At 36.9% G+C, this 288,358-nt stretch overlaps 1 pseudogene; it reads right to left on the bottom strand.

Annotated features, from left to right (window-relative positions):
- Positions 1-69,401: 69,401 nt before the first annotated feature.
- Positions 69,402-252,057, bottom strand: LOC119536926 (annotated as a pseudogene).
- Between the last annotated feature and the right edge of the window lie 36,301 nt (positions 252,058-288,358).

Below are 288,358 nucleotides of genomic sequence, written 5' to 3'. Positions count from 1 at the left end.
GAAATAAATTCATAAAAACCACCCAGAAATTAATAAGGTTTGATACCTGTTGAAGAAACACACTTAACAGTGCTTTGAAGTCTTGTAGCCATTTGGGTGCAGACATAGTTAGCCTCAGGCTTATATAATTGGAATTGAATGTGTCTCTGAAAGCTCCAACTTTACCAGCTTTATCAAAAGTACAAAATGGAATGTCCAATATAGAGTCCATAATAAAAAGGAGGCTGAAAGCAAGATTTTTCTCAGTACATTTCCCATGTTGTCTCAGAGAGGTCTTGTATCTTGATCATTTGATACAAACATTCTAGCCAAACTTGGCAGACCTATATCCATAGAGGAGTCAGATAAAGTTCATTCCACCATTTTTGCTCTGACTCCATGATCTCCAAGCAGTCTTCTGATTATAGTTGGTCTTCCTGCAAAGGATAAGAACATGCTGGTCAAATGAAACAATCTATTCTGATATGATATATAACATTATACATTATTAAACAAGTATAGTTGTCTCTTATGAGTTTAATTTTATAATGAGCCCATCTGTCCTCAAAAGGTGCTTTTGAACACATATGACAAAGTTGAGGATCTGGACCAGCAACTCTGGAGCATGAGGAACTTAAGTATTTTCCCGGTAAACCGTCTCTGAACGACAAGCAATCATCCCTATCCCTTAGCCTCCCAATCTATCTTGAAATCCATTCCTCCAGCAACAACTCTGTAACACAGCCTTCATTATGGAAGCATAAGATCATGGTCCACGGGGTCAGTGCTTCTAGTCTCCAAAAGCCCAGTCAGCTGGCTGTACTGAAATTTGTTTTTGGAATTCTGCAAGTAGCTGGTTGCTATGAAGTGTATAAGTAGTTCAGAATAGTTGATAAGCACACAGTCTGTGGTGATAGATCCACCTACATTTGAATCCAGTTTTGTTTTTTACTGGCTGTGGGACAGTGGATGAGTCAATTTTATCATCGAGACTGTGTTTCTTCACCTGTAAAATGGGAATCATTTTGACCTTAAATAAATGCCAATATGGATTAATTGAAATGATATATACACAATACGTAGTATACAGCCTGACAGAGTAGGTGGTCAATAAATGATAGCTGCTATGGTTGTTATTTTTCTTCAGTTTGCCCTCAAAGCTCTGAAATTTTACTTCTAAGCATCTCTAAATATATTTTATTCCCCATGCCTCCAAATAATCCTCTGCACATGATGCTGTACTTTTCCTCCCCTATCAATATTTTACTCCTCTTTGTCATTCTGTTCTCTATTCATGCTTATTTTTCATGGTATTAAATAGAGACATTTTCCTGAAGCTCTTGCCATTGTCAGATATTTTAAATCCTAAATCTTGGAGAAAATGCTTGTGACATTGAATGGTGTTTGATATTGACAAGGTAGAAGGAATTTAATGAGTATATCTTGCAATTCTACTCATATGAGCAATAAGGAAGGGCCTGAACACATCACCAAAAAGAGGGGGACATAAAATATGAGTAAAAATTAAGGGTGTTTTCTTTTTGATCTGCCACTAGTCATCCCTGCCTCTCCTGAACCTCACACCAGCTCTCTGGCAGGCAATATTTCTGTTCATGAATATGAACAGGTGCACTGGCTTATCCTGCAGGGAGGGCAAAGATTAATGAAGTGTGTTTGTAAATTCTAGGAATACAAGAAGCAACAGTCAGCCTTTTAATAATGCCTTAATTAGCACTGATATAATACATTAACTAACCCTCGGCAGCACATTTTGACTCATTTGTTAATCTTGTTCTGTACAGCAGCTGTTTAACCGTATCAGAAAGCATTGCTTCTTTACTGGATGTTAAAAAGCCCAAAGCCATGTAAAGCAGCCTATAATGTTATTATGCTACTTGGCAAATGGGAGGCTGTCAGAGAAGACAATAAAGAAGGCAAACTTTGAATGTGTAAATAAATTTTGTCATTGCCTATATCTTGGTTCATACCAGGATTCCTGTTATTCCAGCATCTGGAATTTTGTGTGGAACTTCCCTGACTGTTTATGATATTTTATACATTCAGTGTGTTTGCTTATGCTATTATCCAGGCTAAAACAACTTTTACCACTTCCCTCATCTTTCAAAAGCTAATTCAGATTTCATTTTCTCTAGGAAATCATTACTGATTCTCTTCATATTTAACCATTCCTGTTAAGTCACCTTTGTACATGTTTATTTTATACATTTACTTCTATTCTTCATTTATCACATTATATTATAAATATCTGTTTCAATGTACCTTAAAAAACCCTGTAGAATTTGAGTCTTGAGATCTGAGGCTGTGTGGTATTTATCTTTGTATCTTCAGAATCTTAACAGTGTTTGGTAACTGGTAAGCCCTTGATACATGTTTCCGGAATGAATAAATGAATGAAAAAAAATCAATTAATAAAATTCAGTTAAATAATTAATACTTTTTATTTGAATCATACTTGTTCTTTTATGCCCTTTAAATTTTACGATCCACAAAAATAATGAAAAGCATATTTCTGAAAGTGATTTCCTCTTATAAGACCTATGATAGAAAATTTGAGATTGCTACCGAAACTAGCATTGTGCTGCATAGCCACGGACCGAGAACCCACGGCTTTCAGGTGCTGGCAAGTCTTACAGCAGAGATTCCGAAATGTTCCACACAGTTCCCCAAACATAATTTGGACTGCCCAGTGGTAAAAGTTCTGTTAAATGTCAAAATTAAGTAACCATTAAAAAGGAAGACCAAATGTTAGGAAACAAAGAAACTGTTCTTTGAGCAAATTTTCCAATATTCTATGCCTTTAAAAATCCTACTCTCTTCCTCTGGATCGCCCACTCTATCACTTGTCTGCTAGCTAGACTGGTTTCCATTGTTCAAAACTCAGGCTCATTCTCCCATCTTATTAACCTCTATTCTTACAACCAACCAAGTAAGTATTTTTTTGTGTTGATATTTTGTTTGGGAGTCTGTCTGACACTAAACTAATCACTTTTGGATGATTGGGACCATGTATGCCTACTTCCTGTCAGAATATCTAGCATGCAGTAGGTACTCAATACATATCAGATAAATGAAAATTAGTGGGTAAATGACTATTTAACCTAAACAGTGACTGCATTATGGCTGCATTAAGTTTTCATTAAGATTGCATCTTAGTGGAAGCATTTTTTTGTCAGGGACAATAAATTTATTTTAAAACACAGTTTAAATAAATTTAATTTAAAATAAACACGGTTTAAATAAGAAAAGTTTCCAAAGCTTTCCCTGTGTTCTGATACTCCATCTTTTTCATGTCATTCTTGAATTGAAGCTCACAAGGAGTTTAGTGCTTCCAGCAATATATTACTCAGTGATATATTGACTGGATTAACCCAATGTAATGTTCGTGTCTTTAAAGGATGGATCAAATACTCAGGAACTCTTATGAAATAAACCTAATAAAGACTCTAATCTAACATCAACTTTGGAGCTCCTTTCACCAAAATTTTGTAGCACAACTTTGCTACATCAAGGATGTGAAGACTTAAAAAGACAAAGATAGAAAGAGCCTCATCACTAATGTCAGATTGACAGACATGCATTATTTAATGCTAAATTGGATGGGATGTAGGAAGAAAATGGGTGAATCCAAGGTTTTAGGCTTGAGCAACTGTAAGAATAGAGACACTATTTATAGAGATGATGCAATTAAAGGAGGAGCAGTTTTGGGTTTTTCTTTCAGGAATCCATAAGTTCTTTGGATATGTTAGGTTTGAGATTATTCATAGACATCCAAGTTAGAGATGTTGAGTAGGCAGTTGGATATATGTCTTTGAAGTACAGGGGAGAGGTTTTTCACTAAAGATAAAGACAGGGGTTAAGGTGGTATTTCAAAGCAGAAGATGGAATTAAAGCATTATATAAATGTTGGAGACTATTATTACTGTAGTCATAATCATCATCAGCATCATCATTATGATCATTATGTTAGCTCTGTTTTCCTTTGGGAGGGCCTCATAATCTGGGTTGTCTTTGCAGATCTTGTCTAGTATGGAGACTGTGATGGAGAAAGAATTATTTTGTCTGTATTTAGATAACTAAGAAAAGGTAGGCATGAAGGTAGACTGGAAATAAAGGATGTCACTGGACAAGCAAATCAGATTTGAGGTTGAATAAACATTGTCAGGCTTAAAGGACTTTTGAACGCATTTGCAAACCTGATCAAGTATAGTTAGAATAAATTGAAGCAAGGCAAAAAAACAAACCCTTTCTTGTCCCAGGGAGAGATGGTTTGAGTAATTAAGGACAGGTCTGGACTTTTATTTCAGTAGCATAATATTTGCATTGCATATTAGATCTGTGTCTATCTGACAGTTGGTTTCTGAGCTCACAATTCTCTTTCTTAATTACTGATACTGAAAATGTCTGAAACCTCTTATAATAATAATCTCTAAGCAAAATTCAGTCATTTTAGGCAGTACTCAAAATAAATCCATTTATCTGGCCACTTTCTAATAAAAGCAGGTCTAATTGCAAACAATTAGTAGCCCACATGGTCAAACTCTGTTTACAGAATAGAACTTCAATTGCACAATTCTAAAGTGGGATTTAGCTAGTATTTTCAATTAGATTTCTTCTATGCTATCTTAAAAAATAATTCTGTATGTTGGAGAACAATATATTTAGTTTATGCTTTTATATCTACCAGACATTCTCAGTTTTGTTTTTGTCTTTTTTTTTTTTTTTTTTGAATATATGTTTTTGTGGATTGCAATACATTTTAACTTCAATTGGATATCTGGTAGGATTGTAACCAGGCACAGGAAATTTCTATGTGTGTTGGTGAATTATTTGATTTTAATAATTGTTAGATAAGATAATTTTAAGAGGAAAGAATAGTTTCTTGGCCTGCTTCTGTGAGAACTTCTTTGGGAGACTATGTTTGCAGAGAAGTATGAAAGCATTCATTAGAAGTGAATCATGTTGTACTTTCCTCAAATAATTTTCCATTCAAGTGACACAATTCATAGTTTATGTATTCAGGGCCAGTAACTACACAATCCACATTCCATGAGGAGTACCAACAATTTATAAGTTTCCCAACTTTCCTGCAACTAGAGTATATTATGTCTACATAGATGATAGTGAGAGGAGTGAAATGGTGAGATTGTCATCATCCCTTTGATGTCTTTTAAACAAAGATCCTAATGAACACTGCCTTATTTTCACTCCATGTGATCTTATGGAAGAAAAATTTTGTTTGGGTCTTGGGATCTTAGGCATGCAATGAATTTAGAATTCACTCCAAGTTTTTTTTTTTTGGTAGTGGAAATATTTTTATTCTTCAGATCTCAACCTCATTAAATTTGAAAGCTACAAAGGCACATAAATACCATTCAGTGCATTTGTGTGTTATAGTCTCAGTGATTTTAAGAGGTCTTCAACAATTTCCCACACCACGACACTCAAAGAGGGAAATTCATTTCCTTTAAAACATAATAATATATACTAATAATGTATACCATTGAGAACAGCTATCTTTAATATGTTTTTTATTCAGTTTTATTGAGATATATTCGCATCCCTACAATTATCCATAGCGTACAAGCAATTGTTCACAGTACCACCATATAGTTGTACATTCATCACCAAAACTCTATATGTTTTTAAATGGAACAGATATATTTTCCTAAAAGAAATAAACCGTGACTCAATTACTCTCTAAAACTATTTGTTTCAGTGGGAAGTGCCACCTTGGTTCTCTTAATATACCATAGAAATTAGATTCTTTTTTGCCCTTTCGTTTCTCTGTTGAAACAAATTCTTTGTCATTCAGGCATTTTTCTGAGATTGGAAGATAAATATTTTGGCAGCTGTGTATGTGTAAGTCATTCAAGCTGCTAGAAGGGTGGGGATAGGCTGCAAGAGCTACTGAGAAAAAGGTGTTGCATGGTGGTACCCACTTAAATTATAATAATCTCATTTATTATGACTCCTTCAAGAGCCTTCCAGGTACAATGAAAATTATAGATGAGCACAAAGAAAGGTGGACTAGAGGCTGATAAACTTTGGTGAATAAGTGAACATTCACAAAACATTAAAGTTACAACATATTTAAAGAGAATTTTAATCTTTAGTACTTATTGAACAGATTTTCATCATAGTAGATGGAAGGTTTTGGTCTTCTAATCCTCCCACCTCTTCTGAAATTTCATCAAGAGTTTCAAAAAGTAGAAAGTTTCAGAGAGGAGGTAAGGAAGTCTCTATCTATCATCAAAATCTATGTAGACTTGTCTTTAGTTCTCTAATGCTCATTATTTGAGAATTTTTCCTAACTTGGGGCAGTAAAGATTGTATGGTGGCAGCAGTTTTACAGCAGTGTTTTATCGGACTTGGAGGCTTTGATAGAATTTTTTTTTTTTTTTTTTTGGTCATATTGTTACCTGTCTTAAATTTCTTTTTAGTTATGGCCCATATTTCCTTGCACTCAAGACCTAGCCCTTGATTTCATGTCTGTGGCAGGTTTAATTATGTATCCCAATAAAAGACAGGTTCTTAGTCTTAATTCCGGTTCCTGTGGATGTCAATGCATGTGTAAACAGGACCTTCTGAAGATGTTATTTTCAGTTACATTGTGGCCCAACTGAATCTGGGTGGACCTTAGTCCATTTTAATGGATAGCTTATAAACATACATCAGAGAAAGCCACAGAGAGGAGCCAGAAGCCAAAAGTCAGTGGAAACCCAGAGCAGACACACGGAGAGGGAGAGGTCACCAAGGAATCCCAAGGATTGCAGCAAAGCCAGTGCCAGAACACTACAGACTTCAGGGAGAAAGCATAATCTGGCAGGCACCTTGCTTTTGGACGTCTCACTTCCAAAAAGTTGAGATGACAAATGCCAGTTGTTAAACCAATCTGAGTGTAGTATGTATCGTAGATGCACCCTAGTGGTACCAAAAACTTAAGACAATGTCATTCTAGAAAAGCACACTGGAAAATAAAATTAATGGGTAGAACATTTCATAGAGTAATGACTTTGCTGATAAACCACCTCCTGCTGAGTAAATAAGGGAACTGAGAAATTATTTGGATAAATTATGCTTCAGTGGGGCATAAGGTTTAAATCACCAAGAACACGTCTCTGCTTTGCATGTACTGGCGTTAGGTAATAGTCTTATCTGGGTCGTCTTGTATTTGTTTAGATAAAAGGACATATCACGGAGCACTCATCTTAACACTATTCATCCCTTTATAAATGACACTTACAAATGTGAAGGAGGCAGGGGCCCACTTATGAAGTACTCATGACACACTCCTTTTCCATCATCCTACGTCCACCTACCCTGACATTTCCTGATCCAAACTGTGTAGTAATTCTCCTCATCCTATGTTTTCCACACATTCTTTCAGGTCAGTACACAGATGCTTTTACTTCTCTGGGTTGGAATAAACAAATCATACTCCCACATCCATCCACAAAAGGTTTTCCAAGGTCATGACAATAAGAACTCTTTCTTCCTGTGCAAAAAGAATAACTTTGCTTTCTTAAATCGGGTGGTCTTTGGTATTTGTCTTGGTAAAAAAGTCAATAAAAAAATATATTTGTGATTTCTTTGCTCTTCATTAGTTTAAAATGGCCTGTTAGCTTAACACATATTGTTCTACATTGAAGGGTTTTCTAGGTGAATTATAGCATCTAGACCAACTGGATCTTAATATTGGCTGCATACTAGAATTACTTGAAGCACATCAAAAAAAAAAAACAAAAACAAAAACTTGCATTGGTGCTTACTCCCCAACATTCTGATTTAAATAACAGTCTGGTATGGGATCCTAACATTAATATTTTTAAAACAGTTTTAAATGTGCAACCAGTGCTGAGATCTCTACTCAGCTATTAAATCTTGTGATTTTGTTTAACTTTCCTCAACTTCAGCTTCTTCATCTATACTATGGCTTAAAATGTATTACAAAAATTGAATATTAAATTTGAATTGAAAATGAATATAACATACTTAGGGAGAGGCTGGTACTTTTTAATTGTTTAATACATGATTTTTTTTAGTATGATGATTAAACTTTTAAGGATTTTGAGATGTGACTATGGTACCACACTTAGCCAACAGATAAGCATTTTTACTAACTAAAATTTTACTTAAATCTTCAAATTTCTATGCCTCACAAATGTCAATAATAATAATTGCTAATACTTATTAACCACAATAGCATATGCCAGGGCTCTGTGTTGTATATTTTGTATAAATTGTATTTTAACCTACTCACAATTTTGAGACCTGCTTTATACCTGTTTTTACAAGGAAGACACAGAATTCAAGAGATCGAAATCTTTTCCTATTTATCTAGTATGAAGAGTTTTTAAACATTATTTATTCCCATTTGCTAAATCCTGCCATTATGCAAAATACCAGAAATGGATTGGCTTTTATAAAGGGGATTTATTAGGTTACAAATTTACATTTCCTAGGCCATAAAAGTTTCCAAACTAAGGCATCAATACGAGGATACTTTCACTGAAGAACGGTTGATGGCATCTGGAACACCTCTGTCAGTTGGGAAGGCACGTGACTGGCATCTGCTGATATTTTGCTCCCAGGCTCTGGTTTCAAAATGGCTTTCTCCAAAGTGTCTCTGGGGCTTCTGTCTCTCTTAGCTTCTCTCTCTCAGCTCCTTTGAATCCCTGCTTGTTCTCCCAGGGTGTTTCTAAGTGTCTGGGAGTCCTCTCTTAGCTTCTCTGGGGCAAGATCTGGTTTTCATATATTAGCTTCTTTCCAAACTGTCTCTCTCTGCTTCTCTGAGATTCTCCTCTCTGTGAGCTCTCTTAAAGGACTCCAGTGAACTAATCACTGGATTGGTGGGGTCACACCTCCATGGAAATGATCTAATCAAAAGGTCTCACCCACACCTGAGCGGGTCACAGTTCCGTGGAAACAACCTAATCAAACATCCCACCCTAATCAAAAAACTAGTAAGTCTGCCCACACAAGATTGCATTAGAAAGCATGGCTTTTGTGGGGAACACAGATTCAAACCTGCACATTATTCTGTTTTGCCACCAGAGCAGCAAATCTGTACCAGATTAATGCACAGGCTTTTAAAAAAAGTCACTCTTTGTCACTTCCTCTTTGACTAAACTCAGAGAATGAAAACCAGGGCCAGCTTCATGAGCATTCAGCCAGTACAGTCATCTCAGGAACTGAAGGGCCCCATGCTTGGGATTCAGTTCTTTGCATTTGACATCTTGAACTTTCCGTAGTTTTATCTCTGAAATGGTGTTCTATAAAGGAAATCTTATGGGACAGTGAGCTACTCACTGGGGGCATGGAGTCTTAGTTCACACAATGTACTGCCACCACTTCCTCTCTGGGATGGGTTCCGGGCCAGCCACTACCCATCTCTTGGTGACTACCCTTCTATGTCCCAGCCCCACTACTATTCCTTTTCTCCCCACAGAAGGTCGCATGGGTGAGGGGAGTCCTGTATTCCTCCATCAACTTCTGTCCCTGGCAGGGACCTGAGCATCGATGTAGGGAGGGTTGCAACCTCTGGGTAAAACAAAGAGGCAGCCATCTCCACCCTGGGCCTGATGTGTCATGTCACATGCAGCAGGTGACTTGGTAGGGACTCCTGCCTATCCTTATTCCAAGTATTGAGCATCTCCTGATGCAGAACTTGCAGTCCTCAAGGGCTTGCTCATGTGCAGTGCATTGAGGTGGCAGGCTCGTGGCAAGGAGAGATTGACCTCTATGGCCCCAGCCTGGGCTCCACATTTTCATTTCACCCTTATCAAGAAGTACATCCCTCAACTTAGGTTATTGGACCTGATGAAAATTAATAACAAAGAACAGAACAGCCCCACAGGAGGTGGGGGGGGGGTAGTTTGGTGTGTTTAGAAGGACCAATATCAGGAGAGGCTACCTGGCCTAGAGGGAACTAGGTAGGGAGACATGCCCAGGGTTTAAAACCATGGCCTGTATACTATAAAATGTTCTCATTATATATCCCAGGCCTGCCACTTACTAATTGTGTGATTTTGGATAGGTAACTCATCGTCTCAAACCTCTGGAACATAGTAAGCACTGGGTAAATACGGCATTCCTGGCTGCTTTTGTTTTCTGCTGGGCTCACTGTCACTCTGGGCTGGGACCAAGTTTGCTGCAAGGAAGTATTTGACCAGAGCCTTATAAAGAAGAAAAGATTGCTGAAAAGTATGTTCCTTCTTAGCCTTCACCCCACTCTGTAGGTCCCATTAAAAAAATCCAGATAAACCCATTTTGTTTCCTATTTGTTCAATCAGATCCAAGAACATTATGGTTTTGTATGTTGCACTGTCATTAGCCATTCATTTCAGAAAACATGTTGAGTCTGAAATTAAAAGTCTGACTTTGCTTCCCCCCTTTTTGCTCCCTGTAATATCATGATTCTGGAATAGAAGAATAGGAGAAGAATTGAAATAACAACTGTGTGACCTCTGGCTCTTACTCCTTTACTCACTCCATCCTCCACCCCCAACACAACCCATACAAACACCCACATACTCTTCCTCCTTCCTCCTTCCTCCTTCCTCCTCTCCTCTCTGTCTCTGGGAAGGCTGTTTACATACTCATGTTAATATCCCTTGAAACATTTAAGATGCATTTCCAAGTGACAGAAAGGGCTACCATTCAGAGGCATTGTCTTATTTATTTTTTTCTATTCTTCAGTGCATTAATTGGTTGGATTGATTTTCTAGATCAGCAAGACAGGGGAAAATGCATTAAAGAAAAAGTGATAGGGTAACACAATTGTTTTCAAAATTTGATTTTTTATCAGAAATAAATATACAGGATGGCAAGAAGCCTAGAAAGATCAAGAAGTACATTCCTCACCTTCATTCTTCTCATCTAGGTAAAAATATAGTCTTCTGAATAAGAAATTACATCAACAGATATGAACTGTCCAGTCATCCGGAGAAAATAAGTGGAATATAAACATATAGCAAAGCTTAATCTTATTAATAAGTGAACTTAACAACAATATTTCTCTTTGCATTAATCAATTTAACAGATTTTTCTTAAAGCTATTTTGTTGGCAAGAGTACAACGAGGTAAACACCCTTATAAATTATGAGTGAGAATGTAAACTGTAAACCTTTCAAGAATATAATTAATCAATTATGTTTCAAGAGTTTAGAAACTGTTAGGACCTTGAGTTTCAATTACTCCATATTCGGGAATGTTGTCCAAGAAAATTATAGGAAATCTGAATAAAGACCTATATACCAAAATGTCTTTTCATATCATCACTTATAATAGTAAATAATTGACAATAAGCTGAATGTCCAAATATAGGAAATGAACAAATTATTTATTATTCACTGTTTCCTCTCCTTTAATTTCCCTCTAGATTTTCTACACCTCCTCTTTCACTCACTAGATACTGCTAACTCGTCTGATTCTGATTTGACAGTGTTTATCCGAAGAAAAAGAGACAAATGGGAGGAAAAGTTATATTACTGGTACAGTCACGAACTGCATTTGAGCACCCCTGGAGAGCTATTGTGGGTTCTTGGGAGATCTTCATCTCTGGGTGTCTTGCACCTTCACTTCCCATACTGTTTGGATAACATTTCCTCTAGGGAGCTGCATAGTTACATAAAGTCTACTTGAGACAGAATACCTGTTGGGGGTCTGATTAGCCTTCTTTGCAGTACATTTGTGCCAATTCTTTTATCATGGCTGCAGGAAGGCTATCTATTACATAGCCTCCATTTGGTCCTTAAGAAATACTCCCACATCCCTTGCCCTAAAAACTTTGAGTATCCAGGAATTTCCAGTGCAGTCAATTCTCTTCTTCCTACCACCACAGTATCTATGCAGCCCAATTCTCATAATTTTAGGCTTTTCTGGGGAAGGATTTGGCACTAGTTTCTGTGTGTACACACAGGCACTAGGAAACAAAGATTAAGATGTCCAAGTGGTTTTCTGGAAGCTCATCTTACTTCTCTTAAAGGGAGATGGAAGCATCTAACCTCTTACCCATGAGGAAGGAGAGAATACAGAGCAGAACTCCAAGTTGTTTCTCTAAAGAAATTTTCTCTCTTGACCTTTTAACGTCAATTCTCCTATATACCCTTGAATGGGTGCTGAGCCAAGGGCCACCTCCTTTGTAAATTCTACTTAGGTTGTGTAACACCTCACTTTGGAATGTCAGGATAGTTGCAATCTCAGCTCAAATTAGACTTTAGTAGTCTTATTTTGATCTTATACTATGTAATATTAATTGAAGAGATACAGTGTTATGACACAATACAAGAGATGCCCCAGTTCAAAACTGGGATCACGGAAGAATTTCCCAAAGAAGCAACCTCCAAGCTGAAACCTGGAGATTAAGTATGAGTAATTATATTGAAGAGAGTGAGTAGAGAAATAGTGTGGCAAGCAAAAGGACAAGCATTAGAAGAGAATATGGTGGGAAATCAAAATGGTGTAACCACTTTGGAAAACATTTGGCAGTTTCTTGGAAAGTTACACTTGCCATAGGACTCAGCAATCCCACTCAGATGAAATGATAATTTTTGTTCACGTGAAAACTTCTGTATATGAATGTATATAGTGGCTTTATTCACAATCACCCAAAGCTAGAAAGAATATAAATATTATTTAACTGTTGAAGGATAAACTGTGGTACAGGAAAACGTTACTGACACATGCAGCAACATGGATGAATCACAAATGCATTATGTTAAATAAGAAAATCCAGCCTCAAAAGGCTACATACCGTATGATACTATTTATATGTCTTTCTGTAAGAATGAAAACTATAGGCACAGGAAACTGATCAGTGGTTCCCAGAGACTGGGGGTAGTGGCACGGGTTGATTACAGAGGATCATGAGGGAATTTGGGGAGGTGACGGGAATGTTCTATATACTGCTTGTGGTGGTAGTTGTGTTACTCTGTTCATTTGTCAAAACTCATAAAACTGACTAAAAAGGGTGAATTTCACTGTAAGTAAATTATACCTTAATTTTAAAAAAGAGAGATGGAAAGAATATGGCTCCTTTGTGGAACTGAAAGACAGTTACTATAGAAATAGAGTGAGAAGCAGGGTATGGTAAATGAGGAGACAGGAAAGATTAATCCATAGCAGGTCATTAAGGCTCTGTAAATCGTGCTCAGGCATCCTGATTTTATCCTTAAGGTAATGGTGAACTATTGAATGGTTAGAACTGGTCACAAGTGGGATTTGCATTTTAGAGGGATCACTCAGCAAGTAGAGTGATGGCAAGAAGACTAAGTGAGAAGTTAGGCAGAAATATAGTAAACCAGTTAGGATATATTGCTTGCCTGAACTAGAAGAGTGTGGTGGGAATTTATTCATTTATTAACAAGCATGCTTTGAGTGCATTTGCATTACAGATACTGAGCTGGTTCCCAGTGACGAATTAGTCAGCAAAAATAGACATATTCAGCCCTCTCAGAGCTTACAGTCTGGTGGTGAAAACATTGTTCATATAAGTAAATGTATAATTTTGTCTGTAATAAATCATAAGAAAAAAGTTAATATTATGAAAACATGAAATATAGGGGACTGTGTCACATACAGTTACTCACCCCAAATCTATAAATCTATTTTCCTTTTCTTACTAAAAGAGAGCCCCATCTTGTTGGGGTCACCTATGTGCTCATTTAAAAACAAAAACAAAAGCAAAACAAAACAAACAAAAAAAAAACACTATTCCTTGAAGGCTTTGCTTTCCTGATTATAGTCTCTTTTCATTGCATCTTGTGTTCTTTGTCCTAGTACATGTGACAATTGTAGAATCAGTGTGATTCTACATGGCATGGCAACTGTCACTGAGCTTTCCAATTTAATACATGGTATTAATTATTGATTGTCCCTTTATGGGACTTATGTTTGTTCCTCCGTCCATCCCAGCCACACCCCCATCTACACAGTAGCTCAATAGATATATAGCCAGAAGTTCCCTCAAGCATGTTTTGTTCAACCCTATTGAATTTTTGTGCTCTTTGTTTCTTGCCTACCACCCCTAAGACAATGTGAGAGGATTTGGTTCCTGATGTCTGGAGCGGGGTAAACATTGTTTTCTACACACATGCCAATGCTAATCAATTGGCACTAGCCATCCCAAATACTATGTTGAGAAGGGTTGTGTCCATACCCAGCCTCAGCAGAAAGGAGTGTTGTCTTAACTAATAATGTCTGCCACGTATTAGAAGGGAAGATTTGCAAGAAATACATCATGATAATCCCCTTTGAAGTTATGGCACATGGAGAGAGTCCTCTAGATGTGACTTGACTGTTCAAGAACACAGAAACAAGACTAGTGATTTGGAGCATGCATGAACACAACTTGCATAATTGTGGGTCTTTACAGAGAGATCTGATGACTGTGAACACACACACAGGGACACAATAGTAGTGTGGCATGCATGGCATGGGTGGTACAGACAAAGTTACCCAGGCTTCATTCTTACCCACTTTCAGATTGGTGAGCCCTAAAGCCTGTAAGCACTGTTGCCTAAACCCATTCACTCTTCAGAGAAGCCATTTTCTTCCTGCACAAAGGAGGTGAGGAGAGGTGAAAAGAGGTGAGGAAGGGGGGCCATGAGTGAAAGCAGCCTTCTTTGCCAAACAGTCAGGTTGCAAACCAAAAGGAGAACAAGCCAGAAGGTTAATTTTGTCTAGTTTTAGGTACAAATTACTTTATTTTAGTTTTGGGGGGAAGTAAAATGAAGCAATTCAGAAACAAGAAAGAATTCTGGAAAGAAATTCTATTCTTACCAACCCAGCAGGGATGTACATTTCAATTGCTGAGAGGAAACAATATTAGATGTAATACTAGAGGCTCATAGGAAGCGGAAACAGGAGCCCTAATTTGAAGTGGGGAGCCATTCATAAAATGACTCACAAACTCGCTTGCAAGAATTAAAACCAAGTTTATGAAGAATAATTCTTGTTTGCATTTGCTTTTTTTTCTTTTTTCCAAGCAAGTAATGAATAGGAATGTGGCCCATACCCAAGGTCACATCAGGCTTTTTCTGTCTTTAAGCATGGTCTTTATTAAGCAAGAGACTGACAGATACATATGTCAAGTACCCAAGGATTGACTGACAAGAGAAAAGGAAATATTGGAAAATCCTGGCTTCTGGCCACATGCTGGAGTAATAAGTGGATAGAGCAATGATAGTTCATATTTTAAGTAAATCTGAGGCCCACATTTCTCCCCTGAAGGACATTAGGCAGCAGTTAAGCCCCTGACAGTGTCTTTCTTATGCCAACTTGGCTGCCTCAAGGGATCTGCATGATGAAACAGGCGATTAGAAGAAACCATGTTTTCACCTTGGGGCTTTTACACATTTTCTGCTGGATGGCTCTGTAATCAGATGGCGCCCTTTACCAAATTAATTGATCATATTAGTACCAATGCCACACTGTGTTCCATGTCCTCCCCTACTTTCATGGGTCTCACCTCTATCTGGTACAGAAACAGCTTTGCAGGCAGTGGATGCCGGCAAAGCTTCCGCAACGCGGAACTAAAAGAGCAATATCTCCTTCTGACTCATTTCTCAAGACTCCTGAATATTACCACTTTGTATCACATTATAGGGCAAGCGAGTTACTTTGGATCACAGAGTTGCTTTGCATTCCAAACTTTCACCCCAAGAGAGAAAACACAATGTAATATAAAGTCATGGGTCTGAATGAACTTCCATTCTCCCTATAGATTGCTACCATATTACATTAGTGCCTAGGGGAATAAACCCATGTCACCTTAGCCATTACAGCTACCTTCCTGCACTTCAGGACTTTGCTTTCAGAGAGCGAACTGGATATTTAATTCCCTGGGAAAGCCAATTCCAGAGTGTCACAGCTTTCTCAGTGAACAATGAGTCAGATGTCACATCTATCACTAAGACTGAAGGACCTTAGCCTCTTTTTGGCTTCATGCTTTTGTTTCTACTCTTCCAGTCTCTGTTTTCCTCTTCAAAGATACATTTTCCAAAGATTTTAGTGGGAATGTTGGGATATCTTCACTTTGTAGGCAATAAATTGGGAAAATCATCATGATGGCTAACATTTATATAGTGCTATCCCTGTCCACTTGTCTAAGACATTTACTTAAGTAACTCATTCAATCCTTACAAAAACAACTATGAGGTCAATATTATTTTTATCCCCATTTAACAGATGAGGATATGGGGCATTGAGAAGCTGAACATTGCCCAAGTTAACAAAGCTATACAATGATATAGCCATATTCAAATTCAAGTAGTCTGACTCCAGAGACCATGCTAAGTGGCCTTTGTACAGAGATGTTCTTGTCTATTTTTGGCATATTTCTTGGAGTATTAGATCAATGCTACTAAAGACTTTTGCACTAATGAATGTAGTCAGCTAATGGAGGATGCAAGATAAAGAGCTATTGGGAGTTGAAAGAACAGATGCATTTAACATATATACATATTTTATATATATATATATATATATATATATATATATATATATATATATCTGAAGTACATGCATAAGCATATATGCATATGTATATTATTCTCTGAAGCACTTAGACACCGTCCTTTAGTGCTAGATATTCTTTTATTAAGTAACAAAGAAAAATCTACCTTTTAATCTTTTATATAGACACAAGACAGACTTTTACTATTATGAAATTTAAAACAGGCTAAGTATGTGAAGAATAATAAAACAAGAGCAAAAGAGGAGATTGGCACTGTCCCAATAAGAACTTAGATTTAACATCTCTCTAGTGTTTTTACTTCTTTTACTGCTCCTAAAAGCTAAATATATAGATAATAGCTATTAGAGAACTGGATCATGAACATATACCTTCATGAATTTATTGATTGGTCATTAATTCGTTCATTCAGACCAATGTGTGCCATGATGGACAATTTTCTCAATCTCTCAAACACTTACTTTCCTCATTTGTCAAGTAGAAATACTGAAGGTATATATCTTATAAGATTTTTGTGAGAATTAATTGAGATATTACATGTAAATCAGTAAACACATTCTAGCCCAAAGTATGTTTCAATTACTATTTATTTTACTAATGATTAAAAAAAGAATAGGAAAAATTAACAGCTAATGTTAATTGAGCCCTACTTGTATGCAGGGCCTATGTGTCTAAAGGATGGGATAAAGTTGGTACATCATTCATATCATTTTGTGATTGATCTCTGCATCTTATCTTCTTTTTTCGTTCCATCTATTCTTCCCCCACGGAATTTTTTTTTCCATGTCTTAGGGGAGGGGAATCTTAGACCAGATCGTGTCAGTACCTTCCTAAATATCACTTCTTTCTCTGGCTTGGAGAATTTTCAAAGGCCTGGCTTTTCTTTTAGGTCATTTCTTGTGATCCAGAGCCTCATTCAGTTCAATCTAATTTAGTTCCATTCAGTTCAAAGAAAAACAAAGCAAGTGGCTTCTGCAATATGATACAAAGATGATGAAGGCATGATCTTGCCCCAAGTTCCTCACGGCCTTTCCTTATTCTACCTCAGGGCGTGCTGTTGATAATCTCCCTTTATAATTGGATTTTGGACTCTTTTTCTTTCCACCATCTTACCTTTAGCAGGCTCAGTAATGTTAGAAATCTGAAAACAGCTAGTTGACCCTAAAGGGGTAAGAACTACCATGCTGGAAAATTATTCATTATGTGTAAAGTCCACTCACAAGGAATTCTTCAAAAGCATGGCTAACCTCCAAGTACATCAAGAATGTAATAAAGCTCTATGAGTCGGGGGTATTTTTTAAGGTAATAATGAATATGACATTAACTAATTTGCTCTTCATGAACAAAGTGCATTGTAGTTTTGTTCTTCTAGTGTCTGTCTATATGGGGCTAGCTCAAAAGCATTCATCAAGACAATTTTCTTTTTCCTTTCCCTAAAACTCCAGTTTTTGTTGTTGTTGTTGTTGTTGTTGACATTATCTCACCAACTTCATTTGGGAGCCTAAACACTTCCCTTTGTATGCACTGGAAAATGAACAATCTAAATACACAGCCATGAGAGAGAAATTGTTTTTAATGAAGCAGATATGCATTCTGCCCAGATGCCATTGTTTTTGAATGAAGTAACATGTTCTTTTGTGTCTAATATTTCTGCACTACCCTGACTATACAAGGTAAAGCCCCAGAGCAGACTTCCAAAAATCAACAGCCCCATTAAGCTAACACTCCCTTATGTCCTGATTAGATTTGACGATTAAAACAACAGATACATCAGAAAAGGAAGAGGAACTGAGCTGCCGGGAACAACACTCAGTTATTTGGCAACATGATCATATTTCATTTCTAATGCTATATTGAGATACTTGGGAGCATTGCTAATATTTCTATGACCCTGGTGTTAAAAACTATTTTGAACCTTGTGGATGTCTCATGTTCTACTTCCAATATAGAAGCAGCTTCCTTTTCCAGATAAAGGGTTGAATTTGCAGACCTTTTCTAAATTCTTGAGATATTAGCTTAGATAATTGATTTTCAGCTTTTTTTCTCTTTTAATACATGCATTCAAGGCTATATATTTTCCTCTAAGCATAGCTATATCTGACCAATAACTCAGAAAAATGAAACAATGCAGGTAAGGAGACAGAGTAACATGAGATATTTTGACTCAAGCTTTTGTGGTTTAGAATTTGTTGCCATGTTTCTTTCAGGCTCTGGGAAAAAGTGCTGATTAGCAGCTTCGTCCCTAGTCTCTCCCCCTGGATATAGGGAAAGGAGGCCATGGTTTAGGCAATGTTTATACTTTCTGACCTCTACCACCTCTTATTCCCATGGTTAGGTAGAAGGAAGAGCCCCCTACCACTACCCTTTGCCCCTCTCAATAAGTGCTGTACACAGTTTGTATGCCCCCAGGTGGACCTAGCCTTAGGGTACTTCAGCCACTCTAAATTCCTGCCCATTTAAAAGCAAACCCTCTTACCTTTCCAAATCAACTCTTCTCATCCACTCCTTAAGAATCAAATTTTGAATAGTCAATTACTCTTCCACTGCTTCAAAGAGAGAGGAGCAGAATTTTGCCATGATACACAATTATATGTTTTAAAAACAGATAGTCTTAAGAAAACTAGACAGCTATTACTCTCCACCTCTCAAATCCTACCCCAGGAGGTGGAAAAATCACTCTATTCCCTGGCCCCACCATGTAAGAGGAAATTTTTAGGAATATTTATGGTAATTATTTTCTTCCTTTAAAAAAAGCATAGACACATCTCTTTCTTTTCTTTTTTTTTTTTTAATTCAGTTTTATTGAAATATATTCACAAACCATACAATCATCCATGGTATACAATCAGCTGTGATGCATCTCTTTCTAACTTCCTAACCAAGATTCCTCTCCCTCCCAGGCTTTCTGGTTTGACTGTAGTCATGCTGCCTAGAACGGGGATGGTCATACCGAGATTATGAAGCAATGTCCAGGGGTAAAATGTCAATCCATAAAGGGCAAAGCAGACTGTTGAAATGAGCCTGGGTTCTTGATGAAATTGCTGAGCTTCTGAGTCAATGTCAGTAGCCACCTACCTACAGAATTCTTGTTATGTGAGATCAATAAACCCCCAGTTTTTTTTAAGCCATCATTAGTAGGACATTCCATTACCTTTGGCTGAAATGCATTCCTAACAATTAAGACTGCTTCCTCCATCCAAACAAAGTAGAACATTACTTACTTCCTTAGTCCCGGAGTCTCAGAACCTACTCTCTCAGAACCTAAACTGGCAAATTCTTTTGTGCCCAAGACATTAATGGTTAATGGTGACTAATGGGTTACCTTATCCCAGGAGGCATTTATATTTCAACAACTGACTTCAAATTCTTAAGAAAATTAGAGTATAAAATAAAGAGATAGTTAAACCAGTGAGGAAGATGTTTAGGGACCAAAAAATAAATTACTTGCACCTCAGGGCTCACCTTAGCTGACCTATATTTGAAGTCAGTTTAGATAAGAGATTCTACTTACTATTTTTCATAGCTTCTAATCATTCCTGATTCCAAGTCTAAGCTCCTTTTACCTTTACTTACATTGGCACAAAAGACTATAGGTGTTTCTGCAGGTGATGAGAAAAGATTGTGTGATTTATGAAAGTGAATTCCATTATTTTACAATCAACAGGTAGAGTCACCTGTCAAGTAAGAAAAGTGGAGAGATTGGGAAATCTTCCAAGAGATTGATTAATTTCCCTAAGTTATTAGTTCCAAAAGACAATCTCTCTTCTTGATAACAAGTAGAGACTGGAGATAGCAACTTGTTATCCCTTTTACAGAAGAGAAAATTTAAAATTTAGAGCATTAGTCCTGAGAATTTTCTGTAAGCATCTTTAACTCAGTGTTTCCAAATTGAAGTTAAAATCTATTGCACTGACAGACCAAAGAAGATGGCAGCATAGAGAGGAGTGGGAGCTAATCAGTCCTCCTGGAAGAACTAATAAACAACCAGGAGCAAATAGTGAATAATCTGGAATAAGTTCAGGGGGACAAATGTGACCATCCACTCATCATACACCAATCTGAATTGGGAGGAATGCCTGAGATTGCAGCTTAAAATATGTAAGCAAAAACTGCAGATCTGAGCCAGGAGACCCCTCCCCCCATGGCCCGAACTGCAAAGCCTTGTGGCGCTAGAGAGCAGCACTCTCCCAAACTGCAAAGCCTTGCTGTGCTAGAGAGCAGCACTCTCCAAGCAAGTGAATATAGCTCAGCTGAGTTCCAACTGTGGTTTTAATTAGCAAGCTACTAATCCCCAGCAAGCAAACAGAGGCTTTCAGTGACAACTGACCTTGAAGAGCCAGAGGACCTCTCTGGGAAGGAGAGGGAGCCCAGAGGACTGGGTGCTGTCTCTGGCCGATGGGTTAAACTGAGGGGGGCTGCAGACTGACCCTGAAGGGGGTCTTTCTGTCCCTTTTTTGGCTCAGTGGAGAAAGCCTCAGCCATTTTCAATTCCCAGCACTCAGACCCAGACAAGGGTGGAGAGAGCAGAGTCAGAGATGATTCAAATGCAAATGATCTCTCCCCAGGGAGTATATCCTCTTTCCTAAGAGGAAAGAGGCAGTGCCAAGCTCTACTGCCAGCCTTCCATTCAGAACCAGACCCCAGAGTCTGGGGGAAAATAGCCATCGGCCACACCTCCTTACACCGGTCAGGAGTGACAGGCTGACAGGCACCACCTGCTGGGCAGAAAAGCACAGTGACTTGAAGCCTCACAGGGTGTACCAATCTTTTAAGACACACCCTCAGGGAGACCTGAAACTACTGCCTTCTTCCAAGACCTGAGCCTGTTCTGGTCTAGGAAAACCTGACTGGGGTAACCAAGGAGGCCAGATGCCCAGACAACAGACAACTACAACCTACACTAGGAGGGGCAAAGTTATGGCCCAGTAAAAGGAACAAACTTATACTTCAACTGAGATACAGGAATTTAAACAACTAGTGCTGTATCAATTCAGAAATTTTAGGGAAGATATGGCAAAAGAGATGAAATGTATAATGAAAACACTGGGCCTACATAAGGTAGAAATCAAAAGTTCAAAAAAACAACTGACAGAAACTATGGAAATGAAAGGCACAACACAAGAGATGAACACAATGGAAACATACAACAGCAGATCTGAAGAGGCAGAGGAAGACACTCAGAAAATGGAGAACAAGGCACCTGAAAGCCTACACACAAAAGAAAGATAGAGAAAAGAATGGAAAAATATGAGTAATGGCTCCAGGAACTTAAGGACAACACAAAATGCAGGAATGTACATGTCATGAGTGTCCCAGAAGGATAAGAGAAGGGAAAAGGGGCAGAAGCAATAATAGAAGAAATAATCAATGAAAATTTCCCATCTGTTATGAAAGACATAAAATTATGGATCCAAGAAGCGCAGCATACCCCAAACAGAATAGATTTGAATAGGCCTACGCCAAGACACTTAATAATCAGATTATCAAACATCAAAGATAAAAAGAGAATCTTGAAAGCAGTAAGAGAAAAGCGATCCATCACATACAAAGGAAGCTTGATAAGACTATGTGCAGATTTCTCAATAGAGACCATGGAGGCAAGAAGGAAGTGGGGTGATATATTTAAGATACTTAAAGAGAAAGACCACTGACCAAGAATCCTATATCTGGCAAAATGGTCCTTCAAATATGAGGGAGAGTTTAAAATATTTTCTGAGAAACAGACAATGACAGAGTTTTTGAACAAGATACCTGCTCTACAGGAAACACTAAAGGGAGCACTACAGACAGAAAGGAAAAGACAGAAGTGAGAGGCTTGGAATACAATTTTAGGAGATAGTAGCACAGCAGTGTAAGTACACTGAAGAAAGATGACTGTGAGTATGGTTGAAAGAGGAAGGTTAGTAGCATGTGGTACACCAGAAGGAAAGAGGAAAGATAAAGACTTAGACTATATAACTCAGTGAAACTAGGGTGCTCAACAAGTGTGATAAAAGGTACAAATACGTTTTTACATGAGGTAGAACAAATGAATGTCAACATTGCAAGGTGTTAAAAATGGGGTGGGATTGGGGGAAAAATACAACCAATGCAAACTGGAGACTATAGCTAACCGAAACATTGTGTTATGCTTCCTATAATGTAACGAAGGCAATATACCAAAGCTAAATGCATACGGGGTTGGGGGGGTGGACATAGGGAAAGGGTATGGGGCTCCTGGCATTGGTGATGTTGTCTGACTCTTTATTCTACTTTAGTTTAATGCTGTCTTTTCTTTTGGTGCTTCCTAGCTGTCATGTGTTTTGTTTTTTTTCCTCTCTCTTCCTTTTTTTCTTTTTCTTCTGTCTCTGTACCTTCTTTGACTCTTCCTCCTCCTCTGTGCAATAAATGATGTCCTTATACAGATAGTGGTGATGGTGCTGAATACATAAATACATGACTATACAGGGAACCAACAATTGTTTATTTAGGACAGAATGTATGGTGTGTTAACAAAACCGTCTTAAAAAAAATAGGTTGATGAAGAAAACTTGAGGGCACTATATTGAGTGAAATACTTAAGACAGACACATAAGGACAAATATTGCTGATATGAACTAATTGTAATATGTAAACTCATAGACATGAAACTTAAGTTATCAGGATATAGAACAAGGCTAAAGAATGGGGATTGGTTGCTTATTATGAGTAGAATGTTCAACTAGAGTGAACTTAAATGTTTGGAAATGGACAGAGGTGATGGTAGCACATCGTGAGAATAACGAACAGTGCTGAATTATGTGTGAAGGTGGTGGAAAGGGTCAGCTCAGAATCATATATTTCACCAGAAGGAAAGTTGGAGTTTAAAAGATGGGAATGTATAAAACAGTGAATCTTGTGGTGGACAATGTCTGTGATTAACTGTACAAATATTAGAAATATCTCTTATGAACTAGAACAAATGTATGACACTATACCTAGAAGTTAATAATAGAGGGCATATAGGGAAAAACATATATACCTATTGCAAACTATATACTACTGTTAGTATTATTTTAACATTCTTTCATCAACAGTAACAAATGTACTATACCAATACGATGAATCAGTAATGGATAGGGGGTAGTTAGGGGTATGGGAGGATTTGAGTTTCCTTTTTTTGTTGTCTTTATTTCTTTTCTGGGGTAATGAAAATGTTCTAAAAGGTGAAAAAAATTAACTATGGTGATGGATGCACAACTGTATGATGGTGCCATGGGCAACTGATTGTATGTACACTTTGGATCTTTGAATAATTGTATGGTAAGTGAACAATCTCAATAATTTTTTTTTTAAATCTATTGCACTGAAATATTTTCTTATCATATTCTCTGATGGGCCTCCCTGCTGCTCACAATCATTTCACCCTATCCCCATTGCATTGTGTCTATAAAGCCTGGTCAATTCTCCAAATGTCTGGACTCTGTCCCCTCTTTTTCTGTCTTAATTGTTCACTTCAGGTCAATATATTTCACTTATGACCATTTGCAAAAGCCCCACACTGGTCTGATTGCCTCAGATCTCACCTTTCATGCTTTTCCCATAGTGATCTCTCTAAAATTCAAGCCCAATAATGTCACTACCATGAATAAAAATCCTTCCACAGCTCCCCCGATTTCACTTTTGAACTAGTCCTCATTTCCTTCTCTAGTCACAACTCCTGCCATTTCACTTATATACTGCATGCTCCAGCCACACTAATTATCTATCTAGGCCACACTCTCTTTTGCTTTGCACAACTGTAAATATGCTATTTTCTCAGGAGCATTTTCTGCCCACCCTCAACCTCTTTTCAACTTAGAAGAGAATAAAAAGAAGTTGTGGAAAATAGAAGAGAGAGTGGCATATCGGGAGACTGCTCAGAAGTCATTTCTTTAGAGAACCCTTCCCTTTACTCCCTTTGCTTAGAGGATCCTGTAGTACTGGTCCTTATCACCATCAGTAATTTACTATGTTATATGATAACAGTATGGTTATATATCTCTTTCTTGTTAGACAAGTGGTTCTCAACCCTAAGGTGTATAGTCTAGGGAGTTTTTAGAAAATGCTGATTTTTGGATCCAGTTCCAGAGCACTTGCTAAGGTTTATTATAGAACAAATCTCAGAAATCTGGAGAACCCATTCCTTTACTGCCAAGTTTATTTTCTTATGCTTAGGATGCCAGTCGATGGCAATCTGGCTCAACTATTCTACACCTAATTTTTAATTCATTACAATGTATACCATGTGTGCCAGTTTGAATATATTATGTTCCCCAAAATGCCATTTTCTTTGATGTAATCTTGTGTGGGCAGACATATCAGTGTTGAGTAGATTGTAATTCTTTGAGTGTTTCCATGGAGATGCACCCCACCCAACTGTGGGTGATGACTCTGATTGGATAGTTTCTATGGAGGTGTTGGCCCCACCCATCCAGCATGGGCCTTGATTAGTTTTCTAGAGCACTATATAAGCTCAGATAGGAGGATCGAGCTTGCTACAGCCAAGAGGGACACTTTGAAGAATGCACAGGAGCTGAGAGAGGAACTGCAGCTTACAAAGACAGTTTTAAGATGGCCATTGAAAGCAGACTCTTACTCCGGAGAAGCTAAGAGAGGACAAATGCCCCAAGAGCAACTGAGAGTGACATTTTGAAGAGGAGCTGTGGCCTAGAGAGGAACATCATGGGAGAAAGCCATTTTGAAACCATAACTTGGAGCAGACATGAGCCATGTACCTTCCCAGCTAACAGAGGTTTTCTGGATGCCACTGGCCATCCTCCAGTGAAGGTACCTGATTGTCGATGCATTACCTTCAACACTTTATGGCCTTAAGACTGTAACTGTGTAACCAAATAAGCCCCCTTTTATAAAAGCCAATCCATTTCTGATGTTTTGCATCCTGGCAGCATTAGCAAACTAGAACACCATGTAAGAGTCAATTCTTGCCACCCACCTTTTCCGAGCTTGAGGCCTCTTCAGGCTCTATCAAACAAGTAGTTCCACCACTTCTATCCCAATACCTGAGCAGTATCAGGGCTGCCACTACCTCCATTTTCGTTTATTTTTCAATAAGAACCAAATAGCTTTCTCACCAAAATTATTCACATTCTCTTCTCTACTGATATTTTACCCATCTCACCTAGCCTTAGAACTTTTACATAACTATTCCCTTTGAATATTTTAATTGTGTTTTCAATGGGATGTGGGAGGGAAGGAAGTAAACATATTTACATGCATTGGCCCTCTTGTCTTGAAAGGCCACTGGAGCCATTTTAGGTATCTTATCACTTTTTATATTTTGTAGTACTATTGTTAGCCACTAGGTCAGTAGGAATGTGTTAAACTGCTCAATAAATGTTAGTGCATGTATGTTTACATAATACACAAGCATGCACTTATAAACACAGACACACACATAGTTTGTGATGTTGTGATTTTATTCTCTTAATGCAAAGCATAACAAATAAAGGAGAAAAATCCGTTCAACTATGTGATTGGCATGATTTTATAATGTTAAGTGCATACACCCAGACTCTAGATGTTGCCATGCTTTTGTCATGGTTACTTTATATTTGTGACACCATAGGAATCTAGATTTTCCCAAGTTTTATTCTGGAGAAACATACTATATGGTTGGTGCTCAATAAATGCATGTTGCATTAAATTGAATTTGTCAAGGGGTTAAAATTACCAATATTTCAGAGCAGCTTATACAGTGTTTAAAAGGCTGGAATATTTGTTATAAATGTTTGAAAATTCTCCTCCTTATTGTGAACTAACGGGACCCTAAATAATCCTTCTTTCTGCTACATTTATATTTCAATCACACACAAACATGTGCACACACATGTATCAAATAGCAAGTAACAGAACAGAAACTGGAGTGTTTATAACTAACTCTCATGCTCCATCAACTAAGAGGATGCACTAATAAGAAGTGATTACAAAATTGACTCTTTGGGATTATATTACATGGAGACTTTCCTTCCTAGAAATCCGAGTATTCATCTAGGCAGACAGATCTTCAATCATTGAAACTTTCTTTAATCTAAGGAACTTGAACCTTTCTTTAATGTAAGAAAAACAATATATTTGAAATACTAATATTATCCTCCTTGCCTTTTCACATATTTTGCTTGAGTGCTAGAACCCTCCACTATTATCACCTTCAGGAATATCAATGAACAGGAAATATGATGAAACTAGCATATTGATACATATCATTAATATATAATATTCTAAAATGTCTGAACTTAAAAGGACCTTAGATATTATCTAGCCTGATCCTATCATTTTTATTGTAAACAAGACAAGTCATGAAACACACATTCCAAGTAATCCAGTTGGATATAAAACCACATCTCCCAACTTTTAGTTCAATGTCTTTTCTGCTACATACGTTCTATCCCTTTACGAGTGCCAAAGATATTGATTTCCAGTTCTGCCATGATTTAGGTCCAAAACTATAAGAGGTCAAACCAGTAGCTGCCAACTTGACTCATATTCATTCTCAGAGAAGTTATATAACTTGAGATAAGGCTTAGCCCCCAAAGCAGTAGTTCTCAACCTGACTGTACCCTAGTATCACCTAGGGACCTGTAAAACCCACCAATGTCAATCCTGGGTCTCTCATTCAAAGATTTTGATATAATTGGTCTGGGATGGAGTCTAGGCATCACTGTTTTTCAGAGCTATCCATATAATACCAATGTGTAGGCAGAGTTGAGAACCAATGCCCTAAAGCCTCAGCTGAGATTCAAAGGAAGTAACACAGGTAGAGGCCAGCTTTATCTTGATTTGATCAGTAAAATAAACCACTAGGAAAGCTGGAAAAGTTAGAGGCAACTGCATTAGGTTGTATTTTTCTATATATAACTCTTAAAGATGATTTGCTATTTGATTTCCATGTGGTTTCAAAGTAAACTAATCATTTCTTTACAGTTAAAAATTAAATATATTAACTGTCACAGCCAGGGGAGCCTAAGAAGACATGAAGACTAAAAGTAACATGGGATCCTGGATGGGATCCTGGAATAGAAAAAAAAGGACATTAGGCAAAAACTAAGGAAATCTGACAAACTGTATACTTTAGTTAATAATAATGTATCAATATTGGTTCATTAATTGTAAAATATATACCATACCAATGTAGGATGTTAATAACAGAGAAAATTGAGTACAAGTCAGTATATGGGAACTCTCTGCACTGTTTTAATTTCTTGGCTGCTGAAATAAATATCATACAGTGGGTTGACTTAAAGAGGAATTGACTGGTTCTCTTTTTTGGGGCTAAGGGAAGCTCAAAATTGAGCATCAGCAAGGCACTGCTTTATCCAGAAGAATGGCATTCTGGGGCTGGCTGCTGGTAACCCTGGCTCCTTGGCTTTTCTGTCATGTGGCAATGAGCATGGCAGGGCCTTATCCTTCTTTTCCAGATTCTGTTGATTTCCAGCTTCTAGCTGCTCCCCACGGCTTCCCTCTCCATCTCATTTTCACTCTGCTTATGAAGGACTCCAGTAATCTGGATTAAAGCACAACCTGATTCAGTTGGGCCACACTGCAACTGAAGTAACATATGAAATATTAAAGAGATCGTGTTTACAATGGGTCTGCATACAACAGAATACAGACAAGACTAAGAACATGTCCAAACAAGGGTACATAATTCTACAACCATATTTTTGCAAGTTTTCTGTAAATCTAAACTGTTTTAAAATTTAAAGCTCATTAAAAAATTAAATACACTAAAATGATATGTTCTGTCAACATTTAGTGGAATTAATATTTTTTTAGCCATTATGCTGCATTTGTTATTCAAAGTTGTGTTTATAGTTCTACATTTAGAATATAAATCATCATAATTTTCCACATTCTTTAAAAACAATTAGAGAGGATTTACAATAAAAGACATATAAACCATAGAACCATAAATATGAAAATAAAATATCTAGGGTGTCCAGATAGTAGCTACAAGAGAAACATGCTGTTTATGTAGCAGGGGGAGAAATTGTCCTCAGTACTTGAAGTAATGAATTTAATGCAGGCATTTAGAAGTATTGCCTACTTTAAAATTCCACTTGACTGCTAGATTATTTGTAACTCATATTAAAATATTAAGCAGTTTTTTATACATCAGTTGTCAGTGTTTTCAAAGTTGTAGGGTTGAACAGATGGAAAATATTAAATAACGTGGGTGGCTTACTTGGCTTGACATTGGAAATTGAATTCTATAATGTGAAAAAAAAGTCCATTGAATTCAATTTTTTTTTTTTTTTTTTTACCTATTCTACCATTTTTTTTTCTATTTTTTTTACCTATTCTACCAACATCCTCACTAATTTACCACCCTGCCTAGAAGGGGACAGTCTGGCTGCTTGGGACTCTTCTGCATACACTTGTCAACATCATTTCTTCACTTTTCAATTCCACAGTCCCTCACAATAGAATTAAAATAAAGTATGTGGGTGGGTTTTGCAATCCTTTAATTCAAATGTTGAAATCAATATCAAATTATTAACTTAAAGGAAAGAACAAATAAAAGAGGGGGATCCCATCTCATTAAAACTTAAAGAGCCTGTGGTGGAGGTGGGGAGTTGGAATGGGGGTAGAGTCTATAAAGGAAGCCAGGGTAAAAAGAGAAGTGCTTTGCTGGTGTCAAAACCACTTATTGTCTCAGAATCCCGCTGATATACCATGTATCACATGTATCCTGACTTCCCAGCTCCTTTTGAGGAACACAAAGTTCCTCAGGAACAAGAAAAATAAATCAGTGCTATGTGTGACGATAGACAAAATTAAGCCTTATTTTTAACCCTGTACATCACCAGCTGTATGACTTTGGGTAAATTACTTAATCTCTCTGAGCTTCAGTTTCCTAATAGGTAAAATGGATAATATAACTGTATAAATAATGCAAACTTTATAGAATTTTATAAAAATTAAATTAGGTAACATAAGTTAAGTGGTTGGCATTGTGCTACACACTTAACTTGGGATGCCTAACCATAAATATGGTCCATCTATTCACAACACTTAGTGATTTACTTGTTATTTCATTAGTATACTAGTTAGGGTTCTCTAAGGAAATAAAACCAACAGGAGATACTTGTAAACATAAGATTTTATAAAAGTGTCTCACACAAATGTGGGGATGCATGAGTCCAAATTCCATAGGCAAGCAACAAGCTGACAACTCCGATAAAGGTCTTCAATGAACTCCCCAGGAGATGCTGCTTGGCTGGAGAAGTGAAGGTTCTCTCTCTTCTTGCTTAAAAGTCTTCAACTGATTGGATTAAATCCAGCTGATTGAATTCTTTCATTGCAGAAGACACTCCCTTCGTTGACGTAATCAGTCACAGATGCAATCAATTGACTGATGATTTAATAAACCAGCCTTCTGGTTCATAAACCAGCCACAAATGTCCTTGCAGTAATGGTAAGGCCAGTGCTTGCTTGACCAGACAACAGAGCAACATCACTTGGCTAAGTTGACACTTAACCTAACCATCATAATTGGGTTTCCTGGCACAGAAACTAGTTTAGAGTTCTGTGGTGAATGATATAGTACCTCCTGATCTCTTTCCCTATAGCATTTATATCCCAGGATTTTATAAAATAGTCATCATTTTATTAATAAATTAAAATACTTATTCCTGAAAAGAAATTGTTTGAACAGTCATTAAAATTCTGAAAGTTTAATTTTCTCTGGAATCTGAGAATTTCATTTGTAGAAATGCAGTAGGTGGTTAACCTCTATGTAAAATCTATGATTTCTGGGTGTGGTAGATTCATGCTCAGCATGCATTCTTCTTCTGTGTGTCTTGTATTTTTGAGGCTGGAAAAGTAAAATCTACATTTTTAAGTTTCTCTTTGGTCATGGTTCTAGATGAGAATTAGATTCTAACAATTAGATATGCTTGTCTGAAATTTGGAAAGTGGTATTAAGACAGAGGCTATCTTTCTTCTGTTATAATTCTAGAAGAAAAATCAAAGACACTTGGGTCTTGAGAGGCTTTTCAGCAGCTGGAATTGTAGTTTGCTTCATGGGTGTTGAGTGTTTGGTGGTGGCACCTCTGGATCCCGGCCATGGCCATACATATTTGAACTCCATAGTCTGGTAGCTATGCCTGCACTCCCCCATCTTCTGCATTTCCAACTATTTTGTAAGCTCCCAGTTCTCTGTATGAAATCTCTTTCCACCAGAAATGCCTAGAGTTCTTTTCTCTTTCCTTCATTGTATCCAACTGATAGACTATGCAACCTTCAGGAGGACCTGGACCTTGATTTCTTTTTTGTTGGGTGGCAATAAGAGCAGGAAAAAGTCAACTAGATAATTTTCAAGGTCCATGTAAGCTCTGAAAATGCTAATCTTGGTGGCTATTGCCATTCCCAAATGGACATCAATTTGAATCTGAGGTTTAGTCAGTATACTATATATTTTTGGTTTGCCCCTCCAGATCCATCCCCACTTTGTTTGATCCTGCTCTGTGTCTCAAGAGCTTGATCTTTATGGATTACATCCACAGGCTCTGTGTCTGGCTTCTGGTTGGGCTCAGTGTACCTCAGGTGCTGGTAAGTAATCAGTGAGAGAAAGAGGTGGGAGAGTTTGGGACATTTGCTCCCACACTGCCTTCCTTCCAGGTAGTCTTGGGTTGACAGTTTTCCTCTACCAATCCCACAGGCAGTACTCTCCTCAACTGCAGATATTTGCATCAGGTTCTGGAAACTGTTGGCTTCTCTTGATTATTTAGGCCTAGAGATAGTATACTCTTCCTGCTGTAGCTGGGCCAGGAGTACTGCACAGTTCCTTTTTGATTTCCCTTAACCCTGCCCACTCCTTTATAAATAGTCTTGTTATTAAACTCTCTTCACTTGCTCATTTTACTGTACAATCTATGTCTGGAAGGACCCTAAGACAGGTGAGAAACAAAAAAGCAAGAGAAAGAGCATCTGAGGTTGCCAAACTAAGCCTTGGAAAACTCATAGCCTTCAGTTAGTATGTATTATCCTCCTTCCACCCATATATCCACACATAATCCCTACTCATAATTATGATATGGTGTACAAAATTCATCTTCTTAGTTTATCCTGGGGTTTTATCACATTCCAGCTCAAACTTCATTGGTTCCTATTGCCTCAGAATAGTCTAAATCTCTTAGCTTGGTTATTTCTGGCTATCTATTTTTCTCTGAAATATATTCTAGCCTTATGTTTTATGTCATTCTTTTACTGATTTTCCACCTGTGAGCCTTGATCTTTTTGTTTTCTTTCTCTGCAATGACCACCTCACCTCTGCTTTTCAAAATTCAACCCAATTCCCAAGAGCTAGCTCTAATTCTATCACTTTCCTGTGTACTATTTTGAACAGTGTAATCTCTTTCTCCAATAATGCCAATATATTTGGAACCAGAGTACATAATTCACTTTTACACTTCTTAATGTGTTAATTAATGTATCTGTACCTCAGTTTCTGCATTGTAAAATGAGGAGAATAAAAATTCCAGGTACTAGAACTGTTGTGAGGATTAAAGGAATTAGTACCTGTGAAGCATTTAGAAGAAGGTGTAGCACCTTATAAGCACTCCACAAATGTTAGCTATTATTGTTGTTGTTATTATTATATTATCCCATTTTGTAGAGGAGAAAACTGAGGGTTAAAGACATTAATTCAATTTTGCACAAATCACAGTTATAAAGTATAAGGCAGGAATTTGAACTCAGAGTGGTAGCTACTAATCTGTTCAGCTACTATATTATGTCTGTTTTGAGGAAAGAGAATTTTTCTCGTTCTTTTTGTTATATAAGGCACCACACATAGTAAAATATTTAAGAACTAATTACCATAGAAAAGTTGAACTCTCCTGAAAAACTTGTACATCTTTTTTAGTCAGGTCAGGGAAAGGATATTATCATTGGTGTTTCACTCTACCATAGATGCCAGAAAGATCAGAATAAAACTTAATGTTCAAAAACAATAGTTACATTTGCTAGGATATTGGTACAAGTGATTTCCCTTCTTTTATACAATTTGGATATTTCTATTTTATTAAGGTGAAGGTATGCATGCTTTCACTGTAAAATCATATTGCCTAACAGTATATTATATGTAGCAGACATGTAACACATATTGTTTGAATAAGTCAACCTAAATATTTGGCTTTTCTCTTATAATACAAATAACTTAGCACAAGTACAGGTAATTAAAATTCATCCAAACTCCCCGGGTTTTCAAATGAGAAGTCTTACAAAATTAAATGAACTTCCTGTGAGTACGTAGAGTTTCAATTCACATTTTAACTGGTATCTCTTTTCAAATTTTCCTGCCAAAACTATTGTATTATGCTACAATTATCCAGAGGTGCTATTTTACGCTTGGACTATTATTTCAGAAGCTCGCTTCCGATGTCTAATAAGGTTTCCACACATAACTCTGACACCCCAGAGCTGCCTTCAAAGGTCATTTCTTCATCCCGTTCTTTGCCGATATAATTGCACCTGCCAGGTGAACTGCAAAACAAGTCCCAGGCGCACAAGGTGATTCAGCCGCTGTCATCCAAGCCGCTTTCCTGTTTATGCTCATCCTGAGCATTATGGGCTGAGAAGGCTCTGGGGCCATTTGTAGCTTCTCTTTTTGATAGCCAGAATTTTCCATACATTGGTTCTCAATTCCCAATTTCCCAAAGCAGGAAGTTGAAACAGACTTGATATCAAAAGAGAAGAATTTGAGACAAACTCAAACAAAGGAGGGTGGAAAAGAGAGAAAGAGAGAGAGAGACCCCTAATGTTTCCAAAACATCCCTATTTGAAGAGGGAAATGTGTCATGTTCCTGAAATGGTTTAAAGAGGCTTGCAGCTGACTGGCAAATCTTTTGCTCGCATTTCCCTGTCATGTTTACCTTTCTTGTAGTCTCCCAGGGGCTCTTTCAGTTGAAATTCACATTTCCTTATTGCCAGTTGAAAGTCTCATAGCAAAGATGACTTTTTCTCTGTGAACAAATAAATGTGCCTAGTATTTTCCCAGTCATCTCTGCAATTGTGAGGGGGAAAAGTATTTTCCAAATGCTATTTCACCATTGAAATATGATTTAATAATGTGACCTCCTAACAATTGTCTATTGCCCTGAAAATTCAGAATGGTGTGACAGGCATGTTTTCCTTCAAAAACTTATTTCTAAAAACATGAAGTCTTTGTAAAGCCATATAAAAATGAAGGTAAACAGACAGTGTTTATGTAAGAGAGATTCTCAGGGTTTTTGTTTGTTTGTTTGCTTGTTTGGTTGTTTAATTTTGGAAATATCTGGGACTGGACTATTAAAATACAGAGTAATAACCAGCTCAGCATAAAATACTATAGTGATTCAGATGCTTTCTTTTCATAACATTCAACATAGTGCTGATAAAACCCCTACTCCTCCTGCTCTCACTGGGGGGAAGTTTCAGGTAAAATGACCATTTGAATGCATAAAGTATACTGGATACCTTGCTAATCCCCTTTCTACCCCTTTACGTTTCCCCTGAGAAATACACTCAGTGTGGTTGCTTGCACAAATCACACACCTGATAAAAAAATCAGTGTTTGCTACACCTTAGATAAATCTGCCTCTAAACCTTGTACTCTTATGGCCTACATCAGAGCTGCCTAATCAAAAAATATTATCTTTATAATAATTCAATTTACAAAAACTGTGCTTGTTTTTTGTCAACTAATCACCCAGATCCATGAGTTCCTGCATATTGGATCACCATATTTGCTTTCAAGCTCTACTGTGCTCAACCTGTACCACCATATTCAGAGCCCCTCTTTGAATGTATAAATAACATGTCTCCATCAAAAACCTGAGGCACACTAGATGAAGAGGACTAAAGAGTATCATGACTAAGAGGGAGAGAGTTCTGGAGCCAAAGTCTAAGTGGTAAGAGGACAATTCAGGGCACACTGAGGATGAAAGAACAAAGAGTAGAGGAAGCCAAATGTTTCAACAGTTAGCATTATATTACAAGGGTGAGGCAAGGAATAGAGTAGAGTTGCCTACCTTGAAAGCTGATTCAGAATAGAAATATCATGAATTCCTGTAGGGGAACTCCATTGCTACTCCATTGTCTACTTACTCTTCTGGCCCAGGATAAGCCATGCTGCAAAGAATCAAAAGGTGATATGTCTTTCTCCCTTATCACCACAACTTTAAAATACAAATAGGAAATGCAAGCCATCATTATTTTTTTAAAAAAACTAAGTGCGAATAATGACATATTGAGCTGTCATTTAGGCAAAGATTTTCTAACCATAATTCTTCACCTTTTATCCCATTCCATACCCTTCCTCAAATGCTGGTTCCTAGATTAAACTCCTCCATGAAGAGTAATGACTTTCCTTACCTGGAATGTTTTAATAGCCACCTAGTTGGTATTACTACTCCCAATCTCTCCCCAATTCATACCATTTTCTACTCTGCATTAACCATGATCTTCCTAAAATAGAACAAGACATCAATCCTCTGCTTAAATCATATCGAATGGCTCTGCCTCAATACAAACCAAAGTCCAAGACTTTAGGATTACAGTCAAATCTTTTCCTAATCCGGACCATGATTTTATCCCCAAACTCATTTTTAAACTCTAGAAATACCAAAATCTGTGCCGTTGTCTGAAAAATATCATTCTGTTTTATCCACTACATACCTTTGCATTTGCTCTTACTTTTCAACTCTAATGCTTTTCTTCTCTGTGTCCAACAGGTGAATTTCTTTAGGGGAAATCAGTCCTTTCTGTGCTCTTGCTGTAGCTTTAGTATACTTATTATTTCATTCATTATACCACCTATAATCACTTGATGAACTTTTTGACTGATTTCTACACTAATAGGTTCTTTAGGGTCAATTCCAAGTATTACTTATCTCTTTCTCCAGAGCTATTCTTTAAATCTGGAAGAAACGTGGATAAATTGTTTGGTTTACATTGAATTTACTTGTGTTCCCAATTAAACCTTTCCACAGGATTCTAGCTCACTCCTCAGAGCATGAGTGCAATTGGACACACATGTTGAAGCCAGAATAACTGCTTAGGGAAACGTTGCCTTAATGGTGGTGGCAGGAGGGCTTTTACAGAAGGTTAATTACCTTTCCTTTTAGCCTCAATGATTTACAAATACAGCTTTACAAATTCCCAGTCCCTTGCATGATATGTTGATTTGTACAGAGTCAAGCAAGTATATTTCAGAACAGCATCCTCCTTTTCTATTTTTATTACCTAACTTAGCATGCCTACTGTATATGGCAATGACAGCAAATACTTCATATGCATGTTATCGCTCTCATTTGAAAAATGGATACCCAGCTAAATCTACTGGATAATTCCTGCTTTGCTAGAGAAAGCTTGATTTATCCTTTGACATCTGGTTTTAGCTGCATGGTATGCCATCACACCTACATTGTACAGTTTTGCAATGCATTTTAGATAAAAGACAAGCAGAAATGGTCTGGATCAAATCATAATTATATTACATTAGCAGTGTACTGGGGGAGGCATGTCCACCTGGAGCCAACCTGCCCAGGTAGGATTCACAGCATGGGGAAGTGGAGAACTCATGCTCCCTGTGAACATTCCTCTGTTAATGGACTCATTTTACTACCAAAATAGTAGAAAGAGGCCAAGAATGGACTTAACGGAAAATTCTTCCTCATAAGGCCCGGTTTGGGAAAAAGGAATCAACGTCTATCAATTAGTTCCTAAAAAGAGCACAGTGACTTAAAATGCATAAGAATTTATACATATGTCCACGAGTTAGGAGGGGCCGTTATTTTTATTGTCAATGTCTAAATAAGGGGATAGAGGACTGTCTGAGTCTGCCAGACCTTCCACGACAAATACCATGCAATCAGTTGGCTTAAACAACAGTCACTTATTGTCTCATGGTTCTGAAGGATAGAAGTCTAACATCAAGATTTGGCAAGGCCATGCTTCCTCCCAAGTCGATAGCTTTCTAGTGACGGCAATCCTCAGTCACATGATGCTCTGTCACTCCTTTCTGAATTCTAACTGATGGCTTCCAGATTTTTCCCCTCTTAAAATTCTGAATTTTTTCCTCCAGCCATATTGATTAAGACCCACTCTGCTTCAATTTGACACGTATTAAGTAATAATATCTTCAAAAGTCTTATTTACAAATAGGTCCATATCCACAAGAATGTGAATTAAGATTTGAACTTTATTTTGTGGGGTATGTGATTTAAGCCCCAATAAGGAATTTTTATAAATAGTCTCATCAATAAAAGCCAAAACAAAACCTCATTTTATCTGACTCCTTATCCAAAGCACTTCCGTTGTGATGTATAGTATCTCACTTGGTTGTCCTAAAATTTATCTCATCTCCTTTATAAAGAATTCTTTTTCATTCATGATTTTATTTCTTAAGTACTATTTTAGTTTTCTAGGCTGCTTTAAAGCAAATACCATGAAGTGGTTCAGCTTGAACAATGAGAATTTATTAGCTTGCAGTTTTGAGGCCAAGAACTTGTCCAAATCAAGGCATCATCAAGTCAATGTATCTTCCCTGCTAGCGATCCTTGGCTCCCCTGCCACACGGTAAGGCACACGGGAGTCTCTGCTGGTCTTTTCTTTCTCTTCCTGATTTCATTGACTTCAACTTCTTGCTTCCATCGCTTTTTCTCTCTCTGTATTCATACCATTTAAAAGGACTCCAATGATAGGATTAAGACCTTTCCTGAAAGAGGTGGGTCACATCTTAACTGAAGTAGCCTCATAAAAAAGTCCTACTTACAAAGGGTTTGCACCCACAGGAATGGATTAACTTTAAGAACATGATTTTCTGGGGTATGTACATTTTCACACCACTGTAAGTGGCCATTGCAATGCTAGGTGCATAACAGGCATTCTCTTATCAGGATTCATTCATTGATGCCAGCAGATTCTTATACAAGCAAGTTGAGCATAGTGGGTTGATTTTATATTAACACCTTTAGTTTTTCCTGGCTATGCATTTTTACTTCTTCCTATAGCTCCATGCAGTACTTAGATACTCAAGAAGTTTTACTGTGTTTTTATAATTCATAGAATTGACTCTTAAGATAAAACCTGTAAGTTCCTTTAGTTTATTAAAATGATGACTTACAATTATGACTATCTGTTGTATGGTTTATTTTAAACAGAGATAAGCCTAAGAGTATGTCACTTGTTTTCAGTTCCTCAACTAATTTTGCCAAAAACTAGAGCTTTAGCTAAATCATCTCTCAATTTCTGAAATTCTTTGTACAGAGAATCATTGCTAAAAATTGGAAATGTAAAAAATATGACATATTTTTATTTTCATTGCAAGTTGATTTCCAGTGTCAGTGCACAAACTGCTTGCTAGACAGGTAGTTCAATCTTGGTCATTCTTGGATTCCAGGACTATGCAAAAGTCCAAAGGATTTATTTAAAAATTGCAAGGCATTGGTATTATCCCTCCATTCATTACTTATTCCTTTCTACTAGTGACTAACAAGACACACATTGTCCAGTCCTTTTTGTACCTCCAAGTTCTGTAGCTTTGCAGGCACTGTATTCATCATCATCATTCTCACTGTCACCGTCCACTGCCATATCTTCCTATCATCAGTTATTTCATTCTTATCCAGAAACATTGTCATCATAATCATCTTTGCCATATCATCAACATACATCAGCAGCGTCTTTTCACTGGCCACATTGCCACACTATTGTCATTGATAATTTTAGCCCTAGCACCATATTAACTTCAAAATCATTATTGTTGCCATCGCCTGCTTTATCATTACCACCATCATAATTAGCAGTGACAGAAATATCACATCCTTTTATTTAAATATGGTATTTGGGTATCAACTATCAAGATAATTGTTTTGTGTATGTTCTACTTTTCCTACCATATCTTTTTTCTTTTTTTCATTTTTTATTTATACATTTATTGATATATTCACAAACCATACAGTCATACAAATTGTACAATGAATTGTTCACAGGATCATCATATAGTTGTGCATTTATCACCACAATTAATTTTTAAACATTTTTATTATTCTAAAAATAATAATATGAATAAAAATAAAAATAAAAGCAAAAAAAGGACACCAAAAACATCTCATACCCCACAAACCCCTTATTATTCATATACTTTTTGTCCCCTTTTCTCTACTCATCTGTCCATACACTGGATAAAAGGAGTGGGAGCCACAAGGTTTTCACAATCACACAGATACACCGAATAAGCTACATAGTTATACAATCATCTTCAAGAATAAAGGATATTGGATTGTGGTTCAACAGTTTCAGATATTTCCCTGCAGCTATTCTAATACACTAAAAACTACAAAGGGATATCTATATAACACATAAGAATAACTTCCAGAGTGACCTCTCAACTCCATTTGAAATCTCTCAGCCACTGACACTTTATTTTGTTTCATTTCTCTTCCCTCTTTTGGTCAAGAAGGCTTTCTGAGTCCTATGATGCTGAGTCCAGGCTCATCACCAGGAGTCAAGTCCCACATTGCCAGGGAGATTTACAGCCCTGTACAGTCATGTCCCACATGGGGGGCGAGCAGTGAGTCCTCCTGCCAAGTTGGCTTAGAGAGAGAGGCACATCTGAGCAACAAAAGAGGTTCCCTGGGGGTGACTCTTAGGCACAATTATAAGTAGACTTAACCTCTCTTTTGCAGTAACAAGCTTCATAAGAGTAAACCCCACATTTGAGGGCTTGTCCTATTAAATTGGTAGTTCCCAATTCTTGGGAGAATATCAGGAACTCCCCAAGTGGGGAAGTTTAATATTTCCACATCTTCCTCAGTCCCTAAGAGACCTTTGCAAATACTTTCTATTCTCTGCCCAAATTACTCTGGGACATATGGAGCTTTATGCTAACTGTGCAAACCAACCAGATCTCACTCCCTTTTCAAGGCTCCATGTAATTATGGTGTTTGAATAAACTGACCATACAAGTTCAACTATTCAGTGTGCTAAATAAAATATGGATTTTGCACCAAATAAGCATCTCTTCCTTTTGTCTCACCCGGAAGTTGAAGATTTAAAACACAGTCAATATCATCCTTTACACTTTAGTCTAATTTACATTAGTCCTAACCAAATCCACTTCATTCATATCTCTAATTGAAGTCTGATCTCTTTTTCAACTTCTTTAACAGTTGCTGTATGGGGTAATGCTGACATTCATAGCTGCTGAACTCTGGCTCTGAGTCTCAGGTGTCACACAGATACCCAGAATTCCAGGGACTGACCAGGTTATACACAAACAGCTCAGCATCTCAGAATTTAGAAATAACTGTTACAATTCATGAATAGATGTGACTGCTGTAAGAGCTTGCAATTTAGGAACCTTTATAATAAGCTTTCTCCTGATAGCTTATCCTCTCAGATTTAATTCTGAGTTTGCACATTATATTTAGTCCATATTAGTGAGGTGTTTTAATGTTTGACTTCTCATTTCAGGCTTATTTCACTCAACATACCATCCTCAAGTTCCATTCACCTAGCTGCATAACTCACAACTTCATTACTTCTTGCCGCTGCTCAATATTCCATTTTATGTATACACCACAGTTCACCATTCCATTTACCAGTTGACGTACCCTAAAACCACCACCATCCACTGAAATTCATGTATATTGCACCATAAACATCAGTGTGGAAATCTCCATTCATATCCCTGCTCTCAGTTCTTCCAAGTATATACCCAATAACAAGTTTGCAGGACCATATGGAAACCCCATACTTAGCTTCCTGTGGAACCACCACACTGCCTTCAAGATGGGCTTCACCATTCTACTTCCCCACCAAAAGTGAAGAGGTACATCCTTTTCTCCATAGTTTCTCCAGCACTTGTATACCTCTGTTTATTTTTTATGCAATTTTATTGAGATATAATCACATAACATACAATCATTCAAAGTGCACAGTCAGTTGTTCACAGTATCGTCATATAGTTGTGCTTTCATCACCACAGTCAAACTTTGAACATTTTCATTACTCCAAAAAATAAAATTAAAATTAAAATAAAAAAGAACATCTCAAACATCACATTCCCCTCCTCCCCCCATTGTTCATTTACTTTTTTAATACAGTTTTATTGAGATATCTTCACACACCCTACAGTCATTCACAGTGTACAATCAGTTACTCACAGCACCATCATACAGTTGTGCATTCATCACCAGAATCAATTTTTGAACTTTTTCCTTACTCCAAATTAAAAAGAACACCTAAATCTTTCCATCCCCTTCAGTCCACCCTACTCTTCATCTAATTTTTGTCCCCATTTTTCCACTCATCTTTCCATACACTGGATAAAGGGAGTGTGAGCCACAAGGTTTTCATAATTCTACAGTCACACTATGCAATCTAAATAGTTACAGGGTTGTCTTCAAGAATCACAGTCACTGGTTTGCAGTTTGACAGCTTCAGGTATTTCCCTCTAGCCATTCCAACACACTAAAGACTAAAAGATGTTATCTATATAGCATGTAAGAGTACCCTCCAGAGTGATCTCTCAACTCCATTTGAAATCTCTCAGCCACTGGAACCTTATTTTGTTTCAGCTCTCTTCCCCCTTTTGGTCAAAAAGATCCTCTCAATCCCACAGTGTTGGGTCCAGATTCATCTCCAGGAGTTGTTTCCCATGTTGCCAGGGGGGATTTACACCCCTGGTAGTCATGTCCCACAAACGGGGGAGGGTAGTGAGTTCACTTGCTGAGTGGACTTAGAGAGGGGCCACATCTGAGCAACAAAGAGGCTCTCAGGGTGGGGGGGGTACTCCTAGGCACAATTATAAGTGGGCTTAGCATCTCCCTTGCATCAACTAGCCTCTCAGGGGAAAGCCCTAGATTGAGGGCTTGGCCCACTAAATTGGCAGTCCTCAATGTCTGCGGGAAAATCAGCAATAGCCCAGATGGGGAAGTCAAACACTTCTGCACTTCTCCCCAGCTCCTTTGGGGACCCTGCAAACACACTTATACTCTCTGCCCATATCACTCTGGGATGTGTTAGGATTTCAACCCAGCCTGTATAAATTCACCAAATCCCAATTCCCATTCACCACTACCTGCACCTATGGTGTTCAAACTTATCATAAAGTTAAATTATCTAGTGTGCCACAGAAAATATAGATCCTGAACCAGATAAACAGCTCCTTCTTTGGTCTCACACATAAGTTGTAGTTCTAAAACCCAGTCAGTATCATTCTTTAGCCTTGGGCCTGATTTGCCTTAGTCCTAACCATATCCTCTTCATTCATATCTCTAATTAAAGTTTGAATTTTCAGCTCTTTCAACAGTTGCTGTATGAGGTATGACTGACATTCATAGCTGCCAAGCTCTAGCTCCTAGTCTCATGTGTCACGCAGATACCCAAAGTTCCAGAGACTGACCAGGTTATACACAAGGAGCTCAGCATCTCAGGATTTAGAGATAACTATTACTACTCAGGAATAGATGTGACTGCTGTAAGAGCTTACAATCCGGGTACCAATACAATAAGCATTTCGTTGATAAGGTGTGCTCTAAGATTCAGTTCTTAGAGTTTACACATTATAGTTAGTCCATATTAGTGAGGCATTATAATATTTGTCCTCTTGTTTCTGGTGTACTTCACTCAAAATGCTGTATTCAAGATCCATTCACCTAGTTGCGTGTCTCACAGCTTCATTTCTTCTTGTAGCCACTCAATATTCTATTGTATGCATACACTACATGTTCTGGTTTGCTAATGCTGCCATTTTGCAAAACACCAGAAATGGATTGGCTTTTGTAAAGGGGGTTTATTTGGCTACCAAGTTATAATCTTAAGGCCATAAAGTGTCAAGGTAAGGCAACAATAATAGGGTACCTTCACTGAAGGATGGCCATTGGCATCCAGAAAACGTCTGTTGGCTTGGAAGGCATTTGGCTGGAATCCACTTGCTCCCAGGTTGCATTTCAAAATGGCCTTCTCAAAAATGTTGCTCTTGGGGCATTTTGTCCTCTTAGGTGCAGCTCCTCTTCAAAATATTACTCTCAGTTGCTCTGAGGTCCTTCTGTCTGTGAACTCTTTATATGGCTCCAGTGATTTAATTCAGACCCACCTAGTCAGATTAACACCTCCATGGAAAATGTCCAATCAAACATTTCACTCACAGTTGATTGAGTCACATCTCCATGAAAACACTCAATCAAGTAATTCCAATCTAATCAACACTAATATGTCTGCCCCCACAAAACTGCATAAAGATAATGGCATTTTGGGGGCCATAATACATCCAAACTGGCACACTACAGTCCACCATTCTGTTCATCAGTCAATGTACACCTCCATCTATTGCAAATAGTGAATACTGCCACCATATATACCAGTGTGTAAATGTCCATTCACGTCCTTGCTCCCCAATCTTCCAACTATATACCCCATACTGAGGTTGCAGGACCTTGATCTGCTTATTTATTAAACAGTTTTATTCACACACCGTACAATCCGTCCTAAGTAAACAATCATGGTTCCCATTATAATTACATAGTTATGCATTCACCATCACAATCTGTATGAGGACATTTCCATTTTTTCTGCAAAGAAAGGGGAAGAGGAGAAAAAAAAGTAGCAAACAATAAAAGATAGAATAAAAAATAAAAATAAAATAAAATAAAATACAATGAAAAGTTCAGACAACACCACCACCACCCAGAATCCCATACCACTCCCTTGTATCTCCCTCATATAGGCATTTAGCTTTGGTATATTGCCTTTGTTACAGTTAATGGAAGCATACTAAAATGTCACTGTTGGAGGAACCTAAGATGGCGACTAGGTGAGACAGAGAAAAAAACACCTCTGTGGAAAACACTAGATAAAAAACCAGAAAGGACCCAGAACACCACTTCTAAAGTAGCACCAGCTGGACAAGTTCTGCTAAAGCCACAGGGAACATGCGTTTGGTGAAACCAGGAGTCTGCATTCTGAAATGAGTGAGTGAATAGGCTGAATCCCCTGGCCATGCTGCGTTGGGGGTAAACGGTGGATTGGACTTTAAAAAAAAAAAATAAAAGCAGCCCGGGAACAACTGCAGATAAGACAGAGTGGTCTGGACTAAGTCTCGGTGTCTGGGGTGGAGATACCCCTTCCCACACCCACTGCTGATTGTCTCAGGTCCAGGGAAACAAAGGGGAGAAACACAACTTGCAGCAGTCTCCCCAGCGGGTGGGGCTATTCCTGCCCGGGCCAAACACACAGCGTGGAGCTGAGCCGAGAGGCCCAGCCTCGCAGCCATCGCGCCAGCGGGCGGGGCTGCTCCTGCCCGGGGCCAAGCACATGGCGCAGAGCCGAGCCGGGAGGCCCAGCCTCCAGCTGTCTCCCCAGTGGGCAGGGCTACTCCTGCCCAGCTGAACACACAACACAGACCCAAGGCAAGAAACCCAGCCTGACAGGGAGTCTTTCCTGCAGCATCACTCGCACAACACAATATCGGCCATGGACAGTGGCCTTGAATACACCCACAGCTGATTGTCCTGGAGCTGGGAGAGCGGAGCTGTGCAGAAAGGGGGAAGGTAACATGTCCCATTCAGCCATCTTTGAAGTGGGCTGGGAATGCCCCTACACAGCCCGGCAGCCCAGGGCTTCCCTGAAGGCCGGCGCTCACTTGTGACATGGCACGGCCCACCCCACCCCCCAACAGAGGTCCTGGAAAAGCACAGCAGGGAGGGGGGAACTTCTTGGAAATCCCAGGGAACCTACGCCAATACCAAGGACTTTTGTGTCAGCAGCAGAGAACAGCCTTAAATCTCCGGGAACACCTAGGAGATTTGATTGTTAGACCTGCCATTCCTCCCTAACCACTCAGGCACATGCCCCTCATTGAGGGCAGACAGCACCGACAACACACCCAAATTAAGTGCACCAATTGGACCCCAAAAGAATCAGATCCCCACATACCACAAAGTTGGGGAGAACTGACTTGAGGGCAATAAGTGATTCACAGATGCCATCTGCTGGTTAGTAAGAGAAAGTGTACATCACCAAACTGTGTCTCTGAAAAATTAGATTGATATCCTTTTTTTTTGACACAACTTGAAAGAACCCTATCAAAGAAAACAAATGCCAAGAGCCCCAAAACAACAGAAAATCTTAATGCATATGATAAAACCAGATGATATGGAGAATCCAGCTCCAAACCCACAAACCAAGATTTTGGAAGAAATGCTGTACCTCGCAAAATTAATTAAAGAACTACAATCAAAGAACAAAAACATGGCAAAGGATTTAAAGGACATCAAGAGGACCATGGCCCAGGATATAAGTGCCATAAAGAAGACCCTAGAAGAGCATAAAGTAGACATTGCAAGAATAAATAAAAAAATAGAAGATCTTATGGAAATAAAAGAAACTGTTGGCCAAATTAAAAAGACTCTGGATATTCACAATACAAGACTAGAGGAAGCTGAACAACATCTCAATGTCCTAGAAATCCACAGAACAGAAAATGAAAGAACAAAAGAAAGAATGGAGAAAAAAATTGAAAAAATCACAATGGATCTCAGGGATATGATAGATAAAATAAAATGTCCAAACTTAAGACTCATTGGTGTCCCAGAAGGGGAAGAGAAGGGTAAAGGTCTAGAAAGAGTATTCAAAGAAATTGTTGGGGAAAACTTCCCCAACCTTCTACACAATATAAACACACAAAGCATAAATGCCCAGCAAACTCCAAATAGAATAAATCCAAATAAACCCACCCCGAAACATATTCTGATCAGACTCTCAAATACTGAAGAGAAGGAGCAAGTTCTGAAAGCAGCAAGAGAAAAGCAATTCACCACATACAAAGGAAACAATATAAGACTAAGTAGTGACTACTCAGTGGCCATTATGGAGGTGAGAAGGCAGTGGCATGACATATTTAAAATTCTGAGAGAGAAAAATTTCCAGCAAAGAATACTTTATCCAGCAAAACTCTCCTTCAAATTTGAGGGAGAGCTTAAATTTTTCACAGACAAACAAATGCTGAGAGACTTTGCCATTAAAAGACCTGCCCTACTTCAGATTCTAAAGGAAGCCCTACCAAAAGAGAGACAAAGAAAGGAGAAAGAGATATAGAGAATTTTAACAGACACATATAGTACCTTACATCCCAAATCACCAGGACACTCACTTTTCTCTAGTGATCACAGATCTTTCTCCAGAAGGGACCATAAGCTGGGACATAAAACAAGCCTCAAGAAATTAAAAAAAAAAAAAAAAATTGAATATACTCAAAGAACATTCTCCAAAACAGTGGAATGCAAATAGAAGTCAATAATTTTTGAACTATAACTCCACTATTTACTTCCTACATGATAAAAAATATACAAACTCTAAGGACAAATCAGTGGTTTTGAACTCAATGTAAAATATGTAATTTTAGACAACTATATAAAGGTGGGGGAGTGAAGGAGTACAGGAACATAGTCTATGTGCCCAATTGAAGTGAATGTGGTATCAAAGAAAAACAAGATTGATATGGATTTAAGAGGTTAATTTTAAGCCCCACAGTAAACACAAAGAAATTATCAGAGAATGTAACTATAGAGATGAAAATTAGAGTTTGGGTTAAGAGAAATGGGGGAAGGGGCAATGGGGAGTTAAGAAAGGAGTGCAGGGTTGCTGTTTGAGGTGAAGGGAAATTTCTAGTAATGGATGGTGGGAAAGAGCATAACATCATTCTAAATGTGATTAATCCCACTAATGGTAAGGCTAGGGAGGGGGTGGAATGGGAAGATTTAGGCTGTATATATGTTTCCACAATTGAAAAAGGAAAAAAAAAAAAAAAGACAGTCTAACTAGACGACAATTGAATGCTAAGGATGAACTTGGATGGGATTGGAAGGTGGAGGACAGGTGGCTCGAAGGGACACAGTTGAGACATAAGGAAAAGGAAATATAGAATGTAAGCATTGTATCATTGTCGAATCTCTTATACTTCTTAGCTGAGCTTAATGGAATTACATAAAAGAATGTTCTTGTTCATGGGAAGTACATATGTGAATTATAGTGCATGTTCAAGGATGTGTGCAGCTAACTCTCATATGTTCTCATATGTTCAGAAGACAGAGAAATATATGATGGAGGGAGGGAGGAAAGAAATAGTGATGTGACAGCATGTTAAAGTTGGTGGATTGAGCTATCTGGGAAGGGGGGTCAGGGTATGATGGAATTCTGTGTATGGTGCTAGTATTGTTTTTGCAACTATTCATGTAACTTTGAATTTATTTCAAAATTAAATTAAATTAAATTAAATTAAATAAAAAATGTCACTGTTAACTATAGACTCTAGTTTGCATTGATTATATTTTCCCCATAACATCTAGTTTTTAACACCTTTCAAAATTGACATTCATTTGTTCTCCCTCATGTAAAAACATTCTTATATTTGTACACCTAATCACCATCATTGGTCACTCTAGGTTTCACTACAGTCCCAGTCATTATCTTCTATCTTTCCTTCTATCTAGCCTCCCTCTTTTCACACTCATCTTTGTTCAGAGTACTTAAAATATTGTGCTACCATCACACAGTATTGTGGCATCCATTTCTGGACCTATACAATCAATCCTGTAAAACATTCTGTACTCCTTCAGCATCAAATGCCCAATCTCTACCATCTTTCTATAACCTGTGTTCTCAACTTTAACTCTCAGAGTTCATGATTAATGCTACTTCATATCCGTGAGACCATATAGTAATTGTTTCTGTGTAATTTCACTCAATGTGTTGTCTATGGTCTACCATTTGTCAATTGGATTTTTTATGTCACATCTTATTTTATTTTTATTTTTTCTCTCTCTTTTTACCCTTATTGATAGTCTTCATTTCTACACTCTTTTCCAAACCTCTCACTCCTGTCTTTTACTATCTGTCTGTAGTGCTCCCTTTAGTATTTCCTGTAGAGCAGGTATCTTGTTCACAAACTCTCTCAGTGTCTGTTTATCTGAGAATATTTTAAACTCTCCCTCATTTTTGAAGGACAGTTTTGCTGGATATAGAATTCTTGGTTGGCAGTTTTTCTCTTTTGGTAGCTTAAATACTGCTTTCCTGCCTCTAGGGTTTCTACTGAGAATCCACACATATTCTTGTCAAGCTTCCCTTGTATATGATGGATCACTTTTCTCTTGCTGCTTTCAGAATTCTTTCTTTGTCTTTGACATTTGATAATATGATTATTAAGTGTCTAGGAGTAGGTCTATTCAGATCTATTATATTTGGGACACGCTGTACTTCTTGGATCTGTAATTTTGTCTTTCATAAGAGATGGGAAATTTTCAGTGATTATCTCCTCCATTATTCTTTCTGTCCCCTTTCCCTTCCCTTCTCCTTCTGGGTCACCCATGACATGTATATTCATGTGACTCATGTTGTCATTCAGTTCCCTGTGATCCTGCTCATATTTTTCCATTCTTTTCCCTATCTGTTCTTTCATTTGTAAGATTTCAGATGTCCTGTCCTCTAGTTCATGAATCCTTTCTTCTGCCTCTTCAAATCTGCTGTTGTATGTTCCCATTGTGTTTTTCATCTCTTCTATCATGACTTTCATTCCTGTACATTCTGCCAACTGTTTTTTCAAACTTTCAAGTTCTTAGTTCTTTCTTATGTTTGCCTTATGTCTTCTCTATATATTTCATCTCTTTTGCCATATCTTCCCTCAACATGTTGATTTTATTTTGGAATTGATTTACAATATTTGTTTGAACATCTTTAATTAGTTGTTTCACCTCCTATATCATTTTTGAAGGGTTAGTTTGTTCCTTTGAGTGGGCCATAGCTTCATTTTTCTTAGTGCGACTTTTAAATTTTTGTTGTCTAGGCTTCTAGTTTCTTTGATTACCACAATCAGATATTCCCGGACCAGAAGGGCCCAGGTCTCAGGAAGAGGGTGTAATGAGTATTATGTTTCCCTAAGAATGAGATACAGCAGATGTCAGTCTTTCCTGTGAGACTTCTAAACTTTCTGCTTTTCCTACCTGTTTAGCAGGTGGGTCTGTCAGCCAACAGCTCCTCACTGGTGTAAAGAGGTGGGGTGCCTTTAATTCTCAGCAGACCCTGTACCTGCCTGGGGCATGGTTAAAGCAAGCTTAAGCTGTTCGTGTATTTTTTTTTCTCCCCAGGCCTTGGGATCTGAATTCTCTGAGGGAGGGCCACCACTTGAGCTGGGTCCCACCCCCAACCTCCTGCTTTTCTTAGGGAAGATATACCCTTCAGGGAATTATCTCCTTCACTTGACTTTTTCCTTTGTTTCTCTGACTATCTCAACTCCACCCTTGCCTGGGTCACCACTGACATTTGAAAATTCCTGAGGCTTTCTCTAGTGAGCTACCTTCAATGAAAGAAAAGAAAAGAAAAAAGAAAGAAATCCCCTTTTCAGAGCCAGTACCCAGTCCCCCAGTTTCACCAGTCAAGAACCAGAGTTGGTACCTGGGGCTCTATGTGCCCCTTTTCTTGGGACATGGCCCTTTTCCAGTATTCTGAGCTCATCCAACTCTGAAACCCTTTGTTTTTAGTTATTATTTTTCCATCATCCCCACCTCTTCTCTGTTGGGAGAGACCTCCGTGTTCCTTTCCTGCTTGTTCTGGGTTTATCGGTGCTCATAGCTTGTATTCGATAGTCCAAATATGCTAATTAAAACTGCAAATGGAGCTTGGTGGAGCTACCTTCCCTTGCTCCTAGTAGAGACTGCTTCTTTTTCCCACAGGAAAGTGACTCCAAATCAGCCTGCCATGCCAGTGCGGTAGGGATGCCAGCCTCAGCAGGGGCTTTACTTACAGTTTGTATGCTGAGATCTTGGCTGTTCCACCCATTCCAGACTGGCGTACTGTGTGTCTGGTAACAGATGTCCCTCTAGAGGACTAACAAATTCTACACCTCCCTTTTCTGCCATCTTGCCCCCAGCTCCCCATGTCTTTTTAAGACCTAAAATCTTCACATCAAGCTTAACAATTAAAAATAACAAAGGTGAGCTATCCAATCATTTGTTTCAATGATTTTTATCTCATGTTAGTATGTGTGCTTATCTGACAGATTTTCTAGAAGTCCTGCTAGGGCTCTAGGAATGATCTCCTTAAGAAAGTGACCATATGCTATGAGGTCATTAAATCCATAAGTAGTTACTAATAAGCACTTCTGATGTGCCCAATCCTTTGCTAGCTGGGAAAGACCAAAGATATTAATAAAAAATCAATCCTCTAGACTCAAAGAGCTTACTTAAGTTCCTTAGAGACAAAGCTTAGTCAAAAACAAATTGACAAAACTCTGCCACTATTTATAGAGCACCAGTTATGTTCCAAACACTGCACAAATTGTTTTATGGGATATACAGATTAATATACAGTGACCGTCCTACTGTATCTTACAAATTTAAGAGTCACTTACTAATCAATTCTGTTGTATTTGTTCTACCAGGCTATTATCTCCTGGAGGAGAAAAATCTCTGTTTTTATTTGTGTTTTAGCACCTAGAACAGGAATTCTCTGATGGTTAACAACTCATTAAATTTTTGTAGAGTGAATGCTCTTTGGATGAATTATTTAACACCATATACAGAAGGGTTAGTGCAACCTAAATTATGACCACTAAAGGTCGTAACAACTTAAATAGTATTAGTTTAACTTGCCTGCAGTTATTGGGGAGATACATGAAATGAATTTTAAATCCTCTGTGTTGATATTAAGACATGATGTCTGTTGTGAAGCACTTTAAGCTGGAGAAGAAAAATATTAGGGCAAAGTGCATCTATTATCAGTTAATGAACATTTCCTTGAAATGAATATTACAGCCCTGCTTTACTTGAGCTTCTTGGAAACAGAAACCCAGAGAAGTCTCTCTAAGATCCCTAGATAGCAATTCCACTTCCCCTTTCTTTCAAAGATGACCTCATTTTTCTCTTTTGCTGATAATGTTGAGGCCACCAGGAACAAAATGCTGGAAACTTGAGTTTGGAAAACCCTTGGATGAATCTACCACACCATCTGTTTTACCTCTCATGGTCCTCCACTATTTCAAAAACGATGGAAATTCTGTTCTATTTTCACTTTTTTCATTGCACTATTTTCGCTCAGACAATGACAGAAACAACAGTGAAGAAAGGTTTTGGAAGTCTCCACTCTATCTCAGATTCTCTCCAAACCGTTTCAGGTTGATGGTCTTTCTTGATTTTGGAACTTCACTTTAGTTTCTGGTACTATCTTTTTAGTCTGTTAGGTCATTATCCCAGGTTTGAACATAGTTTATTGGAAGAAATGATAGTAGCAGTCATGATTCCAGGGAAAGAGATAGTTTGGAAATATTTAGTGAAGAAAACAATTACCCTTTAAAATGTTTCCTCTGTATGTTATGAATAAAAACCAACAATATTTGAATACAAGATGGAGAATGGGATAATATGACATGAATGAAAAGAAAGGAACCAGGTCAGAGACAAGAAGTAATAAAATAGAAGAAACTTATATAAATGAATTATAAATAAACTAAAAATGCATTTGCAGGGTTAAAACACAGATAAGAAGATGCAAGTTCCCATAAAGACACTGCAGGAAAAAAAAAAAAATATGTGAAGAACAAGTCTTGGAAGCTCTCACAAAATAAAGAAGGAAAATAATAAATCAATCAATTAATTAACAAACAAGTAATATGGTGCCAATGAGGAAAAAGAAAACAGAACTTCAATAGATGAATCATTTGTGCTTCTAAAGAGAAGCATAGAAGAAATTCACAAAATTTTTAAAAATGAATTATAAAATAGTGAAAATGTTCAGAGAGGAAAATGACTGTGGAATCACAAGAGCCTTTCAAAAGATTAATATAAAGTAAGAAACATCTATGAATAGCCTGAAGAATATTTTAAAGATCAAGAATAATGAGACTCACATGAAATCACTCAGGCCAGTGTTGAGAGTGGGGAGTGGGGAGGACTACACCCTAAGAAGAAAAAAGGGAATTATCAAAGAACAAAGTCATCTTCTCCATAAGTTTAAACACCAGAAGACCATGGATTAACCCTGACCAGATTTCTATACCCAACTACATTGCATTTCATGTGGAAGGAAATTAAGTCATTTAAAGGTTAAGGAAGCATGACAAACATGTTCCTTGGAAAAAAATGCTAAAAACAAGTTTCAGGCAAACAAGAGATAACTAAATTAAGCATATATATGTATATAAACAATGGAGAGTCATGGTGTAAAGTGTACTAAAGCTAAAGAATAATAGAATTAGCATAATTGACAGTTTAAAATGTGTCCCCGAACAGAATATACTTTGTAAACATTAAGTTTGGGGAAAAAAATGACAACTATAATAAATATTAATAATGAGCGGAATCAAACCCCATAGTGCATTAGAAAAATTTGGAATATTTGGAAGAATAGAAGGGTAAAAGTTTGTTAATTTCAAAATCTTATATAAGGAATTTCAGATTTGGTTTAATTTTTGATAGTTATAATTAAAAATAATAATAGTAAAAATGATAGCTCAGATATATTGAATATTTAAAAATTACCAAACATGTGTTATGTGCCATAGATAATATAGTGAGCTAGAAGGACATGGTTCCTCCCCTCAAAAAATGTATAGTCTATTGGAAACCAGGTGTGTGACAAAAGACTGATATCTTGCATATATAAAGAAATCCTACAACTCAATGACAATAGTACAGACAGCCCAATTATAAAATGGGCAAAAGATAGGAAAAGACAGTTCCCTGAAGAGGAAATACAAATGGCCAAAAAACACATGAAAAAATGTTCAGCTTCACTAGCTATTAGGGAGATGCAAATTAAGACCACAATGAGATATCTCACACCAATTAGATTGACTGCCATTAAACAAACAGGAAACTACGAATGCTGGAGAGGATGTGGAGAAATTGGAACTCTTATTCTTTGTTGGTGGGACTGTATAATGGTACAGCCTCTCTGGAAGACAGTCTGGTGGTTCCTTAGAAAACTAGATATAGAGTTACCCTTCTATCCAGCAATTACACTTGTCAGTATATACCTGGAAGATCTGAATGCAGTGATACAAACATATATTTGCATACTAATATTCATAGCAGCAATATTCACAATTGCCAAGAGATGGAAACAACCCAAATGTCCTTCAATGGATGAATGGATAAACAAAATGTGGTATATATATATATGAAGAAATGCTATGCGGCAGTAAGAAGGAACGATGTGAAACATACGACAACATGAATGAACCTTGAAGACATAATGCTGAGTGAAATTAGCCAGGCACAAAAAGAGAAATATTGTGTGCTACCACTAATATGAACACTGTGAAAAATGTAAAATAAATGGTTTATATTGTAGAATGTAGAGGACATAGCAATATGTAGTTATTTTAGGTTGTTTTTTTCTTATTCCTTTGTTTTGGTTCTATTTGAATTGTTTTTTTATTGTTTGTTTTTTTAAATTTTTTGATAAAGTTAAAAAAAACTGAATGAGTGTGAAAAAAAGTAAATGAACAATGGAGGGAGGAGGGGAAATGGAATGTTTCGGATGTTCTTTTTCATTCTAATTTTTATTTTATTTTTTGGAGTGATGAAAATGTTCAAAGATTGATTGTGGTGACCAATGTGCAGCTATGAACAACTGATTATACTCTTTGAAGGATTGTATATTATGTGAATATATCTCAATAAAATTGCGTTTAAAAAAACTAAATGAAAAAATAGGGTGGGATGGGAGACTGGAATGTTTTAGGTGTTCTTTACTTTTATTTATTTTATTTTTTTGGAGCAAGGAAGATGTTCAAAAGTTGATTCTGGTGATGAATACACAACTATATGATGGTACAGTGAACAATTAACTGTACACTGTTGATGATTGTAGGGTATGTGAATGTATCTCAATAAAACTTTAAAAAATGTATAGTTTAGTGAGGAGAGAGAAAATTGAAGAAGAAATTTCAATAAAATATCCTAAGTACTATGATAAAAAAGTCAATGTTGCTAGAGGAGCACATGAGAAGGATAAATAATCAAAAAAATACTATTTCAGAAAATATTGTAAACATAATGCTAACAGTAATAGCACTAAGAGAGTGAAGAACCCACATAACAAATAGAAAAAGAAGAAATAAATAAAATAGAGCCCACTGAATAAATGATAAAGATAAAGAGAAGGCAGCAGGAAAAGAATGAAACAAGCTGACTGAAGACAAAATATTTACACAAAAATTCTTAACTAAATTTCAGCAAATTGCATTCAACAATCTATGAAAAAGATAATACATCCTGATTAAATGGGTTGGTTTACCATCCAAAAATTAAAGTTATTCACCCAGTAAATAGATTTAAAAGTGAAACAAGAGGATCATCTCAATAGACACAGAAAAAGCACGTATCATAATCCAACATCTATTACCAATAAAAACCAGCAAACTAATAATGGAAGTAAATGTAAGCCATGTTTACCTAGGCAAGAAAAAGTACAAAGAAAAGAAGGAGGAAGAGTAGAGGAGGAGAAGAAAGAGGAAGGATTTTTACATCAATGTTTATGAGGTTTATTTAGTTCTCTTTTCTTGTAAGTCTGTGTCTGATTTAGGTTTCACAGCAGTGCTGATCTTATAGAATGAGGTGGAAAGTATTTCTTCATCTTCAATTTTCTTGGAAAGTTTGTATACAATTAGTATTATTTTCCCTTAAATGTTTGGTAGAGTTGACTAGTGAGGCTACTGAGCCTGGAGTTGTCTTTGGGGGAAAGTTTTTAGCTACAAATTCAATTTCTCTAATAGCTTTAAGGCTGTTTATTATTCTTTTGTGAGCTGTGGTAGTTTGCACCCTTAGAGGAATTTGTCTATTTCATCAAAGTGGCCAAATTTATTGTCATACAATTGTTGTTAGTATACAAATTTAGTATTTCCTTATTATATTTCTAAATATCTGTGGGATCTGTAATTTTGTCATTTCTCTCATTCCTGATATGAGTTGCTAGTGTCTTCTCTGTTTTTTCCCTAGGTGATCCCAGCAGCTGCTTAGCTCAGCAGAGGTAGATAATTTGGAGTGGGAATGGGGATGGGGGAGCAAGTCCCATTCAGGTCAGATGTCCATTACTGCCCTATTAATCTCCTTGTCATTACATAACTATTCCTCTAACATTTGATATTGTTTGTCAACACTTGACGTTGTTTGTCCAAAACATCTTAGGATAAACACATCCTTTCTTTGAGATTGGTTCTCTAATACAACTACTTTATTTCATTCATTCATTCACTTATTCCACAAACATTTATGGAGTGCCTATAGTAGCTAAGGCACTTAAGGCATTTATTTTGTTGTTTTGAGATGTATTAAAGATACAAAAAAAGAAGCATGAAAAATCAAGAAATGCTAATTGTATTATGAAAAAAGTGATGTGATGAAAAATGATTCAAGTATACTTTTGATTGGTTTTGAATGGTTTGATAATGAAGGCAATGTGAAGAGATGACTTTAAGCTGAGGCATGAGTGTCAAAAAGCTGCCTTCTATGTAAAAATGTGGAGGAAGATTATTCAAAGTAAAGGGAATAGTTATTGCAATGTCCCAAGACAGAAATGAATGTGCTGTGTTTGAAGAATCAGAAGAAAGCAAATGTGAATGAAACATAGTAACCAAAGGCAATAATAGTTAAAGAACCATGCACATATTTCAGTTTCCACAGGATAGTGCCAGTTTACACCTGTTGTCTTGGCATAATTTTAATAGAACACTTTTTTATTCTCAAAAGTGGTCAAGTTTGAACAATAAATGTTATAGTAACACTGCAAAGGATATGAAATGAAATCTGAAAAGTATTCAAGCTCACAAACCAAATTGTTGACTCCTACCTTACTCCTTCCAAGGTTTAATGTCATTCAGCAATAGATCAGAGAGGAGCTGAATTGCAACACACATGCTCAAAAAATTTAGTGTATTTAAAGTACCTATGACTAAGGTTAGTGGGAGTACTGTTGAAGCCCTGGTTAACCTATAGTTTGCATACTTTATATATGCATATATATATATACTTATAGATATATATATATATATAAGTGTATATATGTAAGTTATATATATATATATATATATACTTTCTATACTCTATACTTTCTATACTTTTCCACATACCTTCCCCCAAAGTGTAACTATATAGACTACACTTTGATCTACCTTGAATTTGCACTTGGCTTTTCTACTTATTGCATAAACATTACGCAGGTGCTCCATTGCCAAGGCAACAAGATGTGAAAAATGAGCAGTTCAGCCATTGCGGAGAACCCAGATTTATTTGGTCAGGCTCCACTTCTGTGAGCACAAGAATGTAGATGTTCTACAATTTCTCAATATTTTTTCAGCTCCTTTACAATATGTGGATCATATTTAATTTATTTTATTTCTACTAGTTCATGGTGATATATTCTTTCTTCTCCAACATAGTACTGTTCCCTTCTGATCAATAGTGTTCAGTCTGCACAGATGTGTCAGGGTTTATAAACCACAGTAAAGAATTTGGATTTTAGTCTGAGTGTCACAGACTAAATACTCCAATATTTAAGGGTCTAGTAAAAGAGAAGAACCAGCAAAACCTCCCAGGACACAGGAAATGGTTGAGAGAGAGAGGATAACCAAAGCAAGCAAAGAATATTATCTGGTGATTGCTCTGACTGTGATGAGGAGAATGGGTTTCAGAAGAATAAGATTAAGAACAGAAGGAACAATTATAGGGTTACAGCAATAGTCTAAGTGAGAGATGGCTGTGACTTTGAACAGGATGGCGCATTGGAGATGGATAAAAATGGATGGATACAAGATAAGTTTTGAAGGTGCAGTGAAAAAGCCTTGTTCATAGCTTCATTGCAGGCAGAAAGATGAAGTGAGGTAGAAATTAAAGATACATCTTCCATTTTTGCCTGGTTATTTGGGTGGAAGGTATGGCCGTTCATTTATATGCGGAAGATAAGAGGATGAAGTAGGTGTTGGAGATATCTCAAGAGTACAGTCACATTTTCCTACTTAGGATAGCCATAAGATAGCCAGAAGAATTAAAGGAGATGCAAACATGAGGAAAAAGGACAGGTAAGGCCAAGAGTTAAAAATCGGGGAATCAGCATCATCACACATTATATAAAACCTTCAACTGAATGGAATTACATATGCAGAGAGTGTTTCTAGACATGAGATGGGGTCCCTGGACTGAGCCATGGAGTACTCCAATATTTAAGGGGCTAGTAAAAGAGAAGAACCAGCAAAACCTCCCAGGACACAGGAAATGGTTGAGAGAGAGAGACACACGGTCCTTGTGAACCAAATTTATGATACTCTAGTCTCCCAACTACAGAATTTAGTTTAAAAGAGAGAGAAGGAAGAGACATGATCCTAGCAAGTTAATCAAGAAATTTTCCTAAGGTTTTTTTCTAAGATTTTTTAAACTGGAATTTTCAGAAAAGTTCATTTTCTCTACACTGAGAAAATGTGAGCTGTAAACCCTGGGTTCCAGATATAATCAAGGGTCCAGTCACAAGGAGGAAACTGGTTTGAAGAATACATCTGACATTTATATTACTTTTTCATCTAACTCACCATTATATATCACTTAACAACCTGAAAATTTATAATCTTATTTCCTAGCTCCCTCTACTAAAATGTAAGCTCTGTTGAGCAAATACTTTGTTTTGTTCATGTGTTTTCACTACATAGAATGGTGCCTAACACAAAGTAGGTAGTGGATAAATATTTTTGAATGAATGATACATCTGTAGCACATATTACATTGTCCAGAATATAGACAGTCCTCCCAAAAAATTTTTTACCTAAATGTTTCAAAGACTCTCTATTCATTACCATCTGTATGACTAGCCTCATGCCATTTCTTTTCTCCAAAATACTCTCCCTTTTATTTTTTCATCTCTATTTGAATTCCCTTCTTCTCCAAATCCAAGGTCAAATCCTACTTGAAATATAACTCAATATCTGCATTCCACAGGGTGTGATTAGCTGTGTTACTTAGCATTTAGCATGCATTTCCTTGTTACCTTTTGCTTTTCTTTTCTAAGGATATAGATTTATATATATGTATGTATATAAGAAATATATGTTTTCTAAGGATAAGCGAAATATACATATGCAATGATTTGCCCTATCCATATCTCTTTCTAAAGACCTAGTCCTTCCACAGTCCATAGAAAGAACAGGCATGCTTATCACGTACCAGATCAGGCACAGCCACAACTCAATCCCTTCTGCCTGGACAGTGATAGACACCTAGTCCAAAATCTATCAATCTATTTCCTAGCCAGCAACCATCTGATTTTCTCTAAAGAGAGAATTTAAACTGAGACACCCTGACATGTTTCCCTCCAACCTAACAGTCACGTGACACCCAGGCTGAAATTAGCAACATTATGAGGCAAAGTCATGCTCCACCCAATGTCATAAGAGAACAAATATTATGGAATAGATGCACAAAGAGAAATTCTAGCCAGATAGGGCAGTGTTTATCTTGTTACTGATAGTTTTCCTGTTCCTAGAAGCCTGATTTGTTACTTTATTTTCTGTTTTTGGGTTATGTGAGATTCCTCTATATTTTCTTCAATGAAGCCCCCTTATTTGAACTAGTTCATGTGAATTTCTGCTTTGTGCAGAAATCTGCTTTGACTGATATCATAGGAACTAAATCTTCTACTACTTTATTTCCTTCAAATCTGTCCAGTACTTTGCACCTAGTAGGTATTCATAAATTTATGGCACTGCTTTTCTCTATACACAATCCATAGTTTCCCCTTTCCAATAATTAGTTCAGTGTTTTGCTCACAAATGTCACTATTATCTGTTTCTTACTGCAAGTACTTCATGGAACAAACAGAAGTAGTTTCTATTCATGTTTGAGTCACCAGATTTATAATGTGCAACTTCAACTTCTTGTTTCAGTTGTTGGTGATGAAGCATGAATACTAGATTTTACAAGAGCAGATTAAAAATATTTCTTTAAAATGTCAATGGAAAAGACACTTTGAAATGGTCTCTTCATACAATATGCATCTCCAGATTCCTGTAGTTATGGTGCTACCTTTACGTACGTACAAAAGGATTATTTTAAGTCAAGTTGTTTTCTCCAATGCTGTCAATATTCACTAGATTTATTTGACCAATGAAGTATTTTTTGTGTTGTTGTTCTTCATCAAAACATCTCTCGTCCTTGCTGGGCTGGTGGTTGAGGATCAGAAAGCAATATTCCAGCTGTTCTTAAAACCAGAATTTCTTAGCAAGGTTAAGCAGTGCCTTTTCAAACTCCCCATGCTGTGTGCGTCATCTCCTGGTGAGTCAAACCTGTTAGGTTAGTGCCTTGCACAGAGAAAGGCCAACAAACTTTAAAACTTTCAAAAGGCAACTTCTCTTCTTGGTCTCTTCAAGGTAGCTTGAGATGTGTTTATTTGGACTCTGTCTGCCACTTTAGTTAGACTCAGTAAGTCCTTCTTTTAAAAAAGCTGATCCTCAATTTATCCACAGATCTTTGAGCTGCCACCACTTCCCTAACTGGGAAGATAGGAGAAATGAGGGTTTGGAATCAAAGAATCTCTCTTTCTGGAAGAAGCTCACTTGGGTGGGTTCCCATCTTTAAGGGTTTACCTTTGAGAGAAAACCCTGAACAGTTAGACAGGATCCTTCTCTGCCTTAACACCCTAGAACTGATTCTACTTTTTAACATTTCTCATGCCCTGGATCCGAAAACTGACATATACTCTCTACCACCATAAAGCACTAAAATAGAACATACTCTAATGTGTTAATCAACAAAATTCAAATAAATAAAGAGAGGGGAGTTATTCCTAAGCTAAATAACTTGTGAAATGCAAGGCTAAACAAAGTATGCAGGTTTTCTCAATGTAGAAATTCTCTTTGTCATGTAAAAATATTACAGTACATTCTGCATTTTCAGGAGGGAGATAATGAATGCATTTTCCCCCAGGCATAGAACCCTTTTTTTATGTGAAGTATCTTATGGGGCCTCTCTTGAGTTCAATTACAGCCTCGATCTCTTGGACTCCTGAACTTTGATGGTAAGGGTATTTTGACCCATCTCTGGATCTTTGGTGATGTTAGGGTTCCAGTGATCAGCCAAATTCTACTATTGTCCAAGTCCCTCATGTCTACCTTCATCCATACTCGTCCTTTACCTGGATTCACTCATCCAGTCCCACTGACTTTCTCCTACATATCGTCATTTACATATTGTTATTTACCTCATATCAACCTAATGTGTCTACATCCAAAATCATTGTATCTCTTTTCTCTCTGGCAAAATTCTATTTTGTGTGTATGTCAACTCAAATGCTGTTGTCTCTAATATGGGTTCATAGGAAGACAGAACTAAAAGAAATCCAGGTACAAATATCTTCTAAATGAGATCCACTTGGAGGCGGTAACATAACTTACCCTAGGTCACACAGGAAGAGAGTGATAGGACTGGCAACCTAACTAGACCACATAAGTGATCAAGCTTCCAGGAGCTGCAGAGCTGGGTGAAGGGTCCCAGAGCAGGGGAGAAAGAGGCAAAGTCTGGGCATGTCCTCCATGACTTAATAGAGATAGAGTCACATATTAGGTTCTTTTGGCCAAATACATAAAACAGAGTTAGACAAGAAAAATCAGCAATACCCCTGGTCAAATCAGATAAAATAACTAAAATTCATGACATGGGAAAAGAGTAAGTTCTAGGTTCTTCATATTAATCCACTTGGTCAGAAAGAGCTGTTGCTTGAAGCTTTGAAGCCCATTTTTAAATCATGGGTACTACAGAGAGAACCCTCAGTTCTTTGAACATCACTTCTGACAGCTAATACTGAAACCTAGTACACCCTCTTCTCACTATATCACACTCCCTCTCTAAACGAGAGTCTGTTAAAATTTCAAGGAAAAATTTAATTGGGTCTTGGTGAGATGGGACAAAGGATAAGGTCAAATAAGACGATAGCCTTACTCCAGCAACAGCAGGAATTGTATTATGAATTGCTTTGCTAGTTATGGGGATAAATTGTTCATGAGTCATCCTTGTTCTATCATTTGGTCCCCTTATGAACAGAATTAAAAAAAATTATCTGGTAGTTACATTTTTGGTATGGAGTTGAGATCAGCCTTATCACTGATTATGATATTCTAACCACTTCACAGTAGTTTTTTTTACTCACTCCACAGTAGTTTTCATTTCATGATTACTTTGAAATATTGAATACAATTCATGAATTTTGAGGTCAATGTTCCTTTGGCATGCTGTGCATGTTAGACCACTCATCTGGGTTCTTCCCCGTTGTTTCAATACCACTACACATTTCCACTTGAGGCCCCACTGGTGCAGCAAATTCAACACTCCCAAAGCTGAACTTCTCTTTCCTCTTAAAGATGCTTTTCTCCATGTATTTTCTATCTCAGGGAATAATAGCACCATCCTCCACTCAATCACTCAAGCTCAACATCTGGATTTCATCCTAGACTTAGTCCTTCTTTAACTCCAAATCTCTTTAGACTTTTAGAGGCATTGCTTCCTTATCTTTAATGTTTCTTGAATCCATTGCCTCCTCTCTATCCCCAAGGCCATTGCCTTTGTTGAAAGCTTCATCTTTCTAGTCTAAAATATTGTAATGTCATTTTGAGTGGTCTCCTTGTCTCAAGTCTTTACTTCTCACTACCGCTAGAAATCTTCTACATAAAATTTGATCTGACCATTCCATTCCATTATTAGCATCCTATAATAGCTTCCTATCACCTGCAGCAAGTCATGTTAAAATATCTCCTATTATCTTCTCTCTCTTAACTCATCTCTTGCCATTCCCCATATAAACTTCTCCAACCACCTATAACCGATGCAATTCCCTATTTTCTACATTGCCACATCCCATAGTGCTTTTACGTTTCTTTCTTTCTGGAATAAATTTTCCTTTACTTACATATATTTAATGATTAAGTTTACACTTCCCTTGTTATAATAAAACTCCCCCTGAATAATCAGAGTAGGTTATATGTCCTTTCACTGTACTCTACACCCAGCATCAAGTTATATATCTTTCACTGTATTAACTCTATATGTAATTAGCCATTTATACATCTGTTCTCCCCACCAAAGTATGCCCCCTGTAAGATCAAGGATTATGTCATGTTCATCTCTGGATCCTTATTGCCTTCACTAGAAGTAAGCATTTTCTGTACGATGATTTAACCCAGAGCAAAAGCACAGATTATGATTGCAGAATGAATGAACGTGTCAATGAATGTAAAAATGGACAAAACCATTACTTTAACAGCTCTTCAATACCTTCTATAATTTTCTTACCAACACCTCACCACCTTCCAAGCATTAAACCAAACTTGCTAGAACTAAATATATACCTTTCCTTATCTTTCAATAGTCTTCCAATTTCTGTATTTCTCCTATATCTCAATACAAAAATGGGGTATACACTGTTAACCGATGAGGGGGGACACAATTTTCAAAAGAATAAAGCTCCAGTGTATCACACATGCATCATCTCCCTTGGGAGTCCTATAATGGAATGTGGGAAGAATGCCCTCCTTCACCAGAGGTAAGCAGATCAGCCTCAGGAGAAGAAGCATGCCCGTCATCCTTGTGTGGGGCAGATCCATTAAGCGGGCTCAAACACAATTCTCATTACTCTAAGAAGGCTTCTTTGTTTCAGAATATTACCCGGTATCATCTCACTCTGCCAATTATCTCACTATTAGAAATCTATTTATCTGAATTAATATGCTTTCTCTTTTTTTAATTGCCCTCATTCCTGTGAAACATACTGCTTCAGTGGTCTCTTAAAAATGCAAACCAGGTCACATTTCTACTTGGCTTGTATTCTACTGTGGATTTCTATGTCTTTTAGAATAAATTAATACCCTTGCTATGGCCTACAATACCATTAGTCCTACGTGATCTAGACTCTGACTCACTCTCAATCTTATCCAGTTATTCTATTTTGTTTCTCAGTGGCAACTTACAAATTCTCTAAAATTATCTTGTTTATTTCTTTTTTCTAATTTCTATTCCCCTCTGTCTAGAATGGAAGATCCATGAGGTCAGAAAACTTAATTGTCTTGGTCACTGCTTTATCCCCAATGCTTGGAGCAGTGCCTGGGACATGGTATTTATCAGCTGACAGTTAGCCATTCATATGAAAGCATTGATCAGTTTTATCCAATGGTGAGAGAGCAGCTTAATGAACAACAACTTCTGTAGAAAGGATGGGGAGAGTTTACATAAGCGCTCAATGCCCCAGGTAAAGATAAACCACAACAGGACTTTGGGTACCCAGAGGATACACATCTGCACCAGAGTCCTGAAAGCAGGTGAGGATGCAAAGAAATAGGAGAGGAGAAAACACAAAGAACAACTAAGTGTTCAGTGGTGAACACCTTCATCTTTCCAATCTACTTCTCACCTCAGTGACCTCCCAGTCCACTCTCTGCATTCATACCCCAGCACCCCCACGATGCTTCAGTTATCCAGGAACAAAGAACACATCACGGAAAAAGCTATTCTCTCTTGTATTAATACTTCATTGACACCTACAAATATTTAGTTTTTAAGCACCTACAATACTGTTATAACCTACAAGATAAAGCAAGATGCCTGCAACACTTAGTTATAAGATTCTAAGTTGATTTCTGCCTCAACTGTTGTCACTATTTCCAATGATCCTATCACCAATGGGCCCTTTATACCATTAAATGGGAATAGAAGCAAAGTTCTCCATCTCAAGGAGTGAGAAACCAGTAAGAGAATGACAAATAAAGGCATTTCTCCACCCTGCCTTGATGGGAAAAGGGGAAAAAATGGATAACCACTAGGATTTAGTTCATGCCCACAACACCACCTGCTATTTGAAGTTCAGCTACACTAAACAATAAAAGGAGATCAAAATCTGTGTTAAGTTACAAAACTGGGCTCTGAATCTGTGTCTGCTTGTCCCCAAAGCCCTTACTGTTTCAGGTACAGCAGGATGTCACTCCAAGGGTGAGCACAAATGGGAGAAAGAGTATTGGGAGAGATGTTGTAGGAAGAGTATTAGGAGAGATCTTAATATCAATATTTAGCAGACACATTTTCAGACAGAGAATATGCATACACGGTGATATGGCTACTGGGACATTAGAAAGCCTCATGATATGCATTTTACTTATTCTTTCCTCAAAGGAATGGAGCAAAGTAGCACCTAAGCTGGTACACAGAGAAGGAATTATATTTGTTTGGTTGCTTGTCTCCAACCTACAAGGAATGGGTAGAGGAGAGCCTGTGGCTCTGAATAAAGAAGCAGGTGTCTTGCTAGGAGAGATGGGCTCTGCAGTTCAGCAACTCAGGCAAGCCAGCAACCCAGAGAGGATCAAGAGATTCATCCTTCTCTGAGTTGCTAGTGTGGGACCTTCAAGGGGTTAAGGATGGCAGATTCTTTTGGTTGCTATGTGCAACCAGAGGATAAGCAGATTGTTCCCAGCAACTACAGAAGTACCCCCTTTATTAGGTGAAAGGTGGACTCAACCACAACGCACTTGCTGACGTGCAGCTGATCTCCAGAGACTCAGGGCTGTTTTCATGTGTGATCAATGTAATATTCCACGGCTAAATTTAGGGACCCTGCATCCTACGACAATGGCACTTCACCATGACTAATTAGCAATAAAAACCGTGGATGGTGACAGGTTTAATTATTTAATCTCCAAGGTTTTGATTAAATTAAAGCCCTTTACCACAGGGAAACAATTTATATATATACAAGCTAAATTATAAGGCAATGAAGTTGATACAACAAATCACAAGAGGAAAAGGGGCCTCATCCCCTCTCTGTATATGAGATTGGTTGTGTGCCTGTTTGTGTGCATGCAAAAACCAGGAGATGCCTGTGTATGCATGCAATAGTGGACATTAATATAAGTGTGCATATAATATGGTAGATACTATATTATATTTCTAAAAACTTATGGATACATAAGGATATATGTATACAAAACCAAGTTTGTGTACGTGTATGTTTTTTTATATATATGAACAACCCCAAAATTTATATGCTTACATCCAACACTGAAGAAACATACATATATGTCTGGATGACATTGGAGTTGTATTTGTATATATACCCTGGAAGTGTAGATGTATGTGTGTATAAAACTGTATTTTGTGCATTCAATAGCTGAGATTTGTGTGTGTGTTTATGTCTACCTCAGGAAAAAGTGGAGATATATTAGCATTTTGTGGACAGAACTGGAGATCTATATGTGTATGTATTACCAGAGATGTGTTCATATACAGCACTGATAATGTTGTATTACTGGAGACTCATGCATATATCAGTTGTTTCAGATGTACACATATGTCCAGACATGAGAGAATTGTGTATGTGTATTCTACACTGTAATCCCAAAGGTGTATTTCTATGTGTTTTATAACATTCAAAAACTCTTTGTACATGTGTGCAAATATTACACATATATCCAATATACAATAATATACAGTGTTGTATATTTATAATGAAAATGCATTATATACAATATAATAAAATGTAGGTATGAATATACCACCAAGTATACAGGTGCATACGTAAAACATTTGAGATGTACTTACAAGTCCTATATGCCAACCATGATATCCATGTGGATTTATATCCAACATTGAAAATGTGTGCTATATAACACTGAAGATATGTATGACCACATTCACAATATTAGAAATGTATGTATAAAAATCACCACATAGAAAGTGTACACAATACTACAGATATGTTGTGTTTGCATGTTTCTATATTTTTATGTATGTCTGCTCATTATATAAGATGTGTGTGCATGTGTGTGTGTGCGCATATATATGTATATATATATATATATATTTAAAATTAGGGATTTATCATCTCATTTATAGAACTGGAGAGGTAAATGTGCAAGTAAAGCACTAGCTATATGATAGTGTATATAACATTGAAGCTAGCTTTCTGTGTATAGCACAAGGTAATACACGTGTGCTTGTAACAGTGATGATTTATAGTCAGTGTTGTTTCTTCACTAAAAATCTGATTTTGTGAACAGCAATGACCTTTTTCTGTATAACAAACCACCCCAAAACATCATACATTAGAATAAAAATCAATTATTTTGCTTGTAAACCTGTCAGTGCTTGACAGAGACAGCTCTTCTCTTTTCCAAGCAGTATATCCTAGAGAGATGGCTGGAATGGGAATTGGAGGACATATTTTCATTATGGGTTCACTCACATGGCAGGCAGTTGTTGCTGACTGTCATCTGAGGACTCAGCCATGTCTGTTGACCATTGTCTTCCGTTCCTCTCTATGTGGCTTCTCTATGGGATGATAAGATACCTTACAGTATGGTGGCTGTGTTCTAAGTACAGGCATCTCAGGAGAGCCTGGTGAGAATTCTATTGCTTTTTATGAACTAATCCTGGACACACAGTGTGACTTCTGAGTCTCAGAATCTAGGGGAGGGAACAAAAGCCCTTCTTCTTGATAGGAGGAGTGTCAAAGCCACATTTTAAGATGAACATGTGGGATGGGAAATACCGTCATAGCCGTTTTTGGAAAGGACAATCCACAATAGGCACAGGTTATTAATTTCAAATAGTTTGTAAGATATTTTCACTAATTCATTCATTCCTGCAATGAATATTTATTGAATACCTACTATGTACCAGCACTTGGGATTGAGCAGAAAACAAAACAGGCAAAGTTCTTATTCTTATGGGGCTTGGATTCCAGTAGAAGGAATTGGAAGTGTGTGTGTTTGTGTGTGTGGGTGTGGGTGTGGGTGTGTGTGTGTGTTGGGGGCAGGGGAGGGGGTAATAAATATCCATTATATAGGATGATAAGTGCTGGAGAGAAAAATAAAGCAATGTAATGGAAAGGAGAATGCTGGGGATTGGAGGATTACTATTTTACATAGGATGATCTGGGAAATAATTTCTAATAAGGTAGGCTTTGAGCAGTCACCTGAAAGAAGACGGGGGAATGAACCTTGAGGATATAGGCAGCAGGAGAGTGTTACTTCTAAGTAGAAAAATGGGCAAAGACCTTGAGGCCTAACCAGGCTTGGAGAGCCTTGGAAACAGCAAGGGGCCCAATGTGCCTGGAGCACAAAGGAGAGAATGGTTGAAAATGACATAATAGAGGTTTGGGAGCCACATCATGTTGAAATAGGAGGAAAATAATATTGTTTTTCCTATTCACCCAAAAAAAGAAATCCCAAAGGAAACATACCACTAATAACAGCCTTCTTTTTTGCTCCATTGCCTTTGTTTCCATCTCGTCTTTTCCATAAATGCCAAATACCAAAGAACAAGCCTTCCTGTGATAAGTTAGTGGGCATCAGCTGTCATCTAGATGGGTAGGAAGCTGGCCAAATAATGGAAATTGCTTCTAACCTTGGAGATGAAAATTCAGGTCTCAGAAGGCTAGAGACATCAATTCTGTCTGAATACGTTCTCTCTGCCTGCTTCATGCCACATCTGTGCACATAAAACACCAATGTATTTGCTGACCTGAATGACAGAGGTAATAATGGGGTTGGCATTTAGATGTTCAGGATTGTAATCATGAAGGGGACACACTGAAGATTTCAAATGCTGGTTGGTTGTCATTCAGTGTATTTGTCTACTCTCCAATAAAACTACATGAATCCTTCATCTTGTCATCATTAACAGTGGAAATAATAAATAGAAAAGCAGCTGCAATCAGACCTGCCAAATACCCAGCACACTGATTAAGTTGCTTGAGGAGCTGCTTTAGGGAGCAGTTGTTTTCAAACATTGGCAGCACCTGGGAAGTTTTGCCCACCTCAGAAGCTCAAGAGTTGGGCCTAGGCATGAATTTATTTTATTTTTTTACTTTTTAGCTTTCCTGTTGATTCTAACATGCAGCCATGGTTGAAAACCACCACTACTGCTATCAAACTCTGGCTTACTAGATGGTAAGGAGAACTCAGATAGTATTTTGTCATAAACAACATCATCCTGAATAAATTAAAATATCTGAAGACAAAACCTATTAAATTTCCGGATTCCAAATGATTTCTCCAAAGGGCCATTTTTGGTATTTGGAAAATTTACAAATAGCACTGGAAATGTTTACAACATTTCTTCCCCTGTCCATTACTCCACCCATGCTTCCCAATTTCACTCCTTAACTTCTTTGAGAGAGAAAACAGCAACATTCATTTCTTCTGAGATTATCTTCTGCAGGAGACTGGTCCCTTGCTTATGTCTCTAAGCATGCTGTGCTTTCATGCTCTATTGTGATATTTATATCTTGATAAATTTTTAAATGTTTCTTCCATCCTTTCACTTTCCACTGTTCCTTTCCTAACTTTACCATTGGCATTATAGACCTTATTTTTTCAGCAAATGATATAGAAACACTGATTAATTTGGCAAACTTGGGATAAAATTAATTTGAGGGGTTTGCAGAAAAGGTATCAGTGATTTAGAAAGGAGAGTCACAATAAAAGTATTTCTCCATCGAATTTTCATAGTATCTTCCATTTCCTGCTTGTATTTTTCTCCTCCCCAGTGATAACGTATGGGCACTTTTGAACAAACCCCTAGTCCATAGTGCATTTGGATATTTGTTGATAGTCTTCCTGCCACATAGCTCCAAAGTGATGCTCTATTGTATTTCATAATGTGCATAACCAATGTTAACAGCTCTGCCATCCATCCCCAAGTATATTCCTTGTCAGTGTAACCTTTGTACAGTTCCAAAACTAGAACATGGACTCATCTTCTATTTAACTGGTTTTCAAACATGTTTTGAGAAGACTCTTCTCAGGCAAAATAATATTTATCAACATAGGAAAGAGATAAAAATGAAAATTTTCTTTAGGGCTTTGTCTACTCAAAGCCTCATCACTTTAGCCACCAATTTCTTCCCAATGACAGTGCTTAACATAGCTTCATGGAATACTAAGTAATTTAAAAATCACTTCTCTCCAAATCCTTTCCACATTCAATAACCAAACACACAGCTCTGACCTCAAAATAAACACCTAAACCCAGAAGTTCTTCTCCATCTCTGGTAAGCTTATCCATCTCTCCTCTGGACCACTATAATATATTATCTCCTTCCCTCCAGGTTTTTTCCCTTTGAGGTCCATTGCTAATGGTTTTCTTTTAAAATTACATAGCATGTCACTCTCTGACCTTAAAACTCTAATTGATTTCACAATTTCACACTTCCAACAGGATTATGGCCAAGCACTAAGACTTGCCACAAAATGTCCTTCACATGTATTTTTTCTCTAGATTCACTCACTGACACCTTCTCTTGTCACATAATAGCCTCATCAAGCTTTATGACTTTAAATGTATTCCAAATGTTGAAAACTCATGCATCCATTTCTCAAGCCCAGAACTTTCTCTGAACTCTACTTGCTTATATCCAATTTCCTGCTCAGCATCTTAACTATATTCTCTAATAGACTATTTTTTTTTTATTATAGTCTCTTTATTCTTTTGGTAAAACTCTTCCAGAGTTAACTACTTCCATTTGTAGATGATGAAATGCATAAAGATCCACTTCAAAAGCTGGCACTGCTATGAACATGGTCTCCTCCCTTCAACACAGAATTAAGACTTTTGGTTCTTGTCTTTAATATTCCAGTCCCGGAAGTAAGTTAACTGTAGACGTCATCTGAAGACAATCTTATGCTGCATGGCAGTTGTCTACAACCAGGCTCTAGCTTCTCCAGGAATACTACAGGATGAATTTAGTTTAATTAAACTAAGAGGCATTCTCTCAAATGGGTTTAAATGAATTTTTATTTTTAGACAACCTACATTACATGTTTTTCTTAAAAACAATGCCTCCGCTCCAAATAAATCAAGGTCAAAATAAATGAGTTCAAGATGGCATTAGTCCATCTGTCTAACTCCTGGTATAGTGTGGATGAAAAGCAGCAGCCAGTTATGATGACAGGTGATAGATCCAAGGAACTGCCAAGTTTGTTAACATTTCTCTATTTCTAAACCATCCTTAAAGAAAATCATATATGGGGTCACACCATCCTTGCGGTAGTCCAGGAGAGCAACCACACCATCCGGATTCATGTTTTCACCAATATAGAACTGGTTAGTTTTTGAAATTAGCAAGGATGTGCTTGACTTATTCTGCAACCATTGTCATAAAAGGTTTTACTCTTTCTGGTCTCTGTTCTTCAAATTTGTCTTTGATTGATTTCATGTAATCTTTGATGTACGTTTTGTAGTCTACTTTTGTGAAGCTAGTTTCCTGCAAGTGATGGTTCAAGACAATATCAACACTGGTGACAACTGTGCTCTCGGTACCTTCACCCTCGGGGCCTTCAGCAGAGGCATTTCCACCAATGAGTGAGTCATCAATGCTACCCTCTGTCCTACCGACCACCTTCCCCTCCACCTCAAGGCACAGCCCGTCCGCGATCTCCCAGATCTTGTAAATGTCGGTCTCAGTAGATGATCATGATGGTGGCTGGAGGGAGGCGGTGGCAGTGGCCCTGGCATGGCAGGAGCCTGCAGCTCGGAGCCAGCACGGAGTGGCCGGAGTGGCAGTGAGGTGGAGGGGCGGAAAAGCTCTAATAGACTTTTTTTTTAATATTCTTTTTATTGAGATATATTCACATACCATGCAGTCATATAAAACAAATGGTACATTCAATTGTTCACAGTACCATTACATAGTTGTGCATTCATCACCCAAATCAATCCCTGACATCTTCATTACCACACACACACAAAAATAATGAGAATAACAATTAAAGTGAAAAAGCAATTAAAGTAAAAAAAGAACACTGGATGCCTTTGTTTGTTTGTTTGTTTCCTTCCCCCATTTTTCTACTCATCCATCCATAAACTAGACAAAGGGGAGTGTGGTCCATATGGCTTTCCCAGTCCCATTGTCACCCCTCATAAGCTACATTTTTATACAATCGTCTTCAAGATTCATGGGTTCTGGGTTGTAGTTTGATAATTTCAGGTATCTACCACCAGCTACACCAATTCATTAGAACCTTAAAAGGGTTGTCTATATTGTGTGTAAGAGTGCCCACCAGAGTGACCTCTCGCCTCCTTTTGGAATCTCTCTGCCACTGAAGCTTATTTCTCTAATAGACTTTTAAAACTTAACATGTCCAAAACTAAAGTCCTGATTCTCCCCTGCCCCAAATCTATTTTTCCTGAAGTCCTCCCTAACTTATAAAATAGTAATTCCATCCTTCCGATTGCTTAGGCCCAAAACCTCAGAATTATCATTGAGTCCTCTTTAACAATCCATCAGCAAATCTTATCGGCCCTACACCCAAGACATTTTACAGAGTCAAACTTTCTTGTCACCTACACTGCTACCACCATGGTCTATGACACCATTATTTTTTTGCCTGGCAAGTTCTCCTTGCCCTATACTCTGTTCTCTCACAGGACAGCCAGATTATTAGTTAGGCAGGTAGTCATCTCTGCCTAAAACCATGGTCCATCTCTCCCATAGTAAAAGATGAAGCCCTTCCAGTTGCATCTAAGGCTTTCATTATCTGGTTCCTATAACCATTCTGATCTTGTCTACTCCTAATATCTATCTCCCCTCCCCCCTTCTCTGCCCCTACCATACTGGCCTCCTTACTATTCCTCAAAAACAACCAGCCTGTTTTGATCCCAAGAATTTTAGGCTGACCATTTCCTCTGCCTGGCAAGTTTTTCTCCAGACATGCAAACATTTCTCTCATTTCCTTTAGGTCTCTATTCGTGTCACGTCAACAATTCATCCTTCGTTGACCACCTGTTCATTATGTCTGCACTCCTAGCTATCCCACTTTCCTACATAATTTTTCTCCAAAGTGCTTTTCATCACATAACATATTCTTTATTTTGCTTGTTATTCTTTTTCTCCCCCAATCCAAGTATAAACTCATGAGAGTATGGATTTTTGTCTATTTTTGTCACAATTGTATCCTGAATGTCTAGCATAGTACCTGAAAAACAGTAATTCTTCAATAAATATTAGTTGAATAAATGAATGAATAAATATACCCTGATCTTAAACCTAAACAATTTAAACTTTAATTATTGTATGACCATATTAGGCACTTTTATAGTTTGATATTTTGCACAAGTGGTTTCTTCTGCTTACAGAGCCATCACCACCATCTCATGCTTCAGGACCTCTGCTCTTTCCATCATCAGCTTCTGCAGGCAACTGTGAATTGTATTATCAGATATGTTTTGATAGCTTCAGTTATTAGCTTTTTGATATAGGAGTATCTATTAGAATACTTGTGACATTGTCTCATAATTTTTGTTTCCATGTCTATCTCCCTTACTACAGCACAAGGTTATTAGGAATAGGAACTGGGTCTTATTTGTCTTTGACAAAGAATGTCAAGACATATTTGCCAAATGCAGGGATCAATTATTCAACAGTTGAAATCTATATATCAATTTGTGAATTTCCAGGAATGCTGACAGGAAACAAAAGGCAAAGGCAGCAAGAAGTGCAAGAAAGAATACAGGTGAATTCTCAGCCCAAGAGTGGAACTATTTGTTTTGTAAAATTTGTTTACATGATGTGATGGGAAATGAAGTCTAAAATGAAAACCAACTAATGGGACTTGAAAAGGAAGTCAGGGTCAGATCTGGGTCCTCTTTTTTCTTGCCAACAAAGATGCTGACTGGTTGGAACAAGGCAAGATAAATGACCATTAGAAGCTGCTTATGTGGTGCTACTAATGAGCTCTGGGTCATAGGTGAAAGCAGTTCTCCAAGAGTAACACAAAACTTTTCCCTTTTGTCTTAGAGATTGTGATAATAATTTTAGTCATCTTATTTGGGGACTCTAACCAAACTCAAAACTCTTGCCTAAGCAGACAAAAACAAATGTGATTGCTCTCTGAAATGGCCCCTTACAATAAATTCCTGGCGTGAGAGGAGAAGCATGCATTGTTTTATGGGGAAAGGGGGATCTTTCTAAGTCTCTCCTTTCACTAGAGAATAAGGGAAGTCAACTGGGGCTGAAATCTCTGGAACTGCCCATGACACTGGGAAGCACCAAGGCCAGCTCGTGGGAGATGGCATCACACTCCAAATAACCCTAATACACACCCACTCAAGGTAGTCTCAGAGGAATAATTTCATGTGGATCCCTCTAGGTATTCTGAGACAAAAATTGCCTTTGGAAATTGTGGCAGTTAATACATTCCAGAAGCTATTCAAATTTTCTAGTAAAATGGAGGAAGCAGCAGAGTATGTGTTAATAATATCTTTGCTACCAGCAAGGGTGGATATATAACATGTGTAGAATGTTTACATAAAATCATTATGAAAGTTTTTGAAAACTCATGCAACACATTTATTTCATAATTTAGCTTCATGGAGGAAAAAGCATTCTTTCCAAAAAGGATGACATATATATTTTGCTTCAAAATAGACATTAGATAACAGGCTTTGCTTCTCTTTTTATCTTGGCTGCTGGAGAGCTCAGTGGTAAATTTTAGATTTAATCACAGTAATTATATTAGGAAAGGTGATTTGGTAATATTTCCTTTTTCATTCTTCTTGATGTTTGTAAGATCATTTCACGTAAGTATAATTTGCATAAAATAATGCCTAACAATTTTAAATCTATAGTTCTATGAGTTTTGATATTCACAAACGTATTACCACCACCATGATTAAGATATAGAATATTTCCACTGCTCCAAAGAGTTCCCTCATTGTTCTCCCTGAATTCCCAGCTACCACTGAATTGTTTTCTATCCTTATAGTTTTTTGCCTTTTCAGAAAGTCAGATATACAATATGCAGTCTTTTGTAACTGGCGTCTTTCAATTAGCATACAATTTTTAGATTCTTCCATATTGTTTTAGTATATCAATTGTTTATAAACTTTTAGTGTTAAGTATTCCTTTGTATGAATATACCACAATTTGTTTACGCATTCACCAGCTGAAGGATATTTGGGTTGTTTGGATATTATAAATAAAGCTGCTATGAACATTTGGGTACACACATTTTTGTGGACATATATTTTCATTTCTCTTGTGGAAATTTCTAGAAGTGGAATTACTGAGTCATGTGTGTATTTAATTTTAGAAGAAAGTTCTGTACTCTTTTCAAAAGTTTTTGCAATGTTTCCCATTCCCATCATCAATGTCTGAGAGTTTCAGATGACCGAAATATTTGTCAACACATAATATTATCATATTATCAGGTGGTGTTTTTGGTTTTTTGTTCTTTTTTATGTTAGTGATTCATATGAGTGTGTGGTGATAGCTCATTGTTTGGTTTGGTTTTAAATTTTTACTCTGGTAACATATATGCAACCTAAAATTTTCTATTTTAATCACTTTCAAATATACAATACAGTAGTGTTGACTATTTTTACAATGTTATATTACAATAACCACCACCAATAACCAAAGCATTTTTATCAGCCAATACAGAAACTCTATACCAAGCAAGCATTAACTCCCTCCCCATTCCCTACTCCCACTCTAGCCCCTGGTAACTTGTATTCTAGTTTTTGACTTTATGAATTTTCATATTCTAATTACTTCCTGTAAGTGAGATCATGCAATATTTATCCTCTGTGTCTGGTTATTTCACTCAACGTGATGTCTTTAGGATCCATCCATGTTGTAGCATGTATCAGAACTTCATTACTTTCTGTGACTGAATAATATTTCCTTGTATGCATATACCTGATAATTATGCATCGAAGTGTAGGTGTACTAGGATTTCTTCTGTTTGGAGTATGATGCACTTCTTAGACATATATATTTATGTTTTTCATAAGAGTTGGGAAAGTTTCAGCCATTATTTCCTTAAATACCCTTTCTGCACTGTGATGGTTGAAGCTGTAGGTAGACTGGAAAATATCATTCTTTTAATCCATTTCTGTGGGTGAAGACCTAGTGTGAGTGGGAACTTTTGATTAGGTTCTTTCAGTTGAGGAGTACCACAAGGTGGGTCTTAATCCTCTTACTGGAGTCCTTTATAAGAGGATAAAAGACCCAGAAGAAAAGCCCCAGAGAAGCTGAGAGCTCCAGAGAAGCTGAGAGAGAAAGACACAGAAGCTCAGAGAGGAAGGCACTGAAGCCAGAAGCTGGAAGCAACGAAATCCGGGAGACAAGGGAGAGACCTGATGATGTCACCAGGTGCCCGGCCATGTGTCAGAGGAGTTGGGGTTCACCAGTAACTTGTCCTCAGAGAGAAGGTATCAACCTGTTGATGCCTTGATTTGGACATTTTTCATGGCCTCAGAACTGTAAACTTGTAAGTTATTAAATCCCCAATGTAAAAGCCAACTCATTTCTGGTATATTGCATTTTGTCAGCCTTAGCAAACCAAAGCATGCAGCTTTTCCCTTCTCTTCTCTTTCTGGGACAGCCATGATGTGTATGTTTGTATGGTTCATGCTGTCTCCCTGAGACATTGCCCAATTTTTCTGTTCATTTCTCTATTGCATTTCTCTGATGGTATGATTTTCATTGTCCTGTCTTCTAGTTTCCTGCTACTTTCTTCTGCCTGTTGAAATCTGCTGTTGCATGTCTCTAGTTTATTTTTAATCTCCACTATTGTGCCTTTCATCTCCAAAATACCTCTTATGTTCCTTTTTAAATTTTCAAATTATTTTTTATGCTCACAAATTGTCTTCTTGATATCCTTTAGCTCTATATCCATATTTTCCTTCATCTTCTTGAATTGATTTAGGAGGTCTATTTGAACTTGTTTGATTAGTTATTCCAAATTCTGTGTCTCCTCTGAAGTCTTCTGTTCCCTTGACTGAGCCAAATGTTCCTATTTCTTATTATACCTTGTAATTTTTTGCTTAGGTCTGGACTTCAGATTATTTTGATGAATTAACTCTAAAGGTCAGTTTATCACTCTTTTCTAGGATTTTATTATTGATTGGTTTGGTGTTAAGTCTCTTCTTTGATGCTTGGCCCAACATATACTAGACCTTTAGTGTAGCCAGTGTTTAATTGTTCAGATTTTCTCAGCTCTTTTTGCACATTGGATTCTTGCACTGGATATGAAGTAAAATTTTTAACATTTCCTCTTTATGCAATTTTTTACCACCAGGAGCAAACTTCTTTTCCTCTGTTCTATTTCTAGGAATCTTGATCTGTCTGTTTGTTTGGTCCAATTTTTTCCCCCAGAGCCTATGGTTTGTTTAAAGTCTTTCCCTCATTCTATGCCACATTTTCCTTATATTATTCAGTTCTTGGAGCCATCCTGTCTTTCATCAGTTCTTTGAAGTTTTCCTGCCTTTAGTTTTGTCCTCATTAGGGTATCCCACTCTGGGGATGGCATCAACCCAGAAAGGTGGTTCAATCTGGAACAGTTCATTTTGTTTCCAAGTGGTCCAGCAAACAGGGATTGATTGAATATGTGCATCTCTTGCCAACAGTTCTGCCATGGTCTCTCTTTATATTTTTTCCCCCAGGGTTCCTTTTGTATGAAACACTCCTTACCTGTTTGTGTTCTTCCCTGCCCTTCCCTATCAATTCGAATTGCCTTTTCCATTTATGTAAAGAGGCTGCTGAAATTTTTATTGGCATTGTGTTGAATCTTTAAATTGCTTTGGGTAGAAGTGACATTTTAACAATATTTAGTCTTCCAATCCACAAGCACAGAATGTCCTTCTGTCTATTTAGGTCATCTTTGATTTCTTAAAGCAATATTTGGTAGTTCTCTGTGTATAAGTCATTTACATAATTGATTAAATTTATTCCTATTTATTTAATTATTTTATTTGCTATTATAAATGAAGCTTTTCTTGACTTCCTCTTCAGATTGTTCATTAATAGTGTATGGAAACACTACTGAGTTTTGCATACTGATCTTGTACCCCACCAATTTGCTGAATGTGTTTCTTAACTCCAGTGTCATTGTTGTGTATTTTGCAGGATTTTCTATATACAAGATCATGTTATCCGAAAATAGGGAAAATTTTACTTCTTCCTTTCCATTTTGGATACTTTTTATTTCTTATTCTTGCCTAATTGCTCTGGCTGGCTAGAACTTCCAGGACAATATTAAATAAGAGTGGTGAAAATTGGTCCTCCTTTTCTTATTTATGATCTTAGAAGGAAAGCTTTCATTCTTTTACCATTGAGTTTGATATTTAGTGTGGGTTTTCATATATGCCTTTTATTGTTTTGAGGAATTTTCTTCTATTCCTAGTTTTCTGAGTATTTTTATCAAGAAGGGGTGCTGGATTTTGTCAAATGACTTTTCTGTGTCAATTGTGATGATCAAGTGGTTTTCTCATTCATTCTATTAATGTGGTGTATTGCATTAAATAATTTGCATGTCTTGAACCACCTCTGTAAACCTGGAGTAAATCACACTGGATCATGGTATATAACTCTTTTAATATCCTGTTGGATTTGGTTTGCTAGTATTTTGTTGAGAATTTTTGCATCTATATTCAAAAGGAATATTGGTCAGCAATTTTCTTATCTTCTTATATTTTTATCTAGCTTGGATATTAGAGTGATGTTGGCCTCATAGAATGAGTTGGAATGTGTTTCCTCCTTTTCAAAATTCTTGGAGTAACTTGAGGAGAATTGGTTTTAATTCTTCTTGTAATGTTTGGTAAAATTCACCTGTGAAACCATTTGGTCTTTCACTTTTCTTTCTTGGGAGGTTTTTGATGACTGATTCAATATCTTTACTAGGTTTTGGTCTGTTAAGATCTTCTATTTCCTCTAGAGTCAGTGTTCGTAGTGTGTTTCTAGGAATTTAGCGCCTAGGTTTCAAAATTGTTGCTTTACATTTGTTCATAGTATCCACTTAGAGTTCTTTGTATTTCTATGGGATCAGATGTAATGTCTCCCTTTCCATTTCTGGCTTTAATTATGTGTCCTTTTTTTTATCTTTGTCACTCCTAGCTAAAGGTTTGTCAATTTTCTTGATCTTTTCAAAGAGCCAACTTTTGGTTTTGTTGAATCTCTCTATTGTTTTGTTCTTAATTTAATATTCTTTATTTCATTTATCTCCAATCTAATCTTTGTTATTTCCTTCCTTATGCTCACTTTGGGTTTGTTTACTCCTTTTTTTCTATGTCCTCCAATTTTGAAGTTAAGTCTCTGATTTGAGATCTTTCTTCTTCTTTTTTTAAATATAGGCGTTTAGAGCTATAAATTTCTCTCAAGTCAGAGAAGATAAATTGTATGATTTCAATACTTTTAAATTTATTGAGACTTGTTTTGTGACCTAATATAGGAGCTATCCTGGAGAATGATCCATGTGCACTAGAGAAGAATGGATAGCGGTTTATATATATCTGTTAGGTCTACTTGTTTTATACTATTTCTCATATTTCCTTATCGATCTTCTACCTAGATGCTCTATACATCTTTAATTAAATTCAGTTTTACTGAGATATATTCACATACCATACAATCATCCATAATGTACACTCAGCTGTTCACAGTAACATTATACAGTTATGCATCCATCACCTCAATCTATTTTTGAACATTTTTCTTACACCAGAAAGAATCAGAATAAGAATAAGAAATAAAAGTAAAGAACACCCAAATCATTCCCCCCATCCCACCCTATTTTTCATTTAGTTTTTGGCCCCATTTTTCTACTCATCCATCCATACACTGGATAAAGGGAGTGTGATCCACAAGGTTTGCACAATCACACTGTCACCCCTTGTAAGCTACATTGTTATACAATCATCTTCAAGAGTCAAGGCTATGGGGTTGGAGTTTGATAGTTTCAGGTATTACTTCTAGCTATTCCAATACAGTAAAATCTAAAAAGTGTTATCTATATAGTGCATAAGGATGTCCACCAGAGTGACCACTCAACTCCATTTGAAATCTCTCAACCACTGAGACTTTATTTTGTTTCATTTCCCATCCCTCTTTTGGTCAAGAAGGTGTTCTCAATCCCATGATGCCAGGTCCAGATTCATCCCCCAGAGTCATATCCTGCATTGCCAGGGAGATTTACACCCCTGGGAGTCAGGTCCCACATGGTGGGGATGACAGTGAGATCACCTGCTGAGGTGGCTTAGGTGGAGAGAAAGGGCCACATCTGAGCAACAAAGAGGCACTCAGGGGTAGACTCTTAGTAACAATTATAAGAAGGTTTACCCCCTCCTTTGCTGTAACAACCTTCATAAGGGCAAGTGCCAAGACAGTGGGCTCGGCATACAAAGCCACTAGTCCTCAATGTTTGTGAGAACATCAGCAGCAATCCAGTTGAGGAAATCCAACACTTCCATATTTTCCCCCAGCTACTCAGGGGGGCCCTGAATATGTATTTTTATTTTACACCCAAATTAATTTGGGATGTGTTGCTATTTTACTCTAACCTATACAAACCTACCATATCTCACTTCCTATTAAAAGTTCCATGTAATTGTGGTGTTTGAACAAATTGATTGTAGAATTTATATTGTTTAGAAACTATAGATCCTACACCAAATAAACATCTCTTCCCTTGGTCTCACATGGAAGTTGAAGTTTTAACACACAGTCAGTTTTAACCTTTTCTCTTTGGCCTGATTTGCCTTAGTCTTAACCAGACCTGTTTCATTCATATCTCTAATTCAAGTCTGGGCTCTTTTTCAGAATTTTTTTTTAACAGTAAATACTGACATTCATATCTGTGGAGCTCTAGCTCTGAGTTTCAGGTGTCACACAGATACCCAATGTTCCAGAGACCAATCAGGTTATACACAAAGGGATCAGCATCTCAGACTTTGTTGATAGCCAATACAATTCAGAAATAGATTTGACTGCTGTAAGAGCTTACAGTACAGGGACCATTACAATAATCATTTCTTTGTTATGCTGTGCTCTAAGATTCAATTCTGAGTTTACACATTGCAGTTAGTTCATATTGGTGAGGCATTATAGTGTTTGCCTTTGTTTCTGGTGTACTGTACTCAAAATGCTGTCTACAGGATCCATTCACCTCATTGCTTGTCTCACAGCTTCACTCCTTCTGGTACTTGCTCAACATTCCATGTTATGCATACACCACAGTTCACCATTCTGTTCCTCAGTTGGTGTACCCTTAGGCCACCACCAGGCTTTGCAAATCACAAATAATGCCTCTGTAAACACCAGTATGCAAATGTCCATTCACATCTCCACTCTCAGTTCTTCTAAGTACATACCACCTAATGAGATTGCAGGACTTTATGGCTCCCACATACTTAGCTTCTTGTGGAACCACCACATTGACCTCCAGAAAGGCTACACCATTATGCCTCCACACCAAGAATAAATAGGTACATCCCTCTCTCCATGTTTTCTCCAGAACTTTCACCCCTATTTATATTTTTTCCTACAATTTTATAGAGATATATTCTCATACCATACAATTATCCACAGTGTACAGTCAGTTGTTCATAGTATCATCATACAGTTGTACATTTAACACCACAGTCAGCACATGAACATATTGATTACTATGGGAAAGTTTTTGGTGTTTTTTTTTTTTTTGCAAATAATAAAAAAGACAATAAAAAGAAAAATAAAATATCATACAATACAATATAATAGTCAGGACAGAAAACAACACCACTACCAAGAATCCCATATCCCTCCCTTATACCCCTCTCTAATACACAGTTAACTTTGGTATATTGCCTTTGTGACATTTAATGGAAGTATATTACAATGTTACTGTTGACCATAGACTCCAGTTTGATTTGATATGTTTTTCCCCAAATACCACCCTTTTTTCAACACTCTGCATGGCTGACATTCATTTGTTCTCCCACATGTAAAAATATTTTTATATTTGAACATTTAGTAACAGTCATTGGCCACTCCAGTTTTTGCCAAGTTATACAGTCCCAGTCTTTATCATCTATCTTTACCTCTGGTGTCATACATTCCACTATGCCAACTCTTTCAGCTTTACTCATAGACATCTTTGTTCAGTGTACTTAAAATATTGTGCTACCATCACACAGTATTATGCTATCTTTTTCTGGATCTATGCAATCAATCCTGCTGAATATTCTGTAGTCCTTCAGCATCAAATGCCAGATAGCTACCCCCTTTTTATCTCCTGGTAGTCTGTGTTATCAGCTTTTAACTCTCAAAGTTTGCTAATTAATGTTAGTTCATATTAGTGAGACCATACAGTATTTGTCCTTTTGTTTCTGGCTAATTTCACTCAACATAATGTCCTCAAGGATCATCCTTGTTATTATATGTTCCATGTCTTTGTTCTGTCTTACAGCTGCATAATATTCCTTCATGTGTATATACCACAGTTTGTTTACCCACTTGTCCGTTGATGGACATTTGGGCTGCTTCCACCTCTTGGCAATCATGAATAATGCCTCAATAAACATTGGTTTACTAATGTCCATTTGTGTTTTAACTTTCAGTTCCTTTGAGTATATACCTAGCAATGGAATAGCTGGGTCATATTGCAAATCTATACTTAGCTTCCTGAGGAACCTCCACACTGTCTTCAGGAGTGGTTGTACCATTCTACAATCCCACCAACAATGAATAGGTGTGCCTATTTCTCCACATCCTCTCCAGCACTTGTAATTTTCTGTTTTTTGGGCAATGGCCATTCTGGTAGGTGTGAGATGATATCTCATTGTGGTTTTGATTTGCATTTCCCTAATAGCCAGTGAAGCTGAGCACTTTTTCTTATGTTTTTGAGCCATTTGTATTTCCTCTTCAGAAAAGTGTCTGTCCATATGTTTTGCCCATTGTTTAATTGGATTGTTTGTCTTTCTGTTGAATTGTAGGATCGCTTTATATATTCAGGAAATTAAACCCTTATCTGATATGTGGTTTCCAAGTATTGTCTCCCATTGTGTAGGCTGCCTTTTTACTTTTCTAACAAAGTCCTTTGATGTACAAATGTTTGATTTTGAGGAGATCCCATTTGTCTATTTGTTCTTTGGTTGCTTGTGCTTTGGGTGTAAGGTCTAGGAAACCACCTTCTATCACAAGATCTTTAAGATATTGTGCTACCTTTTTTTCTAAGAGTCTTATGGTCTTAGCACTTATATTTAGGTCTTTGATCCAATTGGAGTTAATTTTTGTATAAAGTGTGAGGTAGGAGTCTTTTTTCATTCATTTAGGAAATGGATATCCAGTTACCCAAACACCATTTATTGAAGAGGCTGTTCTGTTCCTGTTGCTTTGGCTTGAGTGACTTATCAAAGATCAATTGTCCATAGATGTGAGTGTCTATTTGTGAACACTCAATTCAATTCCATTGGTCGGTATCTCTGTCCTTATGCCACTACCATGCTGTTTTGAGCACTGTAGCTTTGTAATATGCTTCAAAGTCAGGTAATATGAGACCTCCCACTTCATTCCTCTTTCTCAAGATATTTTTGGCTATTTGGGGCACCTTGCCATTCCAAATAAATTTGAATATTGGTTTTTCTATTTCTGCAAAGTAAGTTGGGATTTTAATTGGTATTGCATTGAATCTATAAATCAGTTTAGGTAGAGTTGACATCTTAATTATATTTAGTATTCCAATCCATGAACATGGTATGTTCTTCCACTTTTTCAGGACCTCTTTGATTCCTTTTATCAGTTTCTTGTAGTTTTCTTTGTATAAGTCTTTTGTGGCCTTCATTAAGTTTATTCCTAAATACCTGATTCTTTTGGTTGCTATTGTAAATGGAATTTTTTTTTTTATTATTTCTTCCTCTTGTTACACATTTCTTGTGTATAAGAACTCTACAGATTTTTGCATGTTGATCTTGCAGCTGCCACTTTGCCGTGTTCATTGATTAGCTCTAATAGTGTTGCTGTAGATTTTGCTGGATTTTCTACATACAGAATCATGTCATCTGCAAGCAGTGACAATTTTACTTCTTTCTCTGCAATTTGGTTGCCTTTTACTTCTTTTTCTTGCCTAATTGCTCTAGCTAGAACTTCCAGCATAATGTTGAATAACAATGGTGACAGTGGGCATCCCTGTCTTGTTCCTGATATTAAAAGGAAAGCTTTCAGTCTCTCCCTATTGAGTACGATGTTAGCTGTGGGTTTTTCACATATTGCCTTTATCATATTGAGAAAATTCCCTTCTGTTCCTATCCTTTGAAGTGTTTTCATCAAGAGAGGATGTTGATTTTTGTCAAATGCCTTTTCTGCATTGATTGAGATGATCATATGGTCCTTTTGCTTTGATTTATTGATGTAGTGTATTATATTGATTGATTTTCTTGTGTTGAACCAGCTTTGCATACCTGGAATAAACCCCACTTGGCTGTGGTGTATAATTCTTTTAATGTGGTGCTGGATTTGACTTGCGAGTATTTTGTTGAGGATTTTTGCATCTATATTCATTAAAGAGATTGGTCTATAATTTTCTTTTTTTGTAGTATCTTTGTCTGATTATGGTATTAGGGTGATATTGGCTTCATAGCATGAGTTGGGTAGCTTTCCCTCTTCTATTTTTTTTTTTTTTTTTGAAGAGTTTGAGCAGGATTGGTGTTACTTCTTTCTTGAATGCTTGGTAGAATTCACATATGAAGCCATCTGGTCCTGGGCTTTTCTATTGGGGAGCTTTTTAATGACTGACTCTGTCTTTTTACTTGTGATTTGTTTGTTGAGGTCATCTATTTCTTCTTGGATCAATGTTGGTTGTTTATGCTTTTCTAGGAAATTGTCCATTTTGTGCAAGTTCTCCAGTTTATTAACATGTAGTTGCTCATAGTATCTTCTCATTGTTTCCTTTATTTCTGCAGGGTCAGTAGTTATATTTCCTTTCCCATTTCTGATTGTATTTATTTGTGTCCATTTTTTTTTGTTATCCTGGCTAGGGGTCCGTCAATTTTGTCAATTTTCTCGAAGAACCAACTTTTGGTTTTGTTGATTCTATTGTTTTCCTGTTCTCAGTTTCATTTATTTCTGTTCTAATCTATTCTTTGTTATTTCTTTCCTTCTATTTGCTCTTCTTTCTCTAGTTCCTCCAGGTGGACAGTTAATTTCTCAAATTTGTTCTCTCTTCTCTTTTAATATAGGCATTTAGGGCAATAAATTTCCCTCTCAGCACTACCTTTGCTGCATCCCATAAGTTTTGATGTGTTGTGTTTTCATTGTCTTTTGCCGCAAGGTATTTACTAATTTCTCTTGTAATTTCTTCCTTTACCCACTGGTTTTCTAAGAGTGTGTTGTTTAGTCTCCATCTATTTGTGAATTTTACAATATTCTGCCTGTTATTTATTTCCAACTTCATTCTGTTATGATATGAGATAGTGCTTTTTATAATATCAATATTTTTAAATTTGTTGAGACTTGCTTTGTGACCCAGCATGTGGTCTATCCTAGAGAATGTTCCATGAGCTTTGTGAGGTGTAGTGTTTTATAAATATCTGTCAAGGCAACTTCATTTATCATACAACTCAACATCTCCATTTCCTTGTTGATCCTCTGTCTGGATGTTCTATCCATTGATGAGAGTGGTGTATTGAAGTCTCCAACTATTATTGTGGAGTTATCTACTTCTCGTTTCAGTGTTCTCAGTGTTTGTCTTATGAATTTGGGGGCACTCTGGCTTGGTGCATAAATATTTATGATTGTTATTTTTTCTTGATGAATTGACCTTTTTATTGTCTCTTTTAATTGTTTTACTTTTGAAGTCTAATTTGTCTGATATTAATATAGCTACTCCCACTTTTTCCTGGTTGCTGTTTACGTAAAATATCTTTTTCCAACCTTTCATTTTCAGTCTACTTTTGTCCTTGTGTCTAAAGTGAGTTTCTTGTAGACAGCATATAGATGGGTCCTGTTTTTTAATCCATTCTGCCAGTCTGTGTCTTTTTATTGGGGAATTTGATCCATTAACAGTGTTATTACTGTAAGGGCAGTATTTTCTTCTATCATTTTGTCTTTTGGATTTTATATGTCATTTCTTATTTTTTCCTCTCTCTCTTTTTACCCTTCCTGATACTCTTCATTTCTACACTCTTCTCCAAACGTTTTTCTCCTATCTTTTCCTATCAACTGTAGCACTCCCTTTAGTATTTCTTGTAGCGCCTGTCTCTTATTCACAAACTCTCTCAGTATCTGTCTGAAAATACTTTAATATCTGCCTCATTTTTTGAAGGACAGTTTTGCTGGATATAGAATTCTTGGTTGGCAGTTCTTCTCTTTCAGTATCTTAATATATCATACCACTGTCTTCTCCCCTCCATGGTTTTGGTGGAGAAATCTGTACATAGTTTTATCAAGCTTCCCTTGTATGTGATGGATTGCTTTTCTCTTGCTGCTTTCAGAATTCTCTGTCTTTGACATTGGACAGTCTGATCAATAAGTGTCTTGGAGTGGGTCTATTGAGGTCTATTCTGTTTGGGGTGCACTGTACTTCTTGAATCTCTAATTTTCTGTCTTTCATAGGAGTTGGGAATTTTTCAGTGATTATTTCTTCTATTATTTTATCTTCCCATTTGCCCCACTCTTCCCCCTCTGGGACACCCATAACACATATATTTGTACATTTCATGTTGTCACTCAGCTCCCTAAGACCCTGCTCATATTTTTTCCATTCTTTTCACCATCCGTTCTTTTGTGTGTGTGAATTCAGATGTCTGGTCTTCCAATCCATTGATCCTTTCTTCTGCCTGTTCAAATCTACTGTTGTATCCCTCCACTGTCTTTTTCATCTCCTCCATTATGCACTTCATTCTCATAAGTTCTGCCATTTGTTTCTTCAAGTTTATAAATTCTTCCTGATGGTCATCCAGTGTCCTCCTTATAGCCTTCATCTCTTCTGCTATACCTTCTCTCAGTTCATTGACTTGATTTCTGAATTGATTTAGATTTGTTTGGACATCCCCAATTAGTTCTTCCTTCAGTTCATTGAAATGATTTAGCAATAATTGCTCCAAATCCTGTATCTCAGTTGAACTATTAGTTTGTTTCTTTGGCTGGTCCATATTTTTATGTTTCCTAGTATGGCTCATTATGTTAAGCTGTCTAGGCATCTGACTTTCTTGATTAGTTTATTTTGGAGCTTGTTTTCACTCTTTTACCTACGGTTTTCTTGCTGGTTGGCTTTGTTCTCTAATCTTTGGTGTTCAGTTCAGTTTATTCCTGAACTTTAAGTTAGATTCTGTTTAGTTGATCAGATTTTTTCACCTCTTGTTTTTCTGTTTCTTGCCTTGCCTTTGTGTAGCCTTGTTGTGTGATGATGTCCTCAGATATGGTCAACTCCAGTCAGGTTTTCCCAGTCCAGAGAGGCCCAGGTCTCAGAAGGAGGGTATAGAGTTTCCTTGAGAATGATACTCTCTTGTGAGGCCGTTAGACTTTGTGCTTCTCCTATGCTGTCCAGCAGGTGGCACTTGCCAGCCCACAGTTCCCCCATCAGTGTAAGGAGGCAGGGAGACTTTAGTTCTCCCAGTGACCCTGACCCTGTTGGGGGTGTGGCTGACTGAAGCTGGTTTCTGAATTCCATTCCCTGGGATCTGAGTTCCCAGGAGGGCTGCCACTAGAGCTGAGGCTCACCCTCCTTTCTTTAGTTAGGTGTTTAGTTAATTTTCTCTGCCACTAGACTTATTGCTTTGTCTCTCAGAGCTGTCTTCGCTCTGCTCTTGCCTGGGCCCAAATTGCAAGTCTTTGAGGCTCTTTGTAATGGGCTTCTTAGAATAATTATTTTTAAAAAAAGGAGAAAAGAAGAAAAAGATTTAAAAAAATGAAAAAAGTAAAAGAAGGGCCCAGTGTGGACTATTTACAGTCCTTTCAGATTGAATGGGCCACTGAAATGCTTAAAGACAAGGAGGTGAGGATGATTAAGGAACAATCAAGAGAGCAGAGAAACCAACTTTTCAGACAAGGGCTCTTGCCCCCTGGGTTTGCATATGTTCCTGATTCTGTTTGAGCACAGCCCTTCTCTGTATTATGTTCACCTGAACTCCAAGAAGTCTCTGTTTGTTTATTGATTGATTGATTGATTGATTGATTTGCTGTTTTTGCTAGCTCTATCTCCTCTCCCCAGGGCTGACTGCTTCCAGACTCTCCAGTGTCTGGTCTCAGTTCATCTATGGTTGGAGTTTTTGTTCTCCCTCCTGGTTCCCAGCACCCATGGCCCCTCCTTCCTTGTGATTGTGCCTGGCAGGGAGTGGCATGGGCTCCCTGGCCATGAGAATTTACAGATTTTACTGACCTCAGCTGCTCCACACATTTGTGAGTGTTGTATGAAGTATGCCTAATCTCAAATTCCTCCGTGGTGTCCAGCCCATGCCATTCCTGGCTTTCTACTAACTGTCCCAGAGGAGTAACTAAAACCCACACCTCATCACTCCACCATCTTGCCCCTTCCTCTGCCCTACACATTTTTTTAAGTGGTGTATTGAAATCTCCTACTTTTAATGCAGCCTTATTTATTTCTCCCTTCAAATCAATATATGCTTCATATATTTGGGGTCTCTGCTGTAAGGTGCATACATATTTGAAATTGTTATGTGTTCTTATTGAATTGATGCCTTTGTCACTATATACTGTCCCTTGTGACTATTTTTGACTTAAAGTTTATTTTATCTGATATTAGAATAGCTACCCCAGCTCTCTTTTGGTTACTATTTTCATATATTTCTTTTTTTCATCCTTTTACTTTCAATCTGCTTGTGACTTTGAATATAAGATGAGTGTCTTGCAAGTCTCATATAGTTGGGTCATCCTTTTATATCCATTCTGACAATTTTGGCCTTCTGACTAAAGTTTAATCCATTCACACTTAATGTAACTACTGATAATGCAGGACTTCCTCCTGCCATTTTGCTAATTGGTCTTTGTAAGTCATATGTTTTTGTTCCTTGATTCTTCCATTAATGTCTACTTTCATATATAATTTTTTCGTAGTTTACCATTTGAATCCTTTCTCTTTTCCTTCTTCATATAGTTTTCAAATTTTTTTTGTGGTTACCATTGAGCTTAAATATAATATCCTAAACCTTTAACAAGCACATTTCATTTGATACCAACTTAATTTCAATACCATCCATGAACACTCTTTCTCTATCCTCCCACCATCTTTTTGTTGAAGTTGTTACAAATTACAATTCTATATGTTATATGTCCAAAATCATAGCTTTAGCATTACTGTTTATTCATTTGAATTTTAGAACCTTCAAGAAATACAACAGAGTGCTACAAAAAAAATACAATGCAATAGTACTTATATTTATAATTACCCATATGTTTACCTTTACTGAAGATCTTTATTTCTTTAGACTGCCTGAATCCATTGCCTCATGTCCTTTCCTTTCACTTGAACTCACTTGAACATTCTTGTAGGGCAGGTCTAGTGTGACAGACTCCCTCAGCTTTTGTTTATCTGATTATGTCTTAATCTCTTCCTCATTTTGGAAAGACAGTCTCACCAGATACGAATCTTGTTGGAAAGTATTTTCTTTCAGTATGTTAAATATTTTTTCACGCTGCCATCTGTCTTCATGATTTCTGATGAAAAGCTGGCACTTGATCTTATTGGGGCTCCCTTGTAAATAACACATTGCTTTTCTGCTGCAGCTTTCAGATTTCTCTCCTTGTCCTTGGCATTTGATAGCCTCACTACTGTGTTTGGGCAACATTCTCACTGAGTTTAACCTTTTGGGGCTTAAGCCTCTTGAATGTATATATTCACGTCTTTTGTTCAATTTGGGAAGTTTTTTTGACACTGTTTTTTTAAATATTCCTTCTTTTTCTCTCCTTCTTCTCCTTTTGGGATTCCCATAATATGTACACTGTGATCCATGAGTCTCTTAGGATCTGATCACTTTCTTTTCCTTTCTTTTTATCTTTCTGCTTTTTGGTCTGAATCATTTCAGTTGCCTTGTCTTCAAGTTCACTGATTCTTTCTTCTGCCAACTCTAATCTGCTGTTGAAACCCCTTAAAGAATTTTTTTTTCAATTATGATCTTCACCTCTAGTTTTTCTGTCTTGTTCCTTCTAAAATTTGTATCACTTACTTTTCTCATATTTTTTATTCATTATTTTCTTGACAATGTTTATTTCTTTCTCTGAGTTTTCCTTTTTCTTTCTGAGCATATTGAAGATTATTTTCTTAAAGTCTTTGCCTAGTATGTCCAAAGTCTGGTCTTTTTCTCTGAGGTTTTCAGAAGTTTAATCTTTTTCCTTTGGATGGATCATCATTTCCTATTTCTTTGTTTGTTTCATAGTCTTTTGTTTCACACTTTACTTTTTAATATTTTAATGTAACAACTCTGAGGTTTCATTCTTGAGCTGTCTGTCCCTTAAGATGTTATCTAGCTAGTGATATAACAGAGATTTCTGTGAGTGCAGGAACTAAGGAAAAAAAAACAGATTCAAAAAAGAACGTCTTTCACAATCTTTGGTTCTACATTGGCTGGTGGTCTTCTTCAGGGTTCAGCCCTCTTATCAAGATAAGTTCAAGGTGAAAGAGTGGGATCCTCTCTGTCTTTTCTGAGCCTTTGTCTTGTTCTGAGTTTGCACTCATGGCCTTAGGACTTTCCCCATTTACAGAAATTTAAATACCCCCTCTATTCCCTATGAAATAGACTTCCACCCCTTCTGGGTGTTTTACTGTCTTATAGCCAGTAATATTCCAGGCCTCTTCTAGTTAATTGTTTCTGTAGTAGTTTGAAGCTGCTATTTATCCCATAAAAGGCCATACTCTTTTAATATATTCCTGTGGGGCAGACCTATTGTAGGTGAGACCTTTTACTTAGGTTATTTCAATTGAGATATGACTTGCCTCATTCAGGGTTGGTTTTGATCCTATTGCTAGAGTTCTTCATGAGTGGATAAAACATACAGAAGCTAAGAGATTAATTAAGAGAAGCTCATAGAGAAAAGCCCCAGAGAAGCTAGGAGAGAACCCACAGAAGCTCAGAGAGGAAGCTGCTGGAATCAGAAGTTGAAAGAGACAAAACCAGGGAAAGAAGGACCAGCAGACACCAGCCATGTCCCTTCCCATGTGACAGAGGTGTACTGGATGGCAGCAGCTTGTCTTCAGAGTTGAGGTATTGTCTTGTTGATGCCTTGAGTTGGACATTTTCATGGCCTAAGAACTGAAAATTGTAATTTGATGAATTCCCATTACATATTGTAAGTATAATGAACAAAGCTGAGTGTGGGTAAAGTTGAAAGAGGAAGGCTAGGGGCACATATGGCACCAGAAGGAAAGATAACGGATGAAAACTGGGACTGCATTACTTAGCAAAACTTAGACTGGACAATGATGGTGATTAAATGAAGAAATGTAGGCAAGTTTTTACATGAGGGAGAACAAGTGAATGTCAACATTGCAAGATGTTGAAAATGGGATGGTATATGGGAAAAAATACAATCAATGCAAACTAGTGTCTATAGTTAACAGTAGCGTTGTAATATTCTTCCATTAATTGTAACAAAGGCAATATACCAAAGCTAATTGTCAACTGAGGGGGATAAAAGGGAGGGGTATGGGATTCTTTTTGCTGGCAGTGGTTTTTCTCTTTTTTTATTTATTTTTATTCTTTATTCTTTTTTTTTTTTTCTCTTCTTTCTTTGCAGAAGAAATGGAAATGGTCTATATAGATTGTGGTGGTGAATGCAAAACAATGTGATTATATCAGGAGCTACTGATTGTTTGTTTAGGATGGATTATATGATGTGTGAATAAAACAGTATAAAAATAAACAGAAAGATACAAGTGCTGGAGAAGAAGTGGAGAGAGACATATACCTATTCACTGTTGGTAGAGAAGTAGAATGGTATAGTCCCTCTGGAGGACACTCTGGTGGCTCCACAGGAGGCTAAGCATAGGGTTGCTGTATGATCCTGCAACCCTGTTTTGGGTATACACTTGTTAGAACTGAAAACAGGAACATGAATAGGCATTTGCACACTGGTATATATGGTGGTAGTATTCATGATTTGTGATTGATGGAGGTAGCCTAAGCGTATCTCAATGGGTGAATGGAAGGGTAAACTGTGGTGTATACATACAATGGCATATTGAGCAGCTGCAAGAAGTAACGAAGTTGTGAAGCATGCAACTAGGTGAGTGAAACTTGAGGATATTATGTTGAGTAACATAAGCCAGAAATGAAATGACAAATATTATAAGGCCTCTTGCATATACTAACTATAATATAAACTAACTGTAATAAGTAAATGCTGATAACTGAATTCAAGGACATAGGGTATCAGGGGATAGAACATGGGCAAAGATTGGGCAATTGATGATGCAGGGATACAGAATGTTCAATAAGGTTTATTGTAAAGGTTCCTAAATTGCAAGTTCTTAGAGCAGTAACATCTATTCCTGAGTTTTAACTGTTATGTAAGAGATGTTTATCTGGTACAAAATTTATATTCTCTGTAGCATACTATCTAATTTAACTTGTACGGTCAGCTTATTTAAACAATATAATTATATGAACCCAGAATAAGGAATGAGATCTTGTTATTCTGTACAGGTTAATGTAATACCCTGATTATATCCCAGAGTACTTGGGGCAAAAAATAAAAATGCATTTACAAAGTTGCCCTGAGGGACTGGGAAAAAATGTGGAAATATTAAACTTCCCCACCTGGGAATTCCTGATATTTTCGCAAGCATTAGGAAATCCCAATTTAATTAGTCAAGCCCTTGATCTTGTGGTTTGCCCTTATGAAATTTGTCCCTGTGAAGGAGAAGCTAAGCCTACTTATAATTATCTCTAAGAGTCACCCCCAGAGAACCTCTTTTATTGCTCAGATGTGGCCTCTCTCTCTGAGTCAACATGCAAATAAACTCGCTATCCACCCTCCAATGCGGGACATGACTCCCAGGAATATGCCTGGCCCTGGCATTGTGGAACTGAGAATATCTTCATGAAAAAAATGGGAATATTGCTTTTTGTCAACTTCAGCAAACCAGAACAGTTTCTCACACTGCTTTAGCTGTGCATATGCTGCTTCTGCCTGCAGGGCAAGTTCTGGGAGGGAGACCAGAGAAGAATACCCTGGTTCAGTCTTTCAGCCTATCACCTGATTGATTGGCACTGGCATACAGGCACCCGAATGTGCATACTGGGGTTACTCTGCTTCTTCCAGGACAGTGCCAGGAACCAACAATGAGGTCACAGGCCTGTGCCACACCATGCTGGAGAGGAGTTGAGGGAGGAACCAGCAAGGGCTCCAGACGCTTCTCCTACCAGTTTTAAGTTGCATTTTCTTGAGCTGGCACTTGCCTAGCAATGCAACCCTTTAACTCTTTTCTGGAGTTTTGAGGGTTCCAGTTTTTTCTAGTTGTGCAAAGATTCTGTGGGGGGATGAAAACCTGGAGGGTCTCACACTGCCTTCTTGGCAAGCTAGTCTCATGTTTTAATTTCCATTTCACAATGATTAACAATCTGAAATCTGTTTTCGTATATTTAATTGTCATTTGTTTGACATTTGCACCTCTTCTTTGTTGAAGTGTCTGTTATCATCTTTTGCCCATTTAAAAAATTGGGTTATTTACTTGCTTGTTACTAAGTTTTGAGAGTTCTTTAACTATTCTGGATACAAGGCCTGTATCTTGTAGCTGTTTTGCAATCATTTTCTCCTATTCTGAACACTTTGCTGCAACCTTTTAAACCCACTTATTAGTTTTAGAAGAATTTTTTTAGATTCCTTAAGCTATACAATGTAGGCAATAATCTCCTCTGGGAATGAATATAGGTGTATTCTTTCTTTTCTAACATGTATCATTCTATCTTTTACTGTATTGCATTGGTTAGGACCCTAATGTAATTGTTGTTTTTATTGTTCCTTTTTTTTTTTTTTTGGTAGGCATCATTGCTATTATTCTGATCTTACAGAAAAACAATTCCATTTTCATCATTAAGCATGATGTTAGCAGTAGGTTTTTCTTAAATGACATTTTTTCAATTTGAGGATATTCCCTACTGTTCTTAGTTTGAGGATTTTTTAAAAAATTGTGAATGGGTTTTGAATGTTGTCTACCATTCTTACTGCATCTATTGAAATCACCATATTGTTTTTCTTCTCAATTTTGTTAATAGAGTGATATATTGCCAGATGCAATTTTTTGAGTATTTTGTGTTTGTGTTCATGAGAGATACTGTTCTGTACTTTTACTTTTTTTAATAGGTTATATAGTTTTTGCATCAGGGAAATGTTGAGATTTGTTTTATGGCCTAGCTTATGGACTGTCTTGCTGAAAGCTACAAGTGCATTTGAAAAAAATATTTATACTCTAAAGTGGTTGGGTGGAATAGTCTACATATAAAATTAGTCAAATTCAGTGATAGTATTTTTCAAGTCCTCTACATCTTTACTGGTTTTCTGTCTACCTAGATAATCTATTACTCACAGGGAATCTCTAACTATACTTGTGAGTGCATCTATACTTCCTTTTTGTTCTATCAGTTTTATTCTTCATGTTTTTTGAAGCTCTGTTTTAAATTCATACACATTCAGGGTATTTTTAGTTAGTTTAAATGTATTTTTAAGTGGGAAAGTAAATGCAGTTTCTATTAATCTGTCATGCTGGAAATTGAGGTCTTATATATTATATTTTGATAATTCCACTTTTAGCAGTCCCTTTTCTTCCAAGTGTCCTCAAATTGCTTTTCATAGGTTGGTGGAATATGTGTATCCAATTAAGATAATATAGAAGGGATGTTTAAATTAAAACAGGAAGCCTAAATATTTGTTGCGCTTTAGATTAAGTAGCTCGACTAACAAGTTTTAAAGGAAGGGATATAGAATCTTAAATACATTTGGGTTACACTTCTGTGGTTATGAGTTTTCCTCCACTATCCTTGATCTCTATTAATTTAACAAATGCTAATCTGATTGCAAAACATTATCAAGTACAATAATGTAGCTAAGACCAAACCACTTCAGCCTTAGAGTTGTTTATAGTCTTGTAGGGAAGATGAAATTAAGGAAATCAAATATCTACAAAGCATTGTAGAATGAAATGCATCGTGATAATGTATGGGTAAAATATTATAGCATTTTATTTTATTTTATTTGAAAGCAATTGTCATGATTCATGGTTAGAATCAGTCTGAGAATCAAGACAGAGCTCAATATTTCCATTACAATTTCTAACATTTCTGTTTTCTCTGTAACAGATGAAAATATTCTGGGATTCCAGAAATATTCTTATTTGCTTACTTTGCTTACTTGCAAAGAGCATAGAATGCACTAAAGTGAGAAAGGGAAAGCAGTGGGACTCACAAATTGTTTTCAAAATGATTACGCCATATTGGATGAATTGCCTCAAAGAGTGTGGTATATCAAATAATTGCCTAAAAGAAAATTCTTTTAAACAGTATGGAATTATGAGAATATCTGAGGGTCCTGATTTGAAGATGATCTCAGTAACTAATTTAGTCCAGAAACTGTTTTCTGGCTACTAAATTATAAAATATTTCAAAGACCATGAGCATGAAAATTATTACTCATTATTTAATTGTTTCCATATTTAAGGGGAGATGTGAATGTGAATTAATGTTTCTGAGGTGAAAGAGCTAATATCCTACTCTGTGGCTAAAAGGGGAAAAAACTGATAATTCAATAAAGGAAGTTTAAGTGGAAAATGGGGTGTTTCCTATTGTATTTATTATTATCATACCATATAGAAGTGGGAAAGCCATGTGTCACATAGAGATTTCTTGGGAATGGTTTTATCACTTCAGAGCAATTCTCTGATATTGAAAATTTAATGAAAACTCTTTTAAAGAGAGAGATGGACAGGAAAACTGTAACAGTTAAAATGCATTTCCAAATATTTTGTTACTTGAGAAAATGATCACAATATAATTGTTCAGTTTGTGATTGAAATTTCTTTGGAAAGAAAAATATGTAAAAGTAAATACATTGAAATATAGCAAAATATTAGCAAGGCTTATTACTTGGGTAAAAAAATAATAAATAAATATTTTTGATGCCCATTTTTTCTGGAATTTTCCTAAAATATAAAAAAGTTTACAAGGAAATTAGAATCTAAACATCCAAAATTAACTGACGTGCAACAAACTTGATTTTATAGATCACTGCGTTTTAGAAAAAGAATCCCAACAAAATAGTCTTACTAAATTTTGGAAGGATTTCTGGATTGTGAAATTTATCTTCTGGATTATTATTATTTGATAAAAATCTTACTTTTGAGGTTGGGAATTCTGTCTTCATATGTTAGTTTTTTAGTTTCAAAATGCTGTCCCTGGAATGTAGATGTGTTACCACTAGAAGAAACTAAGTTTCAGAAAGGGGGGCTTTCTTCCAAAACTATGCATAGTTTTCTGATTTCTCTTATATTTAGAATATTTTTTAAAAAACAATTTACTAAAGCAGCTATATCTAAGTAATATTCAGTAATTTCTAAATTGAAAGATACTACTTTAAAGCATTTTGAAACAAACACAGATATATTTTCCTATCTTCAGCAACACATCATTTTTCCTTTATTCATGTATTCAGATGCCAATTTCACATCTTGAACTTAATCAGAAGGTCCATATAAATTCACCTTGAGTTCAAGCAATCTTTACAAGCCATTCTGGGACATATGCTGTTTTCTGAGGGTCAGGTTAGCTGGAAAGGTAGAAAATGTTGGCCCTCTAATCCCTTCCTCCTTCGTAAAAGAATCCTGATTTTGTTCCAGGGGTGGTCCTGTTTAATTTACAGGACTAACGTTTCTTTCTTCTGGTCACAGCCACCGGTTCAGAAAAGGACTCGGCCCAACTGGAGTCAACCAAAGCTTACTGAGAGTCTGCTGGTGACTTCTGGAAAATCATAGCATTATTCTCAGGAAAGGCACAGGAAGAGTGCTCTGCCCATGTTCAGGAGTGGATGTGAATACAAAGGCATCTCTTCCCCTTCTGAGGATGAAGTCAACACACAGGGGAGGGCAGAGTCAAGGGAATCACAGGACATAGAGCCAGAACCACCTGATTAAGCAAATTTGAACACCAGTTCTACTTCTGGTCTTTTCCAATAGATTCACCAAAAACATTTCCTAATTTTTGTGGCAGTTTGATTTGGGTTTCTGTCACTTGCAGCCAAAAGTCTCCTGACAGAGGAGACAGCAATGCTCTCAGGGTCTCCTTCCTTAGTGGCAGCTGCTGGATCACCTCAGGGCCTCTCTCTCTGATGGCCACTGGCTTTCTGTCTCAGTCATTGCTCTCTAAGTTTGTGTGTTTTTCTCCTCACCAACTCTTCTGGCCAGCAGGATTAAAAGGATGCTCAGAAGGAGTGTTTAAAGTGAACTTTTCTCTTAGTCATATAAATTTGCCAATTTGAACAGCATTTACTCGTGTGTGTGTGTGTATGTGTGTGTGTGTGTGTGTTTGTGTGTGTTGTGTGTTAGGTATATATTTTCACCATCTTTCCCAAAGAAACTTTGGAAGCCCAAGTTGGCATTATCAAGGTTTTCCTTAGGGAGTTTGGGCTGCACCATCCCTGAACATAGAACGGTGCTTTAAAAGGAAAGAGTTTACGAAGTAAAATGAGTTATTCAAGTGAATCCAGCTGAATCATTTGCTAGTTATGTGCACTGTGTAAATTATTTCATCTTTGTATTTTTTAGGAAGATTTCTAGCATTAGTAATAATAGTACATAAACCACATGGTTTTTTGCAGGTTTAATGAAATAATATTAAATTTTGCATCTCAGTTCCAAACACAGGCAATCATTTGTTCATTCCATTCTCTCTCTCTCTCTCTCTCTTTTTTTTTTTTTTTTTTTTTGGTTCATGCACATCTCAACATCTAGTTATCCCTCTATTTGCAAATCATAAAATCCACAATGCTGACAATCCTTCCAAAATTAGAAGGTCCAATACTTAATTTTTATCATGAAGTTGTGTTTATTACATTTGAAACCAACAAAACCGTTTCATTTTTTTCTGAACTTAAGTTAGATGTTTTAACACCATCTCTTGAGTTTATTTCTCTGAGAAAACCCACCATCTCCAAAGGAGTTCAAAAACCTCACAAAGGAGTCCTTTAAGCAGTCTAATTAAACAGAAGTAATCAATAGAGAAAAATATAATCCCATCACTATTCCTTAGCAACAATAATCAATTTCCCAGAGCCCCCTTTCATGTGTAGGGTATAAAGATATTTACATTTTCCTGTTTTGTTCTCAAAAAATTGAACCCACCAGAACACTCTGTCTTCCAAGAACATTTTGAATGTTTATGTGCAAGTCCTAAAGTTTCCATGACTTTGCAGTTTGCTGCTAACATTTTCTGTAGTCTTTATCCTAGCTAAGGAGATATGAACAGATTTTACACAGGACCCAAATGCTGGCCAGACCTTCCTGATGCATAAAAGACAGATTTTTCTCTTGGAACTAATTTTCTCCAAAGATATATTGCAGGATGTGCAACATTTTTCCTGGCCAGCAAGGAAACCACACTCTGTTCAATACAAAACATGTGAGTTGATACAATAAGAATTTTCAATTGTGGGATTCTAGATTGGTAAGGAAATGGAGCCATTTTCAATTTTTGAACATCTGATTATATTACCAGGACTTTGTTAACAAAAATAAAAACAACCACTACAACCATATTTGAATATTTATTATATGCTAAATTTTGTGCTTTATGCTTTGTTCCATTTTCTCAATTAATCTTCAGAATATTTTGTCAAGTAGTCACTATTTGATATGCCTATTTCACAGAAAAGGAAATTGACGCTTAGTGAGGTTAAGAAATCTAACCAAGTTGAAGGGGCTAAAGCATGCTGGAAGAAGGATTTTAAGGTATTATGTCCATATCCAGACACAAAATTGCCAAAAAAATGGATTGGGTTAATATGTCTGTTTTAAAACATGATCAAACATGTGCAAAAGAAATAGGTGTTGAGTAAATGACAAATCTATTCTCTGTTCATTTATAAGAACACCTGACTTTTCTCTTAGTCAAGAAATTTGCCGGTTTGAAAAGCATTTACAGATATTTCTCCAGAGAGTCAACTTTTAATTTTCATTATGTTAACAAATGAAACTTTGGAAACCCAATTTAACATCTCTCAAATTTCACCTGACTGACTGTTGATTGTACATGGCATGATCTAAGATTTTCCAGAGCCTCATCTATATTCTATCTAAATGAATCTATCAAGGGAAATTTGGCTGTGAGCTCTCTGAACGTGATTTATAGAAGCTTATAGTAGATAACCATTGAGCAGAGATAATGTAGAAGAGGCTCAAACATAAGAATGATGATGTTAGGTTACCATGATGAGAGCTTTAATCTTAATATACTGTTATTGGGAAACATCTAAATCAGCTATTAACCAATCATTTGAAAGAAATAATTAAACTGTTCAGTTAAAGGGAAAGGCATATTCTGCTTTGATATCACAAGAACCGCTATGATTATTTTCTTTATTGCAAGTCATTTTCCAAAATCTTTACCTAAATCAATAAAATCAAGTTAAGTATTTTCCATCATAGCTAATAATACATCTTTGCTGGGTTTGGATGTATTATGCCCCCCCACAAAAGCCACGTTCTTTTACTTCAATCTTGTGGGACCTTCAGATTAGTTTGTCTCCATGGAGATATGTCTCACCCAACTGTAGGTGAGACATTTTGATTAGATATTTCCATGGAGGTGTTACCCTGTACATTTAGGATGGGTCTAAATTAGATCACTAGAGTCCTTAAGAGAGCTAAGAGCCCACACAGATGTGAGATGCTTGGGAGCCGACAGAGATGCTTAAGAGATGCTTGGAGATGTGGACAGAAGGACATTTGGAGATGCTAAGCTAAGAAGTGAAACCCAGCATTTGCCCTGGAGAAGCTAAGAGAGGACCCACAGATGCTCAGAGAGAAAGCCATTTTAAAATGCCACCCAGGAACAAAGGACCAGCAGATGCCAGAGATATTCTGGACACCACTGGCCATTCTTCAGTGAAGGTATCCTCTTGTTGATGCCTTAGTTTTTACAATTTTACGGCCTTAGGACTATAAATTTGTAACCAAATAAACCCCCTTTATAAAAGTCAATCCGTTTCTGGTATTTTGCATAATGGCAAACCAGAATGGCATCTATTTTAAGCAGGTGATGAGCATCGGGCTTGATACGTAATTTAATTTTTGTAACCTATGCAAAATGACCTTCTCCATTCAATTTTCTAACAAGGAACTATGAGTTCCCCAAAAACTTCATTATCTTCTCCACTTTTTCTCTGATACCACCTAACATTTTGCCACTGGTTCCATAATGTAATAATAAAATTGTATTGTGACATAGTCAACTGCATTTCATCTGGTATGTTTGAAAATAGCTGTGAAGTTAATTGCAGATATAACTCTCACAAAGAAATGCCATCAGCTTACGATTTTCCAATGTATAATACAAAAACAAGTCGTGTTCTCAAGAATTCTCTATCTTCAGATTCTGGAAGTAACAAAAGGATCCTATGGTAACACCCAGCCATGAGTCTCTTTCCTGATAGCTTTAGCATGGCATATGAATTAACATTAGATAAATGTACAGGAATTAACCAAGAGTTGCCCAATTTTAAGGACAGAAGGGCTAGCGAACTTCTCATCCTGCACTAAATTCTATACTGGAGAATATGAGACTCCCCCAAAATTAATGGTCAAGCTTCATTCTTAAGGTCACACAACTAGGTGGTGACAGAGATAAGATTCTGCTATTATAGGTCAATAATTTATTTGTTTATTAGAGAGTATTTCAATGGAACAACTAGTGAAGGCAGGTTCTTGAGACAAAGGTCCCTAAATATTAATAGAAGAAGTAAAAATCTTTATGGCTAGAAGTAAAAATATAGCCATAGTATCACAAATACTATTTCAGGAGGGGATGCAACCATCCCATGGTAATGTAGCAGGTAGAATTCCACTGGAAATAAATATCTCAAACTCACTGTCCTCCAACCCTCTAATTCGAAGACTACAATTCCCATTAACAAAATCCAACAAGAACCCAGAGTACAAATGAATCCACTGAAGTAGTTCATAGGGTTAGACTCCTGGGCACAAAGCACTGTGAAGGAGAGTGTATAGATACAGAAGGTCAAAATGGAATATATACAATATCCTACCTTAATAGAAATTCTGTGGTTGTGGAATTTTTATCTTATTATCTTATGCAAATTTATTTATGTCCTTCGATTTCACCTTGGATTTAATATCTAACATAGCACTACTAATTTCCACATGCCGGTTTCTTTCCTATTACAAACTAAATAAACTTAAAGATATAGGTCTGCATAGCATAGAACCTGATAGGATTCTAGGGACTGAGCATTGCAAGATATTAATGGAAAGCATAAGGACTTACTAGCTCTCCCCCGACCATGTATCCCAATGAAGAGGGTAAGAACCTACCTTAAACAAAATATTTCTAAGTGAAGAGTAGAGTTTTGATGATCTTCCCATTGATTTAGAAATGCTTGAGCTAACAGCCGATATTTTGGCATATGTTCTGATCCATTGTGTCTCAATTGGAATGGGTGGAATGCAAACAACATCAGCTATTCATGATTTCCCTTCTCCCAGGTTGGGCAGCATTTGAACTTGTAATTAAGAGGCAAGGGTTTGTTACACATGGTAAATCCCCTAAACTCTATGTAAGGCAAAGTCCCAGTAAAAATAAAATAGGGAACCATGAGTGACCTATATGCATATTTTGGGAAATGCAGGCACTCAAATGGTAATGGCGTCCCACCTGTATGATTAAGAATGAAGTGGGAGATGGAGAAGGAACAAGATGTTTGAGACTTGAGCTCATGTATGAATCCGCGGTTAAAAATAGGAATAACCATTTCAGATTTTAATTCTTGCAATGTAGGCGAATGTATTTGAAGGTGAATATATTTGTACATGTGACTGAAGACTCTCAGAGTTCAAGATGGTAGGAAAGTGGGTAAGACAACTCACATGCAAACCACCACAGACCTAGGCTTGAGTGCACGCCCATCCCTGTAGAATCTCAACTTGTGCAAAACACTCTTTGCCTTCTTTTTGGTGACTTTTACCCATTTTCTCTAATTTATGGTTTTCCTCAACTAAAATATTCATTGTTTTCACAATGGTCACCCTTTTTACTTAAGTAAAATTGCCTAAGACCACTCAAGACCAAATTGCCTAAGCACTGCTCTGGGCCAAATCAGTTCCTCTCTCTCAAGGTCCACTAATTTATATTGGCCAATCATAAAAAAAAAGGTTGAAGTCTCTTTTAGGATATTTACAATAGACAAAAGTTTTCTAAAGTACTAGCATCATAAAGAATATCTTTCTAAATGTGTCTTTCTAGGTAGCTGGAGAGTCAGTTACTTTTATGAGGACTTATATTATGTACATGTCAGACAACTATGTCTCTCATGAAACTATTTTTTGACATTCCCTTTGCTCATCCTTCCTTAAATTGTGTGGACAATTAGTAAGGATGTTAAATATTCTTGACATCCAAGATTTTCTTTCTTATATGGAACTCTTCCCTACACATTTTAACCTATTAACTGTAATTTCTTCTAAAAAATGTTATGAGGTTATCTTGTTTCTCATGTAGGGGAATTAAGCTAGTATCACAGAGACAGATGGCACTTGCAACCTTCCATGATATGCACAGAGAAAAAAAGGTGGGGGAGGGCATCAAATCTGTCATAGATTGAAAGCCAATGGAGATGAAAACTTCCCATAATAATTACTGAAATTATTGCTGAAATATTGAAATATTGCTGAAAGTTAAGAAGTCAAGGGAGAGGTGCAAGGGCAAGCTACTTGGTAAATAAAAATACTTAAGCTAATTTGTCTTTCTAAACCATTGTTTTAGTTTCCTAGGTTGCTCCAGCAATACCACAAAATGGTTTGGCTTAAACAATGGGAATTTATTTGTTTATAGTTTTGAGACCAGGAAAATGTCCAAATCAAGGCTTTAGCAGGCAATGCTTTCTTCTCAAACACCAGCTGCTGGTGATCCTTGGCTCCTCCGCCACATGGCAATGCATTTAGCTGGTTTCTCCCTTCTCTTCCAGGTTTTGTTGATTTCAGCTTCTTACTTCCATGGCGCTCTTTCTCTCTCTCTCTCTCTCTCTCTCAGTTCTATTTATGAAGGAATCCAGCAATATGATTAAGACCCATCCTGGTTGAGGTGGGACACACCTTAACTGAAGTAACCTCATCAAAAAATACTACTTATAATTGCTTTATACCCATAGGAATGGATTAGATTTTTTCCTGGGGTCCATATAGCTTCAAACTACCACATTCCACCATCTGGATCACCAAAAGACACGTTCTTTCCATATGCAAAATACATTCATTCCATCACAATATCCCACAAGCTGTAAGTCATTTCAGTAACAATGCTAAGTACAAAGTCTCACCCAAATTGGTTATGGGTGTGGCTTGTCCTAGGGCACAATTCCCTTCCAATCATGGACCTAGGAAACCTAGAGAACAAATTATCTGCTTCTAATATACAATAGTGGGACAGGCACAGGAAAAGTGTTTCCATTCCCACTGGGAGAAATTGAAAGGAAAACAGAGGTCATGGGTCCCAAACAATTCTAAAACCCTGCAGGGCATATTACATTAGATTTAAAGGACTGAGAGTCATTTATGGAATTATTTTTTTTGTACTCCATGTCTGATGGAGTGGCAGCCCTGCCCTTTCCAAGTGCTTGTGCAGTGACCATGTTCTCCACTGGAGTGAAGGCCTCACCCTCTCCAAGCACTCAAGTGATGGCCAGACTCTCTGCTACCGGGGCACAGACTTCAAACTCTGAGAACCCTGGGGTGGTAGCACTCATCCTGAACAATAGGGCAGAAGGCCTGCCCTCTCCAAGCACAGGGCAGACTCACCCTTTCCACACACAGAGGTGGGTCCACTCTCTTGGCCCAAGAAGATGTCTTCAGTCCAGACTTCAGCTTCCATGGTTCTACCCTTGAAATGATTTTTTCCTTCAATTTGTCCCTTTTCTGTCACTTTCAGTCCAGGTTAGCAATGGTTCTGTTCATAAAGATTTTGCAAAAAAACTTGTTGGTTTTACATGTAGTTCACAGAGGTCCAAACCATCAGACAGTAGGACTTCCCACAGATTCTTCCTGGCTAATTGTACTTCCAATTCTAACTTGTACTAAAATTCCTGACTGCACCCATGTTCAGTTAAAGCCTGACATGGAGCACAATTCTCTGGGGACTTGCTTTCCAAAAACTCAGAATTTTCCATACTATCAACTTCAGGTTTCTTTGTGCCCAGGAGTTGAGTTTTCAGCTTATCCCTTTCGTCTTTCATTTTACTATAAGTTGCAATAACAAACCAGGCTGCACTTTCCACACTTACCCTGGACATCTCCTCAGCTAAATATCTATACTCATCATTCTAAAATTTTGCCTTCCAAATGATATCAGAACTCATTTTTACCAAGTTCTCTGCCACTTTAAAACAAAGTTCCCTTTCCTCCAGTTTCCAATAACACACTCATCATTTTCTTCTAAGGCCTCACCAGAAGTACTTTCAGTGACCATATTTCTACTAACAGTCTCTGCAAAGCAATCTAAGCCTTTTCTGTCAAGTACCTGACAATTTCTCAACCTTTACCCATAACCCATTTCCAAAGCCATTTCCATATTTTTGATATTTGCAATAGCAGCACCCCACTCTTCTGGTACCAAAATCTGATTTAGTTTCCCAGGCTGCTCCAGCAAATACCATGGAAGTGTTTGGCTTAAACAATGGGAATTTATTCACTTACAGTTTGAGACTAGGAAAATATCCAAATCAAGGCACCATCAAGGTTATGCTTTCCTCCTAAAGACTGGCTGCCAGAAATCCTTGGCCCTCTGCCACATGGCAAGGCACATGGCAGCAGCTGCTGGTCTCTCCTTCTCTTCCAGATTTCACTGATTTCAACTTCTATGACTTTCTCTCTCTCTCTCTCTCTCTCTCTCTCTATATATATATATATATATATATATATATATATATCTTCATTCTAAAGAACTCCACTAATAGGATTAAGACTCATGCTGGATGAAGTGGGACACACCTTAACTGACGTTGCCTCCTCAAAAGATTTACTTAAAATGCGTTTACACCCACAAGGATGGATTAGATTTAAACACATGTTTTTCTGGGGTACATACAGCTTCAAATCACCACAATCACCCAGCCAAACAATAGCAAAAGATACTTTATAAGATTTTTTTTTTAGTTTACCTATTTATTTTATTCATTTGTTCTTTTAAAAAGTTACTTAACACTGCTAGTTATTTGGATATATCAAGGCAACAAAGTTCCTTCAATGAACTCATAACTTAGTAGTTTAGACTCATGATTCTAGACTTAAGTTCAAATCCAAATGTGATCATGTAAAGGTTATGTGAGTGTGGGCAACTCACTGAGATGGTCCCCTCATAGCATTAGAGCAGATCAAATTAGGTAACCTATATAAAATGTCTTGCAGTGGCAGCTGGCATATATTTGGCTTCATGAATAAGACGACTTGTGGCCTAGTGGTAAAAAACAGAGACTCTGGAATCAGATAATCTGGATTTCAATCCACTCTCCATCACTTGACTTTGGATACATTATGTAACTTTTTTGTTGTAAGTTCTTCCTCTGTATAATGATGTTGATAATAGTACTAGTTTCATAGGGTTTGTTATGAGTATTAAATGAGTTAATATATTTAGAGTATTTACAATAGTGCTTGACCTATAACTGGTGCTACATGGTGTTTCTATCATTTATTTTAAAAAGAACAGTTATTAAGTTATTATTCTCATTGTTATTAAAAATGTTCTCCTCACAAATAACTAGATTTATTAACAGAAAATGATGGCTCCATAAGATATTTCCATATAAATTGCAATAGTATTAAAAAGCAGAATATTTTAGTCTGGGCGATGAGGAAAAACTTAAAGATATTGAGACTTGCCAGTCTGAGAGGGAAGAAAAGACTATGGGCAAATGAAAGCACATGAACAAAATCACACATAACTCTAGGTGGTTTCATCATTGGTATATGGGAAGACCTAGCAAATGATAGTATTACAAACACAAGTTAAGACGGATCATGGGAGAACTTAAATGTCAAGACATACACTGTGAATTTTATTTAGTCAACAATGGGCAATCTCTGAGCACCTGTGAGAAGATATATTTTGTACAAGGGTTATAGAGGGAAGAGACAGGAAGTAGAAACACCAGCTAGGTTTCTGAGAATCTCAAACTAGATGTATAGGAGAACTTCATTATGTTAGAAGCAACAGAAGATGCAATGAACATATATGTCAGAGTGAATTCCTAAACACAACAGTTCAAACAAATCTTAGATTTTTAAAATTGACTGTATCAGTTAGGTTCTCCAAAGAAACAGAACCAACAGGATAGATTGCCTAACATGTAAACAAAGAGATGCATTATAAGGGACCAGCTCAGATGATTGTTGGACTGGAAAGTCTGCAATCCACAGGGCAAGTTCTTCAACTTGGACATTCTGAGGGTTCGTGTTATAGTCTTGAGGCAGAACTTCTTCTTCCCTCTGGAGCCCTCAGTTCTTCACTCTTAAGGCCTCCAGCTGATTGAATGAGGACAACCCACATCATGGAGAGAAATCTCCTTTACTTAAAGTCAAGTGGTTGTAAATGCTAATCCCATCAACAAAACACAACCACATGTAGGCCAATGTTTGAACAGACAACTGGACATCATAACTCTATCCAAGTTGACATATACAATTAACCATCACATGCACTAATACTGCAAAATCAAAATGCCTTTCCTTTCTTTCCTTCCTTTCTCCACTACCACTTCCTCTTTTGGTAAAGATAAAGTCTTTATCTGAGGAGCTTGTAAACTCAGATGCCCATATGGAACAGGCGGTTAACCTGGATAAATAAATAGTGCTTACCAGAATGAGGCTGTGGAGAACCTGGGATTTCATGACCTGTCTCAACCGTGTGGTAGCCAGGCAATTATTTCTCTGCAGAAATGTAGCCCCACACTTCCAGCTATTCTGATATTTTCAAGATAAGTGGAAAATCTGGATATTTAAAATATGAAAACTCCTAATTTTTACATGTTGGCAATGACTTTGGAAATTTTAAAAAACCCTTTATAGGCCAAACAAAACATGTCTGTAGGCCAAATGTGGCATTTGTGTCACCAGTTTGCAAAATCTGTCTAACTCTGTTATCTGGCAAGGTAATGGAGCATTCTGATTATTCAACATACTGACTGAGTTGCCACATATGTTATATAAGGCTTTGTAGTCTTCCAAGAATAAGAATGCATCAGCTACACTGAATACAAAAGTTCTACCTAACCTTACTGAACTTTTCTCTCACGACTCAAATATTTATTCACTCAATGAATATTTAATATCTAACTACACTTTATACACTGTGATAGTCACTTGGGGAGCTATACACATGGATGAGACAGCCCTGATCTCAAGGAGTATAAACACAAGACACCAATAGTGATAAGACAAATCAATTTGACAACTTGGAATCATTTAGTATCTCAAAAGCATCAATTGTCAACATATACAAAGCATGGAGAATGGAAGTTGTTAGCATTTTCCAACTGATAGATATTATTGAAATTATTTTCTAGTACATGACCTTCAATACATGACAATTTCTCAGAAAGCTGAATCAAACTCTCAGGCCAGGTTCTGCTTTAGGACTTGTCTATTCTCAAAATACTTTCTCTTAAGACAGTTCTTTCAAAAGTTATGGAACAAGACCTGCCTTCTGAAGTTAAATAGAGTATTTCTAAGATTCCAAGGGTTGTGAATTAAGTTTCATAGGTAGGAAGTAGGAAGTAGGAAGAGGCATAGGGAATACTTTATTCCCATTTAATTCTAATCAACAGCCTCTCTCCTAAAGCAAGTCTTCATTTCTACTCTTAAGAATAAGGTACACAATGTGTTTCTCTGCTCTGGTCAATACTGTTCAGCAACTTGAGAAACTTTAAAAGAAGTAACTATAAAAATGAGAACAGTATCATTCTGCTTCTCTTTCTTAACACACGATTTCTCTGGCTACATACCTGTGCTGCTTAGAGTCTGTGACACCCCCACAAAAGCCATGCTCTTTAATGCAATCTTGTGAGGGCAGACTTATTAGTCTTTTGATTAGGATGGGACCTTTTAATTAGGTTGTTTCCTTGGAGATGTGACCACCCAAACGTAGGTGAGACTGTTTGATTAGATCATTTCCATGGAGGTATGACTCTGCCTATTCTGGGGGAGTCTTAATTAAATTACTTAAGTCCTTTAAGAGAGCTCATGGAGAGAAGGAGCTCAGAGAAGCTAAGAGAGACATTTTGGAGAGAAGCTAAAATATGTAATCCAGAGTTTGCCCCTGGGAGAAGCTAAGAGCTGACACAGACCAAGACTTTAGGGGATGCAGACAGAAAGACATTTGGAGATGCTAAGCTAAGATGAAGCCCAGAGTTTGCCCCAGAGAAGCTAAGAAAGGACCCATAGACACGAAGAGAGAAATGCCTTGTGAGAACTAGCAAGGATGCACAGTACCTGAGAGAGAGAAGCTAAGATATACAGAAGTCCAGAGACATTTTGGAGAAAGCCATTTTGAAATGCAACCCTAGAGCAAAGGACAAGCAGACACCAGCCATGTGCCTTCCCAGCTGACACAGGTGTTTCAGTAGCCATCAGCCTTTCTTCAGTGAAGGTATCCTCTTGTTGATGCCTTAGTTTGGACACTTTGATGGCCTCAGACCTGTAAATTTGTAACCTAATAAATCCCCTTTATAAAAGCCAATCCCTTTCTGGTATTTTGCATAACAGCAGCTTTAGCAAACCAGAATAACACCCATTTGTGAGTTTTCTTTTTTGGTACTAAATTAGTATCCTTAATTTTCGCACAGGCATTAGATCCAAGGGAGGGAGGACATTATAAATTTTCCATATGTAACTTTGGAGAAACATTTAGGGGGAAAAGATGTAAGTCTTTCCTTCTTAATAAAAAATGAGTAAACCTCATCCAAGTCCCCATTCTCATCATTTAGAGTCCACGAAAAAAAACTGTTTCAGAAGTTTACATTTTTTAAAGAAATCATTATTTCATTTTTATAATCAATATATCCAATGACTTGGGCAAGGCCATTACAAAGAAATCCATAGGTCAAGAAAATAGGACATAAAAGTATTATGTCCTTGGCTCAATTGTGTATGAAATAACTACTTTTCCTGCAGGGTAGCATATATAACATCATATGCTCCAAGTTGTGTAGAACACAGGAACTGAATGATGAAGATTAATTACTAGACTTTGTGATCTCTAGCAAATAACAACATAGGGATTGATCCTGCTGTAAAAGCCTCTGGAAGTATTTGTCTGCATTTGGCATAAATTAAGGAAACATACAAGTAGAAAAAAAATAACACAAAATGAAGTTTGTGCCCTGGGAGGAACAGAATTTGTTATTACTTTGTCACTGCAGGCAACAGGGTGTGAAACCAGTAAGAAATCAAGCCAGTTCTTGACGTCAGTTATTTCTAATTTGGAGCAATTGAGCGCATCTTTGACTTGTGTGTGAGGCTGATCATTGATTGAGCTGCAGGGGTGTTTCCTATGCTGTTCCTTTGGCCTTATTACTGTGAATAGCAATGCGCTTTCAGGCTGGTTTTTGTTTTTTGTTTTTGTTCTGTTTTGTTGCCTTCCTTTCCCAGAATTAAAATTGCCCTGACTTTAGTAACTACCTAAATATTAAGCACATATTTATCCTTGACTTAGACCTTCAGCTTTGAGGAAGCAAATGTCATATTTTGGAATTGGCAGACACAGAAAACCTTTTTAATCTCATATTTTCAAATTGGGACAAAGAGGACCAAAAAAAATTTCAACAGGCAAAATAAATTCCTCAATGATTATAGTTTCATCAGTAGTTTTTTTTCAATTTAAATAAAATATCACTTACAAGAACATGCACTGGTGTAGATATTTTCTCAGGGATTGGGAAATTAAAGAACATTTTAATATTTCATAAAAATTAATGGCCGCTGTGTAACCTTGAAGGAAACAGCCAACATGTGGATGTTGCCATGTAGAAAGATGGAACAAAGTGTGTCCTCAATGAATTTGTTGAGCTGCTAAGTTAACCAAATTTGGCCTGACAGGCTCTAATTTTATTTGTTACATTGGACTCCATGTCTTAGATGTCTCATTCTTTATCCGAAGAACTTTTCAACATATTTTCTTAAATATGGACATCATCCCTTCTACAATTAAAATTACAAAACTCTTGCTATGGGCCAAGAGTTATACTAAAATTTTATACAAATGATCTTGTATATAAGTCCTAGACACTCATTCAAGTATTCATGATAACCATTCTCCTTTGAAAGAAGAAAGCTTTCAATTCAGTGAGTTTTAAAGAACTTGCCCATCTTTCAAACAATGTCCCTGACTCAATTTGAATCCATCAAATTACTTATTGGATAAAGCAATTTCTTTTAGGTGAATTTTTTAATGTTGAAAATGCACAAGATATTTTCCACTATAAATGCCTGCATCTGAATATGGGGTGGAGTTTCCTGCTGCCCATGATTTACCACCTTCCCAAGAACTGTACTTGTGTTCTGGAAGCCAGCCAAGGATTTGCTCTCTTTTCTAAACTAAAATGGCTTGAACCACTTATTATACTTCCTCTGAGAAGCTGAATGTGCTTTCCTAGATTTCTCATGATCTTTTCTAACTCTAAGTTGCTGATTTTGCTAGTTCTTTTACTTCATGAGATATCTCTTTCTTCTCTCAACTTAGTTCCAACTTAGATGTAGAAATTGGCTCCTTTGGGATATCCCTGCAAATCTCCAATGAAAGGTCCGTGGTACATAGAAGACTTTGCTTGGGTTTTACAGTGATGGAGAGGGTTTTTCCTTGGGCAATGAAGAAAACATTAGATTAAATATTAGATTATTTTATAGAAAAGTCCTTCCATCAGTTCACTACCAGAACTTTCTTATTGACTATCTTGCTTTCCTGAATCATCCTCCTGCTTTGTTGTTAGTTTCCACTGTACCCTCTCCCTTCCCTCCTCCTCTTTTACCTTCTCTTCTCTACATGTTATGTACATTTCTTATACAGAGTACTTTAAATATACTGTTTAAATTTTAATTATGCCTTGGAACCTCAATTCCACATCCAAACTTGCCTAACAAGTTTTTTTCTCCCTCCGCAAAATGTAATCTTGTGCTAATTTATAAAATAATTGATTTTTTCTTTTTGTCTGCTATAGATGTCTAGAAATTTCTTTCTTAAGGGTTTGGAAAGGGCTGTTTTGGGGGCACGAAAGAGAGTAATATTTGAATCTCCACTTAGTGTCAATGACTGAACCAACATAGACAGATAAATAAAATGTTATGATATGTATCATAACTTGGAAGTAAATGCACATGGTTTGTGAATTCCTTAACTCTTACATACTTAGACACACTCCTGCCATTCTCTCAGAAGTCTCAGGGACCAGACTCACTATCAGCCAGAATATAAATATTTTGGAACTTATATAAAGATATAAATGAAAATATGTTAGCCGTTTATTATTGGATAGAAAAGATAAAAAAAATTTTTATTAAACATTTGGTCTAACCTAAGCACAAAATAATACTATTTACATTCATTCTTTCTATTCATTACATTAAAACTGGGAGATAGGAAACTATTTCTACCATGTGACTGCTGAGGAAACCAAAGTTCAGACTGGTGAAGAAAGTTGCTTAAGTCCCCAGCTACTAAAGTGATAAAGTCAGGATTTCACACCAGATCTGTTTGACTCTAATCTCATTCATTCCATTTAGTGATTGCAAGCATGACCATCTTTGTTGCATTCATTTCCAGTATCTCAAATAAAGATACTGGAAAATAAAGATATCTTGCTGAGGCTGTTTTTTTTTGTTTGTTTGTTTGTTTTTTAACATAAGTGAAATGGGTAATAAATTTTTTCTAGGATTGAGTAAGAATATAAAATCTGCTTTATACCTTACAAAGTTAAAGGAATATAGAAAAACAATGAGCAAAAGGGAGGCAGGTGTGACAGATGCTGGGACAGACTGTGTACCGTCTCCCCAGTGTCAGTCTAGAAAAGAAAGGGAGGAAGGGAGGAATAGAAGAAGAGAAAGAGAGCATGAGAACAAAATCTGATCCATTTACACGTGGGGCATTTTAGGTCTCCTCTGGCATAGTTGATGGATATCTCCCCTAAAAATGCATCACGAATGTTACATCATCTGCTTTACATCTCTCCTCTAGGCCAGAGTGTGACAACTGGCCCCTTGCCGACTGTCTCAGGCTTCTGATGGTTCAATGTTTCAATGTTTGATAGAAGTTCTCTAAAACAAATCCCATGCTTTCCTCTGCCTCTGGGTAAACTTGGCATGTTAAATTGCTCGGGAAATACAATGAAAACATTTAAAAGTGTTCCCCTAAAGTTTCAGTTCCATATTTGCGAGACATTTTGAATTCTTCTGTTACATCCTTTTGTAGGATATCTCATGGTTCTTATGTGACTTTTCTTAGCAATCCTTGCTTGGGTTAGTTCCAGGTTTGTCTGCTTTTATGTCTGCACAAGCATTAAAAAGTAGAAAAAAAAATCACCGTTATCCATTATCCCAGGGCTACAAAAAATAATTTAAACAAACATGCTCAGCTGGGTCAATAGGATGCTAAAACATCTGGCTGCTTTGTGAAAAGTTTATTCAATTGATGAATGGTTTTGTAAAGATATTGTGTCTTCTTTGATTTTGGTTTGCTTTGGACCTGTCTCTGGGCTTATCAAACCTATGGTTTGGCTTCATTGGCACAGTAAAAATCCATGCATAGACAGTTTTCCATCTTATAGATAACTTGCAATATATAAGAGTGACCACAGCATGGTTTAAATAACATCTAGAGCTGAGGGGAGGAGAAGGAATTGATAGTTGCTGAATACTTACGTTATATCAGTTATTATTTTAGATATTTTATATATATGTGTGTGTGTATATATATACACACACACATATATATATTCTCTTTTTCTGTTTCCCACAACGATCAATGAAAGAAAGCACATTAATTTAGCATCTCTTTATACTAGCTTTAAACAAAGCTCTCTAAATAACTTATCTCATGTAATATTTACAATTATGCTATTAAATATATATTATCCACAACTTACAACTTGAAAAATAAACATTTTGAGAACTTTAGAATTTGATCTACACAGTTAATTAAAGTTAATTAATTACAGCTGGATTTGAAATTTCATCTCTGGAACATCAAAACTCATGCTTTTTCCTAAGCCTAGTCAAACAATTTAGAAAACATTTTTTTCAATTATTTAATAAAGATATGTTTAATATATATAGTAGGTAATCAAACTGCACACACTTTTCAATAGATGAGAAAAAGAAAAAAAAATTATGGAATCACAATATTTCAATGCATCACTTACTTCAGTATAATTTAGAGGCTCCAGACAGTTCTGAAGAACTTAAATAAATAATTTGGGATTTGGGAGGACAAAGTTTCTAATGAGAGGGTGGTAGAACTTATGTTCATCAAGCACCTGACATGTGCATGATTGTATCACTTATTTAATTTGTTTTTTAATATCTCAGCAACATAAGTACTAATCATTCTACATTTGTTACATCCTTTAATATTTACAACATCCCTGTGCCATATGACACATTACTAATCTCATTTTACCAGTGAGGGAAGCAAAGTTGGTCCATAGTGAAGGTGGAATTCAAACCCAGGTACTTTGTCCCCAGACCTATGCTTTTTCTATAACACTGAGCTGGAAGACACAGAGCCAGAAGTTTTTTCAAGCAAGTTCTACTTCGAGTCACTCTGTGGTTGCTTTTTAGACCAGCATGCAAACAGAAAACATTCATAACTTTAAATATTCATTAGTCAGGATTTCCTCTTCATTCATTTAATCAAGTCATTCCTCAGCTAGTATTAGTATTTGGCCAGCCACCCACAGCCTCTCAGCCTCTTTGTGTTTTTGGACAGGTCAACCAGCAGAATAATTTTCATCTGACAAGCTCCAATTGAACTCATTTCCCCGGATCATTAAGCACATCGGCATTTACATTTACAATCATTTTCTGCCTTGTTGGTTTCCACATATTTTGTTCACAAATTAATAAGAACATAAAGAGGACTCAGTTACGCCTCTCTGCACACCACCACCAGTCTTGTTGGTGGCATGTAGTGAATCTTTGATATTAAAAAAGAAAGCCCTGAAAACAAGCTGAGCTAGGACTGAAATCAAGATCCCTTCACCCTTTTGGACCTGGAAACACTGCCAGTGGGAATGAATTACATATTTATAAAATCAAATTTGCTTTAGACATCATCTACCTACCCTAACAAGAACTCTCTAATCCAGGGTCTTTCAACCTCAGCACTATTGGTATTTGGAACTGGGTGAATTTTTGCTTTGCTGTAGGCTGCCCTGTGCATTGTAGGCTGTTTAGCAACATCCCTGTCCTATGAACAATAAATGTCACTAGCACCACCCATCCTTTCCTCACTCTATCAAGAGTCTCTAGATATTACCAAACATCCCCCTGGAGGCAGGACACAATTGGCCCTGGTTGAGAACCACTGGTCTAACCTTATCAAGCCTTGCCTCTCTGTTCTGTTCCCCTGGACTTCTAGAACTAGAACAAGTCTTAGAAATATTTTTCTCCATTTTTACTGATAAAGAAAATTAAAGCCTAAAAAACAGAAATGAGTTGCTTAAGGGGGGGAATATTTGATGAACACACACTATATGTCTATTTTACACATGCTATCTAAGGGTACCCTCATGAGAGAATACTTACTATTTTTATTTTGTAAATGAAGAACTGAAGACCAGAGATCACAAGTAAGTTAGCTTGGTAAGACTCATGTCTGGGAAACTCAGATTTTAACTCAATACAACCACTATAAAGACTTGCAAAAATTTTGTATTCAAAATTTACAATCTCAGATGACAATCTGGTCTAGTGAATTCACATAAGCATAGGAGGAAAAATATTTCAGTCACCCTCAAGTTCAGGCAAAAGGGTGTCTACTCTTCTGCTGGTCTAACTCAGCTGCTTCTCTAACATGTATCACCCCTGTTATGTTTTAGCATGTTTGCTTTTTTGCTATCACCTTTCCCCTCAAGATTTAACTCTTCAAGGATGCCAAGTGTTTCCTCCTGCCAGGCCTGGGGAAACTACCAACCAATTCCAATTTGGATAGTATCTTTCATTATTTAGTATCTTTCTTTGTTTATTTGCTTAAACATTATAGGTTCCTGGGGGAAAAAAAAGTAGAAAAAAACGAAAATCTTAAGTTGACTATGACACTCTACGGTATTGTAACTTACCACACACGTATATGAGTTCATTGTAAGTAACATCATTTGATAATCGTCACTTTAAATGATGTATTTTATGCAGAATTCCTAGTGTTTAAGAGTGCTTTAGTATGATTTAGAGAACTTGTTTAGGGTTTGGATATGAGTTGGAAATACTGTATTATTTTTCCCATTTATAATACCTAAAAATTCGCTAGGCAAGACATTTAAGAGAACAGATTAGAAATGGATAGCAAGAATCCGTGTAATCACTTTCCTAAAATCATTTAGGATTCTCATACTTTTAAGGGTTTACCCAACAATCTCCTTGTTTTACAAATTGGTCCACTTTAATTAACCTATACTCCTACCTCTAACTTAAATGTCAATGAAGACATATGTGGTAGTCGTAAATTATGGATACAGAGTCTCTGCTTGTCTTCTCATCAAGATTGGGGTCTTTGTCCTCTCCCCTTAAATCTGGGTGGGATTATAACCGATATAATTAGCGGAGTATGGCATTACCGGAGTAAAGCTACCATGGGGAGGTGAGTGAAGAGTCAACGAGATGTGAGTCAAATGCTTTTGGAAAATCACTGATATCCCAGCTATTTTATAGCACAAATTTTGTATAATCCATTGGCCTAGTTTGTGACCTTCTCCTAGGAAAACATAGATGGAATTTACACAGTTCTTGGTATTAGCAAAAGGCACAGTAAAAAAAAAAACAAAAAAATTAAAAAGAGGATTTGTAATCTTAAATCATTTAAAAATTATGTTTATAAAACAGTTAGACTAGAAAGTTTTCTCATTTACCAAAGCTATTTACCTAAGCCAGAAGGCTGACAATCATTTTTCTCTCTCATCACCTTACACCTCTGAACTTCTCATAAGTCTGCAACCTTCCTCCATCCATATTACCTTAAATGAAGAGTCTCATCATTTCTAACCTATGTTTATATAATAGTCTTATAGGTTTCCCTCCATTCAATTAATAAAAGATTCTAATTACTGTAACCAGTATGATCTTCCTAGAACATAAAGATATCTTACAATTCTGAAGCTTAAAACCCATTACTTTTATGATAAGGCACAAACTCAGAAGGGAAATGGCTTACAAATAGCTACATGATGTCACCCCTCTGTATCCCCCTTCAGCCTCATCCCTCACCATGCCCTAACATCAGCCTTAAATCCAGACACACCAAATGGGATGCAGTTTCCTAACACGATTTGGTCTACCACACTTCATGTCTCACATATGATTTTCCCATTGCTTGGGATGCTAACCACTAAATAGTGAGATACACTGCAAGATCCCTGTCTAAAAGATACACTTACAGGTAGATGAGCAAAAAGAAGACAGATTCAGATAATTCAAAACCTGCACCATTTGTTTCTTGTAGAAGACAGAGATTGAGGGAACTTTGAAGTTTATTTCTCACTTAGAAACACAAGTACATATATACAGTACTTGAGGAGTACCTGTGAGGTCCAATTAATTAGGGTCAATTGCTAATAAGTAGTGTTGTTTCTCCATTTTCTCCTTTATTTTTTAACTTGCCTTTTTAAATGTATGTTAATATACTCTGAATGATGCCAGATGGCATAGTGTACAATTACCGTAATTGAAATAATTACATGTATACTTATGTTGACAGTAAGTGACAGATGTGTTATACTAACAAATAATTATATCTTAAAAAGCTCAACCTTTTTGCTACCCTACCAGTTTTTCTTACTTTAAAAATTAGCAATTCCCTTTTATGTATTCTTTAATAAAACATTTTAAAGATTAGAGACACCAAAATAAAAATGTATATATTGATCCATAAGTGCATTATTGAAAAATAGTCAGTACTAACTTTAGTTTATGTCATTCTTTCCTTTTCTTTATGACAATGCCATATTTTATTAACAAAATTGGATTAAACAGTAATATTATAATATAAACTTTGTTTTCCTCAAATAAGATAAAATTTGTTAATCTTTCTCTGTCATTATATACTTTCCATAGAATAATTTTCAGTGGCTGCATAATGTTCCACAATATGGAACCACTGTAATTTAAATAATTAATTTCCTAGAACTGGGCATTCAATTTATTTTATTATTTCTTCATTACAAGAAATAAACTGCAGTAAATTTCTTATAGCTGTATCTTTGTATAAACAAAAGTCCCTCTTCCCCCACTAGGACTGATTCCTTGATGAGCAATTAGTGAGTCAAGGGGCATGTAAGTTCAAATATACTGATAATGTACTGCCACATTTTCCTCCAGAAATGTTGTAATAATTTGCATTTCCATTAGGGAACTATGAGACCGCCTATTTTCCTGCACTATTGCCAGAATTAGTTTTTAACCATTTCTAAAATAACATTTTTTGGAGGGTTTTCTTTTCAACTTCTATTTACAGCCAATTTCTCTAACCTCTTGAATTTTGTATTCTGGTTTTCATTTCCTTAAATAAAAGAAATTTTGATGTGGAAAATATGATTACTAAGAAACACAGCTCATCTTCCAATAAGCCTAGAAGACAGAAATAATGGCTGTGGGGCCTTTACAAAATGTATAGGAGGAAAATAGCAACAAGAAGATGCAAGAACTTAGCTAAATGATTTTACATTTCTGAATATTATTTCTTAATCAGTTTGATAACTGCTCTGTCAATTTTTATGCAAATATACTCTCAAATTATGCATTCTGTGTGTATCAATTTTAATTCTACCAGGCCATCTTTACATTTCTACTTCAGTTTTCTCTAGTTACTGCAAAGGGAGCCCTTTCTTACAGTGAATGCAATTATGACATTCAAACCTTATCACTGTTTTCATTTTCCTTTCAAGAAAATACAATTGTCTCATTTCAACAAAGTCTTGTGTGAGAAATGAAGAGCAAACTACCAAATTCTCTATACTTGGGAAATAAATATTACATATGGTCTTTCCCTTCCCTTGAGAGTTGCCCAGGACCTAGAGAGAGCATCTAATCTGCCCAGTCAGCTAGGAGAAGTGCTTGTCAGTGGAGTAAAAACAAGACGTTTAATTACTTCAACAGCAAATGATAGCTGTACAGGATGAAAATGAAATATTATTATTAGCTGAGAAGACAGTATTCTCCTCCAGTAAGACCTGGTCACCCCTAATAAAAATATAAATAAATTAATCAGGTAAAGTGCATCGGCAGGCCTGAAAAGGTGCTTTCATGTGCCTGCCATTTATTTAGAGACGTCAGATCTTTTCTAGTAAAAATGAATGGTCAGGGAAAAGAGGCTGGGACTAGTGGGAAGAGAATCAGGGTCAGGGTCAAACCTTAGGGTTTCAAAGAGGTCTCTTCCATTCAAGCTCTAAGTAGAGCCCTCCCAGGCCCTTCCATTGTGACTGCTCGGCTAGAGGGAGACAGAAATGGCTGGCTCTGGATTCACAGTAAGAAACCCACCATGATTTCATATTAATTAGCAAATAGAGTTTTCCGTGGCTAGGTAAAAATATAACCTTTTTTAACCCCTTGGAAATATACCAGCCAAAATCCTATCAATTGCCAAAGCAGTGTGTGTGTGTGTTACCTGGATATGAATACCATATTGCATGCTATGTATGTATCACATATTTGCAGTTTATTCCTCAGGTCTTAATGCTAAAGCCAGGCTGTCATTAACACTTGCACTTTCTAATTCTGATAGAGAATAAAGGTGTGCATTTTAATTAAAGGGCCATTGTCAGGGGAAGGAGGTGTTAGAATGTCAGAGTATTACACAGCCACAAATACATCATACTGTTTAAGTTAGATCTTTAACCCATTATAGCTGGTAACCGTCAGAATGCAAAGAAAGCCAGAAGGAGAAAAATGGCATCCTTAAAAAGGGAAGGGATTGATTTTTATATCAGTCACTTGAATGAGTGATTCTTTCCAGAGGGGGCAGGGAGGAGGCTCCTCTCTAAATGCCAGGAGTGTCTATGGATTTGAATAATGGATTAGGAAGAGCACAAACATCATGATTTTCAGATTTTTCCTGCTGAATCAGGACAGCTTGTCCAAAGCATCAGGGAGAAAGCTATTCTGTAACTTGGAAACACTGCAGCAGGGAGGGGGGTGTGTTATAACATCAGTGCAGTAGAGAGCAAGTCCCCATAGGCCAGTGTCAGAAGAGGCTGAGCTACCACCAGAGGCAGTTAGCTCTAGGTGGGAGGGCCTTGGAGCACTCTTCTGCTTGTTATATTCATTCTGTTAGGACATGGGGTGGGGGCCAGGCAAGGGACTGCAAATCCAGAATGTTGTAGGGAGACCAGGCTGTGGAGGAAAGGGGTCCTCATCATTTTTCTGACCACATTCGTTGATGGCACTGTCTTCAAGACCCTCATGCTAGCAGCCTGTTTTCTTATTCCAAGACAAACATAATTCTAGTAGAAGCACAAAATTTTTTATGAAATCAGAATTGAAGCCCACCTAATAATCATTTGTTTTAAATTGATGACACTGAACAGATTGCAAGGATGGGAAATCGAGTTAAAATCCACTCATGTCTTAGGAAAGGATTATGGACTGAGAACAGGTGACAGGGCCCAATGTAAATAATCAAGGCCTCCAACATGTTCTTTGAAAAGAAAAAAACATTCTTTTTCCCTGAGGGATCAGGGAGAAAGATATGGGGAAGTGTTGGCTGGTTGACAAGAGGAGGAATGGGATATTGTATGGGAGGGGGGGCAAAACTGACTCATTTCTCTTGTCAACGAACACTACCAGGAGTTTCAGGGATAGAAGCAGACATCTCTTTTAACATGAAAAACGGAGTGAGCAGCCATTTGTGAGGCTATATAAACAGGACGCTTCTCCTGATCCCAGGAGTTAACAAAGACAGTGCCAGAAAAATGAGTCACTCAAGCATCTCCATGAAAGCCAAAGGCTGAGGCTGGGGCTGAGTCATTTAGGAGCTAGATCTCAATGCATCTCCCACTGCCCCTGGATTGGCAGGTGGAATGGACCCCTAGCTTCTCCTCCGATGAACATATTTATCCTGTGTGGATAAATAAGTCAGAAAATTCAAGGTTTTTGAAAATCACGTTCTGAACTGTAGTTTTCTTATTGAATTAGACAAGTAGAATTAGACAAGTTAGCCTCTCAGCTTTTTACCTCCAGAGATAAAGGTTTTTTATCTCCAGAATTAAAGATATCCAGGCTGCTGTCTAGATTGGGGAGAAACTGTGTTCAACACTATACTTAGTTCACATATTCCAAAAACTCCCTGATAATTAATGCATGGAATTATTCATGTGCCATTCTGGTCAAATCACCCCTATCGTGGGAACACCTTCCTCTTCCTCCCACAACAAATTCTTGGGTCCATGAAGACCTTCCCTTGAGGAACTAATAGTCTTTTTGGTAAGATAAATTACATAACCACTGAATCTTTGAAGGCAGCTAAACCATGAATATTTATCAGAGAGAATCAAAGGGAGTAATACAGACAGCAAATGTAGAAGTTTCAAGGAGAAAACATACATATTTTAAATATAATGTATAAATACTATATTTAAAGGTGAGATGGGATGATTCTGGAGCTCTTAAAAATGGGGAATATTTAGGTAGTCAGAAAAGAGAAGGGAAGGTACCCTATTCACAGGGGAACTCAGGTTAGGCTGAAGAGCAAAAGGAACACTGTTTTTGACCCACTATCAAGTACTACGCAGTCCACTTTTAAACATTCTTTTGTTCCCCACAACTTCTTGAAAACTCAATACTGAGATGCCTAGGATGTCTCTAGGATGTCCAAGGTACACAGTGACCAGAGGAGTCAGGAGTTGCATCAAATTTTTCCCGGCTTCGAAGCCCCTGCAGTTTACACAGTACACATGAAGTTAAGGTGAACAGATTGATAAACAGGCAGCACCCTATGTTTGCAATGCCTTAAAACATGAAGTAAAGTTAAATAGGCAATAGACCAGCCTTTTATTAAGGAAATCCTATGTGCAGTGAATTAAAATATTATAGAATCTCTATTTGACTTCAGATTTTAGAAAGACTTTTTCAGGTGTGCTTTCATTTGATCTTTTGTATTCATAATTGAACACAATCAAACTGCTAAGTTCAAGGAGAGTTCAATTCAGGCAAAAGAGCCACCCCTTTCAGCAAGTCTAATAATATTCACCTTTGTCTCTATTTTATTAATTTAAGAACATGCTCTCTTTTATCAACAGCCTGATTTTTTGAAATAAGGATACTACATGAATTAAATCCTTAAATAATTAAATATTTAAATAATTGCACAGACCCCATAGCCGAAGATGGTGACATCGATCAAACTAGCCAGGTCAGTTGACACTTTCATGTAACAGTATCAAATGTGCATTTGGCAGAAAGTCTGTAGAAAGTCCCAATTCTAGGTGCATAAAGAAGTATCAGGTTGTCAAACAATGCACATGCAAAAAGTAAGGATTATAAAAAACCAGGTCCTAGGGATACCTATGTTAGTGATTATAGAATGGCCCCTCTCATTTCTTATTTTTCTGGAAATATAGAGAATGATTTCATATTTTTTGAAGTAGAACATGTATGCATGAACTCATTAATATATATCAAGCATGTTGTTGAGCATATAATTGGAAACAAAACAGGGTTCCTGCTTTTAAACATTTCTCCAAATCAGACATTGAAAAATACATTAATATATGACATGTTTACATGAATCAACAGAACTATTATATTTTTTGCAGATTGGAAAATTTAAATTCTCATTTCTAGATAGTCTTTAAGGAACTTCTAGCTCTCCTGAGCAATAAAATTACAGAAGCAAGTTGCCTTGAGATAGTTGAATTAGAGAGAAGTACAACTCCTTGAACGATACCAAAATGACACATAAAGATATGTGAACATGTCACTGTTATGGCTAAAACTAAGTGGCATTCATTTAGGAAAAAATATCAAATTTATGAGCTACGACATATTTGGACTTATATTCTGAAGGATCTTATTGTTAATAATGACTTATATTTTGATTACCTAAAGTCAGGCATATCTATCAAACTATCTACCTATTTATCATATTTCTGGAGAGACACAGATATAGATATGGGTATAATTATATGTAGCAGGTATGAATTTTACTTCACAATTTTAAGATGCAAAAAATGTCATTTGTTTTTCTCTGAATGAGATTTAGCCATCTCAGACCTCCCATTAACGAGGTGACAAGAATTTCACTTTAGATAATATGGGGGACTCTACCTACAAGGATTTACAAATGGAGGGGGCTGAACTCTTAGTCCATGGAAGTTGTCCTGTAAAATATGCTCTGCTGGCCACATGATACTATTGACCATGATTTGTTTCCATTCTCTGGCTCTTTGAAACTTCTCCTTCAAGTTGGCTCTGATATGACTCTCAGAAAACCTTCCCTTATTGACCTGATATTCCACAACCTTTCCCTCATCTGGGATACTGCGTTTGCCATCAGTCCTTGCCTCCCCATCATGTGCTTTCTCCCAAATCTAAAGAGACGCTTCTACCTCCCCTATTCAAAGCATTGCCTTTTGTCTGCAACCCTTATCTTCTCCCTCCTTGGCCTTTAGAAACATAAAATTTTCATTTAATTTTCTGTTATATACAGAACTTACATGCTGTATGTTTTTTAAGTTATTTATCACTAAATCTATTTCAAAAAGTGAAGCAGTTTACTCCATCGAAAAATGCCATGCAAGCTATGAACACACATTAGATCAGTGTGCATCTGAACATGAGGTGCTTAAAGAGTTGATCTCTAAACATTCATCTAAAACTTTATTTACCTAGGCAAATCATTTGACTCCAACTATTTAAAACCATTGTTTAATTGACAACCACAATTAAGTTGAATGGACTCATTTTAACCTTTCCCCTCATTTTTTTCCCTCCCCTCAAGTCCCTGGCTAAAGGGATCAAGAACTGAACAAGTTGGTGTGATATGTTCTTTTTGAAATGACTGCTTTGGCCAGTGAATTGCTCATATAGTAAAGCAAAAGAATAAAATTGCTTTGTTTCATGTAGGCATAGCCCTTTTCAAATATCACTTGATACTGGGCATCTCAAAGACTTACAGTAGAGAAAAGGAAACATGGTTGTTAAAATAGTCTTGAACAGTGTCTATAAACAGAATTCTTTAACACGCAAACTGTACAGTGAGTACAGTGTTTCAAATCCACAAAGATGCTTTAAATAGAGAATTTCTGTAATGCAACATCTTGTGTTTTCATAGCTCCCATCATATTCAAAAATATCTTCAACATAAAGAAAAACTTCAATATATTGCATAGTAGGAATTAAGAGTGAATTGCAAACACCAGAGAAACAGGAGTAATAAAATATAGTACATTCTGATTTCTGTACATTCTAAAAATGAGTATTTATACTTCAAAATCAATACAGATTTACTATCAAATCATTACATCTTTTAAAATAAAAATGGCAATGTCATTTAAAACAAAAGCAGAGTCACAAGCTATGACTTTTTTCTTGAGGACATACAGATGTCAAAAATAAATGTATGGTTAGAGGTTATTCTGTATAAAGACAGAAAAGAATAAGTAAAATAAAATAAAAGTAAAATAAATGTAGTAATACCTGAAAATTAATTAAGGCTATGTTTATGTAACTACAGATAAAGAAACCTACTCACTTTTTAAAAATATTTCCTGCTTTCTTTGGAATAACTGATACCCAAAAATTGATGAGGCATTTTACTTTTTAAATTAAACTTGCATTTCATCCATGTTATACTTCTGTACAGGACAAGCCAATGTTGGGGGAGAAGGAGTAGTGGTTTTGGGGGGTTACTCCAGGCAACATTTTCCTCATTCATTTAATGAACACTTATTGTTAGTTATTAAGCATATAGCTGTACAAGCTCCTATAAAATCAAACTCAGGTCATTATTAAATTAACAATGATTATGCTTTTAAGTATATATTGACACAGTTTCTTGACTTTGAACTAATTGCTCTTCTTGGATGTGAATACTGGAAAAACATACATATGTATATATTTTATTTCTAGTAGTAAACTGACTATACATTAACCCTCCCACCACACATTTGTGTGCCTTTCTACTTCCATGGTTTCACTGTTCCAGGAAAGCCAGAAGGTCCTTCTAAAGATTACTGGAAAACTCCAATGAGAAAAAAGAACAAAATTTAAAAGGAATGTTTTACAATTAATGATGGGCCTTAGGTGCTTATTTATGGTCTGTTCCTAAAGTTTAGTACAAAATGGTAATTCTTTCTAAAAGTCCTCTGACAGTATTGCCACAGAAAAACTGTTAATTTTTAATCTTTTAGGGACAAAATAGAATTAAAGGTTGTTATATTAAGCTATTGCTGAATAGCAAACAATACCAAACTCAATATATATCAAAAGATACTTTATTATGCTCATATATTCTGTGGTTCAGGGATTTGGGAAGGGCAGAGCACAAATGATTTATCTCCACTCTACAATATCTGTGGCTTCAGCTGAAAAGACTCAAAGACCTAAGGTGCCTTGAAGACTAGGGCTGGAATCATCAGAAGGCTCACCCATTCACAAGAGTAGAGATTGATGTGATCCATAGGCTGGACCTCACTGGCTGTCAGGCAGCACCCTTACATGTGGCCTTTCCACATTGTCTTTCTGCTTCTTCATAGCCTGGCAACTGAGTTAAAAAAGTGGCTCCTGGGCCGAAGCTGTATTGACTTTTATTACCTGCCTTGGAAGTCATTTAGTGTCACTTCCACCATAGACATAGGCCCACACAGATTCAATGCAACCAGAGGCCCCATATCTTAATGGCATGAATTTCAGTATCACAACATAAAAATAACCTCAAGAATGGGATATTTTATTGTGGTCATCTTGGACAATTCAATTTCCTACGAAAGCAACTTAAAAGCAAAGGCTTATATTTCTCACATGTTTTGTTTGTAAGCATTATGTTGTTCTGGATACTTTTAAAAAGCATAGATAATAGCATTACTCTAAACATGCATTTTTATGACTCATTACTGATCATAAAACCAATTTAGAAGAATAAGACTAATATTTTTTAATGGTTAAAATAAAATAGTCAATAACAGAATGCATTGCACATAATAAAGTTAGCAATGCTTTGAGAAACTTTTGTTTACATCATTTGTGTGTGTGTGTGTATACTTGGTTATGAGTTAAATGTATGTCTTTCTCGCTTTCATTTTAAAAAATTTCAGTGCCATTTCTTTAAACTAGAACAAGGGACTGCTAGATAAATCTTGCAAATTGTGAACCAGTAAAACTAAACAAGAAGATTAATAGGAGTTTTGTTTAAAAACTGGTTAAAATTGAGGTAATACCAATTAATTGTGGTAATATCAAGTGAGAATTATTTTACTTTAAAAATAAATCAGATCCTTGTTTCTAGGGGAGATCAGTAAAAGTTCCCATTGTGTATTCAGGATGCCTTATGTTTAAATGATAAAATAAAATTTTCTACATATAAATTAATATTTCTCTTCTTATCTCTGTATAAGGGAAGGAGTAGGTGGATGGATAAAGGAAAGTCTTCAAAAGCAGCAGAAGATCATTAGAAAACAAGGTGAAAAGGGTGAAGAACATAGCCTTTGTTTTATTTTTCTGAAAGTTAATTTCTAGTGAATCTGCTATTTATTGGGAAATTATAGGACATGTTGTCTATGATTATTTATAAATGGGGAGCTTATGGTGAGTTTTGGCACCTTGGCCCATATCTGAATCTTGTCCAGAGTTAAAGGTGAGGACATCAATGAAAGCCATATATAGCTGATAGGATTCTTTGTGAGGTTTTCCACATGGGGGAAAAGTAGTTTGAAAGGTGTTCTATGGTGAGATACAGCCAAATCATCAAGAAAAACATTGGCTTGCATGTGCAAGATTGAAATTTGCCAGTTAGTAGGACCCTACAATTTGGGAGAAATGTTCAATAAACTGGAAGTATGTAATTTTGAAAGACTAGAGAGTTGGTCTTTCCAAAGATGAGATCTAATTCTACTCTCAACCCAATTGGAATGGTGATACCCACAGAAATAGTAAATATGAATCAGCTAAGGCTGATCATTCATTCATGTCATCTATGTTTATCAAATATTTACTGACTGCCTACTATGTACCAGGCTCCATGCCAGAGCCAGGAAAACAACAGTGAAATTCCTTGCTCTCATGAAGTTTGCATTAAAAAGTTGAATTCTAGAGAATAAGTACAAGAAGAAATACTTCTACAGTATTGCAAGTACTGTTTTTTTCCTTTTCTCTTGTGTATGTAAATTTTCCTGTCCTCTATATTTTGTATCAAAGCAGCCGTCAAGTCACCAAAAGTGACAATGCTAATATATTGTGATAGGCAAAGTAGTTTTATAACCACCTTTTTGTTGTGTTTTTGTTGTTTAAAAGTATGAAAGAGTTTAAGTGACATGAATCGTTAAAAACAAAATGGTTGATAACTTGATGAACCATAGCATTTTAATAAATCATTAATCTATGTTCCTGTTTATAAGTTACCATTATGAAACTACAAACATCAAAATATCTCTGGCCTTATTCTACTAACCATTGTCAGCCATCACTTGTTGTTAACTCACCTAAGGTTTTTGACTTTCTTTTGTTTTGCTTTCCATTTAAAAGGGGAAGTATGAGGGAGCTTATCAGTGTAACTTAGACTTTATTTTATACCAATTACATAATTTGTATCAAAAGTGTTCTTTGATGGAATTTTGTTAAAAGTGAAACGATCCTGTTCCTCATTGCTTTTAGAATTTGTGTTCAAAATGGGGATTTACAACTTGCAGGAATAAAATGCATGTGTGTGTGCATGTGTGTGTGAAAGAGAGAGAAAGATGGGAGTTATATGTTTAGAGATAAAGGCACTTCTCATTCTTCTTGTGCTTTAGTTCTGAAGCACAAGTTTTTACTGCCATTGCTGCTCTTTTGGGGGAAGGATAGGTACTTAGTATCACATTTTAAATACTTATGATTGAAAGTTATGCTCAATTAACTGATATTTCACTCTCTTTCCTTTCAAATTTATAGGGTGATGAATGAATAGGGTAATCACACTTTTCAGTTTGCCTAGAAGTGTTCCAATTTCCACTAGATTTCCAGAGTAATTATTAATTGAGTTCCTTTTCATTCTCAGAAGTACCCTTTTAGGAACCTTAAATTCTATGGTCACCTTACTAGTGATGACTGGGGATTAAAAAAAAAAAAAATGTGTAATGTGAAAAACTAAATTCTGTTCGATTTTAGCTTTTGTGTGAAAAACAAGAAATTACTGGTGGTCCACAAAAGAATAGATTATGTGAATTTAATAAGGAAGAATGTTTTTTAAATAGAGACTTCTGAATTGATGTCTCAACCTGCATGATAATTAACCATGTTTATTTTAGTGAAAGCAAATAACAGTGAGAGAAGAATCAATTGAGGCCAAGCATTTGTGATTGTCATTCCCATGTGAATTAATCCCATAATTAAGCTCATATACCATGCTGTCCAAACAAAATAAAACAGAGCCAAAAGTGACACTGTTGAATTTGGAAGTCTTCTGTGTCCCAAGATGAGGTTGACTGATGAAATAGTGAAGGTTAAGAAGTCAAGAAGGACCAAAGTTTTAATCTTTACATTGCCTCTGTTTGTGGGTGAGGGGGCGATAACCTTGGAAAATAACTCTTCTTTGGGACTCAGTTTCATCACCTATTAAATGAAAATGTTAGACTCCATCAGGAGTTTTCAAAACTTGTGGAGGTGGGGAGGAGGGGGAGTGAGAATATCCACAAGTTGTTTCTTCTAACTACAGCTTGAGAGAAATCCGAAAGATAAAATAAATAAAAAGTGAGCTTCTAACTGAAAAGGAAGCGGGGAGCCCTGGAGATTTCTTCTGGTGGGCTTCTTCTCATCTCCTGCAGCAACTTATGAGAGCTCTGAGGAACACAGATGAAAAACATGCTAGAAAAGATAATTGCTAAGGTGTTTTTCTTCATCAGAAATTTATAGGCACAGATATTTCACTTGATGCTGTCACTGTAAGTGGTCCAGTGGGGTATTAAAATACTTGTCAAGACTTCAGTCACCACTTATCATTTCAAAACTGACAAGAAATTAATTCCACGGTGATTAACAATAATGAGGAACTGAGTTTATATAGCACTGGATTCATTATCTTATATAATATCTTTTTCGAAACTCATACCAACTATGAATGAGGAAACACAGATGAGGAAACTGAGTCTCAAAAATATTAAGAAATGTGTACAGAGACAGGACAACTATTAATATAAAAATGTAATTCATATTGCTTCTCTATCAAATATAACATTGCCTCTGTATTCAAAAGGTTAAAAGAATGGATGTGATTGATTTATGGACTTTAAAGATATGGAGTCTCCTATGAAATATGTTTTTATAGGACTTTTTAAATATTCTCTCACAGAAATTGTAATACAAGGAAGAAGATATAGTTGATTCCTGATGAAGTAAGGCTACCATATGGAGAAGCATGTTTCTAGGAAGTCTAGGTTTCTGGATATCTTACAAAAGATAAAATGACAAGTAACAGTTGTGATGACAATTCTGACCTTGGATTGATCATAAATTCTCTGCTTCTAGGGAAATAATATAATGCAACAGTGGAAACACTTTCATACACTGCTGGGATGGGAAGGTGAATATGGGAGAAAATGGAGGCAGAATTAATATTGAAGAAAGAGGAATGCATTGGAGGAAAAAGGCATAGGTATGTTCTGCAACAAAGCAGCTCTGTAATTTGGGGTAGAGTCTCTACTTTTCACTAGGTCTAAATTTCCTTATCTGAAGCAAGATGGTGACGGACTTAATAATTCTTAGTTTCCTTTAGGCACAGATATTTTCTAATTTTAGAGTCACCTTCAAATTAAGTTGTGACTACTGATTAACTTGGGAAACAAAGGTAAAAAAGCCTAAAAGATTCACTCATGCCACGCATTTGGAAATATTAATACATTTCTGTATAAGTAATATCAGCTATCTCCTTGAAAGCTTGGGTACCACAATTGAAGAGCATTCTCTATCTGTCATGAAATCTTGCTCAACCCTCACTGACCTTATGTTTGCCAGGACTCTTTTGGTGGGAAATGACAGAAAACCCAACTCAAACAAAGTCATCAATAAAGGGAACCTATTGGTGCACATAAACAGAAATACCAAAGGTAGATCTGGTAAAACTGATATAGAATCTCAAAAAGTGTCATGAGGATATGGTCTCTTTTCTTAACTCTGCATGTCTCTATGTTGCATTTATTCTCAACTCCACGAGATTTTACCACTGCTGCCAGCATACTCAGATGTGACTTCTTCCAGATTCAAATTCCCTAGAATCTTCTCAGTATCCCCAATACAACCTCAGAATTCACTCTGATGGGCTATTTGGTTTTATGCTTTCAACCTTTAAACCATTACCCTTGCCTGGGATGAATTATCCTAATTGGCCAGGTATTGGTTTCCATGTCTTTCCCTGGAGACAATCGTAGAATCTAATATGTAACCCATTAACTGCAAAATAAAAGATGTGGCATACAAGAAGAAATTCAGGGTTTTGATTTATGGGTAGACATGTAACAACTACAAAGGTCTACCACACTAAATACCATTTGAATACTTCAAAGCTTTCCATTAACTTTCAGATATATAGCTATCTATAAAAATGTCTAGAACAATACCAGAAATATTCTGAATTCCAATAAGTATCAGTTTCCCTGTATATTGTTAATGCAGTATGCATGAATATAACTTACAGGGAATTTATTGAGTATTTAGTAGACATACAGAATTGTGTTAAGCACTGTGGGGGCATAACATAAGGGTCATAAGAAATACATTTCCTCCTTCTAAAATGTTTATAAATAGTTGTGTCATATAGCAAGGCATTAAGTAATTAAGGACTCAAATGTGTGACCCACACCCTATGCACTTTAACACTTCAGATAAAGGAAAGATTTGTTAAAGAAACTTAATAGGGAATGCTACATTTAAACTGGACTTAAAGGTCATGTAGTATTTAGATCATAATTGAATTTCCAAAAGTGTTTTTTCCTTCAATCAAGAAGACCATGCAAGAAGTGTTCTGGGAGGATGAGGGGCTAGCTAATAGGCAAGGCCAGTGTGAGAAGACCAAGTTTAAGAAGAAGCCTAGGAAAAAAAGCTTGAAGCACTTTGAAAATAAAAGGAGTTGAACATTTTCAGCAAATATAAACAGGTCCTATAACTATCAGTTATCTTTCCATATATCCTGACCTAGAATATAGGTTCCAAGTAGCTGAGATCTCAATTTTATCCTTTGTCTCTGATTTTTCTCTGAGCCTCATAAAAAAGTCATGAAAAATCAATGTACTCCCCCCAATTTGGTCTGTTCCCAAACCATATGTCAGTGAATTGCTTATTTTTTTTATGGAATCAGTAAGGCCCTGTTTTCTCTCATTTTGGAAAATGGATCACTTACATCAGACTCTTACCATTTAGTTGCTGTTGGGAATAACAAAGCAAATTTAATTCTCAAAAGTCTGTATCATTCATAACTACTTCAACAACTAGCCATTTGAAATGCTTGAAGAAGATCTTAGGTCATTAAATCAATAGCTATTGTAGACAAAAAGAGCAGGCGATGATGACTTACCAATGTTGGGCACTTTACAGTTTGCAAAAATATTTTTATTTTTCTTCACACTTCCCCATCACCTCCAACTCCCATGAGGAAGGTATTCATTTTCTTGTTTTAGAGAAAAGAAAATGTATTTGGATTTTCAGGACTTGACCATGGCCATCTAGCTATTCACAGTTAGAGCTGGGATTGGAAAGTTATCAGTTGAGACCCCAGCCCTGGTCTGCCTTCTACTAGACCATATGAAGCCATTATTGTTAGCATCACTGAAATTCAGGTATTGTGAGAGAGTACAGAGGATTATGTCATTTTGATAAAGGAACAATCCATTTCCCCTTGAAATTAGTGCAAATACTAGCTCCATTTGCACATCAAAGTTTGAAGTGAATATGTAAGCCAAATCAGTATCATTAACTTTCACTTGATTGAGCTCAGACACCGCTAGGTAACTTTCTCAAACTTCTCCCATTCATAGATGACACAGCTGGGTAGAAATTAGTCTCTAAAAATACTTTCACACAACCAGCTTGTTTTCTAGTCACTGTCTGCTTATGTTATGCTCATTCCATCTGTCAATAGATGTGAGTCACACATTCGACCTTTCAGCTTCACTTGCGCACATAAATTTCTTCCAATTTCCTGTGAAACAAACACTTTTAACTCTTTAGGGTTTTGTAATTTGTACACAGGTCATTCAGGGATGATTCAAAGAACAAAGTAAACCTTTGACTGCGACAATTTTGGCTTGAGCTCTTATAATAGGAATAGATTCATTTTACTGTTTGACCAATAAATATAGGTCTATATATAGAGACACACATACACATATATTTTATCTGTATCTTTTTATGTATACATATAACCAAATCTTCAGGTGAGTTTCCATGATGTAGTATAACTAAAAGCAAAACAGTTTAAAGGAGGTACATGTACCCAATAACCAATTCCCAATAACCACCCTTATTTAAGTCAGGATAGTTTTATCCTTTTATAATTCATGTGAAAAAAAACACTTAAATTTTGAGTGAGAAAGCAAAGTTCATCCCTCTCTAACGTCTACCTATGAGCATGACTAACTGTTTTATCAAATGTGTCTAATCTTCTTTTTATTCTGACTACACACAATAAATAACCCGAATTAGAAAGATGTTGGCGGAAACACATCTCTATTTTGAGAAATTTCATTTGACTGAGTTTAAATTAAAAACTAGTTCCATGATTTAACAAAAACCACAAACTCTTCTAAAACCTTTTATGATAAAAAGTACATGCAAGAATAGAATAACAAACTGACAGAATTGACAAAGGTAGCAAAAAAAAAAAAAAAAAAATGTGTTTTTATCTCAAAGGCCATTCTTACCCTAGACAAAAGAGAAATAACAAGGCCTCTTTTTTCCATTTCTTTCTTGGTTACCAACCCAGAGCGGCTGAAGCAATAGAGGCTGTTTCTCCAAGTACTGTGGAAGGGAGCTGTCCCTGCAGAGCCCTGGGAAAATGGAAAGAAGATATTCTAGTTTGTTCTGAAATGTTAAGGACTAGCCATCCATGGCCATTTCTGTTTTACTTTGTGTCTTTCCTTCCTTCTTACTTTGCAAATCTACTGAGTTCAACAAAAATTTCCAATTCTACTTCCTAAATTATGGATACTAGATTAGGATTAGGATTGTAGGAAAAGACAGTTATCAGGGGAAGGTTCATAATGATTAGAAATATAATCAAATCACCTCATCTGATATCAAGTGACGTTAAGGGATTTTCCCTAGTCATACACTTCAGGTATAAAGCCCCGGGATCCTGATTCCTTGATCAGGCCTCATTAGGTTACACCACACACTGTATTCAACATCTCTGCTTGAGCTGGTAGAAGTGGGTACTTTAAAATATCCCAGAAAAGTAGATAACCCATAATGTATCATTGACTTATAAATCCCAAATCCAGGTCTGCTTTCTCCTGGAAACATTTTGTGTTACGTTTTATGAATAATTCTGAAATGTGAGAAGGATACAATGGCCAGGAACCTAGGGACAGAATATAGCAAGTAGATGTAACAATAAGGAAGCTGGAAGGAACCTGAAGGACAATTTTGATATGGACAAATCCACAGCACCATGAAAGTTAGAGGCTCACTGCAGTCCCCGTTTTTTCACTGGGAAGTGAAAGGAGGCAGATCTGCATGAGGTACAACACATGGAAATAAGACAGATCTGGGATCCTATCTAACCTCTACAACAGAATGGTCTTGCCCTCTTAAATTTCTCAACTATAAAATGGGAGGAATGATGGACAAGTTGTTAATAATTATTAGGAAGATTAAAGGACAAGAGACCCTGTCTGTCTTATTCACCACTGTATCTCCAAGTCCGTGGTACTGCCAAGGAATTGCTTACCACAGTTCACTAGGTTTGGCACATGGTGGGAGCTCTCTACAAATTGTTCTTCTATGCTTTCTCCAAATTTCTGTTTTGACCCAAAGTCCCCCAATCTTAATCAGATCCATCATCATCTTGGGAATGTGCAGATATTGCAAAGATTAATCAATTTATTATTAAAGTATTCCTGAGGAATAGAAAATCTTAAATGAAGAGCAATGTGCAGTACAAAAATAATGGAAACGTAAAGGAGATAGAGGCAACAATTATTTAACATGCAACAAGACTGTCAAACTGTCACGGGTCTGTTGTTGCAAACACTACTTCCTTAAGGAAGTGGAAATAATAGTCTTCCATTTAGCTTTGGCCATACCAAGTTCAAGATAAGATTGGATTTTATTTACCAAGAGGACAACACTCAAGTCCCAGATTGAAGGGAAAAAACCTTTACCTAGGAAATGTGTGCAAGTGTTGGGAACATAGGAAGAGCCAAGATGATGCCAAATTTGAATTCAGATCTATCTAAGAGGCGTAAGTATTAAGAATCCCAGCCTCTTTCTTCAGGCCAAAATAATAATCCAAGGAGACTTAACAAGAAACCAAAGAACACAAAATGCCGGTTGAAAATAAAACTTCCTGGCAGGGAAGTCTATCAAAATGATGGCTCTTTCCAAGAAGGTGATTCACCAGCCTCCCAGGAGGCATATAAACCCAGGTTGCACAGAGGAATAGAAAGTACATCATGGTAAACAATCTGCTTCCCCAGTTCCCTGTGCATTCACTGGCTGCTCCAATGAAGTTTTCCATCTTGATTCTCTGTGATTTCAGGACAAATTGCTTTGGGGGGTTCCTGACCCCTGCTGGGACTCATGAAGTTGCCAGTAGGTGACTACATCAGTGGAAAAGAGAAAAGTGAGGAGGCTCCCAAATCAGATTACTGTGTAAATATTAGAGATGTTTCAGAGGGCCCAGTATATTTGGACACTGGCTTCTGATTCAGAAAACAAATTTGTTCTGCAGGTATTTGTGTTTATGGATCTCTACTCACTGCCCAGTTGTCAGTGTTTTGAACAAAAAACTTTCTAAACTTTATTTCACGACGTCTTAGTCACATTTCAAGATTATTCTCCATAGTCAGTGAGTCAAAGGGAAGTGGCAAACAATATAACCATTTTTGCAGCCACTTTCCTTTGGCTAGAGCTTTTGAATGGCAAGCTAAACACTTAAAATGGTCACTCCACATTTCTTTCCCACTCAATTGATATTCTTGGAAGTCCATTTACACCCTGTCAGGAACAAGGTGGTATATAAATACATAATGAAAAATGATGCTACTCTGGTAAGGAAGTCTATGACTACAAACTAAAATCAAGAATAAGTCTGAGAAGTACAGGCCGTACAATCAATTACATATTTTCTTCTTATCCAGAAGTTCTCTCCCAATATTAAGAGTTGATAAACTTGAAGTAATTCAAATTGGCACGGTGCAGAAAGCAAATGGAAAGCTGGATACACAAATTGAAATTTGGCTTGCAAACTTTATATCTCTACTCTTCATTTTAGCCAATGTGTGCATTTCAGCAAGATTGCTCCAAAGTTAATTTAGACACGGCAAACCCCATTTTCCTTTTATTATCTTGTGTGTAACTGGAATAATAGTCACTAGTGAAATGAAGTTCAATAAACCAATTAGAAAAGCAGTGGTTTAGTTAAAATGGCTGGCCCTGTGGCAAGTCGGACACTTTAATCATATATAAGCAACCTAGGGTTTGTAAAGGTCTTCACATTTTTCAAAGTGTGTTCACACGTGGTCCTTAACCATTTTTAAATGAAAAAGATACTAACTGCCAGGGGAGTTCATTGGAATGTCCATCAAAACATACAAGTTTAGACACAGAGCTAGGTATAGAACACAAATGACCACTGGATTTCAGCACCTGTTTGTAGCAGCCCACACACAGGTGGCTGTTTTTCCTTTGGTGCCATTTTGCAGCCATTTCTTTCCACCACTGGTGTTCTTTCCGTCCTTCTTTGTCACTCCAGATAATAGAGGTTTCAGACCCCTGGAAGGTAAAACCTCAGAGATGAATGCAGTGTGGATACCTTGGGGCCAAAGCCTAGAGCCCACCACTGCCGATCTGTCAGTTCATTTGACTGCTCTTAAGCCCTGAATCCTTGCTCCCCTCAATAACTATTCATACTTGGTGTCAGACAGATCTATATGTAAATCAAAGATTAGCCACTTAATCGTGGGAAATGTACTGAACTGTCCTTACCTGTAAAACGGGCATCACATTGACTGTTAAGAGTTGCTTTGAGGATTAAATGAATACTAATGCTCCTAGACATATATCAGTGACAATTAATAAATGTTTTTCTCATTTAGTCACTCCCCACTCCCCCCATCCCAGATCCACAGCTCCCAAATTAAGAGGTATCAGATCTTTCCAATAGCCAATGGCTTGTAGCTTGCAGCCCCATCTCTATTAAACAAGGTGGAAATCTTCATTGAAACTCAACGAGTAATAAACTTTTTGTTCTAAGGAACATCCTCCAGAAGACACAATATTTATTTTACCATTTGATGTGTTAAATTGTGTGCCCCAGTTTGGACATGTGCTCGGCCCGCATTCTGGTGGATGTAGACCCATTCTAAATAAGGTCTCTTCAGGACACTACTTTACTTAGTGGTCCAACTAAATCAGATTTGGCTTTAATCCAGATTACTGGAGTCCTCTATAAGCAGAATGAATGTCAAATGGCAAGAGAAGCCAAGGGGAGCAGCCAGAAGCCAGAGTCAACAGAACCAGGAATCAGGAATAGAATGGCAAAGACAATTCCATGTACATTGCCATCTGATGGAAAAGCCAGGGACCAAGGATTGCCGGCAGCCAATCCCAGAAATACCACAGTCTTCTGGAAGAAAGCATCATCTTGCTGATGCTTTGATTTTTGACTTCTCCTAGTCTCAAAAACATGGGCCAATAAATTCTCACTGTTTAAGCCAACCCGTTGTATGGTGTTTGTTTTAGCAGCTGGGAAATTAAAACACCATTTAATCATGAAATTATATCTCACATACAAAGAAGTGAAAGAGCAAAAGACATATTTATCATGTAAAATAGAATAGTAATCATGCAACCAGCTGTGCAATTAACACCCAGGTCAACTAATAGAATGCAGCTATAACCCCATATGTTCTTATAAGGGCACACCTCTTTTTAGAGATATGCACACACATATGTAGAGAGAAACTGTGATGTAGTGGAAGTCATTGGTTTTAGGAACACAAAGACCTGGGGTCAATTTCTTTCCCTTCACTTTCAGTTGTGTGAATTTGGCCAAATCACGTAATCTATTGATCCTCAGCACCCATATCTGTAAATGGAGATTAAGAAAACCTGTTTTTCAGTGTAGCTGTGAGATTAGTATATGTACACCTACTGTGAGGTTAGTATATGTACACATGGATGTGTATGTGTGTGCAGGGGGCATATATATTTGCTCAATGAATAGTAACTATTACAATTAATAATCATTTATATACTTCAAAGAGATCATGATATATTTTGGCTTCAGTACATGAAAACTTTACTGAACTTAAAGTTGAACTTTAAATTTAAATTATGAACATTTAATCTAAATTATTAATCATGAACATTTGCCTGAGCTAAAATTACTCTTTGCAGTGATTATGAGTTTGAAGAATAATTATTTCTTACATAAGTGGACATTTAAAATGTTATTTGATAAACTTTTAGGCATTATTTATTATGTGCAAATAGATGCTACAAGTTGAAAACATTTCATGGCCAGCAGAATTTCTAATTAGATTTTAAATGATTTGGTTCTAAAATATTAAAGGAATGACATTTTATTAAAAATGTTCAAAATTCAGACTTTTAGCTAGTGATCAAAATAGCCACCCCTGACTTAATCTGACTTAACTGTGTTTTGATGAATTATTACTACATCTATACCAGTAGTCTTTTGTAGCAACATAATTTTTAAAATACCATGACTAAATTGAATAGTTTATTAAACTGTCTCATTAATGGAATAAATATATCAGAATATTCTAGCACCCCACTGTTGGGAAAACCTATACAAAGATTAAGGCAATGAGAGAGTAGGTTCTAATCTTTCTGAGAATTTTTTTGTACTACGTGGTTTACCCTTTTAAGTAACACACACATCTGTGTCAATAAGAGCAAAGAAAAAAGTTTAGATGCCTTTTGTGACAAAAAGATTAGAAAAGAGCTAATAGAAACATATTTAGCTTATGAACATTTAGCTCTGTTTAGTTTTAGTGTGCTCCACTATCTTAGAAAACACACAGGGACAATTTTATTTTCCCATGACAGTAAATGCAAGCTTTTGTTATATCCTGGGTTTTATTCTTGTTTCTGACGCTCTTCATGTTAGATCTTGAGTGGTTTCTTCATGTCTTTTAGCTTTGATTTCCTCACCTTTAAAGTTGGAATAACAATACTAGCAGTACCTACAATCATAGGTTTATATTAGGGAACAACTGATAATGTATATAAAAACACTTCTTAAAAATTTAAAATTGATATACTAATGGAAATTCTGATTATTTTCTCATCATACCAGAGTTCATTAATCCCATTTTCAGGAGTTGTGATGTTCTTGAGCAGATATATTATTTTGCAATACTACTTCACTGTTTACCTTTCTTTGGTGACGTCCTTAGAATAAAAAAGGAAAGGTTATGTTTATAACAAACTGTCGATTCATGCTTCTGAAAAGAATCTTGGCTTTACCTTTTTGTAGGTCAATCAAGTGAGATCTCACTACCCAGGAATGTACTAGTTATGATTCAAAAACTTCTAGAACTCACTTTAAAATTAAGATGGATAATATTGATTACTTTGGCCAAGATTTGTGACTAAGAAAATTCTTTAAATTATCTGACTAGAGATTAAGTGTGGAAACAGCAATAAGCACGTTGAACACGTGAAGACTCCACCAAGGAAGACCTTTTAACATAGCTTCCTCTTCCTAAAAGTTCTTTCCCCTCTCATCCCTGTTGAAATCTGCCCATACTTCAGAATCCAGCTCAGCTTTTATCTCCTAATGATAATTCCACAATCAGAATCAATTTTTGGTGACTCATTCCCCAAACACTGCCTCTCTTTTGTAACATGCATGCTGCCTCTATATTTTTTCTATCGGTTTACAGCATCTTTAAGGTCAGGAACCTTGTTTCACTCACTCTTCTATCCTTTGGGTTGCCATAGTGCTTTTAATCCTTTCTTATTCTGATGGTGACTGCTAGTCTTCCCAATTTACTGATACCACTGTCCTTCTCAAACATTTCACTTAGACATATGGCTTCCCAGAATAATGGTTGTATTTCCCAACCTTGGTATGGACACAAGCCTAAGTCTGTCTAGATAATGATCTAAGAGCAGCCATGACACACAGGAAGTCTGGATTGTGCCCTCCCCTCCCCTAGCATCTTTCCCTTCTTTATGTATTGAATGTGGATGTAGTGAGGAGCCATCTTGAAATGCATGAATGAGGCAACATTGTAGGGGGTATCGAGTAATATGATATAAGGAGGCTAAGCGCCCTCAACTCCATGGACCCCATCCCAACATTGCTATGCTTATATTCAGACTCTTATATGAGGGAAAATCAAACTACTTTCTTTAGGCTTCTATTGCTTCTAGTCTCTGTTATGGAAGCCAAACTTATACTCTAATCGATATACTTGTACACAGAGGATGCAAATAATTACATTTGGAAAGAACTGTATCATCTTTTATATAATATAAATTGGAGCAGTGTATTTATTAATTAATGCAGCCACATTCATGCTCCTTTGGGCATTCTTCACTGTAATTTTCTCTTTTAGATTAATATGTCATCTAAGCTTTGGAAAAAAATACATTTGCAGTATTTATATCATTGACATATTTTGTTATGTTTAACTCTTCTAGTATAGGATTCCAGAAGGAGATTGTGGAAAGAATATTATTTAACTCTCAGATATAGAATTGGCTGTTGATCTAAATCTTAGATATATTAGAGATTATTTTTTCATTTTCTATGTCTTCACATAGACTGTTCTTACTCTCTGGGAAGCCTCTATGTCTGGGATTTCTTTATGTCCTGTTTGTCCTTCAGATCTCAACTTAAATACTGTTTCATTTTGGAAAGCCTTTCCTAACCTTACAGTCTTGTTTAAAATTTGATCTCATGTTCTAGAACACATATCATTACTGTAACTATATAGCTTTTTTAATAAGTTTTAACTTAATGCTTGGTCCCCCTTTCCAGACTGTAAGTTCCATGAGGGCAGGAATCATATCTGTGAAATTGACTGCTGTATTCTAAGTGCCTGGAATATTCCAAGAAATCAATAATTATTTGTTGAAAGGATGGATGAATGAATGAACAGATGAGGAGAATTATCCAACCATGAAAAGGAGGAGAACTAAAATGCCTTTTGGGCTCTAATTATTTAAGTTCAAAAACTTCCACTTAAAATGCCCGTGTAGTTAGTGAGGAAAATCTATTTCCAGACAGGAGGCATTTGAATCATTGAGATTAATTTCCTCAATTCTCCTCTTCATTCTGCATGGGTAGTTACAGTAGGCAGGTAATGAGACTGTCCTCATTTTTTCTCAATTTTCTTCCAGGTCCAAATAAATCAAAACTTGAAAAGTTTGTATATTTGCAAATCAGCAGTTGCCTCCAAAAACTTCTCTATAGTCTTTCGGGACTTATGCCCAGGATCTCTCATTTTCTTTTATTTCTTAAGAATTTGCCAACAGGGATTTGATCCAGCCCACCTCTGGCACTGCCAGCCTGACTGAATTTCCTGGTCCTTTAGGTGGTGTTGGAAATGTCAACTCAAAGCAGCACTGCCAAGTTAGAAAATGACTGCTTATGACTCCGTATGCAGGCAGGAAAGGTGTCTTCATCTGGTTGCTGTCAGTTTCTGTGCCATAAAGAGTTTCTGTGAAAAATTAATGAAATTTCTTTTGAAAAAGAGATTGTAAATTTCCAATAAGTTCCAGATAGAAATATGTGATGTAATTGATCCTCCTGCTCATTGATACACATTCTTCATTTGGCTTCCAGAACACTACACACTACTGGTTTTCTTTCTACTTCATTGGTCACTTCCTCTAAGTCTCCTTTGTTAGATAGAGCATCCAAGAGTTTATTCCTTGGACCTTTTCTTTTTTGCCTTCACTTGCATGAAAATTTATTCTACACTCCTGGTTCTGAATACCATCTATGCTGATGACTCCCCGTTTTATATCTCCAGCTATACTCGAGATCCATACGAACAGCCAGCTACCTGACTATTTCATTTGGTTGTCCAAAGTCATCATGAATTCACCATATCAAACTGAACTTCTGTACCACCTCCAGACTTGCATTAATTCAGTTGACTGAAGCTCAAGGGTCCAGTCGCTAGAATAAAAAATGATACTAGGACATCATCTTTAACTCCTCCCTTTCACATTTCACAGCTAATTCAACAGGACATCTTGCTTACTATACCTTCAAAATATAACCATACTTTTCCCATTTCTCAACACTTTCACTGCTACCCCTCTGGCCTGAATCAGTATCATCTCTTACCTAGATTACTTAAATAATTTCCGAAAGGGTCTACCTGCTTTTACAAAATCTTTGATCTCTATCATCTATCTCCAAATTGTAACCAGAATGATCCTTTTAAAATTAAGTCAGATCATGCCACCTTTCTTTTGAAACACTGCAGTGGCTCTCCATTCCACACAAAGTTGAAGCCAACATCCTTTCCTCCAACGGTTAGTCTCACCTGTCCCCATTACCTCCCTGACCTCATGAACTCCTTGCTCAGTCTGCTTCAGTCAACATTGGTCTCCTCACTGCTCTTCAAATGCACTAGGCATATTCCTGGACTTGGGCCTTTATGCTGGCACTTCCTTCATCTGGAATACCCACATGGCTAACTCTCTTACCACCTTCAGACCCTGATCATATCCACCTTTCTCAATGAGATCTATCCTGCACTTCCACCCCACTATCACCTGGCACTCCCAATCCTCCTGATCTTATTTGTTCTGCCCTACTTTTTCTTTGATTATAGTACTTTCACCTTCCATCATTTTATATTTACATATTTATTATCTGTATTATGTATTATCTGTCTCTCCCACTAGAATGTCAACTCCATTAAGGTAGGGATTTTTTAATTGTTATATTTAATGATAGCTAGAACAATTTCTGGCACATAGTAGGAGTTTAGTAATTATTTATTGAATGAATGGCATTTTCCTACCAAAGACAGGAACAGTTCAACTTTGCCTGCTATCATCACTACTGCTCAGTAGCCGAGTCAATGCAAAAGGACACAGAAAAGAAGTGAGCGGTAAATAACAGAAAGAAAAAGTAAAAATTGTGACTATGTGCATACAGTATGATTGACCACCTATAAAATGCAAGAAAGTTACCTAAAAAGATCTGCTTGAACTAGTAGAACTAAAGAGGGAATTCAGTAATGTAGGTGTCCAGATTCACATACATACTCTCTCTCTCTCTCTGTGTGTGTGTGTGTGTGTGTGTGTGTGTATATATATATATATATATATATATATATTTATTTATTTAAAATCAATAGTTCTTCTATGTACCACCAATAACCAAATTAAAAAATAATATAATGGACAAAAAATCCCATTTGCAATATCACAACATAAAATACAATGCCTAGAAACAAACCTAACATAAAATGTCCAAGACTTACATTAAGAAAAGTATCAAACTGAGCATTATGAATAAATTGAGTAGCATACCAAGTTCCTGAACAGGAAGATGCATTATTACAGACTTAAATTTTCCTAAAGTAACTGACAATTTCAATGTATTTTTAATCAATATATAAAAAGGAATTTCATATAATTTGACAAATTATTTCAAGTTCAAATGGAAAAGCATATTTAAATATATCCATTATATGTCTGACAGAAAGGAAAACTGAAGGAAAATTTTCCCTATCACAGGATTAAAAAAAAAATCAAAAGGCAGGATAATTGGTTCAGGAATAGACCAGACCCATGGCATTTTAAATCTGTTGGGAAAAGACGGACTATTAAATAAATCAGGTATGGGTAATTGGCTAGTTATTAGAAATTAATAAAGTAATACTCTGTAAGGCAGACATATAGTAAGTTAAACTTTTGATGGCTCACATACCTAAAATTATACTATATAAACACATGAAAATGTAGAATAGTATTTTATAACTTTTGTTGTAGGGAATGACTTCTTAAGAATGGTGCCCAACTCACAATATCTATGGAACAAATTAGCACCTTTGCCCATAAAAATTAACACAAGAACTCAGGAAAAACCTAGGCTAGCATAAGGCATCATTAACATTCTGGATAAATATATCTAAGATACATAAAAAGTTCCTTCAAATCAGTAGAAAAAAAATAAACACCCCAGAAGACAAACTATATAAAAGGACAGTTTAGAGAAAAAGTAAAATAAAGACAAACAAATATGAAAAATTGTTTGATCTCACTGACAAGCAAGGATAAAGGGAAACAGAGATAGCATTTTTTACATACCAAATGAGCAAACACTTTAAAAGACTGCCAAAGAATAGTATAGCCTTTCTGGAGGACAGTGGGGTGGTTCCACATGAAGCTAAGTATGTGGGTGCCATAAGGTCCTGCAAACTCATTAGGGGGCATTTACTTGGAGGATCTGAGAGCAGGGACATGAATGGACATCTACACACTGGTGTTTATGGAGGTAGTATACATGATTTGCAGTGGGTGGACATGGCCTAAGGGAATATCTACTGAGGAACAGAATGGTGAACTGTTGTGTGTACATACAATGGAATATCAAGCAACTGTGAGAAGGAGTGAAGCTGTGAGACACCCAACCGAGGTGAATGGAATCTGTAGACGGCATTTTGAGTGAACTATGCCAGAAAAAAGTTAAACACTATAATGCCTCACCGATATGGACTAACTATGATGTGTAAACTCAGAATTGAACCTTGGAGCACAGCTTATTAGGGGAATGCTTATTGTAATGGTCCCTAGATTGTAAGCTCTTAAAGCAATCACATCTATTCCCGAATTGTAACGGCCATCTCCAGATCCCGAGATGCTGATTTCTTTGTGTATAACCTGATCAATACCTGGAACTTTGGGTATCAGTGTGAGACCTGAAACTCAGAGCTAGAACTCAGCAGATATGAATGTGAGTACTAGCATATATAAGAACTGTTAGAGAAGCTGAAAAAGAGTCCAGACTTCAACTAGCGATATGAATGAAGTGTATGTGGTTAGGACTAGGGCAAATAGGGCCAAAGGGTAAAGGACAATACTGACTGCATTTTGAAACCTCAAATTCCACATGAGACCAAGGGAAGAGATGTTTAGTTGGTGCAAGATCTATATTTCCTAAACAATTTAACTTGTACAGTTTGTTCAAATACCATAATTACATGGAACTTTTAATAGCAGGAAGTGAGACCTGGTAGGTTTGCATAGATTAGTGTGAAATAGCGAAACATCCCAAAGTAATTTGGACAGAGAATAAAAATATACGTGCAGGGCCCCCCCCCCCCCCGACCCCCCCGAGGAGCTGGGGGAAAATGCAGAGGCATTGGACTTTCTCACCTGGACGGTTGCTAATATTCTCACAAACATTGAGGACTGGTGGTTTGATGTGCTGAGCCCTCTATCATGGGACTTGCCATTAAGAAGCCTGTTACTGCAAAGGAGAGGCTAGGCCTGCTTATAATTGTGCCTAGAGTCTCCCCCTGAATCCCTCTTTGTTGCTCAGATGTGGCCCTCTCTCTCTAGCTGAGCCAACTCGGCGGGTGAACTCACTGTCCTCCCTCCTACATGAGCTCTGACTCCCAAGGCATGTAAATCTCCCTGGCAATGCAGGATGTGACTCCAGGGGATGAATCTGGACCTGACATCGTGAAATTGAGAACATCTTCTTGTCCAAAAGGGGGATGCAAAATGAAACGAAATAAAGCTTCAGTGGCTGAGAGATTCCAAATGGAGTTGAGAAGTCAGTCTGGTGGGCATTCTTATGCACTATGTAGACAACCCTTGTTAGGTTTTAATACATTGGAAAAGCTAGAAGTAAATACCTGAAACTATCAAACTGCAACCCAGTAGCCTTGACTCTTGAAGACGATTGTATAACAATGTAGCTTACAAGGGGTGACAGTGTGATTGTGAAAACCTTGTGGCTCACACTCCCTTTATCCAGTGTACAGATGGATGAGTAGAAAAATGGGGACAAAAAACTAAATGAAAAATAGGGTGGGAGGGGAAATGATTTGGGTGTTCTTTGTTACTTTTATTTTTTATTCTTATTTTCACTTTTTCTGGTACAAGGAAAATGTTCCAAAAATAGATTGGGGTGCTGAATGCACAACTATATGATGGTACTGTGAACAAATGATTGTAAACTTTCAATGATTGTATGGTATGTGAATATATCTCGATAAAATTGAATTTAGGAAAAAAAAAAAGACTGCCAAGATTGAGTGTTGACAAAGATGTGGGGCAGTAGAAATAACAGCTGAAGACATTTTGAAGCCATTATTTTAATGACTCCCCTGCCACTCTCTTTCCAATGTTGTCCATTAACCCAAAAGTCTCAACAGCTCATTTTTTTTGTTTTATTTTTATTTCTTTCTGAGATAAAGAAGAAAATGAGAGTGTCATGTAAGATGCACTCTTCAATTTTTGATGCAGATGTCATTCTTTCACCTTGATTTTAATTACTCACATCAACTCAACCCACATTTGTCAGATACCTACTGCCTCCAAATCATAGGTGCTACACGAGAAAAGGCCCAGTGAATCTGTCAGCCCTGGTCGTTTTCCAGGCTGCACAATCTGTTAGATGAGGAAGACCCTCTCCTAAGTATCTCTTATGGGAGGCAGGGAGACAGATTGTTTAATGCCGTGACAAAGGCATGCACCAAGCATTATGAGATTACGGGAAGGAAGAAATTATTTGCTACCATTACCACATTTTTAAAAACAATTCATCGGGTTCCCTAGCTTTGCAATTAAAGGAAAGATATCACAGCCCTAGAACAAAAGTATCTAAATATAATTTTCTTTTACTCTTTCCTTTGAACCATTCCACCAGTGAGTTACAAATGATCTGTGTTTTTTTTTTTTGTTTGTTTATTTCCTTCTCCTCCTTCTCCTTCTCCTTTTTCTTTTCTACTCACTGGTCAAGCTATGACTCACAATGGGAGACTAAATTTGGATATGGTAAAAAAGAATGTCTTCTATGGCTTCATGCTTGCCAAACAATAAAGGTCATTCATTCTACTGGAATGACAAAACTGTTTGGGAACAAAAACAATTGCACATATTAAATTTGTGAATTCTTTATACTCTAAAATTGCAAAGGATTTCTACTAGTCTTCTCTATGGGACGACATTGTTCTCTCAATTATTTCAAATTTGCTATTTGGTGCAAAGCATATAGCATATCCGAATTTACTAACAGAGCACTTAGAGAGATAGATAGATAAAAGAAATTTATTTTTTTTTATCAGAATAACTCATGACATTTTACCTGGATTTTTATCCACTTATTCTTTCAACTAGTATTTTTTGAGCACTTACTAAGTTCAAAGCATCCTTCTAGATGCTGAGAAGAAAGAGGTGAACAAAATAGACTAAGTTCTTGACCTAATAGGACTTATTTTCTCATGAGGGAAACCAACAACCAATAAGCATAAACAGAAGATGATTTCAGATAGTAATAGGTGCTAAAAGGTGAAGGGCATTTCACATTTAGTCAACAGGATGTGATGAGCCGGCAGGTTATTCAGAGATAGAGTGGTAAGAAAGGGGTGATATTTGAGTAGAGATCAAAAGGAGTGAGTGCATGCACCATGTGAAGATGTGGGAAAATAGCATTCCAGGCAGTGAGATTCATAAGTGCAAAGACCCAGAGAAAGAACTGGGTAAGTTCTAAGAACTCTTGGAAGTAGGGTGACCAGCCGCCCCACTTGGTGCAGGATGGAAAGGGTTTGGAAAGTTCCAGAAAAATGGACATAAGTCATCACCTTACTTGGAAGGCACTCTGACCAGAGGGGATGAAATAAACTACTACGGCTTAGTTGATATAGGTAACAGATCCCAGACTTGGGCCATGACCCTATTAGTCACCTCTCAGACACTGAAGGCAGGAGTTAATAGACAGTACCAGTGTGATCACTAATAAGATTTGAGACCAGGAACTCGTTACTCAGCAGAAACACTGAAAATATCTCTCACTATACTCTCTGTGCTATCATTTTTGTTTGTTTGTTTGTTTTTCAATATAGTGACTTCCTGGAAAGTCTCACAGCAATTTCTCTATGCTATGGAAATATCCTTATCTTTTGGATCAAATGGAGACATACCCTTTCATGACTAGGAATGGCTACCTCAAAATGGCCTACACATTCAATCCAAACTATAACAGCAACATTCCTAAAAGTCTGCCTCCCTTTCTTGCCGTGCTTCTCTTCACTGTGTTTCATTTTGTCCAAAGCACAAATGATGAAAGAGAATGAAAAAAAAAAAAAATAGAATGAGGAAAAGGAGAAAGAAGTGAGGATATTAGGAGGCAACAAAGTAAAGAATGTAAGATGAAGCAAAATGAAATGAAGGAGAGGACAGGTGTCCTTTTATCAAGGATGTGGCTAAAGTCACCCCCTCTTCTGGTGATTATGAAGTGCCGTGGCATATCTGAATCCTTCTCCAGCTACTGGAAGCTCCAAGCAGTGAGGTGTGACCCAAAGATGGAAAAATAGAGAGAATCAAAAAGGAAAGGACAAGTTACAGCCACAGTGACTTCCTAATTTCTTTTCACCTCAGTTCTTCCAGAATGTAAAAGTATTCCTTCTTAGGAATGGAGAATGGAAGCACAGGAAGAAAACTGAAATTATTAATAATGAAAGTTGTAAAACACTCGTGTCAGAATGGAGGGATTATTGGTGAATCCTTTTCTTTTTCTTTTAAATTTCCTTCTATGTTTTTATTATTATTCTTTTAAGTGAATAGAAATCAGTATACAGATATATATATGCATAATTACATAATTAATGAGCTATAATATACATATATTATGTATATTGTGTATTTATAATGAATGAGGTATACATACATATAAAATTATAAAATAAAGTATATGTAGTTTAAGGTACATATAAAGTATGTGTGTGTATATATATATATATATATATATATATAAACACAGGTATGGATGTGTATATTTGTGTGTATATATATTTCATAAAGAATGTACTTACAGTAGCTATCATAGAGTTTACAATAGATTTCCCACAAATCTATATAATGCATTCAAGAATTCAAATGAAACAATTTGTGAAATATTATTGTCTTCTTTTAGGAAAAAAACAAGAGCACATTGCATTGAGCTCTTATGCCTGAATCAGAACAGATAGCCTCTTTAGAGATTATGACCCCAGGGTAGTTATCATCAAAGACCTACACAAAAAATAACCCATATATGATTGTAGTTTCCAACGTAGGAAGATGAGAACAAATACAGACAAACTGAAGATACATTAAGAAGAGACTTTACCCTAGAAGCATAGTTGTTGGACTGCATTAAGTAAAGCATCTCAAAATCAGATGTTATATCTTGGGAAGAAGCAACAAGAATTTGAGTAGAGATAAGTCCAAGTCAAGAGATGGCATTAGAGGAAGCATCAACAAAGGATTATCCTGTTCTAATTTGCATACTTAGTAATATTCAGCCAGGCATATGCTCAGCACTAAAGAGGAAACCACCAGAGGAAGGAAGATATACTTGGCCTTAAAAAGCTCTTTTAGAGGAGATGGAGAATCAATAGCCATCTTTGAGCAACTTCTATGTGCCAGATACTGGGCAATTTACAAGGTATTATCTCATTTTATTCTCACAGAAACAACCAGAGGCATCTCAGCAAATTTAAGTGACCATAATGGAGATTATTAGTGCTCATGCTACCACTAATAAGCAATGTAAAATCACAACTGATACATAGTTACCCTGACTCTGCATAATCTAGAAATAAAGTGGATATCATTTCTATCTCTGGTTCAAACATGATTGTAGAGTAATTGACTTGGGCCTTGGAATGAGTGGTGGAGACAGTAGGAAACTATCAATGAAAGAAAGGGGAGCTGTATAAAACCAGGCCTTATAGGTGAACAGCCCTATGAATACGAGAGATGTACTTTGGGAACCCATGAGATACAAGGTTAGAGAAGAAGAGGAGATATTTGCTTAAGAATCCTAAATGTCAGATTGATGTTTTTTGTTTTGTTTTGTTTTGTTTTCATGTTGTTTTCATCTATGCTGATCCCAAGCAACTTTTTTGTAAAGTGTGTCCTGGCTAATTTCTAAGATCCCTTCCCAGTTCTATGTTTCTTCAAGTTAACATCTCAAAGTTCCTTTGAATGGATTTGTTAGTTCTACTTAGGCAAAAAAAATAGAACCAATGACATTTGATAATCATCAGTTTTTCAATGATATGACTAACAATCATCTAGAGTTAGAAATGTGCCCACACTTAGACCAAAACATATAAAGAATTTTTCAGTGATTTTTGCCACAGCAAGAAATGTCAGATGACTGATTCTACTGTAATGTTAGATGCCAAACTGTCAAGAGGCTAAATTCAATAACTGTGTTTTTTTTTCCCATTACAAGTAGGTACTGCCATCATTACCTTCTGTTGGACAAAGTTTATTAACCCCAATTTCCAGGAATTCAATCAGCAAGTCTTCTGTCCTTTAGATTTTAATGCCATCTCTCTCCAAAGCATTTAACTCCTAGGAAGACCTTCTATTCAGAGGCAGTGGGAAAGGTAGTGCATATGACTGTAGATGAGCATAGGCATACGTTGACTGTCCTATAAATGCTAGCAATCTGTTGAATGCTAAAGATTATATAAATCTTAGCAGTTTTACTGATGCTTCATACACAAGCAGCTGTTGTTTCTTGGTTGCCTGATTAAATATGCTGCAAAATGTCTCTCAAGAAAATCTCACCAAAGTTGATTCCAGCAAATCCTTCAAACAACCCTGCTAGGAATTTCAGTTTCTAAGTAATTCAAGGAAAAGACCTAATCAATGGCATGTTCTTCAAGGATCCTGCTCTTTCTCTTCACAAATGAGGCATTTCTTACACCAGACCACGTGTTTTAGTCTTGGATCTGCATCAACCAGTAGCCACTCAAGCTTTCCAAAGTGAAGTGGCTGTATATGACTATTTCTCAGAGACATATGTGGATTGAAATGTGGTCTCAATAATACATCTCTCTATATATCTATCAATCTATCTGCTTCTTTATTATATCTATGTCTGTATCTATATCTCAATATACCTACATAGAGATCTGTAAGTAGAGAAATTATTGGCTACATATTCAGGGACAAAGTCAGAAGTATATCTCACTAAGCTTAAAGCTATAAAAAAATCAACATTAAACTAATGAGATTAACCATCTGTAAAACTATTCCTAGGGAAATCAAATCAAAAACCTACCCAAATGTGATTTGCAAAACTGTTGTTTGTAAGACTAGGGATCTGTCCAAACCTATGAAAGAGGTACAGGTCTTCCGTGATGCCCAGTGCTTAACTAACACATCAGCTAAGATGCCACTTTCTCCAAGACTCATTCAACCTTCCTAAATCTGGACCATAATTTATGCCTTCTATTTATGCTCATACGGTCCACAGTAGTTACCACATCATAATATTTGTTTGATTTTCCATTGAATTATACTTATAAGAAACAAACTGTGCCTGCCTTGATCATTGTACACTTAGCATTTAGCACAGTGCTTGGCACATAATATGTCTTCAGTATGAAAAAAAATTGTTGAAAGAACCAAATGTTACATGAAAAATACATCATAATTTTAGAAGTGGCACATGTGACTTATGATGTCATAATATAATGACAGACTCTTAGCAAATGTACCATATTTTATTAACTGCCACAAGGCTTATATGCTTATACACATTATAACTGTGTATTACTTTATATATATATATATATATAATTCCCTAAGCTTGGTATGGTTTTCCCCAGTGTCTTCACTTTTGGCCTCTACTCCCCATTCACATCTGATGATGTATCAGTTCTTCAGTTCAGCCTTCTTTGACCACACTGACAAATCCAAATCTTCATATCATGCTTTCTCTCTTAACCCTCTTTTTCCAGGCACTTAAAAACTTCATAATTTTATACATCATTGTATAAATATTATTTTAATGTATTTTCCCCATTGAATAGTAATCACCATGATAGCAGAGGCTCTGAATGGTTTTGTTAATTATTGTAGACATAGAGTCCAGCAGAGTGCCTGGCATACAGAAGGAACCCAATGGTAATTTACTGAGTTAATGAGTAAGTTACTGACTTTTAATAAATAAAATAGAGGATATAAATATTAAGAAAGTGTCAACAAAATCCAAATACTCTCCAGGTAATAGGATATATTTTATTAACCAATAGTGGTTGTATGGATATAAAGTTAAAACGAAATTCACTAGAGTTTAGAGATTGATGGAAATAATCCATTAATTTCATATTTTTTATTGTAATTGTTAATTCTAGCTTCTAGTCACCCAGAGACCTTCTGGTCTAGAATTTAGTGTTCTAGATTAATATACCCAACAGATTAATATGCTCAATATACTGAGACCTTGGTAATCTGTCAGGAACATTCTCCCATATACATTAATAAATTGATTTATTAATCAGTTCCTTGAGTTTCGTTCCTGTGAGCTGGTAATGAAGAGGTAGGTGATAGTCATTGGTGCATCCTTCATCCGCACATTTATTCATTCTTAACATATCTCTTGAGAGTCTACTAGTTGCCAGGCACTGTGCCAAGAATCATTTCAGTGCACCTGTGTGTGAAGGGTTAACCTCAGACCTGGTCTGATGCAGAACTGAGAACCCAGTGTGTGTTTTCCTGCTGGGTTGTTTCCTTAGAAACTGCAGTTAGGATAAATATGAAATGTTGTGTCTGCTTCACGTGTTATACGGCAGTGCACCTGGAATCAGGCAGCTGTGATTTGGCAAGCAGACCTTGGACCTGCATGAAAGAGTGATATAAAAGCTTGGTGGGAAATTAGGAGCAATTTCTCTGAGTCAAAATGACCCACACTCTTTCTGACCCTTAATTAGGGCAGACATGCTAGCCCTGTATGAGTATTTGAACTAAAGAAGCTGGGAACTTGCCTAGTTGTGAGCTTTCCAATGAGATGAAGATGGAATATATGCTGAATCTCCTATCTTATAAAACTAGGTATACCAGTATTCGACTTAAGCTTATTTGTGTCTCATGAGACTGATTGCCTCCTCAAGCCTATAACCACAGCTGTGGTGGCACACTGACAAAATCTAGAACCTGAGCCTCCAGTGCCAGAACTCTACCTTCAACTGAAGAAACTCCTTTCATAGTGCCTCCTCCCTGTGGGATCTCACTTCTCCTCCTGGCAGCCTCTCAATCTTTATACTCTGTTGCAAGGTCCAGAGCTCTTAGTAGCTAATGATGGTCAGCACCACGGAGAAGAGACAGAGCTGATTCATAACCCAATCACACCACATCCTGTTTCTGTGACCTGGCAAGTGATTTAACTTCTTACGTCATTTTTCTTCTGCAAAAAAAGAGTTCACACAGGAGAAATAGTAGAGTAAATTGTTAACAGTGCAATCCTTGCAATCTCTGCAGTCAGACTGCACAAGCTGCACTACTATTTATTGGCTGTGTGTCCACAACCAAGCTACCTAACATAGCTATGCCTCAGATTCCATTTCTATAAAATGGCAAGACAATTCCAGATACATGATAGAGTTGCTATGAGGATTAAACAAGTTACTACATATAATATACCTGATGCAATGCTTGGGATATTGTAAACTTTCAATAAATGCCAGCAATTAACAACTGTAATTACAAATTACGATTTAATGGCTCCTCCAGCTTGTATTCCTTGTCAAAAATAATGAACCTATAGGTCATTGGTCTGGGAGTATAAAGTAGTTAGAGAGGGAATACAAATTGCAAATAGTCAAGAGAGGAAAAAAAAACAAAGATAAAAAAATAACTAAACCAGAGTGATTATTTTCCCTCTTAACTGGAGAAACAAGGGAATTATAATAAAAATGAGACAGCATAATTCACAAATATCAAATTAATTGAAGAAGAGCAAGCAGACAAGATCATATGTAAAATCACCATATGCAGACCCAGAACAAATCATCTTGATTGGCTCCATTTATTTAATATTTATGTCGCCGTTTTTTCACAAGGGATTTTATAAAAATGGATGTATCTCTTCCTTTCTCTGGGGACCTCAGTTTTCTCTTGTATAAAAGTAGAGTATAAGATGAGATGACTTCCAGGGTCATTTGTAGCTCCAAGTTTCCATTATCCATTCAAGCTAAGGACACCCAGGTGTCCAATCCCACTGGGCAATAACTTATATATGTCTTTTTTCTTAGCCAAACAAAAACAAAAATGTGTAACTCAACTTCCTCTTTGATTACTCATCCCAGAGATTTTTTTTGTATTTGTCTCTCTTATTTTCTTCATCTGCTTAATTTAAGTTTTGTGAAGAATTTCCATTTGCCTGTGTTGAAACCGAATATTGAGCCTCTCCCGGAATCTAAAGTCATGTTTGTCACCCACACAGTCCAATTCTGAAATGTTTTCGTGACATTTTCATTGGTTCAATAAATTGCTCTGTAATATATATTCTTGCCTTTCCTTTTTTTTTCCTACCCAAGGAGAAATAAATAAATAAATGAATACAAATTAATCTGGTCTCATCCGTGGAGACTTTCCTAGTTGCCTCCCACCCACTTTCACCCAACTCACCTGGCAGCTGTTCATAGAGATCATTTCAATTAAAGCAGAAATCATTTTTTAATCAGGGATGCTGGTTGGCTTTGTCTGTGCTGTCTTGTGGCAAAGTTTCCTCAAGTTCCACAGATGCACTGTGGATGATTCAAACTCCTCTGTCATTCATTATGTTCATACAAGAGTTTAACGTGAGGGGGCTGGTTTAGAAGTAAGTAATTGCCTTGCTGTATCTTGGGAGGAGACCTTCAGCTATAGCTCTCTGGGGCTGGAAGATGCTGCGGGAATGTTCTGTGAGTAAGTGACTGTCCATAGACAACTGAAACCACAGGCTTGGGAGGCTCATGTATAATATGCCTCAGTACAGTAATTCATTGTCATCACAGCTCCACTGTTGTTAGGGCTGGACTCAGAGTTGGAAAGTTAACATGATACTTCAGTGTGTGGAGCATGAGCCCAGCCTTCATGGAAACTGGAAACTCATGTTGCAGAGAGGAGTATGGACTTTGGAATTCAAAATTATCTTAGTTGAGGTGTGCTCTTTGCATTTATGTCCTTAATGTTTTTGAAACTCAAGCTTCACATTTGAAAAAAAAAAAAAAAACAGAAAAAGTGAAATGTACTTTTATAGAGTTGTTATGAAAATTAATCAATACAATAACTGTTTAATATGCCACTTGGTATCTTGTATGTGCTCAATTAATGTCTCTTATTATTTTATTATTAAGCTGAAGTCATGGGTGTGAGTCCCATGGATTCACTCAGTTTCCTGTGGTTAAAAACCCTGACCTTGGTTAAATTTATTCCCTGGCAGTTTATTCTTTTAGATGTTTTTTGTAAATGGGATTATTTTCTTGAATTCCTTTTCAGATTGTTCATGACTGGTGTGTAGGACTCAGCTGACTTCTGCATCCTGCAACTGTGCTGAATTCACCTATTAGGTAGGAGCTTTCTTTTGGATTCCTTAGGATTTTCTATCTGTAGGATCATGTTATCTGCAAGCAGGGATAATTTGAATTCTTCTTTTCCCATCTGGATATCTTTTATTTCTTTCTCTTGCCTGAATGCTCTGGGCTAGAACTTATTGTACAATATTGAATAACAGTGAGGAAACCAGTTATCAACTGTAGTGACAAGACATCCTTGTCTTGTTCCTGAACTTAGGGGAAAAGTTTTCAATCTTTCATCACTGAGTATGATATTAGCTGTGGGTTTTTCATAAGTGTTCTTTATCATGTTGAGAGAGTTCCCTTCTATTACTAGTTGTTTTCAGAGTGCTTCTATCATGAAATGATAATAGATTTTGCCACATGCCTTTTCTGCATCAGTTGTAATCATTTTTTTCTTCTTCTTCTTCATTCTATTAATGCAGTGAATTATATTGGTTTATTTCCTATGTTGAACCATCCTTGCATTCTGGACTAAATCCCACTTGGTCTTGGTGTATAATCCTTTTAATATAGGTTTGGGTTCAGTTTGCCAGTACTTTCTTGATGATTTTTGCATCTATACTTATAAGTGATATTGGTCTGAAATTTTCTTTTCCTGTGTTGTCTTTCTCTGACTTTGGTTTCCAGATAATGATGGTCTCATATAATGAGATAGGAAGCAATCTCTTCTCCTCAATTTTGTTTGGGAGGGTTTGATGAGAAACAGTGCTCTATCTTTTAAAAATATTTGGTAGAATTCAGCAGTGAAACCATCATTACTGATTAAATCTCTTTACTTGTTATAGATTTCTTGAGATTTTCTATTTGTTCTTACATCAGATTAAGTAATTTGTGTTCTAATTCCATTTAGAATAACATCTAAAAGAATAAAATACCATGGAATAAATTTAACCAAGGAGATGAAATACTTGTATCTGAAATCTATAAAACATTGCTGAAAGAAATTAAAGAAGGCCTAAATAAATGGAAAGATATCCCACATTCATGAATTGGAAGACTTAATATTGCTAAGATGTCAATTCTGCTTAAAGTGGTCTACAAAATTCAAGGCAATCCCTAAAAACATCTCCAGCAGCCTTTTTTGCAGAAGTGGGAAAACTGATTCTCAAATTCATATGGAATTGTAAGAGGACTGAATGGCCACTACAGTCCTGAAAAAGAACAAAGTTTGAACACTAATACTCCCTTATTTTAAAACTTACTACAAAACTATAGTAATTAAAACCATGTGGTACTGTCATAAGGATGGATATATAGAACCAATTGAATAGAATGGAGAGTCCAGAGTTAAATCTGCACATCTGTGGTCAGTTGATTATTGACAAGGTTGACAATTTCATTCACTAGGGAAAGAATAGTCTCTTAACAAATTGTGCTGAGACAACTGGAAATGCAAATGTACAAGAATCAATTTGGACCCCTACCTTTCAAAATATACAAAAATTAATTCAAAATGGATAAAAGACCTAAATATCAGAGTTAATACTATAAAACTCTTACAAGAAAACATAGGGAAATATCTTCAGGACCCTGTATTAGGCAATGTATTTTTAGATTTTACACCAAAAGCTTGAGCAACAAAGAAAGAAATAGACAAATGGGAATTCATCAAAGCTAAAAACTTTTGTGATCAAAGGAATTAGCAAGAAAATGAAAAGACAACCTACAGAATGGGAAACAATATTTGGAAAATATATATGTGCTAAGGGTTTAATATCCAGCATATATCTAAAGAACTCCTACAACTCAACAACAAAAAGACAAGCAAAACAATTTAAAAAATGGGCCAAGGATTTGAATAGACATTTATCCAAAGATGGTATTCAAATGGTCAATAAATATATAAAAAGATGTTGCAAATTAAAAGTACAAGGCACCATTTCACAAGAACTAAGATGGCTATGCGTTAAAAAAAACTGAAAATAATAAGTGTTGGCACCATTTCACAAGAACTAGGATGGCTATACGTTAAAAAAAACTGAAAATAATAAGTGTTGGTGAGGATGTAGAGAAATAGGAATGCTTGAATGTTGTTTGGGGAGTATAAAATGGTGCAGCCACTGTGGAAAACACTTAGGTGTTTCCTCAGAAAATTAAACATAGAATTACCATTTGACCCAGCACATCCACTCCTCGGTATATCCCAAAATAATTGAGAGCAGGATCTTGGAAAGATATTTATATGCCATGCTCATAACAGCATTATTCACAATAACCAAAAGGTAGATGTGACCCAGGTGTTCACCAGCAGATGAATGGATATACAGAATATGATATATGCATATAATGGACTATTATTCAGCTGTAAAATGAAGTGAAGTACTTGTACTAGTAAAACATGGATGAATCTTGAAGACATCATCTTGAGTGAAATATGCCAGACACAAAAGGAAAACTATTGAATGATTTCTCTTATTCAAAATATTTAGAATAAGAAAGTTCATAGAGACAGAAAGCAGAACAGTATTTTCAAGGGGTGGCAGGATGGGAAATGGGGAGTTATTGCTAAGTATGCATGAGTTTTGGTTTAGGGTGATGAAAATAATCTGTAAATAGTGGTGACAGTTATACAGTATTGTCAGTTTACTTAAAGTCAAATAATTGTCCACTTAAAATGATTAAAATCATAAAAATGTTATGTATATGTTCCCACAAGTAAATATAAATAAATTAAATTTTAAAAAAACCTATCCCAAAGTTCTAGGATGCATCTAACAAATATATGCTATTGAGCACAAAACAAATAAGCCAAGCATAAGAATATGTGTATCCTCATTTCAAAGAGCTATCTGAGACTGGATATTTATTTCTAAAAATGGTTGGTGGCATTATTTTAATATGTTTAATATTCACATGAATGATAATGCATCTTATTATGTCCATATACAAATGAATACGGGGTGAGCCCTGAAGTCCACAAAGGCTAATGGTATTGGGAAGGTGGGAAAATCAATAAGTGACTGCAAGCGTGATGAAAAGAAATCCCCAAATAGTTTTAGAACCTACAACAGGTCATTGTCTGGTGTGTTGGGGCTTTAGTCACTATCAGTCTGCCCCAGTTAATTACAGACCTCATCCTAAATCTTGTTACACAGGAGGATGCACCCAGGTTCCATTAATATTTTTGTCTACATTTGACAATTCCATCACTTTGAACCAAGCATAAATAGTCAAGCAACACTTAAAATGGCAGTGTTGTCTCATGGGACTGTTCTCTTCCAATTCTACTGCTAGAGATGGTTTGATCAAAAGCTTTCTTGAAGGAGGCTCAAGACAATTTGTTAAACTTGCATAGAGAGACACAGCAAACATTTGATTAGCTATCAGAGATATTAGATTATTTACATAATTGTGTGTGTAACAAAGTAAATAACAATGTATATGAGCAGATCTCATGCATTGTGCTTTTACTGATTTTAAGGTAACCGATTTGCCCACGATCCCATAGCTAAATTGCCAGAGCTGGATTTTGAATTAATTCAAATCTTGTCTCCTCTATTCTACCATTAAAGAAGGGTGAGAGAAGTTATGCAGTCTGAGGGGTATGAAAGGTCTGTGATATCTGCAGAACTTCTCAAAGCAGGCACCTCATCCAACATCAAAACAATCATAAAAACATGAGGGAGCCTGTTTTTAAGCATACTTTTATTTAATGAGTGCCTACTATTTGCACAGCACTTTTCTAGGTTCTAATTTATAAATAGATAGAAAAAGAGAGAAAAGCTTAATAAAGGTACAAGATATTTTTTTAAGAAACTAATAATCAAGAGTCATCTAAAGAACAACTTCTGGAACACTATTATTTCAAACTAGTGTTTGAGCTAAACACTGGCGTCTGCTCCGTTTTGAAGGCAGGTACATACATAGCCCACTGTATGCACTGATGAGATTTTTCATCCTGATCAACCCTCCCCCAAACACACCTGAATGTTGTCATGGTGGGAACCTTGTATCAGGGGTTTATGGATAGGAGTGATAGGACTACCTGTTAGTTTGCTAAGTTATCGAAAGGAGATATCATTGAATATGTTGGCTTTTAACACGGGAAATTTATTAGCTTACAAGCTTACAGTTTCAAGGCTGAGAAAAATGTCCAAATCAAGGCATAATCAGGAGATGCTTTCTCTCTGAATACCAGCTGCATGGAATCCTCTATCACATGGCAAGGCACATGGCCGTGTGCTGGTCTCTCCCTTCTCTATCAGGTTTTGTTGCTTTCAGCTTCTTGCTTCTGCGGCTTTCTGTCTCCTTGTCTGAATTTCATTCTCTTACAAACTCCAGTAAGAGGATTAAGACCCACCCTGAATGAGGTGGGTCACATCTTAAGACCCTACTCACCAAAAGATCCTACTTAAAATGGGTCCACTCCTACAGGCGTGGATTAAACTTTAAGAACATACTTTTTGGGAGTACATATAGCTTCAAACCATCTACTACCTTTTGTGTAATCTTGTTCCTAAATAAAAAAGCTAGTTATTTGAGAACCAGTCATCAAATCATCAATCACCACACTTAAAAGTGCTAATTTATTTTACTGATTAAATCATTTGCAAAATAATTTACAAATTACACATTTTGGTAAAGAAGAAAATAACTGAACACTGCAAAAGTAAACCCACATAACAGAACTAAAGCTCTAAAGAGGAAATGAAAAGTCACTGCACCTATTCATGATTTGCAATGGGTGGAGATGGCCTAAGGGTACACTGTCTGAGGAACAGAATGGTGAACTGTGGTGTATGCATACAATAGAATATTGAGCAACCATGAGAAGGAGTGAAGCTGTGAGACACACAATGAGGTGAATGGATCCTGTAGACAGCATGTTGAGTGAAGTACGCCAGAAACAAAGGCAAACACTATAATGCCTCACCAACATGGACTAAGTACAATGTGTAAACTCAGAATTGAATCTTAGAGCACAGCCTAACAGGGAAATGATTATTGTAATGGTCCCTAGATTGTAAGCTCTTACAGCTGTCAAATCTATTCCTGAATTGTAATGGCTACCTCCAAACTCTGAGATGTTGATCCCTTAGTGTATAACCTGATTGGTTTCTGGAACATTGGGTATCTGTGTTATACCTGAAACTCAGAGCTAGAGCTCGGCAGATATGAATATCAGTATTAATGCATACAGCAACTGTTGGAAAAAAAAAAATGCTGAAATAGAGCCCAGACTTCAATTAGAGATATGAATAAAGCAGATCTGGTTAAGACTAGAGCAAATCGGACAGAAGAGTAAAGGTTGAAACTGACTGTGTGTTAAAACTTCAACTTCCGTGTGAGGCCGAGGGAAGAGATGTTTATTTGGTGTAGGATCTATGTTTTCTAAGCAATGTAACTTCTACAGTCAGTTTGTTCAAACACCACAATTACATGGAACTTTGCACAGGAAGAGAGCAATGGTTGGTCTGTATAGATTAGAATGAAATAGCAACACACCCTAAAGTAATTTGGGTGGAGAATAAACATATATATTCAGGGCCTCCCTGAAGAGTTGGGGGAGAATGCAGAGGTGTTGGACTTCCTCACCTGGATTGTTGCTGATATTCTCATAAATATTGGGTTGATGTACTGAGCCCTCTGTCCTGGGGCTGGCCCCTATGAAGCTAGTTGCTGCATGAAGAGTCTAAACCTGCTTATAATTTGCCTAGGAGTCTCCCCGAGTGCCTCTTTGCTGCTCTCTCTCTAGCTAAGCCACCTTGGCAGGTGATTTCGCTGCCCTCCCCACTATGTGGGACCTGACTCCCAGGGGTGTAAATCTCCCTGGCAACACAGGATATGACTCTGGGGGATGAGTCTGGACCCAGCATCATGGGATTGAGTACATCTTCTTGACCAAAAGGGGGATGCAAAATGAAACGAAATAAAGCTTCAGTGGCTGAGAGATTTCAAATCGAATAGAGAGGTCACTCTGGTGGATATTCTTAAGCAGTATACAGATAACACTTTTTAGGTTTTGATAAATTGGAATGGATGGAGGTGAATACCTGAAACTGCCAAACTCCAACCCAGCAGACTTGACTCTTGGGGACGATTGTATAACAATGTAGCTTACAAGGGGTGACAGTGTGATTGTGAAAACCTTGTGGATCGCACTCCCTTTGTCCAGTGTAAGGATGGATGAGTAGAAAAATAGGGATAAAACCTAAATGAAAAATAGGGTGGGATGGGGGGTGATTTGGGTGTTCTTTTTTAATTTTTATTTTGTATTCTTATTCTGATTCTTTGTGGTGTAAGGAAAATGTTCAAAAATAGATTGAGGTGATGAATGGACAACTATAAGATGGCACTGTGAGCAGTTGATTTTAAACCATGGATGAATGTATGGTATGTGACTATTTCTCAATAAAACTGAATTAAAAAAAAATAGATTGGGGTGATGAATGCACAACTATAAGATGCTACTGTGAACAGCTGATTGTACACCATGGATGATTGCATGGTATGTGAATATGTATTTCAATAAAACTGAATTTAAAAAAAAGAGAGAAATATAAACTGTATAGAGATTAAAATAATATAATCTATCAGGAATTAATTGAGCAAAAAAGCATATTATTACAGACTGACTAAGGTATACTTAAAACTGTTTTAATCTTTTCTTTTAAGGTAGAAAAATATAATCATTTTACCTAAGTTGATCCTTGGACTTTCTGGAAATAGAAATAATAAGTTTGGGATCAATTTTTTTAAAGTTCATTGTTCTTATCATTTGCACAATTATTTATGTCACACCATTAGAAATTTAACACAGCCAATGGTTTTCGGAAATTATATGAAAAAGTCATTGAAAAAAATCTCTCAAAAATATACTCTTTGGTACAGTGGACTTACTCTTACTTTTATTCAGTCTTACCTAAAGATTCTTTTATAATAATAAATACTAAAACTAAAAAGTTTGCGTAGTAGTAAAATTATCAAGACTTGCATGTTTTTGTACTTTTGCTTTGCTCACCATTAGCTTGTACTTTGTAATTGTCATTTTAATCTCTTCCTTAAGAGAATTTACAATAAGTTTGTTATGAGAATTTACAAAGTATTTTATGAAGTGGAATTAGATAAATTGGAAAAATAATGACTTAAAATAAAAAGTCACTGCACCATGGAAACAACTATCAAAATAATTCCACGTATGCAGACTTAATTACTGACTTATATAAAATATTTGTATAATTAGTTTGACTTTGTAAATAAATGATGATATCTGATTGCTACTTACTAAAATAAAATTTTATCTTAAAGTCTTAAATTTTATCTCATTATGTAGTATAAGTATAGAATTATTGCAAAGAAAAACAAAAGAGTCTTTCATTTGATTATGAAATTGTTTTTGCCCTAACCAGAGAAATATAGGCTGTTTTGTTATTGTTACTTTTTTCGAGGTATGTCTTAGTTTTAGGTTTATTTTTCTGGAACACAGTTTTTATCCATTCATTCAGAGTATATTACTCCATACGTATTTATATTAACTTTTCAGGTACACCTTACTGGCAAGGTCATCAAATCTGATGTTTTTCTGTGTTGGCATTCAAAGCCTTATAGGATCTGATTAAACTTCCTTTCTACTATTATCTTCCATTCTCCTTCAAAGTTGGCATCTCTTTTGATATATTGTATGTTGCTTCTGATGTTCTTTCTTCTTGTGATTCTGCCCCTTACATAATTAAACCTGCCCATCCTGAACGGCAGAGACAACTACAAACCAGTGCTCAATCCCCTATAATATCCATTGGTTCCCCTAAGTGACCTCAAATAAATACATCTTATCAACTGAGATAAACCACCAATGCAGGTGTAGGTTTAGAGACTGATAATGAACATTCTGACTCAATAAGAGGTTGGTGACTAGAGTTTACTACTCAACCTGCAAATGAGCAGTTCAAAGGAAATGCAAGATCTGTGATGCAAGCAAGGAGACGAAGCTTTCTTAATGCCCCTGCTGCTTCTCAGAGAAGTAGGCTGAAATTTAATTGTTAATGTTGCCTTGCTCAATGGCATATCTGTCTGAACAGGTCAGCTTAGAGTGACAGACTCATCAGATTTTGCATATGTCACTGGGGGACAAACTATGTCAAAGGTCAAAACTCCACTAATAGACACACATGAATGTTTTACTCTGCCAGATTTACTTTCCCTTGTACACATTCTATTTCTTATCCTTATATAGGTATCATGGGGCCTATAGTTAGCCTGGCCATGGCATGTGCTTTCTCTGTAAACACAGCCCCAATACAAGCCAGCTAATCCTTCAACCAACCACTATTCCTAAATCACTCCTATGCTGTTTCAAGGTCAAGCTGAAATACCAAATGCGTTTGGTAACTATTACCACAAACTTAGTGGCCAAAAATGATACAAATTTATTATCTTTTGGAAGTCAGAAGTCTGAAATGCATATGTTTGGCAGCATTGTAAGAATGCTCTGAGAAAGACACACTTCTACATTTAAAAAAAATGGAATAAGGCAAACAACTTTGTATAATTCTCAAATGAAATAATCAGACTCTAAATGAAGTAATCTGATACCTTAAATGAAGGTATCAACAGAGATGTGTTCCTTCTGGAAGCTCTTGCCTTTTCTAGCTTTCAAAGGATATCCACATTCCTTGGTTTATGGTCTCTTTCCACATCTTCAAAGCATATAATTCCGTCATTACATCATCTCACTTTCACCCACCTGATTCCCTCATATAAGGGCCCCTGTGATTACACTGATCTCTCCAAGTTAATCTAGAAAAAGTTCCAGAGCACTAGAACCTTCACTTAATTATGTATGCAAAATTCCCTTTTCCATGTAAGATAACATATTCAAAGAATCTGGGGATTAGGACATGGGCATGTTTGGGGACCATTATTCTGTCTACTACACCAACTGTCATGACTTTTTCTAGGTATGTCCAGGTTCTTTCCACAGTGGAGAGTGAGCTTTCCCTCTTCCAAACCACCAAGGGCCTCTGCGTTGCAATCTTCCCCTCACATACTATCTTCTTTGGAAGCCATTGGAATGTGTGTTTCATTTTCTCAATTAGACTGGAAGCTCCTTGAGAACCAGGGTAGAAGTTGTGTACACTTTTATTGTTTCCCATTTGCTTAGCACAGGATCAGGGAAAGAATATACTTTGAATGCATAGATGGATGAATAAATTCAGTCCTGCCTGGTATCATAACATAAGTATATCATAACAAAGACTTTTTGAAAGAAACTATGTACCATTAATTAAAGGGACGTAATAAATGAGTAAAGGAATGTTGATGCATTTGCAGCTTGGATAAGAGAGCATTCTTTTCTCAGTGCCTGAGTTCCCTGCTCATCCCTAGATCCTGACCTTTAGGCCCCACCAGCATTATGTAAAAAGAAGCCCAAAAGAAAACTAAAAATGCACTCAGATATCCAAATGATAGACATACTTATGGAGTACTTACGGAGTAAATGCACGTTTGGCTGCATTGTTGTAAGAATGGTCTGAGAAAGAAGCATCCCTACATTAAAAAAAAAAATGGGATAAGGCAAACAACTGCATAATTCACAAATGAAATAATCATTGAAGAGGCATATTGGAAGGAATGAAGTTATTTCAGGATATTTGTTTTCCCATTGATTTGCTTTGTTTCATTTGGAAATGTTTATTTTTTTACTTGATAAATAAAGTTAATTTTTTAAGAAAAAGAGAAAAATAATCAATGACATAAGAGATACTTGCTTCTTCCAAAAATCAGAGATGAAACAGAGAGAATAAGGGAAGAAAAAGAAAAGAATCATTTATCATATTTCTCTATGAGTTGTATATATGCACTGAACCGAGAGGGAAGGAATTGGTGTCCAGAGCACATGACTGTGTTCTGGGCTCTGAGGGCACTGGCTGCTGCTTATCTAGTGTGATTCTAATAACTCCACTTGATCTCTGTTTCACCAACGAGGATGTCAGGAAGTAGAAAGCACCTTGCCCAGGGTCACCAAGCCACACATGGTACGGCTGAGATCCAGACTCACATCTCTTTAGAGCCCAAGTTCCATGTCTTCCTTGACTGAGCAAGTACAGTGCTACTTTGCAAGAATTAAGAGAAGATGGCATAGTGCAGACTAACAATTTAAGGAGGAAAGTGAAACTATTCTGCAAGACTAAAAATAGACTGAGATTGGGGAGAGATTCCAGTGCCAGGGAGGTTAGTTAAAAATAGATATTAATAAAAATTTCAGTGAAACAGCACAATGGTAGCTGTAATCAAATCCATGAGAAGGGTAAAGTGTACAGGCAGCTGGTGTGTGAAGGACAGAGTTATTTCTGAAATCAAAACAGTAACATGAAGAGATTACAGTCCGACCCATTTTCTGGCATAAGAGTTTGGTTATTTCCAGATTGCTTCAGAACACCAATAACCTTACCACAGCTTGAAAAAATTATTTAGGATCAACAGATCTGCAGACGATGTTGGGAATGGATGCTGAGGTACTTGAAACAGATTTATCTATTACTTAAATTAAAAATGTTATTAATGTCTTATATGTACAGAAGGCCTGGAGACCAGATGGCTGCAAATCCCATGTTATAAAGCTCACAAAGCACATTTAATTTGAGTTTGAACGTAAGTTTCTGCATTTTAAAAGAAAATTTGATTAAAGCTATGCATAGTCCCCATTCTCAGTAATTAAAATTGACTTTTAAAGACTTCTAAAAAAGTTCTAGCAGACAGAGACAGTTATTTCTAGGATGATTTGTGAGGGCAAGTGATCTGCCATGAATGGTTATTTTCCCCAGACATTAATATTCTCCTTCAACACTGACCAGGGGGAGTCAAAATGTTTTCACTTGTTGGGAATGAGAGATTTTCTTTCCAAGAAAAAAAACTGCTTTAGGAACATGTGAAAAAAATGTTTAGCTACAAAATGATAAACCATTCCAAGGAAAAAGGAAAATGCCATCTACTGTCCAGATGTTTAGAAATATCTGGGTATTTGTCTAAGTACATCTTGAAAGCACATCATATTTGGCTTTGTGCATATGAACCATGGGGATATTTGTCTGAAAGTGTCACTTTAAATCTGAATTAATGATAGTTTCCCCTGAAAAGGAGAAATAATGAAAATAATGATATTCTAATAATTGTCTGGGGAAAAATACATAAATAAAAATTAAAATAAATTAGATAAATAAATAAATAATAAACATACATAATGTGGTGCTTAACAGTTTGGGATTTGGAGTGGGGCGGAACTAGGTAGAAATCCTAGCTAGCTTCATGATAATGATTTGACTCTGGGCAATTTATTTTAACTTTTCTGAGATTTAATTTCCTACTTTGTAAAATAGAGACATAATTTCCCAGTCTGTAAAACAAGGTGATAAAAAGAAAGATGTATGCAAAGTATTTGTAAAATGCTTGGAATATAGTAATTATTTTTAATGCAATTTTATTGAGATAAATTCACATAATATACAATCCTCCAAAGTATACAATCAGTTGTTCATAGTATCATCATATAGTTGTGCATAAATCACCACAATCAATCTTCATTACTCCAAAAAACAAAATTAAAATTAAAATAAAAAAGAACATCCAAAACATTCCATTCTTGTACTCTCCCATTGTTCACTTATTTTTTTCAACACTCATTTTTTTAACTTTATCAAAAAATTAAAAAACAAACAATAAAAAAAAATTTCAAAAAAAAGCAAAAACAAAAGAATAAGAAAAAATAAATAACCTAAACTAACTACATTGCTTCCAATATGTTCCTACCATACCCCAAGAAAATTAACAAACCGTAACTGAACAAAGGAATAAGAAAAACAAATAATCTAAAATAACTACATTGCTTCCAACATGTTCCTACCCTACCTCAAGAAAATAAACAAACTATAACAAAACAAAGGAATAAGAAAAACAAATAACCTAAAATAACTACACTGCTGCCAACTTGTTCCTACCATACCCCCAAAAATTAACAAATCATAGTCATTCCTGAGTATTTCCATAACATTAAGTTTGCCCTCCATAACTTACCTGTTCTTACTAGATTATCATTCCCCCTTCACTATTTGCTGTCTATTGCTAGGTCCCCTACATTCTACAATATAAACCATTCATTTGACATTTTTCACAGAGTTCACATTAGTGGTAACATACAGTATTTCTCTTTTTGTGCCTGGCTTATTTCACTCAGCATTATGTCTTCAAGGTTCATCCATGTTGTCATATGTTTCATGACCTCATTCCTTCTTACTGCTATGTAGTATTCCAACATGTGTATATACCACTTTTTGTTTATCCACTCATCTGATGAAGGACATTTGAACTGTTTCCATCTCTTGGCAATTGTGAATAATGCTGCTATGAACACTGGTGAAATATAGTAATTATTCAATAAATGTTAGATATTATTATAGTTTGAATCACATGAAGTTGCCATTTTTATAGATCAAAATGGTCAAAGATTGGCAGATCCATATGATTTCATATGGTCCAATCTAGCATTATAAACTACAACAGTACTGAAAGAAAGAATGAAAAATGAGAGACCAACTTGCCCAAGTAGATCAAAAGAGAGTATTTCCCTGAAATGAAATAAACTTTCAGAGGCTGAGAGATTCCAAATGGAGTCGAGAGGTCACTCTGGTGGGCACCCTCATGCACTAATAGATAACCCTTTTTAGGTTTTAATGTATTGAAATAACTAGAAGTAAATACCTGAAACCAACAAACTGCAACCCAGTAGCCTTAACTCTTGAAGACAGTTGTATAGCAGTGTAGCTTACAAGGGGTGACAGTGTGATTGTGAAAGCCTTGTGGATCACACTCCCCTTTATCCAATGTATGGATGGATGAGTAGAAAAATGGGGACAAAAAAACTAAAGGAAAAATAGGGCAGGAGCGGGGGGATGATGTGGGTGTTCTTTTTTTACTCTTAATTTTTCCTATTCTTATCTTTACTTTTTCAGGTACAAGAAAAATGTTCAAAAAAATGGATGGGGGTGATGAATGAACAACTACATGATGGTAATGTGAACAATTGATTTATACTTTGGATGACTGTGTGGTATGCGAATATATCTCAATAAAATTGAATATAAAATAAAAGAGAGAGTATTTCCCAAAAGATGAGGAAACTCATGATAGACATACAGCAGTATCTACAGGCATACAATGATACCTATAAGTGTACAAATGGTGTTGAAGTTTTCAAAAGAGGTCAGTACCTAATAGCACATTAGAGAGTGGGGTAGATGAAGAATTCACTGACAAAATTTGAGTACTGAGGATGGTAGGACACTACCTAGGAACTTGGATTTTTTTGTTGGTAATTAAAAAAAAAGTCCTAACAGATCAAAATAAGTAAAGGGAAACCAACATAGAAAATAGTAAACTCAAGATACTTTCTCAATTGAATTTTTGTATAAATTCAATTCAGGGTAAAAGTTCAATGACAGCTACAAAGATTCCTTCTCGTTGTCCATATTCTTTTTAAAAATATATATATAAAATTTATTTAAATCTGTTTTTGGCCTTGCTTGTTTGAATTTTTCACACTCTCAAGGAAAAGTAATAATTTTTAAAAATCCTTATAAATTACAGGTAATGCCCATCCTGCTTTTCATGTGTTTTAAATTATTTTTACTAGTCAGATTTTACTGTGGCAATTGCTTGGGAAAATACCAAGGAAATCCAAGAAACAGAGAAATATGTATTTAAACTTGCCTTAATAAGGACCAAGGAACCCCCCACAACTTGGAATAGTCTAAATTCCCATCAACTCTGCCCCCTCCAATTCTATTCTTGTCATGTATTTATGCTCATTCCATCCTTCAAGTAGAATTGTTATTCAATTCACAAAAATGGATGTGTCCTTGATTACATAAGGCATTCTGCAAATTGAATGTTTTCTTTTACATTTTCTTCCAAAATATAAGGTTTTCCAGTAACCTTACAATGCTAAATAGAAATGCTGTATCAACCTTACATTCACACACACACAAAGAATAAATATGCATCAGAGACAAAAGAAACTGAAGTTCCAAGCAGAAAACAACAACAACAAAAATCTTCCCACGGAATAGGCCCCAGGGTTTATTTTTTTTCTTTTCTTTCTCTTTCTTTCTTTCTCTCTCTCTCTCTCTCTCAATCTCTCTCTCTCTCCCCCTCCCTCCCTCCCTCCCTTCCTTCCTTTCTTTCAACTAAGATGCACTCAGCTTCTTGCAACTGGGCAACAATTGTGAGCAAAAACAATAAAAAGTTGCCATTTTCATAAAATTTGCAGTCTGGAGGGGAGTGAGTGACAACACAAAAGTGAATAAATCAACGCTTCAAATGGAGAGACGTACTATGCAGGACACAAATAATGACCCACAAAAGGGAATTTTTTTGCACAGGAAGTTTACAGATTATTTCCCTAAGCAAGTAGTGCTTGAGCTAAAAGATGAAGGTTAAAGGATTTAATTTGGAAAAGTTGAGAGACCAATGGAAGAAGGGAAAGAATATTCAAAGGCTCTGAGGCTTGAAAGACTATGGCTTGTCCTAGAATCTGAAAGTGCAGAGTGGCTGAACACAGAGAATGAAGGGAGCAGGGCTCCATAATGAAGCTGGAGAGGCAGGCAAGGCCCAGACTGAGGACCCCAAAGGCCATGCTGAAACTTTTAATTTTCAAACTTATTTTATTTTATTTAACATTGTTTTATTTTACTTTATTTTATTTTTTTCTTATGGACAAAAGAGCTTAAACAAAGGATGAAAAAAATCAGATTACTGCTTTGAAAATTTTACTTTCATGGAAGAATGGAGAGAAGTAAAGTAAAAGAGTCCAGATCAGAAGCTGTGCCAGTTTGGATATATTGTGTCCCCCAAGAAAAAACCATGATCTTTTAATCCAATCTCGTGGGATATTGGGGTTAGGTTGTTTCTGGACATATGACCCACTGAACTATGAGTGACACCTTTGATTAGGGTCTGACCTCTTGATTGAATGTTTCCATTGGAAGTATGGCCCTGCCCATCCAGCTTGGGTCTTGATTAGTTTACCTGAGCTCCATAAGAGCTCAGACAGAAGGAGCTCAGAGAGCTGCAACCTTGAAGAGACATTTTGGAGAACGCCATTTTGAAATGTAAACTAGGAGCAAGCAGACACCAGCCACGTGCCTTCCCAATTAACAGAGGTTTTCCCAGACACCATCAGTGTTCTTTGGTGAGGGTACCCTACTGTTGATGCCTTTGTTTGGACATTTGCATGGCCATAAGACTGTAACTTTATAACCAAATAAAGCTCCTTCATAAAAGCCAATCCACTTCTGCTATTTTGCATAAAGGCAGCATTAGCAAACCGGAACAGAAGCCAATATGTTATCCAAGTCACTATTTTTTTAAATTGATTTTTACATGGGGAGTTAATAAGGTAGAAGGAAATGTCAAGAATGGCTCCAAGTTTTTGACTGGAGGTAAGAAATGCTCCAAGTGGACCAGAATTTGATTGGGGATTGAAGGGTGGGAGTCATGAGTTCTATATATTGAATAATACATATAGTGATGTGTGTTTGAGACATCCAGATTGATTTAGAGAGTAGCAGTTGGTTATGTGGTGACTTTCAGGTGGATGATGAGTGGAATACATAAATTCCCTCCCAGTTCTTAGTTTATAGAGAAGATGGGAGGGAAAAGGTATAAGCTATTTTATAAAATGCAACAATAGTAAAAGTATATTCCTAAACTATCGTGAAAGTTCAAACAAAGTTCAATTTCATTCTCATGATTACCTTAACAAGCTCAATGAATCAATTTAGGTCAACTGAAATTTTGAAATATAATTCCATCAATCATTCTCTGTGTAGGGATGCCAGTTGTGATTCCTATTCTCAATAAAATTGTAGCAGTAGGGAGAAACTGTCTTTAGAGCATGATGCTCTATGCAGTTTACATTCATGTAAAAAATGTTAAAAAAAAATAGAAGAAAAAGAGGAAGAAATTCCATTAGATAGTAGGTCCTTGATGGACAATCATAGGTTTGCTGCTTCTAGATTTCAAAAAAAAAAAAAATACGTGTTCCTTATCTCATGACACAAACCTCAAACCTCTTTCTTACCTTCTATTTAGGCTCCTCACTTTCTGCCTGTGTTTTGTCCTCCAGACCCCAACACAATCTTTACCTTATGCAACTATGAATGCATATTTTTAACACGTATATCCTTTCCTCTGCAGTTCCTACTAAAACAAAACAACAACAGTAAGAACAGGAATGGCTGGTAGAAATGAACAAAGAACCAAAAACTATTGGGGTCAAGGATTCAGATAAAGTCTCTTTTTCTCAGTCGTTGGTTTTCTCTCTATGGAAGCATAACTGTGCAAAGTGGGTGGGGAAGGGATAGGATGTACTTCCAGGGCACAAGCCAGGTTTAACTTAGCACTGTTTCTTGACTTCTGTTTCATCAAGGTAGTCATGCCAATTTAACAACAAGGGGCAAGGAAAATTTGAAAAAATATTTTTCACAGCAAGTTTTGGTGTTTTTGAAACCAAACATTTCTCCTACCTTATAAACTTGATTGTCAAGAATTTAGTATGTTGAGTTGACTTATGATAGAAGAGGCCTTCTAGATCTCAGGTTTTTGGGAACAAAGACCCCATTCATGGATCTATGCAATTACCTCAACGGAGAAAATATTTTATAAAGTTGGGAGAGGTGTGGTTGAAAAGTTTCAGAAAAACACATGTGAAATATGACAGAAGGAAATATTAGCCAGTGCTTGTAGGTATTGGTCATTTTTCAGGTAGCCACACTTTATATCCTTTTTTCTGAGGCTACATTTTCTCTCGTATCTGACATTTTCTTTATACATGTTTGTTCTAGTTTGCTAATGCTGCAGAATGCAAAACACCAGAGATGGATAGGCTTTTATAAAACAGGGGTTTATTTCGCTACACAGTTACAGTCTTAAGGCCACAAAGCATCCAAGGTAACACCTCAGCAATCAGGTACCTTCACGGGAGGATGGCCAATGGCATCTGGAAAACCTCTGCTAGCTAGGAAGGCAGCTGGCATCTGCTCCAAAGCTCTGGCCTCAAAATGGCTTTCTCCCAGGACGTTCCTCTCCAGCAAGCTTGCTCCTCCTCCAAACATCACTCACAGCTGCACTCACTGAGTTTTCTCTCTCTGAGTCAGCTCATTTATATGGCTCCACTGATCAAGGCCCACCCTGAATGGGCAGGGCCACACCTCCATGGGAACATCTCATCAAAATCATCACCCACAGCTGGGTGGGGCACATTCCAAGCAAATCTAACCAGCACCCAAACGTCTGCCCCACAAGACCACAAAGATAATGTTGGGGGGCACAATGCATTCAAACCAGCACAATGTTCCATTCTCCTCCCCTCAACTCCCTCTGCTTATTCATGGAATTGATGTCCCTATAACCTCAAATGGCTTATAGTTTTGGTTTGACATGATCACCTCATTGTTTTAACATGGAGTGAACTGTCAGCTCCAGAATTCTCTTCCTTCTGAACCCAGGCTCTTTGTCCCTTGTTCAAATTCTCTTTCAGGCATCTGGTTGGGTAATTTCAGTCTGTGGTTGCTTTTCACATGGTTTTGGTATTCACTCAGTAAACAATTTGCTATCATACTAGGAGAGTTTGGTAAGAATAACAGTCCAATTTAAGGATGATATCAAGTCAGAATAAGCTAGAAGAGGAAGGTGAGTCTAGAAGAAACTGAGTTTATATCACAAATTACAAAAAAAAATGATACAACAATTTTAAAAACTTCTTGAGTTTCCACTCCAATTGACACCTCTAGGAAAGGATATAAAAAGACACCTCAGTTCAAGACAATGCTTAACTTAATCTTTAAGCCTCCTCCAATTAAGTAATTGGGCACTGGGGGCCTTTGATTTGCTTTTGTGCTGTTACATTCCCTAGTAACTCCCAACCACCTAGGCAACAAGATGCTATGAAGTGCAAGGTCAGAATATTGCTCAATACTTTCAATATACACATATCCTCTGCCTGAAGTTGGGCTTTCAAATTTAGAATGTGAAGAAGACAAGCATTTTCTTAGTCTGAGACTTTTTTTCCCCCATCCTTGTAGACACTATCATTGGACCATTCTTGGAAGATCGAAGAGAGAAAATGATACCTTGTTTCTAATTAAAAGGAGTCCATAGCAGAGAAAGATGGCTAGGTATGTCTCATGAAGTGCACTCCAATTTTCAATTTTATGACCTTTCATATGCAGGATACACACTCTGGAGCCATCTAGTGGTATAACATCACTGAAATAAAATGTCCAGAAGAGCCTGGGTTTAGACTTGAGGAAAAGTTCCACTAAAACTCCAGTGGAATCGCTCTCTCTGAGCACTCTTACAACAGTTGTATCATCATTTCAGGAAAGCAGCTCCTGCTGCAGATGATCTGGTTCTGAGAAAGCAGCTGACATCCAGTCCCTCTGCCTCATTCCCTCTGACCACAACTTCCTCCAGCATTGTTCCAAGGAGTGCATCATCTCTTGTCCTAGATGGGTGGAATTTATAAACAAAATCTTTAGTTAAAAAATGAATCCATTACACACAATAAAAATACAAGACTGGATCTTTTGAAGACTTTAGTTATTGACTCCTACTTATCTCCACCTATTTTCAAATTAACTCTTTGGGGCTGAGGTTGGATTTTCAAGGGGTATTCAATGAATTTAGTGCTTTATTTGACTGGTTTTTATAGGTCTTGAGGAGTAGAAGTATTGGAGGCATTTTCCCGACCCTGATACTGAAACCCAAATCCTTTCTTTGAAGGTTTGGGCTGGACTGGATTGATTTCACTTTTTACCTCATAGATATCACAGGTTCCGTTCCAGACCACCACATTAAAGCAAATAGTGCAAAATGTGAGTCACATGAATTTTTGGTTTTCACAGTGCATATAAAATTTATCTTTACACTATACTATGGTTTATTTAGTGTGAAATGGCATTATGTCTATATGAAATGTGCATACCTCAAATCAAAAATACTTTATTGCTAAAAAAGGCTGACCATTATCTGAGCATTCAGTGAATCATAATCTTTTTGTTGGTGTTGACAGTTGCTGACTGATCAGAGTGGTGGTTGTTGAAGGTTGGTGTGCCTGTGGCAATTTCTTAAAATAGGGCAATGAAGTTTGCTGCATCGATTGATTTTTCCTTTTACGAAAGATTTTTCTGTAGCATGTGATTCTGTCTGATAGCATTTTACTCAGAGTAGAAATTCTTTAAAAATTGGAATCAATCCTCTCAAACCCTGCTGTTGCTTTATCAACTATGTTAATGTAATATTTTAAATCATTTGTTTTTATTTCAAGTGTTCACAGCATCTTCACCAGGAGTAGATTCCATCTCAAGAAACTACTTCCTCTGCTCATCCTTAAAAAGCAACTCTTCTTCCATTAAAGAATTTTGTTGAGATATTTCACACACCATACAATCATCCAAAGTGTACAATCAATTGTTCACAGTATCATCATATAGTTTTGCATTCATCACCACAATTTATTGAACATTTTTTTCATTACTCCAAAAACTAAAACTAAAAATAAGAATAAAAATAAAAGTAAAAAAGAACACCCAAAACATCTCATACTCCTTTATTTCCCCTATTATTCTTTTACTTTTTGATCCCCTTTTTCTACTCATCTGTTCATACACTGGATTAAGGGAGTGTGAGCCACAAGGTTTTCAAAATCATACAGTCACATGATACAAGCTATAAAGTTATATGATTGTCTTCAAGAATCAAGGATACTGGATTGCAGTTCAATAGTTTCAGGTATTTCCTTCTAGCTATTCTAACACACTAAATATTAAAAAGGTATGTCTATATAATGCATAAGAATAATCTCCAGAATGACCTCTCAACTCCATTTGAGATCTCACAGCCACTGAATCTTTATTTTGTTTAATTTCTCTTCCCCTGTTTGGTCAGGAAGGCTTTCTCAATCCCATGATGCCAGGTCCAGGCTCATCCCTGGGAGTCATGTCCCATGTTTCCAGGGAGGTTTACACTTCTGGGAGTCATGTCCCAAGTAGGGGTGGAGGGCTTAGAGAGATAGGCCACATATGATCAACAAAAGAGGTTCTCTGGGAGTTACTCTTAAGCACAAGTATTAGTAGGCTGAGCCTTTCCTCTGCAGTAACAAGCTTCAAAAGAGCAAGACCCAAGATCGGGTGCTTGGCCTACTACCATGATAGTTCCCAATGCTGGCAAGAATGTCATGAATATCCCAGGTGGGGAAGTTTAATATTTCCACATTTTTCCCATGTTCTCAAGGGGGCTTTGCAAATATTTTTTATTCTCTACCTAAATTACTCTGAGACGTATCAGGGTTTCATGCTAACCTGTACAAACCAACCAGCTCTTGCCCCCTATTCAAGGCTCCATGTAATTATGGTGTTTGAATAAACTGACCATTCAGGTTAACTTATATTTCATGCTGCAGAAAATATAGCTTTTTCACCAAAGAAACAGCTCTTCCTTTGGAGGTTTTAAAATACAGTCAATATCATCCTTTTCCCTTTAGTCTGGTTTACTTTAGTGCTAATCAAGTCTGTTTCATTCACAGCTCTAATTTTTTGAAGTCTAACCACTTTTTCAGCTCCTTTAACAGTTGCTGTATGGAGTAATGCTGACATTCACAGCTGCTGAACTCTGGCTCTGAGTCTCAGATGTCACACAGATACCCAAAGTTTGAGGGGCTAACCAGGTATTACACAAACAGCTCAGCATATCAGAATTTAGAAATAACTGCTTCAACTCATAAATAGGTGTTAGTGCTGTAAGAGCTTACAATCTAGGAACCTTTACCATAAGGCTTCCCTGATAACCTATGCTCTCAGATTCAACTCAGAGATTGTACATCACAGTTAGTCCATATTAGTGAGGTGTTATAGTGTTTGTCTTTTCAATTCTGACTTACTTCACTCAACATACTGTCCTCAAGTTCCATTCACCTAGTTGCATACCTCACAACTTCATTTTACCTCACAACTTCATTTTACCTCACAACTTCATTTCTTCTTCTTGCCACCGCTAAGTATTCCATCATATGTATATACACCACAGTTCGCCATTCCATTTATCAGTCAATGTACCCTTAGGCCACCTCCATCCATTACAAATTGTGAATTCTGCTGCCATAAACACCAGTGTGCAGTGTCCACTCATGTCTCTGCTTTCAGTTCTTCCAAGTATATACCTAATAACGGGGTTTCAGGACCATATGGCAACCCCATATTTAGCTTCCTATGGAACTATCACACTGCCCTACAGCTGGGTTGAGTCATTCTACCTCCCTACCAACAGAGAATAGGTACATCCCTCTCTCCACATTTCCTCCAGTACTCGTATCCCTCTGTTTATTTTTAAACAGTTTTAACACATTTTACAATCTACCCTTAGTAAATAATCAGTGACTCCCCATATAATCACATAATTATGCATTCACCACCACAATCTATATGAGGACATTTCCATTTCTTCCCCAAATAAAGAAGAAAAGAAGAAAAAAAAATGAAGAATAAAAATACAAAAGATAGAAGAAAAATAAAACTAAAATCAGTGAAAAGAACAGAAAACACCACCACCACCACAAAGAATCCCATATTGTTCCATATCCCTCTCTTATAGTCATTTACCTTTTGTGTATTGCCTTTGTTACAATTAGTGTAAGCATCTTACAATATTTTCTTAACTATAGACTCTAGTTTGCCTTAATTGTATTTTTCCCCTATACCATTCAATTTTTAACACCTTGCAATCTTGACATTCATTTGTTCTCCTTCATTTAAAAACATTCTTACATTTGTATATTTAATCACCATCATTGGCCACTCTAGGTTTCACTAAATTATACAATCCCAGTCTTTATATTCTGTCTTTCCTTCAGGTGTCCTACATGCCCTTAGCCTTCCTCTTTCAACTGTACTTGCATTCATCTTTGTTCAGAGTACTTACAATATTGTGTTACCATCACACACTATTATAATATCCATTGCATTTCTGGATCTATACAATCAATCCTGTTGAACATTCTGTACTCCTTCAGCATCAAATGCCCAATCTCCAACCTCTTTCTTTCCCCTGATAACCTGTGTTCTCAGCTTTCAAATTTCACTTATCAATGTTAGTCCATATTAATGGGACCATTCAATACCTTTACTGATAATTGTCATTTCTACACTCTTCTCCAAACCTCTCTCTCCTGTCTTTTTTTATCTGCCTGTAGTGCTCCCTTTAGTATTTCTTATAGAGCTGGTATCTTGTTCACAAACTCTCTCAGTGTCTGTTTTTCTGAATATATTTTAAACCCTCCTTCATTTTTGAAGGACAGTTTAACTGGATATAAAATTCTTGGTTGGCAGTTTTCTCTTTCAGTATCTTAAACATATCATAGCACTGCCTTCTCACCTCCATGATTTCTGCTGAGAAATCTGCACACAGTCTTATCAAGCTTCCTTTGTATGTGATGGATTGCTTTTTCCTTGCCACTTTTAGGTTTTGACATTTGATAATCTGATTGTTAAGTGTCTTGAAGTCAGTCTACTCAGATCTGTTCTGTTTGGGGTATGTTGTGCTTCTTAGATCTGTAATTTTATGTCGTTCATAAGAGATGGGAAATTTTCAGTGATTATTTCCTCCATTATTCTTTCTATACCTTTTCCTTTCTCTTCTCCTTCTGGGACACACATGATACATACATTCACATTCTTCATGTTGTCATTCAATTCCCTGAGATCCTGCTCATATTTTTCCATTATTTTCCCCATCTGATCTTTTATGTTTATGATTTCAGATGTGCTATCCTCTAGTTCCTACATCCTTTCTTCTGCTTCTTCAAATCTCCTTTTGTGTTTCTCTGTTGTATTTTTTTTTTAATCTATTCTGTTGTGCCTTTCATTCACATAGGTTCTGCCAATTAATTTTTCAAACTTGATTTCTTCCTTTGGTTTGCCTAATATCTTCTTTATATTCTTCATCTCTTTTGCCATATCTTCCCTCGACTCATTGATTTGATTTTTGAATTCATTTCACATATTTGTTTGAATATCTTTAATTAGTTTTTTTCAACTCCTATTATCTCATTTGCTGTGTAAGTTTGTTCCTTTGACTGGACCATATCTTCATTTCTCCTAGTGTGATTCATAATTTTTTGTTGTCTAGGCATCTGGTTTCCTTGATAACCCCAAACATATTTTCCCAGACCGGATGAGCCCAGGTCTCAGGAGGAGATGGTATTCAGTATCAGATTTCCCTGAGGGTAAGACCCAGAAGATTGTCAGACTTTCCTGTGACACCTCTAGACTCTGTGCTTTTCCTATCCTGTTTAGTAGGTGGCACTTGTCAGTCCACAGCACACACAGCATAAAGTGGTACAGTGAATTTAATTCTCTGTGGACCCTGTCCTAGCCAGGGACTGAGGGTGCCAGAAACCAAACCTAAGCTGTTTCTTTATTTTTCCCCAAAGTCCTGTGGTATGATTTCTCTGGGGGAGGGCCATTGCTTGAGCTGGGCCCACCCCCTTAGGGAAGATAAGCCCTTTAGGGAATTATCTTCTACACTTGAGTTTCTCTTTTGACTCTCTATCTTAACTCCACCCTTGACTGGGTCTGTGCTGACAGCTGAAAATGCCTGAAGCTTTCTCTAATGACTTATTTAGAATGAGAGGGGGAAAAAAAAAAGGAGAAAAGAAGTCCCCTTTTCAGAACCAGTCCCTAGCCCTCCAGTTCACCAGGCAAGAACTGCAGTTGGTACCTGGTTCTGTGTGCCCCTTTTCTTGGGACACAGTTCTTTTCCAGTATTCTGAGCTCAGTGGACTCCAAAGGCCTTTGTTTTTATTTATTTATGTACTATTTTCCACTACCCCACCTCCTCTCTGCCAGGAGAAAGCTCTGTGTTCCTTTCCTGCTTGCTCTAGGTTTATCTGTGCTTGTTGCATGCATTCAGTAGTCTGAATTTGTTAATTAAAACTATAATTGGAGCTCGGTTGAGCTACATTCCCTTGCTCCAGGCAAAGACTGCTTCTTTTCCCACAATGAAGTTTTCCAACTCAGCCTGCCATGCCAGTGGGGGAGGGGCACCAGTTCCACAATTTGGGGAGCTTTACTTACAGTTCTATGCTGTGCTCTCAACCTTTCCACCCATTCCAGACAGATGGAAAGAATGTCCCCCATCAGCTGTTCCAGAGCATTTTTTAGTTATTCCTGGCTATCTACTGGTTGCTCTAGGGGACTAATTTCCACACCTGCCCATGCCACCATTTTGCCCCACCTCCTCTTCTGTTAAAGTTTTATCAAGAGATGGCAATAATTCATTCTTATCTTCAGGCTCAATTTATAATTCTAGTTCTCTTAATGTTCCCATCACATCTACAGTTACATCTTCCACTAAAGTCTTGAACCCCTCAAAGTCATCCATGAGAGTTGGAATCAACTTCTCCCAAACTTCCATTAATGTTGATATTTCCACTTCCTCCTGTGAATCATGAATGTTCTTCATGACATCTAGAATGGTGAAATCTTTCCAGAAGTTTTCAGTTATGTTGCCCAGATCCATCAGAAGTATCAGACTATCTCTAGCAGAAATAGCCTTATGAAATGTATTTCCTAAATAATAAGACTCAAAAGTCAAAATGACTCCTGATACATGGGCTGCAGAATGGATATTTATTAAGCATGAAAACAACATGAATATTGTTCTACATCTCCATTAGTGCCCTTGGGTAACCAGGTACTATTGTCAATGAACAGTAACATTTTGAAAGGAAATCTTTTTCTTTCTGAGCAGTAGGTCTCAACAGTGGGCATAAAATATTCAGTTAACCATGTTGTTAGCAGATTTGCATGCCATCATCCAGGTTTGTTGTTCAATTTATCGAGCACAGGGAGAATAGATTTAACATAACTCTTAAGGGCCCTAGGATATTTGGAATGTTCAATGAGCATAAGCTTCAATTTAATGTCACCAGCTGCATTAGCTCCAAACAAGAGAGTTAGCCTGTTCTTTGAAGTTCTGAAATCAAGAATTGACTTCTCTCTAGCTATGTAAATCCTAGATGGCATTTTCTTCCAATAGAAGACTGTTTAGTCTACATTGAAAATCTGTTGTTTAGTGTAGTCACCTTTATCAATTATCTTAGCTAGATCTTCTGGGTAACTTGCTGCATCTTCTACATCAAAACTTGCTGTCTTACTTGTACTTTTATGTAATGGATATAGCTTCTTTCCGTAAACTTCATGAATGAGCTTCTGCTAGTTTCAAACTTTTCTTCTGCAGCTTCCTCACCTCTCTCAGCCTTCATAAAATTTAAAAGTGTTAGCACACTGCTCTGGATTAGGCTTTGGATTAAGGGACTATTGTGGCTGATTTGATCTTCTATCCAGAGCACTAAAATTTTCTTCATATCAGCAATAAGTTTGTTATGCTTTTTTTATCATTTGTGTATTCACTGGAGTGGCATCTTTAATTTCCTTCAAGAACTTTTCCTTTGCATTCACAACTTGGCTAACTATTTGGTACAAAAGGCCTAGATGTGAACCTATCTCAGCTTTTGACATGCCTTCCTCGTTAAGCTAAATCATTTCTAGCTTTTGTTTTAAAGTGAGAGAATTGTGACTCTTCCTTTCACTGGAACACTTTGAGGCCACTGCAGGGTTATTAGTTGTCCTAGTTTCAATACTGTTGCATCTCAGGGAATAAGGAAGTCTGAGGAAAGGGTGCAAGACAGGCCGGTTGGTGGAGAAGTCAGAGCACACACAATATTTATCAATTAAGTTCTCTGCCTTATATGGGCATGATTCATTGCACCCCCAAATAATTACAATGGTAATATCAAAGACTGCTGACCACACATCACCATAACAGATATAATAATAATAAAAAAGTGTGAAATAATGTGAGAATTACCAACATGTGACACAGAGATTTGAAGTGAACACATGCCAATGGAAAAGTGTTGCCCATAAACTTGCTAAATTTAGGGTTCCCACAAACCTTCAATTCGTAAAAACAATGCAATGTCTCAAAGCACAATAAAGCAAAGCACAATATAATGAGGTATGCCTGCAACTGGAAGAAATTTTCCTCAGAAAATGCCCTGACATCTTCCTATTCATTTTACTGCATTTATTTTAATTGGTAAATGAAATTAAACTCTGGGTTCTCAAACTTGAATGTATATCAGAAGTACACTGGGACCTGTTAACATGCAGATCACTAGGCCATCATCTCAGAATTTTTGCTTTAGGTAGGACTGGGGTGAGATTCAATAATTTACATTTATAACAAATTCCTAATAGATTTTGATACTTTCAGCCCTGGGACTGCACTTTGAGAACCACTGTTGTAGAAATTTAAGGCATGGAGGTTTACCCTTTATTATTTAACTGACTTAATGATAAGCTCCAGCCATTTTTTCAGAGTTTCAAATGTGCAGCAAGATTTCATTGCTAGCAATTTTTTTTTTTTTTTTGCTATTTTTTCAACAGGCCTGCATCTTTAAATTAAATCCTTCACAAAATTCCAATATATAAAACAGATAAAAATAGAGCTATTCCTATTAAAATTAAGTTGGGAGACTAGCACCTCACCTGTTCCTCCTCTTTCCCCACCAATTTCCACAGCAGATATTGGAATCTCCTCAGCAGAACCCCTAAGCCATCATAGAGCAGCTAGAAACCACTGATGCAAAGCAGTTGATAATATGATTGTTGCCCCTTTAGCTGTCCTCTAATGTTCACCAGATACAGATTTTCAGAAAGTTCTGTCCATCATATAGACTTTTGTCTCCAGTACCATTCCAGTCTCAAGTACCATTTCCTACAAAATCCCCCTTTTACACCTCAACTACTGGGTGGGGGCAGGGAGATTTATGATATGAATAGGAGAGTGTGCATTTATTTTTCAGGATAACAATAACTATTTATTTTGCAGTGTTAGTCCAAGAGATATGAGGCACAGTCAAATTGCATGAAAAATGCCTCTGCGCAGCTCAGTTCTTCAGCAGTTCTGGAAGTGGTGCTCCTGGGTCGACAATGCCCTGCAGGCTGCTGCTGCCTCCAAGTCACAACTGTGCTTCCTATCAACCCCTTCAACAATTACAAAGCAAAGCATTTTAATTGATACGTGATATATAATTTATCCCCCAAAATTACAAAAAAAAAAAAATTATTTGGGAACATTTTTAAATCATGCCCTATAACTTAGGATTCTCTCCTTCAATTGACCAATATTGGTTTATAATAGAGCAGAGACAGCGAAAGCATGTTAAGAATTGCCATTGACTTGCAGATGTTCTAAGTTATAGCCTTTAGTGAACTACCTATGGGAATATATCACCATGTGAATGTTCATCTAATGCAGATATTTCTTTTTTTTTTCTCTCCAGATGAATTCTTGATTCTAAAACATTATGTAAACACATAAAGCTGGAAGGTTCTGTATCTCTGAGTGCTGGGCTTGCCTAAGCATGAAAATCTAGAACCAGTCCATTTATGCTGCAGAGATTTGTGTAACTCTCTGTGGGATAAGAATCAAAAAGGAAGAGTCCCATAATTTTACTGTTGGAGATATGACCCTCTTAGAAACATCAAGGACAGATAGAGCAATCAAATTAAAGGCAGGCAAGTGCCTTTCTTTGTTACTTTTAACAAAGTAAAGTAGAGTTTCAGAATAAAATAAACCCACTGGGAAACATATGATCTCTTTTGGCTTAACATTTTCTTATTTCATAGAATGAATGTGATTTTTTAAAAAACATTTTAGATAGTCAATACTTTTTCTTCTTTGCATTACTATTCCTACTTCCACTCTCCAAAGTTGTTCCTTGATCTGATCTATAGGAAACCTCTAATATAAAATCTCTACTATCCATAGCATCTACTTCATCTCTTGTTGGATCACCTTGTGGCAGGATCCAGTACCTTCTCTATGAGGCCAAAGGCAAAATTAGCTAATTTAAACTGTAGATCCAGAATTTAGGAATATGTGGGATGATTGAGAGGCCTTTGTACAAAAGAAATTCTACAGGTGTCACCAAGGATCAACACTAGAGAATTCAAATCCGTGTGTAGATTCAGGAGGTGAAAATAGGGTTAGCAGTGGGAGATAAAAATTAAGAAGTAAACATCTGAGCAAATTTAGAGGAATGGAATTAAAGAATTATGGGAGTGAGTCAAGGACAGTTAAATAAAACAGATAATAGATACCTGGTGATTCTATTTCATGGGTCTGGTTGCTGGGCATGTATTTAAAGCTGTACATTTAGAATAGACATATAATATCTGTTATTACAATTCTCAAAAAGTTTTGTACACTCTTCCTTTCTTAGATTAGGTAGACTGGATGCCTGAAGAGGAGTCTAAGAACCTGTGATTCTCTCAATGTCCTCCTAAATTATCTAAATCATCCAAGGGGATGATAATGGCATACACATGGAAAAAATATGAAAGCATTTTGCTTTTTCCTCAAATCCATTAGAAATTATGATCAACTACCATGTACCAAAGTTGTCTGTTTATTCAGACTCAAATGAGTTTCACTCCAGATTTGGAGCATGCAAAAGCACGAAGAAAACCCTATAAAGAAATCTTTGAAAGGACATTCATCAAGGACTTTTTACACAGACTGCTAAGGGAGTCTGTCCATGCAGGGTATAGGAGGTTAAGAATTTATTAATTGATGAAGAAATGAAGATAAATTGCCTAAGTTTATATCACAAGGCAATAGTGAAGTCAAAAACATCTCCCTAGGTTTAGTGCTCTAGTTCTAACCACTCTTTCTCATAATCAGAAATTGCATTGTAGTTCTCTCTATATTTGCTATTTTTAAACTTGGGAAAGGAAAAGACAAAAGACGTTATTTCCTCCTATGGAGGCAACTGCTCAATTTCCTATGAAAAAAAAAAATTATGGTATTTTACAATATTCTGAGGAAATTGGAGAGTGGTCCAAATAAATCCTCCAAGCCAACAGACATATGATTTGTCAAGGGTTGTTACAAAGACTATGCCCTTAAGCCAAACAAGCATCATCTTTGGGGAGATTTTATTTGTGCAGTCAATTCATATCTGGACAGGTCTTCTGCTGGTTGGCATAGCAACTAACTGAAGTTCATTGAACTTTTAGATGTGTGTGCTAACAGTCTAACACTGATTTTGCCCTGTGGGAACCAGAAAAGGCTGTCTTTGTTAAACCTCATCAGTTGCATTCAGAAGTACATCATTTTTCTCAAGCCCACAAATACACACACTTGAGATTTGGAAAGTAATATTAGAAAAATTGCTTCTATCATTTAACACCATAATAATTTTCCTCTATTTCCTAAAAGAAAGGTTAAAGTTTAACATTACCCTTTTTCTCTGTCCATTTCTGGGTCCTCCCATAGTAATCCTACGAGATTCTTTCCAAGAATTAGGGTGATTTTTACTTAACAATTCTGGGTAGTGATTTTTCAGAGTGTTGATGTTTAGTTTGGCCCTGACAAAGTTTTAGAGTTGGAAAATGTAGGTCTTCTACTTTTAGTTCAGTGAAGATCTCCAGTTATGTTTTGTTAAGCAAAGAGTTAACCAATGCATGTTTAGAGAGGAAGTTCTGTCTAAAAACAAAGAGCAAGTGATGGCATTGGTTTTTAAATAATTTATAATATAAATTCAAGAAAAGTTCTAAGAGACAAGGACTATTAGCAAAGAAGATGGCTCTACCATAGGGAACAGCAAAAAAAAAAAAAAAAAAAAAGGATAAAAAAGGAAAATTTGTTGTTATATCCCATCTTTTTCTTGGTTAATTTTGATTTTAAAACTATATTACTATGAGAATTGAAGACACGTAAGGTAAAAAGGTCTAGGGCAGTTATTTTCCCAGAAGAATAAAATGGACTGATCTCTGTATGTCTTAGAAGATCATGGCAGTATTAAAAAAAATAAATTGATTTTTAATATTCCTCACCCCCACGCCTTATGAAGCAGGAATGCTATTCCAAGTATTTGTTCACAGAGTATTTTCATTCCTAGTTTCTTATTTATTCTCATTAGAAAGTCTACAAGTAGTATCCAATTTTCCAAATTTCAAAAAGATTTTGTCTTGTTTCTTTTTTTTTTTTTTTTTCTGGAATTCAGGCAAGATGTCTCAAACATGGTTTTGTTGTCACTTCTTGATATTGGATCTGTTTAAGGCCACCCTGCTCTGATTAAATAATTACCATCTGACTACTCATGAACACTATTCCCTTCCAGGCTGGACCCAAGCCAATTCCCTGCCAACGAGGCAATTACACTTCAATGACTTTATTGATTAAAGGCAATTAAGTCGAGGTTGCTGACAATGGTTACTGACCACTGCTATTTATAAACAACTACTCAGCAGCTCTGAACTAAGGGTTAGTTGCATGTGGTTTTGTGGACAGCTGGACCCTGGCCTCTTGTGTCTGGGGGATTTTAATGATGAAGTTTGTGTATTGTATGGGTTTTCATTCACAAATGCTCTTTTTGAACTGAAGTGGCTGCCTTTGTTTTATTCAGAGAAGGGGGAAGTGAGAAATGCTTAGGGTGGGGTTACAAGAAGCAGTGCACACATGGAGAAAAGAAGATTGAGTGGGCAATTCTGAACAAAACTCCACTGTTGGATTCTGAAAGGACTTGTATGGTGAGGTTTAATATTAACTTTTACTGCCATCCTGTGGAGAGGAGAAATTTTATCCTAGTAACCTAGCTGGGAGAACTGCAGGGAACTTATTGGTGGATAGGAGGTCAAAGGCTGAGCCTTCGAACAATACACATTTAATGTAAAATATCTTGAAGCACAGATTAATTGCTTCAAATGACAGACTTTGGGGCATTTTCCAGAGTATTAAACAAAGCTATCCTCTGAGGCTTGAAGCTGTCTCTAAGGGCTTGAAGGCAAACCTCTCTTACACAGTGAAAAGGCTGACGGTCCCACGTAGGCTCAGTTATTCAGCGTTACAAACCAAGTAAAAATAATGAAAAATCTCTCTCTCTCTCTCTCTCTCTCTCTCTCTCTCACACACACACACACACACACACACAAATCCTCTAAAGATTAGACAAGAGAAAACAAGAAAAAGAAAAGAAAGGTACATAAGTATCAATACTAAATAAGAATGAGTGAAAATGAATAATAGAAGAAAACATTAAATTTGAAGCCAAGTGCCTGCGAATTTGAGTCTCACCTCTGGTGATCACTTAAACAAATCATTCTTAAACACACATTCTCTGAGTCACGGTCTCCTCATCTGTAAAACCGCCACAGTAATCCCAACCATTCTTATCTACAAGGGTGAATGTGAGCACTGGAAAAGAAATCAAGTATGTGAATATGCTGTCAATCACAAAATGTAGTAAATAGTAAAGTATCACTACTACTTTTCTCCATCCTATTTTAGAAATACGCATCTATTTGCCTTTAAAGAACTAAATTGTGTGAGGAAAAGTGTTTTTGCAAAGCAGAAGCAGATCTAAGAAAATCTCAGGTCTAGGTTGAGCTCTATACTGGACTAACCTTGGAGCCTTAAGAAAGTCATTTAATCTCCTTGAACCTTAGTAAATTGAGCTTGACACTTACCTCACATGCTTTTTGTGAAATTTAAATGAGAAAACATGTGAAGCTTTCAGCACTATGTTGGCACTTGGTGGATATTAGTAGAATCTGAAGTTGAGTAGCATCTCTGTGTTGTGGGCTCATTTCTAATTATGATTTTCATATTGCTGATCTGTCAGCTATTTCACAAAAATGTGTGGTGTAACAAACCACTCCCAAACTCAGTGTCTTACAAAATAAACATTTATTTTTTGAAAGAAGGTATGAAAATATGTTGTAGCGCTCATGCTTCTGCAGATGGGCTGTGATTTAACAAATCTATGCTGGGTTTGGCTAGGGCTGCATCCAGGCTACAGATTCAAATCTGCTACATGTGTCTCTTCTTACTTTGGGAACAGTGAGCTATTCAGCATGTTCTTGTGGTGATGGCAGACAAGCAAGGACGATAACTCTTTGCTCACGACACATCTGCTAACAACCAATTGACTAACCAAGTCACATGGCAAGCCCAAAGGCTAGAAGTGGAAAAGCAGGCTGCCCACAACAGGCAAGAGGGTGAATAAGGTGAATATATAATATTACTACAGAGAAGTAGGGAATAAAGACCAACAATTAAATTTACCACAATATATATCATTCATCATTTGCATATCGTGTAGCTTTCCCTCTACAACTTGGCAGCCAATATCTTCAGCAATGATTCCTTGTGGGAGTGGAGAAGGAGTTTGAGGATAAAGCAAAAATCTCAGGAGAAAAGTAGGTGTGTTTTAACATATTCCTTGATACGAATTTGGAGGAAAACATGTCCCTAAAGAAAATGTTGCATCTTTTTGCTAAAAACTTTTCATTATGCAGGTGTCTTGAAATTTTCTATTTCCTTTAAATGTTACCCTTACTGAGAAATAGTCCCATAGCAAATAAATGAAATGTAGATACCAAGTTGAAGCAAGGAATTTGAAACAGTTTTCCAAGTACAGGAGAAATAAGTAACTATTAGGATATGAACAAGATATAGGTTAGAATGAGCACTTCTCCCCTTTTTAATCTCCCAACCTTTTACCCATATCCCAACCAACAAACCTGCGTCATCTCTGAATATAGATCCTGATGAAAATCATTCTGCAGTGGTCCTACTTTGGCTTCTTAGAACAATGCCATCTCTTAAAATAACTGTGTTTTCAACAGTGACCTTCAGTGTGTCTGAAAGTTTGTGATGATGAATAGTGAATGGTGAATGGCATGCTACAGAAGGCGGCCCCTTAATTGCTCACAGAGAAGTCACATAGGAATTTTATCCTTCTGTTTATGCCAATGCTTAGAAAAGATCACTGAGTTTGGATCTATGTGGACCTACCAGACTGAATCAGAGATAAAAATTTCCATTTGAGTTCAGCCTTTCGTGAAATAGTTTGGCAAGGGGTGAGAGGGAGGGGGCAAGGGGCAGGGGCAAAGTCCATAAGGATGCTGTGCAGTCTTTGGAGTCAGACATATATGGGTTTGGATTGTGGCTTTACCATTAATAGCTGTGTGGCCTTGAGCAAGTTGCTTAATCCTGAATTGCATTTTGGTCACCATATCTGCAAAATAAGAATCATCATCTACCAGTGGATTGTTGTAAGAATTTAATCTGCTAATATATGTAAAACACGGTGCACAGTAAGTATACAAGAGAAACAGCTGTTTTCATAGCTAGCGTAATATATTATGGATATTCTTTTTTCTGCAAAGAATAAGGAAAGAACCTAACTTTGCTTTTAAAGAGGTAGAACCTGAAGGCTGGACTTGCCTTAGAGGGTGGCAAAGCAGAGTCATGGATAGGGAAACTGGCAAATGTGGTATAGATAAGGAAAGAGTCTGATAAGACAGGTGCTTAGTGTACATACCTTGAGGAAATGGGGACCAGAAACAGAGAAAAAGAGAAACAAAAAGACTAAAGGCTTCTTCCCCTTAAGCTATGTTTTTTCCAAGGCAAAGCACTGAAATTTCTTTCCTGGAGCCTCACATTTATGTTGATGATCTTGAAATTAGTGATTATGACAGTGGGAAGTATGCGTCTGTCTCTTAATGTTACATTTCAGGAGGGGACCTTTTCAGATTCTAATAAACCTGAAATAAAATAACTTCAAAGTCTGCCAGCCAAATGACTTCTGTCTTATTTGTTATTGCCCCACTCATAATGGAGAGGTGTGTCCTAAGAGTCCTCCCAGACTGCTCCTGTAGTACAATCTTCCTTTCCCAAGCTGCACCAAGACATCCTTCAGGGCAAATTCAGTCCCCAGGCAGTTCTGTATTGAAGCTTTCTCTCAGTGCCACTCTTCTGCTATGTGTAGCTCTGAATTTGTTCTGACACCCTACTATGAAAGTAGGAAATAATTCTTTTCTGTTACTGAACTTCAAGAGGCCAGTTACCAAAGCAATTGGTAGACTCTTTCTAGCCCTTGTCTTCTTCCAACTCTCATCCCCACTCTCCAACAAGTTAAGATGATTCAATCTGATGGAAGGCACAAATATGTATGCATAGATTCTACGATTTGAGAAGAGAGATCTTTGTTGCCCAGAATGTCCTTTATCTAGCAGTAGCTAGGCAGCATATGTGAATGTGACAGGGCTTTTCAGACATGATTCTCCAGACCCTTCCCTCTACAGGAGTCTTTAAGCTACTAATTCAAAAGACAAGGGCACTGTGGAAGCAGAAAACAAATTTTAAAGGTGCTCTTTGCATGGTCTGACTTTACTCTGCTATAATGTCAGGCATGCTTTGCTCCCCTACTAGCCAAGCACCAGAGAGCTGATTAGATTCCTTTTCTTTGATAATACCCATCTGATTCTGAGGCCAGTTGGGCTGTGTGGGAACTTACATAACATGCTGAAAGCAAAATATTCCTAAACAAATTACCATAAGAAACTGTTTCTGTGTTTTAAGTCCTGAGCTCAAATTATGCATATGTGTTTATAAAACATCCTTTTCTAGTTGAAGAGAATGCTCTAAACTGCAACCAGAGGCCATCTCTGGGTTGTGAGATTACAGTTGAAATATTATTGCCTTGTTTTTTTAAAAACTTTTATAGCTTTTTAAATTAAATCTATACTACTTTTCATAACCTGAAAATAGCATAAAATTAAAATCCTATTCCTTTTTCTGAGCACTGTAATAGTTTTCTAGTGTACATGTGTGTATGTGCATGTGTGTGTTAATGTGGCTGTATCTCTAGGTTATGATGCACAACTGCCCCTTTTTCTTATATGATACTTTCCTCTTTGTTGTGCCTTAAAACTAAATTTTAAAAATGTTAACAGTAAATATGTTCAATAAAAAAAGAGCATCCCACATCCATTATGTGTTAGCACTTCTCACAAGAACTTCTTTGACTTACTCTAAATGAATGAACTTAGAAAATCAACAATAAGGTACATCACATATCACTCAAGAGAAAATATTGCTCTCAAGTGGTATATTTCACAGTCTACTGCTTCCCAAGGAACCCAGAACAAGGCAAGCAAATCCTTCAGATTCAGGTTTACTAAAAATCAAACACATATAATGGATTATCTTTGACCCTAACTTTGTTCACAATTCCCCAAGAATTCAGAGCTTGGGGCCTGAGGCTGACTTCTAGATGTTATTTGAAAGTACTAAGAACAAGGAAGAAACAGAATAACTGAAAATTATGCAGAATCCTCATGAACTTGCATTGGCATTCTAGATTTGATTGAATCCATTGCAAGATACTCAGAAGCATATTGCATTATCTCTACTATGTAAATGAAAACACTGAAGATCAGAAAGGAGCTGGCCCATGCATCCAGTGTGGGTCCTTGGTCCTAGTTTCAGAGGTAGCAGATTAATGCTTGTGAAAATTCTAGGGTGTGTGTATGTATGTGCCAATCTGTCTAGTGACATCCAGAAGGACACCCAGAAGGACCCTAATCATAGGTTCATCATTGCAGAACTTTCCTTAGCTATACAGGCAGCTTGTTGGTCAGCTACAATTGTCAAATTGCAGATGCCTGGAGCAAAGTATTGACTGATTTAAGATGTGCATTGTAGCTCCCAAGATTGGGAGGAAGGACTGTTTCCTAGGTAAAAAGGGACATTAAGAGCTGTGTAAATGGAAGATTTCCTATGGCCATGTCACATCCCAGGAAAAGATGTAGGCTAAGAAAAGAATGGGGGAATCCCTATGCTTTTGCCTTGGGCTGTTCTTTAGACTCATTGTTAGGCAGACTAAGCTATGAAGGAGAGCACTTGCACAGGCTAATCTGCAAAGACTGGGAAAGGAAACTTTTTGCTTTTTGACATTTCCTGCCATTCAAGAAAATCTCAGTCATAACAGTAGCTGGAAACAAGCTTAAAGAAAGACAACCTAATGACTAAATTCTAGCAGTGACACATTAAAACATTAAAATTTCCAGTGAGCAACAAAAGATTACAATGCATGCAAAGAAAGGGATATATATATATGTATGTGTGTGTCTGTATATATCTATGTGTGTGTATATATATGTATGTATATGTATATGTATATGTATATTTATATGTATATGCACATATATATGCACGTATACACACACATATATATGCACATATATACACACACATATATGTATATATACACATATATACACATATGCATATATATGTACATATATGCATACATACATATATACATATACACGCATATATATGTACACACATATACACACACATATATATACACATATATATGTGTGTGTGTGTGTGTATAATCTCCAGTGTACTCAAAACAGGATAATCTCAAATAGAACCTCACAAAGCTAATCCAACTGTTGAGTACCAAAGACAAAGAGAGAATCCTGAAAGCTGAAAAAGAGAAGCAATTCCTCATGTACAAGGGAGGCTCAATAAGATTAAATGCCAATTTCTCATCAGAAACCAATAAAGCAAGAAGCTAGTAGGATGACATATTTAAAAGTCTGAAAGAAAAAGAAAGTGCCAAAAGGAATTCTATATCCAGCAAACTGTCTTTCCAAAATGAAGGAGAGATTAAGACATTTTCAGGTAAAAAAAAAAAAGCTGAGGGAGTCTGTCAATGCTAGACTGACCCTACAAGAAATGCTAAAGTGAATTCTATAGGTTGAAAGAAAAAAGCATAGGCATTAGATCAAAGCCACATGAAGAAATAAAGATTGCCAGTAAAGGCAAATAAATGGGAAAACATAAATGCAGGAACAATTGTATTTTGGGTTTGTTACTCCATTCTTTACTTCTTACAGGATCTGAAATGCATATGTATAAAAAGTAAAGATAAATCTATGGTTTTGGACTTACAGAGGGTTATAGGAGCACAGTTTGGAAATGCTGTTAGAGTTAAGTTGGTATCAAATAAAATGATATTTTGTAGACTTAGGATGTTAAATTTAAGCCTCAAGATAACTGCAAGAAAATATATGAAAAACATGCATGGAAGGAAATGAGTAAGGATTTGAAGGGGTTCACTACAAAATATCAAGTAACTATGAAAGAAGGCAGTAATGGAAGAATTGAGGAACAAAAAGTTAAAGAATTACAAAAATCAAATAGGAAAATGGCAGGAGAAAGTCCTGCATTATTAATACTTGCTTTAAATTAATAAGTAATTACAGCAAATGGGTTAAACTCTCCAGTCAAAAGGCAGAGAATGGCAGAATGGATAAAAAAAAAAAAAAAATTGCAACCCAACTAAATGCTGTGCATAAACAACTCACTTTAATCTCAAATAGGTAAACAGGTTGAAAGTGAACAGATGGAAAAAAAATATATTCCATGCAAATCTTAACCAAAAGAGAGTTGGGGTGGCTATACCAATAGCAGCAAAATTAGACTCAAATCAAAAAAGGGTTAAAAGGGACAAAGAAGGACACTATATATTGATAAAATGGTCAATTCATCAAAAACATATAGCAACTGTAAACATACATGCACCTAAAAACAGAGGCCAAAATATATGAAGCCAACATTGACAGATTTAAGGGAAAAATATATGATTCTACATCAACAGTAGGAGTCTTCAATACACCACTTCCAATGATGAATAGAACATCTAGACAGAGGATCAGTAAAGAAATAGAGAGCTCAAATAATATTTTACACTATACCTCGCAGACATATATAGAACCCTTCATCCAAAACAGTAGAAGGCACATTGTTCTCAAGTGCACACATATTATTCTCCAGGATAGACCACATATTAAGTCACAAAACAAATCTCAGTAAATCTAAAAAAGATTAAAATCATACAAAGTTCTCCTTTGACCACAACAGAATCAGAACAAAATCAGTAACAGACAGAGATCTGGAAAATTCACAAATATACAGAAATTAAACCATACATTCTTAAACAATCAATGGGTCAAAGAAGAAATCACAAGTGGAATAAGGACATCTTGGGATTAATGAAAATGAAAAAACAACATACCTAAACTTATGGGATGCAACCAAAAAAAAAAGAAAGGAAAAGAAAATAAGGAGTTAAGAAGTGACAGCCTGGTAAGAATGTGGAAAAATAGCAACCTTTTAGCATTGTGGGTTGGACTGTAGCATGGTATAGGTGCTGTGGAAATCAATTAAAAATTTAAACAGAGCTACCACATGACCTGGCATCCCACTTCTAGGTATGTACCCAAAAGAATTAAAAGCAAGGACCCAGGTATGTATACACCACAATGTTTATAGCAGTGTTATTCACAGCTGCCAAAAGCTGGAAGCAACCCAAATATCCATTCAACAGACAAATGGTTAAACAAAATGTGGTATATACATACAATTCTATCAGACAGAATTTGCAACAGTGTATCCTTCTCCCTCCCCATCAGCTGGGTCACTCAGGACATATCCCAGGCTTCATTGGAACAGTGCCTGTATTCAAATCTAGTCTAGCTTAAAGCCCCTTAAAGCTCCATGCCTTGGGGACAGAGAGGGGGAGTGTCTGGGTGGAAAAAGCAATCCAAATTATCTTTCCAGGGCCGTATACCTCCATGGAAGCTGCAAGTGCCTTATTTACACTTGCTCATTGCATTTTGTTCATATTTTCCAAACAGATGGGAAAAGTCCATTGGGAGAGCATCAAATTACCTGGGCCCTTCTCTGCCTGAATGCTATGCTTTTTGGGGGAAGGAGATGTCTTCTTTCACATCTTGGAGAAATGTGCAATGGCACTACATTTTTCCCTAATTAAGCCTCAGTGGCTGCAGATGTGACACATGCTCCTGGGAGCATAACGGCAATGCAGCAGACTGTGCACACTCCTTCCAGAGGACTACTGTTCTCACACCAAAGCTAATGAAGCCAAGAGCCTTATGTGCCCTTCCCCTCTGCATCCTTGGCAGAGCTGTTTTTACAAGTGAAGACCTGATGTTTTAATTTTTTTCAACCCATGATGTGGACCAAGTGTCTTAATTGTATCAGTTACTGCTGTCTGCCCAAAAGCGTACTCTATCCAAGGAGCCTATCAGGCACACAGGGATGGCCCACCAAGATGACTAATGTGGGATATTATTCAGCCATAAAAAGGAATGAAATTCTGCTGCATGCTACAATAGGGATGAGCTTTGGGGGCATAATGTTGAATGAAATAAACAGACACAAAAGGACAGATACTGTATGATTCTACTTAAATAACTAGAATAGGCAAATTCATAGAAACAGAAAGTAAGAGTAGAGGTTACCAGGAGTTGGGGGAGGGGGAATGGGTAAGTAATGCATAATGGGTACAAAGTTTCAGTTTGGGGTGACAGGAACAATGGAAATGAATGGCGGCAATAGTAGCACAACATTGTGAACGTGATTAATGCCACTGAATTGTATGCTGGGAGTAGATGAGTTAAGAAATTTTATGTTGTATATATAAACCACCACAATTAAAAGAAGAGAGAGTCTTATGAGGCAGTGATAATTAAATGCAAAACATGAACCTGGACAGAATACGATAATGGAAGAAAAAATACCAGAAAGGATATTATTGAAGGAACTGAAAAAAAAAAAACTGTAATATAGATTATATGCTTTATATCAATGTTGACTTTCTTGAACTTGATAACTGTACCTAACGTGGTTACATTACTGAATATCCTTGTTCTTAGGAAATATGCATGGGGATATTAAGTGTGAAAGGAGTTTGATGCATGCAACCCACTTGAAATGTTTGGAAAAAAGATAGACAAATGATAGATAAATATGATAGATAGACAGAAGATGGTTAGTACTTTCTTATTTGCCTGTAGCCTGGACTCTTTTCCAGGCTTAACGATTGTAGGACTTTTTGTTTCAAATGGTAAACCCTGATAGCCCTGGACATTCCTCCCAGTGCCCACTACTATTCACTCATAAGCAAAGAATCCAGCCTGGAAAGAAAAGAAGAGTCTACTTTTTATTTGGACAACCCATCAGGTGTCAAGCACTAAGGTAGGCATTTTCCTGCACATTGTCTCACGTCATCTTGATAGACTTATGTCATGGTCTTTGTCTTCCTCAGTTTAGAAATGTGAAAATGGAGACTCAGAGAGGTGAAATAATTTCCCCAGTATCACACTGCTAAGGAGTGACTAAAAGAGTATTTAAGCCAGAACTACATATTTCCAAGCCCCCTGCTTTTTCTTTATGTCCTGCTCTCCTCCACAGAATGCTAAGAAATGGGTTCGTTAGATGTGAGAGGTTTTAATTAACCTGCACAATTTTTAGCCTACCCTGAGCATAAGGTTGGCTCCCAGAAAAAAAGGAGGACTGCAGAGCCCCATTCTGTATAGTGGTCTGCACCATTCTTTTCCTTCTCCCTGTCCTCTACCTTGAGTGGAAGTAAAGTGGGTCCTTTGCCATTATACTGGGAGACTCAGATAAAAGACGCAAAACTAGGAGAGCTGCCCCGCTTTCCGCAGTCCCTCGGCGCCCCACCAGTGCCCAAGGAGCCGCGTTGGCGTGCTGACCTTTGTTCACAGTCTGAGTTTTGTTTATTTCTCACCTGGGACTGACCAAGTTTCTCTGCAAGGAGGGGGTTAAAGAAATGCTGGTGTGGCTTTCCATTGCTTTTCCTTTACAACAGAATGTAATTGGTTCTGCTTCAGCTGCCTAGCAAATGAAAACCTTCCAGGAAACAGCATTAGGAAGAAAAAGTGAGTCAATTCAACAGAGAGCAAGGGCAGCAGAAATCCTGTGTCTGTAACAAACAGGTTTATATGATTTCTTGAGTCCTTTAAAAAAAATAAAATAAAGACACCAGCCTGCATTGCCTCAGTGAACAAATACTATTCCGTTAGGTGGCAGCACACTCGGGATCTAGCTTCCTGCTTACCTTTTTGGAGAGCTTTATCTCTCGAAAAGAAGGGAAAAGGGAAACAGAACACAAAGAGGAATGGAGTTTGTATTTATGAGAGCCGAGCACTGATAAAGACTTTTAAATATATTATTTAATTTAATTCTCACAACTTATTGAGGGAGATATCCCTATTTTACAATTATTCATATTAACATGATTGATACGATTTACAGTCAACAGAGCACTATGTATTTATATTACCTCATTTACCTCTCTTAATTACCCCACAGAATGAGAACTATTAGTAACCTATTTTACAGATGAGGAAACTGAGGCTTAAAAAGGTGGGTGACTTCAAAATCACACAACTGTCAAGCAAAGGCACTGCAATTTGAACTCTGAGAACATTATGTCAGGGCCTGTGAATGACTGCATCTACTACTTGAGTGTCAGAAAGATTAAATAACTTCAAATATAAAAGTGGCAGAGTTGGAACTAGAGTCCAAGATCCTAATAATATATATTTTTTGAATATAAAATGAACGTATATTCATGGAGAAATTCTACACACAAGACACTGTTCAAAAAAATGTAATCATCACCCATAATCACACGTCTAAAGATAACCACTAACTTTTATGTTCTTTTTCCTTCTACTTCTGTGTGTGTTATAGCTGCAATCACATTATATATATGGTTTTTAAAATATTATTTATTTCATTTAATTTTGCAAGAATTTGCCCAAGCCATTAAACTATTTTTAAAGTGCATTATTCCTTAAATTGCATGACATACCTTGCTTAATTATACACCTATTTTAGAATCCAATTTTTGATGGGATTCCAATTTTTCACTACACTAAATTTTGTTGTATTTCATAGCCTTGGCACACATGAACAAACATATGTGCTTTTTTCTGTAGGGAAGTTTGCTATAAATGAAATTGCTCTATCAAAAGATCTGACCACATTTAAGTCCACATCTACTGCCAAAGTTATTTCCAGAAAGATTGCATCAATTTTTGTTTTCTCTAGCACTGTATGGAATTTTTCAGAATCATTTATTCCTTTGCTTTTGAGCCTGTTCTTCTGCCTCTTATGGATTATATCACCCACAATTAGGTCCCTTCTTTCCAGAATTGTTGGCTTTTCATTATCCTAGGCTCCTTACCTCTTCTTTCAAATATGTACCACACTTTATCTTGACTCAAAAGCAAGAATCCCTTATTTGGCCCTGGTGCCACTTAAGTTACACCCAATTTCTCTCTGCCAATTTATTATCAGTTTTCTAAAACACATGTGGTATGTATCCTTTGGCACATTGTCTTGAATTCCCAACTCTGTCAGTTCCCTAAAATTGGGGTTCTACCTTCTCCACTCAAATAAGGCAGTCCTCATAAAAGCAGCTGATAACCTCTGGCCTTTCTCAGTCTCCATTATTATCAGCTTGTCTGTATAATTTAGCATCACGATCTTCCACCCATTGACACTTTAATTCTTTAGTCTCTATAACATTGTAATTTTCTGTTTTTGTCCTAACTATGACTAACTCCTCCTTATTTCCCAGGACTGCTCAAAATAAGACAGGGAAAGAGAAAGGAAAGGTATTCAGATGTCAAACATTTGGAAAGTACAGCATGTTACATCTCCAATTTACTATATAAATTTGCAGACTAAAATCTCTGAGAAGTACTACAATATAGAGACCTGGTCAACACAGTCTTTCTCGTACTTATTTGATTATTGGAACCCTTCGTGGTAGAAGATCTAGTGGGATACAAGTGTGGGAAAATCTGGACTAAGGGGATAGGATTCCTAGTGATAAGGTTAGAAAGCTAGGAAAAGACCAGATCACGGCAGGCCTTGGCTGTTCAGGAGTGGTGGAAGAGAATTTTAGATATATTTTTTTCAGCTGTGAACACTGATTGAAAAGGGGACAACCAGAGCAAATTTGTTTTTAAGAGAGATAACTCTTGGTGTTAACTGAGTAAGGACTTGAAGCAAGGTGATGGATTCAGAGGAAGCTTCTCCACTGAGAAAAGATGTGGTGGTTGAATTTCATCATGGTCCTGGGGGTGGAGAGAAAGACACATTCAAAACAGGAGCTAGAAAGATCAAAACTTTCGAACTGAGAAAAGAAAAGGTGAAGTAGAGAAAGGAGTCAAATGATACTCATGCTTATTAATTCATTTTTTTAAATCCATACAACAAATACCTGCAGTGCTAGTCACTGCAATTGTGTTAACAAAACCCTCCACAGTCCCTACTCTCAAATAACCCTCCGTCTGTAGGTACAGCAGAACATTCAGAAGAAACATAACATGTATCAATCTATATCTATATCTATATAACAATTTATAATCAATCTATACACAGAGATAGAATATTTAAATATAAAGAAAATAAAAATACATAGAAAATAATTTTATATTAGATGTATATATATGAATAAAATATTCAACTTCTACAAGGGAAGTTCTATTATATGAGTGTATATATATAATATGTGCATGTACATTATATATGTATATGTGCTGTATACATATATATATATATAATGAAATATTCAAATTCTATAAGGCCATAAGATAAATACTATGATTCAACATAATAACTGATATTATCACACTTCCCAGAGCTCATGTCATGATGCTGATGCAGTATTCAAAATTCTGCCTCAGAATCATTCACTCTGCTATGCACTATTTCATCACACTGCTCCTTTTTTTATTTCTATAATAATATTAATAACAAACTCATTAATACCTGGTGAGTGAGGATTCTATCACCAGAGAAAAGTCACTGTGAAAGATAACCAGTTTCTCCAAGCTGAAATAACATGAAGAAAAAATGAAAAAAGAACACAGCAAAAAAAGTATGTATATATATAATATATATGTATATATATATATAGAGAGAGAGAGATAATGGTATCTGAGGGGAGAAAATTCACTCTCTTTGCTGCAATTTTAGAAAATGGAATATAACAACCTCTTTTGGTTTCGTGTCTGTGGCATGTCTCAATATTTTTATATAAAATGACAATATAATTCCTAGTCTCAGAATTGAGCTGACATGACCAACAATTTTAGTGGCTTCTGAAGAGGAGGTAAGACTGATATGAATTATAGCTTTGAAGTTATCTGTATACTAACCAGCCTTATTCATCGAATGCTATCTTAGAATGATATCTGGGAATCAGAATGAGCCAAAAACAGACAAAACACTTGATTTTATCAGATTTTGTTGCTCCTGGGAAAATAACAAAACAAATAGCTAAGCATGCACTTAGTCTAGCTTAGAGCAGCCCCATGCTGAGAAGACCGGGGAAGACAGTGATGCAAGGACAAAGGTTTTGGAGTCAGACTGTCATAGGTGTGATACCTCTCCCCACTACTGACTAGCTATGTGATCTTGGGCAAATTACCTGACTTCTCTGAATCATTAGTTCCATTTTAGAAAAATTTGGAAAGTAATAATAAATCATCTTATATGATTGGTATGAAGTTTAAAGGAAGTGAAAATCAGTGTCTGTCATAGAGAAAAGGGTCAATACCTATTTTTTTAAAGCAATCACTGTTTATTAACTGACCAGATTAGAAAAGTAATCACAGTAGACACCTTAGTTCATCCTTCTAAGAAGCCTATTGATCTCATCTTCCCTGTTGCCAGTATCTTCCCATTCTACAAAATGGGTGGCTTTTTTCTTCCTACCCCCCTCTGGGAGAATATAATTTGAAGGGCCACAGGAAGTTGTTTGCTTCTTTGAAGTGTTTCCTAACAGGATAGATCTCATGAATCAGGTCCTGCATGCAGATGATGCCATATTTACCAAGAGAACGTGCAATCAAAGAGTTGTCTGTCAAGGCAATCCGCTTCTTATTGGTTTTGCCATAACCACACTTATAGATCAGTTCATTCACTGACTTCAGGTTTGGGTACCCCCATGCTATATATGGTTCCACAATTCTCAGCATGTTAATTGAGGCCTTGTTGAGCTTAACAAAGATGCCATTGAAGATTTGGTGAAGGCGAAGAAGTTGCAACATTTTTCAGACCTTGGGTTCACGCCATTGATACCTCTAATCCTGATGACAAATGCCAATTTGGGTTCCGCAGGTACATAGAAGTTGCCAGCTTTTCTTGCCATTCTAGCCATTTGAATCTCAGTTCTGTACATTTGCCTATATTCCTTGTAATAGTGCTTGGCTTTTTCATAGATAAGCTTTCTCCTCACCTTTCAAAGCACCTTTTGGGCAAACTTCTTTCTCAAACGCTTGATCTTCAGTTCGGCAAAATTCCTTCACTTTTTCTTAAGGGTTTCCGGCACAGCTGGAACCTTCTTCTTCTCTTCGACACCCTTCATGGTTCCAGCCAGAAAAGAGCCAATAACTATTTGTTATCTCACCTCACCCAATACTCTTAGATGATTATAGGGTCAAAACGGACCCCAGTTCTTTGAGAACATGGATGTGGTTCCTATTTTCAAAGAGGCTTAACCTAGCCAAAGAAGCCAAATGAAAAGAAAAACAGACTAAGTGATATTTTTGTGAGGCCTGCTCAAGAAACAGTAGTAAGCCTCTTCTCAATGAGTTGCACTGAGTGGTATAAAGAGTAGATATTCCAGGGTCCAGGTAGCCAACCTTGATGAACTTTGATCTAGGTGTGACAGAATTGGTAAGATTCAGCCTGGCATGGAACATCAAGAGAGAGCCCTCTGAGTGGGCAGGGTGTTTCAGCAACTATGGAAGCAGAAGAGCATTTGTCAGGGTACTGAGAGAAGACCCTCTTTCTCATAAAATTGGTATTTTACTATATTATATCTTCCACAACTGAAACAGAAATTTTTCCATTCTAGGCCTAATTGATAGGAAAGTTCAGTAATGATAAATTAAAAAAAGAAAACACTCCAGCTAGATACTAGATGAAGGGTGTAGTTAAACAAATAACAAAAGGAAAAGTACAAATGACTAATAAATACTTTTAAAATGTTAAACCACAATAGGAAAGAAATACAGACTAAAAAGTGGGAAATATTGTTTAACCTGTCAAACTCTTAAATATCAGGAAAGAAGGAGGAGGAGGAGAAGTAGAAGGAAAAGAAGGGTAAATGGAAGAAGCAATAGCTAATAAGTGCACAAGTATGGAATAATAGCCACTCATGTACATTGTTGGTTAGCATGAATTAGCACAATCTTTTTTGACATCAATTTAATATTATTTATCATAAACTTTTGAATTTTCCATATAATTTAGCGAAGAAATTCCTTTAAAGGAGTAGACATGGATACACACAAATATATAGCTACAGGAATGTTCGTGGCAGCTCTCACATAATAGTGCATCATTGGAAACAATTGAAATACTTACCATGGGCAAATAAGGGAATAAATTATGGCATACCTATTCATGGAATTCTTTGAAGCCATTAAATGTCTAGTTATGCATATATAAGTAATGCCACATTATGTACTGTAAAAGAATATTGCAAAGTAAGTCCTTTAAAATATGCATCTAAATATATGCAAATTAAAGAGCAATTGCTGTTTTAACCATGGTCAATACTTGGTGATGCTGATTGTACTTTTAGTTATCTTCTGAATTTTATTCAAATAGAACAGATGTCTATTTTTTAATGAGAAATAAAAAAAAAGAAAAGAAAAACAAAGAACTATATGAGGGAGTAATATTATTTAAGGTCAATAGAAAGTAGTTCTTTAGGACTTGCATATGGGATGAAAATATGGAGGGAAACAGAGTGATCCCCAGGGTTAGACATAGAAGGAGGAGAAAAATCTAAAAATGAAATGGATAGAGTTGGTTTAGTATGGCATTATCTGGTGTCTAACACATAGTATATTCAAGAGTGGTTAATGCCGATTTTCAGAATTATACTGATTTCAACTGTGGTTTATAAAGTCCTATTAGTGGGCATCAGACAAGGTCATCACAACGGTAGAATATGCCTTGAAGGAATTTTGACCTTTCCAGTATAAATCATCATGAGAAGTATCAGTAGTAGACAGAAAATGCTGATTCAGAAAAACCCTGTATATAAATGGAACACTTCAGGGATATTCAAGAGGGAGTGCTAATTTTATGATATGGGGAAGTCTTGTGTGTAGCTGCTTAGAATAGCCACATCTTGTGGCAATTATAAGTGGCTTTCTCTGTTGAATTTTCCTTCTGTTTTCCCTGAACGTCTTATTAAACTACAGCTTGGTCTTAGCTGTGCCATGAGGCATTAAGGAAAGTATCTATGCACAAGATCAGGATAAAATAATACAGAGCTGATCTTCAAGAGGTGACCCAAGACAGGGAGAGCAGTGAAGATGTCTGTTGAGGTGCCAGATTCTAAGCCGCAGTGTTAAACCACAACCAGGATAGATCCATGGGACAAGTAATCATCTTCATAATTCTAGACTACGCTATCTATAGTTCAACTAGTGGTTTGCATTCAATTAATGTAAAATAGAAATGTTTATTTTAAAATCATAGTCATTTGGATATTCAAGTTCTCCATACATTAAACCATACCAGGAGAACTCGGACTCAGCCCCAGGTAATCTGGCAAAACATATCAGTTGATGTACCATTAGTCCCCTATACTTAAGAATCATAAATAGGACTTAAAATAGATCTGAAGTTTCCCCAATCATCACCAAGATGTGAAGTCACACTCATAGTAATTAATAGTAATAACTGAAATTGTGGCTGACCATTCCTCACCTACATAATAGAGGGCTGCTAACACCTTTTTCAGGTCTCACCCAATCATTTCTAAAGGCCGTCAGAAGAGACATTCATAATCTATTAACCTTCTAGCCATGTTATTACATTCATTAAAGAGACAATTGATTCTGATACTTCTGACATTATCTGTTCCTCCATGACATTGGGGCACTGGGTCATTAATTCATTCAACAAATATTTGTTAAATGGCTCCTATGTGACATTCTCTGTTCAAATCATAGGAAGGTAGAGCAGTGAATAAAACAGAAAACATCTTGCATTCATGAAGCTCACATGGCAGTATACAGGTAATAAGTAGGTAGGCAAATAATATATAAATATGCACATGCATACATATAATATGCTAGGTGTTGATAAGGCAATGAAGAAAAATAAAGTAGAGTAAGGAAATGCAGAGTGATGGAGTTGTGGGTGACAAAATATTTTAAATAGGGGAGTCTGGGAAAATGTTTCTGTGCAGAAACAAATATGAGGTGAGGAGCCACCAGGTGAGTATTTGCACACAAAAAACAAAGTGTTCATAATAGTAGGGCACATGGAACTTCGTGGGCCCTTTCTGTGGTCTTTTCAGTGGTTGTATTGACACTGAAGGAAATACCATACCAAGGAGCCAACTTTAATACATCCAAAGCTGTATACTTTCAGTCTTCCCCAAAATATCATAAATGGAGATTACCAGTATTTCATGCCAATGAGGGAAAAATGTCACTTCCCTGCACTCTGTATTGAAATTTGTCACTACAGGCATTGAAGAAGCATTGCTTTATTTCCATATCTCTTAGTCCCCAGGGAAAGAGCACCTTCAACTTCTGTCTGCAGAACCTCTCTCTTTAGGACTTTAGGATGTGTCCATGGATCAGGGTGGGAATCAGACACCATTCATCCCCTCCCCTCAGGCACTATAGTAAACACCTACTTCTCCAAAGCCCTTTCTTGCTATGCAAAATGACTCATACAACTGATGTTTTGCCCAAAACTTACCTCCAGCATCTAGCACTTTGTGGGGATACATGATAGGTGCTCTAAGCCAAATTCAAAGAAACAAATACATCCAAATCCATCAGTGCAACAGACGTGCTCATCATGGACACAGGCTAGGCTCAGATATTGGTTTCTCCATAAATTCTGGAAAAAAATATTTTCTGTATGCAGATGGGAGAAAGCTAATAGGGAGCTAAAATGCTACCTTTTTCAAAAGCATTTCTCAAGTTCCAGTGGAAAGAATTTCGGCTTTGGGTTAATATTTAACACCTGGCTTGTCTTGCATGACCCTTTAGGCAAGTTCATTCATTCACTCACTCACTCACTCACTCATTCATTCATTCATTTAGTAGGCATTTATCGAGCACATAGCATCTTTGGAGCCCTGTGCAGGCACAACGTATGCAATTGTGAATCAGGCAGACAAGAATTCTCTCATCAGGAAACTCACTCTCTAGTGGGAAAGACACAAAAAACAAGTACTTAGTTATTCAACCTAGTTAGTCTCTCCAATTCTCAGTTTCACTATCTATAAAAATAATGTATAATATCAGCTTTACTTGAATATTATAAGGATTGAAAGCCAAATTACATAGAACACCTGGCAGAATATCTGACTCATAGCAAGTGCTCAATAAATGTTGAAAAGCTGCAAGAGGCAGGAGGAAGAACATTGTCTAAGGCAGTGGGTCTCAGACCTTAGAGTTTACCAGAATTCCCCAGAGGTCTTGTTTTAAATAGAGGCTAACACCCTCCTGCAGAGATTCAGATTCATTGGCTCTGACGAGGAGCCCAAGAATTTGAATTTCTAGCAGTTAACAGATTATGCTGAAGCAATTGGTCCAGGCAACACTTTAAGAACCACTGGCCTATGGAGCCAGATATACATGCCAAGGCCATCATTTATGATCTCTGTGGCTATGGGCGAGTAGCTTAATTTCTCACCTCCAAACTGAAGATAATAATACTTATTTCATGTTATGATTTTGAAGAGTACTGACAATTTGACATATAGTAGGGAGGGGCAATAAATGTAAATTATCTCACTCTCATTTTAGTTTGTTTTCATTACTCTGAGCTCTGAAAGTACTATCTAAACCTGGAATATGATAGATACTCCAGCAGTAAATGTACACTGTCTTTATTATAAGCTGGTGCTTCTAAAGATATTGAATGCCTTCATAGTTTTATCTGTTATTGTTTATTTTTTCCTAAAAGATAGAAGTCCCACTAAATAAGAAGACAGAATAATTTTGCCATCTTTTAAGCATAACTCACATGCAATTTTATTAAGAGTGATCAAATATATACTATTTCTAGCATTTGAGAAGTTCAAAACAATTACGCAAACTTTCTCAGATGTGATATTGAAGTTAGCTCTTGCCCTATAGACATTTTTCATGGAAACGCTGTCAGCAATTATTTCTCCACACCCCTGATCTCCCGTCTTCCTGCCTTTTTATGTTCTCCACTCCTTAGAGGCCCTTTCTATTCCATCAGGTACTGGTTTAGCACTCGGGGCTGACCTCATTGGTGTGTGACCTGTATGGGTTTAATCCTCTGCTGTTGCCACCTTGAAATTTTTAGTAATTTTTGAACATGGGTCCCCACATTTTTACTTTGCACTGAGCTCCACAAATTACGTAATCAGTCTTGCTGGCATTAAAGCTGGATTCGCGGGAGATGAGGATGCTGCATCAACAATAAAAAAATTCTATTTCTTTAATCTTCTGCCAAGCCATTTACAGGATTTTTAAAAGCTATATAACCTTGGGAAAATCACTTGAATTCGCTGAGCCTGATCATACCCATCTATAAATTGAGGAGCTGAACTGGATGTTCCCTTAGGTATTTCTATTTCTAAAATACTATAAATCTATTAATTATTAAATATAGAGAACTTTATAACTTGAAAAAGAATCCCTGCTTTATGGAAACACATTTTCTAAATCTACCTATATCTGTCATATCTATTTAAGAAGAAAACCAGATGGTGAATATATCCTAAGATTCATATAACTATATACCATGCAGTTCCATGTAAATTTCTGGGATAGTCAATCCAAAAAGCTTACTATATCTTAGCCTGAAAAATGACACATCAACAACATGCTGAGCCTCCTAATTACCAGGAATGCAGGGCCCATTAAACTGTGAGGATGCATATGCACACCTAATTATGTTTATGCCTACTTATAAATCAGCAAAGTGAAAGCATATGCATGCTGAAAATTACCCATCATTAACTTTCTTAATTGCACCCAAATAAAGAGGGAAATCATTCACTTCAGAATATGTTTTCATCCTTTGGGCAAAGCCTATAGTCATCTTGTTTAGGTTTTGAAAAATTGTCTTCTTGCACATAAATGGAAATCAATTCTTTGGATGCCAAAACACAGCATAGTTCTTCCCTAGGTATTGAGCCAGAGAAAATGAAAAGATTCAGATGTGAATATCAGAAGACTAGAGCATGGATCTAGGAAATAAACAGCAGAGAGAGGAGATACCAGGGAAATGAAAACAATTCCCTCATTCTGATAAAGAATACAATGCTGTTGGTGACAGGCCAACTAGAGATACAACAGTATGCAACAACCAGGAACAGATCCTCAGGGAAAAAGAAGCACTAAATTTATGTGTCGGACAGAAGACTCAATTTCATGACAGTAATTGAGATCAATTGGAGCAGTCTGCTCTCTTCACTCGCAATTTTCCTTGTAGTTCCTCTGAACAATTATGGCTCCATTACTGGCAGGATTAAGATAAGACAGCCAGGAGTTGTGCATGCCTAATTGGGCTTCCATATATGGTTTATTGCTGTCCGCAGAGACAGGAAGCAGAAAGGAGAAAGGGGATGGGAGGGGATAACAGGGCTTTTGATGCTCGCAATGATGGGAAATCATGGTGGTGCTAATTCAGAAGTGCAGAGTCCCAAATGAGAAATCTGAGGAAATGCCTCCTGACAATATATGCCAACACAGTTAGGGGGTGTGCATGCATCATCTCATTTAATCTTCACACAGCACCGTGGTAGCTTCTGTTATGTTCTCATTGTACAGATGAAGAAGATCAACCAAGATGACCCAAATGACTCAGCAGTGGAGGGAAAATCCAAACCTGGACCCTTTCCGACTCCCAAGCCCTTGTTTCAGGTTATAGTACCTACCTCCCAACTTAAGGAGGCCCACATTTCCAGACTAAATTATAATCTTTCTTATGCCAAAGAATCAGATAGATTTTATTTTCTCTTCACTACATTGACAGTTTATTTTTTCTAAATTCTAATAAAACAACTGAATCAATGACTCTTTCGAAAATGCAACATGTGCCCTATCACTTCATTCGCTTCCGCTGACCTAAGCTAAGGCAATCGTTCGCATTGGAGCCTGCCCATCATCTTCGAAAACCCTCCTCTAAGTATTTTCCCAAATTGTAAGTCAGGCCTTCCATGAGGAAGAAGCCAGAAAATCATATCCCCTATTTTCCTCACAGGCATGTGATCTAGACTCTACTAATCAGATTCTCTCATTTGAAGATGAGAAGATTTTGTTCGAGAACTAAATAACCCAAGGAAGCAATGCATTGAACTTCAGGAAAGCAGAATGGTGGAAGATCCAATTCTTCAGTGGATGGCAGTGGCAGAGCTTGTGGTGTCCAATCTTGGACATCCCAGGAGCGGTACAGTGACACTTGAAGTGGGGTTGGGAATTGATTTTAGCTCTGGGACTTCTGTATCTAGCTCTCTTGCCCTTCTAGAGATTCTGCAAATGATCCAACACTTTTTAATAAAGCCCTTTTCTGCTTTTACTAGCCATATTAGATGCTACTGTTTGCAAACAGCAACCTTGATTTTAACACCATCTTAACTTAGTATGAACTATCCTCCCTGGCCTCCAAAGTTTTCCACAAAAAAGGCTCCAGTAACAGCCTCTATTACTGTCTTGTCCATACCAGTTACCAGTTTTTAGTCAATAAGTCACTTCTTATTCCTAGTGTCCCCTCTCCTTAGAAGGCTTACTACACCTGACTCCAGTTTCAGGGGCCATTCACCACCCCATATGGCAATTAATTTAGATCTGAATACATAGACTGAGCCCCTACCTGAGGATAAATAATCTGTAGCCACCAACAAAGCTAGTGTAAAGAGAAAGCAAAGGGCAAGCACACATAGAAATCACTCTCCCTGAGCAAGTCATCTGTTTTGCATCATTGCCTGCTTTCCTACACTGGTACACAAGAAAGGATGAAATCCTAAAAAACCTAAGGGTCACATGTATCTTCATACTTTAGAGTGTTCTTTATCTCCCCTTAAAAACCTACCCATTTGTTGATTTTTCCATTTTTATTTCATGATACCATGATCCACCCACTCACCCAAGTCAAAAATCTGAGTCATCTTTGATTCTTTCTACACTTTGTTCCTTACATCCAATAAATGACTTTTTGTTGACTGTATATCCATATTTTCAAATCCTTCCTAGGTTCATCTATTCATGCCCTATAGCAACAGCCTCATACTGGTTTTCTTGATTCCAATCTTTCCATTGTTTTTTTCTTCTCCATAGGTAAAAGTAGAATGTTAGAGTGACTTTTCCAGATCACAAATACGATCATGTCTCTCCTTGACCTAAAACCCTTCCAATCTCCCACAGAAAAAAATTCAAATGTGCTCTCATGGTAATGAGACTTGTGAGATCTGGCCCTGTCTGCTCCTCCCCTCTCATTTCCTGTGCTCTTTTATACACACTCTGATATGCAGCCTTTGTGAGCCACTTACAGTTCCCCAAACATGCTTCCTTTTTACCTCCATGCATTTTCCCATGTTGTATCTCTTGACTACACATTCTTTATAATGTGGATCAAAAACCTCAGCTCTAAGAATTCTTCACTAAAATCTCCAGATTAATTTGGGATCTTCCTCAGTTCTCTCACTCCTGTAGCATCTTATTCATTCATTACTCTCTCACTGCATTTGTGTGTTTATGGTTATCTGTTTATGGTTCTTTCTCTCCCCATAGCCTCTGCCCTCCTTCCCAGAGAAGGAGACAGATTTGATGTCTGCCTTGCTCTTTGGCTTTGGTCAGTGACCAGTGATTGGCAGTTTTTGCAAGTTGGATTTTCTCCAGCTGACTTCCATGAAGTATTATTGTGTCAAAATAGATATTTTTGGGTTTTGTGAATTCCCCAGAGAACTATGTCTTGCTTTTTCATTGAATCCACCTGTGTCTAGAAGCACATATACTATTTTAATGAAGATAATTAATAATAGTAATAATAATGATAATTACTAGCTACTATTATGGAATGCTTACTATATGACACCAAATTAATTAATCCCTATCACTACTGTATCATTCTCACTTTGTACATGAGGAAAATGAAGAAATAAAATTTGACAGTATCACAAAGCTTAGACATAGAAAAGCCTACAAATGAACCCCCCTCTCTTTGATTCTAAGTCTCACTTAACTTTGCAGAGAAGAAATGGCTGATGCATTTAATTGAACTGAATTACATTTGTCTTGGTTATTATTTTAACAGCTTTTTTGAGATATGTTTCACATACAATTTACCCATTTAAAGTGTACAATTTGATGATTTTTAGTGTATTTACAGATATATACAATTATCATCCCAGTCAATTTAAAACATTTTATTCACTCCATAAAGAAGCCCTGTATCCTTTAGCTATCAGCCCCCTATTTCTTCCAGCTCCCCACCCCACAGCCCTAAGAAACTACCTAGACCACAGCTTACAATAATTTTCTAAAACAGTTGAATAAGAGAAGATTGAGATTGCCATTTGTATTTTGTGTCATAGTATTACTGGGAGTCATTGTTGAAAGTGGAGAAAAAGGGAACTGTTTCTCTGCTGATGTAATGACAGCCAGCAATTATGATTATCTTTTCTCAAAGTAGCATGCTACACTCTCTAAAAAAGACCATGTGTCATTCGTTGTTCTTAACAGCTAGTGCGTGTTGTCAACATGCTGGCTAAGAGGTTTACCAGAGATAAAACTCAAGCTCAGGAGGGGCTCCTGATCTCTGTAGGGAAGCCTCTGCCCAAGGGAACTATGAAAGACAACTTTGCATTAATCAACCAGCAGCAGGTATTTAGGAAGAGTCTCCAGGTGCCCAGTGCTATGCCTCACAGCCCACTCTCTTCATCTGGTAAGTACAGCTGTGCCGCCTCCTCCAGGCAATGCTTAGGTGTCCTCTGTAAATCAAAGGGAATGTTCCCTTTGATTTTTCACTCTCATTTCAGATGCTTCATCATCAGCAACATCTTTTTTCTTGTATTCCCACGATATGCAGATGGGTGGTCCCAGACACAGGGAGTTAAGACAACTTGCCCAAGGTCACCTGGCTAATCACAGTAATTCCTTTTTTCAAAGGCTCAGTCCTGTGCTGGATACCATGCTGTTTTCTGTGGTATTTTAAGTGACATGAACACCCAGTATCCAAGTTTTAAATGCTTCTCTCATTCTACTGCTCTATCTTCAATTACTTATAACCTTGTAAATAAATAAACATACAGAAAAATTTATAAAGACAGTCTAAGGTGAACTATTCTGTGAAGCAATCCTTACTTCTGGTTTATTGCATTCATCCTCTAGTTTATCTTTTTTTTTTTTTTATGAATACAAGTCATTGTATATCAGCCTTATCTTTACTGAGTGAGTCTTGCCTCTCATGTATGCTATAGGATTGCATATTGTCAATTTCTCTCTTGATTATGATTGTTTCCTGTAGTAAAGAAATATGGTCAAGAGAAAGCTGTACAATATAGCACTTAACTCTTTGGACTAGAGACTCTTTTGAGAATCTTATAAAAGCTACACTGTTTTCCATAGGAAGACACGGAAACACCATAGAGGTGACATTTTACATATAATTTTCTAAGTTGATGGAACCAAAGGAGACTGTAAGAGGAATTCCTAAATGTCCAGGACTACTGACTAAGAACTCTAAGAACTTTGTCTTCCCAAATGCCTAGAAGCTTCTACTCAATACTCAGATAAGAAGGATGCAAGAAAGAAGTTGGGTAGAAAATGGAAAATGAAGTCCTGAGAAAGTTTTAGATGTAGGGGCAATAATAATAATATGAGTGATAAGAACAGAAGAGCCCATAGGTAGATGAGAATTTAGAGCTCAAATTGGCAGATAAAGCTAAGGAGATTTTTAAGACCTCTTGAATCTGATGCTTAAATTATCTGATATGTATTTCTATGAGGTAAACTCCCAGCCTTTACCCATGCATATCCAGTAAAAGTCTCCTATGCATTCCTGCATCATACAAGATGTATTTGTGGGGAAAGAGCTCAAGAAATAAATGTTGTCTTCTACATTTGAGGCAATGACAAGCCAGAAATGGAAGAACAGTTGCAAGACACACAAGCTAGAAATCAGAGCCAGAACAGATAAAGACAAATGCAATTTTTCACAACGTGAAAACATAGTGTCACATTTCCCATAGGATGTAAAACTAGTTTAAAGACAATTCTATCCTTCCCTAAAGGAGGTAGATGGTTTCAGCTGATATCTAAGTTGCCCTAACATTTGACTAGCTGTTGAGAATTTGAACATTAATTAATAAGCATATTAATCATCTTATTTTTTCCCCTTAGAAAGCCTGTGGAGTAGGTTATGGTCCCCTTCGACAAATGAGGAAGCTGAGGCTCGGAGTATAAAATAATCAGAGTCACAGACCTAGAAAGACTTGATTTGCAATGCTGGCTGGGGCTACAACTTGTCTCGCTATCTAACCTCATGCTCTTTCTACTAGGCATCACTACTTATTTGAAAGCATATACTACGTAAGGGATAGCTAGTGCTCAGTGGGTTGCCACACCTTCCCTTTTGTGCTTATACTCTTTCCTGTAGAGCCCAGTCAGAGTTTTCCAGGGGGCCACTATTATCAGTCCAGATTTGGCAGCTGAGGTGAAACCTATTTATTGTCTCGGTCTGAAATGACTGTGGTCAGAGTTCCCCCAGACATCCTTTGAGCTTGGTGAAGGAATCAGAAATGAGGAGGTTTTGCTGAAATTATTTGGCCATCAGTATTTTACAGTTCCAGCTCTGGCTTTCATGGCTGAATTCTAGTATTGGACTTGAGCTCAAGTTTCCCACAGGACAATCCCCTGTGGATACATTTTGACCTGAATAGTCCCTAAGTCAGGCAGAGGAGCATATTTGCAGGAGTCCAGGTTATGGTGATCACGGACTGATGTTATGTCTTATATTTCACATGGTATAGCACACTTTCCTGAGTTCAGAGAACAACTGAAATATTCTCCCAGGTAAGAACTGAGTTTTCTGCTTCCCACATTAGATTAGTAGCATATTTCTCATGGCTTAGCACGAAATTCTTACACATTCGAGGTCTTACAATATAGTCCAACTCCCTTTGCCCTCACAGCTAAAGGAGCTCTTCTTCAGAGAGAACTTCCTGCCCCCCCTTTCTAATGTTCATAACCCCAGCCCCACCCCATTATCCTCTATCACAGCTCCCATTTCATCTCCTTAACTGTACTTACCATGAACAATAATAAATAAATTATTATTTAGTGATGATCACCTGCAGTCCACTGTAACCTCCACGAGGCCGGGGCATCACATCTATAATAAATAGATAATAGATACTATCTATTATAGTATCCTCTGGCAGAGGGCCTAACATGTATTAGGTGCTTGTTATGGGTTGAATTGTGTCCCCCAGAGAAGATAACGTTGACATTCTAACCCCCAGCATCTCAGAATTTGACCTTATTTGGAAATGAGTGATGTGAGACAGAATTAAATCAAAATGAAGTCATGTTGGAGTGGGGTGGGCTCTTAAACCAATATAATGGACATCCTTAAAAGAAGGGGTGGAGGCACACAGACACAAGGGGAAGAAGGCCAGATGAAGATGGAGAGGGCAGAGTGATGCACCAGCAAGCCAGGGAATGCCAAAGTTTGCTGGCAAACTCCAGAAGCTGGAAGACGGAAGGAAGGAAGGAAGGATTTCCCCCACAGGTTTAAGATGAAGCATGGTTCGGCTGATACCTTGATTTCAGATTTCTAGCCTCCAGAACTGTAGGAAGATAAATTTCTGTTGTTTTTAGCCACCCAGTTTGTGGTGCTTTGTTACAGCAGCCCTAGGAAACTAAACAGTGCTCAACTAATATCTGTGGAATCAAGGAATCTATAAAATGCATGTACACATGAAGGAATGAATGAAAGGTGGCTTGGTTGCTGGTGGAGACTAATCATTGGTCCACTTAATTATCTACTGCCATTACCTTCTGTTCTAGTAACAGGGCAGGCAGATTCTTCTTCAGGATTGCTCTGTATTCCCACCATCACCTATTCACCAGTTGAAGTAAGGATGTTGCGGAGTCCCGGAGTACTTGCCCTGGGCTGCTGCCCAACACAACAGCTCCTCAAGGACTGGTTTCTTCTGCCTTGCATTTCCTAGTCTTCCTAGGGACCGACTTTGTGTTCTAGAGAGCAGCCATGCTGCTTGGACTTTGCGCTTGTTTGTTTTTTCCTAACCCACTATCCTCTGCGTAAAATGATGCCTGTTCACCCTTTTTAGATACTCAAATTCTGATTAGCACAAACTCCTGAGCTTTCGAATATAATGGCAATTTAGGGCCAGATCCTACTGAATCAGAATTTCTAGGGCTAGGTGTAAGGAGTTGGTAGTTTGTAACAACCATTTAGGGTGATTATGACAGGCAAGGGTTATGAGCAGGGAAGACCCACGCAGCTATGGAATCAGATGTAAGTTACAGTCTGCTCAGAGATGGGTTAGCTCTGTGACTTCAGCCAATTAATTAACCTGAGTTTGCTTTCTGGTCTGCAAAATGGTAGAAAGGGCAACTCACCAGTTCTTAGCCCATCCCCTGTCTATTTAGCAGCAGAACAACCTTGCATATTGATCAAAATTTCTGTAAAAGACCAGGTCCAACATTTTAAATGTAAACAAATAGCTTTCCTAATCTCTAAATTGTAAAATAAATCCATTTTCTAGAAAATGTGTTCAAATCAAAATATACTAAATGATGATTTTACTTAAAGTACAGATAGCACACAATATAGGAATTTCCACCTCATTTATAATCAATAGATGAAAAAATATTATCGATTTACTGTCATACTCCTTCCAAAAGCCCCTTACCTTGCTATCACCAAGACCCCTGTCAATGCCCCCATCTCCTGCCACGGCTTTCACGTTCAATTGCCCACAGCCTCCTTTGGCACCCCACTCCTTACAGGCTTGCAGACGTGCTGACCTAACCCCATTGCCGGAGGCCATTAACTAATGCCCCCATCGCAGCTGCAGCTGTTGAGGGAGATGTCATCTTACACCCTACCCAAATTAATCTCCTCTTAGAAGTGGTATTACAAATAATGCATAAGATTTGAAGAGCCATTGCAGGCAGTACCATAACTCACTCACATTAAAAGTTAAAAGAAAATCAGTGGTGTAATTAATCTGGTTAAATGTAAATTTACTAGTCCTGAGGGTAGAGCTAAAGCCGTTGGGTTTTTTGTGTGTTTTGTTGTTATTGTTTTTGTGTGTGTGTGTGCCTCAAAAATCTACCACACCAACCAGTACCCGAGTTACGTAAAAACATCTGTCATATACGCCCTGCTAACCAGCATAGTCCCAACCACTATATTCATTTGATCGGGACAGGAAGCAATCGTCTCAAACTGACACTGAATAACTATCCAAACCATAAAACTTACCCTAAGCTTTAAACTAGACAACTTCTCCCTAATATTCATCCCAGTAGCGCTCTTTGTGACGTGGTCCATCATGGAATTCTCAGTATGATATACGCACTCGGACCCTAACATCAACCGCTTCTTCAAGTACCTCCTCCTATTCCTCATCACCATGGTTATTCTAGTAACTGCCAACAACCTATTCCAACTATTCATTGGATGAGAGGGAGTAGGTATTATGTCCTTCCTACTAATCGGATGATGGTGTGTGTGTTTGTGTGTTTTTTTCCCTAATCCATGTGTTAATGCTGCCTCCTGCTAGCTTTGACGGAGTGGGGAGGGTAAAGCTTATCATCCTCTTCACTAGGGAGGGTAAGGTACAGGTCCCTAACCTGGACATGACACAGCTGTGCCTCTTGTAGGGGCAGGCAAAGTAGGTACCCATCTCCACAACCTACTGAATGCACTGCCCTCCCCAAACAAAATGGAACAAACAGCAGTCCAGTCTTCCCAGTGTCTGGAAGCCGCTCACTCCCCCTGCTTAGACCATTCCTTTTTATGCCCAAGCACAAGACAACCTTCCCTTCCTTCAGGGACAACCTTCTTTTGGTGCTAAATTTCTAAACACCAAATGTTTAGGTGGAGTTTTCTTCACAGCATTAGTCGAGGCTAGTAAGGGGAGGGAGGTGATAAAGATAAATTTAAAGCTTAGCTGACTTGGAGGCTGAAAGGGAGAGGGAATAAAAAATGAAATCACTTTTTCATTTTTTTGTCTCTTCTAGCAAGAAGAATGAAAGAAAAATGAATTTCACTATATATTTTCTTGCTACCTTTAAATTAAACCTATATTTGTAGTTCTTTCTAATGTTTCAATGGAGGTAGGAGGACTACCAAACTTTCTAAGGATCCGACTAACAGCAACTAACACTTCAATATACTTTTATCACTGAAGAAAACTATTTTCACCAGATCATCATTTCCCAAAACATTATTTGGGGAATTGCTAATAGGTATGCTTGTCTCCAGAAAACAGCTTATTTTTAGTGTTCAAATAATTCTAGGAAACAGTATCTGCTGTAGCCCACTTTAAGGGAATCACATTCATATTTTGAAGACTATTTTAAATCCTGACATAAAGAACCCTATCAAACTTTACTTAACCCATTGCTTTCCAATTTCATTTATGTTCCCACCCCCTCAGGAAAAGCCTGCACATTATTTATTTTACAGATTGTGTTAATATTTTGAATGTTTTGATTTGGAAAAGACTCTTGAGCTGCCCTTGCCCCCTCCCTAACATCTGTAAAGTCACGTTTTGGATTTGAAAACTCTCTTCAAAGATATGGGGACATTGGAAAAAGTAAGCTTTTTGGTTCCAATCATTCTCATGTTGACTCTGAGGAAAGACATTGCAATTTGGAAGTAAAAATAGCTCAGGAGATTGTAAATGGCAAATGCAGAGAGAAATGGAGGCAGAAAATGATAAGAGATGGAGCTAAATATTTATATATACAAAAATGAAAACATGAAAAACACTTCTTCTGAAATACATAATTAAGCTCAAGACAGAGTAGGCAGATGGAGTCAGTAATTACAGGTTCTTAATGTATCTAAAATTCCCGGAGAAAGAAAGTGTTGCTACTAATTTTGCAGCTTCACAGTTTATAGCTTGTTGCTGTATATAACAGGCTCTGCTCCATTAACACTTGATGTTTCAGTTAAGATAGCCTGCGTTTTAAAAATAAACTTCACAAAGCAAAGTCACACAACTTCTGACCTACTTAGAATATTTGTGTGAAAATGTTATGTAAACTAAAGTTATTATGCGTGCATTATAAGTATTATCATTACTATTATCCTCATTATTATTACTATAGGCAGTTGTGGTTTCATAGAACAGACCCTGGATCTGAAACCTCATTTTATTTCAACAAATATTTATTGAATGCCTGCTAAGGATCAAGCACACTTCTGGATCCTTGGGATACATCAGTAAATAAAACAGACTAAAATGTCTTCCACTGTGGAACTTTCGTTTTGGTGGGGGTGGGGGAGACAGAAAATAAACAATAAACAAAATAAATAAATTATATGTATTTGTAATATATTTATATTTTATAAATTATCTTTTATAATACATTTATAATATAAGATGATAAGGGGCTATTATAAATGAAGAGATGGAACTGGTAAATGGATCTATAAATAGGATAGTCAAGGTAATGCTTATAGAAACATGACATGTGAGCAAAGATTGAGGGAGTTGGTCATGTGGGTATCTGTGGGAAGGGCAGAGGGGCAGTCAGTGCAAAAGGTATATGGTGGGAAAATATGTGACCTGATCAGGAACAGTAAGAAGGTCAACATGACTGGAACTGAAGGAGAGAGTAGATAATTGTAAAATATGAGATCAGAGAAATGACAGAAGGAGATCATACTGAGCCTTGCTGCCCATCTTATAGATCTTGACTTTTACTCTGAGAGGAGTTGGGATTTGATGCAGGATTAGTGCAGAGGAAAGAAATAAATTGACATTTTTTAATTTAGAGACTGACTGCTAAAGGATTAGTTTCAAGTTCTTTTCATATTATATGGGCTCATATTTTCTTTAATGCATTTAGTAATAGAAAAACGTATCAATCCTGGCCACTTAGCTTCTAAACAAAGGGAGATGTACTGCTTTTAACCAACATAATTTTGTTGTTGTTGTTGCCATTGCTGTTGTTTTTTTAGAGTGCAAAAATTACTTTATTTTTAAATTAGTGCAAACAACCACTCTTGTATGTATATATATATATACTTGTATAAAAATAAGAGCAGTGATTAATTCCATAACATGTATATAGCATTTGGGTAGTAGTGCCAGGAACTGTTTTAAGGATTTTACAAATATTAATTCACTTAATCCTCATAGCAACTCTATGAGGTAAGTAATATTATTATTCCCATTTATCAGATGAAAAAACTGAGGCACAGAGAGGTTTTAGTATCTTGTGAAAGGGCTGCAACTATAAAGTGGCAGAGAGGGGACACGAACAAAGGCAGACAAGCACTGGAATCCTTGCTCATAATCCCTAGGCTTTAATTACCTCTGCCGGAAGGTATACTTGTAAAGGCACAGAGGAAATTAGGAAAAAGTCCACAGGAAACTTATTAACACAGTTTAGCTTTGGGGAGAACATCAGGATATATAATTCCTCAGTCTATATACTTTTGTATATTTACAAATGAACTCGTTTGTGACTTGTCTTATGGGCAGAACTTGTACATACTATAAAGCCATTGTTATGAGTAAAGTATGATAGTTGACATATGAAAAAAGTAATATATAAATGGAACAAAGTCCAGAAACATTAACATACTCATTGGAATGTGGATTCTGCCAAATGGAATTTCAATTCATGGTTCAACAACATGGTCCTGGGACAAATGACAATCCATGTGGAAAAAAAAATAAAGCAGGACCCGACATCTAACTACTTATATCAAAACAAATTCCAGGCAAACTTGAGATATAAATGTAAAACTAAAATCACACTAAAGATTTGAAGAAAATAGGGAAACTTTAAAAAAAGTCTTTGAATAGGAAAGGCCTTTCTAAATAAGAAACAAAACCCAGAAACCATGAAAGAAAAAAAGTGGTAAATTTGACTCTATTAAAAACTATTTTTTCATGACAAAAAAATGCCATAAAAAAGTCAAAAGACATATTGTTGTGAAAGTATCTGCAGACAAATGACAACCAATGGATGAGTTATCATTACTACATAAAGAGCTCTTACAAATCAACAAGGAAAAAACCAATAACTCAAGAGAGAGAATAATGGACACAGGTGCGGTCGCAGTTGACTCGTCTGGGGGAGGGTGGCGGCCGGTTGCTAAATCCTAGGCTCTCAGGATTGCTCCGAGGGTACCGGCGGCGGGGGCTCTTTCCCGGAGGCGAGGGCGAGGCGGGGGACTTGGCCAGGTCCCCGGCGGGAGGCGTGCAAAGTATGGAGGGCGGCGAGAAAGGAACAGGCGGGACACGGTTCTTTTAGGGTGAAGAAACCAAGAGAGTTTATTAGGGGAGAGTACAAGCTTATATCGGGCGTTTAGGGGGCGGGGTAGCTGTAGAGGTAAAAGGCTTGGATTGGTTTTGAGAGAGCGCGGAGGTTGATTGAAAAGGGGCGAGAGTTGCTCCGGTAACGGTGTCTGGCAACAATGTATGCGCACTGGTGGTAATGGGAGTTGCACCGGCAACGGGGAGTGTCCGGGCAAGATAAGGGGGTGGGGAAAAGGCGGTTCCCTCCGGCAAGCCTCCCCTAACATTGGTATTTTGGGTGAGGAAATGGGGCCTGCCTCCGGCCTCACTTTCCCAGGCCCGGGGGGCTGTAGAGGGCGCTGTTGCCCGTGCCCACTACCCTCCCCAGGGGTGGATCCGGTCCCCCAGCCCAGGCCCGCCAAGTTGAAGCACGTAATCAGTGTCCCGCACACAGGAGGTGGTTAATATCCAGAAAACAGCAATACAAATGGCTCATAATCCTATAAATAGTTGCTCAACTTCTTTCATAATAAATGGAACACAAATTAAGACAAGATACCACATTTCATGTATCAGATTGGAAAAATGGTAGAAAGGGGCACGAGGAAATAGTAGACTCAGTCTCCAAGATGACCTGTTCTCACCAGTCGTGCATCCTCAGCTGACCCCCTCAGTGTTCTTAAGTTGAGGGACACATCCTCAAGAAAGGATCCTGAATCAAACTTGCAGTCTTGGCCAAGGAAGTAAGGACATAGAATTCATGTTGTTTTTACAAAAGCACCAGAATATTTGTAATAAAAGGGGTCCCAATTTGCTGTCACTTTGGCAGACTGCCAGACTCAGTTCTAGGCCTATCACCCCCCTTCTCATTGGTGCATGTAGATTTCTCTTCCCAGATATTGAGTTATGAGAGAGGTCTCAGAGATGGCTTCTCTGACAATGATGTTTCACAGAGAACTATAATCTGTGATGCCACCCAGGCAATGCCTGCCCCATATTCGGAACAGAATTATAAGTTTTCTAAGTCTCTAAGAGATCACTACCCCAATTTCTACTTCCAATTAGCATGTAGAAGGATATGACAAGAATTTAATTCCCACCAAAATAACAAGAAATTTATTTATAAACCAGTATATATATATATATATATATGTATATATATATACTTTACCTCAAATACATTCTATAGTTGTGGACACAAAGAAAATAAATCTAAGAAATCTAATCTCAATGGGTTTGTGTCCTTCCTAGGTGATAAGGAGGATGTGGAGGATGCATTCATAACTGAGGCCAATTTCTGAAACTGGAAGTAGGCCAGGCAGAGGAGTGAATCTGTCAGAGAAAAATCTTTGTTCAGAAGACAACAAACTTTCCCCAAATTTGACAAACCCGCAAGCTGGTGCTTCAAATTTGAGTATAAAGAAGACCCAAATGCAGATACACCCCTCTAAACAACAATCCCCTTACAGTGGAATTTTGCTGAGTAAGCAGAGGCTAGGGGCCAGACTGGAAAACAGAAAGAGATCTTCAGTCTCACTCTCAATTTCAATAACTCTTAATGACAAAATCTCATTTTGCAGTTTATTGCTTCACAAATGGAGGGAGTTGGTCTGTGGTAGACCTACTCTACAAGAAATGCTAAAGTGAGTCCTTCAGGCTGAAACAATAGGTCACTAGAAAGTAACCTGAATCCATTTGGAGGCATAATGATCTCTGTTAAAGGTAACTGCACAGGTAAATATAAATGCTGGTATTGTATCTTTGGTTTTTAACTCCTCTTTTTGTTTCCTGTATGATCTATTTTAAACCATATAGACCATAGGACCATGCATGAAGGATACATTGTTGCACCTGTTCCATTCTACCACTGAGAAAGAGGCACCAAGCCTAGTGGGTCCTTTTCAGATTTGGATAAAACATATTCCTTATTTGGGCCTTCTATTCAAAGCTATTTTCTGAGTAACCCAAAGGCTGCTAGTTTTGAGTGGGCCCAGAGTAAGAGGAGGCTCTGCAACAGTTCCAAGTGCAAAAAAGCTGTTCTGCCACTTGTGCTATATGACACAACAAATGTAATTGGTGCTGAAGTGTCTGTGACAAATAGAGATGCTCTGTGGAAACTTTGTCAGGTGAATCACAGGACATACTCTTAGGATCTTAGAGAAAAGCTAAGGAACAGTGTCCAGATTCCCCTGGGGCTTTAGTAGCTACTGAATGATTGACCAAGGGCCAAGTTACTACATATGACCTTAGTTATCCGTCATGAACTACGTGTTTTATCCAGCAAACCACGAAGTTGTGTGTGCACAGCAGTACTCCATCATCAGGAGGCAGTGCTATATGTGAAACTGGGCTCAAGTGGATCCTAGAGACACAAGTAAATCAAATGAGCAAGATTCTCATGACCCTTTCTCCTACTACATTGCCTCCTCTTTCTCAACCTATCCCCATGACCTCAAGTGGAATTTTATGTGACTAATTGACTGGGGGAGAGAATATTTAGGAAATTTATAGTTGGTTCTGCATATGCTGGCACCAGCCAAAAGCGGACAACTGCAGCACTACAGCCCCATTTAGGAATGGTTATGAAGACAGTGGTTAAAGGAAATCTTCGCAGGAGGAAAAGTTTTGAACATTTTGCCTGGATTTCATTTTTCCTGAAAGAAGAGAGGTCCAGAATTACGAATCTATATTCATTCATGGCTCCATTAACCCGGAAGCCAAAAATGACACCTGGCTGCTTTGGTTCTTCATGCAGTGAACCAACAGACAAAGTAGGTGATTACTGTATGTTGGAGAGAATGATGTTAGATATCAAGGGAAAATTGGGTTGCTACTCTGCATTGGCAATAAGGAGGTGTAAATATGGACTGCAGGTCCACTGAGGAAAACTTTCAGTATCCTCATATCTCCTAAAAATGTTAAAAGGAAACTACAAAAGCTCAATACAATCAACAACTGCTAATGGTATAGGCCCTTCGAGAATGAAGGTGTTGGTCACCCCACCAGGTAAGGAACCAAGATGAGGGCAAAGGGAATATAGAAATAGGTAGTAGAAGAAGGAATTTACAAATACTAGCTACAGCAGTATGACCAGTCACAGAAAAGAGGACTGTAGTAGTTATGAGTATTTCTTCTTTAATTTGATATGACTACCCTTGTGTATAGTATGTAATGCCAATTATTCTTCTCGCTTTCCATTCTCCTACTATCAAATATGAAACATGTTAATACTGTTTTAGCTTGTACCTCAGGCCTATTAAAGGGCAGTCAGACTCAGATAGAAAAGGAATGAACATCCTCCAAAGACAAAGAGTGATATATGAGACTTCATTTCCTCTTTTAGGGGACAGTTAATGTATTTTTGTTTGTAAGAGAGATAGTTGCCTCATGTTAGGTAGAAGGAAGATTTTGCTATTAGACATTAAATATGGGTAAAAGATGATGCCAATTTTAAAAAGAATGGACTCTGCTGGATTTGTGTTCTGCCAACTTGCCTAAACTGGAGCTAACTTTTCTTTATGGTTCCATGTCACACCTGGCAAAAAAAAAAAAAAAAAAAAAAAGAAACTTGTGCAAAATTTGGAAGGTGTAAGTGAGGGAGCAGTTATTTTCTGCAGGTCAAGGTTAGATGCAGTGAGACAGATGCAGACGTGCTAGTGGGTTCTAGCTTGCCCTTGATCTCCTCTATTTTGCCTCTGGCTCTTTTTCCTCTTTCTGTCCTGCTGACCAATAGCAACCCCCAAAACACTAGCAGATGCAGAGGCTACAACCTTCCCATGGACTTCTTCACAAGCTCCCATCTGTGGTCCCATTCTTGCAGCTGGATGTACTTGGTTCCCCAGATTTTCCTTCAAGTTCTGACTCTTCCACTCAACATGACTGCTTTGGGAGGGCTGAGGAGTTACTTGTCTCTGATCCTCCACCTCCCCAGACTGGACTTTACTTCTATATCTCTCATCAATTGTATAGTGTGCAATTCCATAAGTTATTAGACTATAAACTCTGTGAAGGTAAACACAGTATCTGTTTTGTTCACAGGTATAGGTCCAGTCACTGGCACTAGAAGATATCCAGTAATTATTTGTTTAATTAGTAAAGAGCCCAGTACATGTGCTTGACCCATGCAATAAATGATAGCTGTTATTATTTGTTCAGTAATCACATGAAGAAGGTATGGTCTGAGAAACTAGGTACATGAACAACTTGTTTTCACTATCTCACTTGAAATATTTATCAGGAGAAATCATTTATATATATATATATCTTGGGCAAAATTTCAGAGATCTGGATCCCCAAATCAATGCCAAACCCTAGGAAGTCTTAAGTTGGCTTGAGTTCTATAGGAAAGGCACTTCCGTGGTCTGAAAAAGATTAGCTTGTACCTCATTGCCCCTGGACACCTTCATAATAATTCTAATTTGTTTTTTCTAGACTTTTCTGTTCTTCATTATGCTATGGACTGCAAAATTTTCTTTTCCTACTTCTGTAACGTGATACGGACTTCTTTAAATTACTAGATTATTATATGCATCACAAGTTTTTAATTCTTGTTTTGGAGAACACCTGTTTTTTGTTTTGTTTTGTTTTGTCTAAGAGTACATTTTCTTTCCCTTTTTTTTTCTTTTTTTCCTTTTTAAATCACACAGCTCAACCATCCATAGATTAGTATACAGTATTTTGGTATGGGCATATTGTTAGAAAGTTGATATGGATTTAAAAGAATCATGAAATATATATTACAAATTCTTTTGTAATTCGAGGGGAATAGCTTTTCAAATATCTCCAAAGCTTTTATATACTAACTAGCAGCCAATTTAATATATGCCATTTTAGCAGGTCATAATAGTTAATAAAATACCATGGTATTTACATATTATTTAGCAGTTTCCCTATTTTCTTATCATGAAGAGCTCATATTTGAAAACTCTTTTACATTATTGTATCCGTATTAATTATAACCGTTGGCCATTTCCTCCTAGAACTGTTCAATTAGTTTTGGCATTTTTCACATTCCTCTTTTTTAGTCATTCCTCTCTTTTAGCAATATTTCTCCATTTATTTCCATCATTCTAGAATTTCATTTTGGACCTACAGTCTAATCAATCTACCCTTTAATGTCTTATGAGCAGATCTTTCACAGTTTCTAAGTGTTCTAAGATGTAGTTTGGTCATTTTTGCACTTCTCAAACTTTTAAAAATTTAAAGCATAAACACTTAGAAAAATAGAAAATACTTCAGTTAAGTATGTTAACTCTTAACAATGCTTATAGTTCCTTTAATTTAATTTTAAATTTCACTAAAATACCTTTTCATAAAAGTCAAAATATTTTATGAATCATTTAATACAGAGCAGTACCCTACCTCAATCTCCTCAACTGATTCTCATTTACCCAAGGCAACAACTTTAATCTCCTAGGTTGCTTCTTGTATTATTTACCTTGACATTTCTATACCATGCTTCCAACACTATTTCTTAATTTTTCAGTTTAGTTTTTATCTACTGACTTTCTACTATAGAAGATGAGGAGTTGGCTATCCTACAACCTGGCACAAAAGCCCCTCACCATCTTCCTAATCTCATAACATCAAATATTTTATTATATCAATTTTCAGTGTTTATTTCGCCAACGTAAGTATTATTCCATAGTGTATTAGGATTGCATCTCATTTATAATAGACCATTTGTCTTCCCTTGACTGTGTACTGTCTTGATTTTTGTTTGCTTAGTTTTCTATGTACTTACCACAAATCCATTCTTTCTGACAGAAATTTCACCTTTTGATATGTTCAGATGAAACTTGTCCAGTTTCTTTCTGTCTTTTTTTCCTGGAACTCAGCACTGCATTATGCCTTTCATGGGTACCAGGTGCCTTGCTGTTTGTGGATGTCTACTTCCATAAACATGAATCAAATCAACACTGAATTCATTATTATATAGTCTTAGCTATTTTATTCATTTTCCTTCAGATTTTAAAAGAAATTAAATAGAAAACTTTTTTTGTGGGCCCATAAAAGTACCAAGGGCCCTAAGCACTGGCCCTCCTGGAGCCCTCCTTCCCTTCCTCTGATCTGGAAACCTCTGAAATCTCCCTTTACCTTCATCCTGACAATTCTTTTAGTTTCTCTCATATGTCAGATATCCTATTTTCAGCATCCCTTGTCTTCTTCTTTCTTGTATTATTCCTTCGTTTTGAAGGGCTGTTTCTTTCAGTAGGTTCTGAATATAGGGTGTCTAGGTTGTAAATTCGAGGCCTTATGTGACAGATAAATGCTTTACTCTACCTCATAATTGATTGGTAGTTTGGTTGGACCTAGAATTATACGTTGGAAATAATTAAACTCCTGAATTTTGTTTAACTACATAAATAATACATGATCATTGTAAAGAATTCAAAACATATAAATAGAAAGAAGAAAGTAAAGGTAACGTGAAAGGTATACCCCATATTAGAGTTCAATATTCTGGGAGCCTAGTGGAGAAAGGGGGTTAGAGGGTCCCACTGTTTGCTATGTAGACTTTCATTTGTTCCCTTGTCTTTAGTATAGCCTTCCTGACTACAGTGGTGAATGGTATCCATAAGTCCAGAGCTTTGCTGAATCAACAACAACAGAACATAACCTTCCAGTCTCCTGCCAGTGGGATGAGGGTATGGGCTTCTCACCATTCTGCCTTCAATCTTGCAGTCAATGCCCCCGTGTTTCACTCTCCTGGTTCCACTACGGGGTATCTGATGCCTCCAGTTCAGAGCTTTTGAAGGATCTGCAGCAGGAATCATCTTGCTTATACTTCTGCCACTGCTGGCTTAGCTTTCGGCTTTCTTGTGTTTGCTTAAAGGTTACTACTCATTTATCCACATCATGTTTTGCCACTTCTATTTATACTTGTAATTTGACCTTTTAAATTAATCCCTTTCCTATGTGTCTTAGTTTCCTGGCTGCTAAAACAAATGCCATCAGTGGGTTGGCTTGATGGGAATATATTGGCTCACAAATTAGAAGCTAGGAGAAGTCCAAAATCAGGACATCAGCAAGGTGATGTTTTCTCACTGAAGACTGTGGTGTTCTGAATTTGCCTGCTGGCAATCCTTGGGTCCTTGGCTTTTTTACTATATGACAATGCACATGGTAGCATCTTCTTTCCCTTCTAAGTTCTGTTGACTTCTAGCTTCTGCTCCTTCATGTGGCTTGCTCTTCATAAAGCCTCCAGAAATAGGACTAAGGCCCAAATTCATTCAGTTGAGCCACATCTTTATTTAAAGTAATGTTTTCAAAAGGTCCTATTTACAGTGGGTTCACACCCAAAGGAATGGGGTTAAGATTAAGAACATGCTTTTGGGGGTGTGCCAGTTTGGATGTATTATGTCCCCCAAAGTGCCACTATCTTTGATGCAATCTCGTGGGGGCAGATGTATTAATGTTGATTGGGTTGGAACCTTGTGATTGTTTCTATGGAGATGTGACCCACCCAACTGTGGGTGACACCTTTGATTAAGGTGTGACCTCTTGATTGAATGTTTCCATGGAGATGTGGCCCCACCCATTCAGCATGGTCCATTATTGGATCACTGGAGTACTGTAAAAAGAGCCGCACAAGCCCAGATGCTGCTGCAGCCTAGAGAGGAATGTCCTGGGAGAAAGCCTTTTTGAAACCAGAACTCTAGAGCAGACGCCAGCCACATGTCTCCCCAGCTAACAGAGGTTTTCAGAGGCCATTGGCCACCCTCCAGTGAAGGTACCTGATTGTTGATGCCTTCCCTTGGACACTTTATGGCCTTAAGATTGTAACTGTGTAACCAAATAAACCCCCTTTATAAAAGCCAATCCAATTCTGGTATTTTGCATAATGGCAGCATTAGCAAACCGGAACGGGGGGTACACCAGTCAACTTACCATAATATCATTTTAGTGGAGTTATGAAAGGGAATGGAGGTAAATGCCCATATTCATTTTTTCAATGATTATTGGGAAGTTGTAAAATTCTTATACCTGTTTTTATATACTGTTTAAGTTTAATCTATTTTCCTAGAATATTGAAGACAAAGTAACTAAGTAATTTAGTGTGTTGAAAGTAAGAGGCATCAGTGGAAGGAATCAAGTGCTAGTTGAATCTTACTTTTATGCTGTTACTATAGTTACTGAATCACAGATTTAATCTTACCTATTTCTTTTTCCCTCATATTGCATCAGTTGCTTAGGCTGTAAAATCCATTCTTTCTTTCACACATCAACATTAACTTTATGTCAAAGGCAAGTTCCTTTCTAGGAACAAATAGAGCCTGCCTTGCCTGGAGCATAAAAATGATTTTTCAAAATACAGCAGGACCAGGCAGGGCAAGATGGTGGCATAGGGAGGTGTAGTATTTAGTTAGTCTTCTACAGCAAATAGTAAATAGCCAGGAGCAACTAATAAATAGTCTGGAACAACTGTTGGGGGACATCCGTGACCAAGAACACATGATACACCAGTCTGGAATGGAGAAACAGCTATCACAGCACAGAACTGCAAGTGAAGCTTCCCAAGCTGCAGAGCTGGCATCCCTCCCCACTGGCATGGCAAGCTGAATTGGAAAACTTCCCTATGGGAAAAAGAAGCAGTCTACTAGGTATGAGATAGAGTAACTCAACCAAGCTCCAATTGCAGTTTTAATCAACAAGTTTGGACTATTAATTAAATACAGCTATGAGAACAGATAAACCCAGAGCATGCAGGAAAAGAACCCTGAGACTTTTGGAGATAGCTGAGTTCAGAATACTGGAGAATGGCTGTGTCTCAAGAAAAGGAGCACACAGATCCAAGTACCAACTCTGGTTGGTGAAACTGGGGGGCTGGGGACAGGCTCTGAAAAGGGAATTTCTTTCATTTTCCCTTTTTTATCTCAATCTAAGTAGCTCATTAGAGAAACCCTCAGGCATTTTCAGTTGTCAGCATTGACCCACACGAGCACAGAGTTAAGATAGTTAGAGAGGCAAAGGAAGAAATCAAGTAAAACAGATAATTCTCTAAAGGGTGTATCTTCCCTAAGAAATGAGGGGGCAGAGCCCAGCTAAAGTGGCTGCCTCCCCTCAGGGAATTCAGAACCCAGGGCCTGGGATGGGATGGGGGGACCCAGAAACAACTTAACCTTGGTTTCTGATACCCTTAGCCCCTGGCTGGGACAGGATCCCCTGAGAATAAAAGGCACCACATCTATTTTTGTGGAGCTGTGGGCTGACAAGCGCCACCTGTTGGGCAGGATAGGAAAAGCACAGTCTAGAGGCCTCACAAGGAAGTCTGACAACCTGCTGAGTCTCTTCCTCTGGGAAACTTGATACTGATTACACCCTCCCCCTGAGACTTGGGCCCATCTGGTCTGGGAAAATCTGATTAGGGTAACATTAAGGAAACAAGATGCCTAGATAACAAAAAATTATGAGTCACACTAGGAAAAACAAAGATAAGGCCCAGTCAAAGGAACAAACTTACATTTCAAATGAGATACAGGAGTTGAAATGACTAATTAAGATCTTCAAGAAAATATGGTAAATAAAATCAATAAGCTGAAGGAAAATGTGGCTAAAGAGATGAAGGATATAAAGAAGACACTGGGTGACCATAAAGAAGAATTCATAAGCTTGAAATAAACAAAGAGAAGAACTTATGGGAATGAAAGGAATGATAGAAGAGATGAAAAACACAATGGAGACATACAACAGCACATTTGAAGAGGCAGGAAAAAGGATTCAGGGACTGGAGGAGAGGACATCTGAAATCCTACACACAAAAGAACAGATAGGGAAAAGAATGGAAAAATACGAGCAGGATCTCAAGGAATTGAATGACAACATGAAGTGCATGTCATGGGTGTCCCAGAAGGAGAAGATAGGGAAAAGGGACATAAACAATAATGGAGGAAATAATCACTGAAAATTTCCCATCTTTTGAAAGACATAAAAATTACAGATCCAAGAAGCACAGTGAACTCCAAAGAGAACAGATTCGAATTAACTTACACAAAGACTTTTAATAATCATATTATTAAATGTCAAAGACAAAGAGAGAATTCTGAAAGTAACAAGCGAAAAGTGACTTATCACATACAAAGGAAGCTAAATAAGATTTTGTGTGGATTTCTCAGTAGAAACCATGGAGGCAAGAAGATATATTTAAGATACTGAAAGAGGAACACTGCCAACCAAGAATTCTATAACCAGCAAAACTGTCCTTCAAAATAAGGGAGAGTTTAAAATATTTTCAGACAAACAGACACTGAGAGAGTTTCTGAACAAGAGACATGCTCTATAAGAAATGATAAAGGGAGCACTATAAGCAGATAGGAAAGACAGAAAAGAGATTCCAAGAAGAGTGTAGAAATGAAGATTATCAATAAGGGTAAAAAGAGAGTGAGAAAAAAATAAAAATAAGATATGATATATAAAATCCAAAAGACAAAATGGTAGACAGTAGACATTACTTTGAGTGAAATTACCCAGAAAGAAGAGGATAAATACTATATATTCTCACTAATATGAACTAATATTAATGAGCAAAACTTGAAAGCTAAATTTGAGGACACAGATTATCAGAAGATAGAGAGTAGAGATCAGGCATCTGATTCTGAAGGAGTACAGAATGTTCAACAGGATTGATTACCTAGATCCAGAAACAGATAGCACAATACTGTGTGATGGTAACCACAATATTGTAAGTACTCTGAACAAAGATGAGTGAGAGTATGTGTAAAAGAGGAAGGCTAGGGGCATGTATGACATCAGAAAGAAAGACAGAAGATAAAGACTGGGACTGTATAACTTAGTGAAGCCTAGAGTGGTCAATGATGGTGATTAAGTGCACTAACATAAGAATGTTTTTACATGAGGAAGAACAAATGAACGTCAACATTGCAAGGTGTTGAAAACTGGATGGTATAGGGGAAAAAATAAAATCAATGCAAACCAGAGTCTATAATTAAGAGTAACATTATAATATGCTTCCATTAATTTTTACAAAGGCAATATACCAAAGCTAAATGTCTATAGACAGGAAATATAAGGGAATGGTATGGGATTCTTGGTATTGTTATTGTTGTCTGACCATTTCACTGTATTTTGTTTTTTTTCCTTCTATTTTTTTTTTTCTTCTTCATTTTTTTCTCTCCTCTTCCTCTTTCACTGCAGAAGAAATGGAAATGTCCTCATACAGATCGTGGTGGTAAATTCATAACTATGTGATTATACTGCAAATCATTGATTGTTTACTTAGGATATAGTGTGATCATATGATTGTGAAAACATGGCTCACACTCTCTTTACCCAGTGTATGGACAAATGAGTAGAAAAATGGAGGCAAAAAGTAATTGAATAATGGGGTGTGTGTGAGAAAGGATATGGGATGTTTTGAGTTTTCTTTTTTACTTTTATTCTTATTCTTATTTTTATTTTTATTTTTTTTGAGTAATGAAGATGTTCAAAGATTGATTGTGGTGATGAATGCAAAGCTGTATTATGATACTGTGAACCAGTTTTGTATACTTTGGATGATTGCATGGTATGTGAAAATATTTGAATAAAATTGTGTTTAAAAAAATACAACAGGATTTTTTTTTTTCTTTTTTATCCCACTTACACACATTAGGCAAAACTAAACCTTAAAATACTAAGGAAAACTTTAAAACAATATGAAGTTTATTGTAACTCTTATGGATGAGGGTTACAAAATTAAATCTACAATCATTTCAGTTTTTATTATTCCATTTCCTTCTGACATCATTTAACAATATTCTCACATAACTCATTTATGTCTATAGTCTAAAATAATAGAATCAACATATTTTTAGTGCCAATTCTATTCAAAGAGTTGCTTATTTACCTGACTCTTGATCTTAAGTGACAGAAACTCATTTCAAACTAAACGGAACTCAAAATATAATTTATCTATTTATTTGAATGCCTGGAAATTCCAAGAGTTTATTGAGATCAGTAACAGCTGGACCAAGTGGTGGGATCAAATCAAATTACATTGTCAGGGTTCTAGTTCTCCTGAATTCTCTCCTGCTTTGGATGGTATTTCTCCAATTGGCTGAGGAAAATAGCTGGGGAAACCCCATCCTCACATTTACCCAGCATCATGACCACAAACACAAGAGAGAGATGCAGTAGATTATTGTTCAGCAAATATTCATACTTCTTACCCCAGCCTCCCTTTCCTATTGATGTCGGGCTTGACCACATGATTTGGTTTAGTTAATGTTATGTTTCTACATGTGAAATGATCATTGTGGAACTTACTTGCTTGCACTTTGTCATATGCATTAAAAGAACATGCTCTGAGTGGCCCACTGATTCCTGATGTATAAACACATATGGAATGCAGCCAGCCCAGCCACCCAGCCCTATGAGAATGAGAATAAATGCTTATTGTCATATGCCACTGAGATCTTGTGGTTGTGTGTTATGCTGGAAATGATTACTGATATAGAACATGGTACCTAAATTGGGGTGCTGCTAAAATAAGAATGTAAATTATGTAGCATTAGATTGGTAATGGGCAGAGGGAAATTATGAAACCATTTTAGGAAGCAGGAAAATGATGACCCCATGTACAATAGTGCCCAAATGGACCCCTTCCTCACCCCATATACAAATAATAAAATTTTAGGTAGGGAACTTAATTAAAAAGGAACAATTAAAAATCTTAGTAGATGATCCAGAGCACCGTATGTACAACTGGATGTGTGGGAAAACCTTAAAACAAAGATAGGAAATCTTGAACTTATTTAAAAAAAGACAGATATATTGTCTATATAAAAACATAAAAGCTCTGTAAGGCAATAGTTAACAAAAGTAAAGTTTATAGACAAATTTAAGACAAAAATATTTATATTTGCAAAACATGAAGAGATAAAGTGCTAAAATCTATCCTACACAGAGTTCTTGCAAAACAGTAAAAAGAACAGCCCAATAGAAAAATTGACAAAATATATTAAGATATATTTCTCAGAAGATCAAATCCAAATTGCCTACAAATATGAAGAGACACTTAAACTGAGTAATGCCTAGAGAAAGGCAAATTTAAGTCATATTATCACTTTTTAATAACCAGCTAAAGACATTAAACAACCATTTTAGAATCTGTTACTTAAATATAATCTGAATAACTTCTGTGATTTCACATGCCCAAGCCTTAATATGTTATTACAGTCAAAGAAATAGGGTCTAGTGCTCATAAGTAGTTAAAAACTAGCACTAATATTTACTTCCATTTCATTCAGAGTAATTACGAGCCATAAAGTTTACTTTTAAAAATTCTTTACCCTCTTCTATATTCTCACACCTCTTAGCACCTCTAGAACTTTTTATTCTTCATTCATATAATCTACTCTACCAAAAACTCGCTAAGAAGATCCAGCCTGCCTATCTCTTGTCATATTGTTTTATCCCCTTTTCAATTCCTAACTCTCCAATTTTGCCTGTCTCTATCCATACCATGATTCTTTATAATTTAGTATCTGAAAACTCAATAGATAAAAAAGACTCTCTTTAAAGGACAGGGTACTACTGAATTTAAGCAGATGAATATCAAGTCCTTTTTATTCAGAAGGGTTGGAGTGCAGGGGTTCTAAGGACCGTCAAGAAGTTACAGAGCTGATCTGGGGAACCTGATGGCTTGGGCGTTATGTGGGTTTTCATTCTGGAAGAAATATTTGAACTAACATCTGAGGTATCATTAGCATTGGCTAGGACAAAAACTGAGGAAAAAAAATTTCCAGCAAAGGTTATTTGTGCAAGTAATCTGAGGTGGAAATGGGAATAATGCATTGGACAAGCAAAAAGTAAAAGAAGGAGAGTGAGAGAAAGAGTTTGCTTGATTGAAAAGCAATGACTGAAATTTACAATGGCTTGAAGTAAGGCTGGAAATATAAACAGTGACCGTGTAATCTGTATTCACTAGTGTTTTTTCTCTATTTTCCATTCCATAGCTGACATTCAATCATGAGGTCCTTCAATCATGAATGATAAACCTATTCTCATTGACCTACCAGGAGAGGATCCATCTGAAGTGCAAATCTTAATTCGGAGGGTTCCAAAGGAATGTGTTTTCATTTTTAAGCACAGAGAGAAATAGGAACTGTTCACAGAGTGTTTCTTACAAGTCACAGAGGGATGTTTAATGCGATGGATGAGCCTTATTAGTAATTATTAGCAATATTTGCATATAATTAGTCTTCTGATGCCTTATAAACTAGTTCTTAATATCACAATCATGTTTACACCTTTCAATTGCTTATCTTTTTCAGATAAAAAGCATTTCTGCCAAATTTCAAATAAGTAAGTTGAAGAGAATTTACTAATATAATTTTGCTCATCTGGGAAGCTCTAAGTAAATATGAAGGATCTGCTTGCAGATAATCAATTTTGACCAGAGATCAGTGGCTGAGGCAACCACATTGAGGTAAAAAAGATAGGATTCTTTCATCTGGTTTAAAGAATCTTTGTGTATCTTCCCCATCTGTCACCCAACATTTATATTTCCTTTACTTTGGAAGTTTCTTCATGCTCTTGGTACTCTAATTATATCTAGTAATACATACTGGGAATCGAAAAGGGAATGGGGAAGGGAGAGATGTAAACAAAAAGGTTATGCTAGCTACTCAGACATGCTCCCTGACCAAAAGGTGATATGTATATGTGTGTCTGTGGTGGAGGTAGTGGTATTTTATTGAGTATGGTTGTGTGGATTTGGGGAAGATAACTATGTTGAATTTAAGGATTTTTGTATTTTTGTGATTTTGCATTTGATTCAGTATGTGTATATGAGTATCTGGTATGTGTGTATAGCTTTAAAACCTTTACAAAGCTAGCAAACTGAAATTGTTTTCATCCATATATTATAAGTCCCTTTCTTTTCATCTTTGCTTGTGAGCAGCTTGTGAAGAGATTAAATAACTTGTGTTTGAAATGGCTACCTACAGCTACTCACTTCCTGTTTTATGCCTGTTACTAGTCAACCTATTAGGCCATCAAAAATATATTTTGAATTTGCTGTGCTGAACAAGAAGAGATGATATATTTGGATAAATTGGGTTAGGAGAACTCATAGAAACAAATAGAAATTGCAGGCATCAAATTGCCAAATATAATCTACTCTCTTGAGTGAATAAATGAAGGCAGTCTTTTAAAGAGCACTCAAGAGTGAAAGTATGGTGGAGAAAAGCATTCTTGCAGAAAGGATAAATATAATGTTTTTCCTAAGTTCCAACTTGTGGTGTTCAATATCAACAATATTGTTCATTGGTTGGGTGGGTGGGTGGTTTTCATTTTGAGTAAGTGGACATTGCATAAATTCCCAGTCTCTAGTTTTGAGCACTTCTGCATTCACCACAAGTGTCAAAAGCCATATCACAGGGCACTTAGAGTGGAAAATAACAATAGCAGATAATGTGGTGAGGACTCACTATGTGTCAGATAATGATAACTATACAATTATACTAGTTAATATAAATATTAGCTGATATTTCAAATATACCCCCAAATCCTAATGGATTAATGAAATGGAAATTTATCATGATTATGTAAAGTCCAGAACATATATTTCTGACCAGAAGATGACTCTCCACCAAGAGGTTCTTTAGGGATAAAGGTTTTTTCCATCTTCCTGCTCTGCATCTGCAACATATGGCTCCCAAGGTCACAGTGCTCATCAGAAACAGAATCAAGCCGAACAGAATTTATTATCTAGTGATAGAGATGGATAGCAAACAAGAAAAAATAATTTTGAGTTGTGATGACTATTACAAGGAGAAAAGAATGCCGTAATAGAAAATATCATGACAGATAGAGTGATCATGGAAGTTCTTTCTTAGGAGAGGTCAATTAAACCAAGAAGTGAACAATGGGAAAAAGCAGTCCTGGAGTGAAAAGGGAGGAGAATGAGGGTTCTGATTGAGGGAAGAGCTTGGGCTTTTCTTGGTATCTGCTTATTTCCTGCTGAAAACCCCATTTACCAATTATAAGATATAATCAGGAACCTAGCAGCTCACAGTAAATTATATAAATTCCTTTAATTCCCCTTCCTAATTATCATAATTTGGAAGCTTTTAAAAATATAGAGCATTTAATAATATGTTAGAGCATAGAGGCTCTCTCTCCAAGATCTACAGTAAATTTAATCAACTGCAGTGTTCAAATTCTTCTACTCCAATGACTTCTCTTTACCTGTCCACACTACCTGTTTGCAGAACCTGCTTTCAGAGCCCTGTGAAGGAGGATGTGATCTAAATGATTCCACCCCCACCCAAGTAGCACAGGATTTAGAGCCAGTGGAACTGCCTGGCCAGCAACTGAAAAAAATTCTCTCCTCAGAATATGAAACAAGCAGGAGAAACACTGCAGAAAGTTGGGTCTTGAAGTTGTAAAGTCACAAAGCATTGTATCTTCTAATGGTGCCATAGAAACTCAAAGTCAAGTACAAGGTGATGTTATAGGGAAGAAGAATTAAGAATCCTGCCTAAAAGTCAATCCTCAGTCAAGAATGGAGCAGTTGTACAACAAAGGTGAGAGGAATTATGGAGCCCAGAGATAGATAGAGAATCTGATATCTTCTTGGATCCTTGGAAACTTTACTTTGCTCTCTTCAATTTGCGTATTTGAGCTATAGCTGACTCTATACAACTTGTTACCTTTACCTGATGAATAAAAGGGTTGGGGAGGGGCACTAAGGAATCTAGAAATACTGCTGCAGTGAAACATACTTGGAATGGTTCCAAGACATATTAAGACCACATTTCCCAAAATATGATTGTTTTCTCTCACAGCTTTATTGACATAGAACTGATATCCAAAAATTGCAATAAAAAGATGACAAAAAAGACAACAATTTGATAAGTTTTGACATAGGTGTATACTGGAGAAACGATCACCACAATCAAGATAATGAATGACACCACAGCAAAGTTTCTTTGTGCCCCTTTGCAATATCTCATTGCTACCCCTCCCCACCTCTTCTTACCCTCAGGCAACAATTCATCTGCTTTCTGTCACTATAGATTATTTTCATTTTCTAGATTTTTATATAAGTGAAATCATACAGTAGATACTCATTTTTGTTTGGCTTCTTTCATTAAACATAATTATTTTGAGATTAACCAATATTGTAGCATTCATTAATAGCTCATTCCTTTTTTTTTTTTTTTGCTGAATAGTCTTCCATTATATATAGATATTCCATTTTTTTTAATTGATTCACCTATTGATGGACTTTTGGTTCATTTCAATTTGAGGCTATTACAAAAGAGCTGCTATGAAGTTTGCACACAATTCTTTGTATAGAGTCAGGGTTTTATATTTTGGAATAAATGCCTCGAAGTGGAATGTTTAGGTCATAGTTGGGTATATGTTGATTTTTTTAAGGAAGATATCAAACTGTTTTCTAAATTGTTGTGTTATTTTATATTCTTTTTCAGAAGTGTATGCATTCTATTTTCTTTACATCCTCACCAACACTTGCTAGGGCTATTTTTTTTTTTCTTTTAATCTTAGCCATTTTAGTGTTACCACATTGTAGTTTTGATTTCACTTCCGTAATGAATGATGATGTTAAGCATTCTTTTCTGCGCTGATTTGCCATCTACACATCTGCTTTTGGTTATGTCTTTTTAAATCTCTTGCCTATTTTTTATTGAGTTGTTGAGATTTCAGAGTTCATTATGTACTATAGATACAAGTCCTTTATATAAGTCTCTGACTAGTCTTTTCATTCTCGTAAAAGTATCTTTAAAAATTAAGTCTTCAATTTTGATGAGGTCCAATTTATCAATTATTCTTTTATGGATTGTATTTTTAATGTCATATCTAGAAAGTTTTGCCTAATCCACTGTAATAAATATTTAATTCTATGTTTGCTTCTGGAATTTTTTTTACAGTTTTAGGGTTATATTGGGTCTACAATCCGTTTCAAGTTAATTTCAGTTTATGGTACAAGATATAAGTCAAAGTTCGTTTTCTTTACATATAGATATCCAACTGTTAAAAAGACTTTGCTTTTCTGTTGAATTGCTTTTACACTTTGTCAAAAAACTATATATATATATATATATATATATATATATATGTGTGTGTGTGTATATATATATGTGTATGTGTATATATATGTGTGTGTGTGTGTATATATATACGCACACATATATTCTGAATTCTGTGACATCAATTTATTTGTCTGTATTTACACCAATAGCATACTCTCTTGGTGACTGTAGCTTTATAACAAGTTTTGACATCAGGTCATGTTAGTTCTTCAACTTTTTTATTTCTCAAGACGATTTGGCTATTTTAGGTCCTTTGCATTTCCATATGAATTTCAGAAATAGGGTATCAACTTCTACAAGATGGGCCTGCTATGATTTTGTTTGGGATTGCATGGAAACTATAGATCAATGTTAAAAATATTGAGCTTTCTCTCTCATGAACGTGTTACATGTCTCTATTTATTTAGGTCTTCCTTAATTTCTCTCAACAATGTTTTGTAGTGTTTGATGTACAGGTTTTGCATATCTTTTATGTGTTTTATCCCTAAACATTTCAATTTTTTGATGCTATTGTAACTGGTTTTGTTTTTACAATTTTAATTTACAAATCTTCATTACTAGTATGGAATATAATTATTTTTTAAATTTTCATTTGATATCCTTCAACCTTGCTAAACTCATTTGTTACTTTTAGATTTTACAGGTTTCATCAGATTTTAAGCATATATGATTGTATAAAACGTCTTCTTTTCTCCTTTGCAATGTTTATTTAACTTACATATATTTGTGTATGTGTGCATATATCTATTCAATTTTTTCCCATGCATATATTTACCACCACAATCAAGATAGATGGTTCCATTGCCCCAAAAGAATTCCCTCATGCTACTTTTTTTAGCCACACTCCCTGCTTAAAACACCTCTGTCCCTGTCCCTGGCAACCACTACTCTGTTCTCCATCTCTATAATTTTGTCATTTTGAAAATATTATATAATTAGTATCATGCAGTATTTAATCTTTATAGATTGATTTTTTCCACTAAATATAATGCATTTATTAATAATTCATTCCTCTGTGTTGCCATCATATGGCTATACCAGAGTTTCTTCAACCATTCACTCATTGAAGGACATTTGGATTATTTTCAACATTTTTCTATGCAAATAATGCTTTTATGTACAGGTTTTGAATGGACATAAGTTGTCATTTCTCTCAGATAAATGCCCAAGGTGTGATGACTGGACAGCATGGGAAGTGTTTGCACAGTTTTTTAAAAACCTGCCAAACTATTTTCCAGAGGGGCTGTGGTATTTTACATTTCTGCCAGCAATGTATGAGATATTTAGTTTCTTTGCATCCTTGGCAGCATTCGGTATTATCAGTATAATTTTTATTTTTAGCAGTTTCAGTGGATATGTAGTAATACCTTTTTATTTTAATTTGCATTTCCCAAATAGCTGATGTTTTTGAACATCTTTGCTTGTTCTTAGTTGCCATCTGTATGTCCTGTTTTGGTAAACACCTGTTTATTGTCTATTTGATATCTGTAGAATTGGTAGTTATGTCACCTCACTATTTCCGGATATTGAAAACTTGATACTATGGAGACACGGAGGGTCCTCTGGCTTAACAAACTATAGAGCAGGGCCTTCCCAAAGCTCCAGATGTCTGAAGGCAGACACTGGGCTAGGATAAGGCCAAAAGCTTTGCATGTCTGAAAGCGGACTGCAATTTAGATAGGGGAATAGTCTCTGAGCTCCTGCTGGGCTCCTTCCGTGCTCCTGTCTCCCGCCCCCACTGTTTCCCTTCTAGCCCCCAAAGAAATTGTCCCTTGAGACTAAAGATATGTAAATACACCTTATGGCTTTAGAAAAAATGTACCCTCCCTGAGATACCTGAAAACAGTCACATAGGAAACTACCTTATATGCTATAAAGACCTGCAGAAATGAGTAGAATAAAACTTTCTTTTTCGTGAACACTGAGGACAGAGTGTGCTCCCCTTCTCTCACATGATACCTTTTCTCTTTTTTTTCTGATAAGCCTGGCTGATCAATTTATAATTATTATTCATTTTTTCAAACAACAAGCTCTTAGTTTTATTTCTTTTTCTCTATTGCCTATTTTTTTCTTTCACTGTTTTTCTGACTGATATTTCTTATTATCTTTCTTCTGTTTTCTTTGGGTATAATTCATTTTTCTTTTCCTAATTTCTTAAGGTAGAATTTGCAGACATTGATTTGAGATCTTTCTGCATTTCAAACATATCCATTTATTGCTATACACATTTCTCTAAGTGTTACTTTAGTGGTGCCCAAGAAATTTTAAAACATTGAATTTCCATTTTAATTCAGTTTTATTTTCCTTTTACATGCAGGTTATTTTGAAATATGCTGTTTATTTACCAAATATTTAGAGTTTTTAATCCAGAGATATGTCCTTTATTGTTTTCGAATTTCCACTATGGTAAGAGAATATACTTTATACAACTTGAATCCTTTTCAATTTATTGTGATTTGTTTTATAGTCTCAAATACGGTCTGTCTTTATAAATGTTCTGAGTGCAATTGAAAATGAAGTGCATTTCCCATCTGTTGTGTTCAGTGGTCTATAAACATCCACTAGGTTAAGTTGGCTAATGGCATTTTTTTCAAGTTTTTCACGTCTTCCATATCTTAATTGCTTTTCTCACTAGTTATTCAATCAATCATTGAGAATGAGGTATTGAAATCCACAACTATAATTGTGGGTTTTTCTATTTCTCCTCATTTGTCTATCAATTTTTGATTCATTCATTTAAAAAGTTTGGCATATAACCTTTAAAACTGTTGTGCCTTATTGATAAATAGACCTCTTTATCCTTTTAAAATAACCTTCTTTATACCTGGCAATATTTTGATTTGAAATCTATTTTGTTTGATGTTAATATAGACACTCCAGCTTTCTTTTGATTATTGCTAGCAGGAGATATCTTTTTCATATTTTTACTTTTAACTTGTTTGCATCTTTATATTTATAGTGCAATTCTTGTAGGAACCCTGTAGATTTGTTTTTTGTTTTTTTTAATTCAGTCTGCTGTCTATCTATTGTCTATCTATGATTATCAATTGAAGTATTTAAGCCATTTACATTTCATGTGATTATTGATATGGTAAGGCTTACATCTGCCATTGTGTTAGCTTTCTGTTTGTTTGATTTGGTCTTCACTCCTTCACTCTCTCTTTTCATACCATCAATCATCATTTGGGTTAAATGAATATGTTTTTATGATTCTGGGTTATTTTGGTTTTTTTTTTTTTTAACTTAGCTATAACTTTTTTTTGTTTTATTAATTAAGAGGTTTCTTTAGGGTTTATGGAACACATCTTTAATTTAACATTGTCTATCTTCAAATAATAGTATACCATTTCAGGTAGAGTACAGGGCTTTACCTCTCTGTCAGCCTTTATGACATTATTGCCATTTTACTTTTATATAAATGTAGAAACCACACATTGAATTATTAATTTTTGTTTAAATGATCAATTATTTTTAAAGAAATTTAAATATGAAGGAAATAATCTTATATTTACTCATATAGTTACCATTTTTGGAGTGCTCCTTCTTTGGTATAGAGCCATATTTCAATCTACTATCATTTTTTTCTGCCTAAAGGACTTATTTTATATTCTTATTTTATATTCTTACCATTGGTGGTGAACTCTTACACCTTTTTTATGTTTGAATAAGTCTTTATTTTATCATCATTTTTAAAAGATATTTTTACTAAGTATAGAATTTTACATTGACATGTTTTTCCATTCAGTACTTTAAAGTGTTAATTCTGGCTGACTTCATTTCCAATGAAAAATCTGCTATCATATTTATCATTGTTTTTCTGTGTATGCTTTTTTTTTTTAAAATCCTGGATACTTTTAAATTATTTTCTTTATCACTATTTTTGTGGAGTTTTATTGTGATGTGCATTGATGTAATTTACTTGATATTTCTTGTGTTTAGGGTTCACTCAGTTTCTTGGATCTATGGGATTTTATTTGTCATCCAACTTTGAGATTTTTCAGCCATTATTTCTTCAAATATTTTTTTGGTTCCAACCTCCTCCTTTTCTCCACAGACTACAATTATAATTACACTAGGCTGTCTTAAGTTTTCCCACAGCTCTTTGGTGCTCTCTTCATTATTCCTTCTTCCTTTTTCTCTGTGTGTTTAATTTAGGATAGCTTCTATTACCAGGTCTTCAAGTTCACTCAGCTTTTATTCTGCAATGTCTAATATGCTGCTATGCCCATCAGTGTATTATTCATCTGAAACATTACAGATTCTTATTTTTTAATTTAACTTAGGTATTCTTACATCTCCTATGTCTGTACTTCTCTTTTTAATATGGTAACTATAGTTATAATAGCTGTTTCGTGTCCTTGACTACAATTTTTTTTTCTTTTTTCTTTTGAGAAAGCAGGTAAAAAGTTTATTAAGGACACATGTAGGCACATGTAGGCAGTCTCACAATAATAGAGAGGTGAGAAGCAAGAGGCCCTGACACTGTGGGGCAATCTAATTTTATAGATTTTTGTTCCTTTTGCAATTTTTTTAACTATTTCACTACCCTCCCCTTTCTCCTCCTTAGTTGATGCTTAACCATAAATGACTCATTCAGTTGGGGTCAGTTGCCCCCACCAGGTGCTGTTCATTGCTGTTCTTCTTAGGGATATCTTTCTCCTTGCAGCCTGACTGCTCTCTGGAATTTGCCTTTTGCTCAACAGCCAGCCACTGCCCTAATTGTAGCCTCAATTTCCCCCTCAGAGATTTCTAACTCCCTTAATCTTAAGGGAATTTGGGCCAATGGTCTGTCTTCTACAGCTACTTCAAGCTGTTAGTGGGTCACAGGCCCTACTTGTGGGATAATAATCTCTGGCTATGCTATTGAGAGTGGCTGGTTGAGCACTGAGAACAGGAGTGTAGCAGCTGGTAAGGTGAAATTTGTTGTGAAAAGTGTCTAATCTAGATGAAGCCAATTGGTGAGAAACTGCATACATGGTCTGAACAGAAGCAGGAGCAAGATGGAGCTCAGGGTATTCTTTAGGGTTTTTAGGAACACTGTTGGTTTGGTTGTTTGGCATAATGTGGCAGTTTGCAATATCTGACTGAAATTTGCATAAGAATAACTTCTAGAATGACTTCTTGACTCTATTTGAGCCACTAAAATTGTGTTTCTCTTTTTTGGTCAACTAATCCTATGATGCAAGGGCAGGCTCATCTTTGGGAGTCATGTTTCACATTGCTAGGGAGACTTAACACCCACGCAAGTCATGTCCTACCTAGGGGGGAAGGTAGTGAGTTTATTTGTATAGTGTTTCCTCTAGAGAGGCCACACCTAAGCAACAAAAGAGGTTCTCTGGGAGTGACTCTTAGGCATTAATTATAAGTAGGCTTAGCCATGCCATTACAAAGATAAGTTTCATTACGGCAAGCCTCATGACAGAGGGCTTAGCTTATTAAATTGGGAGCCCCAATTGCTTAAGAGAACAGCAAGAATTCCCCAGGTGGGAACTTTAATAGTTCTATGTTTTTCTCTAGTCTCTTAAGGGACTTTGCCAATATTTTCATTTTCTGATTGAGATTTTATTTATTTATTTAGGTTTCATGTCAAAAAAAAGCTGAATTAGGTTGTTTAAATAAACTGCTACAGAAAATTTAAATTTTGGATAGCTGGGTACTATACACTCCAGTCTTTTCCAGTGGTTCTTTCCCTAGCCTTGGGTAGTGTCCTCTCATGTGTATATGGATAATACTATGCTGAATAATTGAGGAGGACTCCCTAGAGTTCTCTGGAACAATCCCTCCATGCATTTATCTTCTTTCCAGCACTCTGTCCTACAAACTCTAGCCTGTACTCAACTCTGTCACCTCAATTCAGGGAGTCTGCCAAGATCTACCTGGTTTTACTTTTCATGTGCCATGCCCTGGATATTCTTTCAAGGCGGTAAGCTGTGGCAATTTTAGGTTTCACTTCATTTGGTTTCCATTTGTCAGTGATCACTAGGCTTACTCCTTGATGCCTAGTGTCTTGAAAGCCATTGTTTCTTTTTTTTTTTCTTTTTTCTGGTTTTGGAGGTGTTTCAGGTCAAGTGTAAATCTCTTCTTTTTTACTCCAACTTGGCCTGAAGCATAAGTTTCCCAAAGTATTTTTCTTATAAAAGAATATGAATAATTATTCCTAAAATAAAAAAATGATACCATGGTTACCTAACTTTAGAAAATGTTGATTAAGAAATATTAGGCAGATTTTTTACTGTAGGCCTGTTCAGAAACTTGAATTTGCTAATATGCATTGCTTACAAATCTTCAAGGGGGGACAGGAACACATGGTAGAGGCTATTTTTAACTATCAGCACTTAACTGGTATGCTGAAATAATTAATATTCTCCATTATCTCTATAAAACATGACGATCAATGCCCTCAGCATGCTTTGAAGCATATAACCAATAACATCTTTCTATCTACTTGCTTACACTACTATCAGATGTATTGTATGTTTATCAAAATTCAGTTTTTTAATCCTCAAACTTGTTTATGCCAGTAGCTCTTGTTATTGAATAATTTAATTAATTGAATGTTATAAATTATAAAATCTCAAGAAATATGTGTGCAAAAATAAAAAGGATGTTCTTTCATGTAAATTAAGTAGGATGTTATTTTAGTTTCCTGAGATGCTTAAGCAAATGCCATGAAATGGTTTGGCTTAAACAATGGGAATTTATTAGCTCATGGTTTTGAGGCTAAAAGAAAGTCCAAATAGAGGCATCATCAAGGCAATGTTTTCTCACAAAGGACTGTGGCACTCTTGGGCTGTCTGCCAGCAATCCTTGGCTCCTCAGTCACATGGCAAGGCACATGGTGGAATCTCCTGGACTCTTCTTTCTCTTCCAAGTTCCGTCAATGTCCGGTTTCTTGCTTCCTGTGGCTTTCTCTCTCTCTGTCTAAATTTCATTCAGCTTATAAAGGACTCCAGTAATAGGATTAAGACCCATCCTGTTTGGGCTGGGCCATCTCTCAACTGAAGCAACCTCATCAAAAGGTCCTATTTAGAGTGGGTTCACTTTATACCCACAGAATGGATTAAATTTATGAACATGTTTTTCTGGAGTGCATAAAGCTTCAAATCACCACATATGCCTAGATAAAAATTATTGGCAAATGAAAATTGCTAATGAATTAGACAAAAGGGAAAAATCTAAAATGCTGGGGAAAGGTAATTGCAAAAATCTAGCATATTCTTCACTGAGATTGGGTCACAGTTTTGTTTTGTTTTTTTTTAATTTTCTCACTTCACAAAAAAATGAAACAGGAAATCAAAGGGAAAGATGGCCTTAACTCCAATCAGGAGACCCATATTCAAAGAAAAGACTGGCTTCATAGGGAAATACGGGCAAATAAATGCCATTTTATATGTTTTATGGTAAAATAAATGTTAAAGCTACATATGCATATTTTAAATGACTTTCTGTTTTTAACCCATTTTTTGATTAGTAGAATAAATAAATATCTCAATAAAATCAGCTAAATATCTTCTATTTTAGTAGTTTCTTCTCTGCTGTAGCAATTTTCTTAGCTTATTTGATAATGATTTTTTTTCAATGATTATTTCGCCCTCTCCAGAGTAACCAACTTGGATTAAAAGCTATTCTAGAACACTTGCTTTTTGAGGGTTTTCTCCATTTTCATTAAGAAAGAAGTTAGATTGACAGCCCAAAGCAACTCAAGATTCTTTTATTCCTCTTGTTTCTAAGAATCCCCCAGGAAAGCAGAATAAATACCATATAAGTAATGAAAAATGTAGGTGGAAAAGTTGTTTTTTGATGAGCAAACCTGGCTCTGAGAGAAATGGATGTTGAATATGCTACTAGGTTATCTTTTCACAACAGGGCAGAGGGAAACTGGAGATAATTTTCAGTCACACACAAGACTACGGCACTTTGTTTCCAAACATCACTTCAGAAAAAAGTAAATCAAGCCAAGTGTTGTCCTATACTTTTCTCATATACCATTTTAGCATTCAGATCAGAGACTGTCTAGAAATGACTAGGTATATAAGTTTACAGCTGTCATTTAACTTCATTTGTCCTCTTTTTTTATTATAGAAAAGAAAAAGACACTGGGAAAATAAAATGAGAAGACAGAAGTCAATTCTATGAATAGCTAAACATGGTATAAAATGTAGTTAATTATATTTACTTAATTTTTTGCCCACTTTGCTTTTGGTCCCTTCCTAAATAATGAAAGTCTTTTAGTGACTAATACATTAAACATTATTTTAATGTCAAAGAACACTATCAATTCCTAGCTCTTAATTCAGACCTTCCTAGTGATTTGTAAGGCAAAAATCAAGTCTTGGAGTATGGAGAAGAATTATTGGCTGAAAAGAGATAGTCATTTTTCAAGTCAGAAGAAGATTTTATTGCAAAAAAAAAAAAAAAAAAAGTGCAACCTTTGTAGAGTTTTCAGAGGCAGTAAACTTAAGAGGTATACTTAAATAATCAGAGTGCTAAACTTGAATTGGAAGATATGGGTAAGACTGTCAAGACTTTCATCCCTGCCCTGTAAGACCTTGGGCAAAAACTTAAAACATTCAGAGTATAATATTCTTATTTTGATTACTTGTTTATTTTCTGTCCAATCTATTAGCATATTAGCTTCTTCAAGGAAGGAACCATGTCTCTCTCTTGTTCCCCTTCTTATCCCCAGCATTTATCACAGTACTATCATATAAAAAGTACTCAATATATACTTGTTGAATAAATAAGTAAAAGTTCCCTTGTCTTCAGTCATCTCAGGGTGATTAAATACACACAATATCTTATTTGTAAGATCCATTGCTGCTGCCACCTTTTCATTATACTTCATTCTCATGGTAATTTTATTCCCTCCTTAAGCCAGCTTAAATTCCATAGTCCATCAATATGATCAGTCCATTGCATATACTGCAATCTCTCTAGATTCATCCTATACTCTTACAAAACCACAGTCCTGGTTAAATGCAACTTCTCACCAACTCTATCAGTATAGCTAAATGTGGCTGGGGAAAAACTTACAACCACTCAAGTTAAAAATCATGACCACAAATTTCAAGAGAGTCCTATATTGCTCAATAAATCAAGAAATGTTTCCTTAGTCCACTCATTGTCTTATTTGCCTAGCAGGTTATTTCAGACATTCCTTTGCCCCTTCAAATCCATCCTTACTCAGCTGTCTACTTCATTTAAGAAAAAGTTTTTTTAAAAGGAAAAAAGAAAATTGAAGCAATCAGAGAATGTCCACAAACTTCTACTACTGCAATTACTCACATACCAACATTTGTGTCTATATATTTGACCTTTTCTCCTATTGCTACATGTTCCTGTCTAAAACAAACCCCTTCCCATCTTAACTATATCCCATCCTCTCATTTACTTGAGAATTTCATCCAAAAATCTTCCCTTCTCTCTCTCCTGTGTCATCATTTCCATCTTTACCAGAGTATTACATCAACGTTCAAGCATATTTCTATTTCTTCCATCTAAAAAATAAACTCTCCTGGTCTCACTTCCCCTCCAATTACCATCCATTTCTCTTTTCTGCTTAAGAGCAAAACTCTTCAAAATATTGTCTTTTCCTATCAGGTTTTTTCCTCCCATTCTTTCAAGCCCACATAATTCAAACTTTCTCCCCACCACCCCACTGAAACTATTCTTAAGGTCATTGGTAATTACCACATGCTAAGTCCAGTGTCATGTGCTCAGTCCTCATTTCACTTGAACTATAATCAGGATTTCATACAACTTACCGCTCCCTTCTTCTGTAAAATCTTTGTCTATTTAGTTTCTAGGATACCATCCACTCATGATTCTCTTCTTTTCTACTTATGTAAGTTCCTCTTATTCTTTCTCTAACTTCTTAGACTTGGGGAGACCCAGGGCTCAATTCTTAGATCTCTCTTCTCCACACTCACACCTGGGATGAAATTGTCTCCAATGTCATGGCTTTAAATTCTATTTATATGTAAATGACTCCCAGCCAGTTTGGCTCTTCTAAAATCCACATACTTCCTACCAATCAGAATGCCACCCACCCCTGAAATCCAGACTCATATGTCCAACTTCCTACTTGACATCTTCATTTGAATGTCTGATGAATATCCCCCAACTACTGTATCAAAACTGAACTGTTACCTTCCTGTCTCATCCCAAAACTTCCTCTATCCACACTTTTCTCATCTCAGTTAATGTGAGGCAACTCTATTCTTTCTTTGCTGAAACTTTGTCTTTTTAAAGTTTCTTACATCCCATATTCAGTCCATCAGAAAGTCCTCCACTTATATTTTATATCCAGAATCACAGCACTTTACAATCCCTCCATTCTCTAAGCCACAATCATTGCTTTCATGGATTACTGCAATTGCTTTCTAAGTGTTTTCCTACTTTCACCCTTGCCCCTCTACAGTCTATTCTCAGCACATTGGCCAAGATGATCATCTCTGCTAAGATGACTGCAATGTTCCTCCACAGCACTCAAAATAAAAGACAAAGCTCTTACAACAGCTTGAGATACCCCATAATATCTGAACCTTATTATCCTTCTGTCCTCATCTTCTACTATTCTCCTCTCACTCCACATGGCCGCCCTGATCTCTTCATTGTATAAGTATATGCCAAACATGTGACTGCTAACAAATTTTGTAGAGCCTTTACTCTGCCTGGAATTCTCCCCGCAATAGCCACATTACTCCTATCTCACCTCCTTCCAGATTTTACTACAATGTTAATTTCCCAATGAGTCCAACCTTGGCCACCCTATTTAAAATTGCACACCAAATCCCAATGCTTCTCTATCATTTAGGATTATGATAGGAAAGAGGAATCACTCTTAGTCTTTAAAACAGATAACTCTATAACAGAATTCATAACAAAGTTGATGGAAGAGCTGAAAAGCCAAAACCAGGATGCAGGGGGCAATGCAGATATTAGCAACAAAGCTATAGGCATGGAGGGACTACTGAAGGACATGGTGCTAGCAGAGCTCAGAGTTGGGTTATATGGTGGAAGCTAAAACCATAATGGGGAATTCCCAGCCAGAGCTGGGACCACAGAAGAGACTCCTTGGGTAGATGCCAGGAGACAGAGAGATGTGGTATTCATGCTCCGTCAAAGCTCCAGTCTTCTGCCATAGGTTCCACTGGGCAAACCCAACCAAAAGCCAGAAGGTCAAGGAACCTAAGAAATGTAGCTCACTGTCATGCACAGTAAGGCAGAAATGGGTAGAAAAAGCAGGCACTTGACTTGTAGACATTGATCCCCTGCTGTATTTCTTTTCCTGCAGTACTTACCACCTTCTAAGTGTACCAGATAATACACTTGGTTTATTATCGTTTACATCCAGCAAGATTAAAAGTCCATGAGGGAAGGAATTTTTGTCCATTTTATTCAGTGGGATATCCCTAACACTTAGAAATGTGCCTGGCACATAGTAGATGCCAGACATATTTGTTAAATAAGTGAACACAGCAGTATATGAGGGTGGGGAAATAGATTTGCTTCTTAAACTCACTGACAAACAGGTTTTTTTTAATGAATTAAACTTATCTACCAAAGTGGGATGTTTTATTCACTAGGATTATCCATAAGAATTTACTGTAGGAAAAATTTAGTGAAAGAACTGAAGTCCAAAGTATGAATGGTATGCAAAGGACAAAATCTTAGCACAGAAACCTTTCTCAGGCCATTTTTGAAGATATTTGGAAGTGGGATTACATGGCTTGGAGGAAGGAAGACAGAGGAATACGTGGTCAGGTGCCAGAGAGAGAGGGATAGAGAGAGAGGGATAAAAAGGGGGGGGGGAGTGTGGAATGAAGAGAAAGATATTTTGGAACAGCTGTGCATTGAGAAATCAAGTGATAAATAACAAGGACTAGGAATTGGATGCCATTTAACAGTTTATCAGTGACAGTAATAATGTAACTACCTATTTCCTCTGAACTGCTTCTTTGAGTTTGACCATACCAAGACTGGGACCTTAGTGCTTCTTGGATTAATATGAGTTTTACTTTACATAAAATTGAGTAAGTCTTGCTCACGACATATGCTTGACGGGTGACATCAGTACTAGTTTAGTAAACTAGATCTTCCTAGGTATAACACATATTAACCAACATAGAATGTTTATATGAATGCTATTTGCTCTCATTAATTTACTCAGCATATATTTACTGAAGGTCTGCCCCATACTGTACCAATGCTATATATATGACAATGATGTCACAATGCTAGCTCTAAAGGACAATGTAGGTTAATGTCCATAGGATCAGAAAAAAGAGATGAAAAGTTTAACTTCATGTCAACAAAAATAATTTTACAGTAATATATCAGATATTATTTTCTTAAAATTTTTTCACTTTATCACCCTCTCCTCGCTTGTACTCTCTGTTCCTCCTCCTTTCCACTTCTAGATTCCTTTGCTAGATACCTTCATTTATACAGCATGGTTTACTTCTTGATTTCCTCATGTTTTTTGTCAACCAAGGTCTCAGTTTTGTTCTCAATGACCTATCAAAATATTTTCCTAACCAAAGGCAATTTTCTCCTAAGATTTCAGTTAGTTTTTAAGATTATTCATTATCATACCACTGTATATTACTATATATATATATATACACACATATATATAAATTATCTTGTGCAATTATTGACACATAGAAATTCTCAATAAAATGTCTCCTTCTTCATGCAGTCCATGTTTTGTTTCACAATATGCCAATCTATCCGGTAACTCAGACTAGAAAATTTGAAATCAGTCTCGACCCTTCTTAAGAGCTGCCCATCTAAACCTAACCTCTCATTATGTTGCTTCTTTTCCAGAACTACCTTTAGAATGCATCCCCTTATCTACCTGCTGGCCCCAGTACTTTAATTCAAGCCCTCTTCATTTGCTAGCAGAGGTTAGCATAATTTCACCCTGACTTTCCTTTTCGCCTCTAATTCATATCTCATCTAACCAATGCTCTAGAGCAAGAGTCTGAAAATTATAACACATGAGCTGAATTTGACTATGTTTTTGTAAATAAAGTTTTACTGGAACACAGCTATGCACATATGTGGTGTCTGCAGATGCTTTCATATTATAACGGCAGAGTTGAATTATTTCACCAGAAATTGTTTGGCCCACAAAGCCTCAAATATTTATTACCTGGCTCTCAGAAAATGTTTGCTGATTCCTGCTCTAGAGTCTGTCAGGATAACCCTTCCAAAACGCAGAACAGTTAGTATGTTTCCTTTACCATTTTAAATAGTAATATTATTTACTATATAGATTAAAAACTGGAGGAATATATACCAATTTGTTAATAGGGCTGACATTTGCATGGTGGAATTCTATTTATATATTTCTATAATTTTGTATCTTACACAGCAGCATGTGTTACATTTTTTTAAAATATATATTAAAGCAAAAAATAAAGACTTTAAAAGAACTTAAGCCAATTTCTTTAAAATTTCCAATGGCTATTTTTTTCTTGCAAGAAAATTTCTCAATCCTTTGCAAAATAAGTCCTCCAAAATTTTTCCCAATCTATTATTTCCAGCTGCTCATGCTGACCTTACCTGCCACTCTCTCAGAGACTTTACCTTGGTGGATCCCAAACATTAATGTACTTAAAAGTTACTGAAAATTCACATTCCTGCACTCCCTTATTTAGTATATTTGTGTTGAGACTAAGAATTTACATTTTCAATAAGTATCAATGCATGTGGTTCATTGGTCACTTTTAACACAGTTTTGCATAAGGGAATCAGAATTGCTAATATCCAAATCCAATATTCACTACTTATCTGACTTTGGGGAAATAAACTCACTTAAGCACAGTTTCTTCTGCTGTGAAATGAGATACCAAAAGTACTTGCTTCATTAAGTTTTTTTGTAAGGTCAAAGGTTTCACACAGTGCATGGCTCAGAGTAAATATTTGGTACGTGTTGTCTGTTTTCTTCCTTCTCTTCTTCATTATCATCACTGATAAAAGTATTATAATTGTAGGAAACCTCATCTGAAATTTTATTTAATTTCAGATCATTGCCCATGTCATACACAGTCACACCCTGTTGCCACTATACATTATTCCTTCTTTCCGTAATGCCTTTCTCCCTTCCCAGCCCCACTCTCTTCCATGGGGTTAACTTTTATAGATCCTTTAGGGACCAATTCATACACTGTCAATCCTCATTATATGCAAATTCTAGATACGCAAATTCACCTACTTCCTAAAATTCATTTGTAACTCCCAAATCAATATTTGAGGCACTTTTGCAGTCATTCAGGGACAAGCACACAGTGGAGAAAAAATTGAATCACCTGGATGCATGTTCTCAGTTAAGGTTGAACAAAGCAGCACTTTGCCTTCTGGTTTCATTCCTCATACTATAAACAGGTGTCCTTTTTGCAATATATTCAGTGCCATGTATTTTGCATTTTCTTGATTTTTATTGGTGATTCCACTGTTTAAAATGATCACAACCATAGTGCTGAAATACTTTCTAGTATTCCTAAGTGCAAGAAGGCTACAACATGCCTTATGGAGAAAACACTGTATTAGATAAGCTACTTTATAGTAAAGTTATAGTGCTTTTGGCCATGGGTTCAATGTTAATAAATCCACACCTTATTTGATGATCTCCAATTGTCGATGCGATTTGTGATTAAACTTGCTTAAATTTTTGTTCAATCTTTGTTTACACATTGTTCAAATATGTTCTAAAGGCAGTGATGCTAGTTCTAGTTGGGATTAAAAAAGGCTGATGAAATGAAGAATCATTGTATGCAAATTTAATAGGGAAGCAAAAGATACAAGGTCTTTAAAACAAAACACACCTAAAACAAGGTTATGTATTGATTGGTTAGGTTGACACACATGACCACGGTTGGCAGGAACCTAACCCTGTGTTTCCCCTAAGGGCAATGGTTCAGTATTGGCAAATTTGGGTGACTTTATAGCACCTACCTACCATAAATACCAAGAGTCAACTCTATTAACTTCATGAGTCCTTCTTACCCACCCCTCACCAAAGCTACACCCATTTCTCCCCCTCAGCTGTACCTCTATGATACCTTGTATGAACTGCCACTTTAGAACTTATTAATTACATTATATTATACTTGTGTTCATTTTTGAGTCCCCAGAGAAGACATGTGATATCTTTCGGAGCAGGAATCATGCCAAATCCGTCTCTGCATCATCATTATCATCATCATTTTACCCACCATTAATTCTGGCTCACCAGGAGCTAGACCCTTCCATAAATTTTAAAAATTATTTTTAAAATAATAAATGTCTTACTGTAGACATGTGAGGTGGGATTCTAATAGAGATGAGAAAACTGCATATAGGTAGGTTAAGTTTGTTCAAAATCACATGACTATTAGGCAGTGGCTGTAATTCTATTTGTCTCCAAATCCCGTGCTCTTAATTGCTGTTCTGTATGGCCCGAGCATTATCCTTGGATGCAACCACACAGGACATTCAGTAAGGCATGCTGCCAGAAGGCTGAAAATTTGATTCAAAGTATCCAGGTCTTGACAGACTTGACACAATGTCTGTTTTCTCCAGGGGTTCTCATAATATCACCAAAATCTACTTGCTTCGGGGAATTGAACCTTGGGGAAACTTTCAGAAATTCTTAAAAGTGCTATTGCAAAATTATTTACATGATATTTTTAAACAACTGCTAAAAATGAGTAAATTTTGAAATGAGATTTGATAAAAACGAGAATTCATTGGAGAGATAAAGCTAGTTAAAGATCAGTGGACAAATCACTAAAATAAAAATAAATGGATTCATTAGCTCTTAAGAAATTAGTTCTGTAAATGAAAGGAATTCAATGTTAATTGAAAGCTTGTTGGCGCTAAACTTTAGGAGTCTCTTACCCACTATGAACTGAGATAATCAACATGGAGTCAAAGAGATTAGAAATAATCCCTTTTTCAGAGCAAGAGAACAAAAATAAAAGTTTCAAAGAAAATTGGAAAAGGAGGATTCATGATGAGCAGCAACTCAGGAGAGAGAAGCATCTGTGCAGTCTCCCCAGCTGAGATGTCAGTGGCAGAGCCCAGGGTACAGGTCTGAACTCCCGAGTAACTATGTGACCTAAGATAAGTCACCTCCCTTCTCTGGGTCTTTGTTTTCTCGGCTGTAAAATGTAGGATCTCTAGAGTTCCACTTAGCCTTAAACCAGTTTAACTTCTTTTTAATTCTGATTGGAGCCACAAGGTGGCAGCAGGAATTAAACAATAACTACGTAGGCATTAGTTTTGGGCTTTGAAAAGAATGTTCAGAGAAGAATCCTAGCACCACCACAATAAACACAATTAAAAACAACAATATCTAAAGCACACAATAATTACACAAAAGAAAACTAAAACAAACAACAAGCACATTAGCATATTGACATCTCAGCACAATGTCTAACCATCAGTAAAGATTTATTTAACCTGCTTTCTTGGGAGATAAATTGTTGCAATGCCTAAATTTTTATTATTTATAGATTCAATGTCTTAATTCTATATTCATTTCAATTTACAATGATGTTTTCCTTCAGCAAAGTATGCATTGGGGAATTCTAATAATGGAAGCCATTTTTACACTATAAAATTTACTCATAATCAGAGTATCCATCAGCCCCAATATTCTTCTTTGAGACAAGTGTACTCAGTCAGTCAGGTGCCACCAAATATGTGTCATGAGATACTGTTGTCACTTAATTTATTGATTGAACAGCAGTATACTGAGGATGGAATGAAGCAAAGGAAATACAGGGTCATCATCCTTATCCCATGACTTACTCCTGGGTAGAAAGTCTGGAGAGACATGAAACTGGTACTTTCACAAAAGACATTCAGTATACGCAACAGTGGGTATTCTGGAAATAATTCAAGCCTCCTTCAGAACAAACTTAATAGATGTAACATACATGAGCTTTTGAAGAAAGGGAGGGAAACCAACATTACTGAGCACCTACTATGTGTCAGAGAGTATACTTGATTCGTAAATATGTTATCTCTTTGATGTCACACCAACATTCTGAGATAAGTATTCTCATCCATATTTAGGGACAAAAAAACTGAGACTCTGAGAAATTAAATCAGCATCCCAAATTTAGGAACTGCTAATTTAAAGAAGCAGGGTTAAAACAATCCCTACTCTAAAGACAGTACTTTGTCAGAATACATGGAATAGTACTAAAAATTGAAAAGTAAATATTGGAGTACCCCAAGACGTAGTCTCGAGCCTCCTTCTCTCTCTGTTATTTCTTCCTGGTTGATCTCAACCAGCCCCATGACTTTAAAGACCATCTATAATTTTATATATCCTCAGAACTCCAGGCACATATATATAACTGCCTGTTCCAATTTCCACTTGGATGTCTAATATGTATGTCACACTTAAACAACCAAACTCAATTTTTCTCCAAAAATCTGATATTTCCTAAGCCTTTGCTATCTCAGAAAGGAAACCAAGTCTCCTCATTGCTTCATCCAAAAATCTGGAACTCACAATTTCTCTCTTTTCATCACATTCTACAGCTAATCCACCAGAAATGCTTTTTTGACTCTTCCTCCAAATTTCATTGCAAAGGTTTCCATTTATTTCTGGCTTCACAGCTACCATTGCTTTCCAAGCCATCCTTTCTCTCTTAGGGATTACCTAAAAAGCCAGCTAACTGGACTCCCTACTTCTCTTTTTGTCCCTACAATCCATGTTCCATATGGCAGGCAACCAGAGTGGAGGTTTAAAATATAAAACTTATCATGTTTTATATTTTAAAACATATCCCTTGCTTAAAATTCTCCAAAGGATTCTCATTGCTATTAGAATAAAACCTGGATTTCGTAAGACGATCTAAGAGCCTTTTCATAAGCCAGCAGCTGCCTGCCCGTCTGCCCTCTTCTCTTACCACTTCCACAGTCACTCGCTGTGCTGCAGCAATGCTGAACTTCATCCTTCCTCTTCCGCAGCAAACATGCCATGACCCTGCCTGAGAACTCTGGATTCGTTCTTCCCTTGCCTGGAACACTCTTTCCCAAGTCCACTCAGAGCTGGCCTTCATCATTCGGGTCGCAGCTCATCGAAGTCTTTGCTCTCAATCTATAGTGTCACCGGTCGCTTTCTATCACATTAGCTTAATTTGTTTCCATCTCAGCATGTATCGCATTTATCACTGTCGGGATTATCTTATTTGTTCACGGGTTTACTTGAGTATTGTCTTCTCTCACTAGAATGTGTCACTTCAACCAGGAATAATGTCAATTATTCACCATAAGGCATAATACTTCATGCCCAGGAGAGTGCCCAGCACATCGCACATACTCAAGAAATATTTGATAACTGAGTAAATGAATAAACTATGGACCTGATCTGGTTATTTTGTAAAGTTTGAAAGAATATAACAATCGCATACTGAAAAACAGGAGCATCATACTGATCCTGGTCATTGAACTTGTTTTCCCTGTGAAAAATCCTCATACCACAAGCCAACAGAATTTTTTTGTCTTGAGTAAAATTTTCTCTCTTAATACCCATTTAACAACAAAATTGTTTTCTGTAACCTCATAACACCAGCAATGACAAATAATATTTGAGTGGCTTCTATGTGCCAAGCTCAGTGCTAAACACTTTGCATACATTGTCTGTTTATTCTTACAACACCTGTTTACACTCTTTTTGACCATTTTTTTTTTCCTATTACAGGCAATGGGGAACTGTGAATGAGAACTGTCACCAAACATGCCCAGGTCACACAGCAAGTATGTGATGGAGCCAGGCCTTTGGCCCTTGTAGTGTGGCCCCAGAGACTTTCCACTGAGCTACTTTATCATCTTACTCCCTGTCTTTGTTTCCTGTGTTCGCTGTAACAAATTACCACATAATAATTAGTGGCTTAAAAACAACACAAATGTATTTCTCTTAGAGTTCTGGATGTTAGATGTCTGAAGTCAGCTTCGCTGGGTTGAAATGAAGGTGTCAGGATTCCTTCCTTGTGGAGGCTCTGAAGAGAGCATGTACATGCATTTCCTTGCCTTGTTTAGCTGCTAGTGGCTGACCTTATTCTTTGGTTTGTGGCCCCTTCAAAGAGAGTAACTCCATCATCTGCCATCATCTGTTTCCATCGTCTCTTCACCTTGTCCTCTGATTGATTCCTCTTAGGCCCCTCTTTAAGGACCACTGTGATTGCATTGGACCAACCAGATAATCCAAGATAATCTCTCACTCTCAAAATCATTAATTTAATCACGTCTGCAAAGTCCCTTTTGCCATGTAAGGTGACACTCATAGATTCTGTGGATTAGAATGTGGACATATCTGGGAGTTATTATTCAGCCCACCATACTCTACATGCTAGCTGGTGGTGGGAAGGAGACACCAGGCAGACTCACTGACTACCTAAGTAACTGGCTTCCGCACAGCAACTTCTCCCTGCATGTGCAGTTTAAGCTCATGTTTCAGCAAATTCAAGCAAACTGAGTATTACAGACCTTTGGCAGCAACCACAAACAAGTGATGGTGAAAATGTTTACAGTCTACAATATATTGATAATAAGCACGTCTGCAAGGAATTAAACACAAATATTGAAGACTAAGTTCTAACGCATTCCCTTTCTGTCTACCATCTGCTTCAGTTTGGGCCTTCTATATAAAAACCTCTATGACATCCTAGGGATGTTTTTTTCTTAAAAGTGAGACTACCTTTTACAAGGTTCAAAGATACAACCTAAATGAATGAACTCGAAAGAGAGTTGAGACTGGGTTTTACTAAACCACCTCCTAGATGCTAGCTACAGAAAACGAACAATGATATTGGCAAGCAGTAAAACACTTTGTAAAGTACCCAATGGCTTCTATAAATAATTTTCAATTCACTTAGGGCAGACACAGTATGGAGCAAGATTTGAATCCGTCAGCAGGGCTGTACAATGATGCCATCTCTTCACTTCAGACCTCTCAATTATATGGGCTCCTCAGAAGAGGGCTTGTGGTACAGCATCGTTCCTAAAGAGCTGCTCTCAGCATGCCTAGCAATCCAAAGCTTCCATTGCAATTTTCACCTCATTGCATCCCTGGAAGCAGAACAACTTTCGAAGTCCAAAGTAGTTCTGTAAGAGAACAGGCTAAGCACAGGACTGTCTGCAATCAAGGTCAAATTGTTCCTTATGACACATTTTCAAAAGCCACTGCAACTGACAGTTTCAATCCATTTCCCTTTTGCAAAGAGATCAGAATATATGGTATCACTGGGAGAAATGGTTATTTTATCAAAAAGTAGCTTTTTTTCAAATTGCGTTTGGTAGAATGTAAGATCAGTTAGTAAGGAAAAAAAAAGTCTTGTTGCAATCATTGTTGGAAAATGCTTTATTCCATGTTTCCTTTCAGCAGAATAGCACAGAAAAGGGTCTGATAAGTCCTGCAGTAAGAAAGCATCCTTGACTTATTTAACCCAGCATTTTTGACCACTGACTCCCTTATCTATGAACTGTCTATCCCCATCCTATAGAAGGAGTGTTGTTTGGCACACAACATACAAAACTCTAATCTAACTTATGTTTGAAGATGAAATGGCTCAAATACCACAGGAAAGGTGCTTCCTGAAATGGATGGGGCTAAGGAATTATGGTCTAAAAATTCAGAAACTAAAAGAGTTTTTCCTAATGTAATTTTATTGAGATATATTCACACATCATACAATAACATCCAAAGTATACAATTAATGGTTCACAGTTTCATCACATATTTGTGTATTCATTGCTATGATCATTTTTAGAACACTTGCATTACTCCAGAAAAAGAAATGAAAAGAAAAAAGAAGACCCCCAAACATCCCATTTCCCTTACCCCTCCCTCTTATTGATCACTACTGTTGCACTCTACCCAATTTTAAGACTTACAGTAGACGTAGGTTAACTAAGTGTAATATTGTCAGAGATATAGAGATCAGTGGAACAGAACAAGACATCCAGAAGTAGATACATACAAACAAGGGCAACTGACTGTTTTTTTTTTTTTTTTAATAATAATTATACAATCATTGTCTAAGATCAAAGCTACTGGATTACAATTCAATGAATTCAGGTATTTCCATCTGCTATTTTAAAACACTAAAAACTAAAAAGAACTATCTACATGATGAGTCAGTATTGGTTGCCATTTGTTAAATCCAAACTTCTCAGTTACACTTTCTCCCTTTCATCTGTCTTTCTCTCAATCTTCAGGGCTATCTGGGCAATGACCATTCTAACTTATTCATGCTGTAAAGGGGTGTTTCCTTTACGGAGTAGAGGCATGAAACTAATTGCTGTTCTTGGAAAAACTGGTACCTCTAGGTTTCAGGGCTTAACTGGCATAGGATCAATCTGGAGGCCTTACATTTCTAAAAAAATAATCTTACTAAGAAAAACTTTTATAGACACTTACATAGAACCCAGTGCACTCCCTAGGGTTTTCAGGAATACTGTTGGTTGGGGCTTGGCTTACTGTGGTAGTTTGCAATATCTGCCTAAGTGTGTATAAGAGTAACCTCCAGAGTGATCTCTCAACTCTATTTGAAATCTCTTAGCCACTGAGACTTTATTTTGTTCCATTTCTATTCCCCTTTCTGGTCCAAAAGACATTTTCAATCCCATGATTCCAGGGACAGGCTCACCCTGGGAGTCATGTCCCACATTGCCAGGGAGACTTAGACCCCTGGGAGTCATGTCATATGTAGGGGAGAGTGTAGTGAGTTTATTTGCAGAGTTGGCTTAAAGAGAGAGGCCACATCTGAGCAACAAAAGAGGTTCTCTGGGGGTGACTCAAGCATAATTAACATGCAGGCCTAGCATAGCCATTGCAGAAATAAGTTTCATAAAGTCTAGCCTCAAAATCTAGGGCTTGGCTTAATCAATTGTGTCCCTAGTGCCTGAGAGAATATCAGGAATTTCCCAGGTGGGGAAGTTTAATAGTTCCACATTTTCCCCCAGTCTTTCAAGTAGACTTTGCAAATATTTACTAAGAGAGTTTTAAGAACAAAAAAATAAAAAAATCTGGATCAGAGATGATGGATAAGATGCTAATGAGTGGAAATGAGTGGATTAGATATGTCTTCAGGGAAGCATAGGATCTCTTCTCCAAAGTTTAAAGTTCCTAAAATACATCCCCTTATTCCATGAAAACCAAAGACTAGATTTTACATGAAAACTTCCTAAATGTGCCATTTCACAATGGTTTCAAGTTGTACCCCATGTGAGATCCCTAGTTCTCTATTATATTTGATGAGAAACTGGAGACTCTCAAAATTATAGTTTGAAAACTAGAATTTCAAACTTTAGTTTGAAAACTAATTCCAAAAAGCACACTCTCTGTAACTAGATGCCCTGAGTGATTATCAGTGTGGCCTTGGGCAAATTACTTAACCTATTCATGCCCACAACTTACTCCTGTATAAAGTAGGAATGTGTAAATGTAAAGTCTGCAGCAATATATAAATGCAAATTCTGCACCCAGATTTGAATAAGCATTCCTCTATGGCCCACAGAACTCCAAAATATGACTAAAGCTGTTTGTCTATCTCCCTAGACTCCAGAAGCATATTTCCAAGGTATCACCTAAATCCTGAAGGAAATAGGAAATAACTAAATTACTGAAGCTTTCCAGACCTCTGTTACCTGTTAACCAAAATGATTATCTCTCTTTGTCTCTGACCTGCATAAAAGCCAACTGAAAAATAACTTCTGGGAGGCTAATTTGGGAAATCTCCCCCAGTCCCCCCACCAGTGTAAATAAATCCTCTTTCCCTCTTCAAAAAAAAAAAAAAAAAAAAAAAAAATTGTGTTAGTTTTCTATTGCTGTATATCAAATGATGATAAATTTAGCAACTTAACAACAACTATCTATTAAAACACTGCAGTTCTATAGATCACAGGTCTGGCAGGCTTAGCTGGTTTCTCTGCTTTGAGTTTCACAAGGCCAAAATCAAGGTGGTATCCACTGGGCTGTGCTCCCTTCTGGAAATCTAGGGGACAATCTATTTCCAGACATATTCAAGTTGTTGGCACAATTCAGTTCCATGCAGTTATAGGATCAAGGTAAACATTTCCTTGCAGCTGTCAGCTGGCAACGTTCTCAGTTTCTAGACACTAGCCTGATTCCCTGGTTTGTGGCCCCCTTGGTCTGCAAAGCTGCAGCAGCAGGTCCAATCCCTTTTACTATTCAAATCTCTTGTCCTTTTTCCATTTCACTTCTCTCTCATTAACTCTCCTGCCTCCTCCTGCATTTACGGGCCCAGGTTATTACACTGAGCCCACCTGGATAATAAAGGATCATCTCCTTATTTTAAGGTCACCTAATTAGCAACCTTATTTCCTTCCACAAAGGCCCTTTCGCCTTGTAATGAAACATATTTTTACATATCATTTCAGGAGATGAAAATCAAAGAAGCCAAAATCCTGCCTGCCAACTAATCTCACTTTATATTTAAAACACAGAACTGAAACGTAAATGCACACCACTGTGCTCTAATCAAATTTCATTGGCCTTCTTGTGGAAGGCATGTAGAACACTGTGGGGGGACAATATGTTGTCTGAAGAAAGGAAGACTTGTTACCAAGTAGTAGTTATTTAAAGTGTACCCTCTTTCCCAAAGGAAATCAAAGAAAAAAAGTCTCACTAAAAAGTTGTCATTTTGGGGGGAGCCTCAGGTCACATGAAAGGACTATCCTGGGGATTTCTTCCCAGATGGACCACCGCCTACCACCTCAATTTTCTCTGAGCTTTCAAAGATGTACTGACTTCCTGGAAGAGGAAGTTAATTTTTCTGCTATGACTCTTGATTACCAAACTGGTTCATAAGCAAACAGTTATTATCTGCCAGGAATTTCTTTGAATCTTTGGGAGCAAATGTTCCACAAATATGAACAGGAGCATACAATGAATATGAACCTACAGAGAGAGAGGATGAGAGAGTAAAAGCAAAGAGAACAAAAACTATCCACTGGAAACCAAGGAAGTTAATAGGGAGCACTACCCTTGATGGTTTGGTCTATGGTCTCAGACATAGCATCCTAATGTTTTATCCTTGGTGTCTTAGTTTGCCAGGCTGCTATGACAATATGACACAATGCATTGCTTTAAACAACAAGCATTTATTGGCTTATGATTTTGAAGCCAGAAGAAATCCAAAACCAGGATATCAGCAAGGCTTGCTTTCTTCCCAAAGACTATAGCATTCTGGTGCTGGCTGTCAGCAATTCTAACTCTACATCCTGTCACAAGTCAATGCCCCCTCCTTTCTTCTTCTATGACTTCCAGGTTCTCTTTATAAGGCCTCCATAATCCAGATTAAGACCCACCCTTACTGAATTGGGCCACACCTTAAATAAAAATAACTTCTTCAAGAACTCCCATTTATAATGGTTTCATACCCACAGGGACAAGGATTAAGATTAAGAACATGTGTTTGTTGGAGTACATAATAGACTCTAAGGTGAATTTTTCTTTTTTATTATTCTATGATTGTCATTATCTCAACAACAGTCCTTTTATTATATGCTTCCTTTTATAGCACTGAGATAATTCATTGAAGAACTATTAGCTAGGTTCTTCTGTCTACAGTGAATGTGCTGAGATTATGAGAAAAATGAAGCTTTAGAGCCAGCCCTAAAGAATCTCAGTTGGAAAAGGCAATAAGAAACATACTCAATGACCACAACACAAAGAAGGGTAGAAGTTGAAATGAGAGGTGATCCTGAGACAACTATGCAAATAGCTACCTAAAAATTAGGTATTTCCTATCTAAATCCAACAGAAAGTCATCAGGGAAAAGCATTACTGTAGGAACAGTTGTGAATGGAGAGAATGAAGACTTATTTCATTACAGGAAGTTTCTGAATCTCTGAAAATATTTGACTTTCTGCACTCTGTTTGGAGATTCAGTATACTCTTGCAGACCGATGGTTCCACCAGCGTTGACTGAACCATTCAAGCTGGTTTGCTTAACCCAATTTATATGCCTTAAAATAGACACCACGGCAGCAGCTGTAAATTGATTCTGTAATTAGGCAGGCCCTGTAGCTTCAGCATACCTGAGGCAGAAACTGCACAATGAAAATTCTCTCTCTCATTAGTTAAAAACAATAAATAGATGAGTGTGGCTAGAAATACTGAAAATTCTGGATGGAACACTTAAAAATTGAGATCACAAAAAGATTTTACAACATTTCATACAGAACAACCCTTTTCTACTTTTCTCCCTCATCAAAAAGAGCATTCTCTTGCCATGCTCAAAAAAAACCAGAAGAAGGCAGAAGATGCACATGGTTTGGAGTATCCAACCAGGCCTGGCTTCTGTTATGTAAAGTAGCCTTTTAGACAATATCTTATTTTTGTTTTGCAGAACATAAATTGGGCATGTTAGCCTTCATTCAGAACTTTTCTAACAAAACAATGAAAATATGCATGTGTGTCTCCTTTTCACTATATATTGATAGTTCTAAATACTGACGATTCTATTTATTGAGGAATGCTATATGTCAGTGGTTCTTCAGACAGTGCCTGTCTGTGCAGGGAATTTTCTAGGGGCTTTATAAGCATGATGTGGTAGGCAGAATTCTGAGATGACCACAGGATTTCTCATCCCCTGGTGTACATGCCCTGCACAATCCAGGCACTGTGAATTTGAGGGTGATAGTATATGGTACAGCAGATCCTAAGAAAGGGCAATCATCCAGATAGGCCTGACAGAAGTACATGGGCCCTTTAAAAACAGAGAGCTTAATCAAGATGGTCACAGAAGAGGAAGTCAAAAAATTGGAAGCATGAGAGGCATTTGACATGCCATAGCCAGTTTGAAGATGGAGAAGACCAGACTTCAAGAGATACGGGTGGCTTCTAGGAGCTAAGAAGAGCCCTCATTGACAGCGAGTAAGGAATGAGGAATCTCAGCCATACAAACACAAGAAAGTGAATTCTGCCAGCAATAAGATTGAGCTTGAAAATAGATTTTTTCTCCAGTCTCCAAATGAGTACCCAGTCTGGCCTACACTTTGATTTCAACCTTGTGATACCTCAACTAGAGAGCTAAGTCATGTCATGACAGACATCTGAGCTCTAAAAATTGTGAGATCAATTTTCAGGTACTAAAGTTTTGGTAATTTGTTGCACAGCAATAGAAACTTATATACATGCATTCATTTACTTTTCATAAAAACTATAAAATAGCAACTACTATCCTTATTGTAAAATGAGAAGTCTGAGACACAGAAAGGTATGGTAACTTGTCCAAATAACCCAGGGAGTAAGTGGAGAAGCCAAGATTCAAAACTGGGCAATGTGATTCCTGTGTTCTCATCGACCAAGTTTGCTTGCCTCTAAAAGGAAATGCTAATAAATTCAGAGCAAAATATTTGAAGGTTATCAGGCCACAGGACAAAATTCATCAGGAGAGAAGTTGACAGGAAGCCTTCTTACTCATTTTTTTAAGCTTATTCTTAAATTAAAGACTAAATATAATGGATTTAGGGAAAAGTAGCTGAGATGTACCAAAGAACACTCAGACTTGGCATCAGGCAACCCTGCCTTCCAGCTTAGGCAAAGCACCTGGACACTCTGTGGAAATATCCAATCCGTAAATGATGTAAAAAGTCCACTTACTAGTCTTGTTGTGTTAGTTATGAACTATTTTATATGATGTAATAGTTAACAAGCACCAGTAATATTTTTGAAGAATACTTCATAAAATGGCAAAAGGTTCATAAAGAATGTTACATGAAAAAGATATTTAAAAATATGTATATGTATGAATGTCTACATATACATATACACACAGAGAGAATAGCCCACTTATGTATTAAAGAAATATGTAACACCATACCCACATAAGTACTTGGGAAAAAGGTATAGAAATACTTACGGAGAAAAAGAGAGAGGAAAGGGAGAGAAAGTGAAAGAGATGACACTTATTTAACAAGGTCCTCAGGATTAAGAGGTACTGGTTAGAAAGCACAGTTGCAAGTATCTCATAGCTTTATCAACATTGCCCCAGGGTTTTAGGATTACACATGATTTTTAAAATCTCCTCTTAAATTTTTCTGAAATTTTAAAACTCATTAAAATGTATTCATTCAATAAATACTAAGTGAATTTCTACTATGGCCTATGGTTACATGAGCAAAGAAATACTGGCATCTTCTAGGAAGTTTCCTTCTACCACTCAATATCTATTCTCTGTGTTCCCTTGGATCCCTAGGACCCCCATCCTGTTTGCACCCCATCTGACACTGATCAGCACATGTTTTCTTGTTCATCTGCCCCACTTGCCTATGGTATCATTGAGGTCAGTGACTTTACCTTGTGCTATTATATTTGAGCACCTGACACACTGTCTGGCAACACAATAGCATCTCAAAAAAGTCTAAGTTATTTCTCTTCTTTGTCATTTGAATAATAACAAATGAGTCCTGAGAAATAAAGTCAGACAGTGCCCCAGGACCTGCTGAATTTGGGGTCATGTTTTAAGGATAAGGTCTTTCCACTGGTGTAGTTGCATGTTTTTTTGGGATCCAAATGCCACATTAAAAAAAGCTGGCCAGTCTCTTAATAGAAGCCCCTTGCAGCTTTTCTCATAAATTCCCATCCTCAATTAAGCTCCAGCATGCAGAATGTGTCTGTAAACAAGTTGGCTAATCTAAAAGTGAAAGTGATTATCCAATTAAAATGAAAAAGAGAAGAATTAATTTAGAATGCTCTCACTTCTAATTGAGTAAGAGAAAAAAATGATGACATTACAGAGCAGGTGTCGAGATGGAAACAGAGAGAGAGATAACTTATCTACGGAGCACCTCAGGGCTAGGAAGTACCCATCAGAGATCAGAGTTGAAAGGATGTCATAGCCACATCCACATTGCCCCAGACACTCTTGGACTTTTGGTGAAGAAAGACTGTAAGTCTTGCTGAGGATCAGTCATGCTGCAAAGACTGTATCAATACTTCCAAGGATCCTTTGTGGGCAAGCTTTCAGATGCCATCAATAGTCAGAGGTAGTATAATTTTCTTTAAGTCATTCTTTCTGCTTCTATAAAATTTTGATAAGTGGACCCACTTATCTGCCTGAAGATAGGCAGATGCATGATTTCTAATCACAATGGATTTTGTTATTGGTTACATAGATCTTGTGGTAGCAAAAACTCAGTTCGGTGAACAAACTGTGTGATCAGCTATATCTTCTTAGGCAAAATGATTCAGTTTGACTGCTCTCCTCTTTCTGCCTCATTCCCTAGAATGAGATCAGGCAACATAATGCCAGGACCCCTTTATTTGCTCAGCTCAGAACTGGTACCTGAAAGTAAGGGGGGAGTGGGGTGGTGGGTGAGACAAGAGTAAAGCCTTGGGGCAAAAGGAAAGAGCCATTCTCTGCTCCAGTGTTTAGTGTTGGAATCCTATTCTGCCTGTGGAAAGGAAAGGGCCATCTCTTTAGTAACTATCCAGAAGGAAGGACATAGCTGGGATCTGAAATTGCCAAATCACGGTCATTGTACACAATGCTAGAAGCCAGGTGGAGAGGATGTCCCAGACCCACAACACTATATTCGTAGCTGAACTTTGAACACGCCTAGGATATTCTCCTAGAAAACTAGAAGAGACGACATGGAAAGCACGGGAATCTTTTTTACAAAGTAGGCAAGTGAAATAGGCTGACTCAGCCCTCTTTCTTTCTGGTCCCCTCATTATTTTCCAAGAAAGAAGTCCAAGAAGAGATGGGAGGATGCATCTCCCCTATGTAGACTTCAGGACCCTCTTACTTTACCAGGCACATGAGGAAAGTTGGGCCAACAGTATGATCCACCTCAAAAAGGAAGAATCTAATGGGCCATTCTCTGTGTTCATCCAAGCTATTCTACCTTTTCCTACATTACGTTGTAAACTAAAGGCTTAATCGTCTAGTATTATGGCATCATTTTGTACACCTTCCTGTCTTTGATGTGATTAGCCTTTTAATATAGATTTGCGTACACTTAAACATTATTCAGTTATATAATAATAAAACTATGATTTAAACATCTCAGTTTGTCCTTGTGCCACACCTTGCATTGACCACTTTATAAATATTTTTTTATATAAGCCATAAAGATGCCTAGAATAATGTGGCTATTTGCTATTTTTACATCCACATAGCTGCTCAGTCTGATCCTGTTTAATAAACCTCATTTTCCCTCTGAGGAGCCATTCCTTTCTCTACGTTGTTAACTGACTTCCTGTGGATTGACAGGTAAGGTGAAGCATGTGGCTGCCTAAGCCAGTCAGTAGATCATAATCAAACAATAGGAATAACAATAGAATTTTCCCTGGAATTTCTCATTAAAAATTTTCCTACATACTCTGTGTCCTGATCTGGGAAGCATATTTCCTTGGGAGTTGCTGATTTAGGTACCTTAAGAGAATAAACTGCTTAAGATAGAGTCAAAAAGTGGTGAGATAAAACTACAAAATAGAGAAATTGGGTCTAGGTGATATTGTTTGAATCTGAATCAAACCTCGTCTGAAGTTTGTGCTCCCATCTTTAATGTTCAGTTAAGTAAAACCAAAAAATTTTCTTTTCAGCTTAAGCCAGTTTTGATCGACTTTTCTGGCATTTGTAACAGAATCCTCACAATTGTATTTCATTTTATGGATGAAGCCCTGGAACTTAGAGCAGTTACATAATCTAATCCAAAGCAACACTGATAACAAATAACAGAAATGTTAATGCTTGTGCCCAAACATTTGGAGAATTTAGGTGTAAAATTCCCCATGTCTGAGAAGAAGATAGTCTACCATCGCTAAGCTGAAAAACTTCATCAAAAGAAACACATCTGGAAGGGTGCTGGTCTAACATCTGCCTTTGCTGTTTCACCTACTAAGTAAACGCCAAAGTAGGAGTCAATCCTAGATCTATCTACTCTATAACCTACACTCTGCTTTATTTTTTCATGCAGTAGAAGCATAAGAATAACATTCTATCTGTCATGGAGAACCTTTTGACTTCTAATGGAACCAAGATAAAAGCTGGTAAAATATGAGGGGAAAGGACCGAGGCATTCTATGATTAAGGTTTATGGGCCTGAAACACACAGTATGTGCTAAGAAAGAGAATGAGAACTGCCTTACAGGAACAACTGATACAGATTCTTTGTCCCTTCTTATGCCACAAGGGTGCATTGAGATGGGATTGGAGCTACATAATGTATCTTGGCCTTGGTCAGAGATGGCTGAAAGATCATGAGCCTTGATATTTAGAGTATATAAGATTTTTTTTTTCCAAAATATGTTCTGCAAACATATTCTTGGTTGTAAACAACAACAACAAAAACTAACTGTGTTTAGGAGAAAAGGACTGCATCATTGGTTAACTCATAAGCTAAGAGTAGGCTAGGAATATGTCTTGGTTAATGGGCAGGATCCAAGGTCAACTGGATCCAGAGTCAAAATCATGAACACAGTGACAGCATGGTGAAGGACAAGCTACTGCCTGCCATCGGACACTACCACTGGCACCAGTGCACTGGTCAACAGATGCTGTCACCATGTCAGGAGTGAATTCCAAACAATCCCTCTGCTGTCTTTCATCATTGGTTCCAGATTCAAAGTGTCCAGTGGGAGAATTGGCCAAGGTAAGGTTCTTCATCAAACTCATGCTACCAGGTTACAAGGAAAATAAATGTCTGGTCTTTTTGGTTTCCATGGTATGGGGAAGAGACCTGATCAACATAAAGACTCAACCAAAAGCAAATTTTTCCAATATAAAAATAAGCAAACAAATAAGCAACAAATGTCTGTTCCATTCCATAAAACTATAAAACAAACAAACAAAAAAATCCAGGGGAAAGTACTGTATACTATAATTTCCTCTTGAAGATTATATATTCAAGTCTCTGAGAATTCTTACAGCAAAACAAACAAACAAGGAAACCAAAAAACCTACTGAATTTATAATTCAGCATTCCCCAAACTTGATTCTGGTAATTTTTAACTACATGATATGTTAGTTTACCTAACAGCTTCCCTCAGATTGTAATTTCAGAACAGTTCTCTCGAACCTTCTCCAGCCTTTTATCTCCATTCCTGACTTCCTCCAGCCTCGGTAAGGCACACAGAGTTGAAAAGCTGTATGCAGAAACTTAACAGCCACATTTTCCCCTTTCAATTTGGGTTACATCTAATAGCAGAGTCCTGTGGAATTCATTCACAGGACTTAAACCCTGGATCAGGGTTTATAAAAGAAAAAAGACTAATGAAAACCAAGGAACTTCTGGTTTTAAGTTGAAATGTTATATGAATTCCAAGGAGAGGTCAAGGGACAAAAACACAATGGCCAAATATTGCTATTAGTAAACAAAAATAGTAGGAGAGACTCCAGCCTACAATCACTTCAGCTTTATCATGGTTACCTCACATCTAGGCCCATGCACCCAAAACGCTCTTCCTTCATCTTTTAATTTCAGGCATCACCTTAAATAGCACTTCCTCAGGGAAGACTTTTTTGACCGTCGTGGCCACCCCTTTCCCACAGACTAAATTAGGGGTCACTATAACGTATTCCCATTGTATCTTGTATCTTCTTTCCCATTTAACAAGTATTTCACCTTGTGATTACTCATTTAATTGTGACTCTACAAAAGAAAGAAAGAAACGGATCAATTTTCTTCTTTTACTCTGGATCCATTTCAGGCCTCTATGAAATTCAGCTGTCACCTAGTAAGCTATGTGAAGGTAAGGCTCAAGTCTTCTTTAATTATCTGATGCATCCCCAGCTGCCTCCTGCTTAGAATATCAATGCAAAGGACATACTAAGTGGATGTGTTCTCTCTTCTCTTTCTGTAGGTAACAGGTATAAAGGCAGACAGGTAGGCAGATAGATAGATAAGTATGAGTGTGATATTGTGTGTGTGTGTGTGTGTGTGTGTGTGTGTGTGTGTGTTGTGTGTGTATACAGCCAATAGGGCAAAATTTGAGAGAGCACTAAATATGTCCCAATTGATATGATTGTGAGTAAGACAGAGGAATGGCTGAAAGGAATATAAAGATAAATCTATAAATTCTCACCTTTAAGAAAAGTAAATTGTTTTCCTTAGAACTGAAAGAGATGGGAATGCAGAATAAAACTTGGGTTTAACTTTCAACTGACAGAGTGATGTATGGTGAGATGAATCTACAAATTAGAGAGGATCAGAAAAGGACAGATGCCATTGCTTCAGGAGCAGGAAAAGTATACTCATGGTCTTCCCTCACCCTCATCCACTTTTCCTTCTCCCAGTGTCTTTTTCCAATTTCCCTGCAATGCCAACTGAAACCAAAAATATTTTTTCTACCTCTCTGCCTCATTTTTATAGGATAAAGCTTACTTCTCTCTCTCTTCTATCTGGCTTAATGGTTTTCAATCGTTCTCAATCCTGCCTGAACATTAGAATCATCCAAAAGATTTTTTTTTTAACTTAATAAATTTTATTTTGAAATAAATTCAATCTTACAGGAACAGTTGCAAAAACAGTACAAACCCCATACATAGAACTCCATCATACCCCTTCCCCCTCCCCCAATACCCTGATCCACCACCTTTAACATCCTGTCACACCACTATTTCTTTCTTTCCCTCCCTCTCTATCTATCATCCATCATCTATTGCTCTGTCCTCTGAACATACGAGAGCAAGCTGTACATACCTTTCAACAAACAATATAATTCACATATACCTTTCAAACAGACGAGAACATTCTTTTATGCAATCTCATTAAGCGCAGCTAAGAAGTTTAAGAAATTCAACATTGATATAAAGCTTACAGTCTATATTTCCTTTTTGTGTGTGTATGTGTCCCACCTGTGTCCCTTTGAGACTCCTCTCCTCCATCCTCAGATCCCATCCAGGATCATCCTTGGCATTTAATTGTCATCTATTTAGACTTTTTTTTTTTCAATTGTGGAAACATATATACATCCTAAACCTTCCCATTCCACCCCCTCCCTTGCATTCCATTAGTATGATTAATCACATTTAGAATGTTGCAATGCTATCATGTTCCCACCATCCATTTCTAGAAGTTTCCCTTCACCCCAAACAGAAACCCTACCCTCATTTCTTAACTCCCCATTGCCCCTTCCCCCACTTCTCGGAACCCCTCCTCTACTTTTCATCTCTACAGTCATATTCTCTCATAGTTTCTTTGTGTTTACTGCGGGGCTTAAATTTAACATCGTAAATCTATAACAATATTGTTTTTCTTTTATACCAATTTAACTTCAATAGAACACATAAACTATGTTCCTATACTCCATCATTCCCCCACCTTTATGTAGTTCTTGTAAACAATTACATATTTTACATTGAGTCTAAAACCACTGATTTGTCATTACAGTTTATGTATTTTAGATCCTGTAGGAAGTAAATAGTGGAGTTATAAATCAAAAATACAGTAGTATTGGTATTTATATTTACCATGTGATCTTTACTGATAATCTTTATTTCTTCATGTAGTTTCAGTCAAGTTTAGTGCCCCTTCCTTTCAGCCTGCACAATTCCCTTTAGCATTTCTTATAAGACTGATTACTGGTGATGAAGTCCCTCAGCTTTTGATTATCTGGGAATGTTTTTATCTCCCCCTCATTTTTATCCTCCAGGTGTTTGTGAATTCTCCAAGTCTCTGATGGTTAATGACTTCTATTTGTATTCCATTGTGGTCAGAGACTGTGTTTTGAACAAATTCATTTTTTTTTTTTTAATTTATTGAGGCTTGTTTTTATGTCCCAGTATACGGTCTATTCTGGAGAAAGATCCACGATCACTAGAGAAGAATGTGTGTCCCAGTGACCTGGGACATAATCTTCTATATATGTCTGTTAAAATTTTCTATATATCTCTCTCCTTTCTTTGTTTCTCTGTTGGTAGGGCTCCCTTTAGTATCTGAAGCAGGGCAGGTCTTTTATTAGCAAAATCTCTCAGCATTTGTTTGTCTGTGAAAAATTTAAGCCCTCCCTTAAATTTGAAGGACAGTTTTGCTGGATAAAGTATTCTTGGTTGGAAATTTTTCTCTCTCAGAATTTTAAATATGTCATGCCACTGCCTTCTCATTTCCATGGTGGCCACTGAGTAGTCACTACTTAGTCTTATGTTGTTTCCTTTGTATGTGGTGAATTGCTTTTCTCTTGCTGCTTTCAGAACTTGCTCCTTGTCTTCGGTATTTGACAGTCTGATCAGACTGTGTCTTGGAGTGGGTTTATTTGGATTTATTCTATTTGGAGTTCGCTGGGCATTTATGCTTTGTGTATTTATATTGTGTAGAAGGTTTGGGAAGTTTTCTCCAACAATTTCTTTGAATACTCTTTCTAGACCTTTACCCTTCTCTTCCCCTTCTGGGACACCAATGAGTCTTAAATTTAGATGTTTTATTTTATCTATTATATCCCTGAGATCCATTTCAATTTTTTCTATTTTTTTCCCCATTCTTTCTTTTATTCTTTCATTTTCTGTTCTGGGGTCCTCAAGGAGGCTGAGGACCTCTAATCTTGCAATATGAGTATCCAGAGTCTTTTTAATTTGCCCTACAGTTTCTTTAATTTCCATAAGATCTTCTATTTTTTTTTATTTACTCTTGCAATTTCTTCTTTATGCTCTTCTAGGGTCTTCTTTATGTCTTTTATATCCTGTGTCATGCTCTTCTTCATTTCCTTTATATCCTGTGCCATGCTCTCATTGCCTGTCTGTAGTTCTTTGATTAATTGCGCCAATTACTATGTGTCTTCTGATATTTTGATCTGGGTGTTTGGGTTTGGGTTCTCCATATCGTCTGGTTTTATCATATGCTTTAAGATTTTCTGTTGTATTTGGACTCTTGGCATTTGCTTTACTTGATCTCTAATGTGTCAGAACTGCAGCTTGGTGGCATACACTTTCTCTATGTAACCAGCAGATGGAGTCCATGAGTCACCTATTCCCCTCAAGTCAGTTGTCCCCAACTTTGTCTTTGTGATGTGTGGGGATCTGATTCTTGTGTGGTCCAATTGGTGCACTTAATTTGGGTTTGTTGTCGGTGCCATCTGCCCTGAATGAGGGGCGTGTGTCTGAGCGGTTAGGGAAGAAGGGCAGCATTAATAATCAAGCCTCCCAGGTGTTCCCAGAGATTTAAGTCTGTTGCAAGAGTCTAAGCCTTCATTTCAGTCTTGCCGCAGATTGTCTCTGCTGCTGACCCACAAGTCCTTGGTATTGGTGTAGGGTCCCTGGGATTTCCAAGCGGGTCCCTTCCCAGCTGTGCTCTTCCAGGACCTCTGCGAGGGCTGTGCCACGTCACAAGTGTGCGCTGGCCCACCAGGGAAGCCCTGGGTAGCTGGGCTGTGCAGGGGCATTCCCAGCCTGCTTCAAAGATGGTTGAATGGGGTGCATTAACTTCCCCCTTTCTGCACAGCACCGCCCTCCCAGCTCTGGGACAATCGGCCATGGGTGTATTAGAGGCCACTGTCCATGGCCAACACTGTGGCGTGTGTGCAGTGCTGTGGAAAAGACTCCCCACCACACTGGGCTTCCCGGCGTGACTCTGGACTGTGTCCCCTGCCCACTGGGAAGATGGCTGCAAGTTGTGCGGTCCTTTCTCTCTTTGGCTCCCCTTTGCTCCCCTGGGCCTGAGACAGTTAGCAGCAGGTGTGGGAAGGGGTATCCTGCACTCCAGACACCGAGGCATTAGCACAGCCCACTCCTGCAGTGCTTCACTGTGGGGCTCTCCCTGTCGTATCTGCAGCTGCTCCCGGGCTTTTTTTTTTTTTTTGGCATGGCCAAGGGACTTTCAGCCGACTCACTCACTCGTTTCAGAATGCAGACTCCCAGTTTCCACACAAATGCAACGGTCCTGTAGATTTAGCAGACCTTTGTCTGGCTGGTGCTATGCTGGGAGACCCAGTGTTCTGGGTCATGTTTCTGGTTTTTATCTGGTATTTGTTAACAGAGGTGTTTTTCACCCTGTCTCACCTAGCCACCATCTAGGTTCTCCTCCAAAAGATTTTAAATATACATATGTCAAGGTCTCGCCTGTGGAGCTTCTGTCTCAGCAAGTCTGGGCCAGGGCATGTGTGTGATTCTGTTGCACTGATAAGGGTGAGAGCCACTGACTTTCTAATTCTTCAAGGTGACGGCTCAAGCAGTAACTTCTTTAAGTGTGAAAATCTGAAGGCTAAATAATTTATTTAGTAAACATTTATTTAGCATTTAGTGATTTCCTTGTCCTTTGAGGGCTGGGTTATTTGGTTCTTCCTCATAAAATTTATTAGCCTTATACTGCATTATCTGGGTAATTTAAATCAACTCTAACCTACTCTTCCTCGCCTCCCCACCCCTACATGGGACCCCATTTCGTCTCACAGACAAACTGAGTGTCCTTAAGAATACAGACAATTTTTCTTTTTTAATCTCTGTATGCCAATTATCTACCACAGGGCTTAGCACACAGTATGTCCTTAATGCATTCGGTTAAATAATGAACACTTCTCTAGTTTGAGTTGTCAGCAAACAGGAAATCCCTAATTCTCAATAACGCAGACTGGCCTCAGCCCTAGACCAAGTTAAGGCAAAATGATGGCTAAAGTTTCAGGCTACATCACCTATGCCAACTTAAAAAAAAATTCTTTCCCTTGATCTCAGCTGCTGATGGAGAGGCTATGAGGTAACAGAAAGTTTCTTTCTTCTTCTTTAGGAAAAAAAAAATGGTACTAAGACTCAGGAAAGATCTAAGGCTTTCTATTTTTAAACCTTCCCTGAATTATCAATTTACTTCTAGGCTTTGTTTTAAATTTCAGGGCTCTGATAGAACAGGCTCTGTCTTTAAGAACTGACTGTCCTGCAAGATTATTTAAAAGTAGCTTTATTAAAATAAACATACTTACGATCAGAACAACTTTGGTACTTCTAGAAATGTTTCCTAGAAAGGAAAATGAAAAAACACCTCAACTACTTGAGGGTCATTTTATTATGCTAATTAGAAGTAGTTTCCTTTTCATGTCATGTCATGGAGAGGTGGGGCTTATTTAAACAATTGCACATGTTTGGCAGGTACCGTGGGTCTTGTACTCTTGCTTCCTAACCTAGTGTTTTTCATGCCCTTGGTAAGAGGTTCTCAGGTAACTTTCAATTGTTCCAGACTCTGCTGCCTTGTTGTTAACTTGACTTTGAAATTTTCATAAATTTGCATTTTAATAAAGGAAACCTCAAAACATTTTCAATGGATTAATAGTGTGGAAATAAAAGTCAAAGATGGGGATGCTTTGTGTTGTAAAAGGAAAAGGCATAGATGTGGGCATCAAAGAACAAATAACCACATTAGTTGTGTAGCTTTTAGCAGGTTAGTTCACGTTTTTGAATCTCTGTTCCCTCATCTGCAAAATGGAAATAATGAGCTAATAACTCATTAAAGACGATCAGATGTAAACCCTTGATGTATAAAAGTAAGTATTCAATAAAATAGGGTTCCCTACCTCCACTTCCCTTGATTGCCCTCTTCTTCCAAAACTTAAAATAACCACCACAACAGTCTTCTCTGTCAAATCCTTTGCCTTGTTAACCAATTCCTCATCCTCCATTGCTTCTACTCTGGTTGTAACTGCTGTGAAATAATAACAATACATGTAAATGACACAGAGATCCAGATAAACGAGAAAAAGACAAATTCTAACTCCTGAATATACATTTATATTTTTAGTGTATCTCCTATATATCAGGATCTATGCATGTTTCTCTTAACTCTTAATGCCTCTCCTCAAAAAACTTGCAGTTTAATAGGAAGGGTAGACATTATCACAAAAAGTTCCAATATGAAATTGGGATTGATATATGTCATGATAGAGACCTAGATAAAGACTATGGGAATTTCAAGAGGGAGAGAATCCTTCTCTTTTGGTAAATCACGAAAGGTTTCTGGGAGCTAGAGGTGTATTAACCATGGCATAAAAGATATGTAGGATTTCAAAATGGAGAGGAAAGTATCCTCAGTGAAAACTGCATAAGCAAAAGCATTGAGAGAGGAAAGAAATGGGACCATTTAGAAAAATAAGAATTCAGTTTTATTGCAACAAGTGGTTCAGTGGAAGTAAGAAGTGATAGAGAAGGATTACTCATTTTCTTGAGTGTATAAAAGCTTTAAAGTACTGTGATTATGATTATGTATTTTAAAATCCTAGAAGTCATTTGAATTGGCCTTCAATAATTTGAAGCTGGAAGTGTGTCTTCCTGTGTTGGAAAACAATGGATTCTAGCTTAGAGATGGTGCCTTTTTGACTGAAGTCTGACTGACTGAAACTTGGATTGAGCACACATATTGAGCTACATTAACAGATGACCCACACACTGGGCTGGGAACACCATGATCCATTTCACAATCATTCTTTGAACATTTCCAAAGCCAAAACTAACACAGTGAAGAAATGAGAAAATCAGCACCTCACCAAATCAGTTATATAATTAGCTTTCTGAAACCAAATAGTCAAATTCAGGCTTTCAGCATGATAAGTCTGCCTATAATAACCTTGACCAACATTCAAGGTCCATACAAATTGCCATATCTTCCATTAAACCTTTCTATCTCTTAAAGTTGCCCCAAGGTTATTTTACTTTGTTCTCTCCTCTTTATGTAGACTTACACTTTTTGTTATCTTATTAGCCTCATGGCTTTAAATACCATCCATTTTTGATAATGGCTCTGATGGTTAGGTTCATGTGTCAACTTGGCCAGGTAATGATGTTCTGGTGTCTGGTCAAGCAAACTCTAGCTTAACCATTACTACAAGGACATTTGTGGCTGGTTAATAAACCAGAAGATTGGTTTATTAAATTATCAGTCAACTGATTGCTTCTGTGGCTGATAACATTAATGACGGGTGTGTCTTCCACAATGAGAGAATTCAATCAGCTGGATTTAATCCAATCAGTGAAGACTTTTAAGCAAGGCAGATAGAGGACCTTCACTTCTTCTTCAGCTAGCCAGCGAAGCATTTCCTGAGGAGCTCATTGAACATCTTCATTGGAGTTGCCAGTTTGCTGCCTGCCCTACGGAATTTGGACTCCTGCATACCCACAGTTGTGTGAGATACTTTTACAAAATCTTATATTCATAGACATCTCTTGTTGATTCTGTTTCCCTAGAGAACCCTAACTAATACAATGACCCATGAATAAATATCCCCATTTCAGACATGTGTCTCACACTGTTGATGTATTCCTCCAACTACACACACAACATCCGTAGTTGAATGACTAACAGGAATTACAAACCTAACATGTCCAAAACTGAATTTCTGATCTTACTCCAAAAACCTGCTCAACCATCAGCCTTCCCCAATGCAGTTGATATGAACTCCATTCTTCCATTTACACTGCCCAAAAAACTTGTAGTAATCCTCAGCACTTCTCTTTATCTCATGCCATCCATTCAGTAGAACAGGAAATCCTGCTCTCTCTATCTTCAAAATCCAAAACCCAAATACCAAGTCTCACCAAATCACCATAATTTTCTCACTTGCATTATTGTAAATGGACTTCTAAATTCTCCTCTTACTTCTACTCTTCTCCCTCTCTCAGTCTAATGTCAGCACAACTGCCAGAGTTATCCTTTCAATAGAAAAATCAGAGCGCATCACTCCTCTGCTCAAATCTCTTCAGTGGATTCCCACTTCACTCAGAGTAAGAGCCAATGATTTTACAATGGTCTACAAGACCCTATGAGGTCTGCCATGCCCTGTCCTAAACAACATTAATTCTCTGACCCCAGCTCCTAATAATCACTCTCTTGTGTCACACCTGCTTCCTTACCATTCCTCCAACAAACAAATCTTCCTCTCAGAACTAACTTTCAAAACGCACTGACTGATCCCCTTGGCCTGCTTAGAATGCTATTCTACAGACATCCTCGTGGTTTACTCAGATATTACTTTCTCAATAAGACCTGTAATGATCAACCTATTTGAAATTCTAACTCCAGTCCCAAGCACTCCCCATCCATCTTATTCTGTGCATGTCACCTTCTCACACACTAGATAATTTTACTTGTATTGTTTGTTGTTTATTTTCTAACTTCCCCTGCTGGAATAGAAGCCCCTTGGAGGGTTTGCATATTTGTCTGTTTTACTCACTTACATTTCCCAAATACCTACAACAGTTTCTAAAATGCAATAAGTTCTCAAACAATAGTTGATGAATGAAATTGACTAAAAGATCTGTCTCTCCCTTTCTTCCTCTCTCTACCTCTCTCATTTTACACTGTCCTTGATTCCTATACCTTCCAGTAGAATTATTTTATATGTGGAGCTGATCAATTAATGTGTCATGAATTCAATTGTGTTCCACTTTTTAATGAATTCTTTAAGAGCCATAGAGTGTGATGTCCATAAGATGGAAAGCAAAATAAACCAGCACATTGTTTGTTTGTATCTGCTGGTACCAGTGGAATAGAAAACAGAATATCCTGATCATATTTTCTCCAAACAAACAAACAAACAAAAAACCCACAAAAAAACTTTTCTGTTAGTAGCAGCATCTGGGACCTGAGATCTCTAGATTGGTGACTTTTAAGAGGGGTCTCCTGTGGTTCTTATAAGTTGAAAAGTCATGAGGCACTTTCACCCTGACCCACTGAGTTTCCTTTCTGAAACTGTCCTTCAGTTCTTTCTTCACCCAGACCAGATTTGCTATTTCTGTTTTCCATATTCATCTTTTGAGTAAGATTTTATTGGAACAAAGGATTCTAGAACAAAAAGAAAATTTTGAAAACAGCTAAATTGGGTCATTTTCTCAACTTTCCACTTATGTAGGTCTGTACAGACCATTTTTCTTTTAGCCTTTGCCAACTCTGAAACTAAATGGAATCACATTGAATATCAAAAATACAAGAACCTTTTTTTATTCTTTCCCAAACTGATACTTTCTATTTTTGAAATAAAGTGGGGCACATGATTTTTTTCTAACTTATAACTAGCTAAAGTTTTATTTTCATATATATGTGTATATATATCCATTCTGCTTTTCCCTTGGTAGACTGAATGGCTGAATGATAATTGCTACAATAGTGTCCAGGAAAATTCATGTTTGCTATTAAATAAAAACAATAGAGAGGAAGAAAGGAAAATCAAAATGACAGAACTTGTCATGTCATAACATGTCGTGCTGTCAGAATCTTTAATTTGATGTCTGAAAAAAAAGCCCCCACCTACAGATGTGCTACAACTAGCAATTTTGAGTCATCCAGGAATATTTAATATCTACTCATGTTTCATTACCTTGCTTGGTGATTTATTTTTCATTTCTTTTAATTTTCCCTTCTTTGGGTTATGATTTTAGTCTACAGAAGTATTTTAGTATCTGTCACGTTCTTTCTTGTTTGAGCCCTATTTTTTTAGAGAAAAGAAAAGTTGAGATTTTCCAAATTCCCTTTCTGACCTTCAATTGATGAGTTGAGCCAATGCAATTCAACTCTTCCATTGTCCCAACAATGCCTACGTCTCCATACTGACCTGAAATAAAAACATCACCCTGAGCTTTCCATTTTCAAGCCCTAGCCCTCTAATGATATTCCAAGATCATGACCACCACTTAAGTTTTTCCTCACATACCAATTCTAGTTGATTGACAGTGGTTGGCTGAATTTCTGTAATGAGAAAGATACTGAGACTGAGGCAGAGGCAAGAAAATACTGTGAAAATTAACGGTGTCTCTCTTTGATGCACAACATGGCACATATACCAATGTCATATGCTCTAAGTTACTGCTCAGGAGCAAGTCTCTAGCTGATTTTCCTCATTTATTTTTTGGTCAATAGCCTGTTAGCCTTATCAACAATTTTAGGTCCTGAACTTTTCTCTCCAGAGAACTTTTCCAATATCAATGACATGCTGCTGTACTCAGATCTCAGTACCTTTAGGAGAGGTCTAGAAAATATGAGGTTCTGTTTATTTTCTTATTTTCAAATAGAAGAGGTATCACAGAAAACTCTGGGATATGGAGACATTGTATAAAATCTCTTTGCTTTAATGTAATAAAGCATCTGTTTATTGTATTGTGTTGTTTAATATTTATATTTATATACCTTATTAAATTTTCCACCCTTATCCATCTGGACTTCTCTTGATCGTCATTCAAATAACAATTCAGATGTCTCTTTGTTGGGGAAGGCATTCTTGGTTTTCTCACATACAATATTTATTTTCTCTTTTCTTTCCTATAGCTATGTCTTTTTCAGATATCTGTAGTGGTTGAAATAGGAATGCATTTAGCTACAAACAACTAAGTACTCAAAATTAAAGGGTATGAATAAATAAATATGAATTTATTTTTTCTTACTTATCAAAAAATCTAGAATTTAGTGCTGTTGGCATTAGGTTAGTGGCTCAGCAATGTCGCGGCCAGCATCTCTGGGGTTCTCGTGGCCTTTCACTCATGGCTGAAATTTGATCACTGAGGCTCCAGGCTTCACATTCCCATTTAAAAGCAGTAAAGACTTTAGAATTGCATCACTGGTGATTTCCCTAATATCAGGAAAAAACTGATGCCTTCCCAAGGCTTACTGTAAGATTTTAATTACATCCAATCAGCAATAATTTTGTCAGATGACCACTACTAGTACAAGGGAGACTTGCCAGTGAGTAATTAGCTTTTCCAGCTTCAATGGCAGAGATGGTTAGAAAGGGGTTTGAATATGGTGTTGAGTTACCCCACAGAGTTCTCCTTAACACCTAAACATAATGTCTTTTCCATGCCCTTTCTCCTTAATAAATGGTTTATTGAGTGAGGACAGAGTGTATTTCATCTCTGAACATGAGATTTGCACCTCATGCAAGTAGCTACTCTGAAGATATTTATTGAATTCCACTGTGTGGAGTGAGTGTACAGTGTCAGTTTGGTTAAGCTGAAACTGCGTTACTCAAAATCCTCTTCCTTGTTTGATCCTGGTTAGTGTTGGTGCAAAAGTGAAATGATTGTGGAATTTGGAAAGCAGAGTAAATTGGTTGCCATTATTCTCTGAAGGCTATCTGGTTAGATACAGTGAGAGAAAGACATGGAGCTACATCTGAGTTTCAGTTTATGCTTAGTCTTCCCTGAAGTGAGAGACTGATATAGAGGTGCCAGTGGATCCCAGCTTGATAGGGAGGAAACAGCCTTCCACAGACTTCTCTAGCTGCTCCCCTTAGTAGTCCCACACCCTACAGGCTCCAACATTTCCTCCAATGGTAGTGCTTCAAAGGAGCTGGATAGTGACTTTTCTCTGATTCTCCAACTTCTCTTTCTGGGCCTTATTTCCCCCATTTTTCTTAAAATTATATAGACTTCAATTTCTATAAGAAATCCTTCATTCTAACCTACTTTGCTGATTTAGCCTTACCAGATACAGAGAATCTCAGTGATTCTTGCTCAGAATACCTAATTTTATCATAACATTTTTTCCTGATTAACAGAGGTGCATAATCTACTATAATATTTACATCATTTTTTCATAGATATCAGTCTATATACATCTGGGTGTCTGCTCTTGAAAGTTCAGCATAACAACCTAACACCTGGGAATTAGGGGACATTCTGTGAATAATTGTGGAATGATTTGGTTTTGGAGAACTTTCTCTTTGTATAGGGAAATCTTTTAAAGGAAATGTCATACCATTTTATTCAATCTCTCAACTCTTAATTATTTCATATAAAGTGGGAGAGAATTTGAAATGAAACTAAGAAACCAAATTAAGTGGATTTTCTTTTCAGCCTGTGATTCCATTATTGCGCCTCATGGTCTAGTACTTACTTCTCTTAACCATATACAGAGTAGTCCTTTGCTTTCAGTTTGAGACCTAGCATAGTTAAGAAATAAAAAGTAGCTGGTAAGAGTTGATATAATCTACATGGTGACTCCACTGGTTTGAAACTTAAGGACCCCAGAAGAGTCATGATCTTTTAATCCAATCTTGTTTGGGTAGAACCTTTTGATTGAATGTTTCTGTTTCCATGGAGACATGACTTACCAAACTGTGGGTGAGACCTGCTGATTAGATCATTTCCCTGGAGGTGTGGACCCTGCTCTTTCAGGGTGGGTCTTGATTAGAGCACTGGAGTCCTTTAAGGGAGCTCAAGGAAGCAAAGAGCCCAGAGAAGCCAAGAAAGACATTTTGGAGAGAAGCTAAGATATGTAATCCAGAGTTTGCCCCTGGGAGAAGCTAAGAGCTGACACATACCCAGGCACTCGGAGTTGCAGACAGAAGGATATTTGGAGATGCTAAGCTAAGAGATGAAGCCCAGAGTTTGCCCTGCAGAAGCTAAGAGAGGACTCACAGATGCTTAGAGAGAAAGTCACTGAAATCAGAAGCTGAAGGCAATGCAACTCAGGAGCAAAGGATCAGCAGATGCCAGCCACGTGCCTTCCCAGTTAACAGAGGTGTTCTGGACACCATCGGCCTTTCTTCAGTAAAGGTATTCTCTTGTTGATGCCTTAGTTTGGACACTTTTATGAAGTTAAGACTGTAAATTTTTAACCTAACAAACTCCCTTTACAAAAGCCAATCCATTTCTGGTATTTTGCATAATGGCAGCTTTAGCAAACTGGAACAGTGACATAAGACATCCCCTGAAAAGGCCTCCTCAGAGACTCAGCAAATAAAAGGACAAACCCCACTTTCTTAGAACCTGGAGGATAGTAGAGACTGGAGAAGGACTCCACAAATGATGAATCAAAGAAAAAGAAAAACATCAGGAAATTTCCATTAAAGACCTGCCATCTGTTCCCCTACCCCTCACTCAGTCCCACACAGCTTGGGAGTCACTCACAGGCAGTGGCTCAGATCCCTCCCACTGCAGATATAGACTATAGAGGCACTCACAATGAGTGATAAACCCACACATATCCAGGCACAGGGACCCAAGTCCACAGAGACCTAGGGTGAAACACAAGCCACTGAGGAGTTGTTGCACACAAAAGTGGGACCCAGGGTGGGGGTTGGGGGAGAGACCATGGTAGAAAGATTCACAAGAGGAAATGCACTCACTCAGTCCAATTTCTGCTGGCTGGACCACCTAGATGCAAATGGACTTCTCTGGAGTGACCCACCTTTCTGGCTTAACCCCATCTGGCTCCCCAGGGTAGGATACCCTAATGGGGAAAAAAATGGAGGCAAAAAAGCATCACAGAAAAAAAGGGGCTGAGGGATTTAAACTGAACTACTATAAAACAGGACAGTTTCCAGAACTGAAAAGTGTAAGGAAAACAGGGCAAAGAGTAAGGGAGAGAATTTAAACAAATCATAGGAGCTGGGTATAAAATTGTGCACAAAAACAGAACAGATCAAAATTCCCAGAGAAGGAGCCCAGGAATGGAAGCTTTGTCCTGGAGGTGAAACAACTGCATGAAAAAATGCAATCTTAAAAATTGTACCACAGATCCAGGACAAGAATCAGATGAAGTATAGCTGAGAAAACCTGAACAGTTAAACAAAGGCTATTCTAAAGGTCTAGAATAAGTTGGACCAAGCATCAAAGAAAATCCTTAACACAAAGCCAATCAATAATAAAACCCTAGACAACAGAGAGAAAATTACTTTCAGAGTTAATGCATTAAGATAATCAGGTGCCTATACATCAGCAAAATAGTACAAATCATACTAAGAAGCAGGAAAGTATGGCTCAGTCAAGAAAACAAATTAAAACTTCAGAGGAGATCCAGAATTTGGAAGAACTAATCACAGAAGTTCAAACAAATCTCCTAAACAAATTGAAGGAGGTGAAGGAAATATATAGATAAAGAGCTAAAGGATATTAAGAGGACAATGTGCGAGCATGAAGAAGAATTTGAAAGTATAAAAAGTAAAACAGAAATTAGGGGGATGAAAGGTGCAACAGTAGAGATTAAAAATACACTTTTGGGACTTCTGGGTAAGATAGCAGAGTAGGGGAGATCTAGGGCCCAGTACTTCCTCCCAAACAACTATTTAACAGGCAGAAACTGTCTAGAACAACTGTTTTGAAACCCTAGAGGCCAGAAGAGCATTAAAAAGTGTGCTGGTATGGATGTATTATGCTCCCCAAAATGCCATTTCATTGATGCAATCTTGTGGGGACAGATGTATTAGTGTTGATTAGGTTGGAACCTTTAGTTTGGGCTGTTTCCATGGAGATATGACCCACCCAACTGTGGGTAATAACTTTGATTAGATTATTTCCATGGAGGTGTATCCCCACACATTCATTGTGGGTCTTGATTGGTTACTGGAGCACTTTAAAAAGAGCCATACAGACCCAGACGCTTGCTACAGCTGAAACACACCTTTTGAAGACAGCTGTTGAAAGCTGATGCTGACATTTTGGGGAGCGCCATTTTGAAACTCAACCTGGGAGCAAGCAGACGCCAGCCACATGCCTTCCCAGCTAACAGAGGTTTCCCAGATGCCAATGGCCTTTCTCCAGTGAAGGTACCCTATTGTTAATGCCTTATTTTGGACACTTTATGGCTTTAAGATTATAACTTTGTAACTAAATAAACCCCATTTATAAAAGCCAATGCATTGTTGGTCTTCTGCAAAATGGCAGCATTAGCAAACCAGAACATACAGCATCCAGGGAATAGCAGGAGGAAGAGGCTGATAAACTATGGTAAAGGACAATAAATTGCTCTCTACATGAGATGGGCACCAGATCCCATCCCCCCACTCTCACAGCAGGCCACCTTGGAGTCTAGACCCTGGCGAGCTTGCTGATAACAGAAACGGATGTGAAAATCCTCTTCCTCAAGAACAGGAGTGGGCACTGCCAGTGACTGGTCACAATATTTGATTAGCAAAATCAGATCACTAGGGGTCCTGCCCTGAGGGCAGCTATTGTTTTCACTGGGAAGGAGCAGAGGTGGTAGAGATTTAAAGATGCAGCACTTCCTCAGGGTAACAGGGTACAGTTAGCTGAGGGGCTGCAAAGAGAGGAAAACTAAATAGCATTGAGTACCTACTGCGCCCTTCTGATTCCCTCTCTTTTGTCTTCTGCTTGCCTCTTGATGTTTCCTTGTTCTGGATCAAGTTTAGGTGGACAATTAAACTTTTACCCTGCTTTCTCTTTTCCCTGTGACCAAAACGTATGCACATTTTGGCTACTAGACTGCAAGACACATAAAAGAAGGGACTGAGTCTGTTTTATCCACCAATGTATTCTCAGCTCCTAGCATAGGGTCTAACTTGTAATAGTCTCCCAACAAGACCTGCTTACATTTAATGTATGTATATATGGACATACCACCACACAGTTATCAGAATGACTAAAATAGAAACAAAACTGAAAATACTAATTGTTGTTAAGGATGTGGAGCAACTGGAACTCATACATCGCTTGTAGAAATGCAAATGGTACAACCATGTTGACAGTATATTTGGCAGTTTCTTGCAAAACTAAGAATAGTCTTATGACACAATCCAGCAATTGCACTCCTGGGTATTTACCAAAATGATTATAAAATTTATATCCACACAAATGAATGCATGTGAATGTTTGTAGTAGCTTTATACATAATTGCAAAAAACTGGCAGCAACCAAAATGTGTTTCAATAGGTGAAGGAATAAACAAACAAATGCAGCAATACAGTGGAATACTATTCATCAATAAAAGGAATAAGCCATCAAGCCATGCAAAGACATGGTTGAATCTTAAATAGGGATTACTAAGTACGAAGCCTGTGGCAAAACCACAGACATGAAAAACAGTGGTTGCCAAGAGCTTGAGTTCCTTACGGGGTGTTGAATATGTGAAGCACAGGGGATTTTGGGGGTGATGAAATTATTTTGTATGATGCTGTAATGTTGAGTATATGACCCTAAGCATTTATCAAAACCCACAGAACTTTAATTTATACAAATTAATATACATATATTTAGGAGGTCATGGGATCTGAGGATGGAACCAGACAAAAATAAAAGAATTAACTGTATTGGAAAAAAATGAAACAAACTGTCTGGTGGGAGTGGGACTAAAATGTGCTAATCGAAGTAAGTTTGAAAATAAGTGGAGTCTGAAAGACCAAAGGCAAAAGAAACATATGTATATACACTGTACTCTAGGTGACAAAGTTGTTTCCCATGGGTTTATTGGATAATAATACTGAAATCACTATACATGTATACTGGAATAGAACAATTAATAAATGGATGGCACGTGGTAAAAGCCGATTTTCTCATTGTTAGACTGAGATCTAAGGAGGTTTTTTGTTTGTTTGTTTGTTTGTTTTTTAAATAGGAGCAATATTTGACTTGATCCTTAAAGAACATACAGAATTTTGAAAAACAGGAAAGGACATTTCAATGAGAGGAACAGTTTAGTTCGCATTCTGAAACTTTTAGGTCTCAGTAGCTCCTTATAGTCATAACAATTATTGAGGACCAAAAAGTGCTTTCATTTGTATGCATTATATCTATTAATAATTCATATGAGAAATTAAAACTGATAATTTAAAGATATTCATTAGTTCATTCTAAAATAAAAACAAATCCATTATTTTAACATGCACAAAATATTTTTTGAAAAATGGTATTTTCCCAAACCAAAAATATTTAGCCAGAAAAGTAACCTTATTTTGCTTTTTTTTGCAAATCTCTTCAACGTCTAGCTTAATAGAAAGTAGCTGGGCTCTCATTTCTGCTTTTTTATACAATCTGTTCCAATATCACACATACAGTTTCTGGAAGACCCCACTTTACACACATGTGAGAACGGTATCAAAAAAGGCAAGTAACATCTCAATATTTTTATTAACACATTTTTAACCTTTTTGACCCACTTGACTTGGAAATCTGTAGAGGTCCCTGCATCATACTTTGAGAACCACTAGTTTAAGCAGAGTCACAGAAGAGAGAAAGCACACAATGTTTAGTGAAAGAAGGCAGAGGTTAGTAATAATAGAATCAAAGATGGAGCAATGACATGTAACAAACTTAAGAATTAACTGAAAAAAATTAAAAAGTAAAATAAAGAATTAACTGAAAAATAAATTGTCAGATATTGGAGGGGCTTGAATATCATGCAAAGTAATTTCATTGGTTTATGTTCCAAAAATCATGGAGAGCAGATTTTTGAGAAGAATGGTGAGAGTATTTAATTTTTTATTTAGGGAAATAAATTTCAAAGACAGCATAAAAGTATAATTTGAAAGGTCAAAGATTAGAAGTAAGAGACCAACTAGGAAGCAATTTCAATAGTCCAGGTGAATCATGATGAAATTTAGCAGAAATTTTTAAGGACTGAAGACTTTATAGCTAATATGTAGGTAGAATGAAGAGGACTTGGGAGTTATTAAATATGTGGTTGAAAGAGGGAGAAAATACAGGGGACAAAGGAATTTAAGACCTTATTTGAAAAGAGTCCCATATAATACTATATTTATACTCTGTACCTATACATCTTACAATGAAAAGTTGTAGTAAACTTTCCAAGATCAGCAAATATTTTTTTCAGAACAGGTTAAACATAAAAGGAGAATATCTTAGGAACAGCATTCCCATTAGAAATATGGGAGAATATTTATTATAAATCCTTTGAACTTAGTGCCAGAACCATACAAATTGCACTCTTGGGAAGCTATATATCGACTCTGTTCTAGCTTTTTAGAGAGGATACATTGGAATAACTACATATGGCTTTGCATAAATTGTCTTCACTAAAAGGATGCATTTGGGTAACTTTAGGGGCTTTGCTTTGCTGAGTGGAGTATACAGGTGGAAATCCAAATCTGAAAGCCTTACTAAAGAGAAGACTGGAAATATGAGATGAGGGAGAAAGAGAGAAATAGGAGAGATAAAAAGGTTTGTAAAATGGAGAGGGGCTTTAGAGATGAACACAAATGGGATTTTGTTTACTTTTTTCATGTGGCAATCAAGGCTTTTCCTTATCTCCCATGAAATCTTTAATAAAATCTATGGTTGTCAAAGCATTGTGGAGTTGGATTTTTTTTTTTTTTGGAATAAGACAAAGCCTTAAGGTGGGTTTGACCTGAATAAAGTTTGCAAATGAGGACCCAGCACACCTGAATTAAAGGAACAACTAAATTTGCTCTAAATAGAGGGAAATTGTATTTTAAGTAAAGAGATAATTCTCTATAAGCAAATGAAAAACCAGAAAAGTAATTAGAAATGCAAGAAAAAAGTATTTTTGAACAAAAAGTCCAAAAACTAAATCAGGATAATTTCAAGAGGAAACGTGTGCTAAGCCAGACCACAAGGCTGGTCCAGGTACAAGAATTATTGAGAATTGCAACACACTGACTGAAGTTACTTTCCTTGGGGATTACTCTTTTTTCGTCCAGCAAGCAGTGAAATGGATATCTGCAAAATTAAGGGCACATGATACAAGTGCATACAGCTCCCTGTTGCCTCTCTTGTTTCTAACAGACATGCTTTTAAAATTTGGAGGTCTCAAAAGTATGGAACATCTCTCAGTAAGGTGTCTTTCAGGTCACAGGAGCCCAGAATAGTGGGCTTGCTGCCTTTTATGCCATTTTTGGCTGTCAGTATGTATTGTGAACCTTTGTGAGCAATGAGGATGATCCATCAGCTCTCAAATGCATTTCTTGTTAGCAAAAGATACTTTGCACTGTGCTTGTTACATTCTTCCATATGCAATTTCTTGTCAAACCATTGCCTATCTAAAGTTTCAGTGCAGCAGGCATGGCTATTAAGAAAATGTCCCTGAATTTCACATTTTGAATGCCTTAGGGACTATATGCATTGTTAAGAATAAACCTCAGGGATAAATAGCCAAAAAGCGGTCGTCCATGGGAGTTGTGCATCTTCTCAATTTTCAGAACTAGTTTAGACAAATATTATTTACTGTAATATGATCTAAAAGTACAGCCAGGTTTGCAATCATTAGTTCTATTCCTTGGCTCCCTGCTCTCTGCATGTAGAATTGTTATTAGAATTGGAATATTTTAAGAGCCGGTAGGCAATTTTCTATACTGTCTCTTTTCCATTGCCATAGCCATCAGCAATATTCAAGGCAGTGGCTGCTCTAATAGCTTGCAAGGAGATACAGAGCGAATGCCTTAGGAGATTCGTGAAGGACTTGAAACATGGGCACGAATAAATTTTGTTCTTAAAAGCCATTGAAATTTGGGGTTGTTTGTTACTGTGGTCTAACGCAGCCTCCATGAATGATAGAGCCAGGCTGTTCAAGATATAAACACTCCTCTGGCTGTTAGCTTAATCTAGCCTCTAACACCAAAGTCTATCATCCTACCACCATCCTTAGAGATCAGAAAGACTTCTCTTCTCTGGGAGAACCCACGCTTACTGAGCATCTAACATACAGTGAACATGCCTTCACATGCTTCTTATCTCTTTTAAATACATAGTATCATTTAAACTTTGCAACCAATAAATAATAGACCCCAGATTTAAGCCAAGTTCTGACTCCACTGTATATGCTCTTTTTATATGCTATAATTTCTTTCATAAATCTAAAGACAGAAAATCAACTGTCACCATCTAAGGGAAGCTTCTTATGCTCTTTACTTTCTTAGAAAGTCCTACAATTCATTCGGAAAATTTTCTAGATTCTCTGGGAGGGTTTTTAAATATGAATGTCCTTTCCCTCTATGTTCTGAAGCTGAGTTTCTCTTCAGGTTCTTTGACCCTACAGGACTGAGTTCTCAAAGAACAGGAGTTGCAGGTAAGCTGTAAGAGGAGCTGACCCCTCACTTTAGGAACACTGTAAAAAAAAAAGAAAAGGAGATATGGACTATTTTTGTAAGTCATTCAACAAGACAGACTTTTCACCCATTTGGGGGAAAACAAAGAGGCAATTATAATCATTATAATCAGTTATAATCACTCTTCTAATCTCTCCCCAGCAGAAAAAGATCAGGGATGTTAAAATCTAAAAAAAAAACTGTATATAAATTTTACTTTTGTAATTTCCTGAATGATCTGGATGACTTAGATTGATCAAACAATCTCTGATTACATTTCCCTATCTACAAAACCAAGAAAATAATACCTCTCTAGTAGGGTTATAGCTAAGTGGTTTATTATTATTATTATTATTATTATTATTATTATCATTATTACTACTACTACATAAAGCAATTAGCACAGTGTCTGCTATTGCAGCAATTAGATTTTCTTTCTTCCAGATTCCCAAATTAAAAGAACCACAATACCTATCATGCAAAACAAACCCTTTTCATATAAAGGTCTCAAAATATATGCTTTTGTTGCATTTGAAATGAAAAAGACCGTTGAAAGTTGTTTCACTCCTTTTACCCATCAAATATTTCAGAGTAGAGGGTTCTGTGATTAATTTCACTTTGAGGATCATTGTCCCACTTAAAGGTAGACAAAAGGCCAGACTGTCTATATTATATTCCATTTATTTCGTAAATGTACATACATTAAAAATTTATTTATCTTAGCTTCAGATGTTGGTGCTCTGGGCAATGATTATAGAAAAAATAGACATAGTTGAAAACTCACAGAGGCTTCCCTCCCTGGAGCCACAGATAATGCTAGATAAATTGTTTACTCGCTTTGGTAAAAATAAGAGGCAAGATATAGAATGGCTTTATTTTTAATAAGCTTCATATTTTCCAAGTATAAGAGCTATACACACATATTATACTAAATGTCAAAAACACTGAAAACTAAGAAAGTAGAACAAGAAACCTCATAATTGCATGATAAAAATGCAATTCTAATCTCTGATACAAAGTTTCATCAAATGGAAAGATTTTAACTTATTTTCTCTCAATACAAAACCAATATATTTATATTTATATTTAGTTATATTTTCAGAGTTTATGAAGAAAAATAAAACCCAGAAACAAAATTGGATAATGTATGTCAATTTGCAATCTGCCTTTTAATTGAATATAATGTAGATAAATTTCCAACATTTTAATGGATCATTGCATTTTAGTGTATTTACAAATGATGCTTTCTTCCCAGTTTGCCCTTTGTCTTAACTTTGCTTGTTTTCCTTCCATTACCGAGAAGTAGTTTATAATGTTTACATAGTTAAATAAATCAAACACTTCTTTTTATGTCTTCTACTATTTTCAAAAAGTTCTTCCACTTTCCAAATTACCAAAAATAATAATAATTATACTCTCCTGGTTTTTAAAGTGTTTAATCATTTGATTCATCTGAGATTCAATCTGACACAAAATGTAAGCTATCTAAATTTATACTTTTAATGGTGTATGTTTATTACAGCAGTGTTCATTAACTCTTTCATATTTCCCCTACTGTTTTGAAATGTCAAGCTTATGAAATATATTTCTACCTAAACTCTGGTCTTTTATTACTCTTGAATTAATTTTTGCACTAGTTTGCAGTTAAAAAAAAAAAAAAAATTTCTTCCTTATTTCATAAGAATAACCAGTTTTCCAGCACATTTTTTGTATAATCTTTCTTTCCCCAGGGTCTTCAATTCTCACTTTCTCTAATTTCAAAATTCTGCATATACTGAGGTGTGTTTTTGGACTCTATTGTGTCTAGTCTCCTATTTATCTATCCCTGTATCACTACTATCTTATCTTAATTACAGTATCTCAGTTTACTAGTGTTTATGACAAATACTACACAATGAGTTTGTTTAAACAACAGGAATTTTTTAACTCACAGTTTCAGAGGCCAGAAGTTCAAATCAAGGTGTTGGCTGGAAGGCTCTCTGCTCCCCAGGGTCAGTAAGGGTTCTGGCCGGCTGGCAGTTCTTGGATTCCTGACTCCCCCATCACATGGTGAGGTCTTTTTCTTCCATGTTCTCACGATTTCTGGCTTCTGGCCCCTCCTTGTGGCTTTTTCTTACTATATGTGAATTTCTGCTGCTTATAAGGGACTCCATAGCCTGATTAGATCCATTACTATGGGTGTAAACTCCTGTAAATAGGCCCTTTGAGGTTACTTCAGTGTCGCAGCCCAAGAGGGCCATGCCAGTCCAAAGGCCAAAGAAGACAACGAGCCTTTTCTGATACATGAATCTTTATTCAGGGCTTATTTACAGGGTGAGAAGTCGTGGAGAGATCATGACGCCTCTCTCACAGGCCAGGCAGGCGTCGCATTCACAGGAAAGACGAAGGAGCTATGCAAAAAGGGCAGAAAGCCTTTTATAAGGGTGTAAGACAAAGGCCCTCCTAAGGGTGGGGGGAGCATAGATGCGAGGACAGGTTACTTTGACCTGGGGGGTGGTGCAGGAAGGACTAGAATAACACTTGAACAATTACATTTTGCTCTTTTTGTGAGACTAAGAGCCTCTCACTTCCTGCCTGCTTGCATAAAGTTATACTTTAAGGTCAATTTACCCTTTTTTTCCTTACTGGCCTAGAAAGACAATAGGTTAAACACTTAGCTGCCTGGGTCATGCAGACTGCTGTGCACCAAAGAT

Source organism: Choloepus didactylus, chromosome 6 (assembly GCF_015220235.1).
Source record: "Choloepus didactylus isolate mChoDid1 chromosome 6, mChoDid1.pri, whole genome shotgun sequence".
Lineage (NCBI taxonomy): Eukaryota > Metazoa > Chordata > Mammalia > Pilosa > Megalonychidae > Choloepus > Choloepus didactylus.
The sequence above is the reverse complement of the archived record's forward strand: the minus strand, read 5'-3'. Positions and strand labels throughout refer to the sequence as shown.